This window comes from Eupeodes corollae, chromosome 2 (assembly GCF_945859685.1).
Source record: "Eupeodes corollae chromosome 2, idEupCoro1.1, whole genome shotgun sequence".
In the NCBI taxonomy this organism is placed as follows: Eukaryota; Metazoa; Arthropoda; class Insecta; order Diptera; family Syrphidae; genus Eupeodes; species Eupeodes corollae.
The window spans coordinates 141085858-141355827 of record NC_079148.1 but is presented as its reverse complement, the minus strand read 5'-3'; the positions used below and the strand labels follow the sequence as shown (position 1 = coordinate 141355827).

General features: G+C 31.9%; 5 protein-coding genes across 8 annotated transcripts; 2 read left to right on the top strand and 3 right to left on the bottom strand.

Annotated features, from left to right (window-relative positions):
* The first annotated feature begins 21270 nt into the window (after positions 1 to 21270).
* On the top strand, positions 21271 to 25423 carry LOC129944665 (uncharacterized). 2 transcript variants are annotated; one of them, XM_056054258.1, is made up of 2 exons: positions 21271 to 25013; positions 25087 to 25423. In XM_056054258.1, exon 1 carries the CDS (start codon positions 22688 to 22690, stop codon positions 24974 to 24976), a length of 2289 nt encoding a protein of 762 aa, XP_055910233.1. In that variant the 5' UTR covers positions 21271 to 22687; the 3' UTR covers positions 24977 to 25013; positions 25087 to 25423. The 2 variants fall into 2 exon arrangements, with proteins under 2 accessions (XP_055910233.1, XP_055910232.1); XM_056054257.1 differs by having other exon boundaries at positions 25069 to 25423.
* A 25517-nt stretch (positions 25424 to 50940) lies between these two features.
* On the bottom strand, positions 50941 to 51687 carry LOC129946304 (selenoprotein F). Its single transcript, XM_056056438.1, has 3 exons — positions 51541 to 51687; positions 51371 to 51486; positions 50941 to 51286 (listed from the first exon to the last, which is right to left on the bottom strand). Exons 1-3 carry the CDS (start codon positions 51586 to 51588, stop codon positions 50956 to 50958), a joined length of 495 nt encoding a protein of 164 aa, XP_055912413.1. The 5' UTR covers positions 51589 to 51687; the 3' UTR covers positions 50941 to 50955.
* Positions 51688 to 56639: 4952 nt separating this feature from the next.
* LOC129948037 (cell surface glycoprotein 1-like) lies at positions 56640 to 58117 on the bottom strand. The gene is made up of 3 exons (XM_056058848.1): positions 57967 to 58117; positions 57038 to 57891; positions 56640 to 56920 (listed from the first exon to the last, which is right to left on the bottom strand). The coding sequence occupies exons 1-3, from the start codon at positions 57976 to 57978 to the stop codon at positions 56902 to 56904; spliced, it is 885 nt and encodes a 294-aa protein (XP_055914823.1). The 5' UTR covers positions 57979 to 58117; the 3' UTR covers positions 56640 to 56901.
* Positions 58118 to 62643: 4526 nt separating this feature from the next.
* Positions 62644 to 63299, bottom strand: LOC129946988 (uncharacterized). The gene is made up of 2 exons (XM_056057372.1): positions 63154 to 63299; positions 62644 to 63084 (listed from the first exon to the last, which is right to left on the bottom strand). The coding sequence occupies exons 1-2, from the start codon at positions 63163 to 63165 to the stop codon at positions 62788 to 62790; spliced, it is 309 nt and encodes a 102-aa protein (XP_055913347.1). The 5' UTR covers positions 63166 to 63299; the 3' UTR covers positions 62644 to 62787.
* A 9735-nt stretch (positions 63300 to 73034) lies between these two features.
* Positions 73035 to 267171, top strand: LOC129944613 (homeodomain-interacting protein kinase 2). Of its 3 annotated transcripts, XM_056054160.1 has the most exons (14): positions 73039 to 73751; positions 84622 to 86149; positions 254615 to 254853; positions 254909 to 255229; positions 255309 to 255409; positions 255478 to 255687; positions 255762 to 256202; positions 256282 to 256588; positions 256654 to 256937; positions 257063 to 257271; positions 257388 to 258251; positions 258531 to 259285; positions 259356 to 259506; positions 259630 to 267171. In XM_056054160.1, exons 2-13 carry the CDS (start codon positions 85018 to 85020, stop codon positions 259488 to 259490), a joined length of 4998 nt encoding a protein of 1665 aa, XP_055910135.1. In that variant the 5' UTR covers positions 73039 to 73751; positions 84622 to 85017; the 3' UTR covers positions 259491 to 259506; positions 259630 to 267171. The 3 variants fall into 3 exon arrangements, with proteins under 3 accessions (XP_055910133.1, XP_055910134.1, XP_055910135.1); XM_056054158.1 differs by having other exon boundaries at positions 73035 to 73751; positions 257388 to 259285; XM_056054159.1 differs by having other exon boundaries at positions 73036 to 73751; positions 257081 to 257271; positions 257388 to 259285.
* The last annotated feature ends 2799 nt before the right edge of the window (positions 267172 to 269970 follow it).

Below are 269970 nucleotides of genomic sequence, written 5' to 3'. Positions count from 1 at the left end.
GTCTTATGGTTCTGAGCAGATTTCTTAAACCTTTTTGTTGAGTTTAAAACGATCTTTGATCTCTTGAACTTCGGTTCTTAAAGTCTTGACACTTTTAAAAGGACTTAGACTATTTGAAATGTTTTCCAATAAGAGGTTTAGTTTTGAATAACCTACTTTTTGACAGCTTTTACTTTTTAAGTTGTCATATTTTGGCATTTAGGAAGAAAAAACACGCCATTACTACAATACGAAACAGTTAACACTTAAAAAACGTATTAATATTGATTAAATTAAAAGATAAGGTCTGCTCCAATTCTACAAGATCGATTACATATCTTAAAGGTAAACATACAATCCCAAACGTGTATATTGATCAGGAAAAATTTCATTTAAAAGATTTGGTGCTGTAAATTTCCAAGGCGGCGGTATATATTTTAAGTGAAGAAGTATTTAAATCCCTGTCCAAAAATTGATGGCTTAGCATGTTGAATATTTTCCTTAAAGTGCAAATAAATATAAAAACAACATTAAACACATTCTTCAAAGTACAACAAAAATGGTTTTCGACTGAAGTATTTGGAAATCAAAGAAAGATATTGACTTCAAACTGTTGTTAACTGAGATCAATTTTTGTTCTAATATTTTGCAAAAAAAATAGGGGAAACTATCAGTGTTGGCATACTATCCTTTTTTTAGAAATTATTTTGGTTTACAGTTATTAATAATATACGGTTTATATCTAAATTTCCTTAAAAAAATCTGATCCGTTTTTAAGATTTAGAAAACGAAAAATCTTACAAATTTCAAAAATACAAAAATAATATTAAACATTTTTGATGTTGTTTAGACAATACAAAAATTATTATTTAAATGAATTTATGAGTTTCTGAGCAAATTTAAAAAGAAAAAAAACTGGTTAACTTCTGGAACAATACAGAAAAAATGATTTTCGACTTTAATATCTTTTCAAAAATTAAAAGTTTTAGGTTCAAACTAATGTTATCTTATAAGAAATATTGTTCCGAACATTCGATACAATTTTGAGAAAAATCGAATTGACAGTTTTTTTTAACAAAAAATAGAAACCTAAGTAAAATATTACTAAAAATTAGAGAAAATTGATTTTCGCATCAATTATCTTTTCAAAAATTTGAGATAAATACATTTTTCATCATTAAATGTTATTTAGACAATACAAAAAGTTATTTAAAAAACAAAAAAAAATTATTTCAATGAATTCGTGAATTTCTGAGAAAGTTTAAAAAGAAAACCAGGGGCCAACCTCTAAAACAATACAGAAATCCATTTCTTTATATTGAAAAGATGCCAAATATAAAAAAAAATAGAGAAAACTTCATAAAAATCTATCAGGCCGTTTTTGAGTAAATTTCTATTTTTGATTTTTAACAAATAAATTTGTGTAGCTTTATTTTTAATCTTAACAAAATAAGAACACGAATCTGCTTAAATCTAATTTTCCAAGTTTGAACTAAATCGACTCAATGACTTTGGACAGAAACACTCTGTCCCATTTTTTCGACCTCTATTTCATCGAATTATCATATTTGATTAAAATCGAGTTTAACATTTTTTAGAAATGAAATACTGTCATAAAGTAGCTTCGCTTGTGACTAAGTCAGTTCCAAAAATTTAAATAGCTCAAAACTTAAAATTGTCGCTTTTTTTCTTGCTACTTTTTTATTTTTTTTAGACTTCTATAAATCTCCTAGCCTTCGAAAACAATCCCACCACCTTGGCTAGTTGTTAATATTGTTTTTGCATAATTTGGGACTCTTATGTTCTTATTAGCTAGTTGTTTAGAAACTTAATTTTTTGTGACTAGTATTTTTAAGAACTTAAAAGGGTATACAGTGATTTATGTTCTTGAGACCCCTATTATCACTTATGAATTTCTAATTGATCCGAATTATTAAAATTTAGTACAGTATTTTCATACTATACTTACTGGGTCCCAAATATCTGCCATAAGCATTGTTTCGAAATGAAATAAATCCCAGATTGCTCAGTCGGTCATTTAATTTCTTACTATCAATGGAAATCTTATTTTACACAAAATACGTACGACATACGTACATAATTTAAACCAGATATCTTTTCCTGGAAAATCGTATAAAGATAAATCAATTGCCAATAAATCCTGTATAAAACTGCATTAAATCTCATTGATATACTTTGAAATGCATCTTTTACATATATGTACGTATATAACTAAGCTGTCTTCCAATACCTAAGCCAACATCCAGATCCAAGTTATCAGCATACGAGTATAGTGCTCATTTTTCAAGAAAACAACTTCAGGAAAATGAAAGCATTTTACTTTGCAAAAAAAAAGGATGAAATAAAAAAAAAAAACAGATGAAGCCAAATGGCAGTTGTGTGAATGTATATTTTTGTATATCCTTTTTCTGCATCCTTCCGCAAAGCCCCAAAAGCTGCATCAGGACACTAGATCTAGGAATAGGTAAGGTACTGTGTACATATATATTTGTATTTTTTTTGCGCTTTATAGATGACGTTAAAAAGGAGCACCCTCTTTAAATGTAAGAAAAATCAACAAACAAAATTCAACTGGTTTACCTTCAACCCCGCAGCTCAAGCCAACACCAACGCTAACGCCAACACCAAGAGTGCATTCCAATTTAAAGAAGAATTTAACAAAATATAAAAAGCCATCCTCCTTTGGGTGACATCTCACAGCCAAGAGCTAGAGGAGCTATAATGTTGGGGCTGAACCGTGCGCTCGACTTTGGTTCTGGCGCTGTTGGTGCTATGAAGTCATGAAAAGGTGCAAAAACAGACGCCCAGCTTATCTCTCCCTAGAGGTGAATTCCTTTTTTTTACTCAGCTTTTTCTTTATTCGTTTATTTTTTACAGATTTCTCATTTTAGTGAAGCGATTGCGAAACATTTCCTTTTCTATTTTTATTTTTATTTCTACTCACCTCACAGAGAGTCTAGTGTGCAAACAAACATAAATAAAGATCCTTATCGGGACAAAATCAGGAGCAACACAAAAAAAATGGAATCAACAAAAGTTTGTTAAAGGTTATATGATAGAACAGGACGACATCGGGAAGAGGCAGACAAACCCAGCAACGCAGAAAAGCTTTATGCAATTCCTTTTCGAAATGTGGTTGAATGAGTGTGTGAAAATTGCTGCAACATCCTTTTTTTTAATATCCCTAACTACATAGTTCATAGAAGACAGCAACAGGGATACGATATGCTGCTATAGCTTGGAGTTTCGTCCTTGATGGTGGAAATGGGAAACATCGCTGTGAAACTGCGACTTAAACCCTCAGGAGAAATATCGTATTTTTTGAATTATGTCAAACAAATCAAAGGTGTGCCACAAGGGTGCGAATATGTCATTAAAGTTGATCCTGATCCCGATCCTGATCCCCAAGCAAAGCTTCTCTACGTAGTATACATCGTACAAAGGAACATGGGGGAGTAAATGCGGATATAACATAAATATATAAAAATGTATTCGAAAAATAATTATTTATTCTTCCGGTGGCGGCATCAAAATTGTGGTGGCGCAGGTGCTTATGGTGGAAATCATATTCAAGGATACATGTAGTTAATTTTTAAACGTATTGTATTCTCTGCTTTGCTGCTGTTACTGGTTTTTATATTGTTGTTACCTCAATAATGTTGATGGAGCTATTCATAGGATTCACAATCATCCAATAACACAACCCCATTTTTCCTCCTTCAGGGGGATGAAAAGAAAAAAATACAAATCTGCGGAAGTTTGATGTTTTTCTTTTTTCAATTTTCATTGTGGAATTTTGTTTATGGCGGATGTGTTCTGGATGTAAAGGAATTTCAATTGTTACACCGTCACCCAATCTCGACGACGCACAAAACTGGCTCTGAAATATGGAAAATATGCGTTGATTTAAGTGGCATAAAATAGACGATGAAACTAGAAAAAATGTAATTGAAAACATTCTTTAGAAACAAAGTATGTATCAAAATAAAATTGATTATAGGTAAATCATGGGGACCTAGAAATATTTGTTCAAAAGTTGATATTTAAAGAATGTTTGCAGCATTATGCAAATCATTTGCCAGGTGATTTTTTATCTTGAACTCAAGAAAAATTTTAGTTAAAAAAGGTCTTTTCAAATAGAAAAAGAAATACCTTCTAATTTGAAATAAAACTTAATTTTAAAATAGATTTGACAGCTGTCAAACTAAGCTGTCATTTGACGTGTTATAATATTATTTAAATGTTTGCCATGCCCTATGATAGATCGCTTAACCATAGAACAAAGTGTTAGAATTTGTAATGCAAATTACATATGTCAAATGTTGGCTAATTATCTCAACCTAAAGGAAAATTTTGCGTAAATCATATTTCTTTCAAAATGCCTTTTAGTTTGAAATAAAAACCGATGAAAAAACATAACAAATTAATTAATGTAAAGTTGGTAACGCTAGCACCAGTCAAACTCATCTGTCATTTTAAGTGGCAAAAAGTAACTAAAATGTTTGCAATTTACTACAACGGATTGCTAACTAATAGAAAAAGGTTTAAAATTGATTTGAAGTTACTACCTGGCCACTTCTCACGGGTTATGGGACTATTGGTTGTCATAATCTTCTGATGCAAAAGTTTTAAATGATCTGATTTAATTGACTTCCCAGCGTTTGCAGCAGTTCATCGTGTCCTAAACCTCGTTTTTGCGATTTAAAAACATGCCTCAGTCGCTTTGTATTTCCAACAAGACAATAGGCAATAAGCGACACAAGGTGACCAGTTACAGTTTCCTTGACTTGTACTTTCACTTTTTTGTGCTGTCCAATTGAACAAAAAGTTCATGCAAAATTTGTAACTTTACAACTTGATTCTGCTTCAAAAACCGTGCTTAAAAAGAGGCTGGGATGCGACCCACACTGATAACTTCCCATCCCGTCTGTCTATTTGTCTTGCTTAAAAGTTTGTCTATATGTACTAGTATCAATTTTTACCAAATTTGCGTACTATTTTTGATTTTATTTTTTATAAAAAAACGGACTGCTAGATTTTTATATTAAAATTACTGAATATCGAAAACAATATTTGCTCTGAAATAAAATAAGTTTGAAGCCAATATTTTTAATTTTTGAAAAGCTATTTGAGTCAAAAGTAAATTTTTACCAAGTTTTAGTATTGTTTTTATTTTTAGATTTTTATTTTTTGTAAAAAAATTGTCCATTCGATTTTTTTCAAATTTTATCGAATGTTAAAAACAATATTTCTTATAACATAAAATTAGTTTGAAGCCAATATCTACAATTTTTGAAAGATATTTTAGTCGAAAATCAATTTTTACCAATTTTGTTAATTTTTTTTTAGGTTTTTTATTTTTTGTAAAAAAAAATGTCAATTCGATTTTTCTCAACATTTTGAAAAATGTTGAAAAAAATAATTTTTATAAGATAAAATAAGCGTGAAGCCTAAATTTTAAGTTTTTGAAAAGATATTTGAATCGATATTCAATTTTTACCAACTTTGAGTAATGTTTTTTTTAGATTTTTATTTTTTATAAAAAAAATTGTCAATTAGATTTTTCTCAAAATTTTATCAGATGTCAAAAACATTATTCTTCGTTGCAAAAAATTGTTTTGGAGATGAAATCATATTTCAGTCGTAAAATTTTGGAGGTGACAAATTGTTTTTTCAGTTTTATTGATTTATAAAAAAAAAACGTTATATTGATTTTTTTCAAAAAATATACCTGTTTGGTATCACGTTACAATATATTATACAAAATTTAATTCAAGTCTCTAGTATTTTTCATTCGTAAAATATTTAGGGTTAACCAAAATTTTCACCTTTTTTTCAAACTGCTGTGTTAAAAAAACCACCCACGCAATTTTCTTGAGAGCCCTTTCTAAATCTTTCTGCCTTATTTTCTGTATAACAAAATTTATTTGAAGTCGATATCTCTTCTGGTTCTTGAGCTATGGAGGACGAAAAAAACGTCGCGAACGCACGGACGTACAAACGTACGTACACGCACGCACAGACATCTTTCTAAAAATCTTTTATTTCGACTTTTGGGACCTTGAAACGTCGAGAAATGTCAAAATTTTCAATTTGACAAATCAAACCCATTACAATAACTTCCTATAGGAAGTTAATAAAACAAAATTTGGAGATATTGTCTATGTTGTGAAAGTGTAGGGAGGTTTATTAGCAAAAGTCTCTGAGAGTAAGGAGGTGGTGTGAATATTTGGGAGAACGGAAGAAAACGCATAAATCTTTTTTAAATACTTTCAAGACTGTCAATATGGACTGAATAGTATGGTGTCCATATAACACAGCCGTATTGAAGTATTGACCTGACAAATGATACATAAAGAAGTTTTAAGACGTAGGGGTCACGAAAGTCACGAGAAAAACGTTTAATAAAATTTAGAATCTTGTTAGCTTTTTTAACTATAAAGTTATAATGGTCACAGAACGTTAATTTACTGTCAAGAACAACACCTAAATCAGAGAAAACGGAAAGCTTACAAAGGGAGGAAGAATCTAATAAATAGTTATAATCTATAATTGTTTTTTTGCGTGTAAAACACATAGTTTTACATTTGTCAATATTCAATAAAAGTCGGTTTGTATTGCACCATTCCCTAAAACTATGAAGATCTTCTTGAAGATGTGAGCAGTCATTAATTGAACTAATAGATTTGAAAATTTTAATGTCATCAGCGTATATTAAAACGGAGGAGTTTTTTATATCGGATGTTATGTCATTTATATACAAAGATAAATAATAAAGGACCTAAATGGCTACCCTGTGGAACACCAGAGTTGACGTAAAATTGTTCGGAGAATTCATTTATGAATATAACGCTATAACTTCTGTTCTTAAGATAAGACGTCAAGAATTTGTCGTTAAACCCTAAGGCCTTAAGTTTATGCACTAAAGTCTTGTGATACAATTTGTCAAAGGCTTTACTGAAATCTGTGAATACGCAATCTACTTGCTTACGATCTTCGAAGGAGTCAAGGCAGAAATAAGTGAAGTGAAGTAGGTTTGTAAATTGTTGATTTATTCTGGACGAAACCATGTTGATTTTCACATACAATTGAATTACAATTAAAGGATAACATCTTACAGATAATGGACTCAAATAGTTTGGGAATAACGGAAAGTTTGGCAATTGACCGGCAATTCGATATTTCATTCTTAGACTTTTTTTTATGAATGGGAGTTATAAATGCACTATTCCATAATAGTGGGAAAATTGGGCTTCTAAGAGATTCATTGAACAAAACAAACAGAGGGTACGATAAATGAGACACACATTTTTTTAAAACACATGATGGTACTCCATCAGGACCAGGGTGAAAACAGTCATAAAGTTCTGAGACACAACGAACAATTGAATCCTCACATATTGTCAGGTCAAGTGAGTTAAGGTGTGCATCTTTGAAGAAATAAGCAAACATATTTGAAATTATTTGGGAGTCATGACTTGTTGTGTTATTAAAAGACATAGAGTTTGGGTAACCGTTAGTTTTTCTTTTACTTTTCACGATTTCCCACAAGTTTTTTGGGATCTGTTTCAATTCATTTTCAATTTTTATAATATAGTCAGAGTATAGAATATTGGAGTAGTCAATGAAAATATTTTTAAGTTCGGAGTAAATCCTGAAGTCTTCTTCTGCTCTAGTTTTACTAAATTTTAGCCATGCCTTATTTCTTTTATTTTTTAAGTTTTTTAATTGAGTGTCAAACCATGGTGGAGTTTTAGATTTATAGCGAGATTTCCGTACTGGCGTAGTTTCATTAAAACAGTTAAAAATAATTCTATAAAATTTAGACACATATCATCAATATTACGATTTAGGATCAGTTGATTCCAGTCAACATTACACAATAAGTTAGTTAGTTCGTTAAAGTTACATTTTTAAAATTGAATTCAAGTTTTTCATTTGATGTATTAGGGATATTACACACATTTATATTCAGTGATATATTTAAAGCTGGATGTTGACGGTCTTCTTCTACTAGTTTAACATCGGCTGGAGATACAGCTACGTCAGTATTTATCGTGTCGGAGAAAAATATTAGGTCCAAATATTTGTTGTATTGATTGGCAACCCCATTAAATTGAACAAGTCCACAAGAAGCTAAACCATCAATAATTGTGAATTCATTGGTGCTCGTTGGACTGATACTCGTAGGTGTAAAATAGTTGAAATCTGATGATTTTGTCCAGTTGAGGTTCGGAAGATTGAAATCACCTACGATCAGCAGTTCATCATTAGGTTCCATTTGGTCGTGGATCTTCTTAGTTAAATGTAAGTAATTTTCATAGACAAAGCTGGTAGATCTTGGAGGTATGTATACTGATATGATAAAGAGATAACCTGTTTCCAATTTGATTTTAATACATAGCGTTTCGACGTCAGAAAGATCAAAAGTATCAACCAAAGTGCATATAAGGTAGTTTTTAACCGCGAATAGTATTCCACCACCGACTGTCTCCGAGTAGCTCGATTGGAGCCTATCTCGTTTAAAAACTTGGTAAGTTGAGTCAAAGAGCTCGGTTTCTATGAAGGAATTATTTATCCATGTTTCTTCTGACTTCTTTTTAATGAGAGAATCATGCTTCATTGCTTACCATATTTTCTCTCTACTGTGTTATAAAATAACGCATTTAAAGCAACAAGATATAAATTCTTTAAAATAATGAATTCTTAAATTTAAATATCAATTCAACATAAAGCATCAGAAGAGAAATGTTATTTCATTTTTATTTTAAATTTTTTGATTTCATAAAATTGTGTCCAATTTTATTTTCATTTCATTTCGAAATGCAAATCAATCATAATAATCGATGCTCCTTCACATTCACGGTTCCAATTTATGGAATTACTTTTTTTTTCATTTCATTTTCTTTTTTTTAAATTTATTTCATTCAAAAGCAATGACAACAACAAAATAAACAAATTTATTTGCCGTATGCCGTACACAACAAACAGGCCAATATGTCAATAAAGTCATTCCGGCTACTCAGGCGTATGCGTATTTATTTTATACCTATTTAATTTTTGCAACGCAATTCACTGTCTACATTATGGGCACCGAACAGAACTCCATCGCCATCACCCATCGAAATAGCCATCTCCAACCATCAACCCTTTACCATGTGCGAGACCACTTTAATTTTCCATATTCAATTTTAATTAAGATGCCTGCCGTTATATTAAAAATAATTGATCCACGCATCGAAAACAAAAAATATATATAATAATAAACAATATCCTTTGGTATATATGAACATTTTTTATTTTGTTGCTGTTTTTGTTCGGAATGAGCATTATATTCATTTTCGGTCCAATTGACTTGTCAACAATTTTCTTCTTTTTATTTTAATTATATATTTTATATTATTATTATTTGTGTACCAGAAACGAGAGGTTTGGGTTATCGATCAGGAAACAAGCGAGACTCATATAATGCCTATCATTAAATTATATCTTCCTCAACACCTCCTGCTTCACACTCTCTGGCAAACTTGGTATACAATATACATATCCTTGTACAATGTATAACCTCTATTCGAGGTCCTTGTTTGAAATAATTTCAATATTAAACCTGGGTCATATAACGGTACACGGGTTTGTGTTGCGACTGGGAAAATTATATTGTGATAGATCGGGTCATAATCAGAATCGGGACAAATAGGATTTCAATTTGGGTAAAAATTGCTTTTGGCATTATTCGTTAAAGTTTTGATAGTTTAAGCGAGATAAAACATTCTCTCTCATGAAAATTTGCCAAATAGCGTTAACACGCGTCCTTAATAAAATTTTCTCTTTTCCCACAAATATATACATGTGTGTTTGTTCATACGTAGAGTGAAATGTGTGTGCTTTTAGTCAGGCGAAATATTTATGTACCACAGCAACAACGTATGGAATTTTCAAAACCCTTTCCAAAAAATAGGGTAAATTTAATTTATGGCAAAAAAATTCACTTGGATGAGTTTTCAGAGGAGCTGATTAACACTTTCAACTCTCGAAGTATTGGTTTCACACGCTAACACCTTTTGAATTCAAAAAAGGAAGCGAGTATTTTGACAATCCTCTTGAGCTGTCAAAACTCTAAAAACTACGTAAATATCAGTTTCACACGCCACAATTTTTGAAGCTATTAAAAAAATCGAGTATTTTGACAGTCCACTTGAGCTGTCAACAACAACAAGTTATCTAAAAGTAATGTTTGCCAACTTGCTCGCTGCTAATACTGATTTCGAAAAGTATCCGCGATTACACTTTTGAAAATCTCATGGTTGTGAGAAATGTCATATTAAAACTATCATCTTTTGACATTTGACAACTAAAAACTACGTAAATATCAGTTTCACACGCCACAATTTTTGAAGCCATTAAAAGAAGCGAGTATTTTGACAATCCACTTGAGCTGTCAAAACCAACTAGTTGGTTAAGAATAATGTTTGAAAAATTACTCGCTGATTATACTGATTTTGAAAGAGGATCAACGATTACTCTTTTAAACATCTCGTTTTTGAGGAAGCTGACACTCTTAAAGCTGACATCTTTTGACATTTGACAACTAAAACTACGCCATTACCAAAAATATTACAATAGATACACTATTATTTAACACAAAATGGTGAACATTTTGCAACGTCAAACCGCAGTTGCAAGAATATCCCTCTATTTTACATTTTGAAGATGTTATCTTTTGACATTTGGCAGGTCAAAACTATGTGATATCTCAAAATAGATCAAAACACGCAGTTCTGAATTCTGGTGACAACAGTTTCCTGACCGTGTTTTTTCTAAAAAAGGTGAACACAATTGGCCACCAAGACCAAGCGATTTAACACTTTTAGACTGCGTTTCTTAGAACCACGTAAAAGATAATATCAGTGGCAATCCACAATCAATTCAAGACCTTAAAAACGAAATTCGTGAAGTTATCGAGGACATAAAACGCAAATTAGCGAATTGGTCATGGAAAGTTTCAAAAAAAGGATATCGTACGTAACAAGGCCATTTCTGTCATTGGCAAACCTTCCCCTTTACAGTTAAATAACTATCCATTATCATTGATTTCCCTTAAAATTACTCGGTTCTTTCAATATCAGAATATAGCCTCTCTTTGGAAAGCCACATAGTTTTGAAAATATCCTAAAATTGAGATTTTTTTCTTGTTTTAATAAAATAAATTATGAGTTCTCTTGTTAGTTTTAAAGACACTAATAGAGAATTTAACTGATACCTAAATCTTTTCTTAATTAATCATTTTGAAGATATTTAAGCAGCGAGTTGAGTAATGAGTAATGTAGCGAGTGATTTGACAAGAAATATGTATGTAATCAACTTACTGTAAACTGTCAAATAACACCTCCTTAATCCTTACTCCTTAAAGATAATGGCTGTCAAATGGAAAAGTTAGTTGAAAGGTTGTTAGTGTTAGGAACTCGCTATAGAGCGCTTATTCGTTAGACTTTCACTTTACTTAAAATAGATTCTAAATCTTTTTTTAAACCATTTTGGATAAGAAAATAGTTTTTTTTTAAACCTTAGAATTCACGAGCGAGTAACTTGTAAATTAAAATCTTTTTTATTAGCTCTTTTGCCCACTAGTATTTCTTGAAAACAGTTCAGTAGCAAGTAGGGCAGTGAGTAAAATAGCGAGTGATTTGAAAAGGGAGATGTAAGATATTTACATAGGTACTTTAAATTCTAACCGCCAAAAGCGTTAACTTGTTCTTGTCACTGTTTCTGCTGTATTCAAATAGGAAGTTCAATAAAACAACTTTCTGAAAAGTTGTAATGTTAGCAACCTACTGCATAATATGGACTTTGTAAAATTTTACTAAATATAAATTATAAATCTACAGAAAATTACATTTTTTAAATTTGCATTTATTTTTGACATTTCGAAGCTTACTTAAACAGTTAAGTACCTGCATATTCACTTTATTCAAATCTTATACTGTACATTCATAATCTTTTTGACTAGCTATTTCACTCGCTAGACTTTCATGAAATCAATTAAGAGGACAGTGATGACTTACTATCAGTCCTTACACTCAAAATGATCTGCTCCTTTTTGTCACTGCTTATGTTGACTCCAAAAAAGACTGGAAATTAAAACAGCTTGAAATTTTTCGCATAGATTTTAAACTTCTAGAAAATAATATTTTGACAATTTTGTATATTTCTGACATTTCTTAACTTCCTTTGACAGTTATATTTACTTTCTTTAAAGTTGAGGCTTAGAGGGAGTATGCTTTTGTTTTACTCGTTAGTTTATTTAGCAGCGAGTAGAACAGTCAGCGATCGAGTAAGTTGACAAATGATATAATTAGATCTTAATTATTCAAACTTAGAGCTTCACGAGCAATTAACTAAAAATTATAACTATTGTAACTATCTACTTCACTCGCTTGTTTTTCTTTATGCCAATTTAGCAGTCGGTATAGCAGTGAGTATAGTATCGAGTCATTTGACAGCTGCAATAATTTCACATTTCTAAAGAGTCGATTAAAAATTAAGGCAAATGGAAGAATTCAGTGACTAACACCTTTTTTTATAACACTTTATAATAGTATACAGATCCTTGCAAGGACTACCTAGAAATACTTGAAACTTCAAGAATTCAAAATTCATTTTAAGCTAGATAAATCGTTATAAACGAGCATATCCCTACCTTCCGGATGTTTGTTTGTATTAACTCAAACCACATATGTATAAGGTATCTCGAAAATGATTTTCCACAATCTGAAGTGGCATCATTTTGTTTATGTTCATCATCGTTATGGCTAAAACCATAATGCGGATGAACAGAATATGAGTGCGGTATAGAGTGGTGGCAATTTGGCCAAAAAAGAGTATAGCCATTCAGTTCATCGAGCTCTGGCTGAGCTCATAGACAAGTGGTTGGAGATTATTGCATTTAAAACTATAGCAAAAACAGCCTCAACGCTAGAATTTTCAAAAACAAAAAATATAGGTACTCCATTATATAGTTCCTCCATCCATCCTTTATACCAAAAACACACGTTCAGTTCGTGTACTGTATATAAACCCCACGTGACTCACAGCGGTAGCGCTGCTGGACGGTCAACTAGTAGAACACAGGATGCAGTTTAAACTTTTGTTGGAATTTTTTGTAAAATCCCAGGCGCATCGACAGGATTATTGTTGTTTTTTTAGATTTAACACCGATGATGATGTCCATCATTCCATGCTCCAATGCCCCATTCCCAATACCGGCTCCACCACTGCCCAACCTTGCTGATGGTTTGTTCAACATTTTACAAATCCATAATTCAAGTGTTTTGCAATTTGGTTTCTTTTTTTCGTTTTTGTTGTTTTTGTATTGTTTATATCATGTAGTGTGTTTGCTCGACGGTAATAGATTTACAATTGGATGAATATGGAGCTGGTTTGCGGTTTTGAGGTTCATAACATCCTTAAATCCTTACGAATCCTTTTTTGGTAAAATAAAATTTGAGCAAAACCAAAAAAGGAAAGAGGGAAAAAGTGAATTTTTGTGTATTTTTGTAAGACTTTTTATATTGCAATGAGCGTACGTGTAGATTTAAATCTCTAAAGAAAGGGTGTTTCGTATTTCATTTTTAAACCTTCGTTAAAAATAATTGTTAAACTAGTTTAAGCATAGATTTTTACTGTAATAAGCGGAAGAAAATTTAAGATTTTACGAAATTTAACAAAAAGGCAGAAATACGAAGAAACTAGTTTGTTCTTTCCAAATTGCGGATTGTGACTGATTGTTAAGTTTCGTTAAGTTCTCATAATAGGAATTGAAACGAGCTTTGTGAGGCAACTAACTTTGTTAAAATTTAAATTTTACTGGAGTTGGAATGAATAGAAAAAAAGCATTATTTATTTTATTTAAGTGCCGTAAAACTTATGGCTGAAACACAAACACGCCTGCCCCGAGGTGCTTTGAATGACATTTCTAATATGACATTTCTAAAATGGCACTTCTGTCATTAGCAGCTGTTATTTTTTCTCAAAAGTTTGTTTGTGATTTTTCGTGTAGTAAAATATATGAGTTTTGAAATCGAAAAAATTGAATTTATAGCGGAAGTAGCTTACAAAGCCTATCATGGCTATGTTCAACTCGTGGAGCAAGAAGAAGCGCAGATTGAGAGACGTTGGTGGGTCCGGGAGCTCAATCTACGGAGTCATTTTCTGTTCTACAAAAATAAAACGTTTTAAAAAAAAATTATATAGTTATAATATATATCAATAACTTACCTTTTAACTTTTTTTCTAATAACCTATGGTTATCCCTGCAAAATCAAATGTATTTTTTTTATTGACTTTTTTACAGCTGTTGAGCTGTCAGACAAAACAAATGTTCAGCAAATTTGAACTAGAGTTCCCGTTTGGAGTCACATTACGTAACATTGCGTTCTTTTCCTTACGATTGTCGCATGAAACGTAAGGTCAAAGCTTGATTATGATAGCATGCATTGAATTCGTATGGCTGAACTCGTAAACGTCAAGTGAAGCTAAAGCGTGTTTGTGTTTACATTTGACATTTATTTTATTTCTTAGGGATACTAAAGTTAAGTAGACAGACTGAAAAGCAACTTAAATGAACACTGGGAAAACATATTTTACATATTTTGTGAACGTCATATTTTCGAAAACGTACTTTTCGTCAAGTTTCGTTAAATTTTCATTGGTTATGACAAATCTCTTTATTAAAATTGAAAATGGTATTATATAAGTTTGATACAAATAAAAAAGAAACATGGTTTATGTCACTTGAGTTTAATATTGCTGAATTTTGTAAAAAGTGATTGTCTGGAATTTTCGTTAACTTTTGACATTAATTTTGTTACCTCAGTGTGGATATGTTAAGTAGATTGTAACTTTATAGGAAAATGACAACAGGAAAACAAATTATGCCAGTTAAAGTTGAGCGACCTTTCGTCAAGCTTCGTGCACTTTTGCAATGAAAAAGATGTTTGTGATTGCAACTCACTTTATTGAAATTGACATTTTCTAAGGTTAAAACTGATACAAAATTAACATATTTCACTAAAGTGAAATGTATTTCAAAGTTTTGTCTTTGAGGAAAGCTTCTTTTCGTTGCTTTAGACATTTCAGTTCCTACTTTCGCGAACCCCATATAAAAAAGACGAAATTGAATTCTAAAAAATCATGTTTATGAGCCAATTTCTACATTCGTCAAGTTTCGTTAAGTTATGCCTAAAAACTTCAATGAATTTGCAACTTAGATACAAAAAACACCCTGTACAATAAACACTATCGCTCTAGAAAAGTACTATATTCAAAATTTCAGGAAAAACCAAACCAATCAATATCCGACTGCATTGAAAGCATTGAACGGCAGATATGTTGTATGTTTCCAAATATACGAGGTGATGGCTTCGCCTTATTTTTGTATTGTTTTTGTTGTTTTTTGAAATTGCTCCTATGTTCTGATTGTGCTGCGAGGCCAATTCGACATGCAATAAAGTTCAGAGCTGCTGATTTTATTCGAAGATTGGCAGCAAAGTGGAAGGGCACGTAATTTGGTCAAGGTTCATTGCATGACTCTGATGGTTTGGGCCTGGCAAATATACCAACATTATATATACATAAAGTGTGTTCGTTTTGTTTTTATACTTTTATTTTTCCATCAAATGTAATAATGACGTGTACGATGATGAGTGAATATTTTTGTTAAAATGGTTGAAAAAAGGATTCTTTTGTTCCAGAGAAAATAATAATTTTGTAATTAGAATTGTATATTTTTTGGGAAGCGCGTGTCAAAATGTGAATATGAACTTTGACAGGTGTACGGGGTAGGCTAGGCATGTGTTATTTTTTGACATATGAAAATGAATATCAAACTTGCACGTTCAACGGGAAAATAAATCCAACTTGGCAACTTACGTTTAATACTCGATTACATTTTCCAGTGAAAAAAAAAGGAATTTTATATTTTCTCTTAAAGGTTTTGATAAATTCAGTCAAATGTGATCACGGGCATTTCGCATTTATACACTGGTATATCAATTTTAAGTGTTTAAATTTCAAGAGTCTCCAATTGGATAGCTGTCAAAAATTTTATCTGACGTTTAGTTAAATTTAATTTATTTGAATTGTGTCTAAAGACTAAAAAATAAATTAAAAAAAAAGCTCTTTAATTTGAAATAGAAATTATTGTCGTTAAAACAAGAAATATGTAAAGAAGTGCTTTAATTTCGTAAAGGTAGGTATAAGGAAGAAAATATGCCATTAATATGCTATGGCTACGGTTGCAGCTCCACATCCTTTTTGACCAGTTCTACATTTGCGATAGCTTTACGAACTCCACTTTTGAGGTCTTAGATTAATTGTGGAGCATTTTTATATGATACACGTAAATATAGTTTTTTCTTGTCAGATGTCAAAATATGACAGATTCAAGAGTGACAGATTCCAAAAGTAATAGCAATTTCAATTGAAACTTCTTACATGGAAAAACTCTTAATTACCTTGAAAAAATGGTTTTATTGTCTGCATTTTATGTGTATCGATTTTTATTTTACACTAATCAACTTTCACATATTTAAATAGAGTGGAAAATAAATAACTTTAATGAAATATTATAGAAAGTTATAGTTGCCTGTAGATATTTATATAATTCCCTGGTCATGATATTGAAATTAGATATAATGAATGCGTGCATTGTGCAGTGCATAGCTACATAAGGGATTTTTTACAAGTTCATTACAGGGTTATTTAAATTATAAATTCAATAGTGGAACATTTCTGTAGAATAAGCTTTGAAAAATGATGTTCTTTTGGTGGCATGTTATTTTGCTTTTCAATCAATTTGATTGAATTAGTTTTTAAAATTCAACGAAATTTCAAAATTAGCTTTGAAATATGAGATTTTATGGATCAAATTTTCGTTTTAAAACATCAAAAGTCAAAATACATTTTGACATAAAGTCATCTGGATTCCAGGAACGCCATTAATACATTTATGCTTAAGCTTGGCACTACTTCAAATTGCATACGCAATAGACCTTAGCTCAGTGCAAAACAAAAAAAACATTTGGCCAGTTTATATTTCTAAGAGTTCTGATAATTTTCTCAGACAGTTGAACAGAGCACTATTCATTCTCTCCTAGCCATCAAATTAGATTTGCAGTTCTTTTCATCCTTTTTGAATTGTACGATGAAGAATTCTTGAGAAATGCAGTCTTTAAAGTTCTGTTCTTAGATTTCTGAGCAAAAGTGAGAAATATTTGAGAATTTGGAAATCTTAGAGATCTTAAAAATATATAACAGCTAAGTGTAAAATTGGAACTGCAGTGTTTGACAGTTTGACAACTGTCATTAGTCTTTCTCTGTCAGAAAAAAGTGTTCTACACTTAGTAGACTCTGTCTTATGTTAGTGTTTCTTTTTTTAATTTTCTCAGTAGTATGTTCTTTTTCTAACTAAAGTTAACGATTTATCTTACGTCAAAAAAATGGATTAAAAGTCACTGCTATATGAAATGTTAGAATTTGGCAATATCATCTACTCTATCAAACTAACAATATCAAATAATTGTTTTTATAACTTTTAACTGCTAAGTGAATAACGAAAGAAAGCTGCAGGCTTTTAATTTGCGAACGAAAAACATTGGTTCTATGTATAATGAAAATTCTTCGTTCAATTTTGACGACAAACTGCTTCAAGTTAAGTTTTTTTTTCCAAACCGACTAAAAATAGTTTATTGATGATTTACAAATCAATCACCTTGACAGTTCAACTTATCTTCCAAGGTCTGTTCTTTTTGTAAGTATTGTTAACTATTGTCAAAAATCGTTAACAATTGCCCTTCGTTAGGGTTGTCACGATTTGTAACAATATGGCGTCTTCACATTGTGTCAAACAGTTACAATCTGTAACAATCCACAACACAGGTATGGAGTTGACAGCGTTAAAATGTCAACATTAATATTTTGCTTGCAAACAAGATATTTTTGTTTGACTTGAATCAAACGCTATTTGTCGTCTAAATTTTCTGTATACAATAGGCCAGCATTTTTCAAGCCACTTCAAATTTTGTTCGTCATTTATTTTGCGATTCACAATTATAAAAATAATTGTTTTCATTTTTGAAACTGGTATTTGACAGATTAACATTTTAAAACAAATTTCGTTCCTATGAGTTTAGGAGCCATTGGATAACGTAATTTACAATGAATCATAATTTTACAACTTTCCAAAAAAAATTAAAACAATCAATTTTAAAAATCTCAAAAACCTGTAATTTTAGGTCATGTTGCTATGAACTTTTTTTCAAAACCAATGTTTTTATAGTTAATGACATTTTTAATTTCCCATAGGGAGTTATTGTAATCAGTCCGAGATGTCGAATTAAAAATATTGATATTTCTCGAAGTTTCAAGGTCCCTACAAAATTTAAAATCAAAGGTTCTTAGAGATTTGCGTCCATACGTCCTTCCTTACGCTGCCGAAATGTCAACAGAGATTAATTTAATTTGCGTATAATAACATCAACAGATTCAGAAAATACTTTCAAAAATAAAATGAGTGTGTGTTTTTTCTACGTAATACTACAGATTTGTAAAAAAAAGTGTCGTTTTTTTATAAATCAAAAAATCTGAAAAATATTGGTCATCTTCAAAAATAATAAAATCAAATTAATTGCATGAATCACATAATAACATTTTTGACATTTTATAAGATTTTAAGAAAAATCGAAATGATCGACATTTTTTTTACAAAATAATAAAATCCAAACAAAAATGTTACTAAAAGTAAGTAAACAATGATTTTTAATTAAAACAATTAAAAATATTGGATTGAAACTAATGTTAACTTTAGTGCCATATTTATAGAAGATTTAGTAAAATGTTGAAGCCATTTTTATCAATATACAAAGCTTAAAAGATAATTTAGTTAATTTTAGACGATGTTAACATCTTAGTATCTTTTAACTGAACTATCAAAAGTTAATAGGTCCGTTTAGGCATCATTGCTTTTTTACGAACTGCCACTTCTTAGGCATGTTTGAATGCTTGTTTTTTAATAAAAGCCAATAAAATATTTAACGAAACTAGTAAAAAGAAAGGTTTATAATTATTATTGAATCTCCCTGTGAATTGTTAAATATTTGCAAGATAGTAATAGTTAAACATTTAACAATAAGTTGTTTAAAATGTTGCTTCATTGTTTTTAACATTTAGAGCATTTTTTAAGAAAAGTCAAATTAAAAATTTTTAAAAACAATAAAAACAAAAATACCAAACAAAAGTGTTAAAAAAATAATTTTCGACTTAAATATCTCGGAAACACAACCAAATATTGAAATCAAACATAGTTTATCATAAACAGTGTATTAAATATTAGTTGATAATTAACATGAACACCTTTTTTAAAAAAAAAAACATGAAAACTGATTAGAAATGTTTTTTTTTTCTTTAAATATTATGAGAATAAAGAAAGACGTTACCCGTGTTTTGTTGGAAAATCTATCCATAGTATAGTAGGATTTTACACGAATAACAAAAACAATATCCATAGAGTAGAATCTTAATACGGATGGGTTCTTGACATTTATACGAGTCTCGAATGGATCTTATGTGATTTTGCTTAAATGTTGGCACGATTGATATTGCATTTGTATATCGATGGCTGTGTTCTTTAAGTAGTTGTGCATTTGGAATCATGTGTGTTTTCCATTGGAGGAAAAAATCAATCTATTACTGTTGATATTACATAGTTTTGTTAATGAAAATGGACTTACTGGGCTTATTTTGCAAGAGAAAACAATAGAAAAGATATTTGAGTTTTGATATGTTTCCACCAATCTTCAAGCTCGCTTGAACACCACATGTTCATGTAGTAATCTACGAACAAACCCCCTACTTGTAGCAATTGTTAATTGAACTTCTTTTATAGAATCTCACTTTCCAGATGTTTTCTTACCATTTCTTCTTGAAAATTGTCCATTTTTATTAGTTTTATTTAGTTTTTTTTGCTAAGTTAATTTTAACATTTGATTTTCACAAAACTTTCTTCAATTTGTGTGTTTTTTTTTATTATTATTCTGACAGATCTTCTTTCAGTTCTACCAATTTTTAAATACAAAAATCTGGCTACTGCGGATCGTTTTGTTGGCAATTCTTCATTGTACTTTTAATGGAATACCAAAAAAGCACTGATTGACTTCAAACGTTTTTGTATATTTTATAAAATGCTGTCTTAAATATTTATATAAACTTTTAGGCAAAATCTCGAAAGATGTCCTCGAATGCTAAGTTATCAGTGTGGATCCTTTTTTATTCGTTTTGCGAGTGTAAATGTTTGAATATCATAGTTTGAGAGCTTTTTAAAAAAATGTTACTCATACGCCGCAGTATATCTCCAAAAACTTTATAAATTTTCTATTTGTTTTTATTTTTTTACATTAAATTATTTTCACGGAAACTTAAAATTCAGTTTGAAATTACATTCGTATTGTATTATGATGATAATTTTTAACAATTTAATGTGCATTTTTAACATTTTTAACAATTTAATGCAAAATAAAGAATTTTAAATCGAACTTTATGAGTCCGAAATTTTCAAAAATTGAATCAAGAACAAATCTACATACAAGTGCTTTTTACAAAAAAAATTAAAACTTCTTAAAATTAGTTTTTTTTTTGTAACAGGTTCTGTCGTCGTCTTAACAAGACTTAAAAATAAAAACTATTTTAAAAACGAGTATTTTCAAAAATTTAAACAGATAATAAAAAACAGCGTTTGCATTTAAAGTCAGAATTTAAATAAACTCCAAAACTTATTTTTCAAAACAATGAAAGCATTAAATTCTAAGTTTCTAAACATTTCATAAGAAATCAAATAAAAATTCATAACTAAGGAAGATTTCCAGAAATGAAATCAGACACTTTAATAATTTAAACTGCATGACAAAGATTTTGTAAAATCATCATACAATGTATTGTTGAAAACAATGTTGTGTTTGTCTTACTTTTAAAAGACCATTTTAAATTGTTTTTTAATATTTTTAAACATCAATTATATTAAAAACCGACTGTAATACAAAAACCCAAATAATCCAAACACTACCCTACAAAATAAAAATTGTACTTCATCTGCCAACCAACCAACTACTGCGCAAAAGTAATTCCAACATCTCCTCGACCTCACAAAACAAAGAAACCTTCTCTCAATTTTCTCCAACCCCAACCAACTTCATGTGACAAATCTCGAAAAACTGACAGCCAGAATTTTATTAGAACTTACACTTTTTTTTTCGTTTTATTATAAAAAGAAAAATATATATTTTTCTCTTATTTAGAAGAAGAAAAATCTACTAACAAAACTCTAGTGTATTCCAAATAATCTATATCCCACTTTATTCTATGCCATCAGTGCGCAAGAGATAGAACTCATCCAAACTCGCTGCTCCATCAAACATAAAAATAAAAAATTCTATAATACCAAAAGCAAGAGCAAGAGTAAGAGATGACCAGCACCATAGCACAGCACAGCACCAGAAGTGCCAGTGAAACAGAAACACAGTGGATGAGAGTGGAGTGCAAGTGCAAGTAGTTTTTGGATTGTAGTTCAAATCAAAACTAGAAAAATAAAAGAAAATAAAATAAAGAATAATTTCTCTCGCACCAGCCACAGAATCCAATAAAATAACATTTCAAAATTAAAAAACACAGAAAATTATATTTTTCTCTCTAACCAGGGAAAAACACGCAGAATTTTATATTTTATTTTTTCCTTCTCCGTGTTCCGTCTTCATCTTCGTCGTCGTTGTCATCGTCGTCGTCGTTGTCGTAGTCGTCGTCGTTGATGCCGTTGTCGTCTTCATCGTTGCCGTTGCCGTTCGCCGTTGTCTTGACTTGACTCGACTTGATGTGTGCTGGCCTCTGCTGGTTATCGACTCGTCAAAAACTCTACAAGAGCAGCACCAGCAGCAGCTCAGCTCCCCTGCTTAACCAACAACCTACCAACCAACCAAACCAAGTGTGTGTCATTAGTTTTGTGTGTCAAATTGAAAAGAAAAAAATATATTTTTATTGTTTTTAGTCGAGCAAAAGCAACAAAAATAAGCAAAAGAAAGACCAGCCTCCGAAAAACGACGACAATCTGACAAACGGACAAACAGTGCGAACTGCGAACAAAACGCGATAAAAAAAAACAGTTAAAAACAAAAATAGGCTCGAAATAAAAATAAAAATAAAAACCACGACAAAACAACGAGTTATCGAAAAAATCCAAAATAATAATAAAATTGAAAATAAAAGAGAAGTGAAGTAAAGTAAAGAGAAGAGAAGGTGGCAAGGAGGCGACATTTTTTCACTGCTGCTTGTTTTTCAAATTCTGCTTCTGCTTCTGCTTATTGGAGGAAGCAGCAAGGGAAGCAGGCGCTGCGCTGCGCTGTCGCTATCGCTGTAGCTGCCGCTGCGGCAGCATTGGATGAAAAGGAAGAAATTGACGACGACGAGAGCGACACGAAAGCTCGCCATTCATTGCCTTCGTCTTTGACTTCTTCGCCACAATCGTCGACATATTTTTGTGAAGTTTTAGGTCTAGGAGTGTGTGAATCAGTGTGACAGTGCCTGACCCAGAACCAGAACCCAAAATAACAATCAAGAACCAAAACAACATTTAAAAAATTTTGACAGTATGGCAAATCCGCGCAAATTTAGTGAAAAGATCGCTCTGCAAAAACAAAAACAAGCCGAGGGCACGGCAGAGTTCGAGAAAATCATGAAAGAGGTGTTCGCGACGAAGAGAGACGAGCCTTTGTCCACTTCTCAGCAGCGCATCGGTTGTTGTCTGAGTCCCGAACAGCAACAATCTTCTGGTGGCAATTCAGGTGGTGGAATTCCGATTCCCGGTAGTGGTGGAGGGGGAGGAAATGGAAATGGAGGAAGTGGTTCGCCAACAGCTTACAGGGAATCCCGTGGTAGGAGTGTGGGAGTGGGTCCTATGCGAAGACCCTCGGACCGCAAGACAGATCGTTCCCCGTACAGCAATCAGGGGATCTATCTCTCGCCACCCTCGATGGACAACAATTGGCGTCGCTCTAACTCAGACTCGGCCATCCACCAGAGTCTGATTCTGGGCCCAGAGAACCCCATCTACGGTACGTCACCGCAACAGCAACTTTATCTGCAGCAACAGCAATATCATCCGAACCAGAGATCTCATTCCCCTGCCGCCTCCGTGGGCCACAGCCCGATAGCACAAAGGAGAAAACCACAACAGCACATGGTTGCGACACAGCACTCGCACAGCAGCAGCAATCTGCAGCAGATGCAGATGCAGAACCAACTCAATCACCACAAACTGAACCACCAACAACAGCAACAACAACACCAACAGAATCACCAACAGCAGCAGCAGGTACAGATGAACCACCACAATATGCATCCACACCAACAGAGTTCGATGGTTAAGTCGTCGCAGTTGCAGTTCAATGCATGTGGGCCGACAAATAGCGTGTATAAGACGCTGCAGGAGCAGGCCATGGCTATGGCAAATACGGGTTCGCTTCCCGACCTCACCTCCGTGCATTTCTCGAATGTGCCATCGCCTTCACCATCCGCCATCACACAGCACAATATGCGAATCGAACGCGAGCAGTCGCAGAGCCCGTTCAGCAATCAATCGTACCAAACGCAGCAGTCGCAGTCTCAACAACAACAACAGCAGCAACAACAACTGCATCAACAGCAACAACACTCTCCTGGCGGAGGCCAGTCGCATTTGTCCTTTACAAACCTCCCCGTGATGGTGAATCAATCGCCCAACAACATATCATCGACGCTACACAGTTCATATGGAAATCTGCCCACAACCGGAGGAGGCGGTGGCGGTGGAAGCATATCTCCCGCCACGAACAACGTAGCGACCAGCAGTAGCAATCTGACGGAATACCGGAATCCTCAGCACCATAATCCGCCCTCGCCAGCGGGTTCAGCCAGCCCCGGTCTGATGGTGGCGAATTCGCCTCACGACCTGCACAACAGTGCCCCCAACAGTCCAATCCGACACAACCAGCACCAACAGCAGCAACAATACAGCGACAAAAACATTCAAACTTACGACAGGTTCTCGCCCAGCGGCGACTACAGCAACGGAAGCAACAACTTGAATCCCTCGTTTCACAACCACTTCGCGGAATTCTCGCTGGTGGACACGGCGGCGCAGAGTGAGTCCCAGTACATCCCGACCAGCCTGCAGCAGGACCTCCACTCACCGCACAATAGTTACTCGCAGTCGCTGCAATTCGACGACTCCTTCTTCGGCCATCACCAGCAGTTCAGCACTGAGAATGGCAATGGTGGCAGTGGCAGCTCGAAGGTCGTCAGTGGAACGAACACGAATAGCGGCGGAAACAGCGGCGGTGATCCTTATCTGAGCTTGAGCAACCAGAATTCACTTAACAACTGCAGTAGCAGTAATCTGGGTCCTAGCAGCAATAGTGGCAACGCTGGAGGAGTTGTCGTCGTTGGCAGTAACAACAACAATTCATCGTCGTGTCAGACAGGAGGAGCGGGGACGGCCAGTGCCAGTTGTTCGCCCCTACACAGCCCGCACAGTCCCAATCCGCATAGTCCCAGTAACAACAACTCGAACTTAGTCAATGACATTTCATCAATAGCACAGCAACAGCAGCAACAAAAGTCTCATCATACGAACGACGGGGGCGGCGGCGGAGGTGGTGGAATGCCCAACAACACCAGTTCCAACATGCACAACTCCACCACGCCCACCTCGACGACGCCCAACATCCCGTCGATTGTGTTCTCTGACTTCTCATCCACCGACTACTCCAAGGAAATCTTCGACACTCTCGACTTGGACCTTGGCCAAATGGATCCGGCCGGTTTGCAGATGCTCTCCGATCCGAGTTCCATGATAGCAGATCCCAACATCGAGGATGGTTTTCGGAGAGACCTCAACTGATGGGAAGAACACGAACACGAAGACGAACTAGAAGAAGGTGAGTTAAGTCTTTTAAAAAATAAGTTAACGCCAATGTTGATGTCGAACTCAAGGCTTACAAAAAAAAACAGCAGAAACAGCAAACACAGGTTAAGGATCGCTTAATTAATTGGAACCAATTATTAGTCTTTAAGCTAAGCAACGAGAGGAGCAGCAGAGATATAAAGTAGATAGATAGATAGATCATAGATAGCGGAACAGGAATGGGTACCCTACGACGACGACCGAGCGAGAAGCAAAGCGAAGCGACAAGAGAAAAAACGCCCAGCACCACGTTTTTAAATTTAAATTTAATTATTTTTCAAAACAAAAACAAAAAACAACAAAAAAAAACGAGATAAAAGTTTCAAACTTTATTAAATTTAAGATTTTAAATAATTAAATATAAATAAATAAAAACAAAAAAAACGTAAACAAGATTGAAACTCTTAAAATATAAAAATATACAATTTTTTCTTATTCAATTTTTTCTGAGAATTATTAAAAATAAATAAAAGTCATTCGACAAAAATTTTAAATTTTTAAATTTTAAATTAGTTATGCAAGGAAATAAGTAAATTTAATTAAATAAAACAAAAATATACACAAAATAAAAACACAAAAAAAAACGAGTCCAAGACGCGAACTGGAGGAGCTTTTTATTTCTTAAAAAGAATTCAACTCCTCTCAAAAGAGATTGAAAAAAAAACTAAGAGATGAAAAACCAACCTACTGTAGGAATATGAACTTAAAAATAAAATTTAAAAAAATCAACCAGTAAATAAAAGTAAAACTTTAAAAAACAAGAAATTATATTTAATATTATAGAAAAATAAATAAACAAAACAAAAAATATATAAAAATGTTTATTCTTTTTTTTATTTTTTCGATGTACCTATATTGTAAATGTAATAATTTTAAAAATGATAAAATAAAAAAACAAAAAGTAACACAGTTATTTTTGTTTTTGAAAATAAATAAATTTTAAAAAAACATTAAAAAATAAAAACAAAAAAGAATAATTCCTAGCCAAAAACATTAAATAAAAATAATATATATGTACCATAAGATGGAAAGGTGTTTTTTCTTATTATTTTTCTTCTTTTTGTTTTCCTTCTTCTTCTCGTTCTTCTTCTTCTTTTTATTGTTTCTTTGTTTTTTCTTCTTTTTTTCTGGATCATCATCACTGTTTTGTTGTGATTACTTTGCGAGATTGGAGTCGTCCGTCAGTCGATAAGAGCTGAGGAATCATCATTGGTTGCAGATTATCTTCTTTTCATTTTGAGCTGTTGTCTTTTCTTCTAAAGGAGACACTCCATTGATACTCTTGTTGCTTTTTTTAGAGAGGTTTTTTAAGCGCGAGTGAATTATGTGATTGGAATACAAATATTATGGATTGTTGTTAAATTATTTATGAGATAGATAGAATTTTCATAAGGTAACAAATTAACGACTTTTGGAAAACGCAGCGTAGAATTAATTAAGTTGACACATTCATTTTATTTTATTTCATTTCATTCATTTGTTGATAATGATGATGATTAATAGGTCGGGCGTAAATTGGGAGGAGTCTACAAGATATAAAATTCGATTTGCATAAGCTCTAAAGAAAGTTGCACAGGAGTTGTCAAGTGGAACTTATCTTCGATCTTGAAGGTGTTAACATCTGTGACATTTTAAATTTGAGATCATTGCATAAAGTTGTTATCGTTTGGAAAGATGCAACCCTAATGAAGGACATTGGCAGCAATTTATGACCCTATTAACACTGTTAAAAAATGAAGAATGATATCAAAAGAGTCTTGACTTACTGTTACTTTATGTCACGAAGAAGCAAATAAGACCCTAAAGACCTAACTACTTTTCCAATAACTTAGGACATTACGAGAGTTCCTCTATACATATTTTTGTCATTATTAAAGTATTAAGTATTTAAGCCGCTTTTTGATTGTGAACTAGTCAGATTGTTCATTTATTTATTTACTCGAAGTTGAAAACATTGGGCTTTGTCATTATAAATAAAATGCGTGACTGGCAACTTCATTTTAAGATTTAAAAATATACATACCTATACAAAATTTCTATCAACTCTTCAAAAATTTAAATGCCTTAAGTAAAGAAAAGAATTGGGCTTAAAGACACACGGGATCGGACACAAAATGAAGAAAGTTGAGTAAGCTTGAAATCAGTTTACCTATGGTGAAAACTTAGCCCATCAGGATTTAAATCAGCAAAACCTTTTTACTTGCGACATATAAGAACTATATGGCAAGTTTTGCATTGGTGCAACATTTCGAACTCGAGATTTTAATCAAACATGATATTACGATGGTAGAGAAGGCGTAAAAAGTGGGTCCCACGATTCCGTCCGGTCGGTTTTGTCTGTCTGTCCACGCTCCTATAGCCTAAGCCATTGGGTTCATTGAGTTCAAACTATGAAGTTAAGGTTTTGAGCAGATTTGCGTTAGGGGTTTTTTTCATTTTTTTTTTTAAGATCAAAACTAACAGTGGCCCCCATATATTCGAATTTTCTCAAAAACAAACCGATAGATTTTTTCAAATTTTCTCTAAAATTTTATTTTTTAACTTAGCTTCTTTTAATAAGAAAAACTCATAGAACCGTTATTTTGTTTCCTAATTTTCTCAGCAACTTATGAACTGATTTCAATAATTTTTTTTCTGAATAAGCTCTTATATTGCCTGAACAATATTTGATTATCAAAAATGCAATTTTTATTGTTGGATTTTTAAAAACATATTGAATTTTTATTTTTTCAAAATAAATTCTATATCTCAAAAACGAAATTCAAATGTAAAGCGTATATTTACAATCAATAAACAACTGCACACCAAAAATATTTTCAGAACAAAATTGAAAAATTTTATATATAAAAATTTAATTTAAAAAAAAAAAACGCTCTAACGATTTTCAAAAAAAAAAATTGAAAAATCAGGGGGTTTTTGGTTTATAAAATTGCATTTAAATTTTTGAAAACAAACTTATTTTTCGGGTAAAATTTTTAATCTTAAAATAGTCTAAAATGTATTTTATATTAGAATCATTTTTTAAACGTATGAACACACATTATACAAGAGCCTGACTATAAACAGCACATGAATAAACTATTCTTTATTCGTTTTAGACACCTGTCTAACTACACAACCAATATGCGATCGCTTTACAATTTAAACATACATCTTCTTCCTCTTTCTTATCTTCAGATAATTTATATTCCATCCTGGTTCTTCTTATATGAAATTAAAATAAAGCTATCCAAAGGAAAAAGCGTTGAACGAACTAAATGAATACACAATTAACAATTGTTTTCGTTAAGTATGCTTTCAAGTATTTTTCATTTCCGGGATAAATGTCCAAGGAAGAGTTGTGTCTTGGGATGAACCGCTCGGTGTTTTTGACAAATCAAATGGCATTTATGTCTTTGAAGATAAACTTATTTTTATTTTTTATAATAAGCGCACACTCAAAGGGATAATACTACTCTTATTATATAGACACAGTGTGAGCACTAGGAAAGGGAGAGAGGGGTTGAAAGGAGGTGTCGGTGCACATTGGTTTTGAATTCCTGAATATTGCAATAGCTGGGAAAGACAGAGTGTGGTAAGGCATTCCACATTCACATAGTACGGCTAAAGAACGAATCTCTGTACTTGACAGTACGACCAAAGTTGGACTCGAGGGTATACTGACGAGCATTCCCAGAAACGCAAGTATTACGGTTGAACTGTTTAAGGGGAAGAATGCAGCTGGCTATTTCTCTAGAGCATAAACCATTAAAATAACGGTAAAAGAGGGTGAGACAAGAAACATTTCGATGATGTTAAAGTGACGTAAATGATCTTATGACGGTAATATCACCAATCAATGTTAATGCACTACAATCAATACTGTCCTAGAGGCTTAAGTAAGTTGCAGGAACACCAGCTCAGATATGGGAGTGATACTCAAGCTTTAGACGTATATAAGTCTTGTAAATAACAGCCAGATCAGAGGGGGAGAAAAACTTCTTGCATCGCCTTAGAAAACCCAAACATCTTGCAGCATTTTTGGCGACATCGCGTATGTGATCGTTCCACAAAAGGTGTTTGTGGATACACATGCCGAGAATATCGAGATGTTCAGTCTCCTCTCCTGATATACATGGATAATAGCAAGGGGGGTGTATCTCGCTTTAATGATACAAGACAGCATTTTGTTTTGGAAGCAATAAATTCCACGCTGTTTTTTAAAACTCTATTGTAGAATACTGTATTGGAATATTGGAAGATAAAAATGAGAAAGAGTGTTGGAGATAGAACAGAGCCCTGGGGCACACCAGCATTTATTTTGTGGTTTTTAGACTTGAATCCATCCAATTTTATTGAACGATTCGAAATGTAATTACTAATCCAATGAAGGAGGGATTCATGAAAGCCGAAAGCACGCATTTTCGAGCCTGGTGCCTTTGAAATATCCACAAACGGGGGGCCCCAACAATAGAGACTTCGTAAAATTTTTGTTTCAAGTTCCAACTAGTAAACACTAGTAAACATCTTTTCCTTTTTTACCTACAGCCTATAGTACTTTGTACATGCATGATTATTAAATTATAATTATCTTCAATAAAAGAAATCATTGATCTATATTTCTTCACTCCAATCAGGCAAATATTTAAATATCCAAATCTCAAATGGCCCTGATAAGAAGCACTTCCAATTCAATCGTTTAATGGCTGAGTGGGGGGTACTTGCACGTAACCTCGGAGGTTGGGTATTTGATTTCGTGTCTCGACAATTTAGTGAGAAAGGCAGCTGTTAACTGAATTCTAATTGAGAAATTATCGGAGAAGAAAAGTGACCAATTTTTAGTCTTCAAATAGCTCAGTGACACTCGTTGGTCTCTTCGAGCTGAAGTTACGAAAACCCTAGTCAACGGCTATTCGGAAATCAAAAAAGACAAAACGACATCGTGAGAAATAAAGCAACGCACCTTCCACTGAAGATGAGTGGTCTCAAAACCGCTTTGTTTGCAACTTTTCGGAACTATATCTTTGAGCGATTCAACGCTACAAACTAGATGCTGCAAGAGCCGAAAACTGACGAATATGTACAATCACGCTCCCGCACCAGAACAAAAAATGTGAGGTTTAATCCGCCCGACTACGGGAAAGCACAAGACGCAAATCTGTCACCCTGGGAGAAATACAGAGTATCAGCCTTCATCCCAGTGATTGACCAGCAATCCGTTTCTCTTACTGAAAGATTGCATGCCTATGAAGCTGTACGTTCGAGATTTGGATTCTTGAATCTTGATGGGTGCTGAAAATTTGCACACTGCAGCAGAGGCATTGGTGAAAGTGTATCCTAGTCTTGGTAATAAGTTGGTTCAATTTGTGTCTTTGATTGACTCATACAAAAAGGAAAAGGACTATGGAACAGATCAATCGCCGAAACTATTTTACTGCCTAATTCTCGAATATCAAAACTTCAGAGCTATATTCTCAAACCCCCAAACTGCATTAAGAATGTATTTGGTTTTGATGGTAACAAAATGCACTGGAGAGCGCTAATTTTGAAAAATGAAAATTATAAAAAAATAGGCTTCGAACCACGATGGGACAAAACCGTCTATATCGAAGCTTTCTTTACGATTTACTCCCAGAACTGGATTTCAACGAAATCATCAACTATTTTTCGGCGAAAAAAGCTCGAAAGGCTCCGTTCTTTAAACCTTAAATTTAATTTCAGATAATTCTTTTTTCCGTTTATATTTATATTTGTTTGTTCAATACTAAAGGAATCAACTTGGTTTCACAATAAATTAATTATTAAAAAACTCGAGTGAAAAAGATTATATTACTTTATTTTGAAAATAATTTGGGGCGAGGTGGCCTCCGCTCCTTTATTGCCCCGAGGCCTCTGGACCTCTAAATCCCTATTTGTATTTGTTTTTATTTAATCAATTTATATTAAATTTTGTTTAAAAAATAATATTTCATTGCTGTTTATTTAATCTTAATATTTTCTGAAGTTATGGACAAATTCAACATTTTTTAAAAAGTTACTGCCAGAATGGATTTCTGGCTCTCAAAAAAGTTATATCACAATAATTAAAGTGTAACCCGTTGTTTTCCAATCTTTGATTTTGTATGTCATATAGATTTTCTGAAAAAAACTACTCCTACCACCTAACAGGGAGAGGCCCAATCTTCTCACACTAGAGATATGGTATGCCTTATGGCAGATTTTCTAATTTTATTATTTTAGTATTAATTCTCCGATTCATTGGCTAATTTTGCAATAATGGTATTCTGAAAATCGTTACATCTACAGACACAACCTTGGGCTTAAATTGTAGTTAATTCATTTCCTTGAAAATCGTTAAACATTGTTTTTTACTTCAAAGGTAAGAGGTGCCAAAAATCGACATATTCGCGCCTTTTCTAATTTTTGTACATCTTGCGTTCTTTGCTCGAAGTCGGAAACTTGGATTATTTATAAGGTCAACATCATAAATAATTTCACGCAAGCTCTCTTTCTATTCAAATGAAAAAGTTATTAAAATAAGAAACGGGTAATTTTAAGATTTGAGCAGATAGTTGGAGTTTTCCATGGGTAAAATATGAACGCCATGAAAAAAATCAATGTTTGACGAAAAACTGAATATACACATGGAAAACCCCATATTAAAATCTAAGATCGGAATCGAAGTAAGCCCTTAAAATTAAATCGAACACGTATTTTACTATTATCATGAATGCATTCAATTTAATGTTTCTTAAAACTTCATGTGGACTCAAATGCCATAAGTTCATAAGATATTCGAATTTTCAGAAAATAAGTATGATACTAACAAAATGTGATCTGCGTATAGAAGAGAAAGATTTTTGTACTTTGCAAAATCATTATAAATTGTATTTTTAAAAACAGTGTTGTTTTTTTTTTACTGTAGCATTAAACACCATTTTTGGTCATGTTTAAAAGAGGTATTTTTTAAAAAGCCGATGGGGTAGAAAAATTGTTTGAAGCTTCATCTTCGATTTTCTTCGCCAAATGAACTTTTAGATATCCTTAAGGAAAGTGGGAAAAGTGTTAACAAAAGTTTTAAAAAAAGCATTGAAACATTTATTGATGGTTTGGGAGAAAACCATTTTTAACATTGTGTTAAAATATAAAGAGCAATCCTGTTAGCTTAAAAGTTTGCGTCACAACTTAATGACCTATTTAAAGTAAAACCTCCTTAGGGCAACCATGTTTGAGTAAGGTGCACTTAATTAATCAATATACGTGGGACTGACAATACCCCTCCCCCTCCCCCTTGCGCGTTCTTAACTTGCAATGATCATTCAGATCTAGCCTGAAGAGTGATTTCTAAAGTTTTGACGTAATCCTCTAACTAGGGCCTAGTGACTTATAACTCTCAACCATTCCTGTATGCGAGTAATCTTGTCAGGAATGGAGGGGACCTATAGTTCTTAACCCGAATCCGAACGGCTAATTTTCATGACAAGAATTACTCTTGAAGAATTTATTAATTCCTCGCAAGAGGCAGTACCCGTGAAAAAAAAAATAGATGGCATAGGCAGGATCGAAGCCAAGACCATGATAGTCCAAAGCACTAACCATCATGCCACGGGTACTCAGATTGTATATTGTTAATGATTACATTGTCTCCTATTATGCCTAAAAGGGCTATAGTTCTTTTAAACAGGTCTTGATCTTGGTCTAAAGAAATCTGCTCCTTCATTGCCATAATACTGCCACATATTACATTCATTCATTAAGCCTACGAATTCTACAAGCATTACCATTTTTTAAGATTATGGCATCAAATGTTAAGTGCCTTTAATGAGCTCTGGCTTTGCTTTTTGATATGTTGCCAATATGTTGGTTCCTGCTTTTTAATAGTGATTTCTAGGATTACGTTTTGTGCATTTTTCTATTCTCTTAAAATAATTAAAGAATTTCAGAAAAAATATTTGTTTTTCTACAAAAAATGAAGTTTTGAGTTTAAGTTGATTCGTACGTGGATGATTAAAAAAAAAGGAAATCAGAAGTGGTCCTAAAAGCGAATCTTGTGGTACTCCAGGTTCAAAGTAAAATTGTTTATTTACTTTCTTTTTTTTGGCTTACTTCTATTATTAAAACACTTATCACACAAAGATGCGTTTAATTTGAGGTTTTAATCGCTACGAGTATAAGTGTATCCCAGAACGCGATGCAGAACTATGCCCCAACACATAAAATTTGTGGAGATCTTAGAAATAAAAAAGTCGCAAAGCCTTAGTCCATTGATAATAAGTGTTTCATTTTCCTTGGAAGTTCTCTTGTAAGAATTGAAAGATAAAAAGAATGGAATGATCTCTCATTTTCCAAAGCATAACAAAGATCCATATAGTTCAATAAAAAATAATTTACAAGACAACTTAAACGTGTCTTTTTGTTTGTTCCGAATTTATCTAGAATTATCGTCGAACTACTTTTCTTTCTGGTAAACATATGAAGTCATTCGATTCATTCCACTTAGTTTATTATTATAATTAACAAAATAATTGTAATTATTTTATATTTAATTAAAAAACAACATTCAATGAGTCTAATAATATTTAAACGTTTTTCTTTTTTTTAATAAGAATTTCAAACTAGGTTACGAGTGTGTCCTAAGAAAATAAAATAATTATAATTATTATTATTAAAGCAAAAAGCTACGACAAGATCTCTGATTGTCAAGAGACATAATTTATTCCACAAAGTAAAAGGTATACACTAACAAATGTATGTACATACATCATATCTAATTTATTAATTTGAATAATTGTGGAATTGTATATATGAGTTCTTATTAAAAATAGTTACTAATTGCACTTCGAGTTAATTAATAGTCACCACTAGAAACAATAACAACAACAACTGAAAAATTAGAAGCAGCAATTTCCTACACCGCGTTGTGTTGTTTTCTAATGTTGAGAGTTCATTTGGGAAAACTTGGTCTGAGTAATAAATAAAAAAAAATAGTGAATGAGATTTTTGTTGTGATATTTTTTCAGCTAGCAAAAGAAAATAACACTTAAATATAATTGATTATAATATGAGTTTTTAAGTATTTAAAATCAAATCAATCAATACATTACAATTTAGTGTAGCTCGACAGTCTTTAATTTTCATACTTAGTAGGTATAAATTGGTTTACCAGGTCAGGTTAATTTTTTTGAAAAACAAAGAAAACATTGTAAAGGTCTAGGGAATTTGAACTAAAGAAAGTTTTTTTCACTTTCAAGTAACTAAGATTAAAATATTAAGTAATAGATGACAGTTATTTTGAACCTCTGATTATAATTCATCAACTGTCAAAAATTCAAGAAAATTAGATCAATATTATTGATGCTTTATACATTAATCTTTCAATGTCAAAACAAACATTGTCTATTTTTTTCTTTTTTTATCAATTACATTAAATTTTGTTTTCGAAACTTCCAGCTAACCAATTTTTCAAAAATGTTATTAGTAGTAGTATTGGAAAGAATGGAAAATCTGCTGAAAAATCCAGATCTGGTGATTTGATTATAAATCAATTTATTTTGCTCCATGGAATGCAAAAACGGGAAATTTGTTTTTTGACACAGATCTTGATCAGGAATAAATTGATTTATTTTATCCATAGAAATCTCCATTAAAATAGGTTTACCGGGTTGTTCAGTTTCAGTTTTTTTTTGCATTCAATATACTTAACAAAATGCCATTCAGCAAAAATTAAAAAAAATGATAGGCTTTTATTCAAATCCCCTTAAACAAAAGTCTGAGTTGTATAATGAAGTTCTTCCAATATTTTTGTTTCAAATAGTTAAAACTATAAACGTTTACATAATATAAGAAACAAACCTATTTATGTTGGTTAAATTTCATTTTTTTTATCAAAAAATTGAATTTTGGTTGGTTTTAATTTATACTTTAAGAACATTTGCTAATATCTTCGTTAAAAAATATGGTTTTGTGTTTTTGTATTAAGGCATGTCAGAGGATCTTAAAAAACTGAATGCTTTGCAAATAAATTGAATTTGGTTATCGTCTAATGTACGATATAAATATTATGTCCGTTTGACTTTTGCTTTTATCCTACTTTCAATGACAGGTACACATGGATGTATACAAGAAGTTATAAATTAAGGACGCAAGTAACAATGATATGATAGTGTCGTATACTTCAGTCTTGATATGATCATACGTTCGATTCTTTTGTAAATGAAAACTTTCATCGCCAGTAGAATTAAAAGCATCTAATCGTTTATCTCACGGCTTACATCGATTTGAAGAAAGTAGGATTATTGTCCTTGATATTTTTCAAGCATCCTATATAGAACTTTACTTATTTATCAAAAATTCGTGCATTCGTATTTGACGAATTTAATGAGTTCAAGTCTGAATTCCACAAATGCTGGTGTGCTTCAGGGCTCTGTCCTGTCCCCGACACTCTTTATCAGTTATAATATTTGATATTCTGCCTAAAACTTCTATCGCATCACTTACATGCTTCGCTGATCATACTTCTATTTTATATTTAAAACACTGCTCACCTGACCTAGAAAGCATTGTTACGTGGGGATTACAAATTAGTGTACAATGCGTTGAACACTCAATGATCTACACAATACTTGAGTTTCCTCAGGCGATGCAAGAGGTTTTTCTAGGACCTAATTCCCACCCAACATGGCTGTTATCGTTATTTACTTATACACTTTTAAAGCTTGAGTATAATTCACCTTGCTGAACTAGTGCTCCAATTACTAATTTATGGTTCTCCGAAAGTATTTGAAGAAGAGTTTTCAAAATCATTATTGACAATAACATTAAAAATTAATTTCTGGTTATTTAAAAAGATCTAGCAAAATAGCCAATTGCATTCAACCGTACTACTCCCAACTCCAGTATTATACTCTCGGTCCCGATCAGGTACAGATATACTCATTCTTTTGCCGTACTAAGCGAATGTTGAATGCCTTATCACACTCTGTCTTTCCTTATCATAGCAATTTAATTTAGAAATTCGAAACCATTGAGTACCAAAAATTAAAACAAATTATTAACCTTTTACATACAACTGGTTCCATGATGTGTGACACCCTGTACAACTACAAAGTGCCCTAAATAACATATTGAATTTTTAAGCAAGTATTTTGATTTTTTAACAATGTTATCATTATTACATAAATAAATAAACTCAAGCACTTTATGTAAGAATAATTATATAATATTTAACTATAGTGCGTGTGTGACCTTGTCGTGCATACATTATTTTAATATTGATGATTTTCTAGAACACGATATATTACAAAAAAAAAATACAAACATTTCTATCATGCTTTTAATTTAGAAATTAAATTATTAATTAATTTAATGCATTTTGGTCTCAAGTATGCACATACCTAACCCGCCTTGAATGAAGACAATACAAGCTAGACCTTTTCTGACAGTTTTTTTTTCTGAAAATTACATAATATGAGCGAGGAATAAAATATTACTGAAGGTCATTTGCTGAAATCATACTTTAATATTTAAGTTCACTAAAAGAACTTATATAACAGAACAGGTTAGGCAGAAGAAAAAGTTAAACTTTAGCTTTTATGTTGGTCAAACCGACTTCATTACATCTAGGAAGATGAAGTTCCACTATAATACAAGTTCGAATTGCTGAATATTCTTATAACCAGGGAAAAGACAGAGTTTGGTAAAGGATTGTTTTTTATTATTTTATCAAAATCTTAAAACTATCTTCAAGCTGGACAAACATTCTTAAAAATTAGCGTTAATTTTAAAAACTTTAAAAAATATCTTACTGGCCCTATGCGGGTGCTCTAAGTTAATCCATTACCTTATTACTACTGCCTTTCGACCTAAAAAATATATTGAAACTAAATAACGAGAACTCAATCTAAAACCAAGAAAATTAAAAACAAACATGGTATCTTTATCATTAATTTTTATTAAATATAAAACTTGAAACTAAATTTGAAAAAAAAACTGAAACCCATTATAATACTTAAGCTCCTTAAAACTAAAACCCAAACCAATAATACTACATAAAATTAATTAAAAACTAGAACATCCACAGTAAGTTTTTTTGGTGCCACCCTGACTGTCCCTAACTTTATCCTTAAACCTATGTAAGCCGGCCAAGGCCAAACGCCCTAGACAACTTTAAATGACATTCTCAATTTGAAGGACCAAAAACTGGTTCTCCTGCCTCACCCTATCTCTTCGGTCCCTATCGGAAACAATCCTTCTGAACCGAAGGCACTTGGCTCCGTCCAGTGCGAGGACGTCTCGACTGTAAAGGGTCGCCTGTCTACAGTTTTACGGCTGACGTGGTAGACTAGCGGAACCGCCTCCCTATACTGTATCAGCCCTCGATTGTCTTAATAGAAAAAAGCTTCAGGCGGAATGTTGCCACTTAAATGTGCACTTGCGAAGTACTCATTGTTGGGGTACTAAGCCCCAAAAACTAAGCTGTTATTCAACGACATCGCTCTCGGAATGTGACCCCTACCAAGCTTCAGCAAGATATTATCTATACTGTTTATGTTGGCTCTGTTCTATAGAACCTGGTTGGAATAGTAATGGCTGTACTCCAGCTCTGGTGTTCTGTGTAGTCCAAGGCAACGTCGGAGACATTGTCTCTCAAACATCCGAATCTTTTCCATTCGAGATGGGGCAACGTTGAACCGTACCAGGTTACCATAGACAATCATCGGCCGGATAAGGGCCATGTAGCAAATCATCTTAACCCTGCTGTCTAGACGGCTGCAAAAAAAAACTTTTTTGTCAGGACATATGTCTCTCGAAAAACAAGTACTGATCCAACCAGTTGCCAATGTACTTTAATACACTTTTATTCGCCAGTGGCAGTCGATTTGGTCCAACGATCACTAGATTTTTTCATTTCTTTCTCGTATCCCTTGAGGCTCCATACAGCGGAGTCCCGAACAGAATAGTTTCGCATTTGTGAAAATTGATTTTCAACTTCCAGTCATCGCAAAATTGCTGAATCTAGTCGAAGTGTCACCCTACAAAAGTGACTTGATAACCTCAATTTTTAAGGACGTTCTGTACGCAATTAGGTCTTCGGCGTACGCTTTTGCCTGAGTCAGACTTGCTATAAGATCACTGGTGTAAATTCTGAATTAGATAGGCGAGTTAACCGCTCCCTGTTGAAGACTATTTTTAACATCAAAAATGTTGGTAGATGTTAAATTGCCAATTTTGACAATAATCCGTCTAACATAAAGTATGTCATAAAGCATAATACAACAGTGGTTTACTTATGCCAAGTCTGTTTAACTTTAGATACAGACCCTCTAACCATATGGTGTCGAAGGCCTTCTCCAAGTCAACCAGACAAGCACCCGTACATTGTCTTTTAGATTTTTTCCACTGGATATCAGAAACAAGCTTAGACGCATGAATAGTGTCATCTTCCGCCTTAAAGACGAACTGATTATCCCGAACTATTTTGTAGTTCTCAACCCACTTGGACAGAGCTCCATTTATAACCTTCTCGGATACCTGTCTGATACTCGGAAGCAGACTTATCGACCGAAGATTCGCCGGATTGGAGATGTCTTTTCCCTCTTACGGGAGAGGACGTACCACAGCTGTTTTCGAACGGACCGGATAATAGCATTATTCAGAACGTTGTTAAACAGAATGGTATAAATGTCTAAAGCTTCCCGAGGTAAATGTCGTAGTACAATGTTGGATATAACATCGTCACCTGCTGACTTTTTTTTCTTTAATGAATCGAAGATTAGCTGGAGCTCTATCTTCGTGGCTAAAAGCGTATTAGCCTCGTTTTGCTCGTTGATGATGGCATTTGCCATCACCGCCACCGCCTCTGCTTTCTTCTGCCGGTCTTCAACAACAAAGAAGTCATCGTCCAAGATGGCGCGGTAAGCGTCTTCTGGATCTATTCCTGCTGTCAGAAGTACGTCACTGTTTCCTGCCGTCCTCTGAAGCTTAAGACAAGAAAGGTTGTTCTAATCATTCCTTCTAAAGATCTTGTTAATTGCGGAAACATACTCGGGTCAGTAGAATTAACGGCCCGAATTTTCTTGTCCCAGTACAAATTAATGTTTAATCGATAGTTTTCTTTGATCAATTTGCTAAAGTTTTTTATCGTCGACTTTAATGTCCTAATCTCCAGGTTGTTTGGGTCAATAAACCTCCGGTACAAACTTTTAAACCTAGTCTTCTTTATCACATCGAATACTAAATCCTTTACCACACGATAGGTAAAGGATTTAGCATTCACTATGTGCGGCAAAAGAAGGAATCTCTTTACGCAACCGAAGTTGGACTAGAGAACAAACCGATAAGCATTTATGAAGGTGCAGGTTTCAAAAACTTGGTGTAAATACTCAATATTCTTGAACCGCTTTTGCCTTTTTCTATTAAAAACCGTTTTAGCGTAAATGATTTAGCTATTCTTTAAAATAGTATATAAGACAGGTGAAATCTAACATATTTTGAAAACTTTTTGACATTTTTTAAAATGCAATAATAATTGAAATAATGAAGATGGGGAAATTAGCTACAGATTTGGAAAAAATACAAAAATAAATAAATTGGGTGGCGCAACAGTCCGTTGTGAACCAGGGCCTAGTGACTTACAACTTTCAACCATTCCTGTGTGCGAGTACTGTTGTCAGGAATGGAAGGGACCTACAATTTTAGGCCGAATCCAAACGACTAATTTGAGGAAGCACAAGAACTACTCTCGAAGGATTTGTCAATTCCTCGCAAGAGGCAGTACCAGCGAAAATTAAATTTTTTAAATTAAGGTGGCACAGACAGGGATTGAACCCAAGACCCCTTACGGCCTTGCATGAAAGTCCAACGCACCAACCATCATGCCACGGGTACTACTACAGATTTGAAAAAGCATCATGTATGTATTTTAGTAAAAAAAAAAACAATTTTAAGAAAATTAGCCTCAAAAAGCCTTATTATTTTTTTTTAAATGTTAAAAAATTATATCTCAGAAACCTAACGTGACAGAGTGATTTTTGAGTTGGATTTGAGTTGAGGCTACAAAAAAAAAGAGACATAATATTGATGTTGAAATCTGAGATGAAGTGACTAGTGACGAGACTTGTTATTAGTCTAAGGTTGTTTCTACCGAGGATGATGCCTACCAGATAAAAACGGCCAGCAGTTATGTTTGCCAAAAATTAAGGAGTATATTCCAAAGCTTAAAACAAGAGTCGTTTCCATCTTGATTTGAAGAAGGAAGCACAAGTTCAAAGTTTAAAAAACAAAAATATTTTCTGCAACGACATAACAAGCCCCCATTAGTTTCGTGAATCACACTTTCAAAACAAATTATTCTACAAAATATAAATAATACAATAATTTATAATGTGTCGTAGTTGTACTCATATTTATATTTTTATATTGATTAAAAAACAAAAACTAATTCAGTTCAAACTATCAAAGAAAAACATTAATAATAATGCCTACACTATGACGATCTTCCTATGAGTGTAGTGTATGTTGTCTATAATTAATATTATTAATAATTATTTATTATAATATTATTGTTGTTTTGTTTACTTTTCTTTACAAATTTGCCCTGAATACATTCATAAAGTACGATCTATGATGTACTTATGTTTATTTTTACATTATTGTGTATTAGCTTATCAATATTTTATAATTAAACAAAAAAAATAATAATAAATGAAAAACTATCATTCACAATCATAAAGTACAGGTTTTTTGTTGTTGTTTAATATTTAATCATTCGTTGAACTTGTATCTTTTAACTTTTCTTATGTTTTTTTTTTAATAATAAATAGAAACAAATACAAATATAGACAAACATTTTTAAAACAAACAACTAAAGCACAAGCAGTTTTCCAGAGGCTCAGAGGCTTAAGACGTAGTTTTGTTAATCTTTTCAAGTTATATAAATAAATAGGCATTAGAAAAAAAAACTATATGAATATAATAAGAAAAGACAACAAAAATTCCCGCGCAATTTGTTTTAGTTTACAACTTGTCTTAGAAAAATTAAAATTATATTATTCCCTCACCCTTTGCCCTATTCAAATGCAAAACAACAAAATCGTCGTCTATTGGAAGTGTGGTTTTAAACATTTATAATTGGTTCATCATAAACAAAAAATAAAATATAAATAAAATATTTAACATATCTCATAACGTAACCGTTATTGTTTCTATTATATTTACAGAATTCAAATTTCAATATGAAAATCTTTTCTTTGCTTTTGGTTTAAAGGTTTGACGATGATGGTGTGATTAAACTTTACGGTTTATTTAAATAAAAAATTTAATGAAACTTGAAATAAGCCACATCAAGCTTTAGAATTAAACAACAACAAAGAAAAAAGACAATAACAATTTAGAATTGATTCAACAATGAAGACTACGACGACGACGTCAGGGACGGGTTTTTATATTAGATTATGATAATAATATGTGCAAGGTCTGATTAATCTGGTTTCTCAGAGAAGCGAGAAGTTAGTAACACTCAAGTCTTGAGTACGATGTAAAATATATAAATATTTGTAAAATACAAGTCAGCTTTTTAAAAAACTAATAAACTTTCATTCCAATCAACTTTTATCGAACACACAGTTTAAAAAAAGTCAACAATTTACTAAACGCTTTCATCTCTGATCTCTGTTGCTGCTGCTGGAACATTATCTAACTCTTGTTGCTATTGCCACCAACAATAAGTCGTTTACCTATGGTAAGGCTTTCAAGAATTGAGAATTCTTTGCGGTCTTATCTTCATCTTTGGGTGGTGTTTTTGAAAAAGCAACACAAAAAAAACATAGTAATCTCCGGCCGTGACGTTAATGAGCGAGAAGTCGAACTCGATTTGTTTTCGTGCGTCGCGTCGTCGTCGTCAGCTTCAGCGTCACATAAATCCGTCTTCAAGAAGAGTTGTTCCAAGTTCCAAGAAAAAGAACTCATAATAAAATTTTTATTATCGCAGGCCCTGAGCTGCCTGAGCTTAAGTAAGCTGTGCAAACTATTTCTGGACGAAGGAAAGTGAAAACCGTGGCTTTGTTGCTGTCGTCAGTCGAATGAATTCTCGAGCCAGCGGTCGGGGCTAGTTATCAGTTTTGAATCCCGGTAGGGTGTGTCCAGTTCACTGACGACGGCAGCGGTGACTAAAGATAGAAAAACAAAACTTCGAAATCAGGGGATGATACGTGTTGGAATTCAAAATCAAAAATTAAAAATATTTAATCGAACGACATAACAATCAAAGTTTTTTTTAAGAATAAAGAATTAAAAACTTTTTTCGAATTGGAAAAATGCATTCTCATTTCTGATTCTCATATTTTAAATATACAAAAATCGAATTACAAAAATGCTAATTGCGATTCGGATTCAAATTTGGTATCGGTGGCAGTTGTGGCGTTGGGTATGGGTACGCTGCTGATAAAAAGCTTCGAGTGGAGCACAGCACAGAACACACACGAAGTGGTGGCGGCGGTAGCGGCAGCGGGCTTCGGAGCGGTGATGATATTTTGTTGTTTATTGTTAGCACAATTAACTCTTTTGTTGTTGTTTTTTTGCTTTTGTAAATATTGTCGTGTTTTTCTTGGTTTTTGTATTTTTGTTGTACTTTTGGCGGGAGGTATAGGATAGGTAAGGTGATAGTTTGTGCTCACACACGTGTGTTGTGTTGTGTGAACAGAAATTTTGAAGCCTAAGCCGCACGCGTTTTGAAATTTTTATTATTTTTGATCAATTTGAATATTTATTTTTATTGTTAATGCCTGAGGCTGGTGGGGGTCGGGTGGTTTGAAATGGAGACTTATTGGAAGACTATTGACAAAAGGGGGAGCAGGAGGGTTTAATAACTGTGATTCATAAATTATATTATGAACGAAAGATTAACAAACCCTGATAAGGAAGCATTTTTTCCGCTCTCTTCAAATAGAGAGTTTGTCTCGTGTCTATCATTGGTTTGGTAGGTTTTGAAAAGAGGTGCTATAGTTGGTTTTAAATAGCGTCGCACTTATAAGGTAGGTTATAGATATCCTCTGGGATTCACTTTTTCCAAATGAAATCATAATAAGTGAGTCGATTGATTTATTTTTGTTTGATTCTTTTTTTGTTGTTGAAGTATTTTGGTGAGATATCGAAACAATTTATTGAGAATAGAATTTAACAAAAGTATTTCCGGAGTTATTTTTGAAACGATAGTTTTTTTTTTATATAGTCTGAGTCAGTTTATAAGTTTACCAAAAAAGGCAACGGCCTTTGGTAGACCAATCAGTTTAATAAACAAAAAAATATTTTAAAATCTGAGATAATGGTATTAAGGCAGTTGATCAAATTCAGCTGTTTCGAATAGTTTTCTTCTGCTATCTTTTTTATTATTCTAGGAATTTAATATCCATAGGACATAATTAGGCACTCAGACCCATAGGTTCCTAGTTTTTAATATACAAAATAAGTAATAAAACCTCTTAAGCCATAGGCTGATGTCATAAGTTTAAGAATGATTCCAATTTTAATGTTCATTTATAACTCCGATACTTAATTCCTTAGGCAAATATTTACATATGTAGCTATACGACTTAGAAGTTTCCTAAAGAACTATGCACATATTATAAAGGGTACGCTAAATAACTTCTTTTTTTTTGAAAATGCTATAAAAACATAGAGTCTACCTTCGGCTGTGTGGCACGTAGCGCCGTCCTGTTAAAACCAAATCTTGCAAGTATCCCCTTCTTCAATTTTTGTGAATAAAAATAAGTTCAACATGGACCGATAACTCCTTGGTCATTTTCTAAGAAAATGGCCCAATTTTGCCTCGGGACCAAAATCCGAACCAAACAGTTACTCGTTTTTGGTGTATCGGCTTTTCAAATCATGCGTGCGGATTTTCTGTGCCCCAAATTCAACAATTTTGCTTGTTTACATACCCGCCAAGATCAAAATGAGCTTCATCTGAAAAGATGATTTTTTGGAAAAAATCGGCATCTTCTCTTATAGCGGTGTTCCCAGGGTTGTTCAAGCGTATACACAACCATATTCGTTCAGCGGAAGGATAACACTAATTATCTATCAAATCAGACATGAGCTAAGTGTTACATAAGCACTAGTTGAAAAAAAAAAACGTTAGATGGCGGACCCTACACTTAAAGACATGCAGCTCTCATATATCTCAAAAAGTGGAATTTAAAGTAGAGAAAGGAGTGCTCAAGATTTTGATAAACAATAATAAAAAACTAGAAACCACGCTTCAGAAAAGTTGTTAATATTTAACTTTACAAAATAAAAAAAAAAATTAGAGAAAAAAGTTCACTAGGTACCATTAATTTTTGCTTCCATGACTTCTGGAGACCTCAAATAATAATAAATATAGTTGTTCGTTATTGCCAAGTATAACTTCTGTTGTGTTCTGTAGTAAATGAAAATCATACCTTAATTTCTGTTGTATTTTTTAAGGGTTTGACTTACGATAAATGATATTTTCATTTCATCGTCTTAAACAACTTAATTATGTTGAATTTGAGCACTTTTAACAATCGGTTACTCTGGCTACTCAAATAACAAACTACTTGGGGTTCCTTTTCAATTTGTAAAAGACATAACTAATATTTCTTTACAATACAAAATACAAATCGTGATAGACTTGTAGCTTGCCTGAAGAGTTATTTGTAGACAATAATTTGTTTGGTAATTTTTGTTGTATAAAATCAAAGTAGAGGTTTGCGAAGTAAAGTTCTGAATTAAAAATTCATGACACTTAAAAAACTAACTAGTTGAGCAGGTTCAGACAACAACTCGGAACTTCATTTGCAGTCAACTGCATTCCTTGAACGTATATTTTTATCAAGTCAACAAGTTAGTTTTTCAAGTGTCATACACTTCAAACTCAGAACTTTACTTCCCTAACTTCTACCTTCAGTTTACCGTACCAAAACTACCAAAAACATAATTGTCTACAATACAGTCCTCAGTAAAACTACAAGTCCATTCCAATTTGCGTTTCGCATTGTAAAGAAATATTCCTTATTTCTTTTCCAATTTGACGAGAAACCCTTTTACACAAAATATTAAATGAAATTGTGCGAAAAATAAATAAATCGTAGAGGAATAAAGTTCAACTTTCAGTTAATTAAAACATTCGATTGTCATCCTAAAAATAAGTTGACTTGACTTGATAGTTAGGGAGATTTTTCTTGACAAGTCTCTTGTCTCTTATGTCGCCTGAACCTGCCCGTTGTCTAAGTTAAAATTTGCGTTCAAAGAATGAAGTGGGCTGCAAATGAAGTCCCTTATGTTGCCTGAACCTGCCCATTTTCAGTGTATTTTAGACCTAGAACAAATAAATAAATAATCGTGCTTTTTTCAGCAGCTTAAATGAAGAGAAATTCACTTGTTTGCTCTCTTAACGTTGCCATTCGAGATTTTTGAAATTCAGCATCACATTTAAGTTGATTTTTGAACCTTTTCAATTCGATAATCGCACGTTAACTGTCAAAATGTGCGTTCTCTCCAGCTTAAATCGCCATTTTTCGGATTCCAAAAAATCCAAATCTTTTTTATGTATGTCTTTTGTTCAATAAAGCCTATACTCGTCCTAAAATTTGAATATCACTTTTGAAGATTTCAGTTTCAATCAGGAAAGGCTTCGGTGGCTTCCACAACTGGTTAAATTCATACCCCCCTCTTTCAATAGTATACTGTAGCAAATGTATTCAAAAATAAGTTTTGTAAGTTAAATTGGAAGATGGTTTGACTTTAAAATATTTTTAAAAACTGTCCATCAACCTAAGCTTCTAAGAAACAACTAAATAAAAGTTACATCGTTCCATTGCAATGGCGAATTAAACGCTAAAAATCGAAGTCAAAAACTAAATTTTAAAGTTTAGCAAAGCACTTGTTGATACTCAATTTAAATTTTAAAGTTCGAATATTACCTAATTTTGGATCACCCAAACTCCCGTTTGAAATCCATTTCACTGTAACAATAAATCAACTTTTATTTTCTGGCAACTTAATTGCACAAGTCCGAAGTCATCCTATCATTCCAAGGTTTTGAAATATTACTTTTAAAAGTTTGAATATAAAAGACTTTTTTGAGGATTTCAAAATTTATAAAATTGTTCGTTTTTCAATTAAATTCGTGGTGGTCTTTTAGATCTAAAATCCTTATCTTCAATATTTTTATTTTGTATTCACTAACTCCATAAAATAATTTCGTACATCATTAAATCGCTTCAATATATGTTTCTCAAAATTGCAGCTCAAAATTAAATCTCTTAACTAGTGAGCATTTCTAAAAACTTAATTACTTACGTAAATGATTAAAAGTTTATCGAGAAGACCTAGGCCTTAAAAAACCAATAAAACCGATTTTGGTTGTATTTAACCTTCCAAAAGGACATATTTTTGAAAGTTGAAGTTATAGAAACGAACTTTATACTTTAAAGAAGCATTGTTTTAATTGTGGGACAGAAAACAAAAGTAATTTTGCCGACCAGAGTAATGCAAAGTTTATTTTTGTACATAAAAAAGTATTTGTGAAGAGTAGGCTCTACAGGTATGGAGTACCATTGCCTTTAAATTTTCGAATACAACTCGTCTTTCTTTTTGGTTTTACAATTTTTGTTGTTGTAAGTATTTGTTAGCCAATTTTAAGGAGTGCTTCGGGTCATTATCCTGCATGAACTCCCATTTTATTGGCAATTCCTCTTCAGTTAAAGTTGGGATAGCTGAATTTAAGATGTGGACATAATCCACATCGCACCTTTGATCCAAAATATTGGGCCGGAAGGGAAGTTCAGTTATCGATCATTGAGCAGTGAATGGTGGTTGGCTTCAGGCTGTCAATGATTTTGAAGTATTATTAGCAACTTTTACGTCTCATCTACTAAATCTGGTGAATGCAAACTTCTTGCATGAAACACATAGCCCAAGCTTAGAAAAAATTCCAAAGCTTAAGTGGATACCTCAGAAGGAAGAGAGATTCCGAGAAAGAAACTTTCACTTTGGGTCACTGCCAACCCCAAAGCCCATCTGCAATTGACCAATCAGGAGAACAAATGAACGAAATTGTTAGATTATCTGCTTCCCGTATTAGTAGTCCATGGCAGCTGCAACCCAGAAATAAATGGTTTGATTCCATTGTATGAGGCTCAGAAGAAAATCATTCACTTTCCTTAAGTTGTTTAGAAGATTTTATTTAGACAATTTTAAGTCTGCATATCTGGAAGCTAACAAAATATACAAATACGTCTGTGAGGCTAAAAATTTAAATTACACACTTAATTTAACGACCAGCTTAGAAAGGTGTAAGGATTCAAAGAATTTTTGGTATAATGTAAGGGAGTTGAGTGGAAACAATCGTATGTCTTCAAGTGTATTACAAGCTGAAGTTCTGGCATCCCATTTCCGATCCTTGTTGACATGACTTGCACTCTTTTCATCACGCCGGCCCAGACACAGCCGATAATTTGCTTGATTCTGTAATAGTTCTTGATGAACTGGAACTTGCTCTTTTTAACATGAAAAACACCAAGTCCCCAGGAATTGATGGCATTTCCTTGAATTTCTAAAAAACTCATCTTTAGAATACAAGCAATATCTTTTTTCTTTTTACAACAACTTGTACTATTCCGCTTTCATTCCTACGAGCTTTAATAAAGCTGTTATATTTTCAATATTTAAGAAAGGTGAGGCTAGCTTACCTGAGAATTACAGAGGTATTTCCATTAAGTATTAAATTCCCTTAGAAAAGTATTTGCTAGAATCCTATATAAAAGACTTATCAACTGGGTAGAATCAAATAATCGCTTTAGTATGTTTCAAGCTGGTTTTCGTGATGGCTATTCAACGGTTGACCATATTTTTGCTTTATCGAGTATTGCTAACAAATTTATGCAAAAGAAAAAAATATGTATACTGGCCAAATTGATTTAAAGGCTTAATTTGATACCGTCAGCTGCATTTAATACCGTCAATCGACAAGCTCTCATTTTCAAAACGGTCTCACTTGGTATATCCAGAAATTTTCTAAGTATCTACGAAAAATTTGTATGTAAAAATTATGCTACAGTTTGGGATGAGGCCGAGGTTTCAAATTTTTTTCAAACGACTGCAGGTGTTCCCCAAGGATGTATCCTCAGCCCAATCTTGTTTGCCCTCTACATTGATGATATTTCTGATAATTTACCCGGTGGAGTTTGTTTTTCTGATATTCGCATAAAAGTGCTTCTTTACGCGGATGACTTGGTTATGCTAGCGGATAACCCATCTTCTCTCCAGCTACAATTCAATAGGATCCAAACGTACTGCAATATCTGGGACCTTAAAACAAACTCAGAGAAAACAAAGATAATGGTATTTGAGGCACGGAGTTGTAGAAGGTTGAGAGAAGAAAGGTGGTTCCTTAACAAAACAACCAACCTATTGAAATAGTACAGGAATTCAAATATCTAGTAGTGTTGATGTCAGCTAACGGTAGCTTCAATAAACATGTTCAGATAGTAAATTTTCTCAACATAATGTGGTCAACTTTTTTTTCAAACAAAAACATACACTTAGGATAAAAAAACCGAATTTTTCAAGCAACCACTATAACTTGCTTGTCTAACGGTATTCAAGTTTTTGGTCACTCCTATTTTGAAGAATTTGAGTTGATACAACGCCTCTTTTTCAAAAGATTATTTCGGTTACCTTATTCGACTCCAACCCATGCATTTCATGTTCAGTCCGGAATTGCGCCGATTTATAATAAAAATTTGAAATTGCAAGCAGATTTTCTAACAAGAGGAATGAGTAAACCAAGTTCGAATCTTCACAAATCTATCATGAAGGTTCTTTTGCGAACAGAAGCATCGCCATTTAAGGAATGGACTCAACTTGCCCGACTGCATAATGTTTCTCTTGAACTGAATGAGTTTAACATAGATAACTGGCAAGATATCTTTTTTAATGGTATCGCAAAAGTTGATGGAAATATATCACTTCCACATTTAAATAGAGCATCATCATCGTCAACAAGAGAAATATATAGAAATCTAAGCTACTCTTTAAATACTAATGCGACAAATTATTTCAATAATAGACTTTCTGCGAGAGCTAAAGGTATGATTTTCAGAGCAAGGGTTGAAATATTGAACTTGAATTATATTCCGCATCGGTCAGATATACCTCTCCTTTGCAATTATTGTAACAGAAATGAGCATGACGATATTTATTATTTCATAGCTATTTGTCCGTTACTACAAGAAATTCGCAGGCTCTATTTTCAACATAGTGTCCTCTGTAGAGAAAAAATGATTGGTGTAATGAACGGATCCGTTGGGTGGACAAATGTCTTCATTTTCTGAGACTATGCTTTAAATTATCGAAGAAGCTTTTCAACAAACCATCTAATGAAAACCTACCAACTATTTATTTTATTATTTTATTAAAGCAAATGTTATTTTTTGGCAGCCGGCAATCTTACCATGTTCATATATTATTTTGATTTTCAAATTGTAAAAAAAAATGTTTTTTAATGAAATAAAGGAATAATAATAAGAATATTGGACCTACAATCCTTCATCAGATGCTAAAAAGTCCCCTCAAATCATTATATTCTCACCACCGTGCTTCACTGTCTTCTTTGTGTATTTTGAGTTAAACTTCTGGTCATTGGCAAACAAATTGATCTTGGTTTCATCCGACCACAAAACGTTATTCCAATAAGAACGGTGTAAGGGTTTTTCGCAAAGGGAAGTCTTTGCATAATGTTTTGCTTGGTTAAAAAATACCACTTCTACCAGGAAGACTTGCTTCTATAAGTTGGTTACTATTTTTTCTAGCTGGCACTGATCAGTTTAATTCATCAATCATGAATTGTCTTAAAGAAAGAAATGGTTTCTTCACACATATTCTTACAAATAGTGTATCAAAAAGCGAAGAAGTTTACCTTTGTCTTCATCTTGTTTCTTCTTTAGGCGTTAATGTATGGTTTTAAACACTTTTTTCTTTGAACAGTTTAAGGTTTTTGCACTTTCAAAAACCGTTTTTCCAGCTTGTCTTAGTTTTTCATCACTTCGCGTCCAAAGTGAGTATAATGTTATCCACAACCCATCTCCGATGACTTTTAAAAATGTTGTCGAATAAAAAACATCTGACAAACTTATAAATAAACTCAAAACGCCTATTTGCACACAAAAAATGGATCCTTACGTTAGAATAACAGTTAAATTAGGTTATTTCTATTATTTTTTCCGAAATCATCATTGGCCTCGAACTTTTAACAGTCAAGTGAAAACAGAAAGTATTGTCCACAAAACAATTTTGCCATTTGAGAGCAATATTAGGTACGATTAAAATATAGAAAGACTAACGACAAAAGACTTAATTACTAAAAAATATTGTGTATTGAAAATGATGAAGACACTTGTTTCTATTATTGATTCCAACACTGTACCTGTGGTTATTTTGTAATATATTTTAGAAAATGCGGAGTATCTGCAAATAATAAGGTTTATCTTTCAACCATCCAATACGGTTTTCATACGTTTTTTAGCCAAGCAAATAATACAGTTTATAAAAACATTTTAATAACCTGTGTCAATTCACCAATTAAGCCCGTTGTTCAACAATTTTTTACTCGTCTAATTCGATAGGTGAAATGAAGTTCGACCTAGGTCCAAGGTTCGTGTAAGTGGTTAATGGTAGTTATGTTAGTTTACTCCTAAATCCTGAGTCACGGGTTATCTTTGGGGCAACGCATACATTTCACTCGCATTAATAGTTCGATCAATACACAAAGGTCTCTTAAGGCATTTTGGATTTTACCATGCAAAAAATGCACCTTGATACCTGTTCCGTTACTTGAACAATTCCAAGAAATAATACGTCTTTTTTGTATGTGCCAAAAAATCTCTTAATATTTTAAATAAAAGAATATAATTCTAGCTTTACAGATAATTCAAATATTCTGGATTAATAATTTTCCTCTTTTCCAGATGTGTCTCGAAGAACTCCTCAACTGTGTCGGTGTTCCATTTTGCAATTGAAAGAGTTTCCTTTACATTTCTGTCTTTATCCAAAAGCTTAATAATTGGATCCAAGCCTCGAACGTACTTGATTTGAAGATTTGGGAATTTTTGTGGACGTTCACTTTGCAAGAATGCTTGAATTTGAGGATAGGCACGGAACTTGCAAGTACATACTTCAAGAATTGCTTTGGGATATCGTTTCATGGTTGGAGCTATTTTATCTTCTTTGCAACATTCAGAGCAGTGGGGTCTTTATTTTTTTGTTTCAAACAAAAAATAATAAAAGTAAATCTTTCGAAATTGATTTAATATACCTATATGAATTAATACTTACTTAAGACTTTCTAAACCGAATTCATCTAATTTATCACAGGATGAGCACATCAGTTGACTCTTGATGTAACCCAATTCCCGGCAGTCTTGTGTTGTAAATTCTGCATTGGAAGAGCACTGAAAAGAAAATTTGTTACTTTATATACTTAAAATAAAATAGGAAAGACTTACAAAGTGAATAAGTGCAATAAATGCAAATAATAAAAATGATTTTTCCATAATTTTTATTAAAAACACAAATATTATCGGAAAAGTAACTTGGCTTTGGCTACGTCAGTTTACAAGTTTTTTTTTGTCTAAACAACAAAATGTCAGAGTGACAGAGGAAGAAAGAAAAGCGAAGTTGGATGTGTTTGATGAAATAACTCGGATGCAGGCTGTGTTTATAGAAATTGATTGTAACGAATAATTTAATTTGAAATGAAAATAGTGGTGTCATTTTGCTTAGGGGCATATTGCACGTAGAACCGTGGTTCAATATTTAACCTTATGTTTAATATTAATTTTGACGCACTGAGATATAAGTAAAAGTGTCAAAACACTGGAATATTTTTGAGAACAATTCAAACCAAAAGTGTCAAATCACTGGAATATAGGAAAAACTATTTTGGTTTCGCCGCGAATTCGTTAATAAGGAAATACACCGCCAATCCTATTTCAAAGGTCGTATTGAAAACGATCCACCACGAATCTCATAACCAGGCTCCAGATAAGTGATTTTTCACTTTTAAAGTGACATGAGGTTTTACAATAAAAATTAAAGCAAATTTAAGGAAAATTGCTGCAAAATTGTATTATACTAGGGCCATGAGTGTGTACATGGCCAAGTGTTGTATCCAAAGAAAGGTGACTCCTAATGTTGTATCCAAAGAAAGGTGACTCCTAATAACTTCAAATTGTGAAGCTTTTTACTAAAGCATAAAAGTAATGCAATCTTTTATTACAAACAAAAGCTATAATAACTTTCCACCTTTTTATTTAAGAATGTGTGAATTTTGGACAAAATAAAAAATTTAATTTAAACAAACAAACTCCTTTGATTGTTGGTCTGTTTATTCAACGTAGAAACGATGCATGAATCTTACTTTGAGACAAATGTAAATTAATAAAAAAAATTACTAAAAAAAACATTTCTTGAGGCCATTCATGCAAAAGTGTCCAAAATATTGGTTGCTGCTGTAGTTGGAGACCTTAATACATTTCCTATTCCTTTTGGCTATTTATATAGCTTTTATTAAAAAAGATCTATGAACTTTTTCGGCAGGTCTGTTATAGCGATCATTGAAAATGTTTGTCATTGGCAAAAATTATCCTAATTGAAATCAGACCGGACAATTTTTGTCTGATAGAAGTTCTATAAAATTGCGACGCAAATTAGTGGAACCACTCCATTTACTTTTGACAAAATATAATCAGCTGTTCAGATAAATAAGTTTCTACCAGGAATATATACAAATAAATTTTTAATTTTGCAATTAAACTTTTTTATCTAAAGATCTTTGAGGTATTTCTAATCGACCATTATATAATTTGCATTCTTAGTCTAAGAGAACCACGGAAAATATCCATTCACTGACAGCTATAACTGATCCTTTACTAACAATTTCTTTGCTGAAAGTTCAGAATTTAAAACTATGTACATTGATATAACTTTGGACTAGTAATAAGAAAAACTAGAAGAAAAGGAAAAAATACGTTGTGAACACTGTAATGACAGTTAATAAAGATCTTTTCTATACTGATATTTAAGGAAGTTATGCATTTGGAACTTAAACAAGAGCCCTATGTTATTTAAATTATTTTCAAAGCATATTAGACTCAGCGGCCTTGCAGATCAGTAAACAAATTGGGGCGTATTCATAGGGAATTACTAAAGTCGTGATTTCTTGATCTATAGGCTTGTTGGTTAAATAAACACAGCTCTTATTCATAATCAATTGTCTAGCTGTGTTTAGTAAAATCCCAGGTTAGGGTTGTATTCTACTACAATTATACTTCAAATGACATTTCAAAGCAAAAAATACTGCTATATTGTTATTTTGTGCTGTCATCTCTCAAATTGGATGTATAAAAATAATAATAATACAAAATAAATGTGACTTTTTCTTTATCCAAACGATATCATTATTAGAAATCCTTGTCGCTTAATTCAAATGGATTGAACCGTGTTTTGTATATTTTTCATTTTCTTGGTTGCATATTTTGCAGATCACAAAATAACACAAACTCCTCTAAGATATTCATATCTTCTCCATTTCTTCTTCAATTGCGAAATCAATCGACATTTTTCTTGACAGCAAGTTTACGTAAAATTTATTTGATATTATTTACTTTTTCAGCTTTTTAATTTAGAAACAAAAATCACATATGACATTTGTCTGTGATAATAACTACTTAAACACAACAATTCCTATGTTTATAGTTTAACCACAGGTTTAGCCCTAAGCTTTGGTTTAGATTTATTTATAAATAGCCTAAACTCTGGATAAGCTTAATAACAACTTAGCAAGAGTTTAGCAAACATCTATGAATATACCCAATTGTATTTAACTCAAACGAACAAAGTTAGGCTAAGCCTTTTATGAACAAATAATTTTAAAAAGAGTTGTTAAATTTCATATTTAAAGTACGCATCTAACATTAAGTTTACATTTTCCTCTACAAACTTCAACTCGAACCTGAGTAAAATTTTGACAGTTTTGAACTTTGCAATTTACCATTGTGTTAAATGCTTTGTTAAATTTAAGCTTTTCTAAGTTTTGGAAAGATCTATTTAGAAATAATTTCTTAAATTAAGGGTCTTCATTCGTAAAATAAGTAAATTTATTCTTAATCCAGAAACTTTGGTATCAATTTCCGTTTCTTATAGCTGGTGGAAAGACTTTGAAAACAGAAAAAGCAAAAACAGATGCTTTCAAGGGTTTAGGAATTTCAGAACGTAACTTAGAAAGGAGACAGAAGCTAGAAAGTTGTAAGCAATCATATTATCATATAAAAATAACAACATGATGAGAAAAGTGGTTAATTCTATACGACTTGTCCCAAATTCCACTCATCCAGTAACTTAATTAGGGGCCAAAAGCTGAAAAGGCTAATAAAAAAGATACTATCCAGGGAAGAAAACTAGAAAAACAAAACTATTTTAATGCAAGTATACAAGGAGTAACTGATAAATTTTGCAAGGGAACATGTTACTTGGAGCAACGAAAAGAAACGCGTTGTCTTTTCGGGTGAACAAAAGTTTAACCTTGTCGGTTACAATTTGTATTTCTATGATCTGAGAAAGGATGAGCTTATTTTGGAAAGACATCATAACCGTTTATAAGTATGTTGAAGCTATATATGTAGATAATGAGTAATTGCGAAGGCCCAGACAAAAAGACGCAGGACACAATTTATATTTTGATTAATTAACAAAGTCTTTATTTAATATTTAGGTTGGTACAACATATATAGTCTCTGTACTTTTTGTTTTAATTTACTCTATAATTTTCTTTTATAATTTTATAACATTTGCAGAATGAAACTTACTCGGACTAGAGACGAGACAAGACAGTTAAAATAATTTTTAAAATGAAATAAGATACAAAACATGAAAGAGACAAACATAGAATTTCAACTTTACAAAAAGAATGAACAATGTTGCCAAATAGAAATGATTTATCTCAAAAATAAGGTTTAATGGTTTGGGGCGCTTTACAACCTACTATGGTGTTTTAGTTTTTGTTCACAATAATAACTTTACTTACTTAAGGTGACGCTACAGTCTTGTGTGAACTAGGGCCTCACCCAACAAACTTCTCCATTAAGCTCGGTCCCTCGCTATAGATATGTCTCCAGTTTTGCGCTTCAAGTTGGGTGAGTTCTCTTTCCACTTGTCCGCGCCACCTGATGCGCGGTCTTCCTCTACTGCGCTGTCCTGTGGGTGTGGATTCGAAAACTTTCCGGGCCGGAGCATTGGTTTCCATGCGCTCTACGTGAACTAGCCATCTTAGTCGTTGGACTTTTACCCTTCTGGCTAAGTCTACGTCGCTGTACAGCCCGTACAGCTCGTCGTTCCATCTTCTCCTGCACTCCCCTTCGATGCATACGGGACCGTAGATCACACGAAGAATTAATTAAATAACGGCGCGGCGGTTAGCAAGAGTTATTCTTCGTTTGATCTCAGTGCTGATGTTGTTTTCTGCGTTTACAGTGGAGCCTAGGTAGACGAAGTCCTTGACTACCTCAAAGCTACGTCTGTCGATGGTGACGTTTTGAACAAGAATATTTGATCGACTGTGGACTTTCCTGGTCTAAAACCACACTGATAAGGACCTATCAGGTTGTTGACGAGGGGCTTTAGACGTTCACACATTAGGCACATAATAATAAACAAGAACTATAAAAACAAAAAACATTTTTGGACCACTGCCTTGGATTTACCATGTGGAACTTTTGCCATAGCCCCTATATTCACCGCACTTTAACACAATTCAAAACGTTTGGCTGTAGCTTTCTAGTAATGTTTATGAAACTGTCAGTCAATTTGAAGACAAGGACACCTTAATCGAACCTTTTCGTGATTCTTCGTTCCAATTTTTTTGTGATTATTTAAAAAAAAAAAAACAATGTTTCTAATACAAACACTTTTATGGATGTTTTATCTGAAAATGGCGTGCATAGTCATTATTACTAATTTTAAAAAAAAGCGGAAACCGATTCCAACATTTCTGGACACATTCTAGTGGTTGGCAGCATACTAGAGACTTTTTGTTTGAAACTTACTGTCGATTCAGATGAATCTCAACACCTTTTGAGGATTCATAGCTTTCAAATAAATAAACAAATTAAGTAGTGCAGCAGTCTACTGAAAACTAGGGCCTGGTAACTTACAACTTTCAAACATTCCTGTGTGCAAGTAAAGTTGTCAGGAATGGAGGGGACATACAGTTTTAAGCCGAATCCGAACGAGCTTTTTTTAGCTATAGACGTTTTATTGAACCCTTCCATAAGTAATACTACGCATCTACTTGTTATTCAATAAACGAAATACTATTTTTCATCTCATAAATTAAATAATTATTTATCAATTGAATTAATCTCCCCCCGCCCCTCCTCGTAGCCATATAAAACTTTCAGTTAGTCATATTGAAAGCAAAAATATGGTCTTGCAAGTTGCATAACCAAAACCTCGCGCACCTTCAATAATCACCACATCCAAATGCAATAACCGCTAATCATATTATCACGACGACGCGAAGACTTGTTAAAATTTAAACTTCAGTGTGTGATATTTTATTTTAAAGATAATATTATTTATTTTTTAATTTACTTTTTTCGCTGTCCATAAACATACTCCATACATTCGTTCCATGCAAACACCACAAATCACATGATTTTAAAATTTAAATTAACAAAAATCCGACAGGAAAAAAATGAAGCTTACAGGAGAAGCAAGTTCCAGACGAGAGTAGGTTTGGTTAATTAGTCAAGTCAAAGTCGTTATGCCCTGAATTCGATAAAACAAAACTTGTCCAGTTGTTTGTTGCTTCATTCGGTTGAAGGTTTCCTTTGGAAGAAGAAGAAAATCATGATCAAATTAGGTCACATCATTATCATCATCATCAGTGCTCTGTGCAGTGATATCTAATCAGTGAACGATCACTGATTATTTTATGTTACTTACTTTGCAAATAGTTCCGCAACCGGTCTGGGAAGTGCAACCGTAGCTGGGTGCTGCTGCTGCTGGTGTTGGTCGACCGCTGCCGGCTCTGCCTTGTTACCCTCATCTTCCTGATTGATTTTCTCTTTTGGCACCTTGGCGGTTGATGTTGAAATTGGCGATGGTGAAGCTGATGATGAGGGTTCCTCTTTGGGTTTGGTTTCAGCATCTTCGTCGTTGTGATGGTATTTACGTGTCAATGGCACTGGAATATCACGCTTCTCATTAGCGTGGTCTTGAGAAGGAGCCGCTGTGGTTGACGTTGTCGAAGTTGATGTAGACGAAGATGATGAACCACTTAAATGAGGCTTGGTTGTTGTTGGCTTAAATAGATGCTCATTGTGTTGATGGATGTGCGGGGCATACGGTATCCTAGGGTGTGCTGATGTAGATGAAGTGCCTACTCCAGATGTGGTTCCTACACTTGGGTGTGTAGTGCTTGGAACGGGAGTGGTTGATAGCTTAGCGGCTGCTAGTGGAGTAGCAAGTGGTCGGGAAGACTTCTTTTCCTTCTTTTTTTCTTCACTGCTGTCCTCATCGCTCTCTGAAGAATCTTTGTCTTCTCGCTTTGCACGCAGGAGTGGTCCACTGATAGGGACAACATATGGGCCTGGTAACTTTGTAGGATTTGACGGAGTTGAAGGCTGAATTTTGGGGTCTGTTATAAGGGTTATCTTTTCCTCTGGCTTTGGATCACTGGGAATATCCGGATTAATAGGACTTGGTCGAATAAGATCCCCTGGCTTAAGATTTGAAGGTTCATTTGATTTTTCCAAAGGAGCAGCTAGACAGCATGTCGCCAATGCGAAGACTATTATCTACAAAAGATTTAAAGAAAAAAGCTTTTATAACAGACCGTCGTGACGGAAAAGTGCAGACGACTTGCAACTTACCAATTTCTGCATCTTTTTTATCTTCACACGATTCAATATCAAAACTTTGTCTGAATCCGTGTGCTTGAGTTAATCGGCTTTTTATTGATTTTCAAGCTGATCATCATGTGGTGTAAGCTTAAAGTACTTGCGCAGTAAAAAAAAGCACTTGACCAATCATATTATGGCTTAAATGATATTTCTTTATAGCCATAATAAGATATATATAATATAACTGTTTACTTGTGGCGATTCGGTGTAGCATGGTGTAAATATCGCGTATTGTCATCATAATTTAGATGCTCTCTGCTAATCAATTTGTGAGTCAAGTTTTTTAAATTTAACTCTGAAGAAATAAAAAGATTCAACGTTCATTTAGCATATTGTAAAGATGTGTAATGTAGTAATAATTTGTATTATCAATAATAATATTATTGCTTCTGTGCCACCGTACTGAAACAGCAACAATTAATCATTCAGATGTTCTGTTGTCATATATAAATAAATATTTGTTTGTAAAAAGTTATGAGGAGGCATAAACAGTATGAGCATAATGAAGGTGGACTTGTGATGGCTATTTACACATGATTAATAGATGTGTAATGGACTAAAACTATAATAATAGATTAACGTAGACATTGGATCTACGAAAGTTTCATGAAACTTTCATGCATTTAAATGGAGGCAGGGTGTAACATATGTCAAAACTTTGTTTTCGTTTTAAAATTGGTTCTTAAGGGTGGTTAAACTTTGGGGGCTGATGTTGCGTGTAAACCACGCCTAAACGTCAAGTTCTTTTCTGCATTTCATTTGACATTTCTCATTTTCAACCATTAAATTTGAACAATTAAAAGATGCACAATGGCTGCGATAGGGTATATTGGATTGGTGGATTTTTAGATACATTGTTAAACGTGTTAGATAGCTGTATTGAGATAGCTACTAAAAAAATAAGAACAACTTTCAGCTGTACACAAAAAGCAAAGAAACATTTAAGCTTCGAAGTCAAATTGTTGTAAGATAAAATATTTAATATATAATTCAACTGATTCGTCGGACGATGATGAATTGATAGGTGTGTAACAATTTAATAAATAAGAGGTAACCTAATCTGTAAACTGTGTTAAATTTCCTCTTAGCTCAATTGGAATTCTATACGATTAATAATTTACTTGCGGAATCTACGGTTTTAAACGATTTACGTTTAACAGAAAACTATTCCAACAGAAACGAGGACTATTATGAAGGGACAATACCTTGATATAGTTTGTAAGAATTTCATTTCATAAATTACCTTCTAAAATTCGGAGGCAAATAGCTTCTTCATCGTTTATTATGTACAACACATCCTCAAATACAACTACAAAAAGCTGAAATCAATTTTTAAGTTTCTTGAAATTCAACCATGTGTTGAATAAACTGTTCTGTCAGATAGCTAAATACCCCAGAAATTCTTGGATACCTTTGGATTCCTTTTTTGACATCTCAGCTGTTATTTTACACGTAAAACACTTACAAAAAGGTATCCGGATACACTATCTGCCTGAGATTGAACGCAGCCAGTCGAGCAACGCTTTAAAGTTATTCAACCTTGTTTAAAAAATGGTCGTTTAAATTGTATGCTTGCAATGGGAAACATCGTGCAAAAATTTGAGTGCTCGATATGTAGAAAATATTGCTTCTGCACACGATAATGTGGCTAAAAAGCCGTCTACCTCAGTTCGTCGTCGTGCCCAACAATTGCAACTCTCACGGTCGTCGTTAATGAAAATTATGTTATGAAGTTTGGATCGTACGTGGAATAAGATTTGAATTCGACAGTTCGTTCCAATTAGATTGTAACTCAACGACTTTGGATGAATAAAGTGTACAAATTTGACATTTAAATAAATTCGGAGCCATTTTGATGGTTGCAACTTAACTGAGCCAAAGTTAACGAAATAACTTAACGAGGCATTCAAGTTTCTGAAATTGAATTATCGCCCAAGAAGTTTTAAACTCATTTGTTACACTTTTAAGTGGAGAAATCGTGATCTAAAATTTAATCTTCATTTTTAGTCATTTTTTAAAGCATTTGAAAGATTATTCTTTTATGTTCTGTTATGAGATCTCATCAACTTTTGGTGAAATAAACATTGACATTTTTTAATTATAGTCAATTCCTCTGTAATGTGGAATAAAAATCATCTTTTTTTGTGTCAAATGGAACTTGATTTTGTCATTGCTTTGTCAGTGAAGCATTTCAAATATTCATTTAATTTCTTAGCTTGACGCACTTCAGAAGAAGGAAACTTCAAACCACGATAGTCAGGGTGGCACTTGTATGTGTGTCGGCGCAAATCTTTAAAACAAAACACATTCATTTATTTTGGCCCAATCGTAACGAAAAAAAAGAAAAACTGGAATTTTGAAATTTTTAAATTAAAGATATGTCGAATATCGAATTATTTTACCAAAGGAAACAACTAATTTATTCAAAGCTGACTATATTACGATTGACATTAGTTCAAACGAATTTCCGGTAGACATTAATATTGAAATCACTGTGTTATAACAAGGTGGAGATAGGTTACTATTGTGAACGATTTTTTATATTAAGATGAATGATTTTGACATTTGACAATCAACTTAGGCTCGTTTCACACTACACGGTTTTGACCGTATTTGTCTTTTGTATTTTATTTATTTCAAAAATCGCTTACAAGGTAGGACATGAGACTTATAAAGTGTTGCAAGCCTTTTCATTAATTTCAGAATTTGAATAAAAATTATATAACTAAGTCTTCTATTTACATATTTATATAAAGAAAAGGAAATTTAACATCAATTATTTGCCAAAAAGTTGAAAAGTAAAAATTTAAATCTACTTGTGCTTCTTATTCTTCTCATAGCGATTGACAGAGAGTTCCAAAGGCGTACAATATGTATACAAAATTGACGTTCAGTATTTAGAAAATTGTATAAGGTAATATTAAAGCAAAGGACCTTGTTAAATGAGGGATAATAATCAGTTTGTTGTGTTTTGATGATTTCATGCAGGTAACTCAGAGACCGAAAGCTTATAAAACTGTCTAGGATACAACCAGAAATCCGTACCACAAAAATGGATACATGATCATAACGACGTAAACTATAAATATAGTGGGCAAAATTGTTGTAAGCCACATTCAATTTGCGGGTAGTCACACAGTCTAGTTTACAAAAGATTTCACACAGCACAATTGGTAGTATAAGGGCTTTAGCAAGTAGCAGTTTAGTTTTCATCGGGATGAAATTTCGAGTGACTTGAAGAAGGCGTAACCTTCCATAGACTTTACCAATGGCACTGTTATGGTGGTCATCCCAATTGAGAGTGCGATTGAATACTACTCCTAGGTTTCTAGCAGTGCTAACACATTCAATGGTTTCGTCAAGTTTCAACAGGTTTAAGCCCGATAAATCAAAGTTTTTGCGATAGATGGGGAGGGATGTTGATTTGACAGGGTTAAGGCAGAGATGGTTTTTTTTTACCACTGCGAAATGCGGAGCAGATCCTCATTCATTAAAGCTACGGCATCATTTTCAGCCCCAAAAGATCGACTTATCAGAAGTTGCACATCATCAGCATAAAGATGAATTAAACAATGTTTAGCAATTTGCGGTAACTCATTTATGTAAAGTGAAAAGAGGATTGGTTCAAGGATAGATCTCTGTGGCACTCCACTCAAAACATTGAGGAATGGGGACGAGTATCCATTAGCTACCACGCATTTTTGCCTTCCGCTGAGATACGAAAGTACAAGCTTACAGGACCCTAAAGAAAACCCAAAGTTAATTCGCAACTTTCTACAAAGAATTGAGTGGTTAACAGTATCAAAAGCCTTTGAATAATCTTAACAGTGTTAGCAATGTAACATGATCCCTGTCCATAGCCATAGCCGTATGGCAAAAAACCGGACGGCATACCGGATTAATGGCTAATTACACATTATCTGGTTTTGACCGTACGGTAAACACGATATATGCAGGATTTCTCAGCTTAGTATACTTTTTCACAGGTTAGGTTTGAACTCTGCCGCAAGAATAAAATCGTGTGATGTAAAAACATGTATTTCGTCACGTACTCCACTAAGGTTTTCGTGCCGCGCTGCCGTTCAGCTGTGACCATATAATATAAAAGCGAATATGGTCTTCTTCGCGCCTTTAACAAAATGTCGCCGTACGGTCAAAACCGTGTAGTGTGAAAAGAGCCTTACTCTTTACATGATTTACGTTTCTTTGTCACAAAAACAATTTTTATTTCTCAGTTTCACTTACATATGATGTCTTAATTTTCTTTAACAATGTAAATTATGTTAAAATTATTTAAGAAATAGTTTTCAAGCAAATTATTTGGGAGATCAAACTCATGTTGTTATTTTGAAATGCATTAAGGTAATACACATTTAAGTGATTTGACAGCTACACTGACACTAATTTCAGTTTGGTGATATGACAGTTGTAAGTGCTATAAGTCCCACCGACAAAAAGGAACATTATCTATTTTCAATCGCGTTTCATTGGAAATGAGAAAGATCAATTTTTGAATAAATTATAAACTAACCAATTTTGTATACAAAAAAAAAAAAAAAACAATTTAAACGTGTTAAAAATGTGATTTGGTATCTTCACATTTTTTTTGTTTTCTTTTTTTTTATTAAACTAAAAAACAAGTTAAGAAAAATAAATAAGAAGCAATCTGTATTTCGTGCCCAAAAACACGAACTCTTAAAAACAAATTGCAGTAATCACAAGGTAGATATCTCCTTCAATTCAATAATCACGCGAAGTAAATACTTCAATTTCATAATCAAGTTTTTTGTACTAAGCCGCTGTCCTTCCAATAAGATCTTTCAATGTCAGTTTCTTTGGTTTAATTGTTGTTTTGGAAGTTGATCTTGTTTCCCTGGGCAATTCCGCCAATGCGTTTACTTCTTGAATTCTCAAAAGATCACTTGCATCGATAGTTGAGGTATCACGCTTTTCCGAGATACCACTTGATTCAATTTCAGATAATGGAATGTTTATGACTTCAAATCCAGCGTCTTTTCTTTCGTGATGATCAACCAGTGGCGCCTGAGGAAGCGCCATACACGCTGCTACTAAAGTTGTAATAATGGTCTAAAATATTTGAAAGTTACATTGAAACGCGTTTTATTATAATTTAAATGTGTTTTTAAAGTTTATTACCAATTTATTCATGTTTTCTTTAGGTTTTTAAAATCCAACGACGAAAGAGTATTTGCGTATCAGATTGTGATATGCGATGATAATTTGGTTACAAATGACATTGATCGGACATCCGAAGCTCCTATTTATATCGATCTTGGATATCTGAGCTTAATTTTGAATAGGTATTGTTTTGACACACGCGCGTAGGTGAATTGATTTGCCAATATTATGGTTGTTTGTTTTTATTAAACTAAATATATATACTTTAAAATAAGTGTTGTTGGTTAACTTAGCTATGAATAACATAAATGTATGTATAAATAGCTTTATTGAATTTTTAAAAATCTTAGGCCCAAATTAAGCAAAAACATGTTAACAAGTTAAATATTACGATATTTTATTATAGTGTTTTATGTTCTATTGCAAAAAGACAAAGGTCAAGTGAATCTAAGATTGATGAATTTTATTATGGCAATAACAATAATATTATCTACTGGTTTGTTTTATGGGAAGAAATTATAGGTAAATATATGCGCATATCCATTTTAAATTATTATAATAAAATACTTTCAAGTGTGATATATGATCTCAAATATTAGAACAGCTAATAAAGTTAACTTTTAAAGGATGGTTACTTATTTTAAAGGGATAGCAAATGGTGAGATTATAGAACCTTGAATCTTGGTGAAATAACAACGTATGTGGGTATGGGTAGGTAGGTACATTAACACATGTTTTTTAAATATTGAATCATGCAATGAATGGCTGCGTTCAATCTCAGACAGATAGGGTATACGGATACCTTTTTGTTAGTGTTTTATGTGTAAAAGAACAGCTGATCAAAAACAGCTGAGATGTCAAAATAATTCAAAAGTATCCAGAATTTCTGGGGTATGTAGGTATCTGACAGAAAAGCTGATTCAACACATAGTTGAATTTCAAGAAACTTAAAATTTGATTTCAGCTTTTTGTATTTGTTGGTAAATAAAAAAAATGTTAGTTGAAGTTGTATTTGAGAATGTTCTGTACATAATAGACGATGAAGAAGCTATTTGCCACCGAATTTAATTATGATGTATTTTTTTGAACTTCAAACTTGACTTATTTTGTTCTCATTTTGTAGATGACCAATTTGCTAGGTTTTACCATCAGTCTAGTGTCCAGTAATCTGAAGTTGAAGAATTTCATCCAATATCATAGACAATAACAAGAAAACGTCGACTGGTCGAGGGCGAATGAATTGGCCATACTTTGAGATGATGGCTGAAATTTACTTTCTTGCTTACTCAAGATTCAATAAAAAACAAAAGTTTGTTCTCCAAGTTAAAAGTTCTTTTATTTTGCTGCACTTTGTGCAAGAGCTCCTAATAATTTAAAATCTTTAATAAGCAATTCGTTATAGATATCAAGACTATTTAGTTTGTTCACATTTTATTGGCTATTCTAGTTGATGGTGCCCCTTGAATGGTTTTTAAGGAAGCGGTGTTATATCAAATGGATATATCATAAAACAAAATTTCTTGCCTTGATCCCACCATTAAGCTAAAACTTTATCTACTGTGAACAAACCAACTTAAAATCTTACCGCAAAGCAACTTCTGCTCATTCGGAAATAAGATCGAAGTTCTTTCAAACTATATTTAGGTATTGTAACTTCATAAAAGTTCTCGTTTCTGTTAGGATAGTTTTCTGTTAAACGTAAATCGTTTAAAACCGGAGATTTCGCAAGTAAATTATTAATCGTATGAAATCTCAATACAGTTGTCCAACTCGTTCAACAAGGTACCTTAAAATCCACCTATCCAAGATAACCTATCCAACACGAGATTGAACGCAGCCAATGAATTGATGTTGGATTCAAATTGATCTGTTGACTTTCAAACCTCGGTTCAAGTGTCAAAATTGACAATTAATTTCCTCCGCGACCTACTATAGAAGGATTTTATAATCGGTGTGAACAATTCCTCTAAAAAAAAACATTAGTAAATCTAAAAAATAAAACAAACATACTCACAAGAACAGGATATTTGGACAGATTTGTTTCTTGTTTATTTAACCTTGGACGCTATCGGAGCCAACCGGATTATTTCTTATAAGGTGCAGTTTAAGTGAAAAAGTCAACACCACATTTCCATATTGTAAATTTTCAACAACAAAAAATACTACCCTTAAGTTTGTTTTGAATTGACTGACAAAACTAAACGAATTGGCCCAAGATTTTAAACAACCTAGGGTTTAATAATTTACTACTTCGCAATTTGCTAAATATCAATTTACTAGGGGACTCCAAAAATGTAAAGCTTTCTTTTCGTTTTGTTGGCTAGTAAATTGCTAATTCCCTTATATAAAAAAACGAGCATCCAAACATGTCTAAAAAGTGACAGTTCGTGAAAGTAAACAAAGCAAATACGCTAAAAACGGACCTATTAATTGTAATTCCGAACTGTTCACTGGACCATTCCATAAACTATTCCTATAAGAATAATTGCTAACCTGTGTAAGGAGTGTTTATTGTAGATATAATAATTTTTTTGTAACTTTCTGCAAGTAAAAGACATTAAAATAATATTCCAAGTTTGACATCTGACAAATAAATTAGTTGCATTCAGAGAATGCAGTTGAATATAAATGAAGTCTCTTTTGTTGCCTGAACCTACCGAATTTCAATGCTTTTTTGAAGAGCGTATCGTTCCAGTTTTTTTAATGCCGTAGTTTTTATTAAAAGTGACAGTTGTTCAAATAGCAGAATATTCTATTCTATTTATTTTAAATGGAGAAAAACATACGTTTTTATTTGGCAACTAATATGTTTACAGATAATATGATTTTAGATAAATTTAGAAAACTTTCTTAATAAGTTTTGAAATGCTTGGGACAAATTATTTTCCATAATAAAAAGGTTTTAAAATTTCATATTCTTCGTAGTCTTCTTTTTAGAAAAAGAAACAATTAATATCGGTGTAAATTTACAAACTGATAAACTGTAATGAATTTTAAAATAAGCTAAATTAATATTTTTCACTATTTTTAATTTTAATTCGACGATGAATTTGACGTCGAAACCGATAGCGATTCGAATAGTTTTGCATTTTTTAGGTATTGATAAGATTTTAGTTGAAAAAAGTCGTTTAAGGAAACGATCCCTGATGGTGGTACGGCTAAAGTATTTTTATGAAAGTGGACTTGAAAATCCTTTTGGATTTGACATATAAATTGTAATAATTGATCTTATAAATAATTTTAACTTCGAATTTTAGTCTCTCATTTACAAAATTTATTAAATAAATTCACCACAATAGATAAAGTTAACACATATGACATAATATACATTATTCTTTTAAAATTAATTTTCTTCGCTTATTTTAATGGTCAATTTTAATAAAATACAAATAATTTTCAATTAAGTCAAGATTTAAGGCATTAAAATTGCTGGCAAAGCCAATTCTGCACCTTGATGATTTTAGGTCTTATGTAATGGGTTACTGTTTGTCAGTTTTTTCCCATTTTCCAGTTGGAAAGATTTTGATAAATGGAAGCAAAAAAAAATGTAAAATCGTTCCATATGTCTGTCGTTGTGTTTAAAATGGCAAATAAAAAAGAATGTTTAAATTTAAAAAAGGATGAAACGGTACTTCTTATCAGCTTTGTAGACGAAACAATAAGACGTAATAAAAAAAGTTACCTCGAATAAGAAAAGTGTTTGGTAAAGCTTGAAGTAGTCGGCAAAAGCAAAAGTGATATAACATTAAGAACCAAGTATATGTTTGGTCAGCTCTTTGGTTCGAAGGTGTAATTGGACCTTACTTCTTCGAAAACGACGATGGAACGTGAAAGACCGTGTTTATTCAAACTTGACACTCAAAAACCAACATTTGTCAAGTTATGGCTGAGATACCGCCCAATGTGTGTAAAAAATGGTCGAAAACTACATCAAAAGAATCGATTGCGTGTTGGTCATTTGAATGGTGTAATGTTTCACACATAATGTCATTATTTAAACTTTATAATAAAAGAGAAATGTCATGAAAAAAATATATTTTATAAGTGTCTTATTTGTTAATTTTTGAAACCGTAAAATGGAAAACCCGTTATACATGATCAGGTTGATGATATAATTTTTCCCTTTTTTGAATTGTTAATGATTTTTAAATTGCGTTTTAGAGAATATAAAACGTAGCTCACGGCTTCTTTATTTAAGCGAAAACGCGCTCGAAAGCTCGTGGAAGCTCCATGACGTCTTCTTTGTCTTCTAAGCTGTCGAACACAATGGGCCTTACCAATAATCAAAATTAAAGCTGACTTAAATATTTAACTGGGTTTTTAATATTTTACCATACCAATACAAATTTTAATAGTTAGGTTAAGGGCTAACACCCAGTTAAATTTTATTGTTGGGAAACTCAACTATAAACGGACAGTTAAATTAAACTCCATGGTTTGTACTGTCATTTTGACAGTACACGCAACAAATACTTTTCAGGTCATAAGAGTTGAGATTTTTTATGATTGTTGTCTGCTGATTGTTCGTGGCAATATTTTATGAATGGAGCCGACCAATTTAAATCAATTTAATCAATCTCGGAGGGTGACCGGTGGTGAAAAACTCCTGAGGAACCTTCTGAGATCGATTATGAAATTGTTGAAATGTCTACTCTGGATGTTGTTGAAGATGCCGCAGAGTTTGATTGTGATGCAAATGGCTTGATGATCTAAAATTGTTTTTAAAAATATTTTTTTTCCAGAGAAAACAAAAATAAAAACGAAAAACAGCCCTCCTCCTCCACCTAAAACTTCTTCCAAGATATTTATGTCTTCTATTATTGAATCGTCCGAATCCATTTCGAAATTTAATTTTAAGCAAATATTTTTGTTTGCGCCTTACCAATAATCAAATTTAGTGACGACTTAAATATTTAAGTGGATTTTAAATAATGAACCATACTATCAATCCATAATCAATTTAATAGTCAGCTTAACGCCAAACGTCACATTAAATTTTAGAGCAGACAAACGCGTGTTTAACTTCGTGATTAAGTGTAAACGTCATGTTTGTGGTGTCATTCTGACAGTTGGTAGCAAAAGAAATGTTTCGTATGTTTCTTTTATCTGTTGCAAATTTATTTTTGGCCGTGAACGTAAGCTCATAAAAATTAACAAAACTAAAAAAGGTAATTAAAATAAACAAATAGATTAATTTCTTTTTATTTAAATATATACATATGTAAGTAACATTTCAATTTATTTCAGAGCAAATTGTTATTCCAATGGCAACAAAGCGAAGTCGGTTCGTTAACTGGACACCAGCAATGAAGGAGTTGCTGGTTGAAGCAGTGAAGCCGTTTTCTATGACAGTGGAGAGTAAACTCAACGATTGAAAAACGCTCAATGCTAATTTGAAGCTTGGCAGAGCATTCAGAAAATGTTCAATGTCAATGGCTATTGCTTTACAGCCAAACAAATAAGAGAGCAAAGGAATCGGCTAAAAACTCAAGCCAGGAGCAAAATAAGTGCGTTCAGTCACTCTCAGAAGGAAACTGGTGGGGGTGTAGGAGAGAAAGCTCGTATTGGTTAATTTAAAAATCCAAAACATGGAGCAAAACAATTTTTAGAGTTGATAGTATTTTTTTAAGCCAATGATTGCCAATGACTGAAGAGTAATTTAATTTTTTTGTGATTGTTTACTTTTTTGTTTTTTGTTAAACGTTTATAACTCCTAAAGCCTAGTACGCTGCTGATGCAAAACGAAATTTCCCATACAAAAATGACATGACGAAATCATAAACGAAAAATTTGGCTGTGCTTTTCGTTTTTTAGTTCGCTGCTGAACGACGAAATGTGTCATTTTAGAGGATAGCTGTGCTAGATTTCTTAGTACAATTCTCCACTGTTTTCGTTCTCAATTTAATTACCCGGCATATTAATTGCTAGCAAAATTTTGACGTTAAATTTTTTTATTGAAAAAAAAAATTGTTTACTCGTGATCGTGACTTTTTTTGTTTTGATTTTGATATAGTCAAAAAAGTTATTTTAAAAAATGTTCATATAAAAACCATTTTTTGAAAATGTTCAAAAATGGTATCCTGATTTTGTTAGGAAACATAAATTAGAACTCAGAACCGTTTGATCCATCCCAATGAAGCGTGTAGTTTGCGAAATGCATGATGGTTTGTCTTGTAATTCCATTGATTTTTTTAAAATTTGTAGAAATTTAATAAAAAAATGTCCATATACTTATAGATAAGCAGAAGTAGACAATAAACTTTTTGTTTAATTTGTAGAGCCTTAAAGCTCCGCAAAATTTTAATTAATAAAAAACTTTTTGTCATGATTAAATACAATTTCAAATTTAAGACAAAATTGGAAGATGATGACGATGACGAAACTTGGAAACTTTTTTGACTTCATTCATTAAACAAAAGATGCTTTGTTTTGCAATGGGATCGACCCGGAAGGTGAAATGAAATAATTTTTGAGCTTATCCCGTACATGCTTTCCAATATTACTTTGTCTTCCAGTGCTAGGTTGTATAGACGAGACGAGTAATGAATTGCATCAGGTGAAATTCTTTTTCTCCATTCACCTAAACCCAGTTTCGTCGTAATAATCGGTCATTTTGGAAGGGCAGTATGTTGGTTAATAAGTAATTGTGGAGAAAGCAACAGGCACTTATTATCTTTTGCGCTCTATCTGGGTTGCAAAACATTGTTCTGGATAAACACAGCCACTTCCAGCTCAAAATACCAAATGAGTTTTCAACGCAGCGCCTTGCTCTGCTAATTCTGTAATTGGCTATCTGTTCTTCGTTTGTAAGCTTCTTCGTTCTTCAAACTTCTCTAATAGAGTTATTTCATCTTCTGGTCTTGTGTTTCGCACACAGCTTTAGTTCAACCAATCAGAATAGTTCTCGAAATATATTTGGTGGCATATGAAAATTTTCCTTAAACACTTTATCATTTGCTTCCATGTCATTGAACTATAAATTATATTAGATTCTTATTTTAAAGTTATTTGCAAAAATTATAAAAACTTACACTGCACAGTGGTTCCAGTTGTATGGAGAGGCGGTCATAGATTGATAGAATCTGAACCACTGCACCGATTTCAATGAAATTTTCAGGGTCGGTAAACTATTGCATAAGAAATCATCAGGCAAAATATCCGCCCACTAACACGCCCACTTTTTCAAATCTTCAAATAATAAAAATTCGTGTAGGTAGGAAAATCACATTATTTTTTTATAAACGTTGGGGTATAACTCATCTGTTTAAATTGCTTCAAATGAAAAAAAAAAACATAAATATATAACGGTAGAATCTACAGAAGAGTGATATACCATTTTTGAAAACCTAAAATTTGTCTTTTTATATTGTTTTCAAATCAATGTTTTTTTATCAAAAGTTTTTGAAAAAAAAATATTTCCATTCTAATTTTCTCTTTCTTGTTTTTGACCGAGTTACTTGCTTCCAATATATTTTAAACCGCTTGCACAGTAAAAAAATCCGGTTTTGCAAGTGATCAATTTGAATGTTTTCAGCGTCCGGTAAGGACAACGTCAAGGCCTCATACACCTTACGATTCATCTCAGCCTCATTTTTAATAATTTTCAAAGACAGCCACATATCCAGAACCGCCAGTTTAAAAGAACACTTCAGACAAGCACCTTTCAAACAAAAAAAAATATGAAATATGCTGCAGTTAGAAGGAGAATGCAGAGTCAATCGCAGCACATCGCAGCTAGACGCAGCTAGATGTTGTTGTTTTTGGAACACATATATATACGAATATTTTGATATATGATTCATGCATGACTTATCATGACTTTGTTATTAAAAGTCTCGTTGAATTGGAGAAAAAGACACAAAAAACAAATTTTGGGCTTTCTTTGTGGGAATTTGCTCCTGGTTATGAAGTAATCAAAATAATAAAACATACTTTATAAACATAGCACATACCTTCAGTTTGAATATCCATTACTAACAAATATAAAAAAAAAACTATTCTTAACAATATAGGACTTTAAAGCTTATTGCAAAAAGAGCACTTGCTATGACAACGATATTTGTCTAGTATGTCCCACTTCGGAAGCACAGAATGAAAAGTTCTGTTTGTGGATTTGATTTTTTTTTGTGTAATCAGGTGGCATGGCTATTTGTAAATACTATAGGGAAATATGAGTCAATAATAACAACATCAAACTTTTACCCTATGACCTACTACGGTCCCACTGTGCACTGTAGCAAAACGACATAGAAGTTTTTACTTTCTTTTCGTTATCATCGATAAAAACACAAATGCAGAGGTGATTATTGTTGTTAACATTCAATCGTCTTCGTTTTCATTTTTATTTTGAAAATTAATTTTAATAATTCAATAGATTCGAACTAAAACAAAACTTTTTCACTTCTGTTTACAGAAGCAATTGTTTTTGACAGCTGACAGAAGTCTCCACAAATATTTTTCCGCTGTGGTTTTTGTTTTCATTTTGCTTTGCACTTGGAGACCGCCGAAAAAATTTGTTTCACTTAAGCTGCGTACTAGGCTTAGAGCAAAATTTAAAAGGGTGAATTAATATTTTTATTTTCTTTCTAATAGAAGGCTAGTTAGTAAAAGGCGCGTTTATTTTGGTTATTAGTATACATCATAGAGGAAATATATTATCTAGAGTCCCGACTTAATGGGTTTGCTCTCTTTCGGCCTGCAAGCTAAAATGAGAAGATTTTGTCCATAAGGATAAGCGAGTGTTCGTTGTCCCGTGCATTTCTTATGGGACCAAGCCAAAAAAAACTATGAGGTGAACTCAGCCGTTGAAAAAAGAGATCCGTTGATTTCAAAAATTTAAAAATTAATGCAATATTTTAAGAAAAATTAATTTTGCAACTTCTTTTTAGTGAATACTGTGCTAAAAATAATATTTGACTGCTTTTGGCAAGCAAATTCTTTGATTTTTATGAAAAGTTTCGCTAAAAACAGAAAAAACCATGCCGAAAGTGTAGGCGCACCCTAGAACTGCAATGCGAACGTGGCCCAATTTGAGTTGTACCCAGTTTTGACAAATCAACTGGGTACAACTCAAACTCAACGAAGTAAGTATTTTGACAACGAAAATTAAAAGGAAAACAAAATAAAATTTCTGCGATTTAAATTTTATATAAATCAAAACAAAAGTCAAAATTAATAAAAACAAAGTTGTTAATAGTACTCCTGATTAACTGTTCTATCTATATTATATAAATAATTTCATACAAAATGATCCAGAGGCAACTATTTCATCGATCTAAAAAGTGCCTTCATCAAATCCGGAGAAGTGTTTCCCAACGTAACTTATTGGCTCTAGCTGATAGAGGATTCTTTCAGGATCTCTTTCCAGACACCGCTGGGTAAGTTGTTTATTGTTTTGTATGTTTATAAAAACTATAAGAAATCTTAATGAATTATATTCTGTTCTTCTAAAACGGTAGTCCGGAAATAACAAAACTACATATTTCCTCTACGCAAATTAACTCGCTGTTAAAATTTAACTCAACGATACCTAAACGTGTGTTTATCGATTTATTATTGGTAAGGCCCAATATCCATTTTAATGAAAAGTTTTCAGTACTTCATTCTGTTAACTATCAGTTATCTCCTTTATTTGGTACTTCACATAATTATTTGACACATTAACTTCTAGTTAAACCAATCAATTTATTGTGGAACGTTATTATTATCTTATTATTATATTATTATTTGATTATCTTACAAATAACTTAAATGTGACTTTACTTTTACTTAGTGAAACAGACCCTTAATATAGCATTTTTCTTAATATTCTATTACATTAATAATACTAGGTGAATGTCTCAACTCATAATCAACCAATGTCGCCAGTAGATGTCACCCTACAATTTCACCACACTAATGTCAAATCAACCATTTTGTTTTCGCGCAGTTGTTTCGAATTTCACGCACTTCCATTTTATTTTTTCCTACCACGCCACCACCACACCACATTTCAATCGAACATCAAACCTTATCCGTCCGGCCGTCCCGTTCCCGTGCCGATTATCCGACCCACGACGAAACGAACCTACCAAACAAACAAGTTTAACTAGTGGATCCGCATCTGAAAGAGCTGAAAATTTTATACCACTCAAACGAATGTGAGACGGGACTGTGTGGTGACCAACGTCGGTGTACCAACAAAACGCTACGCGAATACCGTGTTGTGATTGAAGAAGTGAAGTGTAGTTGAAGAAAGAAAGAAAAAAATATCAAAAAATGGCCAGCGTTCACGAACAAACGCAATAAATAAAATTACACACTAAATTCAAACTTCATAAAGTTCCCTTCGTTTTATTTTATATTAATTTTATCATAATTTTCATTTTATTCTTCAATTTTTCGATTTTGATTTAAATAAGAAAATAAGTTCCCATTTAATTTGGAATGTGTGGTGAAATCAATTAGAAATTTATATTTCTCTTTATAATTTTGTGATCGAAAGAAGAAATAAAAATAAAAAAGAAAGAAGTGAAAAATCTGTAGACGTGCTTTTTTTTTAAATTCGATTTTCCCCCAAAAAGCAAAGCAGTGATTTTCATCTAAATTACAAAAAGGTTTTGTAACTTAAAGTGCTCGTAAGTGTGCATATTTATTATTTAAATAAAGAAAAATAATTTCCCTATAAAAATATAAATAAATTAATGGTGAAAAAAAAAATACAAATTAAAACGAGGAATCTCTTCTTTGTACAATCGTCGTGGTTTCGTGAGTCGTCCTAGGGAGGGGAAATGTGAAAAATATCCACCACCAGCCGTCATTAACCACCACTCTGTCAAGATTTGTATCCATATACGATTCCCCTTCTTTGTTTGTGCCCATCTCTTTTAGGGTGTGTGTAGAATACCTTGTTTAGAAAACATTAGGGAATACAGGGGGGGAAGGTGTTGAAGATTCAACATTTTTTTTTCGGGAGCGGTCGCATTTTTCCCGGGCGGACGACCATCATCCACCTCATCCACCATCATCGTCGTTTTTTCTCCTTCTTCTTCCTTTCTGTTTGTTCGTCTCGTTGTCGTTGTCGCTGTCGCTGACGTTCTCGCTTCGCTACCGTTGTCGTCTTTTCTGGCAGCTGTCACTCTAATTCGAAATTTAACAACAAAAAATAAAAAAAAACGTGTGTGATGTGGTAGTGGTTTAAATTTCACAGTGTAACTATTGCATAAAAAATCAAGTGAAATTTAATTAAAGCAACAAACGACAAAAAGTACTAAATACGAAAAAATAAACCTACGTTTTTGAACGTTTATTTTCGCTCAATGACAAAACGAACGAACATACGGTAGAAAAATAAATAATAATAATCCAACCAAATAGAAAAGAAATCCAAGAAAACAACAACGAAAAACAGCAAATAAGCAAAAGCAACAGCAAAGCAATATGGTGGTGTTCTTTTTGGTTTTGTTTGTAGAGTATTGCTTGCTGATTTTCTTCTAGCTTCTTCTATTCTAGGTGAGTTGAGTTGGTTGCCCAGAAATGACCTGGCTTTAGCTGGCTGGTTGACATCTTTTTCAAGAGAAACCCAAGCCGGCTTTTGTTTTTTTGGCATCTTCGTCGTGGTCGTCCGTCATCCGTTTGTTGTTGTAACTAACCAACAAAACAAAGAAGAAATATCTTCCCAGGGTCGTCGTCGTTGGTCGGTTGTTCGGTTGGTTGGATGATTGTCGATGTGGCTTGCCAATTGGTGAACAAAATAAAAAAGTTTCCATATGGAAGCACACCTGTTACCTAATTACAGGCTGTTTTCTCCCCCGATTAGTCTTTATTATTGGCCTGACCATGGCCAAGCCTATTCCTGCTCCTAAATTTAAGAATAAATGCCCACCGGCACGACGACGACGACGACAACGATCACGTTGCTGGATTCATTGAGATAATTTTCGTGAAAGTTTATGCATGCCCGCCACGCATACAGAATTTATTTTTATGGCTTTCTGGTTTTTGGCATAGGTTCTTTCGGCCTCTAGTCCCCAGTCTTTTGGCAAAACCAACAAAAAAAGAAACAATAAGGTGCCCTGGAATTGAAGGTAACCCCATAACAATAAGTTACTTCAATTGTTGGCCATCGAAAGACGAAGGAGGAGTATGGTAAGGAGGTTCTTACCTCTTTCTTTTTTTGCTTGCACAATAATTCTGTTTTGTGGGAAAGGCAGCTTTGCGCCCACCAATTCTTGAGTATTCTTTTCTTGTTTTTGGCTTTCAATTCTTTTCTTCTATTAAGAAAAGGTGTTGCCAGAGTTTGAATGTAGGTTTGGTTGATCTATGATGAAACGAAGGCATAGATATTGTATAGTGTACCTACGTGGAGGTGAAGTCATGTTTGTTGTCTTCTTCCATATGGTTGGACAGAAAATAGTTTAACCATTAATATGGTTGAGTTTTGGAATGAGGTAGGTCCTTTCCGTATGGATTCTTCTGTAACTAAACTATTCTTGAATGTAACTTTGAAGTAAATCACTTTTATGGAGGTATTTTCCTTCCAATATGTTCTCTCTTTAGTTCAGTTCAGTTAAATAAAAGTTCATTTTGTGGCTTCACTTCTTCTGTGTGTGTAGGAAAAGTTTTGGGTGATAATTTCTAACTAAAATAATATAGTAACCATGTAGGAAGGTACTTCCTATGTGTTATGTATTACATATTCCATAACGAAGGTATGTTCTCTTCTTTTCGAAAATTTATAGTGAACCATTTGATTTGTATATAAAATTCCATGAAACAGCCTTGAGGACAGGAGAGAAGGTGCTTTGCTACCTTCACAGCAAATATCTCTCGAAACAGATTGACGTAATTTGATAGTTTTGTGTCAAGACTTAGTAAGGTATGGATTGGGGTTTTTTCTGTGATAAAAAGAGTAAAGTTTCACAAACAAGTTTCTCATTAGTGAATAGTTGAGTTGATATTCTTTATGAATAAAATACCTATGTGTGTTTTTGTGAATTTTCTTTTTGATCTGCAAAAAAAAGGTTTCACATTGAAATTGTAAAATATATTCCTATGAAGATAGGGCTATATATGTAAACTAACAACAGAAGGTAAGGAAACTACCATAAGGTTGGTGTGAGTATACGGCAACAGTTCATTCCTAAATTACTGCACAGTAACACAGATAGTGGTATTAAAATTTGCTGGAAGAAACTTCTATAAATAGGTCTTTCCTTGTAACTACAGTTTTTGATAGGCATCAGATAGACAAAGGGTGTACAAATAAAAATACATATTATGAAATTGAACATTGAAATAGGACATTGCGAAATATATCTATAAGATAAAGCAAAACTAAAATTCTTCTAGAAAGAAAATAGAATATTCCCTATTTTTAACTTTTTCTACTGCCTCCAAAAGATTGCTTGCTGAGTCGTATTAGCTTAATTTAAACCATGTTACAAAATTTATTTTAAAGGGTTCTCCAAGTTGGCCTACACATTAGAGTCTATTGAACTTAATGGCTGAAACACAAACACGCTTTAGCTTCGGCTTCGCCTGACTTTTACGAGCCATAGGAATTTAATGCATGCTATCACAATGAAGCTTCGACCTCACGTTTCATATGACAATCGTAAGGAAATAACGTAATGTTACGTAAAATGACTGCAAACGGAAATTCAAATTAAAAAAGTCAACAAACAAAGTACATTAGTTTCTGGAGGGTTTCCCATTGCTTATTATAAGCGATTTCCAAACTCATATTTTTTTATTTTGAAAAAGAAAATAACAGGTGACAGAAGTGCCATTTTAGAAATGTCATAATGGAAGTGTCATTCAGCCGAAACTAAAGCGTCTTTGTGTTTCAGCCATAATTTTTGTCATTAAAGCGTCTTTATATTCGTCTTATAATTAAAAATTTCTGTTTAATGTAACTCAGTGGTCCCAAGTGCATTTTACTAATCACCTAAGTATAGGGTTCATATATTTGACGTTAGGTAAAATGGTCTACAGTCGAAGAATTGCATTTTAGGTTTTTGATTTCGTTTGAAAGCTTATTTTTGTCTCCTTCTAAACTTAAGTCTAGAACAATTATTTATTTAATTTAGTCTTTAGACACTAAGACAGAAAATTTCATATTTGTTTTGATATTAACGTCTTTAGTTCATTGAGTCTGTGTTGTGAAATAGTAGTGCCTGTTAGTTGAATTTATTCTACTACATATTTCGCGTACTGTGCACCATCAGTCTCCATTATGCATTATTTAATTAACGATCATGTGTGACAACCCTGACTTTGCATTTTCAGGTGCCAAACTTTAACCGTTATTATTTACCGCTTGTTTTATTTTTTGATTTGATTTTCTAAGCGAGCAATAAAATAGTAGCGACAAGCATACAAATTTATAAATATTGAATTTACAACAAAATATTCCATTAATGATACAAAAAGTAGGTTCATATTAATTTTTAAGTTATTTTGTTGTATTAAACAAAAAAATGGACTGTTCATAATTTAGTGGGACAAAAAAAACATTGTAGCGAAGAAAAAAGAACTTTGATTCAAAATCTTATAAAACAAGACAAGCCCAACAAGGAGGTGGAAAAACTCGTCGGCTGATCAGCTCCAATGATACGCAATGCGATCACCTACAAAAAAGAAATGAAAAACGTGGTAAAAAACGGATTCTTTCAGAGGCTACAGTTAGACAGGTCACTAGTTGTGCTAAAAATCGACCAACAATGTCTGCTATAGAAATCCGCGACGGGCTAAACTTAGCCTGTGGTGTTTACATGGTACGAAGACGTCTACGAGAGCATAAATTGAATGATCGCAGCCCCCGCAAGGTGCCACTTTTGTTGAAAATTCATGTGACCCGACGTCTTCAATTTGCCAAAGAACATCTCACTTGGCCCATTGACAAGTGGAGGAATATTTTATGGACTGATGAATCCAAAATTATTTTATATGGAGGTAAAAGCTACCGTCAGTATGTAAGGCGCCCCCTAATACAGAATATGATCCCAGATACACACTCCATTAAGAAGGTGAAACATGGCTGATAGGTTTGGGGCTGCTTTTCCTACAGAGGTGTGAGTCCCATCCATAAAACAAGCACGCTTACGTTGAAATGCTGCAGAATACTATGCTGCCCTTTGCTGAAGATGACATGCCGCTGAAATGGATATTTCAGCAAGATAACGATCCAAAGCATACAAGTAAGTTAGCTAAGGAATGGTTTCGCGACAATGGAATTGAGGTTATGTCTTATCCAGCTGAATCTCCTGACCTCAATCCAATAGAAAACTTTTGGGCATACATCAAGAAAACAGCAAAATAACAACGAACTTTGGGCTGTTGTTCATCACGCATGCCAGACTATACCATTGAAGAGATGTCAAGGCCTTGTAGATTCCATGAAAACCTTGGACCTTGGGCCAACTTTGAACACATTCAGTTTGAACGCCCCTTTTTTGATGAAATCAACATTCTCATCATTTAAAAAATCCAATAGGTCACCTTAATATGAGATGTGTTAAGTACTAAACAAATAGCGCAACAGCTTATATAGACCCAATGTCTATTAACTTAAAACTTTCAATTATACTTGTTTTTGAGTAATGCCAGAAACGAAGGAGGCCTACAATACATTCAGATTCATTTTTCAACTCCTCCAAGAGTTGGTTTTACGCGCTACAAAATCGCGCAAAAAGTACAGCCATCAAGATCCAATAGGATTTCATACCTCTGCTTTAAGGGGTCTCTATCTTTACCAGTAAGCCATAGGATCTCAGGAAAAAATGCCATGCAATTCCCATTGTCCCTCTGAACATTATTAACAAAGTCGAGTTCTCATTCTTATCCAATAAGGGGTTTTATTTTTATATTACAAAACGAGTATATTTCGTCAAGAAATAACAAGGTCCGAAAACATTTCTTGCGAAGTTGCTATTGTTTTGTTGCTTCTGTAGCTCATAGCTCCATCTTGAATCAAATAAACTTAGTCCAATCTCAGGAATAAGAAAATCGTTAATCATAGCTAAGTAGCGGAATACATTCACAGTAATAGGCGCACCAATTTTATTTGCTAATAACTGAGGTCCCATTGCAACAACTCAATCGATAACCCAAAAACCGCACCAAAAAGTGTAATTTTTTCGAGTTCAAAATGTGATAATTCCGCTTTTTAACAGAGCATCCGTGCTGAAAGTTGGTCTCTTCACTGAAATTAATTTTTTCATAAAAATCTGGATCATTTTGATGCATTGTAATGCACCCAAGATAATACCCGTATTTTGTTGGAAAATCTATAAGTAGTGTAGAAGGATTTTACACAAATACCAAAAACAATATCCGTAGTATGAATACTACCGATAAAAGTAAAAGTAGAATCTTACTACGGATAAGTTTTTGACATTTCGAGTCAAATGGATCTTATGTGATCTCGTTCTCAATTGCATTTGTATCTCGATGGCTGTGTTCGTTGAGTAGTTGTGCGTTTGGGATCATGTGTTTTCCATTGGGGAAAAATTCAAGCTGTTACTGTTGATATTATTTAGTTTTGTTAATGAAAATGGACTAACTGGGCTTATTTTGCAAGAAAAGATAATTAATTTTTGCTATGTTTCCACCAAAGGTTTATCTCAGTTTAGATTAATTAAATCTTATAACTGTTTCCACCGCACAAGAAGATTTAAAAATGATTAAGTTTGAAAGCACTTCCTAAATTGCAAATGGTGATTTGATATTTCTTATGAAGTCCAAGTTTGTTGATTCGTGTTAAACAATTAAGAACTGAATAGTTCAGCACCATATGTTTAAAAATATGCCACCTACTCCGTGTGCATTTTTTTTAATTTGCTTAAAACAAAATTATATTTTTTGTACACAAACATGCACCTAAACAGACCTTAATGCATTATCTGTAAAACCGACTCATCCACACAGGTTTTTCTTCACAAATTTTGACTAGACTCCAATCCCCTAACGGAATTGAGTCCAATCAAGCTCATTTCAACTAGATTTATGTATATAAGGAATTGAGACTTCAAGCTCGCTTCAAAACCACATGGAAGTGTAGTAGTCTACGAACAAACCCCTTTCTTGAAGTTTTTAAAATTGCAATTGTTGAAAATTGTCCATTTTATAAGTTTTAGTTAGTTTTTTTTTTCTAAGTTAATTTTGACTTTGGATTTTCACAAAACTTTCTTCTATTTGTATGTTTTTTTTTTTTTTTTAAATATTATTCTGACAGATCTTCTTTTAGTTGTACCAATTTTTAAATACAAAAATCTTTCTACTGCCGATGCGTTTTCTTTGGGAATTTTCTACTATACTATTTATAGAATTCCAAAAAAACAAGGGTAATGACGTTGCTGGTGATCTACCGGCTTGAATTCTTGTCTTCTAGTGAACTTTAAAAGCCTTAGAATCTTCGAAAAATCAAAAAATTATGGCCGGTAAAAACCTTTTTGGTAGGTAGGTACTTTATTTGCAAATTCAAATGCGTTTACAGTACTGCCTTTTTTATATTTGTCGAGCTCAAAAACTTAAAAAATTTTCTATTGATTGACTTGAAATTTGATATGTATGTAACTTTAAAAATACGTTTTCCGTAAGAGGACGTAGGATTACGTAGTTCATTTGTTATTAACAATTATATTATGATTTTGTTGACTGATTTTGCATTTGTTCACTTTAGAAGTAAGCCTTTAAGCTCAAAATCAATGTATAGCAAAAATCCGACCTACTTTTCTAGTGGTTGATACATAAAATCAAAACAATTCTATAACTCATTATGCCTAAGTTAAAAATTACAGGACCTATAAGACCGGCTGGGGACTCTTAGAAAAAGAAGTAATTGCAAAACATTCTACAGCCGACGCGACGTTTTGAAATTATTCGTTTCAAAAAATTATTTTTAGCAGTCAATGATATGTTTGATTAAACCCTTTTTCTGTAATTCCAATATACATTTAGTTTTTCTGAAAAAAAAACAACAAAAGACTTTTTGGCCTTAAGGGTGCCCTTGGGAGACATTTATAGCTATCATTGGTTTTCATCATTGAAAACAGGTATTGGATTCTTTTTTGACAGGTTCTTTATAGCTATCATTTAAAATGTCTGTCATTGAAAAAAGTTTCCCGATTGAAATCCACCGAACAAATTTTACTGACAGAAATCTGTCATTAGAATTGTGTAAATTTGGAACACAATGCGTTTCACTTTTGAATATAAAAGTATCAGCTGTTCAGAAGAATGAATTTCGGTCCGAAAAATAGAAAAATACATTTTTAGAGAAAAACAAATGCGCAATTACACTTTTTTTCCTCAAAAAAAATTATTTGGGTGATTTCCGATCGATCAGTATATAATTTTTATTTCTCATCGAAGGGAAACACCGCCAAAATATCGATTCAAAAATTTGTCCGGATCGATTTCAATGACAGCTATAACTGGCCCCTAAAACCTATATTTTGTTTGCAGCAAAATACGGTGTAAAATGGACTATAGAAAGTCTAATTCTAAAGTTCAATAATGAATTAACAATCCTGGTGCTTGTGCTAAAATTTCAAATTTGTACACCAGTTTCAACATTGCCGATTAAGAAGGTTCTTAACGTAGGCCTTAAAGTTGTTGTATCTCCGAAATTATCACCATTTTTGAAGTGAAGTGAATAACTTGAAATAATGGCGTATTTTTGAAATATCAAAGAATCAAAGTTTTAAAAGTCACAGGAATGTTAAAAATGAAAGATCTTATTGAAAAACCTCTAACTTCTAATCAATAATAAGAGTCCAAACTCCAAGACAAGTAAATGATAATTACAAAACTTTAGACTTCGGATATGAAATTAATCTCTCACTCTGCTCTTTTAGAGTTAAATCTCCTTTGAAAGTCCTTAGACTAATTTTGAATAAGTTATGAATCATACATTTTTGTAACATTCCACAGTTTTTGAATCCCAGTGTTTTAGGTAGACTATTTTACCCACAATTCGAAATTACCAAAACACGCAATCAATTTAACTAAAAAATGTATTTCATCCGCAAGTTTATTGCTCCTTAAATATTAATCTGGTAATTTTTTTTATAGACATGACTTAATTTCACACAAAAACAAATGTTGTTTAATTACCATTCAAAACCACCTATACCTATATTATGTTCTTTATATAGATGTTTTGAAATGTCTCATTAATGGAAAACCATATCATTTCATAACTAAAATGATTATGATCAATTGCAATCATCATCTATCGTCATCGTCACAGTCACCGTCACCAACGTCGTCGTCGTAGCTAAGCTTGTCATTTAGCTTTGAATGAAAATGTTGTTTCCTACACACGTTTTGACAAAATTGAATCGTTCGTTGTTTGTTGTTATTTTAGTTTATAACTATAAATATTGGTTCAACATTAACGTCACATTGCATTTATATATATTTTTATAAAAGTGCTGCACTCTTTCTCTGATGCAGTCACAGTCACAACAATTTTATGCAATCTTTTTTTAGTTCGTTGGTTTGCACACGAATGTTTTATTTCGTGATTTATATGTAACAAGTTTTTGTAATTTTTCATTTGTAACCAAAAAAAACTTTCATCAGATTTCATAATCAAAATAAAAGTGCAATTTTTCATGAGACTTCTTTAATCACATTTTATTTATACTAATAGATATCGAGGTACCAAGTTATCCTTAGATTACTCTTGTTGCTAAACCAGAAGGTAAAAGTAAAGACGTGATGTTGACAAAAATAAAAAAAAATTTATAAATGCTTCGTCTGACGAAATAGCACATTGACAGGATTAAGTGCCTGTCAGTTGATGGTGGGACAGACTTAAATCAATAGGATCAAAGCACTTCATCTAAATCATTTATTGACTTGTTCGACATAATTTTATTTCAAAACGTGTTCCTCTTTCCATTTGATAATTTCATCATATCCCAACTGATCATTTCACAACTAAGTGTTTGACATGACTTAGATTAAGCTCTTGGCTTATATGCCACCAATTAATTGAAAACAAAAATCCTTCTTTGAACCACTTAAAGCGATAAACGATCTCTTGCACCTTTAGCATTTACATAGTTCAAAAATCTGTACTGGTTTTCTCTCGAGGTATGGATATGCCAAAATTTCAGCTTGATTTCTACCAAATAACATGTTCAACATACTTTATTTCTATGATACATTTAATTTTCCAATAGTTGCATATTTCAAATCAGACATGGTTTATATTTCCATCGAGAAAAATCAGAGCATTTCGAAGTAATTGCTAAACATTTCATCATTTCAAATTTGTGTATACCTTTAGCAAAGCAACAGAGTTTCTAGGTATGGTGGCCTCAAGGAGTAGATATAAACTTTATTTTCTATATCGCTGAGGTACCTTGTTTCGCTAATAATACGTTGAATTTGGTCTACATCTGCATCTGATAGTTCAGCAGCTGGAGTATTTCCTTCATAGGAAACATGAGCACAATCTACCTCCCTAAATATAGAAAGGTACATCATCATTATTATCAAAATAATCACAAACAATAAGTAGGTAGGTACCTATTGAGATAAGGTACCAGCTTGCCCGGGAATATCTACCTACCTACCTATTTGTGTAATCAAGTTTTGAGAACATTTCCAAAACCTCTCCTGCTCTACTCTGTGCTGCTCTATGCTATCGACAATCAAATTAAAAAAAAATAAGAATAACATGACACATAATTTTATGCAATAATTTCATTCAGCATTTTGTTCTCTCCCTTTTTCTATTTTTCAAACCCCACCAATTCCCGGCCACCTGACCACCTTCCTTATGAACGCCGCATCACACCGGCGGCGGCAGCGGCGGCGTAGGTATACTTTTATTCATTTATTTCGTTATGTCTGGCAATACTCATACCCTCCAAAGAACTACCTATATAGAGATTTCTCAATCCTCAACTGCGCATGTCCTCGAATGAATCATAACAATACGGCACGAAGGAAGGACTACTCATAGGGATTCCCTATCCTCCATTCACAATTTGTTGTCGGCTTGCTCTGTGGATAAAAAGAAGAAAATATACCGAACAAAAAATATTGAAAGAAAAACATCGACAGTAGGTAGAAGCATAACGGTATAGAGACCTGCGACGCAGTATATTTTTTTCCTTCTACCGCCGCCGTTCGTCGTCGTCGTACTGTGTATATACTTTTATCCTTATAAAGTAAAATTGAAACGTGTATAGAATTGCGGCGCGTCTGCAGCGGTAAGAGACCTCAATCCTCCATATCACACAAGTTGTAGGGTATAGGGTCGTCTGGTCTGGAAAACTGCGTATTTTATTATTGTTCCTTCTTACACTAGTACCTTCGATAAATTCACCTTCAAAGGTGCAGTGAAATCTTCCTTAAGACGACGACGAGTGTACACATTAAAGAGATTCCTTTTCACCGACAAAATAAAAAATAACAACAACAAAATTTATATATTTTAGTTGAAAAGCTTTATAATAAAATAAATTCCTTAAATTCTTCTTTCAGCTCTTTTCTTCCTTCGTTTATCTTCTTTTTTTCTTAATATTTAAATAATTTTGGAATTCAAAAGAATTGTGTGTGTTTTGAGTGATGACTTGAGAAAAAAAAAGTCGATATAAATTCTTTCGGTTTTTGTGCAACAAGAATTAAGTATTTGCAACAAAATACAAATAAAAAGAAGAAGTTTTAAATGTTCAACACAACAACAACAACAAAAGATCTCATATATCCCTATACTTATATTTACAACATAATATATTCGCTAATTAAGTTTTGAGACCACAACAACAACAACGACGAGTGTAAAGTTTTGAAATAAAGACGAAGCCAGGCAGCAAGAGAGAGAGAACTAGAGAGAGAGAGAGAGAAATCAATTAATTTGCTTGGAATTTTCAAACGCAAATGAAAACTTCGCATTTTTTGTCGTCCAACTACGACTTTCCTAGTCGCCCCAATATACAGGGCGATTGCTATCAACAGACAACTAACAACAACAACAACATCAGTAACATCAATTGTCCAGAAATAATAAATAACGAATTCCAAATTGTGTCCACATCCACTTTGTCAACTTATCCAAACGATAGTAGTTGCCATCAACAACAACAATTAGACGAACAGCTATTGCAACAGCAGCATCAAGAACAGAATCTTGGTTCGTCATCAGACGCAGGAGTTGTTTCTAGTGTCTATCATCATCAACAACAGCAACAAGAAAATAGTAATTTGAATGAGCAATACATAGCTGAGGTGAATCATCATCAACAAACTCCTCTTTATCATAATCAAATAGAAGAACAACAACAAAAACTGCTGCAGCAGGAGTACTCATCATCAACAACAGAAACAACAACATTAACAGCAACTTCGTCAAGTGCAAGAAGTTCTGCTACCGCTGCCGCCGCCGCTGCTGCAACAAGCCATCATCATCATCATCAGCATCTTGTTAGCTCTGGGCTACAACCACCTCTAGTAGACTCTTTGCCGTCTCCCTTGGCATCGTTGTCATCATCGTCGTTGTCCACGTCTACGTCCACGTCTTCGTCTTCGTCGTCGACGACCCACACTCAAGTTGTCGCTGCTGGTCAAATTAAGGCCAGTAACAGTAATGATAGCGGCTCTGCTGTCACATTGAGCGCAGCTTCTTCATATAACTCCATACCGTCAGCTGTTGCGCCTACTCCCCTTCAACAACAACAACAACAGCTACAGCAACAAGTCGTATCTCATAACGGTAATATTGTGACAGGTAGCAATAATAATAATCAACATCAACAGCGTCCCGGAATAATATTTCTCGACAAGTCTGTTAAGTACGGGAATACTCAGTTGTTGGTGAAGACATCATCCTCGTCATCATCATCTTTAGCATCAACAACATCCGTAACAGCAACAGCAACAGGAGCAAGTGACAAGACAGATATACGTACTTTAACAAATAAATATCAACAGCATCAACAGCAACAGTTACAACTGCTACAACAACAACAGCAACACCAGCTACACAAGGCTAACAAAAGGAAGCGTGATACAGGTGAGTTTTTTTTTTTTAAATATATTTTATTTGTATGAAATATGTCAAATATGCTTAATTATTATTCAGAATTTGTTGAAATTTACTTTGTTTTTGTTTCCTCGGATGAGATAGTACTCGGCTGACTCCTTGAAATCACTCACATCCGGATAAACAGGAAAAAATATAAATCGATGGAATTTTTTAATCAAGAAAATTAAATTTTCATTAAAGTAGAAACGAAAATAACGGTTTGTTGACGGAAATGTAATTTATTATTGCTTTTTTTTTAAATCTGACGGCGCTTTGATGAGATTTCAAGGTAGACAGGAAAATTATACGCTTTTCTAAAGTGATGTTTATATCTGAGTTAGTGAGGACAATCTTATGGAAAAGTACTTACTTTCCATTTATGTAGATAAAACATTATTGCCGAGTAATGTTTATGTTGTAGTTTCTAACTTTTAAAAGAGATAAAGCTTTAGATAAACAGGACTGACTTATGTATTTGTTTTGTCGTGTTTGCGTATTGCCTATTTATGGCGGTAAAGATCAGAATCGATAAGTATTGATTTTATTGGTTTTTGATTTCCACCAATCATATAATTCCGCTAATAGTAAAGATACCTTTCAAAGTTCTTTCAAGTTCTGGCATTACACACTTTTAGGGCCCCGCAGAAGGCAAACTTTTTATAGGCCGATAGTTTAGTCGGGTTGGTCTGAAAGTGCGCACACCGATCCAACTAAACAGTTTGGTTGGTGAACAGGGCACAGACTATCCAAGAGCCGGCCGACTCTTCTCGCACTACCTTTGTTTGTTTTTTCCTCGGCGCTAAGCCGATTCCAATCAAGAACAACTGCTTCGCAAACTTTCTCCCACAGTTTTTTCTTCACATTCGCTTCGGAGTACTCTTAAACTTTTTTTATAAAGCGCAGGTCTTTTCTCGACTTCTTCAACCAACTTTTCGACGGAAATTTCTTTAATCAACAATTGTGATTTGGGCGACGCCATATTCAAAACACACGCACACGACGCCAAATCACAGAGCGAACTGAGCTATCGCCCGACTAAACAATCGGCATGTATGCGCCAATACTGATTAAACAGCCGGCCGATAGTTAAAAGACAGATTAGTTTGAATGTAATCGGGTAGCCCATTAAACTTTTTTATCAGCCGATTCTGAATTGCAGTAGTGTGCGCATATGCATTCCTCTCCTTAATGATTAAGAAGCCGACCAAACCATCGGCCGATAAAAAGTCTAGTCTGCGGGGGCCCTTAACAGGATCAAACTTAGCTGGTTTTCAACGCCTCGCTTAGTTCAGAACTAATCAAGAGAAGAACTTAAATCTTGAAACTGTTACAAACCTAGGGGATGACACACAACTTCCATATTTTAGGTCTGTAGACAAAATAGTTTCAGAGATGCAGCACTTCCAAAATCGCAAACTAGCTGACTGACTGAGCGATAGTCCACTCAGGGGGCGTTGTTCCATCCACTTTTAGAGAATTTATTGTTCTTTTTCTTGTAAAGGCTGTTTTTTTTCAAGACGTGTGGCTTTCAGGATTTAAACAAAATTAATTGTTTTGGCCTAAAAATAAGCTTTATTTTAAAGATAAGGGTCAGTCATTGTTTTTTAAAAAATATTTCGGGTAAGCGACTAGGTCGAAAAATTTCCATCCAACAGGTATAGTTTTTGACCAGTTTTGCCGTATAGGCTCAGTTTAGGCTGAATGTTATGGGCTTATCTGCGTAGACTAGAGGCTTCACATAAATCAGTAAAAATAAAACGGGAGTGTTAATAAAAGAGTGTCCTTCAATAAATTGATCGTATCAAAGCATTATTTTGGTAGTAAATTTTAACGATTTTCGAGCTTTTTTCAGAAGTAAAAAAAATGACAAGTGTCAAGTCAAGTGACAGATACAAAAAACCCGACTTTTAGAAAAATTAAACGGTAGTGTTAATAAAAAAGTATCCTTCAATAAATTGATCGTATCAAAGCATCATTTTGGTAATAAATTTGAACGATTTTTGAGCTTTCTTCAGAAGTAACCAAAATGACAAGTGTCAAGTCAAGTGACAGATACAAAAAAAGTCCGACTCCGAAAAAAGTCTTGCCAGATTGAAAAACGCACGTCTAAAAAACACCCATTTTAATTAGAAAAATTAGAAATAGATGGTGTCAATTTCTAAACAAATACAAAAGTCGAAAATATGGAATTATACACCAAGGAGGCGTGGCATCCACCTACTTTTTTTGTACATATTTGGTATAGTTTATATGAATTTAACAGAGTCGCAGTTATTGATGGTTTTCAAAGCGGGAATACAAAAATCTTTGATTATACCCTCAAGGGGCTTGGTACCCGCCCACTTTTCATATATGCATATGCTATTATTTCCAAAGAACACCTTTGTTTTTTAAAATTGGAGGTTATACAATCATTGGGCTTTGGCAAATCAAAGAATTGTTATCATTCAAGTGGAAGGCATATGTCAAGATGAAATTTTGTAGAGCGGTCATGCATTAAATGAAAAAAATAAAATGTATTGTATTCAAAAAAAAAAAAACACAAGTTGCTTTACTTAATCACATTGAAAACATAAATATTAAAAAAGTCAAGTTCTGCGGTATACAAAAAACCTGAGAAATAAGTCTGCCGCGAAAAATAATGAGTTCTAAAAATACGACAAGTTCTAAATTTACGAGCGTTTAATTTTTTAAAAGGTTATATAGGACCAACCTTTTAATGGTAGTTAATTGCTCTTACAAGTATGCGTTCCAAATTATACTTCTTTTTGACGAAATTGTGCTACCAGAGGCTCCATTTTGCTCGGTTTAAAAATCGTCACCAAATTATTTTCAAGATAAAATTCAATTAGTTTGGCTCTTTCAAAAGCGGTTTGGTCATTTTTAGTTAAAATTTTAGAAGCTTGTTTAAAAGTGGCTTAAAAAAGAAAAGATTTTGTAAAAATATGGAAACTTTTGACCTACTCTGTATAGATATGTATATGCGGAATTGAAATTTCTTCAACCGTTGTTTTTCTATATTTCTAATACCATAGAAGGTATACAATGGAATTATAGTTAATACGATGTATATTTACATACCTGTACTATTAAATTAAACTAAATCCACACCTTTTTTGTATATTTCTCAGAAGATCAAACAAAACTGAAATGGGCTACCTATAAGATAAAATACTGATGTGTTGTTGTTCTTGTAAATTTAATTATCTTAATAATTTTTCATATCCAATTCCAGAAGGTATTGTCACAGAAAAATAAAGTAAAATATGGTAATTATGTCAAACATAATCTTTACCAGTATTCTACATCTACTTTACCTTTTATTCTTTACATTTTTGTATACTCGTACAAGAATTAAAATTCAACATAAAACAAAAAAGACTAAATACCTGAAAACAAAGGAACAAAACACATTTTTGAGATTAACGTCAGAAATGTTTTTCTTTTTTTTTTTGCAACAACCTTAATTTATTCTTGTCATGTTAATTTTAAGGGTATCAAGTTTTTTTCTGTTTTTTTTTGAACAAAAAGATGAACATGGAAATGATGTTGAAAATCATTGTGAAATTGAGATGAATTTTTGTTTTTCAAATTTAAAACATCTCAACCCTTAGCCCCAAACCTATAGTTAGGAAGATCATATACAAATTAGATATACTATAGTACCTGCCACCTCATGGTGCAAATATCCAATGATGTGTTGCTTAATGCTTTAAGGATTATGTTTAGGTATCCATACAATGTATTAAGTAGGGTAGGGTATTTGTGTTTAGTAGAAGGGAAAAAAGGATTAATTACAAATTGTTCTTGTTTGGTTTGTGAGAAGTTTTTGATGAGTTTTTGGGTAGCCATAAGAAAATGGATGTTCTCCTAACATTAAAAACAATTATTTCAAGTTTTATATATATTTTTTTTTTGAAAAGTGGTGAAATCTTTTCCTTTGGTCTGAATTTAAATCCGAAGTATTAGAATTTTAATTTATTTCAACTCATCAGGGCCTTAGACCAAGTAACGAAAAATTACAAAAATTCAAAGTGAAATAATTTATTTTTGTATACTTACAAGTTTCTAAATAATTTTCTCACTTCAACAATGAATTTGCAAAACATTTGAAAAATTCTTCGGTTGAACAGAAATAATATTGCAATTTAAGAATTCATTTTAGTATGGAGCTTATATCGCCTAGAACCAAATAAGTGTTTAAATTACTAAAACACAGCGTATCATTTTAATTTTTCGAAGTTTTCCAATCGTTTTGCAATTTAAAATTTTTAATAATTTGTTAACTATTAAAATAATAATTATCTCTTATTATAAATCTGGGAAAACGGGCTATCAGCTATTTTGTTTACCACAAATTGACCTCAAGTTTAGGATTTGTATTCCCAACTTAAGATTTTGTTCTTCTTCACTCAAAGTTTATTGTTTCAGATTTAAATTTTTAACCATTGGAACTTTAAGAAATTGAAATCACTTACTTGAGAGTTCTCTGTCAAATGAATTCTCGGTTTGAAAACAAAATATTTCAATAATAAAATGTTCCGAGAAATGTATTAGTGGAAAAATTATCCATCGACTGCTACTGAATACAAAGATGAGTAAGAAGAATTATTGGTGATTGTAAGTAGGCAATATCAAATGTGTACAGGTTGGGCTTGAGAAATGGAACTGTAACTTTATAGTTCTCATATTGTTTTATGTATTTGGTATGCTAACACCAGTAGACCGTAAGTCGACAGAATGAACATAGGAAACAGTTTCTAAATGGGCTTGCTCATGACGAAGACTTTCATCAATACGTTCCTAAATGTCTGGGTTTTTAGTTATGTTATATTTTGCTTCTTATACAATATAAACATTTTATATAATGTATTGTTATATTAAACTTTTTCAAACCTGGTCAAGTGGGTCGATATTGGATTGTCTGGCAATGTCTTTCCGCTTCTTATCATTAACAAGGCACTCTTTATTATTGTCCCTCATGTATACATCAACTCTACAGTTGGCCAACTTCAGACCTTACGTCAAGTTGAAAAAGTAAAAAAATACAAAGAAGTTTCATTACGCTTGCCCAGAAGCAATTGATAATTTGCTTGATTCTGTAATAGTTCTTGATGAACTGGAACTTGTTAGACTTACTAACGAGCAACGCTTGCAAATCATTGAATTTTATTACCAAAATCAGTGTTCGGTTCGAAATGTGTTTATCGACAAATTTTGTTCAGCGTTGTGGCTTATTTCTGGTTGAATGGCTACGTAAATAAGCAAAATAGAGGCATTTGAAGTGAAGAGCAACCAGAAGCCGTTCAAGAACTGCCCATCCATCCCGAAAAATGCACTGTTTGTACGCTGGTGGAATCATTGGACCGTATTTTTTCAAAGATGCTGTTGGACGCAACGTTACGGTGAATGGCGATCGCTATCGTTCAATGCTAACAAACTTTTTGTTGCCAAAAATGGAAGAACTGAACTTGGTTGACATGTGGTTTCAACAAGATGGCGCTACATGCCACACAGCTCGCGATTCTATGGCCATTTTGAGGGAAAACTTCGGAGAACAATTCATCTCAAGGAATGGACCGGTAAGTTGGCCACCAAGATCATGCGATTTGACGCCTTTAGACTATTTTTTGTGGGGCTACGTCAAGTCTAAAGTCTACACCAATAAGCCAGCAACTATTCCAGCTTTAGAAGACAACATTTCCGAAGAAAATCGGGCTATTCCGGCCGAAGTGCTCGAAAAAGTTACCCAAAATTGGACTTTCCGAATGGACCACCTAAGACGCAGCCGCGGTCAACATTTAAATGAAATTATCTTCAAAAAGTAAATGTCATGGACCAATCTAACGTTTCAAATAAAGAATCGATGAGATTTTGCAAATTTTATGCGTTTTTTTTTTAAAAAGTTCTCAAGCTCTTAAAAAATCACCGTTTATAAGAAAAGTATTTGCTAGAATCCTATACAAAAGGCTTATCAATTGGGTAGAATCAAACAATCGCTTAAGTATGTTTCAAGCTGGTTTTCGCGAGGTCTTTTAAACGATTGATCATATTTTTGCTTTATCGCGTATTGCTAACAAATGTATCCAAAAGGAGAAGAAGATAAATTCTTGATTTATCGACTTAAAAGTTGCATTTGATACCGTCAATCGACAAGCTCTTTTTTACAAGTGGCCTCACTTGATATATCTAGAAAATTTCTAAATATCTACGCAAATTTTGTATGTAAAACTTATGCTACAGTTTTGGATAGGGCCGAGGTTTCAAATTGGTTTCAAACGACTGCAGGTGTTCTCCAAGGATGTATACTCAGCCCAATATTGTTTGCCCTCTATTCTGATATTCGCATAAAAGTGAATGACTTGGTTATGCTAGAACCCAAACGTATTGCAATATCTGGGACCTTAAAATAAACTCAGAGAAAACAAAGATAATGGTATTTGAGGCACGGAGTTGTAGAAGGTTGAGAGAAGAAAGGTGGTTCCTAAACAACCAACCTATTGAAATAGTACAAGAATTCAAATATCTAGGAGTGTTGATGTCAATAAACGGTAGCTTCAATAAAAATGTTCAGCGCGTAAGAGTAAAGAAGCTAAAGTAGCTCTCAACAAAATGTGTAATTTACAAATTTTTGAAACAATTTATTATATGAATTTATAAAAACGTAAACTAAAACGCAAAAATTATTAGTTATCATTAATTTTTCCCTGTTTGAGCGAACGTAAAAAAAATACAATTATATTTTTTTTGAAAACGAGAAGTCTAATGAAAACCTACCAACTATTTATTTTATTAAAGCAAATGTTACTTTCTAGCAGACGGCAATCTTGCCATGTTTGAAATAAAAGAATAATAATACAAAGAAGTTAAAGTTATTATCTCATGATTTTCAAATTAGTAAAACGTTACGAGATAGAGAGTAGTAACTTTGCTGAATTATTTTAAATTAGAAAAATAATCTTTCTAACTTCTTAACTTACTGTAATAGCTTCAACAATGTTACTAAATCTTTGGAAATTATGCTCCATTTATTTTAATTATGTCTAGTTGTTTGGTATGCTGATTTAAATCTTCTATTACTAAAGGGTGATTTTTTAGCTATTATCTTTCTGGCAACACTGGTTTAAACAGCTGACGAACGTTTCGTAGTTTGTTTCACTGTCAAACATCTGCAGTTTGGTCCATAATTTAACCATGAGTCGTTTTCCAAACGAACAACGCTTGCATATTATTGAATTTTATCATCCAAATGCGTGCTCTGTTAAAAATGTTGATCGCTCGCTTCTTCCATTTTATGGTCAGTTTAATCGACCAACTAAAGCGGCTATTCGGGCTATTGTGACTAAATTTTGCACCAAATTTATATTGTTGGTTATTAAACCACCAACACGCTTACGTAGAGTGCGAGCTGAAGAAATTATCGCAGCTGTATCGGCCAGTGTTAATGATGACCATCAATTATTATCAATTTGGCCTGTGTTACTCAACAACGTGGAGAATTTTCCGGAAGGATTTAGGTGTGAAGCCTTTCAAAATACAGCTGGTGCAAGAATTGAAGCCGAACGACGTACTGAAACGTAAAATTTTTGGTGAATGCTCTTGGAAATCTGGCCGAAGATCCACTTTTTTAACCGAAAAATTGTGTTCAGCGACGAAGCTCAATTTTGGACTTATTGAGAGTGGCGTTCGGTGTTCATTTTATTTCACGTTCGGGACCGGTCAATTTAACGCCTTTAGACTATTTTTTGTTTGTCTATGTTAAAGCTCATGTCCATACAGACAAGCCCGCTTCAATTTACACATTGGAAGACAACATTTAAGCATTTTAGATAACGGCCAACCAAAATGTTGGAAAGAGTATGCAAAAATTGGAATTAGCAGATAGACTATTTGAGGAGCACTCAAGGTTGACATTTGCATGAAATAATCTTCAAACATTAAATTATGTAGACCGTACTATCGACTCAAATAAAGATTTCAAGCATTTTTTTAAATTCTATGTTTTTTTTTATGAAAAACTTTTCTATAGCTTTTAAAAAATCAGCTTTTACTTACTCTCATGGTCCATAATAAAATCAGTCTGCATTCAATTCTGTAACCTATCTTTATTTCGAATGGGTTGTAATAAAATGTTGTGTCGGAATTAATTACTAGCATGATCGCTTCAAATAAATTGGTTAGAATTCCACCTTAAAAACCTGCAGGCAAACTATCAAATTCAAGTTCGTTTTTGACTAAGATCATAAAGTTAATTGATTAAATGAAAACTTTAGTTGAATATTTTGTTTAACTATTTTTCTTGGAATTGTTTTGTTTTAATATTCTCGTATTGGTGTACACATTGTACGAACATTCGTGCTTCCAAAAAGTTATATTTACGAGAAAAGAACTCACTTAGGTTTATGTACTGTAAATAATGTACATTTATCCGGAAACTAGACCACCAACTGTGATTCACTTTAAGCACAAAAATCTAAGTCAACTTTGATGTCAAATGAATGTTTTACTTTGTTTTTCTTACATAGAAAATAATGCTTAATAATGATTTATGGTCAGCTATTTAACATTCAAGTGTACAAATAATCACTATTTTATTAGAATGTACATATATACAATGTATAAACATACATGAGTTATGTCATTATATTCCATCAAGTCAAGTCAAGTACATAGTATATAAGAAATCAAAGTCATGCACAAGTTGAAAAATAAAACAAAAATTAAGTGCATTTTTGTTGTCGCTTTTGTGATGAATGTTTTTTTTTTTATTTTTATTTTATTATTAAATCGTAAAATAATATCATGATCTTGAGATCGTAAAAACAAGATGTTAATGGCCAATAGGAATACATTTGCGTTAGGACACTAAATGTCTAACATTTAGTTTGTTAAAATAATTTGATAGAAAATTAGAAGCTTTAAGAAAATATAATAAATGTTGAAGATTCCCAATGGTCTGCTTGAACGGTTAATGATTGTTAACTAATTGCCTGAACGAGAATTTTTAAACCGATGACATTAGCCACGTCTTCCACAAAAACTCAAACAAAGCTCAATTAGTAGTGAATCAAATGTTCTCAGGGAGATTTATTATCCCAATTAAAAGAAAAACATAATATCTTGAATTCTTAGAGATTTATTTTTGTGGAACCAGTTCACCTATCAACATCACGCCTAATGCATGAACTGGGAATAGAGTGTGTCGTTTTCTTGAATCTTTATTAAATATTAATAAATTATTTAACAGTAAAACATTTCTTAAGATGGGTATTATATTTATAGAACTTAAGTCACAGAGATTTGTACACTACGGGTCAGTTGGTTATAATCACTTAGCTTTTTAAACCAAATTAAAAAGTAATTTTGTTTCCAAATGGATTCAAAGGGTCACAAGTTGTTAGTTTTTGAATTAAAATACTAAAACTGAAACGGAGAGGGAATTTAAAAAAAAAATTATTAAATTTATTTAAATAAAACAAAATATAAGGAAACTGCTGTAGGGTCTTAAATTGATCGACATGCTCTCCTTTATTTTTGAATATTGTTCAACAACAGAAAACATAGTTACGTTTTTATTCCATAATCCGGAATGTTTGCCCGATCTGAATGAATCCGGAATGTTTGTCCGATCTGGGGGATCCCAACTGATTTTTTTTTATTCTGGCGATTCTAGAGTCTTGTGTGATTATTTCTGTGAAACTTCTGAGTAGCTATGTTCTTAAAGTTATACATTTCAAAATCAAACAAAAATAATGTTTATAAAAAAAAATCTCTGCACTTTTATTTTGACTAAATTTGAAAACAAATGTCGAGTTGACGTTGGAACCAAGACACAAATATTTAAGGAAATTTTGTAATTGTTTATTCTTAGAATGTGGTTGATAATTCCATGGTTTTTATTTTTTTAATATGCTAACGGCCTGCTACGTGTAACATAGCGTATTTGATCAGTCCAATTTTTCTAATAAATCTGGCCGTTTGGTGGCTTGTGTATTGGATTCCAATGGGAGAAAGGGTTAAGTTCAAAAAACGAGAAAGGCAGTTCACATCATCCCTTCCGTCTGCTGGAACCGTAGCTCCTTACACATTTCGAGTAGCTGTGTAAATTGTAATTAATATTCAATTTTAATGGACGAAATGCTGATTCGCTAATTGCTTGATGATTGCCTTTGCTCCATATACTGATATTCAGCTTATTAACAAAGCAAAACAACCAGTAAATGAGTTGCATGACTTAACATCGTAAAATGGACAAAGAAATGATTCATTATAAGTTGACAACTCTAAATAGAAATGTCAACACATTTTGACATTCTCAACTATCAAACAACAATTATCAATGCTTAAAAAAAAAAAAAAAAATTAGGTGGCGCAACAGTCCGTTTGAGAACTAGGGTCTAGTGACTGACAACTCTCAACTATTCCTGTGTGCGAGTGCTGTTGTCAGGAATGGAAATGGCTTAAAAACACCCCTTATAAAAATGTATCAGAGGCTGCGTTCAATCTCAGACAGATAGGGTGTCAAAAAAGCAAAATAGAAGCTAATCAAAAACAGCTGAGATGTCGAAAAAGGAATCCAAAGGTATCCAAGAATTTCTGGGGTGTGTAGTTATCTGACAGAACAGCTGATTCAACACATGGTTGAATTTCAAAAAACTTCAAAATTGATTTTTGCTTTTTGCATTTGTTGGTACATAATAGACGATGAAGAAGCTATTTGCTATTTTGGAAAATAATATCTTCAGACTTAACAATTTGATAAAGTGATATTGATGATGAAATTCTACTTGAGAAATATTGTCGTCATGTTGAACAGTTGGCCTTTTAATATACTCTCCGAACAATGAACATACCACTGGGAGAATTTCGCTGAATGCCAAATGAGTAAAACTCTTAGCTAAATTGAGCTTTTCTCCAGCTGATAAGAAACTTTCTTGCTTACTCAAGATCCAAACAACAAACAAAAGTTTTTTCTGCAAATTAAAAGTTCTTTTATTTTGCTGAAATTTGTGCAAGAGATCCTAATAATTTGAAATTGTTAATAAGCAATTTATTTTAGATATCAAGACTAGTTTGTTCACATTTTATTGGCTATTCTAGTTGATGGTGCCCCTTGAATGGCTTTTAAGAAGTATTTGATAACCAAACGGATATATCAATGCAACAAAAGTTCTTGCGTTTTGGTCCCACCATTAAGCTAAAACTTTATCTACTGTGAACAAACCAAGTCAAAATCTTACAGCAAAGCAACTTCTGCTCATTCGGAAATGAGATCGTAATTCTTTCAAACTATATCTTGGTATTGTCACTTCATAATAATCCTCGTTTTGTTTAGGATAGTATTCTGTTAAACGTAAATCGTTTAAAACCGGAGATTTCGCAAGTAAATCAATAATCGTATGGAATTTTAATTGACCTTAGAGGAAATTTAACATAGATTAAAGATTAAGGTAGTACCCGTAGCGTGATGCTTAGTGCGTTGGACTGTCATGCAAGGGGTCTTGGGTTCAATCCCTGCCTGTGCCACCTAACTTTTTTAACGGGTACTGCCTCTTGCGAGGAATTGACATATTCTCCAAGAGTAATTCATGTCATGAAAAGTGCTTTCTCAAATGAGCCGTTCGGATTCGGCATATAAGCTTTAGGTCCCCTCCATCTCTGGCAACATTACTCGCACACAGGAATGGTTGAGAGTTGTAAGTCACTAGGTCCTGGTTCTTCATGGATTGTTGCGACACCTAATTTCTTTTTTTTTATTTATAATTATTTATGAAAGATTGAGGTTATTTCTTATTAACATCATCGTCTGACGAATCAGTTGAATTATCCATTAATTGTTTTATCTTACAGCAACTTTGACTTCGAAGCTTAACAGTTTCTCTGCTTTTTGTGAACAGCTGAAAGTTGTATTTATTTTTTGACAGCTATCTCAATACAGCTTCCAACTCGTTTAACAAGGTATCTCAAAATCAACCTTTCCAAGATACCCTATCCAGCACAAGATTGAACGCAGCCAGTGTCTTCTCATTTCAAATCCAGAAGCAACTTTTTCTTCTTTTAAGTGTCAGAAATGTCATTTTTGTCAAGCTAAGATTTTTAGAGAAAAGAGCATAAGGCTTCCAAATATGTATATTCCTATAAGTTGAATTTCAGTCAAAATTCTTGTCTAATTCATATAAATACAATTGAATTGACAGAACTCGACCTGACATTGACAAACCAATTGCTCCATTCTCGAACTGTCAGTTGTCATATATTGTTCTAAGAGTTACCCAAATTTCATTATACAACGGGTGTTAAATTTATGACTGTCATTCATTTTGAAGCATGTTTTACATTAATTTTCTGAGATTTATGAATTTAAACTGACTTACCGAAACGTCATAATTTATTGCTATGAATTTTCTGAATTGATTTTCAAAACAAAAAGAAATAAAACAAGCAATCATATTAAATTTAAATTAATTGTCATCCGTGGAAATTTCAACTAATTAGGGACAAGAAAATCAATTTATGTATTTTTATTTGTTTCCAATTTTAGTTCTTTTCTTTTTGTTTAAAAATGATTCATCAAAATTTAGTTTTAAAATAAAACACACGCAACGCATGCATGTACTCAAAACCATTTTCTGTAATTCTGTATACTTCGTTTTCTTCTCTATAATGGACGGGGCTTTAAAGGCCAAACAATAAAACAAAAAAATCAATAGAAGAAAGATAGATTATCTTTTTTGTTAGTAGTGCAGGAAAATATTTTTCTGACGAAATTTACCACAAAATTTTCTAGGAAATGATATTATTTGCGTTTTTAGTTTTTGTCACAAAAACTATTTAAATGACAAACGTTCGTCCGTCGTTCAAAAACACACGCACATACAATTATCTTCAAATTCAATAAATTGACGTGGGAAAAAATGGTGCAAATTTAGTGTGGTGGACATTCCTGGTATTGAAATATGTTCGAATTTAAAAACCCTCCCTAAAAGTCCTCGTAGCCGACTATAGACATTAGAGAGGAGAAAAAGAAAAAAGTACTTAAATCCCATCATCAGTGTCAAAAAATTACCCCTAGGCATATAATTTATGAATTTGAAAAACAAGTCGGATAGGGGTTGGGTTGATGGAGGGTAGGTGGGTAGGTGGATAGATGAAGACAACGAAATGTGAAATAAAAGTCATTTAATTTTCACACCGAAGGTGGATTTAAATATCAACAAAAATGGTGACAACCGAGGCGACTCTACAAAGAGGACAAAAACGAACCACCACAACAACACGAAAACGAAATACTTAAATACGAGTATTTCGAAATTTTTTATAGATTTTTGGTGTTTTTTTGTTGTTGTTGTTCTCAATATAGTTTGTCCCAGCACTTTGGTGGATATTTTTGTATTTTTGTTTATTAGGCCTTTAGAAAGGATTTTCAGTATTTCGTATTTTGAGACACGTACAAAATGCATGATTCTCTAGTCAGCATAATAATGTTGAAGTTAGTGTTTTTTTTTTCATATACTTTTAGTGAATAAATACTAGGGCGTGGCGGAAAGTAAGTAAAGTGAAGGTATAAAATGTGATGACAAGTCAGTAACACCATTTACTGCCATTGGCAAAGTATATTCACCTGGAGAGAAATTAATCAAACCAACTTGAAGTAAAATCAACTATGTATATAGATACTTGCCATTAGCAAAAAGGTGTGTAGCTTTAGCTATACATAGATCTTAAAGGTTTAAAGGTGAACGATACGATGGGTGAATGGCTTGAAGGAAGGAATAAGGGATATTTGTCATTTGGTTTAATTCTCATATCCATTCATTGCTATTGCTTGATGATTTCGAAATTAGAACATGGTTGAGTGAACTTTTGAAAATGTGTTACAACTTTCGGAGTTCTTATATCTTTTTGGAAGTTGAATAATTTCGATACCTTTGAAAATCATCAGACATAGGGAAGTAGGAGGATCAGAAGATATCTAATTAAATATAGTAATTTATTAATGAAGAGTGTTTTTGAGAACTAAGGTAGGAGGTATATTGAATTGAATATATTTTTTTAATTCAAAATTCAAAAAGGACGAAAAATTGATGATAAATTAAAGTTCTTCAATTTCTTAGATGATAAAAAATCAAAAATATTGAAATTTGAGGTAATTTCATTTTCAATCGTAATAATTAGGTACTGCAGGGTGTTTCAATTAGATGTTTAATTTTGATATAAAAAAGAAGAATTTGGTAAGTGAAAACAAAAGAGATCTTTATTTTTCTTTGTTAAGAGCAAGGAATGCCATCAACGCTGAAAAATAATATCGGTCAAAAGTATGTCACGTGAATATTTTTCAATTCCGTTCATACTAAATCATTGTTCATAGATCGGTAGCGCTATCCATTCACAATAAAAGTGTCTCAAGCCTCATTTTTGAATACACAAGAAATTCCAAGCACAACTCCATTCCAAATATCAATCAACAAACAATACAAACATTCTTGGATTTTCCGAGGTCCAACTACGAAAAATCTGCTTATAACCAATGCCTTCCAAGTGAAAGTGATAATGTGCCTCATCACTGAAAATGAGGTTCCGATGAAAACACGGATTCGGAGATTGACCAGCTAAGCCATTGGGTTTACTGAACTTTATAAGCCTTGAGAGCTTAGCCTTTATGTAAAATACGGTGTTATCTCGTTAGTAGAATGTCTTGTTCCAACGATTGACGAATAATTGATAACCATGGGTTTTAGCCAACACTACCTGCACTAGCAGCAATATTTTCAGCTGTTATTTAACGACGCACATGGTTTTGGTTTTTCACATGACTAATATTTTTCGTTAGGTAAAAAGGTCTTAAGACAAAAATGCAATTTTTGTTTTTTTGTTTCGCGTAAAGGTCTTTTTTTGTCTCTTTCGTTTAATAATAACAACTTGAGTCTTTCTACAATAAGATCGAACAATGCATTTGTTGGTATTAATAACTTGTGACCAGTTTCTGAACATAGTCCTTTTTTCCTCAAGTCAACCGCCGCCGGAAGAGTCTTCACCAAGATCAAAAAGTAATGTATTTTTAAATCAGTGGCTATACAATTCTTTTTTGAAGCTAATTTTAACAATGTCCATTTTTAGTTATGGCGCAGTTAAGTGGTGTAGCAACCGGTCTCTTATCATGAAAGGACTCAAAACATTTTGGTCAAAGGTGATGTTGTTAGGTGGTTGTAAACGTGTAGCATCTTCGGTGTTGGCAGTTAAAAAACTCGCTGATCACTTCAAAGTTCTTTTAAACCCGTTATAACTTTAGAGAAAATCCAGGAACTTGATGGGCCAATTTCAATAAAAGAGTTGCAAGTCAATGAAAAATGATAAGTCTGCGGGAATTGACGGTGTTCCCGTTGAATTTTACAAAAACGCATCCGAATTTTTTTTGGTTCATATTAATTTATTCTTTAACATGCTTCTTGAGGAAGAATCTATTCCGAAATCATTTTTAAGCGCATGGATTTGCGCAATATTTTAAAAAGGTGATCCCCAGAGCCCAGACAACTATAGGGGCATATCGATTTTACCGTGCCTTCGGAAAATATTCATCATCTGCTATACCATAGGTTGGCGAAATGGGTTGAAGACAATCAACTACTTAGTATTTTCCAAGCCGGTTTTCGAACGGGTCTATCAAGAGTTGAACATATATTTGCACTCACTACTATAGGCAAGATGTTTTTAGATCGATGTCGATTAAAAAGCGGCCTTTGATACGGTTAACAGGATTGCTTTAATTTATAAAATGTCAACCCTAGGCTTATCAACAAAATTTCTAAACTTATATAAGCTTCTTATAACTTAATCCACAACCTTGTGGAACACCAGAACTTGTATTGAAGAAACTAGAAATTCTACTTCCAGCAGAGGTATCTGCTGCTGTATGGAATGGAAGTAGAATTTCTAGTTTCTTCAATACAAGTTCTGGTGTTCCACAAGGTTGTGGATTAAGTCCATTGATGTTTACACTAAAAATTGATAACGTATCCAAAGATTTCCCTGGTGGTATTAAGGTTGGTGAAACATTAATAAAAATGTTCCTATACACAGATGATATTGTACTATTGGTTGATAATCCAATAGCTTTGCAGTTACAAATAAACAAGCTCAAGCGTTTTTGCGATTTGAATAAAAATCATGGTTTTTGAACATACTCACCGAAGAACAACTTCCCAAGAGAAACGGTTTTTGGAACGTGAACCAATAGAAATAGTAAATCCGTTCAAATACTTAGGTTTCTTGATAACTCGTAACCTTGAGGTGGATGCAACTGCTTAATTTACGTTGTTTGATGCAACTATTAAAACATGCCTGTGCTATGCAAATCAAGTATTTGGCTATCAAAACTTAGAAGATTTTGAAGTAATTCAACGCTTATTTTTCAAGCGCATCTTTAAACTGGATTACTCAACACCCACATATGCAATCCATACTGAATCCGGTATGCCACAAGTATTTTAAAAAAGTCTAAAATCAAATGCTGATTACATAATAAATGTGTTAAAAAGGCCTAACTGAAATCTTCAAAAACACATATTAAAATATGCACTTAGACGTCAAATATCGCCTTTCAAAAAATGGAATGATCTGGCTTTTAGACACAGCGAGCGTTGACTCCGCCCTCAATAATACAGCTCATACCAATTGGCAGAACTTATCCTACAGCTGTATAGCTAAAATATATGATTCCCTGTATTTCCAATGCCTGAGTAGAGTGCAAACATCGACATCTAGGCCTTATAAACGGTGATTTTTTAAGAGCTTGAGAACTTAAAAAAAAAAAAAACGCATAAAATTTGCAAAATCTCATCGATTCTTTATTTGAAACGTTAGATTGGTCCATGACATTTACTTTTTAAAGATAATTTCATTTAAATGTTGACCGCGGCTGCGTCATAGGTGGTCCATTCGGAAAGTCCAATTTTGGGTAACTTTTTCGAGCATTTCGGCCGGAATAGCCCGAATTTCTTCGGAAATGTTGTCTTCCAAAGCTGGAATAGTTGCTGGCTTATTTGTGTAGACTTTAGACTTGACGTAGCCCCACAAAAAATAGTCTAAAGGCGTCAAATCGCATGATCTTGGTGGCCAACTTACCGGTCCATTCCTTGAGATGAATTGTTCTCCGAAGTTTTCCCTCAAAATGGCCATAGAATCGCGAGCTGTGTGGCATGTAGCGCCATCTTGTTGAAACCAAGTTCAGTTCTTCCATTTTTGGCAACAAAAAGTTTGTTAGCATTGAACGATAGCGATCGCCATTCACCGTAACGTTGCGCCCAACAGCATCTTTGAAAAAATACGGTCCAATTATTCCACCAGCGTACAAACCACACCAAACAGTGCATTTTTCGGGATGCATGGGCAGTTCTTGAACGGCTTCTGGTTGCTCTTCACTCCAAATGCGGCAATTTTGCTTATTTACGTAGCCATTCAACCAGAAATGACCTTCATCGTTGAATAAAATTTGTCGATAAAAAAGCGGATTTTCTGCCAACTTTTCTAGGGCCCATTCACTGAAAATTCGACGTTGTGGCAGATCGTTCGGCTTCAGTTCTTGCACGAGCTGTATTTTATACGGTTTTACACCAAGATCTTTGCGTAAAATCTTCCATGTGGTCGAATAACACAAACCCAATTGCTGCGAACGGCGACGAATCGACATTTCACGGTCTTCAGCAACACTCTCAGAAACAGACGCAATATTCTCTTCTGTACGCACTGTACGCATTCGTGTGGTTGGTTTAATGTCCAATAAAGTAAACTGAGTGCGAAACTTGGTCACAATCGCATTAATTGTTTGCTCACTTGGTCGATTATGTAGACCATAAATCGGACGTAAAGCGCGAAACACATTTCAAACCGAACATTGATTTTGGTAATAAAATTCAATGATTTGCAAGCGTTGCTCGTTAGTAAGTCTATTCATGATGAAATGTCAAAGCATACTGAGCATCTTCCTCTTTGACACCATGTCTGAAATCCCGCGTGATCTGTCAAATACTAATGCATGAAAACTCTAACCTCAAAAAAATCACCCTTTATAAAGAATTAAACCACACAATTTGTATTCGAAATTATTTTAACGAAAAACTCTCTTAAACAAATGAGTGTTATCTTTAAAGCAATGACTATAATGCTTTACTGAAATTATACACCTCATAGAACTGACCTTCGCTCGATATGTAGTTTGTGCAAACGCAATGAAACCGTAACACATGTAAAAGAAAAATACACTGCAGCCAAAACGGCAATAAATCTTATGTGGATGCAACTGCTAAATTTAGAGTTTTTGATGCAACCATTAAAACATGCCTGTCAAATTAATCAAGTGTTTTTCTATCAAAACTTAGAAGATTTTGAAGTAATTCAACGCTTTTTTTGTGCAACCGCAATGAAACCCAAAACGTGTATCATTTTCTAGCTGTGTGCCCAATCTTACAAGAAATCCACTAGCTTTACTTCTCAAAGAGTTTCCTTACACTTGAAGATACAAAGGATCTTTTAAATGGTTGCTTAGGTTGGAACGTTCTTTGTCTCCATGTGAATCGTGCCTTAGGTTACCGTAACAGTTCCATCGATTGAATTCTAAACTAATTTAAAAGATGATTAAATAAAATGTAAATTTCTTTTTCTGTTAAAGTTTCTGTTCTGTTCTTCAGTTTTTTATTTTTTTTTATTTATTTATTTAAATTTTTTTCGAAACTGTTATATTATTTTTTTATATGTATTTTAACTTTTCCTTCTTTTTTACTAAAAACTCGAAATAAGTCAATTAGGCCGACGACAAAAATTTTTGTCAAGCTTAACATTTCTTATATCAACAAAATGTAAACATTTATCGAGAAATAAAGAATATATTAGTAATAATAAATAAATAATAATGGCGCAGTTTTAAATTGTCAAATGTCAAAATATGACAGCTGCTGAATCATCGGGCTTTTCAAAATAAAACTTCTAATTGTCAATATTGGAACAATCAATTGGCAGAATGTTTGTTATTTCAAAATTTAAATTTCTAACAATTTAAAATTGTATGTTTGATATTTTGAAATTTGTAAAGTTTCAAGTTAATAGAATTTGAGGAATACTTTAAATTTCGAGTGAATTTCGAATAAAATTTGTATAAATTAGAATTTTCTTTATATTTTCGTTTGGAATTTCAAAACTTCAAATTTTAAAATTAAGTATTTTAATTGTTTGCATACATCTTCAATATGTTTTCATATTGGCTGCAATTTGTGGTGCGATGTCATCTTTATTGACGCGCAACAGATGTCACTGTCATTAGTGAGTAGAGCTCTAAAATTTGAATTTCTTCACGTCTGGATTGTATTCAGTACCGAATCATTTTTAAATAAAATTTCACATCACATTCACATTTACTTGCGTCGATTTTTTCAACAACATATCATTTTGATAAAATCAAATAAATATTGTAGTACTGTGTAACGCTGCTGGTGATAAGGAAGTTTGCTTTATTTTATTTATGAAAAAAACACATCGATTTATTTTTATCTTTTTCATATCTCGGGATACCCGTATTTTCGATCAAAAAATTGATTATAGATTAAAAAACATCGTGAATTGTTGTTGGTGCACGTATAAGTTATAAATGTGTAATTTATTTCTCATTCAAAAATAAATAAAGTGACACAAATAAATACAAAAAAAAATAAATAAAAATTCCATTATCAAAAACTCGTCGTGAGAATCCTTATCAATCGAGAAACACAGACTGAATTATTAACAGCTCTTCAATCAATTTCGCAAACATTTTATGATGAGTTCGAATCGAAACGAATTCGTACTTTCGAGTACATGTTTTCTGTTTTTTGGAATTACTTTTTTTAGAGTACATTTTCAGAGTCGTCTCTTTATTTATTTGAGTTGTTGTCTTTCTATAGTCGTTATCTTTTTTGCCTACGTGAATAAATATAGCAAAACAAAAATAAAATAATATAGACAAATTATTTTTTTTTTCTGTTTTTGTTTACAAAAATTACCACCCCGACAATCTCGGTATTTTGCTGGAGCGGAGCGTAGCCACGAACACCTAATATTCATTCCCTCAGTGACCTTGTAGCCCAATCAAAATGTCAGTCTCATTGAAATGAAACATTAGGTAAAATAAAAATGATAAAAAAATCAAACTGAAATAACATCAAATTAAATTGTTAAATATTTAATTCATGAACAGCACCAAAAAGACCTAACAAAAAAAAGAACGCTTCTCAGAGTTGGTGTTAAAGTAAAACTTTTGTTAAGAGTTTTTTTTTTGGTTCATATTTCTTTTTTTCTTTCTTTTTGATTTAAATCAATTTTATTTTCTCCTTGTGAATTATTTAGGTGGACAAATAAAATTAATTTGAGTAAATATTTCAGTGGTTGAGGAACGACCCAAAGCAGACGAACTACAACCAAAACAACTACGAAAAAAACCCCAACTTTATCATCAAACCACATGACAGCAATTTAAAAAAAAAACTCGTGTTATTTTTTTCAAATAAATGTTTTTATTTATTTTTTTTTTTATAACTACATAATTCGCTAAACTGCGATTTATTCTTTAAAATATAAGTCGCAGTTGTTTGGTGTCTGTGAGTGTGCTTTTTTTCCATTATGATGGGAATTCGTTTTTTTTCTACTCTTACTCAATTCCAGAGCACAAAATAAAATTAATTTTATTTTTCTTGCCGCCTCCTCTTCTTGGATTAATCAATTTAATTGAAGAACAAAAATGAAAGGCAACAACAAAAAAAAAAAAAACATTTTATCGATGGCAAATAGCAATAATAAATAAAAAGAAACAAGATAAATATAAATAGAAAACAACATAAGATAGTGCTTGTTAAATAGTTGAAGCTTTCGAATAACCACGTCCTACGTTATACGTTTTTCGAAAGAAAAGAAATACAAATAAAAAAAAACAAGTAAACAACAAAATAACAAAACACAACGCAATAGTAAATTAGAAATTAAAATGAAACGGAGTATGAAAAAAAAATTATTTAAAAAAAGATACAAAATAAAATCTTAAACTGGTTTAAAATTTCTTCTATTGGAACTTGAGTAAACGAAAAAATTCAAACAAAATAAAAACAAATTTAACGAAATACTAAACAAGGAAATCTTAAAGATACTATTGTAAGGTGCTTGTGGTGTTTTTTGGTTGAAAGCAGTAGATTAACATTAAGATACAATCTCTAAATTAAAGAATTTAAATAATTTTTTGTTTAAATATAAAATTGAAAAAAGCTTAGGGGTATATAATGGTCGATATCTTTGGACACGGTTTAGAGATTTTTACAAGTTTCTATGACACAATTATCTAGATAAGGGTATCGACTTGAGTGGCTTGGGATCTTATAAGTTACTGATAAAAACTTATAGTTTTGATACTCTACATGAAGGTGCTTGGAATTGTTTTCAATTTATTTTTAAGACACTAAGCACATTAAGATACAAAGATCTTATAAACTAGTGCAAAGTTCAATTAAAAAAAAAAAAACTTTTTACTTAAAGCTTTTGAAATGATCAGCAAATTATATGAAAGAATAAAAATAGTATAAACAAAGTTTATAGAATTATATGCCTGAAGTTAATTAAGATGATAGTGTATACGAAGAATTGACGTCTAGGCGTCAAACATATAAAAACGATACTAATGTATCTGGTCTGTTCTATAGTTAATAGGACCTATCGGGAATCTCTAGGGTTATTTCATTTCCTCGAAATATTTTCTGATATCATTTACTGAATTACTCTCGAATAAGGCGCCAGTTATAGCTATTATTGGTTTTAAAAACAAACATTGGAAATGTTTTAACATGTCGTTTATAGCTATCATTAAAAATTTATGTCATTGAACAAAAAATTCCTGATTGAAATCCACCGAAAAATTCTTACTGACATAAATCGGTCATTGGAATTGTGTAAAATTGGAGCACAAATCTGTGGAACGATTCATTTTACTTTTGAACATAAAAGTGTCAGCTGTTCAGGAAAATGAGTTTCCGTCCGGAAAATAGAAAAATACATTTTTAGAGAAAAACAAATGTGCAATTACACTTTTTTTCAAAAAAAAAAAAATTCTTTGTGTGATTTCTGATCGACCAATATATATTTTCCATTTCTAATCAATGGAAATGCCATCAAATATTTTGATTCAAAAATTGTCCGGATCGCTTTCAATGATATCTATATAACTGGCCCCTAAAAATCTAAGAAATGACGCAGCAATGCTGCAATACTCAAGGACCGGTCGGACTAAGGAACAATAAAGAGACTTCACCGTATAAGGATCTTTAAAACAAGAGGAATTTCTTTTAATAAATCCTAAAAGGGAATTAGCTTTTGAAACTATGCAGTCAACATGGCGCTCAAAACAAAGTTTGGAATCAAAAACTACACCAAGATCTTTTATTTCAAATACCCTTAATAGTTTAATGTCCTTCATTAAATAATCCGACAAAATTGGATGCAAAATGCGATTATAAGTCATTACAGCACATTTGTCATAATTAAGCACAAGGTCGTTAGTAATACACCAATCATGAAATCTAAAGTTCATTTTGGAAGGCAAAACAATCGTTAATAGATTTTATTTCTTTGAAGATTTTTATGTCATCAGCAAATATAAGAACATGACAATTACGAAAAACACTTACAAGATCATTAATGTACAATAAAAACAAAGAAGGACCCAAATGGCTTCCTTCTGGTACACCCGACAAAGCTAAGATTTCCTATAGATAGAACGATAGTTGCCTATGTAGACAATCTGTTTTCTTCCTAATAAATAAGATTCAAACCATTTTAAAACAAAGCCATCAAAACCTTAAGCTTTAAGTTTTGCCAACAAAATATTCAAGTTAGTTCTGCTAAACGCTTTTACAAAATCTGTGTAGCACCCATCAACCTGTGCACCGGATTTCATAACAGATGAACAAAAATGGGTAAACTCGACTAAATTTGTGCACGTTGATCGACCTTTATAAAACCCGTGTTGAAATTCAGAAATAGAATTACCAATTATGTAAACAATTTTTTGGTGCATAAGTTTGTCCAAAAGTTTGGGCACTACTGGCATATGGCAAATAGGCCTATAATTAATAACCAAATCCTTCATTCCAGATTTGAATAGAGGAATTATACATGAAGTCTTCCATTCATTTAAATAAGTTCCTGTTGAAAGGGATTTATTAAAAATTATTTGTAAAGGCAGACTTAAGACGGAAGCGCATGATTTTAAAACAATTGGGTAAATCCCAAGCAAATCTGGAAAAGTTGTAGGCTTAAGCTCTTTAAGCGCAGTAAAAACTTCATCAAATTCGACAAACATGGAACAACAATCTGTTATGGGTGCTAAATTACATGAAAAACTTGAAAACGAATTAGACGAACTATAAATTTTTGAAAATGACTAGCAAACCTGTCAACTATTTCATTTGAATTTGTTGACGAAACTCCATTATATTCCATGCGATCAGGAAAACCAACACTGATTTCAATAGCAGGTTACCATTTGGGATAGAAAAATTAAAACTTCCACTATTGAAAAGCATATTTAATGATATTGGTGAATGTAAGATTAAATTTTTATCGTCATCATTTAACACAATAATTTCTAAAGACCTCATCTCTATAAACTTTAGTGTAGTCGTTTTTTGGATCATATATTATTTTCGCGCTAGCATTTACAAAATTGTCCCTAATTTCGTGCCATCGTGATATGCCAGGAATGACGAACTTCGAAATACTTTGATGTTGTGGTTTAAGACTGACATTTTCTTAATTTTCAATCTTTTGCGTGGACAAAATAGAATCAGCTTACCATCAAAAGTGTGAACAGACAATTTTCACTTGTAAGATATTTGGTCATTGTCAGCTACTTTTATAAGAGTACTCAATAAAAACTTTAACTTTTATAAGAGCACTCAATGACAAACAATTTAGCCATAAGTATTGAATTTCATCCGATTCGAAGACTATTTTAATTCTTGACTTGGTTTTTAAATTTTATTTCCTATGTTTTTAATATGAAGTTTTATCCATATTATATTTATTAAAATCAAACGAAAATGGATTATTTTCTAAATTTACTTTAAAACAAAGCTTTTGCCAATTTTGGACCAATCCGGTTGATAGCAAAGTATAGATTTTCAAGTGAATTTTTAATAGAATAGGTCTGGAGTGCAATCGGCTAAGGTGATTGTTGATTAATGACTATCAAAATGATCGAATTTTATCTACGTGAGGTGATAGTCAAATTGATACCTAAAAGCTGTCACAAAAAAATCGTGATAGTCATTTCCAAACAAATATGTTTATTCCGAATAGAGCTACTAGACGCTTGCACAAAGGAGTGGACAATTTTCTTAGACAAAGCTTACGACACTCGAAAAAAGCAAGAAAAGTAAGAATTTTATTTCCAATTTGATACTTTTATTTAACAAAATTTTAAGAATAAATTTAAAATTTCACCAAGGCAACAACGAATTGACAATTTAAATATGAAATTGTTCAATCGGATTGAATCGAGTTGAATCATCTTACACAGACAGAATGAAAATGATAGTCAATCAGAGTATCAAAAAAACGATAGTCTTACAATTGTAAGATCTTACAATTGTTATCTGAGTAAAAAAGTAAATAGTATTTCTTAGCTGTTGGCTGTGGAAACATTTTGAAAGATGTTGTTAAAAGAGACAATCATCGGAAAATAAAAGGTTTACTCAAAATACTGTATGGATCATAATGAGGCATTTAAAATACTTTATCTCAAAATACGTTAACAGCATTAGTTTAAAAAAAAAGAAATGCCGTACTTCTCTTAGTTCTGAACTCACTCCTTAAAAAGAAATGCGGCCAGCATATTAAACAGTAGAAAAAAAGAGAAAACAATAGCAAGCAATTCATGGTCAATGGTCAGGTCATACAAAAACAGTTTTTGTTTTTTGTAGATCTTATTTCAGGTGCACAATAAAATAGCAGTGGTCTTTAAAAATTTGGTATTTTTGTTTTTATTTTTAAAAATTCAATCAGAAATCAGTGAGTTGTCTTAATTAAATAGTTTAAACCAGGAACTGTCTTTTACACAATCTTTTCTTTTTGTATCCACAATAGTGGGACGTGGTAAGCATTGCACCGACGAGCAACGAAACTTAATACTTTCGCTATGCACAGAAGGGAAATCTTACTCAGAAATCCAGCGTATTTGTTCATGTTCTACCTAAATGATAGCCAATGCTATAAAATATGTTAAAAAACAGGTGGAATCAAAAAAACAACATGCCAGGATGAAAGAAGGATTGCGAGATCAGCCAAACTAGATCCAAAAAAGTCAGCTGTACAAATACACAATTTGAAAGTGAGTGATATGACCGTTCGAAGAAGACTATTGGAAGCTAAATTAACAGCACGCCCGAGAAAAACAACTTTACTTAAAAAAATCACAAGAAAAACGTCTGGAGTTCGAAAGAAATTTTGCTTCCTTTTCTGTGGAAAAATGGAAAAATATTTAATGGACGGACGAGTTCAAAATTGGTTACCGGTAGTTTGTTCAGTTCAGAAGTCCTCAGAACACCGAATACCTACCGCAATAGACAACGAAAACCGACAAACACGGTGGTTCATCGCTCATGGTATGGGGATGTTGGCCCAATACACAAAATCGATGGGATTATGGACCAAAATGTTTATGTCGACATCTTGGAAAAAATCATGTTGCCGTACTCAGAAGAAGAAATACCACTAAAAAGGGTCTTCCAGCAAGACAATGACCCGAAAAACACTAGTCGGAAGGCAAAGGAGTGGTTTTGTGTCAATGGGGTGCATATTATGGACTGGCCAGCCAAGTCGCCTGACTTAAATCCCCTCGATAACCTTTAGAGCGACCTTAAAAGAGCTGTGCATAATGCCAATCCAGCCAATAACAATCAACTTTGGACAGCAATTAAAAATGCATGGTATGGTATACCACCGGAGCGTTGCAAGCGTTTGGTTTATTCTATGCCACGAGGGTGTAAGGCTGTTATTAAAAATCGAGCAAATTAAACGAAGTACTGACACAGAATCTTTTTTTTCATTATTTCCATTTTTTAATATCACATAACAGTGATACAAATTTAATTAAGACTAACACTGCTATTTCAATGTTACCTTTGAAAATGTAATTAAAATGTTGTTTAAGTTAACAAAAACGCTAAAATTAAATAAAGTTCTTTATTATTTACCTTATTAAAATACCTTCCTGTAGAACAGTTTTGATTTTTAAATAAATTAAAGTTTTAATTTCCGTTTCAATATTTCTTTTATTTTTTACCAACCGCTATTTTGCGTGTTCACCACTGTATGTACAAAATACTATATGTTCAAAATATTGCAACTTAAAAATCAGTATTTTAAAATTCTGTATATCAAAATTCTGTATTTGAAAATGCTGTAAATATGGCTGAAAAATAATTCACAAGCCTTTGAAAAAGGCCTTTAAAAAAAAATGGTATCTTCTTCTTATTTTCTTCTTCTTAATTATTTGTATCTCTCTCACATTTTTACATGAATTGTTTATCATAATCAACAATTGCACCAAACTAATTGATCTTTCAAAACCTTTTAGTATTATACACTATTGACAATACAGCGTTTTCAGATAAAGTATTTTAAATGAACAGTATTTCAAAATACAGAATATTACTGATGCAGTATTGAAACCATACAGTATCATACAGAATTTTGACCATGCAGTATTTAAAAATACAGCATTTCGACCCGCTCCCGAAAATAGAAAATGAACGCAGATCTTTGTTTAAATTGACAAAGCATTTAGATTTAGCTGAATTAATAGTCAGTATATTATTTTTTGTCCCAATTGCTTTATTTTTTAAAACTGCATTAATGCGACAGTCAAAATAAATTGGTTGGCGCAACAATCCGTTTGAAAACTAGAGCCTAGTGATGGACAACTCTCAACCATTCCTGTGTGCGAGTACTGTTGTCAGGAATGGAAGGGACCTACAGTCCCTTTTCATGGCAAGAATTACTCTTGGAGAATTTGTCTATTCCTCGCAAGAGGCAGTACTCGTAAAAAAAACTTTAGGTGGCATAGGCAGGGATCGAACCCAAGACCTCTCTAGTGATGGACAACTCTCAACCATTCCTGTGTGCGAGTACTGTTGTCAGGAATGGAAGGGACCTACAGTCCCTTTTCATGGCAAGAATTACTCTTGGAGAATTTGGCAATTCCTCGCAAGAGGCAGTACCCGTGAAAAAAACTTTAGGTGGCATAGGCAGGGATCGAACCCAAGACCTCTCGCATGTCAGTCCAACGCACTAACCATCATGCCCCGGGTAATGGGACAATACAAAATCTTTTATTGGCCTGAAAGATGATTTAAAGTTAAGAATAATCATAATTAGTAAAGCTGTAAAATAGAAATACTGATTAAACATGCAAGAAAAAAAGAAAAGTACCCAAAATGGAACCTTGCGGTACACTTACTTGCTTACTGTTCGTACGCACGTTGTTTTTATAATAAATCGCTTTTTCCTGATCAGAATTCCATTTATGAATTAAAAAGATTCATTTTAGAGGATACAAAATAAAATAGTTAAAAAGAGTATAGCAAACAATAATATGGTCTAAAGTGCTGCCTGGGCCCGTGCAGTTTTCAGTGATACTTCTAAGAACCATCTTTTTGCTACTGCTTAAGACAGAGACTTACTGAAAACACGGCTATTTAATATAAAAATAACTTCATTTTTTGTTTTACTTCCTTAGCAATATTTCATTAATTGATTTAAATTATTTTTCCATACCAAAGTTTCGATCTAAGAAACAGTGTACCGGTATGCTGTAATTTGTTCACTCAGGAATTGATAGGTTAAGTTTAATGATTTCCTTTTAGAATTAATAAGACTAGAATTGTTTCGGATCACTTTTTAAATTAAGCTCCATATTCGAAATATAATTCTTGTGCAAGAATTTGCTGAGAACCATGCATTCGTTACGGAGTGTACAAAATGAATTTTTGTCATCTAAAGCGTTTGACATTTTATACTTGAAAAATGATTTATTTTTGAAATTTTTCAAATGAACCAGCCTTTTGTTATACCACGGAGGTTTTGAGATATTCTTTTCAGTCCTATAAGGTACAAATAAGTTAAAAGCTGTATTTAAGGTACCCTTAAAACGGTTAGGCATATTCTTTGAGTTTAGGATTAAAAAATCAGTATTCCAGTCTACAGTTCCAAGATAATTATCGAGTTCAATGAAGTTTGATTTTAAGAAGTTAATTGATTTTGGATTGTTACAGTGAAATTTTAAATATCTATATAATTTTATTTCAATTTATAATTTCGTTTAACAAACTGTACGGAATAGTATCTGTGATTGAAAACTTGTGATGTAAAAACTAAATCAAGAATTTTATCTAAATTAATAACAATACTATTAATTTGATATAAGTTTAAAGCAAATAAATGATCAATTTATATCGGATAAGTTGAAATCACCAATAATACAAATTGTATTCAAATTAATGTTGAAATTATTAACAAAATCAATGTTAGTAAGATGTTTTTCATAAAGTCCAATATTGTTTTTTGGTGGTTCAGGTTCCAGGTTCAAGACTGATGGAAACATACATTTGTTCAATATCAGTGATAGGTAGTGAAATGGATTCACATGACATGGTTGATTCAACGGCAACAAATAGCTAACCTACACGATCTCCAGCAGTAACACAGCGATCCCTCAGGAAGACCATATAAGAGTTAACGTCAACAATTTTAGAATCAGAAATACCACTCCAAAGCCAAGATTCAACAATAATGATAATGATGATGGAAAAACATTTGGGTTCCTTATTTCTCTATCAACGATACATTTTTTGGGATGTAGTCGAATTTACGAATCTTTATTCCGTAAGGCCAAAACGATGTATTGAAAGCGGATTTCATAAACTCAGCACGAATTCTGACTTTTTAATTGAATTGAAAAAAGTCGCTCACAACTTAATAAAGTTGCAAACTTAAGAATTCGAAAAATTGCAAAATAATATACCCTACAATTGAAATGAGATCAAAGGTTAGAATGTCAAATATATGCTTTTTAAAGACTATTCTGTTCTTGTGGAGCATTAATTTAGTAAAATTCTTATTTTTCCAAATTCGTCAAGAACTATGAACTCGCAAATGTAATTACTTTTGATATGACTTTTGCCATGAGACAGTATAAACAAACATCGACTAAGTTGGTTTTCTAATTTAAAAATGATTCTCAAAATGAACAAGTAAGTAACCTGTCAGCAGCTCCCTAGAAACAAAACCAAAAAAAAACTTCAAAAAGATTGTAGAGATTTTGAAAAAAGTTATACATTATTCTTGCTTTATAAATAGTTTGCGCCATTTGTAAGGAAAACAAAAAAAAAAGAACTTGAAAAAAAACATGAATGATGTTTATGAGTTTTACGTTTTTCAAAAAAAAAAATAAAAAAATAAGAAAACAAAAACACCAAGAATACAAAAAGTGCGCAAAACATAAAAAGTTAATGTTTTCACTTATCTGCTACTATATTAGTTTCATCTTCTACTCGTATCTACTATGTATTGTTTTCTTGTTTTATTTTTAAAAATTTATTTAATGGTGCGGTCTTCTTCTTGACTTGTTTTGGCTTTGTTTTTGTTCGGTCACATGAAATTTAAAACTTGAAAGAAAAAAAAAATATATCTACAATATGAATATACAAAGTATCTAAAGCGTTATGTTGACAAGATTCAGATTTAACCAAAATTTGTTAAGAAGCATGAGAGTCTTGGAAGGGAAGAAAAAAATTAAGGCTCCAGTTTTTTTTTTAAATACTTTGTTGTTATCACTCTAAGTGGATTCCATGGGAAAAGGAGCAACTCTCCAGGAGAAGAAAAACAAAAAACTTCAAAACCGATCTGTGTAACTTATCCATCCAGGACAAAAATTTATACCGTGAAACATGCATCTTAATATTCTCGTTCTTTCTTGGGATTCTATATTTTTTATTTTTACACAAAATCCAGACTGTGATGCATTATCGGATGATGAACAAGTGAACTCTTTCAATCCAATCCAAACAACCCAAGTTTGTATAGAACACTCTTGGTTTGTTGCATATGTTTCGGTTCTTGATGTTCTTGGATCTCTGGTTACACTGTAACCTTATAGTAATCGAATTAAAATGAATATGTACGATGTACACTTGTGTGTCTGGTTTAGTATCAGGGCTCTCGTACGTAGGTAAGGGATACCCATATGCCCAAGTTGATTCAAAGAAATTTAATACCAAATCCATTATTTAGATACTGGGAATTTTGAAATCATATTTTTATTATTTTTTTTTTAAATATGGGCGTTCGTTTTTGTTATGACATCGAATGCATGAAAATTTACACAAACCTTTAGAGAATGTTCATGAAAATTGATATGAGTTTCGAAATAATAAAAACACAATTGTTAGGTTATTTCCATTCAAAATTATCTCTTCACATGAAGATGAAAACAGAATTCATTAAAAGGTACAAAAACACAATATTAAAGTAAAGCTCCTGCCTGCGTAACCATTTTTGATGATTAAACAAAAGATTTACACAAGTTCACTTCCTAGACTGACTATTGATGATTTGTCTAGTTTTTTGAAAATTTCCAAAAAGGATGCTCGAAACAAAAATTTAATTTCGAACAGTCTGCTATTTGACAGCTGTCACTTTTGAAACTGTCATCGTTTAACACTTGACAATGGTGACCATTATGTTGTCACAATTTGCAAAACCAAAGAACTTTGAAGAGGTCTTGAAGCACCTTCTCGTGAAGTTCTCATACATCCCCAAATCTGTTACAATGGAACCTCTTATTGGATAACCCTTGCTTATTGAAATTAATAAGAAGTTATTCCAGTTTTTCCTGACTAGGCCGGTTTTTGGCCTATTTTCTTTTAATAGTCAGAATCTAGTTAAAAATTCCTAAAATTGAAAACAAGTCTCTGAATTTGTTTACCATACAAAATTCTAAAGAATAAAAAAAATAAATATTTTTGTTTATACACGTGATTGTTTATAATTTCCATGCGACTCAATCGTGGTCTTATCTCGGTTGTTTTGGCTTATTTAAAAACCAACAAAGGGCAATAGACAAGACAAGACATATGTTAAATCAAGGGTAAATCTAAATCTTGTTGGCAATTTTATTTTATTTCGTATTTTTATTTCTAATTTGTATTTGTGGTGATAAGGGGTGTAGAATGAAAGTGGGGCTGATATGGTGGTTTTTGTTGCCCACATCTTTTAGATGCTTGTTGCCAATTCGTTGTAAATCGATTGAAAAATAATTACATACATATGTTTTTTTTCATTTGTTTGGCTTAACATTCCTAACATCAATGCGTGCCTGTCACTTTGACACTTCTTCCTCTGTCACCCATAGCAATGTGTTTCTGTGCTATTGGCATTTGTTGTCTGTCCACAGTAATTTCTATTTTGTTGTAGTTTTATTTTTATTTATTATATTGGTTTGTATAAAATTCGATCTCCTAATTTGTTTATGCGCGTTTTAAGCATACCTATGTAGTTTTTGCTTATACCAAGTCAAGTAGGTACATACCTTTAATCCAATTTGCGATGCTAAGTCAAAGCCGACAGGAACAAAACATGCTGGTTGGAGGTACTACCTAACCTGTACTTAATACAAGCACCTCCTATAGACTCAATCCTATATACAGGGTGATGTTTTGGAATTTATTCTTCACTTAAAAATGAGGGCTTCTCCACTCACGCTAACCCACATCCCCTCAACCCATCTCCTGTGACCTCAAATTGGTTCGACTTTTTGTTGGAGAATTTCAGTGTTTTTTCGTGTGATGATGTTCTTTGACTTTAATATTCATGGCGTTTTCTCATTATTTTTTTTTTTTAACTTTCGATGAGTATGCGATGATAAAGTTATCTTCTGTGTATATAAAAGTATATAAAATGCCAACAACATATTCTCAAGGATTATTCTGAATCGCAAGATTTTGTTTTTATTTTCGAATTTAAATATGTGATGGTGAATATTGTTTGCTTCTTTATTTTATTTTGGGATAACAACTCTTCAGCCTGAAGTAAACAAGGTTTTTTTTTAACTGTATTTTTTACTTTTGTTTTGTATTTTTGTTTTTGACAGAATTCAAGTTTTAAAATTGAGCCAAAGGCTATTTTAATATGGTATACAAAAAAAATGTTTATTGTACATATTTAGAGTTGTCTCTAGGTAGATACTCTCATAAGTAAGCCGAGTCATTGCATCGCGTTAAAAACATAAACAGCATAGCGCGGCGTTTTTGGTACTATATATCAGGGTTGCCATGTGTCCAGAACAAGCTAAATAGCCCAATTTCAAAATATTTATAGCCTAAAATGTTATCAAAATGAGTAGTCCAAATAATAAGTCAATTTCAATAAAACATCTTGTAAAAAAACTACGGAGAAATATGAGTGCGAAGAAATTTATCGCCCAAGATTCAAACTGGGCTATTTATAGCAAAATTATGATCGTGCCGTTATTTTAGAAAAAATACCCTAATTTTCTCAAAAAAAAAAAAAAAAAAAAAAAAAAAAATGCTGAATTTCAGGTAAATATTTTCGATATTGTAATTTCAATAATTTCACAATCACCGGTAAATAGGAAAACATCAGATAAATAGCTCTATTATAGGTAAATAATCCAACTTTCGATAAAAAGCCCAATTTCAGACATATACAACAATTTTGATCTTAATTTTAAAAGAAATAGTTCAATTCTCAAGAAATAGCTTAATATCCGAGAAATAGCCGACTTTCTGGTAAAGTGCCCAATTTTGTATAAATATCCCAATTTCAGGTAAATAGTAAAATCACCGGTAAAAACAATAGCAATCTTTGAATAGTCGAATCCATAAATATCCCAATTTCATATAAATAGCAAAATCACCGCTTGATATCCCAACTGTCGATGTCAAAAAATGGCCCAATTTTCGAGAAATAATCCAAATTCCGAGAAATAGCCTGAATTCCGAGAAATATCATATCATTTAATTTCAGATAATTAGCCCTTTTTCGAGAAATTGCCGAATTCTAGCAAATAGCTGAATTTCATGAAAATAGCTCAGTTTTCGATAGATAGTCCAACCGATAAATAGTCTAATTTCCTATAGATATGTCAATTTTAGATTAAAAGCCGAGTTTAATTTCCCATTTGTATATTACTAGCCCAACCAACAAATAGCCCAACTTTAGGGAAATAGCCCAATTTCAGAGAAATAGCCCAATTTCCGAGGCTTAATATCCGAGAAATAGATCAATTTCCGGTGAACACCTGAATTTCTGGTAACTATTTAAATTTTTGAGAAATAGCCCAATTTCAGATAAATAGCAAAATCACCGTAACATAACCCAATATATAAATAGCCCAATTGATACATAGTCCTATTTCCGATTGATATGACTGATATTGACAATTTTCGATAAATATGCTAATTTCAGATAAATATCCAAATTTCTGATAATTAGCCCTTTTTCGAGAAATTTTCAAATTTTTGGAAATAGCTGAATTTCATGTACATTTCTTAATTTTGGATAAATAGCCCAATTTAAGATTTATAGAAGAATCACCAGTAATTAGCTTCGTATTCGATAAACAGTCTATTTTCTTAAAGATCTGTCAATTTCATATTAAAAGCCCAGTTTCCGATAGCCTTATTTCCGATAAATTTCACCATTTGAAAGAAATAACTACATTTCTGATAAATAGCCCATTTTTGAAGAAATAGCTTAATATCCGAAAAATAGCTCAGTTTCCGGTGAATAGCTGAATTTCTGGTAACTATTTTAATGTTTGAAATATAGCCCAATATCAGATAAATAATGAAATCACCGTTGCATAACCCAATATATAAATAGCCTAATGGGTACATAATCCTATTTCCCCTAATTTCCGATAAATAACCAGATTTCTGATAAGTAGTCTAATTTTTGAAAAATAGTCCAATTTACGAGAAATCTCCCAATATACAAAAAATAGCTCGATTTCCATGAAACAACCCAAATTCCTAGAAATATCTCACTTTCCGATAAATAAACTTTCAGATGAATAACAAAATTTCTGATAAAAAGCCCTTTTTTGAGAAATTGCCAAATTCCCGCAAAAAAGCTGAATTTCATGTAAATAGCTTAATTTTGGATAAATAGCCCAATTAAAGATATACAGGAAAATCGCCAGTTGTTAGCGTCGTATTGGATAAATAGTCTAATTTCTTATAGATATGTCACTTTCAGTTTAAAAGCCCAGTTTCTGAAAATAGCCCCATTTCCGATAAATAGCTCAATTTGAAATAAATAAGTACATTTGTGACAGTTAGCCCATTTTTCGAGAAATAGCTCAATATTAGACAAATAGATCTACAACTTGTCTTATGAATAGCTGCATTTCTGGTAATTATTTTAATTTTTGAAAAATAACCACATTTCGGAGAAATAACCACATTTCCGAGAAATAACCCAATTTCCGTGAAATAACCCAATTTCCGAGAAATAGCCCAATTTCCAAGAAATAGCCCAGTTTCCGAGAAATAGCCAAATTTACGAGAAATAGCCCAATTTTTGATAAACAAACTAATTTCCGATGAGTAACCCGGTTGCCATCATAAGAATTTCCGATAAATAGCTCGATTTCGACTGAATAGGTCAACTTCCTATAAATAGCCCAATCTGGCAAGCCTACTGTACTTTGATGATGCTGTTAAACGCATACTTAGGTACAGCATATATTTTTGTATATGTATCTATGTATGTGAAAGTGTGTCAAGCGTCTGGTTGTTTATCTTTTGGATATACATTTTATTCTTCACAACATGAAGCGAGAAATGACTGAAAAGGAAATGCATATAAAGTCAGTGTCGATTTGATGTATAGATAGGTATACTCGTTCGTACCTATGCACGATACACAGAACATCACAGCAGATACTTTAACCAATTTGTCGGTGTTTTATGTCACAAGCAGATGCTTTTCGACGTCAAAATAAAAATCATTGCAACGCAGAAAATAGAAATACATATATAAGAATGAAAAACAAGTTACAAGGACTACCTAAGGTAAAGGTACCTTCATTTTTTCATTTGTATATTATCTCTGTCTATAGGAAGAAGCTACCAAACCAACCTACTTCTTTCGCGATGCATTTTTTTTGTGTAAATAAAGTAGAATTTATAGTGAAAAGGTGTCACAGCAGGTGATAAACTAAAAAAGAATATAAGAGAATAAGTTTGTCAACTTAGTTTTATTAAATTGTATCTACTTGTAGCACACTCAGAAATATTTTTGTTGTTGTTGAGTTTTCTCCTTTGAATTGAACATAAACTTAATGTCACACATTTCAAAAAGATGTCACTTCAAAGGGTTTTTGTGAATATATCCTTTTCTATCTATTCAGAGATCATAATGAAAATACTTAAGTTCTGTCTAAGAATGAAAGATTTCATAAAAAAGGAGAAGCACACTTCAAAGAGATATGAAATTGAAAGTTTGAAAGAGCTTAATTTTCCTTCCTTCCAAAAGATTCTTCGAAATACAATGTTTGTCGCTAAATTGAACAAACTATTGCATTTGATTCAATATTCAAATTTTCAGACATTAAAAAGCTTACGAATACCCTTAAAAAAGTTCTGTGAGAATGAATACACGCCACATTCTTGATGTGCGGCTTAAAAAACACAGCTCTATACTTGGTAATACGCCCGAGAATAAGATCAAGAGTCATTTAATGGTCATTCCTGTATTTATAAGTAAAATATTACTGCTGAAATATTTCAGTAAAAGGGAATTTTCTACATCAAACAAACATTGTTTTTAAAAACTACGAGTATTAAAAAAAAAACACCTGATATGAAACATTGCAGCGGTGAGTTCAAGAGTTAAATATACAATGTCTTTTCGAAACGATATAATTTTAAAAACAAACAGTATGATTTCAAAAGGTATTCCCAATATCAGTTAAATATTTTTCAAAAATTCACTCGAGTTTCTAGAATTTTTTTTAAAAAGTTGTTAGTCTTTTATTGACCCTAAAAAACCTTAAATCAAATGTTCTCATAGTTTTCAAAAGTAAAAGTTTTAGAGTAAGTCATTAGTAAGGAACTTCAGTTCACATAAAACCCGCTTAGTAGAAAACCGCTCAAAAAAATGCACTATTCTCATCCCGAGTATTCGTCCTGTCGAAACAAAACTTGCTTAAGAGAAAACCCCTGTATACCTAAACAATTATCTTAATTACATTTTTACATTTTTCATTGAAGTCCTAAGTTCAAAAAAAAAAAAATTAAACAGACCAAGTTTAGCTGAATACTTATTTTTTATTTTTCGCTTTTAACACATTTTGATCAAGAACTTGACATTTGAGCTTCTATTTATGTTAGGGCAATTTAAAACACGTACCCGTGGCATGATGGTTAGTGCGTTGGACTGTCATGCGAGAGGTCTTGGGTTCTATCCCTGCCTGTGCCACCTAAAGTTTTATTCACGGGTACTGCCTCTTGCGAGGAATTGCCAAATTCTTCAAGAGTAATTCTTGTCATGAAAAAGAGCATTTGGCATATAAACTGTAGGTCCCCTCCTTTCCCGCAATTACACGTGCACAGAAATAGTTGAGAGTTGTAAGTCACCAGGCCCTGGTTCTTTAAGGGCTGTTGCGCCACCTATTTTATTTATTTATTTAATTTAAAACACGAATGCAAATCTTTTAAGTTTTGAATTTCGGCTTAAGTGTATTTTCTTACAGGTCGTTAAATAGAAAAACCCTTAAGTCAAAGCCAGGCGGTGACATTTTGATGTTTCTTTTAGGTGGGTTCAACTGTAATGACAATATGTCGAATGAATTATGAAGATAAAATCAAGGCCACAATCAATTTTACTGAAAATTAGCTTTGATTATCTGCTCTTCTTTATTCTCACGTAATTAATATATTTTGGAGTCGAATTCGAACTAAGGCCATCGAAAACCTTTATTTCAGATCAAAAACGTTTATTTTTCTTTCTGGATCTGTGAAACTCTGAATCAATTATTAATAATAAAATATATACCCAAAATTCATGGAATAACAATCTTTACATTCTTCGGAGACGGGAATCTAAGCCTTCATAACTTTTTGAAACCAATCTGGATCCTTTGCTATCTGTCTCCAATTTAAAACCTTCCCTTTAATGGGTAGTGGTGACCTCCTTACACTTGCTTTCATCACACCTATGTTGATACCCTTTCTCACTGTCCTTTTGGTCTCGAGGGTTGACGCAAATGTTTTTTTTTTCTCGGCCAAAGTGTTGGTGTCCCTTATCGGCTCTACATTATATTTCATTCTTTTTGACATTTGTGGATGAACTAGGTTCAAAGACAGAACCGAAAAATCACATCAAGAGGTGTTTTCATCTCAAACACCTTTTACCAGGTCTATGACACCAGATTAAAAAGGGTTATGGGTATAATCTGTTGGTTGGTTGGTGTTTTAAACACTTCGTACTCTTGTTCGTTATAAAGTTAACCAACTTACGTTACTTTTTCAATGTTTTTTCTAAAATGGGTGTTTTTTATTGAATCATTTTGAACATTTTTTTAAGGAACATTATGTGTCAGGAAAATAGGGAAGGGCTTATGAAGAGATGCAGATGATTTCTGATTTCTAAGTCTTGAATATATCAAGAAGGGCAAATTATTCCACATTCTTGATGTACGGCTGAAGAAAAGAACCTCAATACTTGATAATACGCCCGAAATCGAGCTCAATTTTTTAAGATTAATTGTCTACTTTGACAGAACATTCTTGTACAAAAAATTAGCATTTGTATACGTAAGTTTGTTAATAGTTCGAGAAATTTCTTATGCTTTCTTAAAAACCAGAATCAATTCACAAATTCCGACGTTCTAAAGTTTCTTTGGGACACTATAAGCAAACTTCTAAACATTCCAATAGTTTCCCTCTCAATTCACACAACTTACTTCATTTTTATGAAAACAATACGTTTTCCTTATAGTAACCATTAAAAAATTCCATTTTATTGCTTTCAATCCAAATAAACAAAGACGTCTCTATGAATATCAGTGAAGGTATAAACAAGGTTTCCATTTCCATTTGCTTGTTTAAAACTTTGAACGTTTTTATGTGAAGCCACAATATTCTTGTGAACACTTCATTTATTTTATTCTATTTTATTTTGTGTATTACCATGAACTAACCATTATTTCGTAATAATCGTAATTGTTTTCGGAAGAACCAAGTTCTCAAGTCTGAGCTACGGACAAACCGAAGACGTTGAGGGTTGTTCAATGAACAACATACACCATTATTATTTTAATTTTATGATTTTTCAATGCTCTAAAGCAATTTCAATTTCATCAATGGCCAATAAAAAAAATTGAACCTATGCATACATTTGACACACAATAAGGTTGCTATGTATATTTAATGTGGGTACAAGTTTAGTTTACCCATTAATAGAAGAAATAACTATACGATATTTTAATTTGTTTACCTAGAAACTATTATTTGTTAAAGGAAGAGAATAGAGTTATATTATAAATTTTGATTGGTTTTCTTTTTAAACAAAATAAAATAGGTTATGGACCTTTTGGATGGTATAGGGTGTTTTTTTCTTAAGCAGCATGAGAAGATTCTTTGGTTGTTGACAATTGATTTGACAGTTGAGAATGTCAAACTTTGTTGTGCCAGAACAACCAGAACAGTTCAAAGCTTCCAAATTTTGGAAATTAAACAATGAACAGATTCTATTATCGAATTTCATGGATCACTTCTTTCATTGTAAAAAGTTTAGTAAAGGGTGTTTTTTGAAGGTATACGTTTTTTAGAATGCAAAAACGGTGATTTTTTCAAATTGTCATACATTATATTCAATTAGAAAAATAATCTTGCGGCATTTTAATCAAGGAATGATTTCTGGAATATGACAGAACGTAGTCTTATCTATGAGCCTAAAAAAACACCCGTTAAATGTGCTGACTTCAGAAGTGTTAAATGGTCATGAGAAACTTGATTGTGCTATAAACCCAACTAAAGTAACACCTTACATGAGTGCCAAATCGATCATCAGACTCTTTCGATTGAATTCGATCAATAGTTCTAAAAGATTGCATTCCCTTTCAATCCTGAATGATGATTTGTTCTTTAAACAAGTTCGATTTGTGGTGTTGACAAACCTCACGGCTAATTGATGTTTACCCAGTGGTTGACATCACAATTTGTGGTCAAGATAAATCTTTTTGGTGACAACATTCCCAAAATTGTAATGAACATTCTCTCGTAAATTCAAAGTTCGAAGGTCCTGTCGTTCAAACAGTCCGTTTAAGTGTTGCAGGAGAACGAACGACAACCTCATAGGATGTGTGTTCATCCAGCACAATCTATTCGTAATCTGATGCATGACGTGCAATTGCGACGAGGTTACACTCTACGTGATGCTGCTGCTGGTGGGTATACGTATGCAAATAGGATATAAACTACATACATATTACTCCAAACACTCTACGCACATCCTATCCCTAGACTCCGAGATCCGTATCCAGAGATGATATCGTTTTACATTTTTTTTTTTTTCAATTTATTTGGAACTTAAAGTTTAACTGAAATCGCAAATTTTACCTTGGCCAACAAAAATAAAAAGGACAAAATCTATATTATGCGAGAGTAGCAACGGAAGGACACGAGAGTATAAACTTAGTTATTTTCATATTTATATTTGTTGGGGTTTTAACTTTTTTATTTTTCTTTGACCTTTATGATGCGAGTATAAATATATATGTTTGTACGGTGAGATGATTTGAATATTTCTATATATACGAGTATATCTATAAAAGGACCTTGAACGCAATTATAAGATGAAATATATAGAAAAAAATACTTTGAAAAATATTTCACTTATTTTGAGAGAGAACGCAAAATTAAGAAGGGTTTTCAATTTTATACATGATGGGAAATATTTTTATGACCAAAACAAAAAAAAAACAGAGAGAGGAAAATAACAAAATTTGATATTAAATTAAATTAAATAAAACTTAGTCCAAATGGTCCTTTTGACCAGAAGCTAATTTTTCCTTTTTTTTTTTAATGATGAACCTCATTATATTTGTAATATTTATACGGGGTATATATTACCTGATGGAAAAGTTTCAAAGGAAAACAATTTTTTTTTCGAAGCAAAGTTCATAAAAGAGTGTTTAAATATTTGTTATGATGGGAAATCAATAAAAATAAACTGAACATAGTGCAAAGTGTGCAGGATGCCCTGGATAGATAAGATACAAACAAAGTTTTACCAATTTTATGGCTATTTGATTAATTGACTTTTTAAAGGGGTATTTTTTGCCCACAAATAAACTGGAATCAGAGAATTAGAAATAGTTAAAGTTGACAATACAAAAAACCCAATATCCACGAAACAAAAATCTACATTGTCAAAAACCCCCTTGAATAACCCCTACAAAATTTGTAAAAAAAACCCTAACGATTCTCAATCCGTTTGGGTAGATTTTTAAACTAAAGAACCTGGGAATTAAAATAGTATAAAACTAGCAGTTCAAAAACTTACAAACCTTATACCCACGAGTAGGGAACACACTTAGTCAAAATCCCCGCTTTACAGATACGTACATACTTTGATTTAAAATTTGAAAAAAAAGGATAGATGCCATATAGCTATATTTAATTGTTTCTTAAGGTTTTGTGAATAAAGCACATAAAATATGGTTTCTGGGGTTTTTGATTTTTCGATTTTGAATGTGAGCAATTTAAATGTGGCGATTTTGTATGTGGGTATTTTGCATTTGGGTATTATATGTAGATTTAAGGATTTTGGCTGTGTAAAAGATCTAGATGGGGATTTCGAATGTAAGATTTTGGAAGCGGGCATTTTTAAAAAAGGGATTTTATGTGTTGCGATTTTGGAGTTGGGGATTTTTGATGTTTTATGGAAGTAAAGCTATTAGAAGAAGTACGAAATCTAAAAAAATAAAATCAACAGCGGGTAAAATATCCAAAAAAATATTTAAACTTTCCGTTAAGAGGAAATCTACATAAAATAAATCTCCTTGTAATCAATTTTCATTCCAAAAACTCACCAAATCCCCAAATTGCAGGAACGTCTTATGTCATTTTTATGACATTTTTAACCATTTAAAAAGACCAAGTCCTCACATCCAAATTGCCTCTATCTAAAACTTCACTTACTCACCAGTTTCATTGATCAAAAACTGTTGGATGATGTCATTAAGTGGATGTCAACTCACCATTAATATAATGTTAAAGTTTGACCGATTACACTTACGTACCTTCTTTCCAAGGTCATGAAAACGCTGATTAATTATCAGCTAAAGAAATATCTCGAAGATCGAAAGCTTCTTAATGACCGACAATACGGCTTTCGTAGCAATAGGTCCACTGGTGATCTCATGGTTCATCTTACCGAACAGTGGAACAAATGTTTTCATCGTTTTGGAGAAAGTACGATTATTGCACTTGATATTTCAAAAGCATTTGATAGGGTTTGGCATCAGGCTCTCTTATCGAAAATGCGTGCTTTCGGTTTTCATGAATACCTGCTTCATTTGATTAGTAATTACCTTTCGAATAGTTCAATACAAGTTGTATTGGATGGATTCAAGTCTAAAAACCACAAAACAAATGGTGTGCCGCAGGGCTCCGTTCTATATCCAACACTCTTTCTCATTTTCATTAATAATCTCTTGTCTGCAACTTCTAATCCAATACATTGTTTCGCTGACGATAGTACTCTTAGCTTTTTATATTCTTTTTCAGATTCACATCCCTCTTCTTCGGTTGTGGAACTGCAACGACAAGATATGATAAGCTCATTAAATTCCGACCTAAACAGCATGAAAAATAGGGAATAAAAACCGTGTTGAATTTAACGCTTCAAAAACCCAATGGTGTCTTGTTTCGTTAAAGCGAGATATACCCCCTTGTCATTATCTATTGATGACACTTGCATCAAGGAGACTGAACATCTCGATATTCTCGGTATGTGTATCACCAACTACCTTTTATGGAACGATCACATACGCGATGTCGCCAAAAATGCCGCAAGATGTTTGGGTTTTCTAAGGCGATGCAAGAAGTTTTTCTCCCCCTTTGATCTGGCTGTTATCTACAAGACTTATGTACGTCCATAGCATGAGTATAACTCCCATATCTGGGCTGGTACACCTGCAACTTACATAAGCCTATTGGACAATATTGAACGTAGAACATTTAGGTTGATTGGTTATATTACCATCATAAGATCATTTACGTCACTTGAACATCGTCGAAATGTTTCTTGTCTCATCCTCTTTTACCGTTATTTTAATGGTTTATGCTTTAGAGAAATACCCAGTTGTATTCCTCCCCTTAAACAGTTCAACTGTAATACTCGCTTGAGCCTAACTTTGGTCGTACTGTCAAGTACAGAGATTCGTTCTTTAGCCGTACTATGCGAATGTGGAATGCCTTGCCACACTCTGTCTTTCCCAGCTATTGCAATATTCAGGAATTCAAAACCTACGTGCACCGACACCTCCTTTCAACCCCTTTCTCCCTTTAACTTCAGTTTAAAGTCACGAAATTCTGAAGCAATACCTTTTTTGACTGTTATATCAATTCAATGAAATAAGGTCAGATGGACATTAAATGGAAGAACCATGGATTCCGTTTAATTCTTGATTTGAAAAAGGTGTTTTATCAAAATAAAGTAAAGATTGTTAAAATCAAACTATTGAGTGTTTTATATTTATGTATACGACAAACTAGCAGATATTGTGAGAAAAATGTTGGTCCTTCGAGCCGGATTTCCTATGATTAGGGACAGATAACAGACAAATGTTGGGCAGATACTGTTCATGATGGGATGGATTATTATATATATTATTATATATTTCGACACTGAAATATTCATAGATTGTATCGGGAGAATTGAGTGAAGTTAGGTATTTTTACGTGGCATCTATACTGCAGGATTTGGTTTTTAATGTTATTTTCTTTAATTTGTTGAATCTTTTGCCTTCGGGAATTGAATACTTTTGCACTTTCTTCCTTGTGATTTCTGCTTTAGAACTTTGATTTCTGGGAGTTTATTCTCTGGAATGTTGATTACTAGTTAAAAGCTTTTCATATTTACGGTACGAAGATATCAGAGGATAAGCTATATCAAAAAGTATCGACCGTAATGGACTTAAGCATATTTTTTGACTAATGACTTTGGTAGCAGATTATCTCCTCGTTTTCTCGTTTTTTAAGCTTATCAATACGTCAATATCATTTCAAAGAAAATGCCTAAATCTCTATTTTGTTGTTTTAAAAAAAAGAACACAATTCGTAAAATATCTTCAAACGAGTGTTTATTAAGTCCTTAACCCACAAAAGACGTCACTATTTTCATTTTTCTTTTTAAAATGCGATATAAAACAAAAACCAAAAAGATACTAAATACCAACTGAAAAACACAGATCAAAAAAAAAGATAGAAATCAATCAATAAGCACCTCAAATGTCCTTTTATTTATTTCCAATAGATTCTTTATTATTTATTTTTTTTTTTAAATCTTTATTTTTGTTCATCCTTCCATCACATTGATGTTTGTTGTCAAGTGGCTAAGTTTTCCGCTCCTTGTCAAAAGAGAGATTTTCTTAGAATTATTTTCTTTTCAACGCTATATTCATTCCTCAAGGACATGTTATTATCGTCATATTGAATTATTTTTTCCCAGTTGCCTTTCGATACTTTTAAATATATACACATCCTCTTCCTTTCTCCTTGCATCTTTTATCGTTGTCCTTAAGTTCATTCGCGGAAAGCATCTGTTAGATATTTAAAGAAGAAAATTATATCTCAATCAGATTTTTTTTTCTCTTCACTTATTTTGTATAAAAAGAAGAATAAAAGTGAAAGACTGAAAAGCTGCAAAAAAAAAAAACGATATTTTGAAGCTGATTTCAAAAATAAGACCCGAATGAAATGAGAGCACACCTCAAAAACAAAAACCAGAACAGAAATGTAAAAAGAGGGGAAACAAAATTAAACCATGAAACAGGATAAACAAAAAAAAAAATAAGACAAAAAAGGCGGTGATTTTTATTTTGTTTTTGAAGTTTTCGTGTATTGCCGTAAAAGTGGAAGATAAACGAGTATGTACAAATAATAATAAAAAGTTGAATGTAGATACATTTTGGAAAGGTATCAGATTTTACCTTTCTCTCTCCCACACTCTCTCTTTGTGTGTCTATCTCTTTCTCTGTTCATCTTTTTGGCCAAATCCAAAGTCACCTTGACAAAAGTGTGTTTACACGGTGCGGCTCAGCCGGAGAAGTTTAATCTTTTTTTAATGCAATTCTGAGACAAGCCATACGGCCACGAAACACGTACACCTTCGGCCATTAAAAAAATCAAAAACAACAAAATCCAAAAAAAAATACAAAAATTGTAACTCGAGTTTGGTTTGTTTTGCTTTTCTCCTCTTTTTTTATTGTTTTGTTTGTTTTTATTTTGGCGTCGGTACTTTTAATAATAACAAAAAAAGAAGCAACATGAAATACAGAGAATCAAAATAATATGTTAAAAAACCGGTCACCTCGAAACTGCTACTGCTTGACCATGTTTGTGCATAAATTCAATCGATGCTGACGATGATGATGACAACCGCAGCAGAGACGCATTCAAAAGTTTCATGTAAATGTTATACAGAAAGATTCTTCTCGTTTTAAAATTTCCAACATGGTTGCCAAATGACACGACGTGAAGTTGGTGACATTGCTGTCAATGTGTAGCATTTTCATTTTTATTATTTGTGAAGTTCTGTATTTTATCCACAAATTGAAAAAACCTGCACTTATTTTTTGAAAGTACATATGTTTTTTAAGGTGTTTGCTTCAATAAGAGGTTTTATTTTAAAGCCACTTTAGAAGCTGTCATCTTTTGAAATTTGACAAGTAAAACCTACGCCTTTATTAAAAATGTGACGATAGACGCTTAACTAACTTACTACAAAAATGGTAAATATTTTTGAGTCACAATTAGCAATTCCAAGTTTTGAAAGACATTTTGTTGGTCGTCTTATTTTTTGAAAAGGTGAATACAATTCTCCACCATGATCCTGTGATTTGTCTAAGGGTTTTCCGGTTAGTTTTTTGATATTTGACTATATTGTTTCGTTGATGACAGTACCCTCCGCTTTTCATAATCGTTTTTAGATTCTCATCTCATCTTGTTCTTCGGATGTGGACTACCAGCGGCAGCGTATGATAAGCTCATTAAATTCTGATCTTGACAGCATTGTTTAATGGGGATTCAAAAACCGTGTAGAATTTAATGCTTCGAAAACTCAATGCTGTCTACTGTCACATAATCGTAATTCTCCCTCAATGCCACTATCAATGGGTGGTACTTGCATCGAGGAGATTGAACAACTAACAGTCCTAGGTATGTGCGTCACAAACCACTTGTTGTGGAGTGATCACATATTTGACATCGCCAAAAATGCTGCTAAGTGTTAAGATTTTTTCGCAAGAAGTTTTTTTTACCCGTTCTGATCTGGCTATAATTTACGAAGCTTTTATTTGTTCAAAACTTGAGTATAACTCTCATATTTGGGCTGGTGCTCCAGTAACTTACTTCAATCTTCTGGATAGTATTGAAAAAATGATTGGAGATCGTTCTCTTGAACACCACCGCAAAGTCTCATGCCTGTCATTGTTTTATCGTTACTTTTATACACAATGCTCTATTGAAATAGCCAGTTGCATTCCTCCCCTTAAACAATTCAACCGTAATACCCGTACTGCTAGGAATGTCCAGCAGAAATTCTTTCTTTAGCCGCACTACACGAATGTGGAATGCTTCCCCGGACTCAATATTTCCCACTCATTACGATGTGCAGACATTTAAAACCAATTATCTTTTCTGGGTTTAATCATTATAAGGGTATTCATAACCCCTTTAGTGCGCTCATGATATAAGAAATAACAGCCTAAAAACACTTAAAAAATGTTTAAATTAGTTACAAAAATGTTGAAAATTTTACAGTCACTGCTCGCAGTTTTTTAAGAAATGTTTCTGGGTTTGTCATATCTCAGAAAAGTGATTATAATTAACCACCGTCATCACTACTTAAAAAAAAAGTTGTATGTCAATTCTTCACAAGCGATTTATGACGTTTAAGATATGCATCGTGAAGTTACCCAAAGGATATTGGAGCAAATGTGCGAATGTGCATGAAAAGAAATATCCATTCATTTCTCTATCTAGCAAAGGAATACCACCAGGTTCCATTCTTAGACCTCTTCTGCTAATCGTAGTTCAGCTAAAATTCTATGAGTAAGTAAGTAAGCGACTTCCACAAAGCTCCATCCTTGAACTTCCTTGTTTTTTGTAGTTAAAATGCAAATCAATGAGTTGTGTCGTCGGAAGCATAGAATTCAAACTATTTATTATTGTTCAAGGATAAGCCATCTATTTTCCAGAAGAAAACCATCAAGTGCGAAATTGGCCTTTTGAGTCATCTGTTCGATAAAGCCGACTATTTCCCAGAAGAGCATCATAATCAACTAAATTATAGTAAATTAGTTCCACTAGGCTGCAACGTATGATCTTTTTAGTTTTTCGTTGTTCACCTAACAATCTGAGTCATTGTAAAGACGCACCCAGGTTACATCCTAGGACCTCTTTGATTTCTCGTAGTTCATTTATAAATCTAAGAGTGTTTATTGCTGAATAATTAATTAGTCATCTAACTTCCAGAGGAGTTCCATCAGGTTCTATTCTTGGACCTTTTCTGTTTACCGTATTTCAGATATTAATACATGATTCAAAATAATGAACCACCTAATTATTTAATTATAGAAAATTAGTGCCACCAGGTTACATCCTTGGACCTCTTTTGCTTTTTCTAATTTATCTAGAATTAAAGAAATCATTTGTTTAAGTGCAAACAACACAAATTGTTTTGCTTAACAATGAGTCATCCAATCTCATCTAAATTCTAATGGAATCCCAATTGGTTTCATCCTTGGGTGAGTTTGGCTTTCCGAAGGTCAATTTTAATTCTATGAGTCATTTGTTTACTTTCCCAACCTGCAAAAATGAATCATTTGATTTTTTTTCAAATTTTCTAATTAATATAAAAGAAGTAGCATATTTTGCTAGTTCATAAATAAGTTTGGAAATACTTCGATTGATAGCCCATAATTTTATTTTGCTACACAATGAGTCATCAAATTTTCTTTAAAGGTGTTCCACATGGTTGGATCCTGGGACCTCTTTTATTTACTTTTTACGTTTGTAATTTTATTCAAATGTTTGTTTAAAACAACTAAAACTATGTTTTTTGGGCATTTAAGGGGATTGTACCGAGTTATAACTCAGATGTTTTGTTTAGTTTTAAAAATAAGGTCCCCAAAAGACTGTGGCAACCCTGTTTTGATCTTCATCGTTTAGGTTTTTCGTTGTTATTCTGTTTTTTTTTTCACCTCGATCATTAGATCTCGGAGTTAAAATTTTGTATTGGAAATCCTTGTTTACGAGTATGTTTTGATTTTTTTTTGTTAATGCTTATGTTTTGTTTCTCCTTCTTAGCAGGAAGTAAATATTTTATTCAAAATATGTTCAAGTACCCAAGAATTCCAGCTTTAATTCCTTGACCTGTTTAAAAATATACATATATATAACGTGTTGATGTTGTGCCATTTTTGCTTTAAGTTGAGTTCGATTTTTGTTGTTAATAAAATGAAAACAAAAATAAATAAATTCATCAAACCAACGTAAAAAGTAATACGACGGAGTAACTTCACACGACTTTTTACCTTGCATTTCTACAACGTCCAGCTCCAGGCGTATAAAAGTTCAACTATAGGAGCTCTACAGAAAGGCTACCAACGTGTATAAAAGACGTTACAACACAAAATTTATTATACATGAATTTAAACAAAAAAAATAAAAAAAGAAAACAAATTGTTGTATATTTTTATTTTAAAGTGGATTAAAAAGTAGTTGCGTTGTAATTGAATTGGTGTTGGATGGGTATAATAAATTTCTGTTGAATTTATTGCCATCATGTGTGATCTGGATATGCGTTTAGTTATATTTTCTTGAGAGCTTTTTTTCATTCAAAGACGACGACGAAGAAGAAGATGAAGAAACATGGTCATGAAAATAATTTTAAGGGTTTTTAATTATAGTACCTGGCTTATAGTTGTTGTACAGAGAGAAAGACGTTAATTAAACTCTGAATTCTACTTGATCTAGCATCATCAAGTAAGTACAGCGTTTTGTGTTTCCGAAGCAATTTAGTGAAGAAATTACAGTACTTAAAAATAGCAACTATATATAAAGTCTTAGTTAATTTTACTTCATTACGGAAACTATGAATCAATGTAAACTTCAATGTTTTACATTGAGAATAAAATTAAAGTAGATACTGAGGAGTACAGTGGCGCAAAATGTATCCATAGTTTGAAAGAATTGGGAAAATAGAATAAAGCGTTTATAATTCTTATGAATTACTCACACCTGTAAAGGGTTTTCAAAAATTAAGGCAAGCTTTGGTTTTTTCGTCATTTGTAGTGAAATTGAAATTTGACAGCTGTCAGTTTATGATACAAATGTTGAATTATACGAGAAAATGAAGTGAAAAATGTAAGTTATTTGGAAAACTATATCAATTGTTGACCCTTAAACACTATTCAAATAAAAACAAGTCTTTGAAATGTCAATTTTCAGAAACTGCTTTTGTTCTTCGTTTGTTTGTAAAAAGGTTTTCAAGGGAACACATAACTCTGTTTAACAATACACCTTCCTAGCCACGCCCACATTTAAGTTTTTTTTCCATTTTATTTCGGTATCTATTTTATTTAAAATTTAATATAATCTGTTCCAGTGTAACATTAAATTAAGGTTAAGATATAAAAATAAACTTAATATCACTTTTGTGAAAGCATCATGTGATTACATATTTTTGCATTACATTTACACAAGTATAACAACAAAATAAATTGTGATTTTATTATAAATGTACATAGAGTTTACCTTATCCAATTCCTAAGTATTTTATAAAATAATGTGATGCTCGTGTTAACCTACTAATTTCAGGTTTAAACAACTTCATAGGTAAGCACTCTAAACAATAAATAAATTGAATTGAATTGAAAAGGCAAATTGAAAATGTTAAAAAAAAAACAAAAACAAATATAAATTAAATAAAAGTTGTTCTAGATTTTGTTCGGATCTTATTTTGTTTTGTTTGTACTTAAAAGTTTTTTTTTTCTTTTTTTTTAATTCATACGAAGGACGACCGCGTTTCGAATTCCAATGTTATTAATTAATTATTATTATGAATCTCTGACAAACAGTTCAGCGGCGGCGGTGGTGCTGCGGTCATATATTTTTGTTTTGTTGTTTGTTTATAGATGTCGTATTTTTTCCTTGAGATTGGAAAAACAAACAAATAATAATTCACGATAATATGTAGTTAAATTATTTTAATTAAAATATTTAAACTAGGTATCGACTGAGGTCAAGATAAGTACATGAATATGATAAATTCTTTATCTTTGTATAGCGAAGCGACAAATTGTTCAAAACTTAATATTAAAGGCACAGTGTGTTCTTCCACAAAACAGACTTTCAACTACTCGGTTATCCGGATTTATGTAAATGACACAATTATTATTTGAACTAACTTGATAATATAGGATGAGAGAATCTAAATCCAAAAGATCCGAATAAGGTGGGATATCCATATAGAGTTTAAGTTCCGGATCAAGTGGGCTTAGTACGTTACTTGAAGTCAATAGGCACTCCAAAAAAATGTATTACTTTCGGGTCTGAATATTGGATTTGGATAACCAAAAATATCCGAATTGTGTCTAACCTTAAATAATCCGAAGTTTCTTCTTAATTATCGAAATAGTTTCAAATCTTTAAAGTCCCAATTAAAATTTTTGAAAACTTGACATTATCAAATTGTCAATTCTGAGTCAAAAATGATTTATGTCCCAATAGTTGGATTATCAGATCGCAAATCCGGATTATATTTGTGCGTATCTGTAGTATCTGTATAAATTGCAGCATAAAGGGCGAATAATTTGCCAACTATGATTTGATGAAAACTAATTTGAAACTCACTTTGCCCTATTCTCGTTTTTAACTTTACAAAGGATGTTTATTGAATTCAGTCTAATTTTTCAATCTTAAAATTTTGACATTTCTCTATGTTTAAAGCAACGTTTGTGCGTCCTTACTTTCGGGATACATTTTTTGTTAGCCATATCTCAAAAACTATCAGAGATATTGACTCCAAATGAATTTTGTTTCACAGATGATAATATCAAGATATGTAGACTTTTAAAAAAATTAGTGTATGTTTTTTTTGCTAGAGTAACTTAACAAACAAGTTAAAAGTTTGGTTGCCCCCAAATATTTCTAGAACTAAAATTGCTTCTGATTTGCTTAATTTAAATCCGTTTCCAAAATCACTCCTATCACCTCCGGTTTTTGAAATGTTAGTGTTTTAGAGACAAAACAAAAAACACATGTATACTGCCCGACAACCGATTAGCGCCCCGTCTAATCTTTCAGTGTAAATGCAAATAACTCGGAACGATTAATAATAATGCTTAATATTTTTGTTTTTTATTCTCATTATTTTAATCTTTTTCTAAAAAAAATGTTGGTTCTGGCAAATGTGACAAAAATGTATGTATTTTTCGTGCGTCTTCCGATTAGCACCTCTACGCTTTTCTAAAAGTTTTTGCATTTAAGTCTTCGTGTTTTTCCTTTTTAAGTTATTATTAGTTTATTTTAAATATAAATTCAATTAAATTTAGTACAAATGAGGAAAGGAAAACCGTTAAATGAAGCCGAAAGGGCCAAAATTAAGGCTTATAGTGAGTGTGTCAATCAATCCATCAAATTTTCAAAAAAATTAACCGCAGCCGCAAAGTTTTTTCCTTATTCTTACGAAATGAGCAGTTATGGAAGAAATATAAAAGGCCAGCCATCTTCTGTCATTACAGCAGCTGACAAGCGAATTATTTTGAGGCACGCGTCAATAATTTCCAATGCTGAACATTTGAAGCGTCTTAAAATAAAAAAAAAATACACCTCTAAACCAACTTTGAAAGACGCAACGTCCAGATTTCTGCAGAGCGCAAATGTCCTGGACGAAGAAGTTGCTTGTTGACTTTTCAGACGACGAAAAATTTAATTTAGAGGGTCCTGATGGTTATGCTTTCTACTTTCATGATCTTCGAAAGGAAGAGCATACTTTAGATCGACTGCACAGCTGTGCTGGTGGTGTAATGGTGTAGGGAGCTTTAACGTACTATGGCACTATTGAATTATAACTTCTTACTCTTCGTATGAATGCCACAGTATAAAATGGTGTACTAGGAATAAGTTGTAAATGTAAGGAATTAAAATAAAAAAAAAAACTTGTCGGGGCGCTAATCGGTTGTCGGGCAGTGTATAAGGATTTTTAGGTCTACCTAAATTCATAAATTAGTTTTTGTTTTTATAAAATTCATGATGATTTTCCAAATCTGTAATTCATATCTTCAATATTCAGTTTAAAATATCCGAGAAAACTTAAGAGGTTGTTAGATTGCATTAGTCTTACATAAATATTTAAGAAATGCTGAAAATGTAAGCTAAACTGTTTAGAAAATATTTTTTTTATTTAAAACGAATCCGTCGTTTAAACAACATTTCCACATTTGAAATATATTTAAAAAATAATAAACAAGTTTTGGAGACGAATATTTTTAAAATCAAAGATTGAAAATTGAAGTTTGAATTAAAAACAATACTAAGAACTAGCTCCTAAAAGCATTTTCAAGTCTATGAAGACATTAAATTCAAAAGCTTCCAAAACTTCATACACAGTTAAAGTAAGATACTAAAATCATTTGAAACTGTATCTAGAAGACGTACATTTGTATCTTTGCATTTTTAAAGAGCCAATTTTGAAAATCATACTGTAATACAAGAACTAAAAGGCTATATTCGAATAAAGGACAATTAATCCCTCAGAAAAGTATTGTTTTGTCCAGCCAGTGTAATCCGAATAATTGACCATCCAAATAAAATCATCTTACATATCGAAAACAAGACGTTATCCGGATATCCGCTTCTCGATTTTAAAGAAAACTAATCCAGATATCTTCTTTGGAATATTCAAAGTACGGTGAGCGGCAAGTGTTCCGAGAGTTAAATGAGAAACTTGGCGTGCGAATGTTTTCGGATTGTTTGGATTATCGGGATACAGTTTCAGAACTTATTTTATAAAAACAGATTGGGACTTTTTATCTATTCATTTATTTATTTATTTTGGTCTTTCAAGTAACATGACTTTATGGAGACTACAATTAAATCAAATAATAATAAGATTTATAACATATGAGTTCAATATAATTAACTTAAAATAATACATTTTATAACAAATTTAATAACTTCCTCTTAATATTCAACCTACTATTATTAAAATCAATTAAAAAATCAAATTTATTAAAAGAAATACAGGAATCAGTAGTTGGATTGTGTTTGGCATAATTTGTACTATGAAAAGGAACATGTACAAAATTTTAGGTCGCAAACTACGAAGAGGTACGTAAATATTAAACATTGATAGCAAACTAGAACAATCTATGTTAGAATTCAAAACATCGAAAGCAAACAGTATCGAATATAGCTTTCTTCTCTGCACCAAAGGTTTTAAATTAATTAATTTACAACTGGTCTCATAAGATTGAATTTCTGAGTTCCTAAAAACCTTACGTAAGGCGAATTTGGTAAATCTTTTCTGAACTTTTTCAATCCTAGTCTGACAAGGGATAAATAAAGGGTTTTTAGAGTATATGGATCTTCAAAAGACTTAGAACTTCTAGATATAAAACCCAACATCGCGTTAGCTCTAGAAATAACTTGGCCAATATGAAGCGAAAAACTCATTTTATAGTCAAAGATAACTCCAAGATCTTTTTGTCTTGTTTACCTTTGTAATGGATGATTATCAATTTTCTAATTGAAACTTAAAGGATCTTAAAACATGTAAAAACACTACATTTTTTAATATTGAAATATAAACCATTTAAAGTACACACGTTAACAATGCAGTCAATATCAGTTTGAATTTTATTGGCATCTAAAGGAGATCTTGAGATCATCGGCATATAAGAGACACTTTGCAAAAGAAATATAATTTGGCAAATCTCATTAATAAAAAGAATAAAAAGGAGTGGCCCAAGGTGGCTGCCTTGAGGAACACCTGAAAAGTTTATTATTTTATTTGATAAAACATCACCAATTTTAGCATATTGACTACGTCCAACCAAATAACTTTTAATCCAGTTAAGGAGAGCAGAATGAAACCATAGCAGCTCAAGTTTCTTCAACAGAATATTGTGTTACACACGATCAAATGCCTTTGAAAAGTCGGTGTAAATTATACAGTCTATTAACTGAAGTTTAGCAATAGGTCTAAAATTTGTCCACATCAGATTTTAGTGCCTTATCCTAATTCAATTCAATTCAATTCACACTAGACCTGAACCTTCTGTGAAATTAAAAGTTATCACCCTGTAGATGGAAGTAAAACAACAAAAAAAAGACAATTTGTGCCAAATTAACAAAAATAAAAATTGTACCTACTTATTTTAATTTCCATTGTCTTATGGTATGGAAAAGTCCCTCAAGTGTTTTTATTATTTTCTCATTGTAATAATACAAATAATAAAATGCCAAAAATAACAAAAGTAGGTAAGCAAAATAAACCTCCATAATAATTAAGGAAAATTATCTTTATAAATAGCCCACCACGGTGAGGTGAACTAAAAATAGAAAAACCTGCATCAGATTGCCAAATATGTACATGACGATCTTGATGATGATGATGATGAAAATTTGGTTATAGAACAAGCGTCGTCGTCATTTGTTCTATGGCTTTTACATGTATTGTAAATGAAAAACGTAAACCATAGCACTCACCCACATATTGTATTTTTATTTCTCCTCATACATTTAAGAAAAACCAAAAAAGAAATCTTTGTATAGCTTAAAGACACCGCCGCGCCGGACGCCCGCCCGCCCGCTCGCTAACAAACGACGACATTTTGTTGGAGGCTTGAAGTAGGTGGGATTACTTTTCCTATTGTGATAAATTGTTGGGTGTTTTTCTTGTTTTTTGTTTGTGGGTATGATTCGTCACCATATTGCCTTAAGGAGTTGGATTTTCTCTCCTTCGCTTGACAGTTCAAACTGACGCGACGTCGCGTTGTCGTACAGTTGGGGGTGCTCACATAATTTAACATTTATTTCAAAACACTAAATTGCACTTAACTAACTCACACTGCACCACACTCCAAAATCCCACTCCTCGTATCCATTTGTCATTTATATCTTATGTTTCTCATATGTTAGAATGCGGATGAAAATGTTGTAGATTTAGAATCCTCATCATATGAGGATGAGGATGATTGCACTCCCACGAAAGGCGACATCAGTGAGATTCATTAAAAATGGACAAAAATTAGATGCGAACTGTGAACATGGTTCGTCATTTATGAGAAAAATTTTACTTTTGCTGACGCATAAAGAAAATTGCACTTAAATTTCCATTAATATAGTTCACCTGATGATGTTGATGATGATGATTATGAAAAATATATTTTTTTTTTCGAAAAGAAGAAAATCTGATGCCTGTCACACGGATGTGTTCTATTTATAGACAAAAAGAAGATTCCTAATTAGATTCTAGATTTCCTTGTTTTATTCTATTTTTTTCAACTTAAAATTTTGACGACGACGCACAACTCAAAAAATCACACGCAGAAAATTGGCAAAAGACTATAATTTAAAAATAAATATGGAAAAATACCATTCGTACATATCTTATATTTTCTTTTGATTTTTACTGAAACGGAATTTGGTGTAAATTTTAAGAATTTTTCACAATTTTGTTTTTGTTTCTATATATTTTCGTTACAAGTAGGTGAATAGGTAGATACATTTTTGGCATAAAATTGCGTCGCAGAAAAAATAGATGTCTACTTTAAAATTGAGAAATTGAAAATAAAAAAACTCACAACATTGTTGTCGGCTAATGAACTTTTTTTTATTTGAATTTGAAAACAATGACAGTCTTTCAGGTTTCTTGTCTTTTTTTTTTTTGTTTGTTTGTCGAAAAAAGTCAATAAACTTATCAATTTTTTTTTCGTTGGTGTGATTAAAAATCCTGTTGGATAATTACTTTTTGCTGACAAAAAACAAACATAACTAAATAAAGAAGTTTATTGACATTTTATGCTTCCAAATTCTTATGATTATCAATGTCACGTTTGTACTTTGTTGCCGGATTTAATCTTTAATGTTTAGATATGTGTATCGTAAATTTTGTTTGTTAAGTTGAGGTGTTTCGTATTTGTGTACGTGCAAACAATCTTATTTTGACCAAAATGGATTAAAAGTTTTGAAGTCATGAAACTACATTTTAAAGAGGTTATAAACGGTGATTTTTTAAGAGCTTGAGAACTTTTAAAAAAAAAAAAACGCATAAAATTTGCAAAATCTCATCGATTCTTTATTTGAAACGTTAGATTGGTCCATGACATTTACTTTTTGAAGATAATTTCATTTAAATGTTGACCGCGGCTGCGTCTTAGGTGGTCCATTCGGAAAGTCCAATTTTGGGTAACTTTTTCAAGCATTTCGGCTGGAATAGCCCGAATTTCTTCAGAAATGTTGTCTTCCAAAGCTGGAATAGTTGCTGGCTTATTTGTGTAGACTTTAGACTTGACGTAGCCCCACACAAAATAGTCTAAAGGCGTCAAATCGCATGATCATGGTGGCCAACTTACCGGTCCATTCTTTTAGATGAATTGTTCTCCGAAGTTTTCCCTCAAAATGGCCATAGAATCGTGAGCTGTGTGGCATGTAGTGCCATCTTGTTGAAACCACATGTCAACCAAGTTCAGTTCTTCCATTTTTGACAACAAAAAGTTTGTTAGCATTGAACGATAGCGATCGCCATTCACCGTAACGTTGCGTCCAACAGCATCTTTGAAAAAATACGGTCCAATGATTCCACCAGCGTACAAACAGTGCATTTTTCGGGATGCATGGGCACTGGGCAGTTCTTGAACGGCTTCTGGTTGCTCTTCACTCCAAATGCGGCAATTTTGCTTATTTACGTAGCCATTCAACCAGAATTATGTAGACCATAAATCGGACGTAAAGCGCGAAACACATTTCGAACCGAACACTGATTTTGGTAATAAAATTCAATGATTTGCAAGCGTTGCTCGTTAGTAAGTCTATTCATGATGAAATGTCAAAGCATACTGAGCATCTTTCTCTTTGACACCATGTCTGAAATCCCGCGTGATCTGTCAAATACTAATGCATGAAAATCCTAACCTCAAAAAAATCACCCTTTATAAAAAGAGCGTTTTTTTGGTATTCCATATATAGTACAGTGAGAAATTGCCAACAAAACTATCCGCAGTAGCCAGATTTTTGTATTTAAAAATTGGTATAATTGAAAGATCTGTCAGAATAATAATAAAAAAAATACACAATTAGAAGAAAGTTTTGTGAAATACAAACAATTAGCAAAAAAACTAACTAGAACTAATAAAATGAATCATTTTCAAGAAGAAATCACTCGGAAATTGAGATTCTATAAAAAAAATTATTTAACAAATTCAGCTTTAACAAAAAATAAATACTTCAAGAAGGGGGTTTGTTCGTAGACTACTTCATTAATATGTGGTGTTGAAGCGAGCTTGAAGATCGCCTCATTTCTTTATATACCTGAATCGAGTCCAAAAGAGCTTGATTCGACTCGATTCCAGTCGGGGATCGGATTCGGTTCAAAATTTGTGAAGAAAAACCTTTGGAGGTGTTGGTTTTACTGATAATATGTTTTTGTACAAAAATATAGTTTTGTTTTAATCAAATTAAAAAAATATTGCGAATGGAGTTGGTAGCGTATTCTTATATGTTGCTGACCTATTCAGTTCTTCATTGTTTAACACTAATCAAACTATCTCACTTTTACTTCATTAGAAACATGGAAACACCATTTGAATTGGAGAAAGTACTGTCAAACTTAATCATTGTGCGGTGGAAACACCAAACAGAATTATTTAATCTAAACTGAGATAAACCTTTGTTAGAAACATAGCAAAATTTAATTATCTCTTCTACTCTTGCAAAATGAACCCAGTTAGTCCAATTTCATTAATAAAACTAAATAATATCAACAGTAACAGATTTTGTTCCCAAATGACACATGATCCCAAATGCACATCTACTCAACGAACACAGCCATCGATATACAAATGCAATATCAATCGTACCAACATTTGAAAACAAAATCACATAGATCCATTCGAGACTCGTATAAATGTCAAAAACCCATCCCTAGTAGGATTTTGCTCTAACTTTTATCGCTAGTATTCATGCAATGGATATTGGTTTTGTTACTCGTGTAAAATCCTACTATACTTTAGATAGATTTTCCAACGAAACACGGGTAGAGTAAAAGGCTTTGTATCTAAATCATAAGTCAAAAAATTTAAGTAACCTAAAACTCTTAATTTTTGTCAAGAACTGCATCTTGTCTGTCAATAGTGAATTTAATAAAAAAAATGCATACAAGAAAGCTCGACTGAAAAATATTCCAATAAATTATTAAATTTTCTCATTTTTTTTTGTCAAATTGTGTGTAAAAACTTGTGTTTTTGGATGACTTATCGATTTAATTTAAAAAAAATTGTTTTTGTGTAAGAATTTTGTTGGGTTAGCAATTTTTTAAAAATCTTGAATGAATAAAAATCTTTTAGTCTTTTGCTATCAATACCTGAGTAAATTAGATGAAAAGCTTTGATTTGAATTAACGTATTCATTATTAACATATTTTTCAAAATGTTTATGGGTTTTAAAGTTCAAGAGAAAATTTAACAAAAATTGAAAAAACAAATAAAAACAACATTAAAAAACGAATTTGGTGTGTGTTTTTTAAGTCTTTTGCAGGACCGTTTTATTCTTTTTTTGGTGTTAGGCTTTAAAAAAAAAGAGAAACCATTAAATATCAATTTCTGTAATAAATAAATGTTTTAAAGCTTAAAACATAAATCAAGGAAGTGAAAACGACAATTTTTTGTCAACTTTTTCATTATTATTATGCTTAATTCATAAAATTTAAATATATTTTCTATTAAAAAAACTATTTTATGAAAATTTAATTTGTTTGTACAAATTTTAAACTTTGTTGCTAAAATTAATGTTTGGTGGTCAGGGCTCTAGTTTTTGTTAAAAATTTCAATTTTATATTATAAACGCAATTCTTTTATTTAAAATCCATTTTTTTTATTTAAAATTTAATTTCTTTTATTTAAAATTCAATTTTTTTAATTTAAAACTATTTTTTTAGTCAAAAATTATTTTTTTTTTATTTAAAATTAAATTTTTTTATTTAAAATTAAATTTTTTTTATTTAAAATTCAGTTTTTTTTATTTAAATTTCAATTTTTTTTAAAGATTAAATTTTAAGTGACAGTTCCATTTTATTGACAGTTCTATTTTTTTGAAATTTTAATTCCATGTACAAAATTCTATTTTTTCGTACAAATTTAAATTTTATTGCTGTAAATTCCATATTTGAAATCAATTTTCTGTTGAAAATTATATTTTTGTTCTTAATTACATCTTTTGAAAATTAACGTTTATTTAAAATCAATTTTTGTAGAAAATTCTTGTTGTTTCTTGTTGAAAATTCTATTTTTGTTTTGATGAAAATTCCATTTTTTCTCTGCAATATCATTTTTATTTCGAAAAATGGTTTTTACTTGCGACTCTTTCATTCGTGAAAAATTTCTAATTTTTTGTTAAGATTTAAAATAACAACTTTTTGGTCAAAAATTTCAACAATTTCGTTTTCTGCACAAATTCTTATGCTGTCTCAATAATATTTGACGATCTATAATTTTATTATTTTTATTTTTGATTGAAAAGAAAAATATTATTAAAATATTTAAAAAAAAGTATTGGTAAATTCTACCGCATACCAAACACATATTTTTTAATTGAAATTGAAAAATTTTATATACAAAAAATTAATTTAAAAACAATCACTCTAACGATTTTTAAATAAAAATTGTGAAGAATTAAGGTTTTGTTGAGAAATCAAACAGTTTTTGTTTTAATTTTTTGTTTTAATTTGTATTTTTGTTGTTGATTTTTTTTTTTAAATTTTTATTTTTGTTGTTCTTCTTTTTTTGAAAATAAAATGTTTGTATTCCCTGTATGTTTCGAAAGTTCCATTTCTTAAAAAATATTCTGTAGACATTTTTTCTTGGAAATTCCGTTTTTATTACAAACTCTTCTTTCTTGTAATAAAATACAGTGGTGGTTATATAAATAGCGCACATCATTGTTAATTTTGATCTTTTATTAAATTCAAATGAAAGGGGCATTTAAGGTTTATATACATACAGTTTTTATTGCTTAAATTAAATTTCGTATATTTCTTAATATATTTGGAACCATAAGTTTCTTAGTTTCAGTTATTTTTGTAAGAAAATAGAGATAAGAACCACAGTTAGTAAATTTTTGTCATTATAGCTTGGACATTTAATTAGCACATTTGCTATAAAATTGAATTTACCTTTTGAATTCTTGATTTTACTTAATATTTAGTTGCGTTCATTGCCATTGCACAGATTCTCAATCGGGTTAAGATCGGGAGACAGAGCCGGCTACTTCAAAACACTAACACAATTATCCTCTAAACATGATTTTACTAACCTAGAAGTATGCTTTGGATCATTATCGTACATAAAACGCCATGTCAAAGGCAAATTGTCATTAGCGTAGGGAATCATATGATCTGTCAATATGTTTTTATAAATATTTTGAGCTTATTTTGACAATTGGGCAACTGCCGTGCCGAAAGAAAGCTCCCCAGACCATAACATTTCCTCCTCCGTGTTTAGAGACCATAACATTTCCTCCTCCGTGTTTAGTTGTTTTGAGACTGTACTTCGGGTTGTATTGATGGTTAGGTGGACGCCAGACATATTTTTTTTCATCTGATCCGAATCTGCAGAACTTCATCACTCCAGAGCATGTTTTTCAAAAATTAAGAGGCTTTTTTAGGTGTTACTTAGCGAACTGAATTCTGCAATTTATATTTTTTTTGAGACGAATGGGTCTTCTGTGACATGCAGCCCCTGAATTGAATTTCATTCAAATGCCGCCTGATTGGCCGAGAAGACACAGAAATATCGTTATGTAACTCAACATCAGATTTTATTTGGTTTGAAGTCTTGTATGTGTCTGCGGTCGAAGCTCTTTTTATTAAATGATCTTCTCTTAGTGTGGTTTTTCTTGCACGTGGGACTCTCGAAGCGTTTTGTGAAGTTCCAAATGTCTCAAGGTGGTGAATTACGTTGTAAATAAGCTTTCTTGAACAATTTAATAGCTCCGAAATCTTCGAAGCCGTCTTTCCTTGAGCTTTCATCCCATTTTTGTATATGCCTTTTATCCTCTGTGCAATGTGGTCCTTTTCCCATGTCTATCAAATTTTGTTAACAGACATTTTTTTAAATTAAATAAAAGTTTATATATTTATAATTAAATGATTGGCCATTAACAATGATCTTTGACTAGTTTCACATATAAAGCCCACCTTTTAATAAAAAACATGAAAAATCTAACGGTTGGGTGCTTTCGGGGTTAAATTAGTTCAAAGCAAAAAGAAACCCCGATATTTTATGAGAAGAGCTGAGTTTTGTATGCAATTCACCATATACAAGGTAAAGTGTGCTATTTGCGGGTCCACCACGGTATATTCTACATAGTGAAAAAATATGTTTTTTGTCAAAAATGTTTGTTTTTTAAAAATTGAGGTTTTGTTTGATTTATTGTTGAATATTAAACTTTGTATGGTACCAGCAATTATTTGTTGGTGAAAATTAAATTTTTCTTGAAAATCCCATATTTCATATATAATTCCATTTTGTATTTCACATTTTTTTCGTGAAATTAATTCTTTCTTTTGTAAAATTATTTTCTTTCCGAATTAACCTTTGTCTGTCACTGTTTTTGTTGTTGGCAAATATCTTTTTTGAGAAAATTTATATTTTTATTTTGGAACAAGTCGTTTTCTTTTAATTTTACAATCGTATTATACCAAATTATTTTAAAAAATATCTACCAATAAAAAAGTTCCCAACTAAATACTAATACATTTTTCTTTTTTTCTTTCAGGTAAGCACCAAAAGCCTTTATAAAATTGTGACTGCAAATATTTCAATCGTAATAGAGGTACTATATTTTATTTATGTTATATTTTGTTTAATTAACAAACTTGTATAATTCTTTGAGTTTACCTTCCAAAAAAAAATCAATCCTCAATAAATGTTGTTTTTCAATTAGTGCTACTAGTACGGTATGTCACATTTCCACTGCATCAAAATTCAAGGAAAAATCTAAAAATATGATTTTATTTTTAATTGAAACAAAATTCTCATAAACTCCATTTATTTATTTTTATTTTTAATTTTTTTTTCTCTGTAAATTCTAGTGTAATTAAAAACAAGATTATAGCATTACATAAAATGTTAATTATAGTAAACAGGTTTATTCCCACGCTAATCGTTAAACCAAGACCATTTATTAAAAAAAATAAAATGGCATTCTATTAACTAGAATTTGTTAAATTTATGGAAAAAATTTAATTGAATTAACTTAACATGTAACAAATTATAATAATTTGTTTAATTTTTTTATTTTGTATTTTAATTTAGTAAAAGATTAACTTAGTTTGTTGTCTGCTTGTTTTTTTTTATAATCAATGTCACGACTGCCTCTATACAGGTGTTGCTTCTAGACGTACTTACATTCCTTTTAAAGTTGTATATTATGATGACTTAATCAAACATGGTGTGGAATAAATATGGCGCTTATAATCCTTTAATATTTCTTTTTATTACATAACATGTTGTTTACATTAGAGGTATTTTTATGTTTTTATTTTTTAATTAAAAAGTAGGACTTATACACCGGTCATAGAAGTCACTTAAGACAGTGGCATAACTTTACTACAATTTTATGCAAAATTACTTATAAGCGGATTTTTAATAATCAAAGTGGTTATGTTAAAGAAAAAGCTGTTAAAATGTCATATAATGTTGTAGAACAGAAATATCCTCCAGTTGCTACGTTACAAAGTCTGTTATCATAGGAAAAGTTTTCTTCACCAATTAACTTCTATAGCTTTTGAAATTGTGTGTTAATTTCAAAATTCAAAAACAAATTTACCCTAAACAGTCAAACTTCAAAAAGTACTCTAACTTACTTTAAAATTATCTTTATTCACAAATGTTCCTCAAGATTTTCCCAAATTACCATCACCTCCACATTCGACTACCAACGTGCTCATATGTAAATTTAAATTTTGGAATCAATCTTCAACAACGTTAACAACTTTCAAGTTATGCACCAACCAAACCACATACTAAATATTTTAAGTTTTCTTAAAATCCACATGGAATCAAAGTATATATGCGCATAAATATCTTCAAAAATCCCAAGTAAAACAAAAATTTAAATTACAATTATTATTTCTTAATATAGTTACTCCTTCAAAAACTAATTATTAATTCAAACAACAAACTATGTATGTTCCATTATTGGTTTTTCACTTACTTCATACATACATATATATTCGTTGGTTCGTATTTTGTTTGTTTTCTTTGAGTTTACCTTTCAAAAGTTTTGTATAATGAAAAACATACATATTATGTATATACGTAGATAGAAAAACACCCGGATAGAGAGTGAACAAAGTTTTGTGTTTTCTTTCGTGCTTTATATGGCATCCCCCGCACTTGTACTGAAAATAAAATACAACAAAACCAAAATTACATACGGAATCTAAAAATGATGCGTAGATACGTAACGAAATTCAAGCGTAATTTTCGATTCCCGGAACGAAATAAGGAACAAAATCACGATCAAAAAACAAACGAAAAATTAATTTGTTTGCTTACATTAAATTTTGTTTTCGAAATTTCCCTGCAATTTATGGAAAATTATTCAAAAAGGTCGTAAAATGTAATTTACAGGGTGGGTCAAAGAATAACTTTACTATATTTAATTTTGTATAAATAATTTATTTTACAATCATAAAATATGACTTATGGAAACGTTTTCGCATTGAGTGTGGACTAAAATGCCCCTTGTTTTTCTTAAAGCGTTTTCCATAACACTTCGAAAGACATCTGAATTCAGCGCCTGTATTTTAGCACGAATGATCTCTTTCAGCTGTTTGATAGTGGTATTGTTATGCGATGGTTACAAGTACAAATCCAATAAATGATGGTATGCCCCAAGGCTCTGTTCTGTCTCCGACACTTTTTTTCTTTTATAGTCTGCTTTCTGAAGCTTCAATTTCACTTACCTTCTTCGTTAACGATAAAATCATCAGATTCTCATATTCGTTATAAGGTTTAAAACCCTGCTACGCGAAGTGTCGCTTAAAATGTCACAAGTTAATTGGTTTTTCTGATTCGATGCAAGAAGTTTGTGGCGCTCTCAGAACTGGATTTTATCTATAACACTTATATTCATCCAAGGCTTGTGTATAATGATCATTTCTGGACTGAAACTGGACAATATTGGTTGGTGGTAGGGTCATTGTTATATCATTTCTGTCACTTGAACACTTTTGTAAAGTTTATTGCTTTAGCTTCGTTTAAACAATGTTTTCACGAATTATTCTTAAGGGAAATAGTCAGTTGCATTTATCTCCTTAAACATTTCAATTTTAATATTCGATCCACCAGGAATCCTAATCAACATAACATCGAACCCTACTTTAGTCGTACGGTTGGAGATTAGTTCTTATGCCGTACTAAGCGAATGTATTGACAAATAAGTAATTTTTAGAAAACATCCGAAACAAAATGTCGTTTTTAGTCTACAGACAAAATTATTTTTATAAATAATTCCAAAATGAATAGTTAAAATGAAAATATTCACAAATCTAAATTATTTTAAATTAAAAAAAGAAAAAAATATTAAAAATAATTATAAAAGCAATAAATATCGATTTTTTTAATTAATTTTGAAAATGTAGAATATTTTTCTATTACTAACTTACTTAACGTGGCGCTACAGTCCGGGCGGACCAGGGCCTCAAGCAACATGCGTCTCCAGCCAGTTCGGACCCTAGCTAGCTGTCTCCAGTTTCGCACGCCAAGTTGCTTAAGGTCTTCACCCACCTGAATTCGCCACCTGAGTCGCGGTGTTCTTATACTTCGTCGTCCCTCGGGATTGGATTTGAAGACCTTCCGGGCTGGAGCGTTGATGTCCATCCGCTCTACATGACCAAGCCATCTAAGCCGTTGGACTTTAATTCTGCTAAGTAGGTCAGTGCCGCTGTACAGCCCGTACAGTTAGTCTTTATATTTTCTGCTCCATTCTCCATCTATGCGTACGGGACCAAAAATCCGCAGAAGCATCCTAAGACGCTCTCATCTTTCTTTGACAGGGTCCAAGGCTCAGCGCCATAAATGAGAACCGGGATGATGAGTGTCTTATAGATGGTGATTTGAGATGCTCGAGAAAGGACTTAACTTCTCAATTGCCTTATAAGTCCAAAGAAGCAGCTGGTGTCGTTGTAGCGGGGCCCAGGAAGACAAAGTCTTTAACTGCCTCAAAGTTGTACCTGTCCATGGTAATGTTTTGTCCAAGACGTCGTTGTTCAATGTCCTTTTTTGATGGCACCATATACTTGGTCTTGCCCTCATTGACCTCTAAACCCATCTTCTTTGCTTCCGTCGCAATGTTCAAAAACGCTCCACTGACATCACTCTTTGATCTTCCAATTATGTCAATATCATCTGCGTATCCGAGAAATTGGATGGGTCTTTGGAAGATTGTGCCTCTAGTGTTGACGGTTGAGTTTTGCACAATTCTTTCCAGAAAGATATTGAAGAAGTCGCATGACAGTGCATCGATAGAGGCCTGTCTTAAACCTTTTTTGACATCAAATGGAGCGGTGAGATCTTTTCCGACCTTGATAGAGCAGCGTGCATTCTCCATCGTCATTCTGCACAAACGGATAAGTTTGACAGGGATGCCAAAACTAGACATTGCTCGGTAGAGCTCTTCCCTATAGATGCTGTCATACGCGGCTTTAAAATCGATAAAGAGATGGTGGGTATCGATTTGAAGCTCCTGGGTTTTTTCCAAGATCTGCCGTAGTGTGAATATTTCGTCGATAGTGGACTTTCCTGGTCTGAAACCACACTGATAAGGACCTACCAAGTTGTTGACGAACGGCTTCAATGTTAAAGAAACTGATGCCTCTGTAGCTGGCGCAATTTAGAGGGTCTCCTTTCTTATGTATCGGGCAAACTATGCTGAGATTCTACTCATCGGGCATGCTTTCTTCCGACCATATTTTGCAGATGAGTTGGTGTATGCTCCCTACCAAGTCATTGCTTGTTGGTTTAAATAGTTCGGCAGCTATGCTCGTTCGCTCACACTGTTAAAACTCAAGACTTTTTGCCTGAGTCTAGTTCTAACAGCAAATCCACACACAAATAAGCGCTGTCTTTGTTCTCGGTAGCAGTCGCCGTAGTATACATCGCAGTCTTTTAGGGTGCGTTTGCCCGGTCGCACTTCTTGGGTGGCGGTAATATCAGCCTTGCAGCAGTTATGGGCTTCTTCTAATTGTTCGGCTGCACGTGGTCTGTTAAGGGACCTAACATTTCACGTACAGATCCGAAGATTGTTGTCCTTATTTCGATTGCTAATTAAATTTAAAATGTCAAACTAATAAGCTTAAGACTAATTTGTGTAATTTTACTAGATTCTAATTATAAAAAAGCTTTGCTGAAATAAATGAATATAAATGAACACATTGCTCATATAAAAGATATTACTGAACAGTAACATTAGAAAAAGAAATAATAATTTTAATGTCCACTTATTTTCACATTAGTCTCCTTCTTTGTGGACATAACAAAATACATTTGAATACTATAGTATTTAGAAACCACAGTTTACCTAATTCTAACCATCACACCCTGGGTTACCTATTCAACTTTACTTGAAAACGTATTTTAAATTCATTAACTTAGAAAGAAAACGAACACATTTATCTATTTTATATTTTAAATAAAATACAAAAGTATCCCTTTTTGTGTTGTTTCTTTTTTTTTATTTCTTCTATTCTTCTTTTTTAAAGCTTTTGTTATTTATCAGTAACTAATCTTATTTTTATACAGTTCTTTGTTATTTTAATTATAAATTGATGTCTCTATGACATTTCCTTATTTTATATTCAACAAAAACAACTGCAAAACAGGGCACATTGTTGCTCTTTTGTCTGTCCAGACAAAGAATAACTCACACAACTCAAAAAAAAAATATATTAAAAGTTGATCTGGATTTGAACTTCTTGACAACAACAGAGGGATACATTATAAATAAAATAAAAATATTTAAACAAAATAAAAAGAACTGAAATTTATACAAAATAAAATTGTTTCATATACAAAACAATCAAATTACTTGTACAGTATCTGAGTATCTGAGAGTACAATATGCGAATCTGAATATTTTGTGTTTATTTTATTGCAACACAGAATCTACACGTTGCAGTAACATGAGGGTTTAATTTTCTTCTTTTGTATGTCGGAATTGTATTTTGTATTTATTTAGGTTTCGCATATGAAATGAAATGTAAATTTTGTTTGTTAAAAAGGAATAAAATTGTGCGCTTAACAAAACAAAAGAGAACAACACACACAAAAAAAAAATAGTAAAATTAAGCAACAGAAGAGAATAATAATAAAGTAGTACACGAATGAGGGGGTTTGTAGACCGCTCTATGAAGTATTAATTTATTAAATTTTAGTATGCAGGTATAAAAATACTAGCATATTAGCCCTTTAATAAAAGTTATTACCACTGTTAGGTTTATTTTAAACACAAAATATATTTCAATTTACATAAACAAAAATGAAGTATAAAAAGTACGTATACGCCCGAGTGTACCACAATATGTTTTTGTTTGATTTTTTGATAGGTAGTAAAATGAACATGAAGAAAGTTTGTCGTTAGCTTAAATAGATATCAAGTTTTGTTCAGATTCTGTCAATATCAACACTCCAACTATGTTTTTTTAGAGCTTTATATGAAAACCTGAAGTTGAATGACTAATTTATTATTGAAGTTTGAAAAGCACCACAAATCAAAAACAACAAACAAATATTAAGAAAAGTCGAAGTTATTCCTTCTATTGACGGCATAAATATTGGTGGTTAATGTTTTAGAAGTTTGAAGTGTGTCATGGAAATACTTGGGATTGTATTGAATTTTTTCGTTAGGTCAATATTTTTAATCCTTTTTTGTTCACATTAGAAATTCAATCCGATTTTGCTAACAATGAATCATGGGTCATCAGAGAGGTTAAAGAGGTTAAAAAATTTAAAGATTTAAGCGATAGTGGAAATACTGCCAACAGACAAAAACCATACATACTTATGTACACTGTACAATTTATACGAGTATATTAAAATAAAGGGTGATTTTTTTTAAAAGCTATCGAAAATAAACAAAAAAACACGCAATTCAAAAAAATTCATGAAACCTTTATTTGAATCGAAAGAACGGTTGATGTAATGTAATTTTGTAAGTTTATTTCATGTAAATGATGGCCGCAGCTGCGCCTTAAATGTTGCATCTGTTTAGTTCAATTTTGGCAATTTCCTCTTGTTAATATTTTGGACGGTATTTCCCTAATAAATTCTTGAATATTCAATCAAAGTTCAGTCTTTATTAACACTGACTTATAAAGCTTCTATATTTTCCTCAGTTCGCGGTTTATGTAAGCGTGTTGGTGGTTGTTCAACATTATTAACTTATACCTTAAGCCACCACTCCCACCCTTTTTTATTTCATCGCGCAGGGGGTAGCACAATGAAGTGTGGGTTTCACTTTCTGAATGGTTGCAGGAAAGCGCAGTGCTAATTTTGTTTGGAATAGTTAATTCTAAGACTGTTTCAGTAATAGGAGCAGTTTCAGAATCCTGAGTTGTTAGTCGGCTATCTTGATTTGCAGACGATGATGGATGAAAAACTGTTAATTGTTGGGTTTGAATTGCAACGGAATCTGGATGAAGAGTCGTTGCAGATGAATCGGAAATGCTAAAGAAGTGATCCAGAATAGCTTGAGGATTAAAGGGGTAAATTTTCGAAACCCTGAATGCTGAGACTCCATTTGTGACTGACGCTGACTTCCCCCATGCAGCCCCAATCAAATGACCAGCCTGGTACCTTGTTATTGTCTCCCTTTATGGTGGTTCATCCAAACTTTGGTTTCACTATTAAAATAAGTTTTCAATGGTTTGAAAAAACTGCGGTTCAAAGGTTGCAAAGCTTGGGTGGTATGCCTTGGCAAGCATACAATTATGATGCCATTGCTTTCAGCAAACTCCAGCATTTCAAAAGCATTGCTGTGAGAGGTGTGACCATCTAAGATTAAAAGTGTCTTACCAACAGCAGGTTTCCGCGGCGTGAAATGTTTTTTTAACCATTTAAAAAACAATTCATTGATGAACGACGACTTTCGGTTTATATAAACTTCAGAACCACTTGGTAATCCGTCGGCGAACTTTGGTTTTTTGTTTACTCCTTTCATAATTAAAACAGGTGGCACAAAATTTCCCTCTGCGTTGCAGCATCCTATTACTGTAACAATTTCACCCTTTTCTTTGGCAGTAAGCACATGGAGGTTTTTCGCCCCTTTTTTGGTCAAAGCTTTACCTGGTTTATTGTTGAGCTGTAAAGCACTTTCTTCCATATTAAAAATATTGCCAGGATTTTCCATTAAATTGTTGTCGGTCATAACGGCCTCAGGAATTTTGAAAAAATCATTCGCTGCTAAACGATTCATACCCTGGGCACGGAAGAGAGAAAGTCCTTCAGATTGTCTCAACGAAATGTCCTTATTCCTTTCCAAACAGGATGCAAATCAAATATAACCTGCTTTTTTAGCTTCTGTGTTGAATTTGTGTTTCATATCCATTTTTTGTGCAAGGTTGAACGCCAAACTTCAAATGCCTTCTCTTTCAACAGCAAAACCTGCCAAAGCTAATTGTTTGACGTGCTCGCTCAGCAAGCTTCTTCTCATTTGAGAAAAATGAGAATTTGTGAACAATGTAAAAAGACGAACACTGATACTATTGGCACAATCGCGATATTAATTAAAGTAATAATAACCCATCAATCTTAAAGGCTTCTTCAAAAAATGTAGTGTTCTAGCCGGAATGCCGTGCACTGTTTCTGCTTTTCGTATAGACATTCCTACCTTGATGGGGACTTCCTCTATCAGTCTTACTGATATATTTGCGCATCATAATTAAGCTGTATTTTAGCTTGTAACAAAACAACAAAAAACACAAGAATGAAAATACGGCATCTTCTCCAAACAAAAATGCGGAATCTATCCGCACGAAACTACACAACAACAACAAAAATAAGAACAAACTAAAATCACACCAACCACTTCTCAAAACATTAATTAAAATCAAAAAAACGTACCCTTAATCCCGCAACGAAATATTCCAAGAGGCTTTTTTTTTCCAGTGTTACCAAGTTCCCCATCTCCGATCCCATTCATGCAAACTCAGGAGTCCCTCAAGGGAGCCACTTTGGTCCCTTGTTGTTTGTCTTAACTATCAACGATGTTATTAATAATTCAATTGTCTCTATTAACGCTAATGAAAATATCGAAGGTTATTTCTGCTCTGCCTTACTTCAAAAAGATCTGACTCATTTTAGACTGGAACTTACAGTCTACACGATGGAACCATTCAATCTTTCTGTTCTATTGATTAGATTATCAACAAGGTCTACTCATCTCTTGGTTTCATCAAACGTTGGTCTAAAGAATTCTTGAACCCTTATGTCACTAAATGCCTGTGCACCCCCTTTATTAAACCTCTTCCTTGAATCCAAGGAACGTCAGACAAGGCCTTTTTGACCTATAACAAGAAAGTTTCGCTTAACTAACAACTTGAATACCACATTTGACTTCAATATCAGCTCTTACTCCCTTATAAACAATCTGTACAATTGGTTTTAAGTTTTTTGTCAATTAAAATCTAATGTGTGGGTCTTAGGGCCCAAGCCTAAATCCTATAAGGTATCCAAGCAGTGGTTTTGCTTACATACCTTACCGTAAAAATAAGTTTGTCGTATTTCTCAAAAAAGTAATTGGTATCATTTCACTTTGTCAGAGGCATTATGACCAACTGCTGATTTTTATTATTTCACTTATGTAAAGTGGGATGGACCTGATTTTTGGAAGTTGGTCTTATTTCACGGCACCGTGAATTTGGTGCAAAATTTAATCATTTAAGTCTGAATAGGAGCCCTAAAGGATTGATTAAACTGGCCATAAAATTGAAGAAGCGAACTGTCTAAAAAAATACTCTTGCATAAAATGTCAAGCCCAAAAAGTATCATGAATGAAGAACTTAATAATTTTGTTGAGTTAAGCAAAATATTTGAGCTTTAAATCTCCTTCAAATCAATAACATGGCTTTACCGCACTAAATTGAAAACAAGGAGTAAAATGTATCTCCCTCAAAATCGATCTTCTTTATGCGAACGACGAGCGATGTCAATGGCAATGACAATGATTGCACAACAAGGATTACGTTTCCGTTCAAATTAAAGGAAACAATGGGGAAATAGCCATCGCAAGCCACATGTCTAACATATTTGAATTGAAGTTCCATCATGGTTTTTTGTTGTTGTTGTTGTTGAATAACAACCCATATACGAAAAGTATCTATGTTTCTTTTAGGAAAACCATTGAAAATAAGATTAAGTTCATGTGACTTATCTATCCTTATCGTCTTTGTTTTGTTGCTGGTTGGCCGATTTGATGGCTGACTGGCTGGATGATGATGACGATGATGATGGTAAAGGAAACATCCTACCTTGAAAAGAGATACTACATACATAGATACTAGCATTAGATGATTTGTCATAACAACTGATGATTATATCAGCAGTCACATGTTTCATGACAAATACACATTTTTGCCTTCACAACTCAACAACCTCATAGATGTCATTTTAAAAAGAGTTGCATAATCATCATCATCATCGTCTTCATCATCATGGCATGTGTCCATATACATGACTTTGGGGATAGAATTCCTAATCAAAAGAAAAAATAATTCTATGCTTATACCTTTCTATGACGTACATGTGTCCTTTTTCTTGAACTAGTATCTGCTTATATCAGCAACAATTGTTAACACACAAAAAATGAAGAAAATCTAGAGGTAGTCCTTTCTACAATAAAAATTCTTTGAATTATTTAAAAAGAGAAAAAAAAGTCCCTGAAAGAATTTTCTGCTATCTTTAAAACATTTGTAACTTCGCATAACAATCTTGACAATGTCATTTTGGATTTACAAAAAAGTTTCAGAATTCTTTTCTTTTTTTCTCCTGCCTACAAAAGTCCTTGATTTCTATATTTTGTTTTTCTTTTTTTTGCGCAACAAGTTTTTTTTAAAGGTTTTTCCTTTTTTTCTTTTTGAAAGTTTTCATTTTACTTGTCAAACATACCTTTTGACAGATGAAAAACAACCATGTAAGTTTATTTAGCTGTCAAAAGTGAAATGTCAGATTTCAGATTCACAATAAAGAAATGCACTGATAAATACGATAAATCGTTTTAGATTGAAAACAAACACAGCTGGAGTCTATTTTTATTTTCTAATGTTTTGATAAGTAATTTTTGTGACGTGATGCATTTTTACCAAATCCAGTATTTATTTTTTTTGATATGATATCAAATTCTTTTATTTATTCCAGAGAGTAGATAAATTCGAAATTCAAATAAAAGTAGAACTAATTTAATGGAAAATTCTTTGCTATTTGTTTAAATGAAAAAGCTAACAAAATATTATCCAATTTATACAAACTTTCTCGAAATCATCATCATCATAATCTTGGTCATAAATACGTGACATAAGTTGAATGTATACATTTTCGAGCAACTAAATTTCTGCTTTGGTTTCTTGTTTTCTTGAATGATTTAGAAAGAAATTTTTATTATTTTTTTAATTTGTTGTTTTTTTCAAACAAATTTCTTGGAGGACAGGTTTCATTAAAACCAACACAAAAAAAAATAACAAATGACGAACGTTTTCAATAATTTAATTCCCCTTCATACACCTGAAAAATTGAGCCTGGGCTTGGGCTGTGTCTTGGGCATTAGTAAGATATTATTATATATATGATTCAGTGTGGGAGTTCATGTCACATCATCAAAATGGAAAATTAAAAAGAAAAGTTTTTAATTGTTTGTTTTTAGTTCTTTTCCTTTTGTTTTTATTTTTTGTTTCAATTTTCCTATTTGTTGTCTTGGTTTACTTTAAGAAAAAGTTTTGTATTTTCCTTTGAGCGGGAATGTTTTTGTTGTTATGTTTTGATATTAAATAAAAGTTTTTCCTACGTAGAAGAAAATTGATTTTATTGTACTTGGTTTTTTTCCAAGTTGTTATGACACCTAAGAGTGACAAATTACATTTTACATATTTGTTCTTTTCACTATAGTTTCCTAGAAAGCAAAATGGTTTCCATTTGAAAGTTTTCCAATAAGAACTTGAGGATATCTCAAGGAGTGTTAAATCACAGGGTTTAAATTTTTATAAATCTAGTTAACCAATGAAGTAACACATTTTTTTTCGACTTCATCGAATTGATTTAATTTTCTAGCGTTTACTTTTTTTGGAATTGATTTTTAAAATTACGCTTCTCTTAAGTTACATTTACAAAATATATTTAAAAAAAAGTATTGAGCAAATTGCAACAACTTTAAGGCTTTAAGGGCTTAAAAAGTAATTAAGACAGGCATTTTGTTGGAACTATTTTGTTTATATTTATTGTGGTACCTTTTTCATAAACAATTGCAACAAGTGATAGTTGACAAAGTTATTAATGTGCAACTTGATAATATTGTCAAAATGTATTCCATACAAAATTTGACAATTTTGTAAACGGTGATTTTTTAAGAGCTTGAGAACTTTAAAAAAAAAACGCATAAAATTTGCAAAATCTCATCGATTCTTTATTTGAAACGTTAGATTGGTCCATGACATTTACATTTTGAAGATAATTTCATTTAAATGTTGACCGCGGCTGCGTCTTAGGTGGTCCATTCGGAAAGTCCAATTTTGGGTAACTTTTTCGAGCATTTCGGCCGGAATAGCCCGAATTTCTTCGGAAATGTTGTCTTCCAAAGCTGGAATAGTTGCTGGCTTATTTGTGTAGACTTTAGACTTGACGTAGCCCCACAAAAAATAGTCTAAAGGCGTCAAATCGCATGATCTTGGTGGCCAACTTACCGGTCCATTCCTTGAGATGAATTGTTCTCCGAAGTTTTCCCTCAAAATGGCCATAGAATCGCGAGCTGTGTGGCATGTAGCGCCATCTTGTTGAAACCACATGTCAACCAAGTTCAGTTCTTCCATTTTTGGCAACAAAAAGTTTGTTAGCATTGAACGATAGCGATCGCCATTCACCGTAACGTTGCGTCCAACAGCATCTTTGAAAAAATACGGTCCAATGATTCCACCAGCGTACAAACCACACCAAACAGTGCATTTTTCGGGATGCATGGGCAGTTCTTGAACGGCTTCTGGTTGCTCTTCACTCCAAATGCGGCAATTTTGCTTATTTACGTAGCCATTCAACCAGAAATGAGCCTCATCGCTGAACAAAATTTGTCGATAAAAAAGCGGATTTTCTGCCAACTTTTTGGTAATAAAATTCAATGATTTGCAAGCGTTGCTCGTTAGTAAGTCTATTCATGATGAAATGTCAAAGCATACTGAGCATCTTTCTCTTTGACACCATGTCTGAAATCCCGCGTGATCTGTCAAATACTAATGCATGAAAATCCTAACCTCAAAAAAATCACCCTTTAGTATTGTAGGAAATTGTTGCAATGTCTTCGTTTTATAAAGAAATTTGTATGGCAATGAATTGTCAAGTATTTTTTTTTTTAATTTTCAGGAATTTTCCGACAAATTTCCCCTGACAATTCTTTTATGAAATGAAAACAAATTAAAATTAACATATATGTATGTATGCCAATTAATTGACAATTACGACAGAAAACTCAGTTAAGGTCAAGTGTTGGCAATGATTTTGTGAATAAAATATCTTTAATTTCTTAAACCAACTTGAGCTTACATTTTAATAATAAAACATGATTTTTTTTTGTAAACTGTGACATTTTAAAATTGGACGAGTGCAAACGTTCTGATATCGAAAAATGTTCTAAAGGAAATGATAAGAATTGAAACAAAATGCAAAGGTTTTGATTTATATTTCATCATTTTTCATTTAATATATTTCATCAGAACATATTTGGCAGTAAGTTTAAGTTTTGTTTATGACAATGAACAACTGTCATTAAAAATTAGTCACCTGACACCTGTCAATATTTCAGAAATACAGGTTTTGTCAGACAAGGTGCGTTTCCTCATATATCGAAAGATTCATTCATAAACAATTATAGACCTATTGCTAAACTTTCATACATTAAAAAACATTTTGAAAGCTTAGTTTATTATTCCGTTTATTTTCATTGCAAGTTCTTATTCTAACCCACTCAACGTGGTTTTCTTAAAGGTAGATCCACTACGACTAACTTAATTGAATTTATATCAAAAGCTTTATCAGCCCTTGAGAGTGCTAATTAAGTTGATGTTGTATACACTGATTACAGCAAAGCCTTTGATAAAATATCCCATAAGATAATTTATCTCGAACTTAGAGTCCTAGGCTTTTTATTATTGTTTATTAACTGCGAATAGAACTTATAGAGTCCTCTTCCGTAACTCAGTCTCCAGTCCCATACATGCAACTTCTGGAGTCCCACAAGGTAGTTACTTTGGTCCCCTTCTCTTCGTCTTATCTGTTAACGATGTCTGTCTTAAATTAAAAAACTTAGATATCCTAATGTAAACGGATGGTAAGAATATTTTTAAGATTATCTCAACTCCATTTGATTCCTTATTTTGACAAAATGATCTTAACCTTTTTTGTTTGGTGCATGTATCATTTCCTAGAGTTAAATGTAGGTAAATGTAAACAAATGACCTTTTCGCGCAAACAAATCCCATCACATGGAGTATACTACTTCCTTAATGACGCCGTCAACGTACTCGATTCTATTAGAGATCTTGTGTGACAAAAAACTTTAACTTCCATTCCGATTATGACCAAATTATTAATGAAGCTAATAAATCTCTCGGTTTTATTAAGAGATGGCCAAAAGAATTTTCAAATCCCTATGTAACTAAAGCGTACATTTCCGTAGTCAGTCCTTATCTCGAATATGCCTGCCAAGTTTGGACTCCCTTTTATGAGATCATTCACTCAGAATTGAAAATGTTCAAATTTGCCTTACTTGGCCTTTCCTGGGATGTTGCATCCAACTTGCCTCCTTATGGCGATCGATTAAAACCGATTTGTTTGCAACCTTTATTATTAGACGCAAAAACGCTGATATATTATTTGTTCACCAATTGCTAATGGGCAATATTGATTCCCAAAACGAACCCTCGAAATCTGCGATCTGTCTCCCTAATTACGGGCACTTTGAACCAATGTCCAGAATTCTTCGTCACTGCAACGCTGCTATGCTAGTCTTTGACTTCACCTTTTCCAAATCCCATCTGAAATATACCATTTACCTTTTCCCTTTTTGAGTCCGCATTCCTCCCCCCTTTTAATTTTAAGTGTAATACAATTAAAATTGTTAGCTCTTGTACATTAAAAATCTTTAATGTGGACCTTAGGGCCACATGGTCACACTTTCAAGGGGCCTAGTTGAAAGGACCGCTTTTAGAAATAAAGTTACCTAATGAATTTTGAAATACTATCTATCGTGGCTAAGCAAGCTATATGACAAGTTGCACAATCTTTTTGGAACTACTTGTCTTCGCAGTTCAACTAATTCATTTTTGAAAAAAAAATCAGTCAGAGTGGCTCAATAGCAGCTCCTTCCACATTTCGAAAATAATAAATTTTGATATTACCGTAAACTTACCGAACAGTGAAATTGAATGGAGTTAATGTCTGCAATTTTGCTTATTGACGAAATCCATTTAACCAAAAATGAGTTTCATCTTTAAAGATTATCTTCAAAATAATCATACTTAACAGAAATGTCAACATAGTTTGGCATTCTCAATTGTCAAACCATAAACAATTACTTTCGAAAATCGCATGCATCTAAGAAAAACACCTTTTAATATTAAAAATTAGGTTTGAAATTGTTGCGGTTGTGACATAAGTACGAAGTGGAAATTACTTTTAGTTCAAAACTCAAGTTTTTCCTATTAGAGAAATACATAATGTTTTTTTTTTAGAATGTAAATTAATTATAGTCGACTTTGAGGTCGACGAGATTTTGAAAGGAAAATCTGAAACAGGTATATTCAACTGCAATGTGATGGGAAAGAAGATGAAAACTTTTCATCTTGGTCTTTTTCATTCTCATTCAGAGACGTTCTTGAGAGTTTTTAATCCTTGATTCCTGTTTGCTTTTAGCTTTCTCACAAAATTTTGCAGCCTGAATCACTCTTTTTCCAGAAACAAAACTACATCATTGTTTGAAATCAAGAAGTCTTTTTAAATTTTCTTCTTCTTTTCTAGAAATACAAGTTATAATTATTGTTCGTTAGTCATAAATTTGAAATTTGTTCAAAAACCGTTATGTGTCAAAAGTTACAAGGTACCGTGTTGGGATGAAGAATTTTGAAATCAGGTTTATTTGAATACAGGGGTATTGATAAAATTGCAGGAACTAAGGTTTCTAAACTTTACCCTTACCCCTTCATTTTTTTGAAACTTTATTTTCACTTATCACTACAAAATAAAACAAAAAGAAAAATTGAATCTCATATCATTTCATCAAGATAATATTTGAAAATTTTGTTCACATAAATTCGATCAATATCGTAACTAGTTTGTGAAAAACAACTTTAAGGCCCGACATTCGAATTGAAATGTGTAAAATCCGCAACAATAAGCAAAATATATAAGTCGCAAGTTCCTTTTCTTTGTATATATTTCATTATCTTTTCAAAAACTAATCTCTTGCCTAAAATATTGAAAACGATCCCTTAAATCTGTTGTCAAAAAGATTTCCAATCTTTGTTTTCTTAAAAATATTAGGTACATTTATTACATTGTCAAAATATATTATCTTCGTTCTTATAGTGAGTCCCTTATATCATTTTCAAAGAAATGCTAATCTTTACCACTTTATATTTGATATGGTTTAGGAATATATAGTAGTCGTCTCCTTTTCGTCCTTTTAACCATCCTAAAGCAATGAATAAACGATTTGAGGAGACATATCATCAGAAGGAAAATTAGGACTATCTATATACATAAGAGTATATACCTCTATTATAATACTCTTAAGCCCTTTTTGTATAGTAGATATCTATATATACTCGTGGGTACCTTACCTATTAAGTCGTTTGGTTTTGAAAACAACTTTTCAATTGGTTGTTAAGCTGGTTCTTCGTCATTAGTTTGTCATTTACCCTAGAAAAGTTTGCATAATTTTATTGGGACGAGTATGGCGAGTTTACATCACTCTTTGAATGTCCCAATCCCATAACTATCTATAAGACTCGTAACGTTTTCTTGCACCCTGTTTTATCACCACTAGCCCATATACTCGTATATATGGTAGGTTAGGTATATGTACACCAATTATTAGATATATAAGAATATACGATGAAAATTAAATGACTTATCTGAATATAGATTTTTCAACCTTATCAAACCAAACCCAACCGAACCGAACCCAACCCAACAACAGAAATATGGGCAAAAGTGTAGGATGACAAGTAGGTAGAGTAGTTTGGTCTGGGAAATGGTACCTACCTTCCTAGAGAGATAGGTGGGTATTGACATAAGTCTCCTTCATAAAGGTTTAAACACTGATGATGATGAAAGCTTGCTGTGTGGGGGAGAATGTGGGTGGTGTGGTGTTTTTGAAGAAATAGTGCATCGACATATTAATAGAACACTCTTCATATCATAATTTTCGCTTCAGTCGTCTCGTCTTTCCTCGAATTCTTGCATAGAGAAAAGGGTTGTTTTTTTGTCTCTCCCTTTTCTTTTGTTTTGATTTCTACTTTGCACTCTTTTTTTAAATTTTACAATAGAATAGTTATAAAGCTATAATGTGCAGTGCTGTACAGTACATAAGAGGTCAATGAATTTAGCATGGCTATAAGTAGTAGTAGGAAGCTTTAATATAAACTATTCTACACCCTTATTAGGTAAAGTGTATAGTTATAGTAGGAGATGAATAGAAGGAACTTTTCCTGACAAAAAAAAAGTAAATATTTTTTTTGAGATCAGATTTAGCTTCTTTAATACATTATGCAAGTCATCAACCCTGCGGTGTCATAAAATGTTAAATATTATCGTCTCTTGTTTCATGCAATTGGACGTGATTTTAATTAATGTCTTAATATCTTATGAAAGCTATTTTTTAATTATATTAGTCACTTTATTTCAACAATTTTTGTTTTGTTCTACGAATTATTTTTGCGAATTTTAATATGAAACCAAAGACACCCTTTGGCCTCTGGTCACCAATATCTTGGAAAATAAGAATGACACAAGAAAAAGATTAGATTTGAAAAATTGATTTAAATTTTAACAAGAAAATTGTAAAAATTTTGAAGAACATTTTTAGAAAAATCTACGCAATCTTAAAAAACGGTCGGAAAATGAGTTTTTGTGTTAATTTCCCAATTTTCCTCGAAATTTTACAAAAACTTATAATAACCATAAATATTCATGTACATTTTCAAATTTTTTTAGAATCTCTTTTTTGTAATGAAATATGTAGGGCTGTTAAATGTATTAAAGGAATGAATTTCACTTTTTTGATCATTATTAAAATAAGAATGATAACGACAATTGTTCTGGAACTTTTTGAATTGTTCTGTAATAGTTACATATACTAGAGCAGCGGTTCCCAATCTGTTAAGTCGCGGAGCACTTTTTCCTTAATAAGGAATTGATATTTAAATTATATGCATTATAATGATATGGAGTTACTTTTTAGTGGGAATAATGTACCTGCTTATTTTTGCATAAAGCCGACATATCTCGTTAAATTTGGGACAACTGCAATCGTATATCAGGTTCTTCATCCAGACAGGATCTATATTTTGTTTTGGTTCCAACATATGCGAGAACCCAGATTCTCACATGTATGTTGTTGCAAACGGCAGAAGAAGTATTCTAGTTTCTTTGACAGTAAATTTGACTCGTCTTTCAACATACACCAGAAATCGGATAAAGACTTCTTTGTTGCAAAAAGTTCTTTTATGGAAGAATCTGATGTCAGGTCAATCAAGAACTCAAATTGCAGATATGTCAGGGTGGGTGGCTTTTCCAACGCTGCAGAGTACGGGTTTATTACGCATACATTTTCCTTAACGTTCAGGTGGAATTCGTCTGGAAACCTTCTAGATGGATATGAAACGTATTCAAAATATCATCGTGAATTTCCAAATCTATTTCTTCTTTAAATTCCTTGAGCATTGGGAAGCTGTCTGGGTTTGGATTTGTATGTTATTTTTAAATGCTTCGACAATAAAGTTGTCGTCAATGAATAAGTTCTAACTTCAGCTCTTATTTCGAAAAGCCGAGTCAGTTTTTTTCCAAAAGAAATCCACCTTACTTCTGCGTGAAGAAGTAAAGACGTATGTAGACTACCCATGTCATCACACAATACTTTAAAAAGCCTTATATCTTCGGCCTTGAAATAATAAACTTAATTATTTTCACGCTTTCGTCCAACACCTCTTTAAGGGAGACCGGCATTTTTTTCATTGCGAAGGCATGGCGTTGTAGAACGCAATGTCTAGTGGTGCATCCTTTAACAATCTAATTTTGTCTTGCGACAGCCGGTACCGGTCATTTTTCCATTCATGGGCTTGGCACTGTCCAGGCATACTTCCACGCAGTATGTCATTTACAATAAAAAAAATTGTTAATCAAATTAAAAATGTCACCACCAGTTGTAGTAGTTGGCAACGGCTTGCAGAAGATCAGATCTTCTTAAAAGGACTGTAAATATTGGTAGCACACAAATACTTTTAAAATAGCCAATCCTGAAACTTTCGTTGATTCATCCATTTGCAGCGCAAATTATGTGACTTTTATTCGTAAAAGTAAGTAAAGTAGCTTTCACATTCTCCGCCAAGTCTCCGATTCGTCTTGATATTGTGTTCTTTGACAAGGAACGGTGTGAACTAATTTGTTGTTCTTTTTACCTTCAAAAATATCTTTAAAACATAAATTTATTGAGTTTTCAGCAGTGGTTTGGGCTTCGGAAACTTACCAAGTAGAACGCCATCAACGATTTTCGTTCACTGTCTTTGAGTAATAATGATAAGAAATAATGGTTTGAGATTAAGTAAGTTCAGCACACTTTCTTTTGAAGAAATGTGGATGAATCCCTGCAAAGTGACGTTTCATTTTTGCTGGAATTTAATCCAAAGAATTAAGTTCTGTAATAGTTACATATACCAGGGAATTGAAAAATCTTCAAAAAAAAATAGATGTTTTCAAGAAATTGATGTTGTTAATCTGTAAAAAACCATTCTAAGAATTAAAAATCACAAAACAAAATGAAATTTTGAATAATTTTACTAATTGTATGTCCTCAATACAACTTGAAAATATTTTTAAAAAACATTAACATCTGCGAAAAAAATAAACAAATTTAAATCCTTTAAATAAAATTTTAATCTTAAATGATTCGAAAATGAATCATCTTCAAAAAATCAATAATAGTTCTGTAATAGTTACACATTAAAAAGAATTGAAGGATCTTCAAAAAAATGTATGTTTTCAGAATTTTCAGAATTTGAAATATGAAAAAAAAAATGAATTAATTTAAAGAAATAAAAATCCAAAGAATTAAGTTCTGTAATAGTTACATACACTAGAGAATTGAAGAATATTCTAAAAAAATTGATGATTTCAAGAATAAACATAAAATCTAAAACAATTTGTAAATCTGTAAGAAACAGAAATCATTCAAAGAAATTAAAATCACCAAAAAATTAAAATTCTCAATAATTTTAATAGTTGAAAGTCCTCAGTATAACTTGAAAATATTTTTAAAAATCATTAATATCTGCGAAATAAAAATAATTATTTTTTAAATCCTTAAAATAAAATTAAATATCTTCAAAAAATCAATGATAGGTCTAAAGATATATACTAAAGATTTGAAGTATCTTCAAAAAATTAATGTTTTTAGGAACATGCATTGCTTGTTCAATATTTTGAATCTCGATAAAATACTGAAATCATTCAAAACATTAAAAATCTCCAAAGGATTTAAATTTTTATTCGAAAATTCAAGTTTTCAATAAAACTAAAAAATATTTTTAAGGAACTATAACATCTGCGAAAAAAATATTTATTTTTTATATCCTTAAAATAAAATGTAATTCTTCCATAATTAAGAAGTTACATGTCTTTAAAAAATCAATAAACTTCAAAAAAAAAATACAAAATCTTTGAAAAGTTGAAAAATCTTCATAAAATTCTAGAACAAATAGAAAACATGAAAAAAGACTTTGAATAGCTAAAAACCGTTAAACCAATTAAAAAACTTCAAATTTTAAAAATTTCAATTTTAAAGAAAATTGGAAATCTTTGAAACTCTTAATTTCTCAGAAAACCAAATTTAAAACCAGAGCTTATATGAATAAGTTTTGTTTTAAAATGTTTGAATTCGCTTTAAATTCACTTAGTTTTAGAGCGATCTCTTGCAAGGTTTCCAATATTCGTATTAATTTCAAAATAAACTTTCTCCCAACAGCTGCGATTGAATCTCTCATTTTTCTTTTCCATTAATTGTTTTTTAATACAAAAATAAATCCTCCAATTTCTTATTATTCGTCCTACTTAAAAATTATATTTAAATGTCAAGTCGCTCCAAATCAATTAAGCTTTCCCTCATCCCAACTCAACTCAACTGATTTCACTATACGAATGTGCCCGCCCTCACAAACATTTATATGTACTTATGTACTTATTCCACGCCATCAAAACCTTGATTCGTACAATCTTCAAATTGCATATAAGGCATTATACTCACTTCGCGTCGCTCCTAACCCAATCATGTTTTCTTCCAAAATATATAAAAAAGGGATCAAGCAAAATACACGCTTTTAAATTAAAAATAAACAAAAACTACAAAAATATACATATATAAAAACAAGAAAACTAGGGAAGTAAAAATAATACAAGATTTCCTATACTCATGTAGAAGTCTTCAAATGTACTCGTTAAATCCCAATTTCTTGAGATATACATACTCGTACTTTAAAGTGAAGTAGAAAATGTGTGGTACAGTCAGTGGCGGCGGTGGTGGCGTGTGGTAGGTTTTGTTGTGCTCCCATTCACGGATGCATCTTGCCAATACCCGTCATACAACATTCGAATATTATCTGAATCCACAAACCATCCAACTAACCAAGCAATCAACCAAGAAGCCTCGTTTCGTTACACGGAGGTTCTAGCTTCATGTTTTGTTCAAGTTGAAATCAAATCGCTCAATGTAATGATGTGGGTCATGAACAGTGCTGCCAGATATTATTATATTTGTTCTTTCAAATGTTCTGAAAATATCAAAAATCCTTAATATTTTTAAACGCCTCCGGTTGTCCCTGAATACTATCAATACTATTTCCAAATTGACGAAAAAAATTTTCACTTTATTAGAATATTTTATATTGTTTTTTTTACAAATGGCGGCGTATGTCAATTTTATTTTGGCATTGTCACTTAATCGGAAAATATTCTATATTGTTTTTAGAATTGGCGGCAAATGTGAATTTTACTTTGACATTTATGAAATAAACAATTTTTAAATAAACGTTAATGTGACTTAGATAATGGTGCCAATTTATAATGTTTTCATCGCGCAATTCCATGAACTCAATTATACATATTTCGAAAAGTGTCAACACTAGAACTGACGCAAATGAGTTTGACAGTTTTCTTAAGGGCAAAAGATCTTCGTTCCCACCTACGTTGTCGGAAGGTTTATTTAATCATTGAACTGAAAGATTTTATTACACTTAATTAACACCAGAACTCAGTATCAGAGCAAAATTATAAACAAAAAAGACAAGTTTTAAAAAGCAGCGGTAAAGTGACAGCAATTTTGCTGTCAATTGAATTAGGTCTGTTTGTTTACTTTATTGGAAAAGCGTTATAAATTATAATGTAACAAAATATATTTCTTACGCAATGTTATTGATGTGTTTTTGAATTTGGGTTCCTTAATGAAAAGGTTTTAGGGCATATCTTAACTATTTCGATGCTGAACGGAGCTTAAAGTTTCATGCTTGGAAAGATTATTGATATCCAAAGACCTGTCATCTGTCATTAATATTGACTTTTTTGTTCTTAAAGTTCTAGAACTAAAAATTAAATCTTTTAATGATATACCTCCATAAGAATACCTAGTAGTACCTCCATAAGTAGAACCTGAAGACCGCGTAGCTCCTATACTTTTCCGTTATGAAGTCTGTTAGTAGGATTTCTGAGTCAGTACATTTAGAGATGCCTCAGTTGGCAAGAATGTTGCTTCTTTCTTCTGTTTATCATGATTTGTGTGCATTTCTCTTCTTTTGCATTATTTCCTTTTTTTTGTTGAATTTTTCTTTTGCAGATAGAATCGTGAAGTTTATTTTGTTTTATATTTTTTAACATTTATGTACTTTCTTGAGGCGGCCTTAATACTGTTTTGAAATACTATCTTACTCGCATGAACTGACTTTATGCTGGCGGTAAGATATTTTCGTTCATATATATATATTATTATAAGTACGCCCATTTGCTGCAAGTCAAAAAGATATAGACACCAAAGCAAAGCAACGCAAATCGAGGAGGAAGAAAAAAAGGGAAACACCATGTTTAATTCATAACTGTATCTCACACCACATGTGGGAGCAGTTATAATACATATTTGCAAAAAAAATAAAAAATGGAAAATGTTTGGTATAACACGATTCCCATAAGTAGTTAAGGTAGGCAGAGGGTATTATAGGCGACGCGTCATCAAAAAATGCCCACAAGAAAGTTTCTTAAAATATATAAACATAAAAGCTATAGAAATATAAACAACCTTACAATGATAATATCCCAAAGCAAAAGTATCTTTCTCTATAACAGGTATACAGTAAGTTATATAGATAAAAAGAAAACAATGAGAAATAATAAACAAATATGGTGGTATAACGGTACTGGCGCGTGATCTGCGTCATATTTCTTAATATGCATACTTTAGATTCTTTATAAGATAAATAGACAATAATATACAAAAATAAACAATGTTGCAAAATAAACTTGGAATAATTTTGCAATGCAATCATATGATGAGGAAAGAAATGACAAATTCGTAGAACAAAATTCATCTGATAATATTGCACAATGACATTTAAATGACAGTTTTTTTGACAAACAAATTGTAAATTAATGTGGCCATAGATTCTTCTAAATTATTGTTTACGTATAAAATAACAAAAAAAAGTCGTAACCACAAATTGAAAGGATTTGTTTAGAAATGACATTTCAACTCTTGTGCATAAATGTCAAACAAGATCTGTTTGTTGATATTTATAATCTGTCTGTTTTTTGTGTTCATGTTCAACTACAGTTTATTTTAAATAATTTCGTAAAAAGCTTAAAACTTATAACATTTCGTTGTTTGGGTTTAAACTGAATCCCTAACACCAGCCTTAAATGTATGCAATGAGAGTTGGATGACAATTAGTTCTGTTCGCAACAATTGTCAAAGTTACCAATGACATTCAGCTGTCAAAATATTGATTTAGATTATCGTTTTATTGCATACATCACTTGCATTGTGACTCTTGTCCCTGTTTTAAAAAGTTTAACCGAAAGTATCTAAGCTCTTTTGGACCTTCAGCCAGCATGGTACTCGCAGCGAACAGTACCAGTTCTAGAAATGTCAATCCGGCGCTGTTTAGCTAAATAGGGAAACGCTCAACAGGATCATTCGAATCCTGTACTCGCAGCGAATAGTACCGACGATGTTCTAGAAATGTAATGTCAATTCGGCGCTGTTTAACTAAATAAGAAAAAGCACAACAGGATCATTCGAATCTAAATACAAAATTAGAAACAATGATTTTTTGAATTCACAGAAAAAGGATTATTAAGATTTAAGAATAAATATTTTTCCGTTTTCAGTTTGATCAATGCAAATACAATCGTATTAAAACTTTGATACATTAAAATTTTGTATCTCTGTCAAAAAAGGGGCTTTAATTTTTGAAATAAGTCAAACAGTTGAACTTCTCATTTCTCAACATGCATTCATTTTAATTCCTGTTTTTTGAAAAGAACATCTTTGGTGATTCTATCAAATTTTGAAAAAATGAATAGCTCTAAAAATTCAACTTTATTTCTAGTTTTTTCTTGGATCTTACAATTTTAGTTGGTCAAAGATTTTTCATCTTTAATAACTTAAAAACGATATTTAATACGTTTTTAAGGAATATTTTTTGACTTATCTACATACGTAGTTTTTTAATATTTTAGACAAAAAGTTTATTGTGGTCTTTTCGTAAGTCTTCTGAGGATTTGCTGGTACTGTTCAAAATCCTTAGTTTTTGGGGTTTTACAGAAAAATAATACAGTTTTTATTTTTATTTTGAAATTGATCCGTCAAACCAATTTTCTGTAATGAATGATGAAAGTCTTAAAAATTAATAACGATAGTGAATTGCAATGTTTGCTTCATTCCTTTATCATGATCAAAATCAATATGAATAAATGTTTGCTAACTTTGTTAACAGTTGCATAAGGTTGTATTGTTCGCAAGACTTGGAATCCAAAAATCAGTTAAGAAAAAAAAAAACAAACAAAAATTCTAAGCCAAATTTGCATTAAAATAAACTACTCTATCCTATTTTTCTAATACAAGTTCTACTCTTTTAGACCTATTCTGGGTGAGTGATTTAAGAAAAGTTGTGCATTACGATCAATTATCTGCCCCAGCCTTGACATGATTTAATTTACTTAACTTATGACTTTGAGTTACAGGTCGTTACTCAAAGTTTCCAATTCAGGGATTTTTGAAATATTGATATTGAAGCGTTAGAGGTAAATTCTAGAATCATAAATTGGGATACCATCTATAACCTGCCCTCGTCAGATCTTCAAGTCGATTTTCTCAACAAAAATGTTAGTTTGTATGATAACTTTGTTCAAGTACGATCAAAAGTCGTAAAAGCGGCAAATCAACCTTGGTTAACGTTGTATATCCGTTCCCTTATGATAAAGCGCGATCTTGCATATAAGGCTTGGGTACGATATAGAGTATTAGAAGTAAGGCGCAATTACTGCAAAAGGCGTAGTTTTTCAAATTACCTAAGCCATTCGCAAGGAGGTCGAAAATTATTGGCAAGTCTGCGAAGCTTTGGTTTTACAAGCGTAAATTGTGCCTCAGCTCTGAAATAGATACAAATATGCTGAACGAAAGATTTGTTAGTTCTTCTGTTGAAACCTCAAGTTCTTTAAATTCTCATTACCATGAAGTAGCTGGGCCTGCGTCTATAGAACCAATTACTATCTCTGGTTTCGGTTTTTCCTCCGTCGACTCTGCCGATGTTGTTGAATCAATTCTCTCAATTAAATCAAAAGCCGTTGGCATTGATGATATACATCCATCATTTCTCAAAATATGACTGCCAAACTTAACCCATATTTTTAACTTCATCATCATGTCTGGTCACTATCCTATGCAATGAAAGCTAACAAAAATATTACCTATACCAAAAAATTCAAAAGGGAGTTCAGGCCAATTGCTATTTTGTCCTTTCTGTCTAAAGTCTCTAAAAGACTCATTCAAAAACAATCAAATAATTTTCTTAATGCCAACAATCTAATTACTCCTATGCAATCTGGTTTCCGGAAGAAACATCACTGTATTACTCCCCTAATCAATGTTATTGAAGACTTGAGAATGTCATAGATAAAGATCATGTGTCATTTTTAGTCCTCTTAGATTTTTCGAAAGATTTTGATTCAGTTGACTGACCACACATTATTACGCAGTCAACTTATTAATGAATTTAATTTTTCTTCTGCGGCAGCAAACTTAATTTGTTTTTACAAGTACCTTACAGGTAGATCACAAGCTGTGGAAATAAATGGGTCGGTACCAAATTTCCTACCGAACTTAAATGGTGTTCCGCAAGGCTCCATTCTTGGTCCATTGCTGTTTTCAATGTACATTAATTCAATTCCAAACTCAATGAAATTTTGTTCCTTAGCTTTGTACGCCGAAAAAAATTACAAACATTCCAAAAATAAATACACGAATTTTTGTTCAACAAAAATCTTTAAATAATAATTTATTCTTAAAAAAATGATTTTTCTTAAAGTTTGTAGATATCAAAAAAGAAGTATTTGAAACAAGAAATGAAGAGTAGATTGTCGAAATTTAAAAAAATCGATATACCAACAGATCTTCAAAAGTCTTTTAACCACTTAAAAATCATTTTCCTTTATTTCTTTAAACTATAGATTACTAAAGCTACCAATTTTGTCTTTTCCACAATTAAACCCATAATATTTATTGTATTTCCTCTTCCATCAATTTCGTTTCATTCTATACTTCAATTGAAAATGAGGCAAAATAATCTCTTTAGACTATTAATTTCAGTATTAAATTATATACCAATTAAAAATCCCGGAAATTAATTGATAATTTCTTTCAATTTATTTAGAAAAAAAAACGAAAGAAATCATTGCCATTTACTAGATTATAGCTAAGTTATTATATTTCTACAAAGCGAGATAAGATGTAAACTGTAAAGGAAAAACACTTTAAAGAGGTTTTCAACTATAGAATTAATAATTGCGTCATTTACATTGAAATGAATTTGTAAATATTCTTCTGTGAAATTTGTTTTTTGTTAAGTTTTCTAATTTTTTTCAACACGAATTGGAAAAAACGTAAACCGCCTAAACAATGGCTACCTTTCTTTTAAGCTTTCAAAACCATGTTAGCTTTTAATTGAACCTATTGTGAATATTTTTTGTTTTTTATTTTGCTGAGGGCATTCATACCGTTATTAAAAATGGCTACGAATTTCTAAACCTTTTGCAGTAACCATAAATATTGTAACTGTCAGCAAAAGCAAACAGTGTTATCGAGATCTCTAAAGCAAAAGCAAAGTTCACAATAACAGCAATTGCTTCAGTTTTGAGTTCAAAACAATAAGAAATACCTACAGTACATTGTTCAGTACCTACATAGAGCAGACGGGCTATACCTTAGGTACTGTATCAACAAAATATAAATAAATAAATCAGACCAATAAATTTCAATGAAACCTGTTGGATCGATTCCAATGACCGACCATCAAAGTCACTGAACGTATATAGAAGACTTCGAACGACAAACTCACAAACTCAGCTAAATAAAATTAAAAAGAAAAAAATAAAACCATGAAGCATGAGCTAAGCGCAATGGTGAATTCGAATTGAATTGGATTGGATTTGGTGGTCTTACTCGACTGAGTACGATGAATGACAACGAGACGTCGACTTCGACGACGTTATAGTAGACGTTGTTTTAGTTATTTTTTTTAACAATTTTCGCCTGCTCTATCATTCAATCTTCGTATCATTAGTTTGAAATAAATTTAAATTAAAAAATAAAATTCAAACTGAAACTGAAAAAGAATGAAAGAAAGACTAATTTAATATGCAGTCCCAACATCCGGCATGTTTAGTTCATAATATGTACACACAGCAAACTACCTTACCAACAATGTGCATATAGAAACTATACAACATTTTAATATTTTTCTTTCCGCCATTGTGAACTTAACCGTAAAAGGCGTAAGTAGGTATCACTATACTATTTATAATAAAAAATTACTTTTTCTATGACAAAAGAAATTACCATATGCCACTATAGCAGTAAAAGCAACTTGCTACTGGCACCACCATATTACAGTGGCAATTGGTGATACTTTATATATGTATAGAGAAGCGCAACACTCTTTTCGATGGACACTGGATTGGAAAATGGACATTAGGGTGGAACGGAAAAGAAACCAAGTTGATGAATTAGTTTGGAAAAACAACATTTTGTTGCATTTCTACATTTTGGTTGACAGATATGATTTTTTGGAAAACAAAATTAATTTCTTTTCATGAAAAAAAAAGATCCGTTCACAAGTCTAGAAAAGTTACACAAACCTGAATTTTGTTGGGAGATTCATTTAAATTCCTTTAATGCTTACTTAAAAGTCAACTTGTTTTTAACAAAGTCAAAAGAAGTTATTGTGGTGAAAGGGTTTCAAGTACAATTATTTGTTTTGCAAACTGCTAGAAAACCCGTTCTTAAAAAAAGTTGTGAGTACACTTTGTAGCTCATCTGATTCACAAAAGATTCTTATATTTTTTTCCTACGCTAGATTATTTATATTTATTTATATCTAGAACAATTTTTTTTACTAGAAAACCAAGTTTCAGAGTGGTATCGCCTTCAAATTTTATACAAATTTTGAATTATAAGGTGTTTTCACCTATCTTACAAAAGTTATAAAGAACAGAAAAAGGCAAATGGTTTTAATATAATTTTTGTTTTTGTAATGAACCTGGCGTCTAAACATCAAATTAGTGAGTATATAGGACGAATCTTCTTTCGCACTCGTTCAGTTACTAGAGTACTTAAAAATCTTGAAATTCACAAATCTGAAATTCACAAATCCGCTGGCCCAGATAGTATCTCCGGTATTGTTCTGAAGCGGTGTTCTTCAACGCTGGCAAAACCACTGCGTAAGCTTTTCCATCTGTCCTATTCTACAGGTCTCTTCCCGAGTGGATGGAAAACTGCATGTCCCTTAAAAAGGTGAATCCTCCTCACCATCTACCTATCATCCAGTTGCAAGTGCATCCCTTCTTTCCAAGTTCATGGAAACGCTGATCAATTTTCAGCTTAAGAAATATCTTGAAGAACGGAAGCTTCTTAATGACCGGCAGTATCGCTTTCGTTGCAATAGGTCCACTGGTGATCTCATGGTTAATCTCACCAAACAGTGGAACAAATCTTTACATCGTTTTTGAGAAAGTAAGATAATTGCACTTGATATTTCAAAAGCATTTGATAGTGTTCGACTTCAAGCTCTCTTATCGGAAATGCGTGCATTTGGTATTGATGAATCCCTTCTTCGTTGGATTAGAAACTACTTTTCGGACCGTTAAATTCATTGGACGGTTTCAAATCTGATATTCACAAAATAAAAGCTGGTGTGCCCCAGGGCTCCGTTTTGTCTCCGACACTTTTCATAATTTTTATAAATGGTCTTTTATGTGTTTCGCTGATGACAGTACCCTCAGCTTTTCATATTCGTTTTAAGATTCTTATCGGCTTTGGACTACCAACGGCAGCGTATGATAAACTCATTAAATTCTGATCTTGACAGCATTGTTCAATGGGGAATCAAAAACCGTGCAGAATTTAATGCTTCGAAAACTCAATGCTGTCGACTACTGTCGCAAAAGCGTAACCCTCAATGGCACTGAGTGGTACTTGCATCGAGGAGACTGAACAGCTATCAGTCCTAGGTATCTGCATTAAAACCACTTGTTGTACAGTGATCAGATGTTTGACAGTGAAAAGTGCTGCTAAGTGTTTAGGTTTTTTCCGACGATGCAAAAAGTGTTTACTCATTCTGATCTGACTATAATTTATAAAGTCTATTTTCGTCCAAAACTTGAGTACAATTCCTATTTTTGGGCACGTGCTCCTATAATCCACTTGAGTCTCTCGGACAGAATTCAAAATAAAGAGCTCTAAAAATGATAAGTATCTGAAACGTTTTCATCTCTCGACTCCCTCGTAAGGTTTGATGTCTCTCATTATTTTATCACTAATTCCATAAGCAATGCTTTAATGAAATAGCCAGTTGCATTCCTCCCCTTAAACAATTCAAACGTATTACTAGTTCTCTGGGGAATGCCCACCAGTTAATCCTTGAGCCCAATTTCGGTTGTACTGTAAAGTATAGAGATTCTTTTTTGTACTCGCACTACACGAATGTGGAATGCTTTACCAGACTCAATATTTCCCACTGCATCGGTATCTGCTTTGAAATCCTATCCTCCCTTCCTAATTACTTGCACTGTGTATAATCATTATAAGGATATTTATATACCCTTGAGTGCGCTGTACAATATAAAAAAAATTATATATTTAAAAAAAAATATAAGATTTATATTAGAAACTGATATTTTTTTTAAATTTAAAGAGATTGTCAGAATAGAAACCGGAAAGCACTTCAAATTTTCGCTAAAACTCATGTTTCGAAACAATCAGTAAATTAATTTTTAATGTATTTTTAAAAATCTGGTGTGGACAAATTTTGAGGCAAGAACCAAATTCAGAACAGCTTTATCCTTTAAAAAAGTATTGTTTTCTAGCTGAGATTGTTCTTCTAAATTTTCGCATTTCTGGGTGTTCAAAGTTCTATTAACTCCCTTTCTCTTACGAGTAAACATCTTGAGTAAGTTATTACCCTGAATATGTAAATTGGACCATTTTTTAATGAACTACACTCTTAAAGTATATTCAGCAATGGTTTTTAAGCTATCAGTCAGATTTGATTTAGCAACTTAAATGATTTCTGATGAAGAAATCTTAAGGACAGGATTTTTCACTTAGATCGTTTGAAAGACGAATTTTTTATCCGTGTTAGGTAGTCTTTGATATTTTTTGGATAAATATGGAAAATTACCTGGATTGGTGTAAATCCAGCACCAGGGGGATCGGTACAGCAGAAATTCCTTAGCATGAAAAATTGCAGCGGTCTTCAAAAATTTAATCCAATAAGCCCGATAACCATTCACAGTTTGCTGGAGTCTAGATAACTGTCCAAAAAGAAGAAATTTGTAAAATCAGTTCTAAATTTATAATCGGAAACTTATCGCACCCCAGCAAAAAAACTCAAAATCCGATCATTTGGCGAAATTCTATGATAATTTCTACTACAAACGTATTTGATAATACTTTTTTCGGAATTCGTAAAAATGTTTGATTACTATGAAATTCGTGTACTGAAATTATTGAAATATAGTATTTTGTTTTAAGTCACTCTGTGTGATATTTTTTCGCAAACTAATGTCTGGTCTTTACTTCCATCGAAACGTATGCTTTCAATTTGCGAAAGTTTTTTCTTCAGTTTGGAGAACTTAGACTGCCGTTTTCGGGTCCTACGAACTTCATACGGTTTTATTAAGTTTTCAATATTCAGCATCTTGTAAAACTGCATTCGCTACTGCTACTACTAATCAATCAATCTAAGCTGTATTGAAAAATTAATTTTGCTAAACTTAGAAGATGCAACCGATTTGTCTGATGACCGTCCGGTTCAGTTTAGAAGATTAAAAAGCATTGAAATTTTATTGAGCTATCAGTCTTGTTTTTTTTTTTCAAGTTATGATTTTTGAGTTAATAAAATCAAAGATTCCAAAGAACCAAAGATCTACATAACCCAGAAAATGTAAACCAATTCGATTCCATTATTAAAAACGAATATTTTAGCTAAAGTGTGAATATCGCCACTTTTCAAATATTAACTCATCTTACGGGAAAGTTTGAAAACACTCTTTTTAATTGTAAAAAAAAAGTTTTGCTGATGACCAAAAGGTAAAAACTTATTTGGTCGAAATTAACATTTATACTAAGTTTACATATTTTGGAATTGGAGATTGTAAAAAAAAGAGATATATTCTCTAACACTTTTTAACGTCATTCAAAAATAAAAATCGAAACAAAATTAACGTTCCACCCTAATGTACACTGGTCAGACGTTAACTATCTGGTTAGAGCGTGGGCATTCTAGTGTGAAAGAAACCATGTTATTGTTGGACCGCGAGAATTGTGCTGCTGCTGCTGCTGTGCTCAGAGGCAACTACTGTCTGTTTATAATTTAATGGACTTCAAAATTAGAACGTTATATGTGCCTGATGATGCTCCGGTTGTCTTCCCGACCCGCGCTCTTATAGACATATAGCCATCATCTCATCAACAGCAACAGCAGCAGAAGCTACACCAGCACCATAACCATTTTCACGATATCATAGTTGGATGCGTCTGATGCAGCTAGCCAGCCAGCCAGCGCCTAGCCTAACTAACTGATTGTCGACAATAAATAATTCCTCACTTTATTCTCCCAGAGTCGTCGTCTTCATCACCAGAGTTCTGTCTATGTGGAAGTTTATGGTGGTTCCAACTTTTTTTTTTAATATGTTATTTTATTTCTGGGAGAGAAACTGTGCTTCTGTTTCTAGTTTCTAATCATTGCATCGCGATGATGGCTATGGCGATGGCGGCGAGGCGGTCGTTCGTTGGAATGGATGATGACTCAAAGTTGGGTTGGGTGGCGTTCAGCTGTAAGTTTCCTTTAACTATGACGATGATGGCTATATTAGCGCGCAAACATACTAATCTAGAGCACCAACTAGCAAAGTAGCAATAGCAACCAACTAACCGACCGACGAACCAACGCCGCCGCCGTACATAGGTTTTTTTTTTATTTTAAACTAGAAACTGAATTATACATTTGCTTTATAGAGGAGCTCTAGTTTGTGAGTGAAGCACGCTGATGGGGCTTGCATGTGACCTCCTTTCGGAACACATTCTACTTCAAAACAAAGCTAAAAAGAATTAAATAAAAAAAATAGAAGCAGAAAAACTAAGAACTAGGCTGTGCTGAAGGGGTTGTATATCAGAGAGGGGTTATTGCAGTGCAATGACACCATGAAGGACGATATATGTACTGTACACTGTACATCATGTACGATGATGAGTTTCTTTCATTCTTTTCTTTGCAACAAACCGAAGAGAGGAGGGCGGAACCCACCCATTTTACTTGTTTTTAGTCAGTCTTTCGTGTGAATTTAATTAATTTTATTCTCAAATTGTGCGACGACTATATAAATATACATTTTTAATGTACATGTACTCTATGCAAGTCTTTGAAGTGCTTGTGGACATTTATAGTTCAGCGCAATCTGAACAGAAAAGTCATAATATTTATTCATTTTCTTCTTTTTTTCTTTTGGTTTGGTTCATATACAAAAAAAATCTGTAGGCAAAATGTGTCAAAATGTCATATTTTTTAAAAAGTTTTTAAACTAAAGTTCTTATTTTTTTAGTTCTTTTTTTGAGTCCACCAACATCAATGACCGCAAAAGTTTTTTCATTCAGTTCTTATATGATGCATTCATTTCATTCTACAAGTATAAATAAGTGAGGAGGAAAATTAGTTCTATGAATAAATTTACATTTTATTTAAAAAAATGTATATGCACTCAATTATTTGACGTTTGAGTGTGAACTGCCTTGACAAGAAGAAAGAGAGATTTATTTGCTGCTTTATTTATGCTAAGAAACTAAGAACTTCAAATAGAAACATTTTCCTAATCAAAATGTCAAATCACACATAGTTTGATATGTTGGATAATTTATTTTTAGGAATTTTGATAAATGTTATGAGAATCTTAGAAAATTAATTGATTAATTAAGAAAAAAAATGGTAACAAGTCAATTTTGTGGATGATTTATTTTATTAATCTGATGAATATATTTATAGAAAAATTAAAGACCTTTTTAAACGTCAATGATGATGGTCGAAATTTCTTTTGAAATTTATTGGTGTGTCGTAAATTAATTTTCAAGGGAATTTGTTTGTCACATCGATTGGATTTTATTTTTCAGGTGAAATTTATTTTAGAGCAGTTTCATCCGAACTAATTTTTTTTATCAAGAGAATATTTTTTTGCAAACAAAAAAATTCGCCCTTAAAATCAATAATATGATACAAGGCTTTGAGTTTTATTGTGGAATAAAGTTGTTTGAACCCTTTTTTGGAGAAGTTTATCATGTGGAAGATAATCAGCCATCAGAAAATCGTCAGCATTTATCTTTAAGTGCTTAAAAGAATATTTTTATTTTCTTAAAGCAACAAGAAATGAATAGTACACCAATGCTTATTCGTGTTTTTGTATAATTTATTTGATTTTTTTCCACAAACGTTTAATTATTATTACCTGTAGAAGTGTATTTCGGAATTCTGAATTGAAACTGATATCATTTTTTTACTCAAGTAATAATTTAAAATTATAAAGTTACTGTTAAATTTTACTAGTTATTAGTCAACTTGTCAATAAAAAAACCCTTTGGAATCAGACTCAATTATTTGTTAATGTTATAGGTTGTTTTAATATTTAAAAAAACGCTATTCCCAAAAAATGCATTGTCCATTTTCACATGGAATTTTTCAAGCTCTTTTATCGAAAATGTAGTTTTCATGAATCCCTCCTTCATTTTATTAGTAATTACCTTTCAAATCGTTCAATACAAGTAATATTGGCTGGGCTCAGGTCTGAAAATCACAAAATAAATATTGGTGTGCCCCAGGGCTCTGTTCTATCTCCAACACTCTTTCTCATTATTATTAATGATCTCCTGTCTGTAACTTCTAATCCAATACATTGTTTCGCTGACGATAGTAATTTTTATATTCGTTTTCAGACTCACATTCCTCTAATTCGGATGGGGAACTGCAACGATAAGTTCATTAAATTCCGACCTAAAATTTAATGCTTCGAAAACTCAATACTGTCTTGTATCGTTGAAGCGAGATACACCCCCCTTGCCATTATCCATGGATGGCACTTCCATCGAAGAGACTGAACATCTCGATATTCTCGGTATGTGTATCACCAACCACCTTTTATGTTACGATCACATACGCGATGTCGCAAAAAATGCCGCAAGATGTTTGGGTTTTCTAAAGCGATGCAAGAAGTTTTTCTCCCCCTCTGATCTGGCTGTTATTTACTAGACTTATATACGTCCAAAGCTTGAGTATAACTCCCATATCTGGGCTGGTGCTCCTGCAACTTACTTAAGCATCTTGGACAATATTGAAAGTAGAGCATTTAGATTGATTGGTGATAATACCATATTAGAATCATTTACGTCGCTCGAACATCTCCGTAAAGTTTCCTGTCTCACCCTCTTTTACCTTTATTTTAACTGTATATGCTCTAGGGAAATAACCAGCTGCATTCCTCCCCTTAAACAGTTCAACCGTAATACTCGCGCTTCTAGGGATGCCCTCGAGCCCTACTTCGGTCGTACTGTCAAGTACAGAGATTCGTTCTTTAGCCGTACTACGCGAATATGCAATTCTTCCCCAGCCATTGCAATATTCAGGAATTCGAAACCAATGTGTACCAACACCTCCTTTCAACCCCTTACTCCCTTTCCTAGTTCACTGTGTCTTTACTTAATAAGGGTAGTAAAATGCGTGCTTATTATAAAAAAAAAATTATGCGGCTATGCCTTTATTTTAACTCCTAGATTATGGCAAGATTTTCCCCATTTATAGGTAAGGAAATTATAGCAAATTTTTTGGTCTCTGGTAAATGCTCTCCGGTTTTCAGCACTGATTCCCATGAATTTTCGGCATTCAATGGTTGTGTGGTTATTGAATTTACAATAATTGCACCCGTGCTTACTTTTCATTTTACTTTTGGTAGCCACCGTATGATGTGCTTTGAAAATTGTCTGTTTGCGGTTTTTTAAACAATTTTCAACCTTCAAAGTCTTGTATTTTTGACCCAAGAAATCCATTATATCTTTTAAAGTCTGAATTTTTTTGGATTTCCTTATGGTTTGTTTATAAAATTTAAGACCATCATTATGTTGGCAATGAATGGAACCACCTCTTCTTCTCATATGTCACTATTTATGACTTTTTGGTCCACAAATCTGTCCTACTGCGTTGTAAACAAAATCCGTTTATTATCGTTCCTTTGCTTCAGTAAAAACGATACTGCATCCATAGTTTTCACTTGATATATTAAAATTGTTGAATTAAAATTAAAAATCCGAGTAATCGTAGCATCTTTTCTGAATTTACCATACGCATGTTGTTGTGGACCATGTCTTAGATTGTAGAATGCTGCCCACTCTTTCACTTCGCTGCGGGAATTTTAAGTACATATTTTCAATTCCAAATTGGCATGGTGCGTTGTCTTTGACTCTTCATTTCTCGAGCCGTTCATTAACTTGCGAAGTACTTCAAAATACTCATCAAGCATTCCGTAATATAATTCTTCCACTTCTTCATTGATGTATTCTGAGAGCTTGATGGTAAAGAAATTTTTCATCTCCTCAAATAAGATTTCCAAATATCTTATTTTGGATGTACTTGAAGATTGTCGATTTTTTTTACTAAGGATATTTATATCCTTTTAAATTTGTTTATATCAAGATCCCGAACTGCTTGGGGTTTTCTTTTCTTGAGGGTTGGTCTTCTGTTTGTACTAGTATTTCACTAGAAAGACCTTGACGGTTTTTGAGAATGATTTCTTCCAACATTTTCATTGTACTTTGGAAATTTTCTTTTCGAAGTAATCCTCTTCATCGATGCCTTCAACACTTAATGTTTTGTTATTGGCACGGAATTATTTTTGGAGTTTTTCAAACTTTTTTAAAGGCTGCTCGCATTTAGCCTTCTCCATCGGAACGTCTGAAAAGTTGCCATATGTATGATGGAACTTATCCAAAAGCTAAATTTGGACTTCTATTATTTTTGTCCCGTTGATTCCAAAGTTGCTTTTTTTAAAGTACTTTTGAAGTTTTTTCGTTTGAGGTGTTTTTGTTTCGGTCGCCAGGTTGACCTAGCTGTGCTTCAACTCACAGCTCGTTGATTACTTCCAAGTTCTTTTTAATTATTTTATATATCACATAAATATTATTTTCGGAGATTTCTGAATTTATATAATTTCACAGCAAATTTTTTTATCGTTCACTAACGTTGTTAAGCAACGTTTACGCTTGTCAGTATTTAGTTCTGACAACACTGTTTTAATTAATGATTGTTTTGTTTTTTAGTCTCTCACCACTGGTGGGGGAAAACTTAAGAACAATAAAAATTTGCTTTGAATTTTCCTAGTCTTTTTGTTGTTCTTCAATCACCAAGTATTAATTAGGTTCGATGGGAGGAACTGATCCAACCACTCATGAACCCGCCACCCTGACTCGTAAATGCTTAAACGGGCCTCTCTCTCTCTGCCCAGCATAAGTCTGTTGTCTGTCAATTCACATGAGAAATCTGCAAATCCGGCTCGAAGGACCAATGAAAATAATTTTGGAGTTGAAATAAAAACACAGACGAATGTTCCTACTTTCATGGTTTTGTCCACATTACGTTGGTTTTTGTAAAATGAATTGACGAGTGGTCTTAAGACTAGCAATACTTTTTTGTAGTTTGTCTTTTTAACAGTTGTAACTTGAAGTATGTATGTCGGAACAATTTTTAATCTAATATACGTTTCATTTCTTCTACACGTTTAAAAAAGCCGGTATCACAATTTGCCTAAAACTTTTGGAGAGTACACTTCGTTTCATACACCCAAATTTATTTAAACAATAAATAAAAACAAAATGTTTCATCTTTAAAAATTAATATTTCGTTACCAATGATGGTTTCATTTAAGAGAAGTTTTGACTGTGATTTAAAAAAAATCAAAGTCAAAATTTTACTTTATTTTTTTGTTGTGTGTTTCTACTGCAAGCTTTCAAAATTGCATCAATTGAAAACGTTTATTTAAACAACATCGCAGACAGCAGCTGTTAAATGTCAAAACACAATTAATCATCAGACGTCTGATTTCTTATTGTAGAAGCAACTTAATTTTAAGGCCAAAGTATAAAATTCCATTTTTTTCTTTTTCATTTTTGTACCACAAATTTATTTTGATTAAAATTTCAATTCACAAAACTTAAAAAAAAAAAAAACAATACTACGAGTGAAATAAGTGAAAACACGTTAAATAAGGTTCTTTTTTTCTTCTTTTAGTTTTTTAATAAATATGTCGGTCGGGAAAATGAGGACACAATTTAAATTTAAATTTAAATCACTCAACAGAGATTAATTTAAGGACAGATAATGATATAATATTTATATTTTCGGACAGAAACAAATAAATAAAATACACAAGTACCTTCATTAATAAATAATATACCAAAGGGAGTTGTGTTCAGGGATGCTGTAAATTGCTTTTATTCTTCTTCGACTGCACAAATAAAAACAACAATATAAACAAATCGCTATTAACTTGAAAAGATTTATGACATTCATCTTCAGAAAACAAATTTCCATTTCCAGATTTAAATAGTTAAATAAAATAGTAATAAAATCAATGCAACAAATCGTGTTTGATTTTATGTGTGTTCTGGAAGATGGCAGCTGACACTTCAAATATATCCTTACGTTAAGGACATCACCCACCACCCCAAATCATTGCCACATTTCCATTAAATTCACATTCAACATGGTTTTTCTTTGTGTATGTTAGTGTATTTTCGATTGCCCAGAAAATTATGTTTATTTTCTCATTCTCATTTGAAATATCGAAAGCAAAAATTCTATATTTTTATTTACTATATCTTCAACATCAAGAAATGTATTTTATGATTTTCACTCTAGAATCTCTCTTAGGAATAATGGAAAAAAAAAGAAAAAAGTGTGTGTGAAGTGAATTTCAAATACCAAAAAATTTAGTTCAAAAACGAAAAAAAAAACAGAACAACAAAGAATCCTTTACCCTGGATGATGAGGGTGTAGGGTGTTTGGATGGTTGGAAAATTTATGAAAATCGTTTTTTTTCTATTGCATTATCGAAACACGTTTATTCATATGGTGCATAATGTAGATTATGCATACCTTATAGTCAAAGCACGTAGGTAGTTGTTTTATATATAATTTTTGTTTTGTTTAATTTAAAAAAATTTAAGGTCAAACGAATATAAAAACATATTTTTTAATAGAGGTAAAAAAGTCAAAAATATTTTACCTAAAATCCTACACTCCACACATCCTTTGAGAGGTTTCATGATTCTGGGATTTTTTAGTTAAGCTTTTTTTTTAGGAGAGTTCTTTTGTAGGATATAGAAATAATCAACTCAAAGTCATGAAAAAACTTTAAGGGTGTCCTCAACTATAAATTTTAAATTAAAATAATTGAAGTGGTCAAAAATAAAATATTTTATTAAAAATATCGAAGGCCAAAAGTTTAAATTCACTATTTAGTGAGGATGTACTTAATACAATTTTTTGTTTATAAATTTCTGTTTTAATTCACGAAATTGCGGAATTTTTATGATGAACATATTTTCATTTGAAATGTATGTAATCCAAATAAATTTCTTTCGTTTTCTAGCGATGTTTTGTAGATTATAATACTATTAGTTTTCCTAACACTTCTACACTGTTATAAATTTCCCCCACTAAAATTTTATCAGTTTCGTTATAAGTGAAGATAACTTCCTTAATAGTATCCTACAACTTGACGAATGTTTTAGTCCTGGTCCCGACGCGACGGTGTACCATTATCCATTTTAAAGAAATCTGCTGCGTATTTAACAAACCCGTTATGTGTTCTTTTCAACACTTCTTTAAGTAACTCTCTGTTTCCTTTCATCTGGAATAGCTCCTTCCTAATACCAGTACACAAAAAAGGTGCTTAAAACGAAATAATGAACTACCGACCTATTGCTAAACTATCTATTTGAGTCAATCGTATATAGCGTCCTTTCTTTTCACTGTAGTTCAATTATCTGTGATAACCAGCATGGTTTTGTTAAAAAGCGATCAACTGTTACTAATCTGTTTCACTTTACGTCCTTTTGTTTAAATGTTTTTGAAAAACGTAACCAAGTAGATTGTATCTTTACCGATTTCAGAAAGGCCTTTGATAAATTGTGTCATACAACTTTACTTTTAAAACTATCACAGAAAGGTTTTGACCCCATTTTCATAAACTGGATCTCCTCATTTTTGCAAGATAGACGTTTTAGTGTTAAATTTCGTAATGAGTGTTCAAGTTCATTTATTGTGAATTCTGGTGTCCCCCACGGTAGTCATCTTGGTCCTGTTCTATTTGTTTTACTTATAAATAACTTGATGCCAACATGATCACCACACTCACATGGATAAAACCAAATGTACTGGCCTTCTGCTAAATGCAAATAACACACACAAGTGGCTACTGGCAATTTCACCATCGCACTGTACTGAATTTTGAACTTTAATTCTTAGAGTTCACCTCCAGTATTTTGCAAGGAAGTTATTAGTTCTACTTGCCAAAATAAGTTCTCTCTACATCTACAATTTGTTAATAGAACTGCCAGTATTTGTATCGAAGTTGAGTTACCCTAGCATCAAACATATTACAAAAGTCTATCCAAACAAGAGTTCGCATACTTTTTTCATAAAAACTCCAGAAGTTTTCTTACCATTTCTTCTTCAAAATTGTCCATTTTATAAGTTTCACAAAACTTTCTTCTATTTGTGTTTTTTTTTTAATTATAATTCTGACAGATCTTCCGATGGGTTTTCTTTGGGATCAAAAAAAAAAACCCGGGTATTGTCACAAAAATTATAAATTCACACGACTGTATGACTTTTGAGTACATTTTTCTAGAGTCGACTCTACTTAGCTTAAACTTTAATAAATTAATATCAAACTTTGGGAAATATCAACATTACTTTGACAGGCGCTGAAATTGGTTTAATTCGTTAAAAAAAATACTCGATTAGCGTGCGTTACAAACCTTAAATCTATCTTCCTTTACTGATAAAAGGACATTAACATCAATCGTTATAATAGTTACTATCTACATAGGTACGTATATGAGTGCGGCAGCAAAACATCGTTACAATCTTTATCGAATATTTTCCCTTTGGCATCGACAAAAGCGACAGAGGCAAACGGCAACGGCGGGGTTATGTTTACAATCTCACTGCAATCGACGGCGCCGTGCGTCGTTCCTCGTCGCCGGTGATTCCATTCTCTTTGTATCTATCACTTCTACCTAAGGGTATTGTTTTCTTTCCTATAGCCTATAGATTCAGAGCTCGGAGCTAGGTACATATATGTATATGTAGAAACGTGTAGGATAGGCAAAGTGAAAATTTGCAATTTCCATTCAATTTATTGAGTTTGTGATATAAAACCATGGCTGCGTATCGCCTCCTCCTCTTTCATGTGTATATGAAAACGCGTATGCAAAGGTTTATGTTCAGTCACTCCACACAGAGTTTCGTATCTTTGATGCAAGTTGTCGGTGGTATAGAGCTCCAGCTCAGTACGGTGGGATGTACCTTTGCGAATAAATATTTAAAAAAAAGATACAAAATAATTTGAATGCATCTAGATACTTTTTCGAAAAAGAAAAACGACAACAAGCCCACCATAGTGCATTTCTGTGTCGCATGTGTATCTATCACTGTTATTATGTTTAATGGTTATTAAGTTTTCTTTCATACTTTTTTATTTTTTGTTGTCTTCAATTTATTATGCCGTGAAAATTTAGCTATAAATTGCAAACAACGTAAAAGTATGTAAACGAAACAAATACCGCACCAATGGTGGCGGTGGAGGTGATTGTGGTGTGCTGCCTAGCCGAGCCGAGCCGAGCAGCAAGCACCAGTTACTAATTCCATTTAATGATATTGTTTTGCGCGCTAGAGTGCATTCAGCCCCTTTCTCTATAAACCTTGCCTATATTACCGACCAACAACCTAGAGGTATGCCTCATCTGTAGAGTTGAGTTAAATATGCTAAATAAAGACAATTTCAAAGGCTTAAGGTAGATAGGTTGTTTTTTTCTCTACTGCGTATAATTTTAAAAGTGAAAAATGCGTTTAATTTAAACCAAAGATGAGGTTTTCATTTTGTTGTAAAACAGAAAATGCATTCCTTGTACATAATAATTATTATAGGCACATTAAGATACACCTACAACCTAAGGCTTTTCTTTCCCTCTTTCGCTCTCATCAAGCTGTTAAACAAAAAATGAATTTTCTATTGAATTTTCTTAAGATTGTTTTTCTCTGTTCGTTAAATAAAAATGCAAAATGTTTCTTCTTTTGAAATATATGCAAATAACACCGCAAAATATTCAATTGTAACGGCTGTAAAAGATGAAACGTTGTTTTATTCTTATTACTAATTCTATCTGTACCTAGAATAATGTATCTACATATCTATCTATGAGGGTTTTGGTGTTGTGCAAAAATTTAATTTAATTTTTTAACAGTAAGATTTTACTATAAAAGTCCAACAAGTGATGAGCACAAGATACAAGATAAAAAATTAACATTTTTAGAAAGAAAATTAAATGATTTAATGAGATACGCGTTTTAAGTACAAGATGTTTAAGTTGTTTTTTGTTTCCTTTGATACCTATGTTCATTTACATTTTTCTTTGGATCTATTAGAAAATTTACAATTTTTTACAATTTAATAAGCTTAGATACATAGGCACTGAACTTTGCCCTTTCATGTAATTTTAACTTTGTGTAATCCCACTTCTGATTCTCGTAGATATGATACATATTTATTTTTTATTATTTTCATGTGAAAATTGAAATTTCGATCTCTTTTTTCTTTAATAAGTCAGATTAAAGTAGTGTTTTTTTTTTTATAAAGTAACAAAATATAAAATATATATATCTCAAACATTGATATTATATTTTGTATTCCTTCGGACACAAAATCCTTAAATCCTCATAGGAAGAATTTTCAGGCGAAATCTTAAGGAAGAAAAATAGCTGGACAAAGTTCGTCGGTAAAGATTTAAATTCTTAGAAACGAAATTCAATCTAAGTCTTAGAATACCATGATAGCTGCAATTGTTTATGCCTTAACTTATTCTATTGTTGTTTTTGGAAATATCAAGTGTTTTAGCGAATTTTCCACTTGCATTTTTTTCTTAAAACAATTCCAAAATACATACATACATAACTGAGTACATATTCGTACATCCAGGAATGTGGGTATACATTAGTTTGAGTTTATATCCTTGAACCTAAATTCGGACTCAAGGTTAAGTATACAGAAATTATTTGATACGTTGCGTAATATGAATGTTAAATACTTTCCCTACGGTCTTGCTTTGCATCTTCCATTTTTACATTCGGTGGTTAAAAACTTATGTGCATCAATGAAACTCCTTTGAAAATTTCCTCATATTTTCCTTAAAGTCAAAAGCCCGTTAGCGCTGTTTAAATATATAAAAATACAAATTTAATTTCTCAAGTAAACACTCCACTGGCTTGTAAAAGAATGCAATCTTTTGTGAGTGATATCTTCATACATTTTAAAATTAATTCACTTTGACTTGTAGTCTCAAATTTTCAATTTATGAGCAGTTATTTTCATAATTTTTTTTAATTGTAATCATTTAAAACGTTATGCTTCTATTTGAAGTCTGCATTCATTTGAAGCATTCTCTTAAAGCCTGTATTCATTTGTAGTCAGCTCCATTGATTGCACTCAATTGATTGCATTCATATGATTAGAGGAAAAGTATAGCAATCTTTTGATTTCAAATGGTTTCTGATTGCAAACTTTGTAGTTCCAGTCTACAAGTGAATGCAAAGTGTGAAATCGTTCAGTTAAAAATTCATAAAAGATTTCAGTCTTTTACAAACCTACCAAAGAATAATGAATTGAATTTAAAACTCATTTAAATCTTAATTATGGACAAAATTGAATATTAAATCAAAAATAAACATTTTTGATACAGAGAAACGATTCTGAAAAGGTCCGAAATGATGACTTTAATCTAGACGTTCATGAAACATTTCTGACATTTTTAAAAATATATTTTTTAAAATACAGACATTTTCTAAAATGTTGTTTCCCACATATTTGCGTGGGTAAATGGTTGTTCTAATAAATATAAAAATGCTGTAAAAAGTTAAGAGCATCGAGGATGTTATCCAATTGATCAAAATTTAGGAGACGAAAAAGATTTGTGGGATCGATTTTATGAAAGTTTAAAAATATAATCAAGGAAGGTGATGCTTTGTCTTAAATTTCTCAGAATAAACATTAAAATAAAAATGGACTTGATACCTTAATGGGAAACAAATAAACGTTTCAGAAATGTTTTTCAAAGCGTCCACACCAAAAAATCATTCCAGAATCATTTCTTAATTAATTTTGTTTATACAAATATAAGCTTTGTAGGGTTTTTCGCGAGTATATATTGAAGGTAGACTTAAAATAAGCTGTTTCTGTGATATTTTTGATTTTCGAAAATGGGACCGATTTGTCAAATTGAAAATGTTGAAATTTCTCGACGTTTCAAGTTCCCTAGAGTCGAAATAAAAGATTTTTAGAAAGATGTTTGTGAGTACGTATGTACGTTCGCGACGTTTTTTTCGTTGTCCATAGCTCAAGAACCAGAAGAGATATCGACTTCAAATAAATTTTGTTTCACAGACAAAAAGGCAGAAAGGACTCTCAAGAAAATTGCGTTTGCGTTTTTTTTTACCAAAGCAAACTTTAAATATCTTACGAACCAAAAACGCTAGAGACTTGAATTAAATTTTATATAATGTTTTTTATAAATCGAAAAAAAAACTGAAAAAAAAAACTGTACGAATACAAAATGATTTTATCTCCAAAACAACTTTTTGCCACGAAAAATAAAGTTTTTAGTATCTAGTAAAATTTTGAGCAAAATCGAATTGACAGTTTTTTTTATAAAAAATAAAAACCTAAAAAAACCATTACTCAAAGTTGGTAAAACTTGAATTTCGACTCAAATATCTTTTCAAACACTTAAAATTATGGCTTTCAACTAATTTTATCTTTTAAGAAAAATTGTTTCCAACATTCAGAAAAAATGTGAGAAAAATCGAATTGACAGTTTTCTTACCAAAAATAAAAACCTTAACTAAAAATTAATAAAAGTTGGTAAAAATTCATTTTCGGATCAAATATCTTTTTAAAACTTTGAGATATTGGATATTTATCTTTTAAAAAATATTGTTGTCAACGTTCAGTTAAAATTTGGGGAAAATCTATTTTCTAAAAAAACCTTACAAAAAACAATACTAAAACTTGGTAAAAATTTACTTACGACTCCAAAAGCTTTTAAAAACTCAAAATATTGTCTTTAAACTCTGTTTATTTCACAGAAAATATTGTTTTCGATACTCAGTAGTTTTTTTTCTAAAAATCCAACAGTCCGCTTTTTTGATAAAAAAATAAAATCTACAAGTAATAGTACGCAAATTTGGTAAAAATTGAAAAAATAAACTTTATAAAGAAAACCGAACAAATTTCGAAATTGTTTTTTAACTATGGTTTTCTTGGTTCGGTTGGAAACAAAATTGAAACAAATAATTCGGAGCTCAAATCTAAAAACTAGAAACTTGAATCTAAAATTGGATAGCAGAAAAAATGCAAGTTACAACCTTTTGAAAACTCCCCAAAAATATAGATTTTGAAATGTTTTAGAATAAAGCGTTTCTTTTGGGACTATAATAAAAAAGTTGGTCACATAGTATTTTTCTTGATAACATTTTTAAAAAATTCACTTTTGAAACTAACTTATTCTGACATTTGACAAGTTCTTTACTTACTACCTTACTTACTGCCATTACTATTTCAACTAGACATTTTTAAGAATTCTCTACAATAATGTGAACATCTCCTAACCTTTTTATTTTTTTAAATCGCAATTGACTATTTTTTCTTTATAGTCCACTAGAAAGAATAGATCCCAGAATGGATTCAAGGACTTACAGAAGAAATTCGTAAAGTTAACAACAACATACAGCTGATATCATTTTCTATTTTTTAATAGGATACCTTCCTCTTTGCAATAAAATAAACATCCATTAATTTTTCTAAGAAAAATACTCGTTTTGTTACAAAAAAAAAAAAACAAAAAAAAACCTCTTGTTGGAAAACGTTATACAAGAAAATTGAGCTTATCCCGGGAAGGGTTGGCTTTAGCCTTGAAATTTGAAAAACTCGGATTCGATGAACAACAAAAGAAAACGTTTTAAAAAGTTTGACAAGTACAAACAACTGTTGTTATTTAACTTGAAACCTTCCTTTGATATTTCTCTATCAAACACCTTGACATAAGAATAGCAAAAAAAAAATTGCAATAATTTTGTTTTAATTTTTTTCTTATTGAATAACTTCCCTTAAACCACAAGGCAGATGGCAGCAGATGCGAAATAACCGAAAATAATATGTGACGTTCGTTCCATGTGGGCTCCTTTTGTCATCGTCTTTAACAAATAGACTTTGTGCCGTGCCTTTACCTTTTGACTATATACTTTTCTTACCCTTGACGAAAATTTGATGAAAAACCAACCCTCATTTTGAATTTCAATTTTAAATTAAATTTTAAAAACCCATTTTCAAATTAACTACAAAGGTTGATCAATTACAACAATGAAATGGGATGGAATGTCGTTACACAAAAATACAAACAAAATTCGAATCTGATGTCGAGCCTGATGTTCTGGCTATATACAAAGTTCAGTTCTTTGTAAATAATTGTTTTCTTTTTTATTTAGATGCCATGCCGACTTTTTTTTGTCGTCTACTGTATAATGAATCATTAAGGAAGTACTCTTTAAGGATATAACGAATTAATGTTGCGATGCTAAGAAGAAACATGAAGATTGTAATTATGTTTAATGTTGTAGTTTATTTTTTTTTGTTAAGATATAAAATCTAACGAAAAAGAAATATATTGTTCTCTGCGTGACATTATGCTGCAAATATCCAATGAAGTACATTATGATGATGCTGAAGAGATTAAATTTCACTTTGGAAACTTTTATAAGAGAAGCGAAAAAATATCAGATTCAATGTCGCAAGTCCCCTAGAAACGGGGGGTACAATTAAATTCTTGGAAACATTTAAGATCAAATCTTAGGGCGTTCCCATCGTAAGACCATTGTTAATATTTTTGGAGGGTCTGATTTCGATTTTGCAACAAGTCTTACAGTTTTGTTTTTGAGTGGTCACGAGAATTGTATGTTCACTTTTGAATGTTTAGTTTATCGGAATTTTTAGAGAGTTTTCTAAGTTGAATTAAAAATGTCTACTTCTCAATTCTTAATTCAACATATTCGTAATTCATTCATTTGGAAATCGGTCCTTTAGAAATTGGTTGTAGATGAAAATACTTAAAGAAAAGATGACGTACAAATAACTTACCCATTACCAAAAGTTCTTCCATCCTCTTAATGAACTTTACCAATAAACGATTTCAAAATGTATCTATATTTATGTACATATCCTTTTCATGTATACCTTACCTACTAATTTATGTATTTTGTTTTCGTTGTAAACTTTATACTTTACAAAATGTTAATTTACTTTTTTTACGACTTGAAAACCAGGTCATCCGAAGGATAGTTTTATTTATTTTCAATGACAATCTGCCCTCGACTATCCGCATGACCATAAATATAATTAAATCTTTTTTCGCGTTTACTTTGTTTTTAAGTAAAATTGCTCTTCAGATGAAAAAATAAAAATGAATGAAAAACCAGAATTCAACTTGAAGCTTCGTTAACTATAGAATTTAAGAACTTGATCGTCAAAATGTTGCCAAAAATTCAGAATAAATAATCAGAAAAAAGTGAATTGTTGCAGTTTAAAAAATAAATTATTCAACAAAAAACAAGTGAACCTTTCCATAATTTAATTTAAAAGAGAAATTCAATTGTTTCTGCCAAATTCATCACAGTGAACTTACTTCGAGGACACAAAATAAAAACAAAAAAACAAAGAATTGAAGATACAGCGTGGTCCATATGCAGAAGATCATTTTTGAAAACGACTTTAAACCAAAATTCTGTCAATTTTACTTAAAATTAAATAATGATTTTACCTATTGAGGTTTTTATATACACAGGTATTCATTTTTATAGCTTAAGTTTGAAATCTGAAAATCACTATCTTGACTTTTAATACCCTTCCTTTTTTTAACAGATAAGATAAAGCAAATAGGCACGTGGAGTTAGGTGTCGGCAAAGCAGTGATTGAGATAAGTTGAAGCAAGTAAAATAAATGAAAACAGTTTCAGGAAGTAATTTTAAGGCGTTTAGGAGTTTGGTGGAATCCAAAATGGTGTAGATTTAACTTATCTAAACAAACCCGTCAAAGTTGAAGGGTACGCAAACATCTTCATTTTTTTCAATGCCAAATTGTTTATTATACCTTTTTCCAATGTTATAAATTGTTTTTCTTATAGCACATTATTTCGCTGATGATAGTACCCTCTGCTTTTCATATTTGTTTTTAGATTCTCATCCTTGTTCTTCGGATGTGGACTAGCAACGGCATTAAATTCCGATCTTGACAGCATTGTCCAATGGGGATTTAAAAACCGTGTAGAATTTAATGCTTCGAAAACTCAATGCTGTCTACTGTAACATAAGCGTAACCCTCCCCTATTGCCACTATCCATGGGTGGTACTTGCATCAAGGAGATTAAACAACTATCAGTCCTAGGTATGTGCATCACAAACCACTTGTTGTAAGGTGGTCACATATTTGACATCGCCAAAAATGCTGCTCAGTGTTTGGGTGTTCTTCTACGATGCAAGAAGTGTTTTACTCCTTCTTATCTGGCTATAATTTACAAAGCTTTTATTCGTTCAAAACTTGAGTATAACTCTCATATTTCGGCTGGTGTTCCAATAACGAACTTGAGTCTTCTGGATAGAATTGAAAAAAGAGCTCTAAAAATGATTGGAGATCTTTCTCTTACTGATACATTTGATTTGATTACTTTTATAAACAATGCTCTATTAAAAAGCCAGTTTCATTCCTCCCCTTAAACAATTCAACCGTAATACCCGTACTGCTAAGAATCAGTTTACCCTAGAGCCCAATTTCGTACGTAATGTTAAGGACATAGATTCTTTCTTTAGCCGCACTACACGAATGTGGAAATGCTTTACCAGGCTTCATATTTCCCACTCATTACAAAGTGCAAACCAATGTGCATCGGTTTCTCCTTTCTAATCCTATCCTCATTTCTAACTGCTCGCACTGGGTTTAATCATTATAAGGGTATTCATAGCCCCTTTAGTGCGCGCATAATATATACAAAAAAATGATGTACCTCTAATAAAACCCGCCCCATCCTGAAATATCATAACTTTTTTGTAGTCTTCCGCCTTCTCAATCTACTGCAAATTTTAAAAATTCGTCTAATAAAATGACGTAACTCCAAACTAAAAATTACAAAAGTCTGTTGGTAATGAACCTGAAAAAGTGGAAGTACTTTGATACTCAGACATTTGATAAAATGACTTAAGTTCGCAATACTCTTTTAATCCTTGAATTAAAAATCGGTCATTCGATAAAATGACGGAGTAAAAAAAAATTTAAATCATATTACTTATTAGAAGACAATGGCAAAGTGACGTAAGTCTGGAAACAATTGCCCCTTTAAAAATAGGATAACTTCGTGTTTGACGATCGTTTGATAAAATGATCTCCCTCCCCAAAGGCAAATTGTGTAGAAATCTTTAAAAAAAACTGGTTGTTAAAATAACGTAAGTATACAAGTTCGTACGAAAAAATTACATATTTTTAACAAAGATGATCCTATCAAAAAAATCAAGTTATGTTCGACCGTAAATTGTGGCCTTGTTATTCGGGGATTTGATTAAAAGTCGTTAGTTAGACGTTAATGCAATAAACAAAGTTGAAAAAGCCCGACAAGTGTCAATAAATGTTATTTTAAAAATTCTGACTAAAGGACGTTGGTTTTTTCAAAACGTCACCTAATAAAATTATATGACTTCGCTGTTGTTTGATGAAAAATCTCCACGAATGCAAATTTCGGAAATCTTGCTTATTAAAAAAACGTAAGTCTGCATTTAATTCGCTGAAAACTTTTACAGTTTTCTTTATCGCCTTCCTCTGTTTAAGTAATATATTTCCGATCTGCTTAGGTTTCGTCTCAAATTAATACTGTAAGTTATGTTGTTGGGCTTTAAATTATTGTTATGTTATTATTAGGCGATATGATAAAATGGCGTAGGTCCAGTGTCGTTATAAACAAATTCCGCAAAACAAAGAAGGCTAGTGCAACTTGACTACATGATAAACTGGTGTACCTTATTTTTTCGTTTGACACAGCCACGTATTAAAATGCTGTAAGTCGGTTTATGACTGCTTGTTAAAATAGCGTAAGTTTATTGTTTAGGCGTGATATAGTGAAGTATGTCTTATTTTTTAAGAAGGGTTTTTAATTTTAAAGCTTTTCAAAGATAACAGCGTGACAGAAAAATTTTATTGTCTTACAAAAAATTTAATTTCAATTAAAGATAATTCTAAACACAGGGGAGGGGGGTAACAACAAATTCTGTTTTAATTAGATTACTTCTTCCTTGCTTTTCACGAAGGAGTACAAAATTACTTCCTTTAAAATTACTTTTAAGATTTAAATAAAACTCGTTTATTTTTTTTAATGCAAACCCCCACCCTGTAACTTAAGACAGAAAAAGACTGTCTAAAAATCTCATGTTCTTTCTCTAAACCCAACAAAAATGAATCCAAACACTGCTCTGATAAAAATATAGCGTAGCGAGTATAAATGTTTGCTGACTTTATAGTAAACGTACTCATGTCTTTTATATCTTTGAAATAAACTAAGACAACCTGGGTCTGTCTATCTGTCTGAAGCTTGCCTGCATGCTGTTTAAATATAGTTGGCTTTCTATCTCCTTATCCTATATACACGATACCCCCAAACTAACCTATCTTTTCAATACCCCCTCCCCTTCTTCCAAAAACCCCCATATTACTCGTCGTCTTTTTTCACTGATTCTTACAACGAACGAAGAAACGAATGAACGTTTAAACGACTATCCTCATCATCGTCATCATGAGCAAGCGAAGCAACTAACAATGTTAGTTTGCCGGTTTTGGAGGCACGGATGACTCATTTGGAAAATCTGTCCAAATCGATAAATCCCAACTTGGGTATCTACTCTATGACTATAACTATGAGTATGACTATGAGTATATTTCTATAGAGTTCGTCGTTGTTTGTTTGGTTAGGTTCGGTGCATGGTATAAAGTATTTATATGATGCATGCAACACCAAGTAGGTAGGTACTATCCTATAGTTAGTTGTGCGATGTGTGGTTGCACCACGACACCAATGCTATGCGGGCTTCAAAGGATAGGATATATGGTAAACGATAACAACAAAAACAACACCAACACAACAAAAACACCAACTTTAAACATCGATAACGACTACGAAGTACGAGGAGTATACGAGTTCGACCTGGACTGGGAATCTGGGAGCTAGGAGCTGTATAAAGTAGTTAACCAGCGTTGACGTTGTAGTCGTTGTCGTCGTCGTTGGTTGTTTACCCCCCTCTTTCACCCTTCCACTTCTCGTTATCCGTCCATTATTATGTGTTAGTGCTCTGGATAGATGCGGGCGCTTATTTTAAAATTGTTAGTTAGTTTTTGGATTAAATGCAGCTGAGGCATTATAGGCCAAGTAAGCCTAAACTCTCATGCAATCCGGTTCATAACTTATTCGTTAGATGTGCTGTGTGGGTTGTACAGCACATATTGAGGGAGAGAGATATTAGTTTCCTCAATTTCTTTCTATACATTATTATGTGACACCCACTCTTTAACTTAATAGTGTGACCATATTCACTTAAAAACAGCTTTTAATTTTTCTCAAAATTAAACAATTCTAACACATAAAATGTTAAATGCAGAAAACAAGGAAAGGAATTTTAGAATAACTGAGGACATTTAAGAGCTTTTCTAAGGTTGTTGGTAGTAGTCTAAAGTAAAGGAAATGTTAAAAACCCATTCAACAGATGTTTATCAAACTTTTATGAGTATTATCCAGCCTGTTTTTGAATGTAATATGTTTAAATTACAGCAAATTCATCGAAATATTCTTTAAGTTACATTAAAATTATATTTTACTTTTAAAAATAAGAAACAGTCCTTAATTCATTTCTCATAATTTGTTCTTTCACAGTATTTTGTTTCGTTTTAATGCCTAGTACGCTGCTGATGCGAAACGAAAATTCCCATACAAAATGACATGACGAAATCATAAACGAAAAATTTTGCTGTGCTTTTCGTTTTTCAGTACGCTGCTGAACGACGAAATGTGTCATTTTAGTGACGTCTAATTTTTTTTATTAAAAAAAAAATTGTTTACTCGTGACTTTCGGTGTTTTGACTTTGAATTATATTTGATTTAAAATAAAATGGATTTGACTAATGTGTTCCAACAATACAACATTTCTGAATCTGAAACTCAGGATGTTGAAGATGTTATTGGTTATGTGCAAGAAGTGATGAAGACGATCAATAAATTTCAACTTCGAAGAAAAAAAATTGATTTTTCTTCGGAGGAAAAAAAGAAACTGGCTTCGTTGGTTGAAGCCAGTGAAGCTATTTGGAAGTTGGAGCATAGACTTTACAAAAATAATTTAGCCTTTGCTAGCCTCAGGAGTAACATAGCTGCAGAAATGAAAAAAACATGTACTAACTGTTCAACAAAATGTTAACAAACATAATTCTTTTTGACTTTTGTTTACTAGCAGCTGAACTTCTCAGAACTTGTCAATTGTTTTTGACAGCTGACAGAACTCTCCACAAATATTTTTCCGCTGTGGTTTTCATTTTGCTCTACACTTGGAGATTGCGCAAAAAATATAAAAATAAATAATAGAACTCAATGTCCCTGTCAAGAGATCCGAATCTAGTTGAAGTCGGCTTTAAAAAAACATCCGTAGAAATAAAACATGCATTTCACTTCTAAATGCTTAATTAGATTCATTTTAAATTTAGCTTGAGGAGCTTATATGCATTTAGAGGTGAACTTTGTGTTTTATTTTACGGACGTTCAAGTTAAAATTGACTTTAGGCTAGATTTATATCTATTATCTAGGGTTAATAATTACATTTCATTTAATGGTTTCTAAAAACGTTGATCTTGTATGTTAGGCATGAACGGTAACATTGCTTGAATGTCTTTTTTCATTTCCTTGGTTAGCTTTATGTTTGAAACACTTGTACGACAGTAGGAAGGATATTACACTTTGAGCATCTCATAGTTTTAGCGATTCTAACCGTTTGAAAATCCTCACTGTTTTGTCTTATAATACAAGGAAAGATGGTCAATGCTTCTATATTCGATTTGTCTGCAATCTTTGAAAGGTACCATTTTAAGATCCAGACTAGCTTTATTAAAATTCAAAAAATCCTCGTTCTTAAGCTGCGTAATATTAACTTAATTTTGCTGTAGTTCATTCCGTTCAGAATCCTTATCAAAGACAGGGGGCTGTAAACTTCCAAGTCCTTTAAGTATTTTTCAATTCCACTGTGCACTGCACAGCAACCACTTCTTGAACTTGCTAATGGTCTGGTTCGAAATACTTGGTTGTAATTGTCTCAATACTGGTATTACATTCCATAAATTTAAGAATGGCTAAGGATTGTTCTTATTTTGCGGAATGCAAGCATCGGACCACAAAATAATCCTTTTAGTTTCTGGAAGATTTTCCAGAACTTTTTTAAAAATAATAGTGAGACCAGATGCTATGTCATTTCCAGACCGGCCGCTTAGCGTTTCGTGCCAAATTCCGCAGTAGGTGATTTTATTATTTTGGCAAAATCCCGTCAAATTATATAGATCATATTTACGCCTAAAAAAGTAACTCGAAACATTTGCTTTCGGCAGCGAAAAAACATTTTGCTGATCATAAGCGACAACCGCTGTGTTTTTACACTTGTTTTTTGCGATCGATATCTCGCTGAGCCTTTCACTATGATTACTGCAAAGAACGTCATAATCTCGTTTTCACTTGTATTTGGAATTCCTGTTGTTTAGCACATTTATCGCAAATATATTTTTTGGGTTTAAAAAACGACAAATTGAATGATTCATTGAAAACTTTCCGATAAATATTACAGGAAACATGTTTTCTCGCTGTCTTTACATACATTTCATACATTTTCATTAAAGTAAAGCCAACTTCGAGAAATTGCTTTTTGGTATTTGCTCGGCAGTAGTGCGAATCCATTACTGGAAAAGATTTTATATGTTCTTTAACTTTATTTATATCTTCTTCTGCTGTGGTTTTTTGAAAATGTTTTCATGTTTCGGTAGAGAATAAGTACCCGTGTCATTTTTTTTGTTGCAAAAAAATAGTAAATCCGATTTTGAGAAATGTCAAGAGTTGACAAAAAATGTTTTGGCAGACATCAAATGTTTCATTGCATCAGAACTGAATGAGCATATACCCAAATTAAGTGCAACAATGTTGATCTCTGGTGAATGAATAGAAATTTACTGAACAAAAGTGATACTCATAATGGTCAAAAAAGTGGTTTATTGAACAAAACAGAACAAAACGGCTTGCGCCAATCGAAAGAGCACCCTCGAATTATAAAAACTGCATTTCTTACTCAATTTTGTCAAAAATAGTCTATGGAACAAGATAGAATTTAGGTGACGAATTGTAGAAGATATCACTCAATATCCCGCCACTGCAACGGTTGCAGCACCATTAAAATATCTATATGACCAATTCGTACATTTATGACTGGACTGTATGTCTCTAATGTTTTGGATCGCTTGTCAAGGATTGTCATACACCTTTTTTTTCACGCAACCCCGAAGTAAAGAGCTTTGAGGTTGTTAAATTACAAGTTCCTGGTGACCAATAGTGATCAACTGTTCGAAAACTAGCATGGTCACAATCTATGACTGCAAAACTTCTACTTTTTGTAGTAACTTTTAACGTGTATCTATGTTCTGTTTTTAGTAATAATAAATTTTTGTTTGTAAAATGTCAAAAGATGACAGCTTTCAAACTGACTTACTTACTTAAGGTGGCGCTACAGTCCTTTATGAATTAGGACCTCACACAACAAACTTCTCCATCCAGCTCGGTCCCTAGCTAGATGTCTCCAGTTTCGCGCTCCAAGGTGGGTGAGGTCCCCTTCCACTTGTGCGCGCCATCTCTGACTGAAAGTTTTCCAAAAAGCATGCTGTGCAAAATAAAGCTCATGTTCAACCAGCCAAAGAATAACTCCCTTAGTTTGGGGGTGTCTATGAATTTTGTTAAATACCTGTAACATTCATCAAAAAACAAAAATGGTAACACTACACCTTCAATACGTAGCATAGTTAATTTTCGTATTTTCCCAAAGTCTCTTTCTCCAACGAAGTTTTGCAATGGCCATGGAGATGACGCTATGCAATGCAATGGCTATGATGGTGGAAAGAAAGTTCACCCAAAAGATTACCAACATTTTCACCACACTTATTTTTTTCTAGGTAGGTATAATACTCTTTGCTAAATTGCATGTTTCCACGCAAAATGCGCCATCATCGTTTGCGTCAAATTTTTCGATTTTTCTCATCCATTTTGGCTTAACTCTGTGACTATGAGTGTGCAATGGCGATGGTGATAGCGGTGGCGCTGTGTTCGTTTTATTTTTTCCGCCAAATGAATTAGCAACAGTTGTGTGCTGCTGTGGCAGTGGATTTGGCGGAGAAACTTTTCAGTTCTTTGTTTTGTTTTACATTATTTAAATATTGATTAGGTTTTTGCGCGCAAGTTGCTATTCAACAACGGAAAAACCATTTTAACCCCCCATATCGCCTCAACTTTTATAGGTTCAATCTTGTGTGAAGAGAAGAAATGTTGTATACGTTCGTAGAACTTCATTTCGCATGGAAAAAAAGAAGAAAAGAGAAGGAATTATAATCAACATGACGATGACGCCAACTTGCCGGCCGTAAGTCACCAATCCCTGAGGAATATAGGAAATTTGATAATGATGAACTAAGAACCAACCATAAGGATAACGTGGCAAACGCCATGTGTTCTTCTTCAAAAAACACAAAAGGCCTATTACAAAAAGTATACAACACAAAAAAAAAACGAAGCCTTTTTGTGCGGGGGTGGTTGGAACTGAAACTCAAACACACACACACACAAACACACACATTGTCATTCATGTTTCTTTCTTTTCAATTTGACTTACCTACTTGTTGCAAAAGTAATTTTGTCGTGTTGTGGGCCTGTTTCGGTCGGTTCGGGTTGGGCCGGGATGGTTTTGGGGTCGGTCGGTCGGTTTGTCGTCCGCAATATTGCGAGGGAGGATTTGTATACAGTTATTTGTAAAGGTGGTTGGTTAGGGTGAGGATGATTATTATATATTATACTTGTGTTTTGTATACGACAAGTATGGCGTGGGGTATGTATGATGATCCTGCTGAGTTTGAGTGGATGATGATGACAACATTCTTGTTGAGTTTGAATGATGAATGTAACAACAAAAAAGGAATAGTTATTTACATGTATCTTTTTTTGTATTATTTTGCGTGTTTACTGAGTATTTTTTTCTCTCTTTCTTTCTATATTTTATTTATGCAAAATAGAATAATTTTTATTGACATTTTTTCTTTTCTTTTTTCTAATTCCAGGTAATGACTCGTAATTCTTGAATTGTATGTTTCAAAAATATCTGAATGACGTATGTACTTCTATAACTACCTTTCTAATTCTTCGGTAAGCATAATTGACAGTTCCTTAAATGTATCTATGTTTTTTAAATAAGGACTTCCTGAATTTTGTTTTCTCGTTCATTTTTTTGTTTGTATTTTGATTTAGTGAAAGGTTATTTAAGGTTCAATCGTATGAACAAAAGATTTCTTTTAAAATGACAGTTGAAGATTATCCTCCATCACGTGTTTCAATGGAAGTTGGATTTTGTATTTTGTTTACAAGAAATGTCTAATGTCTATAGAAATAACATGGTTCAGTGATTTCTTAAAAAAGGATACACATTAGAATAATGGATAACAGGGTTTTGAACCTTCTTCGAATGAATATATTCAACAATTCTGTTGAAAAGTGTTAAATCTTCTTTTCTACGAGAATTTAGTGTCATTAGAAATTTCTTATAAATAAATTAATGAAATTTTAATATCTATTTGCAAACATTTTTGAATTCAGCTGAAGAATTTCGCAAGAAAATTAAGTAAAAAAAGACGAAACTAGGATTAATTTAATTTCGAATATAAAATTTATGACTTGGAATAATAAAAGTTGTCGTGCGCATAGAATTGCGTTTCATAAAATATGTAATTGGTTTTTCTATCGTGAGTCATTGGAATTTCTAGCCATAGTTTTTTATAGCTCCTTATTTATGAGCAAATAGTATTGAGGATGGTTATGGGTTTATGGGATGGTTTACCTCCAATTTCCTGGTGAAAAAATCGAATAGTTTTATATGAAAGACATTTTTAGATGCGTAGTTCGAATTATTAATCATTGAACACCTTGAGGGTATTTAATTTCTGAGTGGAATGAGGTTATAGAAATTGCTAGTTATATTATTTCAACAGGAAATGATATAAGGGGCTCAAAATTCCCACTGAAAAATGTTATGGTTTGATGTATTAGAAGGTAGTTTACTTTAAACAAAATTAATTGGTGCAGCAATCCAAAAAGCCAAACTATTTTATGGGGTCTCAAAGAAACCGTTTTTTAGGTTTAAAGGCCCCTCATAAATATTAAGGTAATATATTTCCAAATTTATAAGAGAAATAAAGACCCATTTTTGTAATTTGACCTTACTTGGATGAGCACTTTATAACTTCGATTGCTTACAACTATAGTATTGAACAAATTGAAAATCAGTTTTACGGCAAAAATTGTTTAAGGCAACTGACTAAGATCGTATTTTATTATTTACAAAAACTAAGTTCGTCTCGCTTTTGCCATATTTTATAACAGTGCAAGCGTTCAGAAATATATATATAATATATGGAAGATCGATGTTAAATATCTTAAAAATATAAATATTTAAAATTAGAGGGAAAAAGGATTTGACTAGAGTATTTCACATTCTCAGTGTGTGGTTCAAAAAAGAATCTCTACTCAACAGAACATTGAACTCAAGGGCCATCTGGAATGAGCATTTCTAGAAGTTGGAAAAATACTGTCAGAATTGTTTGTGGATGAAGGAAGCACCCCTCCCCCCCCCCTCAACTAAATTTGGATCGAAAAAAAAATAAAACTATTAAAAAAAAAACGAAAGATAAGAAATACAGCGTTTTGTCTTAAAGTATGCAGGTATTAATTAGAAAGCCTCCAAATCCCAAGCACTTAAACAATACAGCCATAGTATTGAACTTATTGAAAATCAGTTTTACGCAAAATTTTTTTGTTTTGTAGAGGATCAAAATTTTGACAAGATTTTCTAAACATATAAAAAAACTGAAAATAAGAAAGTATTTAGGGAGAAATTATGGCTTACACTGGTCTTAAAAATTTAAATATTTGAAAATTTTCACATGTGATGTGCGGCCCAAAATAGAATATATTTACTTGACAGTAAATTCGGATTCTAAATTAAATTCAAGGGTCATCTGATAGTCAGATCGGACAAATGGCCTCCCTGGCTTTGCATGCACATGCGCACTCTTTTGTTAAAATTTTCCATGACCATTCTGCATAAATGTGGCTGAATTTCGTTGATGCAGTGTTGAATCTCCTCCTTTAATGCACGGGTGGTTGGGGGCTTGTTGACATAGACTTGTGATTTCAAATAACCCCATAAAAAGAAGTCTAATGGTGTTAAATCACACGATCTAGGAGGCCAATTTTGATCACCGAAACGAGAGAGTACACGACCTGCAAATGTCTCATGCAGTAATTAAATTGTTTCACGGGCTGTATGACATGTGGCACCGTCTTGTTGAAACCACATATTGGACACATCAATATCATCAAATTTTGGCAGAAAGAACTGTGTAATCATGTCGCGATATCGAGTCACTGCTTGACCAGCATCATTTTCAAAAAAATATGGCCCAATTATGCCTCCAGCCCAAAATCCACACCATACAGTCACGCGTTGTGGATGCATTTGTTTTTCGACAGTCACATGTGGGTTCTCCGAACCCCAAATGTGGCAATTTCCTCGATTGACAAAGCCATCAAGATGAAAATGTGCTTCATCGCTTAGGATGATTTTGCTCGAAAAATCAGGGTCCATTTGCTGATGTTCAATAATCCATTCAACGAACTCTCTTCTCTGTCCATGGTCATTAGGCTTCAATTGTTGTGTTAATTGAATTTTGTAATCATGAAGACACAGATCTTTGGTGAGTATACGATGTAGAGAGGTTCTTGAAATTTGCAATTCTTGTCCATGACGTCGAATTGAGGTTCCTGGATTGTCAGCAACACTCTAACGCACTGCTTCGAAATTCCCATTTGAACGGCTTGTTTTTGGACGACCAGTGTGTTTGGCGTCTCCAACGGATCCAGTCTCTATGAATTTTTCAATTAATCTCTTCACAGTTGACGAAGTTAAAACACTATTCCGACCATGTTTTGTATGAAATTTTCGAACTGCAGCCGCCAAGCTTTCACTATTTTTGAAATATTCTTTAATAATAAAGACACGTTGTTTTATCGTGTAACGCTCCATTTTTAATAACACTATACTGTTAGCTGTCAAATTGCTTTTTTTTCAGGGTTGCCAACACTTCACTGCACAAATGGCGGCAAATTCAAATATTGTGTTAATTTTGGGACACCCTTTATCTGTTGCCGGTTAATTGGGTCTTTTAAACATGAAAACGACAAGAAGTATACCAGCAAACAAGCGAACGAATTTTTTGTAAAACAGAGCTGATGTAATTTAAGCCCAATCAAAAATCTTTAGGCTGACCTAAAGATGAAAGTGTTTTCGGTACCAGCCAAGTAACAAGAAGCTGACCTTTCGCTAAGAGATACTGGGAATTCATTCATTATTTTAGATATCAATGGCTTGTAAACTCTTTACAAAGTAAACTACTTAATATTACTTAACAAAATTAATTCAGTGGTAGTTTTTGTTATTGTAAACATTTTGAAAATTTAAAAGTACCGAAGTTTAGATTTTCAAATTACTTCACCTCAATAATATTCATCAGTATACAAAATTTATTTAAGCTCGAAATGAGTCTCTTGAAATGGTAGCCCAAGTCATCAAGAATATACAAATTCAAATTGTTTCAATAGCTCAAGTTATCAAGAGACTAACTTCTAATAGCAACTTTCGACAATATTCGCATTTCCAATTTTAAGCGATGTGAATAAAATTCGGGGGAACTTTTTTTCGCGAATGTAAATAGGCTTTTATTTAATAATATCTTTAAATTAAAAACAGGGTGCCCTGGCATCCAGGGTAGGAAAAGTCTACTCTCAATATGGGTAGTGTTCTAGGATTAAATACGTTTAACTTGTTTTTATTAAGTTTTCTTAATCCCACAAAGCGATTGTTAAATATTGACATCAAAATGTATCTAAATATATTTTGTATTTATTTTGTATTATTCATATAGTCGCATAAATATTAATGTCTACGTTTGTTTTTAGAAAGCTGTAATTTCTAGGAGATAAAATAGTTCGATTAAATAAATTACATATATGATTTTTTTTAAACAATTTGTAATTACATATTTATACGTTTCTTCGAGAGAAATTTATTATTTATTTAAAAAAAAATCTACATCAACACAAATGCATCTCGTTTTATATATGAAATAAATAATAAACAATCAAAAATAAAAAATCCCCGCAAAACATACGACTTCATAATAATGAAAGTTTTCCCACAAAACTGAAAAAATAAAACTATAAAAACCAACCGCACACACTCTCAGACAACATTATCGTTATAATATTTAAATTCCATTAATTTTATTGTAAACAAAAAAAAAATAGTCAACTGATGAGAAGAAGCAAAGCACAGAAAGTTAAATTTTTTCTTTATATTCGCTAAATCGTATCGAATATAAAAAGTAATTTGTCTTGATTCAAATTTATAAAAAAAAAAACAATCAACACAACTCAAAATTGTGTTTCCTTTAAAAGACGATATTCGCGTATTAAATATTAAGATTTCATCAGAGGTCATCCTACAGCATCTCAGTGGTGACCTTAATGCGCTAGCCGTCTGCGTCGTCGTCTTTGCCGCCAACACATTCGTTTTATGGATGTCTGATAGCTAAAACTCCTGATCTGGCTTTAAAATAATCTATCGTGAGACACGATTTATCATCATCTTCGCCCACTTAATTTTCTCATGTTTCTTTCTTTCTTTCAATTTCAATGAATTTTTGTTTGTTTGTTATTAATTCAATTAATCAAAGAATTCTGTTGTAAGTTTTCAGTTTTCTCTATTTACAAAGTTTTTGTAAGATTTTGTAACTACATTAAGTGCGATTTTGAAATTACATTAAAAAAATACACAATTTTTATTGTAAGTTGTTTACAAAAAATAAAATGAAATGGCTAAATGTGTTAAGTTGTTTTAAGTTACGCAATTGACACAAAGTGTTATTTGGTTTTCCTATAAACGAGTTACATTAACATCTACTGTCAAATAATATTAGTTTAGGAAAGGAGAAAAAAATCATGAAAGCAAGATTCGAAAAACAAGACAGCAGCAACTTTGACGCAAGGGAATATAAATTTAAGTGTTTCATTACATTCACTTTTTTATATCGACACTTGCCTAATGTAAGTGTCAAAGTTTGTTTTCGTGACGCATCCTATATGTCAAAATTAATAGCCCAAACTAAGGGTACATTTACAGTGGAATGCAGTTATACTTAATTTGATAGAATTAAACTTTTCTCTTATAAGTTTCAAACTATAAACGATACGAACAATGAAATTGAGCCTTGAAAATATCTATAGATAAGGTTTTGACAGTTCTTTCTCGGTCCCATGAAAAACGAACTTATTTTGAAAATACAAATTATCCCATTTGATTAGTGCGAATCATTATAATACAAACTCCAACTGAACAAAGTGCTCACATTTGCTTGTGGAACGCATTGTCATATTGTGGATTGTGAATTTACATTTAATTTGACAGTTCGCAGCATTAATTTGACAGTTGTTAACAGAACTTTTGTTTATTTTGTAGACCTTTCTGTTATAACTTTTCAACATTAATTTTTGTGGAGCTAACAGCTGATGTTCTATTTGGCAAATTAAGTCAACCAATCAGATTTACACACTTTAAATCACAATAAAAATACAAAGAAATTAACTACAGAACTGTTGAATTCAATGATATGCATTTTTATTTATTTGTGTATTTCAACCCACGATGATAATGATGATGAGCGAATTGTTTATAGTACATGTCTTGTCTTTACATGAGTGATTTTATTTTGTAATTTATTTGTGCAATTAAATAACAACATTTGAATTCACAAAAAAAAAAACAATAATAAACAATACAGAAAAATCATTTCTGACAGATGAGTGATTTAAATATTGAGGTCAATTAACCAATTTTTACTTATTTTATTGTTTTTATTTGTGTTGCCAATAAAGTCATAGAATGTGACGGACGACGTGACGTTTTGGTTGACCTGCATCATTATTATTATTATTATTATTTTGGCAGCGAAAGTTTTATGCAATTTAATGAATTTCATGTTTTGATTTGTTTTAAAGTGAATAAAATTTATTCAAATTTGAATAGGTACAAAAAAATGATATTAATGTGATATGTCATGCAATTTTTTGTTGCTGTTTTTAAAAAAGTTTTAAAAAATGCCATAATTTATCGACAAAATTTGGCTGAACTACAATTATTACAAAACAAAAAGTGAGCCTAATACAAACCATCACTTATTTTGTTTCGTAATTTGATTTATTCGGGTTTAAACGTTTGACAGTTCAAATACAAATAAAATTATTAATCCCTATCAAAAAGTGACAGTTGTGAAAGTAAATATCCCAATAGTAAAAAAAAACGTAAAAATTAGAAAAAATATTTTAAATAGCATTGCACCGTGGAGTGCTTTATTAAAATGTTTGTGCAATTTCCTACGAACTTAAGAAGTGTAAGTTTTTGAGTTTGTGTCAGCCTTACAAAGAACTGCACTATCCATTTTCACTGCGTCACTAACTTAGTGAAACTGCAGTACCTACAATTCATAAACGTCATTCTTTGTTAAGGAAAACTGGCATGTTAAGAATGTAATGTATAGAGAATATTTTCATTTCTATGGCAAACATTTATGAATAACATTTACTTTAAAATTGATCGTCAGAAATGTAGACTTTCTGCTTTGAAAAAGCGTTAACGTTTGGTTTTCTAAGAACTGTTCTCATTAAGTCAGATTTCCAATCAAAATAACCTTGTTCAACTGCAGTAGCTACAGTTGATAAATGTCATTTTTTATCGATTGACAGTATCAGAGGAAATAGTGCCAGACCGACTTTGAATGGCTAAAAAATATAAGCTATTGAAAATTGATAAATATTTTGGGAGAAAATAATTTAAGTTATTCTTTTGATTTTAAATATAGGCTTAACCTTAAAGGCACTTTTAAAAAATCAAAATTAAAATAGAAGAGGGTCAAATATGAAGGAGACGAACAAACAATTCTGACAGAAAATTAAATCTGCCAAACTGTCAACGACACCAGACAAATTGTGCACAATTGTATTTCTCTTTTCTAATGGCATTGGGTCATAGCAAAAGTGCCTAAGTTTTTAAAATTTAAGTCAGTATATCAACCGATACAAGCAAATTGCATGACTTTTGAACACTTCTCTAGTTGTGATAAAAATGACGTTCATAAACGTCATTTGCATGACAGTTGAACTGTCTTCATATTGTGTGCGTACACTCTTTATTGTGACTGCGTGCAGTGCAGAATTTTTGATGTTTCTGAAAACAATTGGTTTTCAATCTTTTCCTGCATAAGTCTTCTAATGTTCATTCTTAAGAGTCAACACTTCGCAGCTTCAGAGACAGAAGGTTCTAACAATCTTTTATAATATTGAACCGTTTTTCATATTCTATTTTTTTATACAAAAAGAGATTTACATGAATACACTCGTTTTTTTCTTTGTCCCAGAGATTTATAAGGCTTATCCATCGCCCATGAGACATCACTTAGAAATCAACCATAGCTAGATAGATATTTAATATTATTCCAAAAAAAACTTCATCATACGCATTTGCATGTTGCTACTTTACCTACTCTCAGATTTTTTGCCTGTCACTTTTAATCGAGATGTGTCAATTCGCATATTCACATGAGAAGATTTTAAAGCTCATTCGCATGAATAAACAAATAAAAAAGTGAATTGAAGTCGCAATTTTATAGCGTTATAGCTGATGGTGACGGTAACGGTGTTGATGTTGTTAATGATGATATGTTGTTTTTTTTTATTCAACTTAAATATGACAGCTACATATATGTATATTTTTATATTACATGCAAGAGTACTTACATTTAAAATCAAACTCAATCTAAGTGCATCAAGATTGTATATAACTGCCATGAAATATCAACAAGCTTCAATATTGCAAAACTATATTTACAACACGATGTATACAGTAGGTACTTAAATGTGTGACTACACAAAATGTCAACAAAGTGTTGCAAATGCAATGACAGCAATTGTAATGTCATTTACTGAATTATTAAAAAACTATAACCATTCTACATCTATACCACATCATATCTTAATTTATTGATGTAAGTAATCTAGTTTTGTTGACATGAGTACTGAGTACGAGTGAGTATTCTGTGGAGTATATACAATATACATATATACGACTAGGTACAGATGTAAACGGAGCTTCAAATAGAATTTGTTTAGTTTGATATTTGCTTTTTTTTTATTATTTAAATCATCGAATTGAGGAATGCAAATGAAAAACAAGTCATTTTAAAGCGAATTTTATTTCGACGTTCGTTCGTTGGCCGTCTGGGAAGCCATAAAATATTCACAATGACGGACATTGTATTTAGATTCATAGTACATGTATTGTACTGTACACTGTACAGGGATTTAAAAAACAAAGTAAAATATCAACTAAGCTAACGATGACTGTGACGACGAACGAAGTCTCTGAGTCTCTGATGCCCTACATATCTCGCGGTGTAGTAGTTGCTAGGTTGTTGCATAAACAAAACATTCACTTCAAATAAAATTCTATAGTCTATAGGTTTTTTGTTTTTGTTTTTCAATTTTTAACACACGACTTTTTGATCATAAATAAATCATAGCCAAATTTGGCAAAAACCTACTTTCTCTTTGCAACGAATAAATAAACAATACAATGGTAGTTCTTTGCTGCAAAATATGTTTCTCGCTGTTATGAATTTCCCTTCATAAAAATAAACTACACTGATAAAAATAACAATAAACAAAGGGAAAAAAGTAAAGGTTTTTGGTAAATGAAAAATCAAAAATACTCTTGGGTATATCTGCTAGCTAAAGAATGACATGAAACAATGTTGAAACTTTATTCATTCGTACCGGATATTGCATTTCTTGGAATTTATGAACAGCTTTGGTATTTGCAGTATTGAATTTCTAATATTTGTCAAAATGTCAATTAAAATAGTTTATGTAAGGGAATTCTATTTTTACCTGAAATCAATTCTGTTGTAAAATTACTCGAGACGAAAACACTGGTTTTCAAAAATGTGTTTATTGAATTATCATACTATGTAATCATGAACATGGTCTTATGCAAAGTTCTTATTTACTTGCATATTTATTCAGCTCTTTCATTGCCAAATCAAGAGTTCCTCATGGTAGTCATTTAGGACCACTACTTTTTATCTTAGCTGCTAACGATGTGTCCCTTGCGTAAAATAACATCTTCATATATGCGAATGCTATGAAAATCTTCATAAGCATTAAATTCCTTTACTACTCCAACAAGATATAAGCAATTGATGCAAAAAAAAAAATGGGCTAAGCTTTCACCCGATCAGATATCATGCAATTACGACTGAACTCATAGTTTTAAAGATCTTGAAGATCTTTTTAATTCTCGATTTCACGAATCTTATAAATTCCATCGTTAGTAAATTCAGCTCTACTAAAGACTTGATGATTCCGGTCTATTGAATTTCAGGATCTCGCTCTATATAATACTTTGGTTCGCCCCATTCTTGAGTACGCATTTCAGGTATGGACTCCCTTTTACCGATAATCCACATTTATAAAGGATATTTGTGAAATACGATACTTGAATGTATTTTTCTTGTAATCAATTATTAAAGAAGAACTAACGGAGTAGTTTGAAAATGTTTATGAATATTGGAAGCTTACTTTTTTTAAAACCCTTTATAAATATACTAAAACTACAATATATCGTTTTAGGAACCTACGGGGTAAAAAATTTTCATAGAAAAACTATACAATTTAAATATGTTAAGTTTTTGAATCTGTCTTGAATTTTGAAATTCACATCTGTTTAATGTAAATCATTTAAAACAGAAAGAAACATTTGAATTTCTAAAAAGGTTTTTAGTATTTTTCACAATATAAACATTTTTGACTAAGGTACACAAGGTTAGGGTTAGGTTACAGTTGCTGTCCAAGATGGAAACAGACACACTTAGGCCAGTTTAATGGTCCATTGTGATACCACATGAATCTTAAGGCTTCCTCCTAAGCTCAAGGGAACCAGTTTGAGTCCCTTACGAAACGTCTCTCACGTTTCGCTGATTATGCTGATATGGCTTAGATCGTTAAAGAAGAATTCTAATATGTAATTCTTGCGTTTTCGAGCCAGAGCAGGGCATGTGCAGAGAAGATGAAGAACTGTTTCTTCTTCGTCTATACAGATTCTGCAAAAGTCATTTGAGAATACGCCTAGTCTTGTGGCGTGCTTTCGTATAAGACAGTGTCACCTATTATCGAGCTTATATGCGATCTGCTTAGAGAGAGCAAGCAACTTGAACGTTTTAAATCCAGTGTTGGCCAGATGTTTTTGGTGACTTGACACGTGGTGGTAGGATGGGCTGTACTGTACCGTTCTTGGCGAGTTCATCTGTCTGGAATGTCTCTATAGCCCGGCACCCAGCAAAGGTGAATATCAAACTGTTGTGCCATCTCCATTAGAGATGATCGCCAGTTATGGACTGTTATAGAGTTTGTAGAGACAAAGTCCAAAGATTTGATAGCGGCCTGGCTCTCTGAGAAAATACGGATATCAGATATCGATATCATGTTTTCTTTAAGCCAGGACAAGACTTCCTTTATCGCCAAAAGTTCCGCCTGGAACTTAATTTCAGTCGTTCCCATCTGTACAAAAATGGATTAACTAATAATCCAAGAATGTCCTATCCTCCCAAAAAGATCTCGGCGGTATAGAAATCTGGAAATTTCTGTCGAATTGCACGAATTGCAGTTGGGGAATGGTGTAGTCTGTGTGCTTTGGAATTAATTCTTAATACCTAAGAATTACGGAGTGGCCAATGTTGTTGTAAGTCCACTTCGACGAAGCTTTGAGGCGAATAGTAGAGCTTTGAAAATTATTTAGATTTGATCTATGATTGTGATTTTAATATTTATCTTAGGATTGTGGAGTACCACAAGGCAGACAACTTTTTCCGTTTCTTTTTATGGTGTTTTTTATTGATGTTTGGAGTACTTATTAGAGGTTGCTAGTCAATTTAAGAAATTTATTTTTTGAATTAATCCCTAGTATCATGAATAAAATAAATCACGGAAATGTTAACATCTTCGAAACTTGAACAATGTCAAAAGTATTCAATGGGATTTTCTTGTATCGGGATTAAAATTTCTGAGAGACTTTGGGTTTTATTTCAATGTTTGAAATTTGAATAGAAAAAATACTTCGATTTCTTAGCTACTGTTCCTCCAATTTTTTTCAAAGTAAATTTTTTTCAATAGCTTTTAAGTAAAATTTGATTAGATTACAGTAATTCCCGGGCTGATTATCTAATCAGTGAAGAAAAAACATAACATCAAAGATTTTCCCTCATTTCTTCGTTAATAAATAGAAATTTGGGTAAACAAATTTGTTTGTGGTTTAAAAGAAGAAAACGAAAAGAGTATAATTATACTTTGAATTCTTCCATATGCCTACTCTTACATTTTTCAAACTCAAAATAAAAATAAAATAGACGTGGGTGTTGTATTTTCATACAACATTAAATTTTTCAATGAAGCAATATTGTTGATTCTTTGAAAGTGCACCGAAATATTCAAAACAAAAATAAATACAAAATCCAGTCTATTAACGGAATTTAATAACGATACAAACGAAGAAAACTAATTAATTATTAAAATATAATAGAGACTTTTTGTTCAAAAATCGTCATCTTTTTTTAAAAATATTGTTATTTTTTTCAAATTCATTAAAAACTATGACCAACTGAAAGTATGTAGTTAAATTAATTTACTCTAAACTTATTTAATATGGATTTCATAGTTTTACTAGACTCACTTTATAGTTCAAAATAAGAGATACATTTGGTTATTCCTAATATCTACTATATTTTGCATTCTTTATCTATGAAAATATAGAAGAAAAATAATTCAAATTGGAAAATATAACTGAACCTTTCTCAATTCTAACGTAGCCTTAGGCTAACTATGCATACAGCCCTAAGTATTTTCATGTCGAATAGTTGATTAAAACTTCAACTATAAATACTGATTCACAAACAAACCAACATATTTGATTCAATCAGAGCAAAGTTTACTCTTGTATAAAATGTTCAACATTTTTCCTCACGAAATCATAGACCTACCCGATTTAAAAAAAAAGGGCTTAACTCATTTCCCATTTCGGCCTCAAGAAATAAAAACTATACCTAAGCATATGCAAACTGAACTCCTCGGTATCTATGTATACAAAATTAACAACGACTATTTGAAGAACTAGTGCTTATAGTATATTTTATTTTATAGGAAGCTCCAATGCTGCTGGCTGCACTGTTGGTAATTAAGGCCAAAACCTTAAGCTACACGGAAATGCACAATCTCAAAAACCATGATGCCTATATGAAGGTACTTGGTACATGGTTATACACCATGGCTTGGCTCGCAACCGTCAGTAACGATGAATTTTATATATACGTAGGGTAGGTACAAAAAGACGGAAAAGTGGGAAAAAAGGTCAAACTAACTATAAGCCTCTCCTATACTGGTACTGATGTGGTACATTGACTTGGATATTAGGAAGTAACTTTTTATCTATAGGTATACCTAATCTAACATACTAAAAAAGGCTTGACGTTTGAGCTCTATATAATTCTTTTCTTTTTGCATTAAATTAGTTTTTTTTTTTTTTCTATGACCATTTTCAACATTGCCTTCAATCTTATTTGTGCTTCGAATTAGAATATATGATTAAAGAAATAGAATAGAAAGTTCATTTAAAGCAGAACCAACAAAAACGAGAAAAGAAAAAAAGGAACAACAACTGGGATTTATACTATTTCACGGTTTTGATTGGGTTAATGGCAAACATCATCAATCTGCGATGTGATTGCGATTTTGATTTTGATTGTGCAACCATTAACGTTCAATGCTTTGCTTAGTCATCATAACTAAGCTAATGCAAAGAGACAATACCAAGGAATCCATCAAAGACTTAGATAATGTTTGTTTGTTCTTTTTTTTGTTGTTGTTTTTGTTTGACATTCGAATGGATGAGTAAACATCTACTTCGATTGAATTTTGTATATAATAGGTTTAAATGGAAAGTTTTTAATAGAACTTGAGCTTTGAGATTTGTTCATGAACCGCACACTCAAGAAAACTTTTTTCTTCAACAAACAGATCAACTTCCATATGGAGTTTGTCAGTTTACAAAATTTCGTCTTAAAAAGATTAAAATATATCAATTTTGAAAAATTTCTTTTTACAGGCCACAAAAATCAAAGCATTAGTCAAAAAATTATGTCTGTCAAGTTTGTACTTCAGTTTTTAAATCTGATGAGATAAATTTCGTGCCAAGTTGACATATTCGATACATTCAAATTTTCTTTAACAATTTGTTCTTCAATATTTTTTACTAAAATGTATTATTTTCAATATTCTTACTTCGTGCTTCTGTAATTGTATTTTGAAGAAACACAAATATTTTTAAAAAATTAAAAGATTAGAAGCTTTATTTATTTCAATGCATTTTTGATTTGTTCTCTATGCCATAATTTTTGTTAAAGATATTCAGAAGGTATTCAAAAAAAACTTAAAATAACAAAATTTCCCTAACAAGGTGTTATCTAAAACCTTTGTATATGTATTAAAAAAATGTTTGGTTCGAAATATATATTTGCAAAGTGTGAGATGCCTTTTATAATACTTAAAAAATGTTATTTGATTTTTAAAAGTTGGAATTGTTTTCGAAAAGAAGCTAAGCAACCATTTCATGTTAAAATGGTAACATATTTGAAATATCCTAGAAAGACTAAAATTTTTCAGTACCCTTTTTAAAGAATAAATTACCTTTGTACTACTAAAAGATTGGACAAAATTAATGTACATAAATTTAACTTTTGTTGAGTTACTAAACAAAAACATTCAAAAACTCAGGTAATCATTTTTCTTGCTCTTCAACTCAAAAAAATTGGGTTTGAACAGAAAATACATTTTAGAGCGATTTTTTTTTCAAATTACTCAATTGTTAGGACAAATCTAGCAATTTGTTCGTGTAGAAGATACTCAAAACTTGTAGTTTAAAAATTGCACATCATGCCCTCTCGCCTAAAATTATATTCTCTTGGCATTTTGGTGTATAACGCTAAATCTGCCATTTTTGAGAAGTACGTTGGTGCGAAACAAAAATTTTACTTTCAGAGGATTTCGTCTTTCAAACAGTTCCTATAACACGGAGAAACTTAGCTGATTTAATAGCACCATATTACTCGGCAGGCATTTCATGGGTTTGCATATCGTCTAAATCCAAAAAAAGCTCACAATTGATAGTCAGTCCTTAATTTTCTCAGACGTATTTTCATCTGGTGAACTGCATCATCCAAAACCAATTTGACATTCAAATAAACAGCTGTTCATGTAAAAATCTTGGGATTGTTGGATAAATTGTTTTGATTCATACAAAAATTAAGTTAAATCAATCCAAAAATATAATAACTTGTGTTAATTTGAAAATGAGCAGTATTGGACTTTTTATTCTAATTGTAGGCAGAATCCTCAAACTGAGAGCTTTGGAGAAATGTTAATAAGAGTCTTCCTTCCCCTAAAAATGTTAATATTCTTTTATTTACAAAACAAATATTTTTAAATTAAGCAATAAATTAGTTTTCACTTACATCTTGCTTACAAAAATTAACAAACCAGACATCAAATGAAAAATCCGCTGCATTTTATCTGCGGATCTGAATTGTTTAGAATAAATGCTTTCACGTGAATAGAAGAATACCGCGCAGTATTACCGACGTTAGCGACATACACAGATTCACTTCGAATGAATAGCAGAATAATGATTAGTGAAAATTCTAGTAAATTAAAGTTCCGGTAAAATTCCCCCCGATGAATAGCAGAATAGACCTGTTAAAACAGGACATGGTTACCAAAGTTTTTATAAAATTAAAAGGGAGTTGAGAGACGTCAAAGTTATGAGAAAATAGTATTGATGCCGTGAAATAAGGCCAAGTGAAATAAATTAATTTTTTTAGGAATAAAACTGTTTTTTTTTAGCATGAACGTACACTCAATTTCATTGCAATGACAGAAAAAAGATACATTCGCATTGTACGGCATACAAACACAATCTCTATATTTTATACAAGAATTCCTTTTGAGGATCAAGAAATTGTTTCTCTTCTTTGATTATTTTAGGAATAATTCTGTTTTTTTTTTAGAATTAACGTACACTTAAATTTGTTGCATTGACAAAAGGAAAAATAGAGCGTGGCAAGGCATTCGACATTCGCATTGTACGGCTCTAAAACAAATCTTTATATTTTATAGTACGACCGAGATTGGATTTAAGTATAAACTGATTTGCGTTCCTAGAATATTATGGTAAATTTTTCTATTTGAGTCTAAACACCGTTGAAACTCAATTAAAAATTCCATTTAACAAAAAAAATGGTTAAAATATCAACTATGTGCGGTACTAAAAACTATATAAAACAATCGTAAGAAGCTTCGAGGAAAAACAATTTGTAGCTTCTAAGCAATTAGTTGAAATGATTATATTAGATTACGAAGACAAAACCGAACGAGGCAATAGATAAACCTCTAAAATGTTGCTTACTCTTTAAAATGTTAGTCGGGTAGTACCCGTGGCATGATTGTTAGTGCTTTAGACTGTCGTGCCAGAGGTCTTGGTTTCAATCCCTGCCTGTGCAATCTAAATTTTTTTTTACGGATACTGCCTCTTGCGAGGAATTGACAAATTCTCCAAGAGTAATTCTTGTCATAAAAAGTGCTTTCTCAAATAAGCCGTTGGGATTGGGCTTAAAACTGTAGGTCCCCTCTATTCCTGACAACATTACTCGCAAACAGGAATGGTTTAGGCTTGTAAGTCACTTGGCGTTCTCAATTAACTGTTTCGCCACCTTATTTATTTATTTTAATGTAGAAAAAACAAAAAAAAAAGTCTTTCTACCGTTTAAAAACACCAATTTGTTAACGGTTCACTTGGGCGTATACGTCCTTTTTTTAATATGAATGTTTATACAATTTTCTAATTTATGAAAATCAAAATTCAAATAGCAAAATTATCACCCAACTCTACTCACAGTATGAATTTAAATCATTCATAAAAACTTGAAACTGAAAACTTTATAAACTAAATAAAAGTTAATTTGTTCAACACAAAATCGTTTCTAAAAATATTTCAAATCAAATTTATCACAAACCCCAAAATTGTTTAAAACTTGATAAATTGTTGTTCTAATTTAAAATGCCTCAAAATGCAAAATTCCTCCATAAAATCAAAACTACTTTATCTTGTTTATGTCGAATACTCGTCGTTATATGTGTGTGCACATTTTTATGAGTTATTTTGCTGCGGTCTTAAAAACATTCCTCTTCTTCTAAGCAAGCTCATTGCATGTGCTTGTTATTAAAATGTTGTTGTTTTTGTCATTTTATCAAATGACAGTGGATTTTGTGCAGCAATTAATTGTAGTTAATACTTTTTAACTTGTTTTTTTGTGTTGCTATCTGTTTAAATGTTTTATTTTTTTTTGTTTTCGTGTTATTTTTAGTTACAGAAAATATATTATTCTGATAAGTTTGATGCATTGACAAATAAATAATACAAACAACCAAATGCAATTAATATAATACTCGTATTTTGTTCATGTTGTTTTTTATACATCTTATCAATTAAAATTATGAAATTGCATTCAGACTTTATTAATGAGGTCATATAAAGAGACATTGATTCGTTTTCTTGGCATTTGATATTAAATTTGAGAATACAAAAATTAATATTCTTTAAGCAGTTTTCTTACAAAAATAATAATAATATTCTGGTCAATGTTCTTCTTTGAATATTTAAACAACAAAGTTTGAACTTATTTTAAACCTAAATTAATACATGATACAAAAGGGTCAACTTGTTGTTGTTGTTGTTCTTGTTAATTATGAATAAATTCTAATTAATTCATTTCCAGAGATACTTACACAAAAAAGGATAAAAAAACCACTTGAAAAGTTATTCAATGTAATTTTTGTTTGTTTTTATATTCAAAGAGTTTACCCGAGTACAAAATAATTTACTTTTGATAAATTTATTTCCTGGGATGAAATCCCGAATAATAACGATTTAATTTCTTAAGTTGAAAATTTACTTTTTTTATACTTTGAAGCATTCATAGTTAAGTTAAAAAATAAGGCTGAAGCCTTGATATCGTTCGTGGAATTTTTTAAACAGACATTTAATTGAAACTGCTTCTGTTTTTGTAGGAATAACTTCTTAATTTTTCTCAAGAAAAACATCCAAGTTCTGAAATTCGTTCTGTGAAAATGTCGTTTAGTTTCCAAAAGAGTATCCTCGAAAGAAGTGTAATAAGGTTTAATTAATTCCTTTGACAAAACACGAAGAAATTCTAAAAACTATATGTCGGTTTTTTTATTTATGTTAAAAGCATGAAAAGTGTAAAAATTATGTTTTTTCACTAAGGTGTAGAGCAACTGATTTGATTCCTTCCATCTTTTCTTTATTAAATGCTTTTAAAGTGTGAAGAAATTTCCCTTTTCTGTGTGAATCAAGTTTCAAGTTTCACCAAAATAACTTGGCACTATAGATGCCAACTATTTCCCAATGTAATTTTCTTTAAATTAACCAAAACACGTCCATTAAATAAATTGGCAAATTATATATTTTTTTAAAAACATATTAAAATAGTTCCAATCTATGGGAAAAAATATATTTTAAAGTGACATCAACTTAAGCTTTGACATTAAATTATTATAATGCCTTTATCTGATTTAGTTCAAAACAAATAACAAAATAAACAAGATTTAAATGATATGGTAAAATTTTCATTAACCGCCGCCGGGCAAGACAGGCCAAGCCAAGCCAGCGCAATATAAGTTATTAAGCCCCCAGACATCACGTACTTTTGACTTTGAGAATGAATTTTAAATGCATTTATTGTTGATTTTGAAAATCTATTAATGATACATTTTTGAATAGAAAAATTATGTACATCAGCCGTAGTCGTCGTCGCGACGATAACAACAATAAATGTATTAGTGACGAAAACGACGACGTAAAAAGACGACGGACGTGATGATCAATCTATTTATGTACATGGTAAAGCGAAAAGCAGCAGCGTGGTAAATTTAGAAATAAATGTAATTTTTTTTTTCTTCTTCCATAAATATCCAAGGTGTTCTTGTGAAACTAAACTGAATTAAGTTTCACATACTCGACTTGTGTATAGATGCCTCTAAAAGTTTAGAAATTGTTGAAGCTATAAAGAAGCCGCAAGCCAACATAAAGCATTATATTAACAACAATACCAATATCAACCACTGCCTATGATAAATATGTATATATTTTATACCTTGACTATATGTCTATGTTTTGCCTCTAAAAATGTTACGCAGAATTTTCAAGTGAACAACAACAAACAAAATGGAAAAATACAAAATTGATGTTTCGACGCAAAATAAAAAAAAAACACTAAAAAACAAAAATAACAACAACAAGCAACAGTGTGCTAACGTCAATACATATTTTGTATTCGTACGCATTTTTGGCATAGAAACGGTAGGTACTTAAATAGGGAGCTGGTGTTAGCTGAATAAAATGAACAATTTCTTTTTAATTAAACTTAAAACTTGAGCTTTGGAAAGTGGCCAGCACATGTTTTGATAATTTCTCAGTAGGAAGCCATTGATTCAAACATTTATCAAAAAATATTTTCGTCTGTTTCGTAGATTATTTTTATTTTCACCAAAATCTACAAAATAAAGGTTGATTTTTTAAGGTGAGTTATTCAAGTCCAATAGTCCAATTTTGGCATGCTATTTCCAACATTTCGGCCGGTATCTCACGAGTAAATTTTTCAATGCAGTCTTCCAATGCGTTTATTGAAGTTTGCTTGTCTGTATAGACATAAGCTTTAACCTAGCCTCACAAAAAATAGTCTAAAGGCTTTAAATCGCACGATCAAGGAGGCTAATTGTCCGGTTGCGAACGTGAAATAAAATGTTTACCGAACTCGCCTATCAATAAGTTCATTGTTGCGCTTGATGTGTGGCATGTGGCACCGTCTTGTTGAAACCACATGTCATGCAAGTCAAGCTCTTGCATTTTGGGCAAAAAAGTTGGATATCATCTTACGGTAGCGCTCACCATTCACAGTTACGTTACGATTTGCATAATCTTTCAAGAAGTACGGTTCAATGAAGCCACCAGCCCATAAGCCACACCAAACTCTGGCTTTTCTAGATGCATTGGTAGCACCTGCAATGCTTCTGGCTGATATTCACTTCAAAATCCACTATTCTGCATATTTATTTACTCATTGAACCGCTTCAGTGGGGCTATTAAGCTGACCATAAAATCGAAGAAGCGCGCGATGAACTTTCTTAACAGAACACGCATTTTGATAATGAAATTCAATAATTTGCAAGCGTTGTTCGTTTAAACCAGTGCCAAAAAGATATTAGCTTAAAAATCACCCTTTATAATAAATTGTAGGTAAATTAGTGTTCTAAAAAATATATGCTAATTAAATTATTAAAAACCATACTTTGTTTCAAGTCTTCGACATGGGAAGTTATGGTGAATAAAGTTTGTCTTGGGACTTGTTGCATTCTCAAAAACTGAGAAGGTAAATTATTTTAAAAACTATGAGGCTACGATAAAAGAATTCTTTGACTTTAGGCAAAAAAGACACAAGTCTGAAGTTCGTCACACGGACTTGAGACGGTAATATCAAAACAACTATGAATTTCTCTCTATTAATGTCTAAAGACTAAATTAATACGATATCAAGCTGTTTTTCTAGACTCGAGTTGTTAGTATTAAACAAAAGACACAAAAAAAGGTCACACTAAAAACCTAGCTCAAGATCAAAGAATTATTCTCAAACAAACAAAAAGATTCCTTGGAAATTTCCGATAAGTACAATAAGGTAAAAAAGAACTTGTGCATTTATTACAATACCAAGATCAGAACATTTCTATGTTTTGTGAGCGATGGCTTTTAAATAACGATTAATTTAGACAATAGCTTTCTTATAATACTGTAAGGTAAGGTTTTGTAATTGGCAATCGAATCATACTTTCCAAAGAGTTTTTCATGTTATCAGTTTGAATACAACTTTAAAATCACTAAAGCATGTCAGATTTTCGAGATATCGTCTTTAAAAATTCATTTTAAACTCCTATATAAATCTTTTTAATGGGAGCTAGTTTTTTTTGTCAATAAAATTGGAGATGATTTTTCAAATTCAAAATATTTTCTGTATTTTATAAAATTATAATAAGTTCTGTTTGACCATAAAAATAAAATTAAGTTAAAACCTTATTTTAAAACAGTAGAAAAAAAAACGTTTTAAAAGTAATTGGCGTAAAATTGTAATCGATTAAGGGAAATGTTTTTTTTTACACAGAAGGTTCAAAAACAAAAGAAGTGGTTGGTAAAGGTGTGTACTCTGAACGACTGAAATTAAGTCTCTCATTCCGCCTTCCCAATCATTGTAGCGTGTTCCAGGCGGAACTTTTGGCGATAAAAGAAGTCTTGTCTTGGCTCCAAGAAAACGTGATATCAACATCTAATATCCATATTTTCTCTGATAGCCAGGCCGCTATCAAATATCTTGACTCTGTCTCTACAAACTCTATAACAGTCCATAACTGTCGATCATCTCTAATGGAGATGGCGCAACAGTTTATTATTCACCCTTGTTGGGTGCCGGGCCATAGAGACATTCCAGGTAACTGTAAAGCAGATGAACTCGCCAGGAACGGTACAGTACAACCCATCCTACCACGTTTGGCAAGTACTGGCATACCAATCGCTACTTGTAAACTGCTGCTAATGCAAGACTCTGTAAGGAGGGCAGGCACCAGGTGGAACAACACCACCACGTGTCAAGTCACAAAAAACATCTGGCCAACACTGGATTTAAAACGTTTAGGTTGCTTGCTCTCTCTAAGCAGATCGCATATAAGCTCGATAATAGGTGTCATAACCGGACACTGTCTAATAGGAAAGCACTTTTGCAGAAGCTGTATAAACGAGGAAGAGGAAGAAACGGTTCTACATTTTCTCTGCACATGCCCTGCTCTAGCTCGAAAACGCAAGAATTACCTAGGAGAATTTATCTTTAACGATCTAAACGATTTAAATCATATCGGTATAATCAGCCTCTCACGTGTCGTAAGGGACTCAAGCTGGTTCCATTGAGCTTAGGAAGAAGCCTCAAGATTCATGTGGTATCACAATGGGCCATTAAACTGGCCTAAGTGTGTCCGTTTCCATCTTGGACAGCCACTATAACCTAACCTAAGGGAAATGTTAAAGCTATTTTAAGTGATTTACTCAAACATGTTCAGATCTTTGTTTCTTAATGAAAAAAAAATAATTATTGCAATTTACTACTATTCAAACTAAAAAAGCTTTAAAATTTTGAAGTCGCTAGTAAATTGATAAATTTGCATGTAATTTTTCTAAAATTGCTTTTTAGAAAAATGTTAACAATATAAGTTGTTTAAAGTTTTGTGACACTATTTTTATGCAATCACATCAAGCTCTTGAAATTTATAAAAAAATAAAAATAATGTTAGAAACGTTATCCTTTTTCTAGTGGAGCAAATATACAATCGAAGCTCTGATTCGAAATCAACATTAATTTTTCAAAACTATGAAATCATAAAATTCAGCGTTTCTCAAAATTATCCGTATTATTTTGCAAGTTTAAAATTATAATTTGTTAACCTGTTAAACCAGCTTTTTTCTAGCGTATTGTTTAAAAAAATATCAAATTTAGAAAAACAAGTCTCAGTTAACGAATATTTCTAGTCTTGTGGCCACCAAAGTATCATTTTAAACTAAAAATCAATTCGGTTTTACACAAAATCTCTTTGATTTAAAGAAAATTTCAAGTTATTTTTTTATCTTCTGAGCTAAAAGATGGAATTAAAAATATCTTCGAAAAGAATAAAAGCAAATCGCTTCCAGGCGTATTTGTATTTTAAAGTTTTTTTTTCAGTAATGTGAAGCTTACAGAGAAACTCCCACTAGTTCCCTAACTTTTCTAAATTTTGCCAAAACAAATTTTTTTTATTGAACTTCTCATAAAAGGTTTCCAAAATGGTTTCACTATAAAATATCTATGTAAGTATAATAGGTATGGTATCGATAGCGCTGTGGATAGTCATGTGTGGTATATCTGTGGAATCGATTTGATAAAGTAATATAGTACTATACGTATATAAAAAGATATTTTTACGTTTCTAACTCTTTTGAAGTAAGTCGTAAATAAAGCAATAACAACTTTTGTAATAAAAAAAATATACGGAATTATATATCAATTTTTTTTACAGTTTTAGAGGGTTTTCGATAGTAAATAATACAATGATAGGAAAAGCAGCAGCGATAGAACCTAATATAAAAAAACACTAATAACAACACAAATTTGCGAATAGTTAAAGTCATTAAATTAGAAATGAAGTATTTTTTGCGCATTTAAATACAATCTAGGTTTCACTATATCTTTATCTCGTTAGGTTTTTACAACACAAAAAAAAAACAAAAACTGAAAAATAGAAAACAAAGCGTAGTATTGTTATATTTTTTAACGCTAATAGTATCGTAAAAACTGTTTTTTATGTGTATAGTACATTAAGTTAACAGAATTTTTAAAAAATAGTAATTTGAATCCAAAAACAAGAATTGTAACATTCTTTTAAATGTGATAACAAAATTGTATGTACATGAAATAAAATCAAAAAAATACAAATAAGAGGTAAAATACTTAAAATATTTACAAATAACATTAAAAAGCTTGTTGGAGTGATTTTCTTTTTTAAAATATTCAAATATGTAGTCGTATATCTCTGAAAATAGCTTTTTTCCATAAAACCTTTTTTTATTTAAACAAAAGGCAAATCTGCGGAGAAAATACAAATTAAGATTTTTAGATACGGTTATCAGCAACATTTTTTTTGTCTGTTCCACAAACCAAATTATAAATATTGTGACGCTGCTCTTGTCGTCGCGTCGGCGGGTTGTTGTGGGACAATCAGTCAAACCACACAAAAGAAAGCAGCTTTGCTGTGATCTCAACCGCGTCCGTGCTGTCCGGGAACGAACGTTGAATTGGCAACACAGAAAAAAAAAAGTCGGATGGTTAAAATATAATCAATTAGATATAATTGTAAATTTTTTTAAGACAAAATTTGAGGAACAAGTTGAAGTTAAATCTAAGTTACAAATTGGAAACAAAAATGGCAAGCGAAAAAGATTTGGCATTTTAAATTAGCGTCGCGGCCGCAATGTGTGACATTAAAAAAATTTGAGGAACGATGGGAAACCAACCGTCGTGCCTCTTAAGAATCAAAACCACAAAAAGTAAGCGACTCTTTGTTGAATAGACTAATGTAATATATATATGATGCTGAAGTAGCTCGATATAATATGTATCAGTTCTTTGAACCATTAGATAAAGAATGTACTAATTTTGGCTTTACTTACTTACTTATAACTTCCTTGCGATTTTTCAACATTGTTTTTATATTTTTCACTATATTTTAAAGTCTCAATCCAATGGCCTTGTTAAGACAAATGATTCGTTATAAAAACAAAAATCTAAACCGTTTTGCCATTTTTGGAGGATAACCGTTCTAGCAATAATAATTTAGCGTTTCTGTAAGCGGTAGACGACAGTACAAATTTCGAATTTTTTTTTATATACTTAATTTCTAATAGCCCCCTAGAACCTCAGAAATGTTGTCCAAAAAGATTATTGCCGGGGAACAAATCATTAAATACTCGATTTTTTAATTGACATTTTTAAAATTAATAAAAAATTTTTAATCAACAAGACTTAAAACGCGTGTTTCAGTTTTCAGCTGATTGACTTTAAATTTTAAAAACGCTTTGAAAAATACACTTTTCTTCGAAATTTGAAGGATCGGGCTCTTCGATGGCCTAGCCCTTTAAGATTGATAGTATATAAAATGTGAAGACAAAGTAGGAGTATTCAGGTTTTTTCGAAAAGTATTGAAGAAATGGATTATTGGTGTGGAAATTCATCTAGTGAGAAACTAACAGCAAAAAGCTTTATAAATGTTTTTTTTTTTTTTAATTTAAAAGTTGATACATCATAAACGTGAGGAGATTTCTGTAAGGAAAAAGCTAACGAAGGCTTAAGCAAATGGTTTGCTTCATGTAACTCAAAAACGAGCAAAATCGAGCGCAACCGTTGCAGAATCTCGTGTATCGTTATTGCACAATTTATTTTGTTTTTGAAAACCGGGCATCAAGAACCCTTTGGAACATATAATATATTTGTCTATTGAAAAGATTATGACATTTTTTTTAGGAATTTTATTGTAGATTTAAAAATTAAAATACGTGTGATGTTTTTCCACAACGACGCAATTTTGTTAGATATTGATTCTTTTTGAAAATCTTAGATCATCTTACATCAAATATCTATTTATTTATTTTTTTATTCATCAAAATATATAAATAAATAAGTTTATTTAAATAAATACCTATCTTAAAGCTAATGTACATTTTTTTGTAAATTAATTTTAAATCAAAATCTGTTTGTTGAGAGATCAAGTTCATTACATAAAGAGTTGAAAAGTTTAACACACAGAAAAGGATTCATTGCAACCATAATTGTATCTATGTTTTGTATTATTGGGAAAATGACGAAACCGCAATTCTATCTCCGGAATATAGATAACACTTAAGGGGGTATTCTGGTCTAGAGACATGAATTTTATGTAATTTTTGAAGTGCTGTAGAAAAAACCAAGCTACAATTTCACCATCAATTTTTTTATACATTATTTATTCACATTAGAAGCATACAAAAAAAAATAAAAAAGTAAAAAAAAAATAAAAATTCCGTTAGTTATCAGCTGATAGAGTAGTGCGTGACCATACCCACGATTTTAACTCTCCTAGAAATCTGAAATCAAAAACTAAAAAAGTTTATTAATCTACACTAATGTCGCAATGTCTGGAACTACGGAAAAGTTACAAACATTTTTTTTTACAAAATGGCGGCTGTCTAAAGAAAAATACAAAAAATTTACCATTTTTTTGAACATTCTTCGATTTGTTAAAAATAGTAAAAATAAAAATTTGGGGATGGCCGTAGTTCCGGACGTAGACAAGTCCCTAAAGAAGACTTTCTTAAAATTTCAAGTAAATCGGTTCGGCAGAACCTGAGAAATCGTGGGTATCAGATTCAAAAAGACAGTTCTGAGAAAAACGCGTTTAAAGTACCCCATTATGTCTTTTGTTCTATTAGTTGCAGCCCAACCGATTTGGATGGCTGCTCAGCAAAATACTTATTTCTCCGAAAATAATTTGAATTTGGGAAAATCCTCTAGTAGACATATTCTTAAATAGTTAAACTATGAAAATATGAAAAGAAAAAAAAATCGATTTTTTTTAATTTCTAGACCAGAATACCCCCTTAATACGATAAGAAAATACATCATGCACAAACAACAAACACTGAATAAACCGTCTTTTTTCGAATGAATCAAGTCCAGTTAAGGCACACCTAGATACATATGATGGAGTGTCAATTCACCATATTAGCTGCCGAATTACAAATATTGTAAAAGGCTTTTACACTCTTTCAATATGTGTTACCCTAATAGAAGTAGATGGAGACCATAAAATTGAACAATACTCAAGAATTGGACAAACAAATGACATGTAAACTGATTTTAAAGCGTAAGGGCTAGAAAACTCATTGCAGTTTCGCTTAACGAAACCAAGCTTTGAATTAGCCCCGGCTATAATATAGTTCACATGTCACAAAAACAACAACTTTGAATCGAAAATGACTCCAAGATCAAGAATCTCAGATTTGCGATCAAGAATCTGATTGAACATTTTGTAGTTGTTTATAATTGGAACCAAAGTTCGATGTGCAGTGAAAACATAACATTTTTATATATTCAAAGGAAGAACATTTCTTTCACACCAAACGGATAAAATATTTAAATCATTTTGAAGATTTTGATGATCAATTTTATTTTTTATGCAAAGATATATTTTAAGGTCATCAGCATACATTAAACATAAATCATTTTTTAAAAGAAATGAGATTTCATTAACGAAAATATCAAAAAGGAGTGGTCCAATGTGACTTCCTTGAGGAACTCCAGATGAAACTTTAATAATACTTGAAACAAAATTTCCCAATTTCACACATTGTGTTCTGCCATTAAGGTAGCTAGATATCCATTTCTTTTTTTTAATTTAGCTATACGAATTTTATGACAAATTGAGTCAAAAGCTTTGACAAAGTCAGTATAGATAGTGTCAACCTAGTAGCCAGATTCAAAAGAATCGGTGACATATCTTCAATAAAGGATGAGATTTATTGAAGTTGATTTACCTGGAATAAATCCATGCTGCTTATTACAAATATGTTCTTTTATATTAAAAAACAAATGATCCTTTACTATGAGCTCAAATAATTTATGGACTGCAAGATTACATATAAAAATTTCCATTGATTGAGAAATAGTCCGGTAGAAAGGCATTTATTAAGCGGTAAAGCTAACGAAAATTGACATTGCTTTAAAACAAAAGATGGAATTCCATCAGGGCCAGGATTCAAACTGGGTTTTAATTTTGAGATACCATTTAGGATATCGGATTCAAAAAGATTAAGTGTTGAAATATTATCATTTCTGAAATAGCTTCCCTTTTGATAAATATTAAATGATTAATGGTCAACATAAACCGACTTAAAAAAATTAGGAAAAAGTTTACACGAACTTTGTAAATCGTTTGATGTTTGACCATTAAACTCCATATTTTCTTGGAGAGCAAAAAATCGTTTTTTATTATTTCATTGAATATTTTACTTAAAAAAAAAATAACCCAAATTTCCAGCTTTGACTCTTGTTTGGTTGAAAATTTTCATTTTGGCTATTTTCTTGAATTTTTCAAACTTACCAATTCAACTAAAACATTAAGCATTTTGTTTTTTAATTTATTAAATTGAATTTTTGTTTTACTTCTAATTTACTCACTTATGTACATAGATTGTGTTAAATTATTTTTTAAATTCACGTGTTTCTTTGATAAAATGAAATTGCTTTATTTTTAACATTTTTGTTTCTTAATCATTCTAATTTCCTGTTATCTAGCTATCCATGAATTTTATTCTACTTAAGTTTCTATTTAAAGTCATGTTCTGATTAAAAATACACATACACCTTAATCTCTAACTTTAATTAAATTTGTTACGTATACAAATTTGTTTAACAAAAGCAGTAAACAAAATTTACATTTTCAAAATTAAATAGAACTTAAACAATTAACATTTTCGTGACTGTTTTTGTTAACGCAGTTGGGTGCATATGAGTTTTGTTATTTGAATATTGTTGTTTTTTTCCGACTTTCATTTGGTTCATAAATTAAACCCAGCTGGGCTTGTTGGCATTAAAATATATTATAGTAGTTTGTATATTTGGGTCGTCAAAATGAATGATTTATAGCAGCTACAGTAGATGCAAATTTTTAAAAGTTTTTTTTCATTTATTTTAGAATCTTGACATGTAACAAATGAATATTTGAATTTTTACACATATCTTTCCTAATAAATTTAAAAATAACTCTCTTTTTGTTAGAACGTTTTCAATTGTTTTCAGTTTTTTAAACTACAAGGGAATAAATCAAATTCTAAGGTAGTTTTGAAACGTGGTCTTACTCGTTGATTACTTAAAAAGGTCATGACAAATCCAAAACATCTCTTTAATTAATCAAATACTTAATTTTCCGTACTATACCTATAAGTGTTTACTTATTTTATAATTGAGCACTTAATTCAACTTTTCTCAAGGCTAAGAGTAAAATACGTGGTATAAAAATAATTCAATCAATTTTAACCTAATTGAGATGATACATTGTTGTCACACACTACACAAAAAGAAAAACGAACAAAATAAAATAAATTACAATAAATCTAACTACAATACAATATATTTACGTATATATGTATATGTATATCTTTTATCTAATGCCATATTCTTACCCTATAACAACCTCGAATAATTTTAATTGACGCATGCTTTGCCAAACAAATAAATAAAAAAAATAAAATATCTATAAACAAATATAAAAATAAGATGAAAAATTGAAGCCAGCCTGGCTGTCGCTGTCATCGAACCTTTTTTGAAATTAAAGAAAAAAAAATATTTTTCTAATCCCAATTTGTCAAATGTTCGATGTATGTTATTGGCTAATAAATGTTCATTAAACCGCAACTTTTCATTAAAGTCTGTCAGACTTGTGCTAGATGCTTTAAGTATGTATGTATGTAGTATGTCTTGACTATGCTTTATTACTAAAACTATCAATTGCGAAAATATATGTGTATCTTTGTACATACATATGTTTAGATACATTTACCTGTTTGCCTCTTAGCTGCTATACTGCCATAGCAGCTAGATACATATATGTTGCATGTACTGGTGTTGAATGGCTGATGGTTATAAGAGGTTTTGAGAACGTCGTCGACGTCGTCGCACGTCGTCGTCGTTGCCGTCAAGCTTGTTGAGGGGTACATGACCATACCTCACCTCGTTTGTGATTTTCTTTAGCTCACGGCAAAATGTCAATGAACGCAGAAATTTATACGCTTATGAAAAAAATACAGTATTGTTTATATACTCACATTTAGATATATGTATCTACTTTACAAAAAAATAAAGAAACAAAAGGCAACAAAATAAACAAAATAAACAAACAAAAATATTATTAAAAAAACCAAGAATGCATATGCATAGCATAAGCTTTAAAGAATACAACAACAAAAAAACATAAAGTAATGAAGAACAAGAAAATTTCAAAAAGATGTTTTCTTTTTTTTTGTTGTTGTTGTTGGTTTGTTCTTAACCCGCGATGATGGGCCTTTATACGCAACAACCAAAGCCCTTCTTTGCGTAGGCACAATATAATAGCTCACTATATTTGATATGATGAATAGGGTTGCCACAAAAGATGTTAATTTTCTTGTTATTTTTTTTTTTTGTCGAATAAGTATTTTTAAAATTTTAAAGATCCAGTTGCATACAAAGTTTTTTTTAATTTGAATCGCAGTTCAACAATTTAAAGTGAGGTTCAACCGACGTTTAAGATTGAATTAAACTCAATTTTGTTGAAACTCCGAATTTGGACCGATTATCATGCTGAAAAAGTAAATTTACTAAAACTTGGATTAAACAATTTAGTTGTTACTCATTAAGTTCAAAAGTAGAAAAACGTAGGAATATCTTTAAAAAAAAAAACAATTATTTTTTAAGGGTCATTCCTAAAGCGGAATTCTGATGCAACAATAATTTTTTTTCCAATTTTACCGAAAAATGTATGAATTTATTGTTATTGAGAACTTACAGTAAAAATAATATTTTTAAACCTGTGCTAAACACATTTTTTTTAATAAGAAATATAAACCAAATCTAATGGAGGCAATCGGCCTCTTGTCCTGTCCCTTTCTGTAATTACTCAACTGTTTTTTTTTGGACAAAAATGGTTTAAGCCTGAAGAAAATATTTAAAATCTTAGTGATTCACAAATTTTGGGAACGCCGCGGCCGTAGGACTGTCTTATATGAATCGTTTGCAACGGGAGTCTGAAAGGTGGCGTGCAGCGATATTTTCGACTCTTAAAAAAAAACATGATTTTATGGACACAGCTATATCACAAAATCGAATTTGAAGACTATAATTTTTTGCACCAAGCATTGCTCTTGCTAGGCTCTTCTACTAGGGCGAAATTAACGACAAAAATTACTATAAACGCTCTTCAATTGTGATCACCGACTCCTATGTTACCATTGAATGAAAAGTGGATGGATCACACGCCCATCAAATTGAATACATCGATATTCCTTTGTTTTAACCAAAACTAGAGTGAAACTAAGATTCTATTATTTCAAGAAGTGATGTTTCTCAGAAAATCAGTCAGTGTCGGTTTTTATGATTTTTGAAGTATCTTAGAAACTACTTGTTCTATGTTTTTGAAATGTCTTAACCAGCCTAGCAAATGTTGTGAATGTGAACTTGAATTAAATTTTCTGAAGTTAGAGGTTCATCAAAAATGAGAATAGTCCTTAAACATTTGATCAAACACTAACGTTTCTTTTGATTTTTGAAAAAAAAAATCAAAATATTTTGAACATTAAGTCTACAGTGTTTCATTAAAAAAAATATAAGTTTTTGGGAACTTATGGGAATCAATTAGTGTGATAGGCTGATAAATGGGGTATCACATGAGGTTTTTAAAACATTTTATCAAACAGAAGAGACCCTGCGAAGTGGCGTCTCAAAAAAGCAACTTGAAAAGCAAGGTTGAAAACATCATCAGAAATAACAATTAAAAAAGAAAATACCATCGCAATTTTAATAAGAAAAAAAGAGGCTGGGATGCGACCTACGCACTGACTAACTGACTGACTGACTAACTTCCCATCCCGTCTGTCGATTTGTCTTGCTTAAAAGTTTGTAGGTTTTTGTGTTGGGTTAAAAAAGTTGTTAGTTGAATTATTCTTAAATTTTTTTTAATTATTTGCAATTTTTTTATACAAAGAAATAGTTTAGTTTGAAAATCTTGTTTTGTTAAATAGATTTTAAGTCGAAAACAATTTTTTACCAATTGGATGAATGAAATTAATTTGTGAGATATCAAGAACCGAACATCAATTTTTACCAAATTTGCGTACTAATTTTTGTAGATTTTATTTTTTTTATGAAAAAACGGACTTGTACATTTTTTTAATAAAAAAAACTACCTAATATCGAAAACAATATTTTCTGTGAAATAAAAAAAGTTTGAAGACAATATTTTTAATTCTTGAAAAGCTAATTGAGTCGAAAGTAAATTTGTACCATGTTTTAGTACCTACTGTTTTTATTTTTCGTAAAAAAACTGTCAATTAGATTTCTCTTAAAAATTTAACTGAATGTTGACAACAATATTTTTTTGAAAAATAAAAGGAGTTTAAAGCCAATAACTCAAAGTTTTGAAAAGATATTTGAGTCGGAAATCGATTTTTCGAACTTTTATTAATTTTGTTGTTTAGATTTTTATTTTTTGTAAAAAAAAAACTGTCTTTTCGATTTTTCTCAAAAATTTACTAAATGTTGGCAACAATATTTTTTAAAACATAAAATTAGTTTAAAGCCAATAACTCAATAACAAAATTTAAAAAGATATTTTAGTTGAAACCCTATTGTTTCCAACTTTTATTAATGTTTTTGTTTAGGTTTTTTATTTTTTGTAAAAAAAAATTTGTCCGAATGTTGAAAACAATATTTCTTATAACCTAAAAATAGTTGGAAGCCATCATCTCAAATTAATGAAAAGATATTTGTGTCGCAGATCAATTTTTACCAACTTTTGTTAAATTTTCTCTTAAGTTTATATTTTTTTGTAAAAAAAAACATCAATTCGATTTTTCTCAATATTTCACAAAATGTTAAAAATAATATTACTTATAAGATTAAATAAGTTTGAAGCCGTAACCTCAAGTTTTTGAAAAGTCATTTGAGTCGAAATTCAGTTTTTACCAACTTTGAATAATATTTTTTTTAGGTTTTTATTTTTTATAAAAAAAAACTGTCCATTCGATTTTTCTCAAAATTTTACCAGATGTAAAAAATGTTATTTTTCCTTGCACAAAATTGTTTTCGAGATAAAATCATATTTTAGTCGTAAAATTTTCGAGGTGACACATATTTTTGTTCAGTTATTTTGATTTATAAATAAATCTGTTAATTGGATTTTTTTCCAAAAAATATTTGTTTAGTATCACTTTACAATTTATAACGGACGTTCGAACGTACGTACACACGTACGTACATACATCTTTCTAAAACTCTTTTATTTTGACTATAGGGACCTTCAAAAGTCGAGAATTGTCAAAATGTTCAATTTGACAAATCTGACCCATTACAATAACTTCCTATAAGAAGTTAAAAAGAAAAAACCATCGCAATTTTAATAAGAAAATAAAAGACGGTAATTTTAAGATAAAATTGTAATTTTACACAATAATAAAGAAGAAACTGTACAATGTCAAAAAAGCGATACGTTTTCTAAAAAGAATTATTTTTGAATAAAGTCGATTGATTTAAATACGACAAAGCTATATGTTGTCAATCTTATCAAAAAAAACATGGCTTCGGAAAAATTTGTTTGAGCTTTTGAGAGGATATGTAGAAGCCGCTCTTTTTGCTCACGCTTAGTGGCAATCTCAAATAATTCAAGTCGGATATTTGAAAATTTGTAGCGATATTTTTAAAGGTCGTCTTCCTTTAGTATCTACCTTTTGGTCTATAGATGCAGCTCTTACAAATATCTGAAAAACTGCTATGTTCCAAATTTCAAGATAATTCTTTCACCTGTTTTTTAAATAAAATTGACGTAATTGACGTAGGGTTGAACACACATAAAAAAAGATGTATTCAAATACGCTTTTAGGGAATTGTTCGTCATAAGGTAGCGTTTACTTTGATTAACTTCAATTTTCTTACATCACGAAAATCATTTACCTTAAGGCAAACAAAATTAGCTTTGAACTTATTTTAGCCTCGTTATAAATAAAGTTTTCTTACAAACAATTTGAAGATTTAAAAAAAAAAAGATTTAAAATGTATTAATTAAAAAAAAGGGACATAGTTCCCCGAAAAAATATTTCAATTAAATATCTTAACCTTATTACCATGGCAACCCTATGTCCATGTTATATGTTTTCTAGTGTTTCTTTTGATTATCATCGTTCTCTGTTATTGTGTGGGTTGCAACACAATAACACACCGTGTGTTTTTTTATTTTTTGTTTTTTATTCAAAAGCAAAGAACAACAAACGCCGCGCGCTTAGAAAGAACGAACGAACGAGTGCAGTGTCCCCAATGCTAAATTTTACAAAAAAAAAAAATGAAAAAATGAACAAAAAGAAAAGAAAACGATGTACTTGCAATCCACATCGTGTAAGGTTGCATAACTTAATGGGTTTTGCTTCACTTCTATTTTTTTTACACGAATATATTTTTCTCGTGAAAGAAAATAAAGAATATATTTCACTCATGTCATCGTCTACAAGAACAAAACTTAATATTAAACGAAAAAAATATAAATAAAAATAAAACTACAAAGATTGTATACTGAAGAGACAGGGAGCAGCCTGGCATCACTCATTCAAAAGTATGAAAAGAGGTTTGGGGTTGAAATTGGGGTAGGGGATGGTTTTTAAGTATGTGGTTTATTCGTACAGTGAAATTCTTTAGTGGCTTAGTGACATGGTAGTTGGTACAGTGTAGTATAGCCTCAGAATTAAAAAGACGAGTGGGAAAATTGGATGATTTGAAGAGGCTTTATAGTGCTGAAAAATTCTTCGTCAGATACCAACAGCTTTAACCACAGTCACCTACAAACCTCGAAACTATTTTTAATTTTTTTCTTATAAAATAAAATGCATTCGCTCATTTAAACTGAAGGGTGAAAAATTCAAAGGTAAATATTAAATTGTATTTAGAATTAAAAATAAAAATAGGAAATGAACAATAGTGCTCGCCTTGATGGAAATACATAAATATTTATAGACTTAATGGAAGAAATATTTTTAGACAAACATTTTTAGACGTCAAGGAAATAGCTTCCTCGGTAGTTAGGTACCTAGTTACCGACGACGATGTTAATTGTTTCAAAGGTAGGAAAGTCTTCTAAAGTGGGAATGTTATTTTCAGAAAAACTTGAGAGAAAAGTCAAATGGGTTGTCTATTTGAAATTTCAAACATTTTTTCTACCCAATTTGAGTTGAATGCATTTTACTTTACTTTTTGAATACAAAATTTCCTTATGAAAGTGAAGTTTTGAAATGCATTTGTGGTTTCATTTTTAACCTTGATCTTAAATCAACCTTCCATCAACTTCATATACCCGTACATTGTTGCCTTAGTCACACAATATAAAAAAAAGAAGTTGACACATCACATTGTTTACAATGTCAGTTAGGTAGCAGAAATAGAAACAAAGTAATTCTTTCACAATTGCACATTCGTTGGAAAATGGTTTTATATTTTAATTAAAAATTTAACCACACTCGGATTCACATGCACATGCCAGCCATTCTAATGAAATAGGTTTTAAGAGCTGAATTTATACTATACTCGTATACGACACCACCGTACAAGGTGAGCTGAGCTATAAATCGATTATGTTCAATTTTAATTTCTAAATGGTCAATCGTAAAATCTATGATGTGTTTTATTTTTTGTATTCACTATAAAATAAAATCGATTCTAGTTAGAATGAAGATAAAAAAAACTCATAAAATTTATCATGACTTTGTGTAAAAAGTTCACAGTGGAAAAGTTTAATTAGAAAACAAACCTGATTGAAAATCTAACACTTAGTTATTTATGGTTCCAGGAACCTTTTAAAAAATGTCCTTCTTAAATGATTTATTGATAAAATAGAGCGCTTACATTCTTGCTATAAATTTGAAATGCTCGAACAAATTTTAAAGGTATTAAGTTTCAAATTTGCAAGAGGGATATCACGGCGTATGAGTAATATTTTCTTAAACAACAAAGTATAGGAAGAAAATGTGCAGGTATGATAAGATTTGTTTGAAGCAGAAGAAACAGAAGGTGTGCAAACCGATACACATATTTCAAGCTATTAGGACATAATTAGTTTCAGCCAACTCAAAATTAAAAAATAGTTTTGTAAAACCAGATCTGAAGGAATTCAATAACATGGACATGTATAACAAGACATACTAAGCTGTTGGAATATTATATAATAATATTATAATATAATAAGAAGTCTGACATTATGGGTCTCTTTTTAATTATTCTTCAAATTTTAAGTATTTTATTTTAAACCAGTTATAATTCATCGTGTAAAAACTCTCCAGTTAAAGAAAGAGCTCCTAAGAGAACTGTTTAGCAATACTAGAAAGCCACCTTGGACGGTCTCAATGATTTTTTTAGGATCTTTAACTGGTCACTATGATAGTGACGTTGGCGCGAGTTCCACAAGTTTGACCTTGGAATGAGCATTTTTATCCCGAAAAGGGTTAAAAGCATCAGACCTAAGGCAAATAAGTAAAACGCATGGTTCGATGCGAGCTGTAAAAAGGATATTAGGGTCAAGAAGGTAAGTTTTCGTTGTTTTAGAGCCAATACAACTGAGGAATAAGTTCAAGCAAGCCAATAAGGCCTGCAACGCCCATTTTCGACGGACTAAATTTTAACATGACCAAAATTACGGCAAAAAATACTTCAATGTCCCAAAGATAGTACAAATTTTTGGTCATTTGTGAAAAATTTAAGGAATTTTTCTTTTTCCTCGGTTCCTACGCTCGTTGTCAATGACTTTTCATTTGTTAGCTCTTTAGAGAAAGCTAATCTCTTTGCTAGACATTTCGCCACCAATTCAACGCTGCCAATGAGTGTTATGACTCCGCCTGTGCTTGAGTGATTAATGATTGTATGGGACCAATCTTATTTGGCACTCGTACTGTGGCAAGAGTTCTTAGATATCTCAACATTCACAAATCCGCTGGTCTGGATGGTATCCCCGCTATTTTTCTGAAGAGGTGTTCTTCAACGCTGGCAGAACCACTGCGCAAGCTTGTTCATCTGTCCGGATGGAAAACTGCATTTGTCCAGCCCATCTCCAAAAAAGGCAAATCTACCTCACCCTCTTATTGCCGACCGATTGCACTTACGTCCCTTCTTTCCAAGGTCATGGCTGATTAAAATCAGCTCAAAAAATATCTCGAAGATCGAAAGATTCTTAATGACCGGCAGTACGGCTTTCGAAGCAATAGGTCCACTTTTGATCTCATGGTTCATCTCACCGAACAGTGGAGAAAATATTTTCATCCTTTTTGGATTTGATAGGGCTTGGCATCAGGCCGTGCTTTTAGTTTTCATGAAACCCTCCTTCATTGGATTGGTAATTTCCTTTCGGATTCCTCAACACAAGTTGTATTGGATGGATTCAAGTCTGAAAATCATAAACTAAATGCTGGTGTGCCCCAAGGCTCTGTTCTATCTCCAACACTCTTTGTATTAATGATTTCTCCTGTCTGCAACTTCTAATCCAATACATTGTTTCGCTGACGATAGTACTCTTGGTTTTTTATATTCGTTTTCAGATTCACATCCCTCTTCTTCGGATGTGGAACTGCATAGATGTGACTTAAGGAAATTGAATTACTGACAACATTTCTTTTCCATGTTAATTGGGGGTTCCAACACCTGTTTCAGCTATTTCCAATTTGTTAGCAATGACGTGTTCGAATACATTTGAAAGGTATTAAATGATATGGTTTGGATTTTTCATACCGTTTAATGAATCTTTTTGGTAGCAATTTAAGCTTATAATAAATTGTCTTTCCCGCCACAATCATCAAATGTTTTAAAAATTAAAAAAAGTCTTCAAAAAACAATCACAATACTCCTAAATTCAAAACCATCTAAACAACTGAAATGTAATAAATGCATTCAATGCGTTTCTAAGAAAAAATATAAAAAAACCTTAAAAGAATTGAAAGAGTTTTTATTTTTTTGTTGTTGTGTTTTGGTGTTAAAAAACATTTTCGTCATAAAACAAAAACAGCATCAATTAAAGGATACAAAAGCGAATTTGTCTTTTATTCGCTTTTTTACTTTCACTTTTTTTTGGAAAATTATTTGAGGAAATTTTCGATCTAGAAATAATTTTGTTCGTTGTCATTCTTGTCTTCTCGAGTCATCGTCGAAGTGCGTCTCTTTTATTTCGAAAATCCTCTGTCTTCAAAGTGCGTCGTCATGATAATTCGATTTAATTAAACGAATTTTCTTTGTGACAATTGAAACTCTGTTAAGCGCTACAATATGTGCCTATGAAAAGATTATACAAAACGCTTTTCCATTCTAGATAAAGACTTGACAAAGAGTATTAGTCTTTGGGTATATTCTAAGTATAAATTGATCTGCTATCCATGAGTGAAGTAGAATCAATTAAATCCACATAACATTACGAAGTTTATTGCCTTCAAGAGATACAAGCCCGCCACTCGGGAAACTTCATTTAAAACCCTCCATACTCAAGTTAAAATTGTAAACTTTGTAGCTATTTGTATACAATCAAGGCTGCCATATTATAAATAAATTGAGATAAGAGAAGTATTTGCTCTAAAGAAAAGTTATTTAGTCGGGCTCTCTATTTTATGAGGAGTTTTTGTTCCATATGCAACTTTAAACTATTTAAAATATCAAAATAACCATTTTTTGAAAATTCTAGGGTGTCCTAACCCTTAAATCCATGAATCTATTCTAAGCTTCTATTCAGCTTCGCCAAACGTATTAAGTTAACTTAGGTTTTACTTTAATTTATCATTAAACAAAAAAATAGCTTCAAGGATATCGAACTCGAACCTAATACAACATTATTGATCATTTATATTTCAAGAGGGTTCTGATGCACACACCCCCCTTCTCTTCTCCCCTATTGTTTGAAAACCTATCTGAAATGAGTAAACATACAACAACGTATCAATAAGAGTGCACAAACAAAAAGCGTCTATTATTCCATGGAATTATATCGCGGCCGTTTTTGTGTGGTTGCTACATTTTATTTGTAATTCAAAGATACATATAAATGTAATGTATCTAGATACATTGTACCTAAGTATGTATACGAGTAGGGTGCAATGACAATGATACACAATTTAAATATACAAAATAAAAACAAAATCCACAGCTCACATATTGTAGTATTGCACATCATTTAAATTCGATGTCAATGTAATTTAATGCAAAACCACCATCATCACCGCCGCCGTCGCTGAGCTGAACTGAAACAAGCCGTAAAGGCCTACATACGATATAGCTTTGGAAAACATTCTACGAATATAAAGGCAACGAACTGCATTGAGGGTATACTTTGAAAAAAAGTTCGAGTATAGAAAAAAATTAAATGAAAATCACTCCAATTCTTGTTCTACTTTGATTGTTGGCAATGATGGTTTTTGTAAAAATATATTTATTTTTACTCTAGGAAAAATAACTACATTATTATTACCTTTAGGTGCAACGATTTATTTGTAAAGATATGTACATATTGGTAAAATTGTAGAAATGTAGATATGTACTTTTATATGTGAAATGGTTTTGTTTGAAAATTTATTAAAGGAGCATGTTATGTATTTTGTAATTTTATTGATTTTGTGATTTTTTGTATGTAATGCAAACACCATACTTTGTAGGTAAGGCGGGAAAAACAATACCAGATGTTGTTCATTACATTTTGTTTATGTGGAAATTTATTTACAGGGTGATCCAAAAAGGAAAATAGACCTCTTATTTTTTGAAACCTGTGTTTAACTAATTTAAGTGGTTTTAAACATTTTTAAATTCCGCGATGTAAAATTTCAACTCACATTTGTTTTGATGATATTTATAAAGTTCTCGATTTCTAAAGTCCATAGTTTTTGCTTTAAAATAAAGTATCCACACATCTTGCAGTTACCATTTTTACCAAAAATATTGTTTGTCCAACTGTCACTTTTGAAGCTGTCTTATTTTGACATTTGACTAGTAAGAACTACGCTTTTACTAAAAATTAAACGATACACGCCTCATTCACCACAAAAATTGTAGTGTCGATCGCAAAGTTTTGTCCAAAGAGTTATAGATTTTTTTTGAAGAGTTGATGGTGGCTAACACCGAAATCTTTTGATTTAACAGCTTAAGGCTTTTTTCCTCGCTCCACATACGATTCAAGACCTTTAATATGGGAAGTACTCGTAAAAAATATCATCACAAGAATATGGTGCTTTATTTTTAATCGTAGCCACTGGTTGATACCTTCCTCTTTTTAGAGAAGTGGAAAATGTCTTCGATAAAATTGTCTGAAGCACTTAGTTAAAACCTATAGACCAGTCTTAAAACTTTCAGCGCTTCTTAAAGTGTTTAGAAATTTGGGATTTCAATAAGCTTAATTTCATAGTAAAATATGTTACAACTCTTAGACAGTATGGTTTCTGTAGTGGTCGTTCCAATACAACTAATTTGTATCTTTTCAGAAACATTTCTTTATCTTCTTTATAAAGATGAATTCAGGTAAATGGTTTATATACAGATTTCGTGAAAGCTTTCGATATAGTTCAACACAAACTTCTTATAAGAAAGCTTATGAAAATGTGATTAAAACTTGGTTTTGAAGATTACTAATCTTTTTTCTATTGAGGATTTGTCAGGTCTGCCTCAGGGTAGTCATTTTGGGCCTCTCCTTGTTTATTGGCATTCCAGATTGTTTAAAAATTTGCAAATTTTCTAATTTTCACAGACCATTTGAAATTATATTTTCCATTACCTTTAATTGATGACTGTCTTTATGTTCCAAAAAAAATGCAAATGCGTTTTTTCGGTGGTGTAAATATCTAGAACCATCTTGAGGTAAATATCTCTAAGAATATAATATTTAGAGCTTTTTGTTCATCACTTTAGGTGATTAAATAAAAGACCTTGGTTTAATATCTTTAATAATACCGGTATTGGGGCGTTGTTTGGTTATCGTTTTATCAAAACTCCTGTGACAGGATTGAAATGTTTAAAAAAGATTCACTCGTTTTGCTTAAAGGAATTTAGTGTGTCCGAAAGGTTTACCCAGCTATAGTTCTAGATGCACTTTAAAAGATTTGAAATCTCTAAAATGTCGAAGAGTTCTTCTTATAAAGGACGTTCTAAATGGCAGGATAAAATCTCCGGATTCACTAGCTCTTATGACCTTTTATTTTCCTGAGAGAAATCTTGGAAACAGCCATGTTATCTTTTCTATTTGTTATCACAGGACGAACTATGGACGTATTTCTTTTTACGAACCTTAATCATCTGTCAGATGTCAAATTGTGTTTTCTCTAAGATTGCCATAAACTTTACTTCCCATTTCAAGAAAAATTAAAACCAGCCTAAATTTTGAAAATAATTACATAACTTCACCCGCAAAAAAATAACCTCGACATATTTCAAACCAGATTAAGCTGGATTATAGAATAAAAATGTATTCACATTTTAATAGAGAAAAATTAAAATTGAAAAAAGCTATAAAAAGCCTTCCTTTCACTTTATGTGATTAGCTGCTATGAGAACATCCGGAACCAGAAGGTGTTTTATTTTTTTGTATAAAGAATAAGTTCCACTACGCAATTAAAATTTTATTTAATTTCCTTTTTTTTATCATTATAATAAAATTAAAATAAATCGTGAATCGTACAACGTACTACGCTCGCGATGTATTGCATTTCGTTGATGTTAACAATATAGTGTGTCATTAAACTGGCCTTCAACTTTCTATAAACAGCGACACTAAAGTTTTTTTTGTTGTTTTTGCATCTTTAAGCATAACTAATTGTCTCATGATTTTGTAAACAAATTAAAAATAAAAATACAATTAAATATACCTACTCGTAAAAAATTATATATTAACGTAAGTGTATCTACTTTAACATTATGCCTGCATTTAGTAAGCACTTTTTCTAAACAGTACAGCTTCTCATTTATTGAACTTAGGCTTGCAAAAAAACGGAAGATTCTTAATTTTAAAAGAAAGGAACATGGTAAAATAAAAAAGTTAAGGCTGAAAACTAAAGATCTAAGACATTAGACATAAAAGACGCGGCATAAGAAATACGACAAAAGATTAAAGGGATAAGTTTGAAATAAGTAAACATGGGCCATACGACATAAGACAAAAATCATAAGTTTAAAAATGGAAAATAGGGCACCATAGAGTGTAGATACGAGTACAAGACCATAGACCATAGTCGACAAACGATAAACGATAGATGATAGGCGATGGACGATAGACGTTAAACGATAGACGTTAAACGATAGACGATAGACAATAGACGATAGACGATTGACGATAGACGATAGACGATAGACGATAGACGATAGACGATAGACGATAGACGATAGACGATAGACGATAGACGATAGACGATAGACGATAGACGATAGACGATAGACGATAGACGATAGACGATAGACGATAGACGATAGACGATAGACGATAGACGATAGACGATAGACGATAGACGATAGACGATAGACGATAGACGATAGACGATAGACGATAGACGATAGACGATAGACGATAGACGATAGACGATAGACGATAGACGATAGACGATAGACGATAGACGATAGACGATAGACGATAGACGATAGACGATAGACGATAGACGATAGACGATAGACGATAGACGATAGACGATAGACGATAGACGATAGACGATAGACGATAGATGATAGACGATAGACGATAGACGATAGACGATAGACGATAGACGATAGACGATAGACGATAGGCGATAGACTTCAGACCAAAGACCATAGACTGCAACCCAGAATATCCTTTTCAGCCATCTGAGAAAAGGTTATAAGTTTTTAAATAAGAGGGTTTTTACTGTATTATTTATTTTCCCACCTAGCAACGGTATACAAGCGAACTCCTCCTATGTGTCACTCAAATATAATTTTGCTTATAATTTGTGTGCATTATGCCAAGTAGACAATATAATACGAGTGCTTTTGATTGAAGAGATACTGAACGCCACCTTGAGGCAGTTTATTTTTCATATACACTACCTACAATATATTTCTGTTTTTTGTTTGTAACTTTCTCTTTAATCTGTTGACTTGTTGTTTTTGTTGTACGCATTTTATTTCCCCGCACGCATTATAAAAATGATCAACGATGAAGAGAAGATTTAAATGAAACAAAAAAAGAAAAAAATTACAACAATTTAGGCCTCAGATTTGTGAAAAGATAAATCTAGGCCACTACTTTGATGTTTTAAAGTAGTGAAAAGAACGGTTTAATTTTATTATTATGATTTTTTTCCGAAGGCAAACAGTCTTGAAAAAATATACACTTAAAGTAGCTCTACACTTAAGCTTTTGAAAGTTAAGGTGGATTAATTCGAAGGCTATAGTATATAATAAATTATGCGTAAAGAGTATACATGACTTTTAGTCATCATAAAATAATTTATTGTTTTATACCTATTTTTTCACTTAATCATACTTTTTGATTAAGAGAATTTTAATACATTTAAAAGCCTTATTTCCAGTTAAATAAAATTAGACTTACTCTGAACAATTAATTGAGTGTTGAGAGGAAAATAAACTTCCGGAAAAAAAATTAAAACAAAAAGTTGTAACACGTTTTGCGAAATGTCAAATCATGACGGAAGAATATTAAATTAATTTATTTCCGCACATATTAGTGTCTTTTGTGGAAGTATTTGCAATTTATTTTTATAAAGAACTTAAATAGAACGAAGGATAGCTGATTTCTATTAGATACACGCTATAATCTTGATTTAAAAATATTCTATCTTGTTTTGTGATAGACTTGTGGTGAAATTCGTCATAAAAAATTGTAAAATATTAAGGTTTTATTTATTGTTTAGCTTTTTATTACAACAAATAAGTTTATTTATAGAGTAAAGGTAGTGAATTTTAACAGCCTCAGTGATTTATTGAAGTTTGCATAATTCCATTATTAAAAATGGCATATTCTTTAACTGGCAAGTGTCAAAAGATGACAGCTTTCAAGTTGACAACAGCGAACATAGACGGTTATTCAAAATGAAATCTCTCATTTCAAAACCCCTTCACTTAGAAGAAAGAATACAAATTTAGTTTCTACAAAAGAAATACAAATATTTTAAAAATTGAAGAAAAAAGGAACAATTTTAAAATAATATTGAAATATTTATCAGTAACTTAGATTTACAATAAATTATGAACGAAAGAAAAAAGTCCCTTTTTAATTTCTCATTGGAAGTTATTGTAATCAGTCCGATTAAATAAAGGAAGATGTCTGTGCGTGCGTGGGAACGTAAGTTCGTACGTTCGCTTAGTTTTTTTCGTCGTCCAAAGCTCAAACACCAGTAGAGATTTCGAATTATTATTAGTGTGGGTCGTGTCCCAAGCTACTTTTTGGTGGATATAATCTGAATTTAAAGCTTGTTCAAAATATTGAAAATAAATTGATTTCTACTTAAAGGAAATTATACACTGTTTGCAAAACTTCTAAGAATTTCCATATAAGGAATTGTACAGAATTAATTTCTATACTTTCAGGGTTGAAATTAAATTTCCGATATAATAACAAAAAGCTATTGAAAAAGTTCTCTTTGCAAAGTAGTGTATGTTTTCACATTTAAAAAAGAGTATTTTTGAGATTGGTTTTGCTGAATATTATTTTTTGTGAATTACTAAAATTTCATTAATTTGTGAATATATAAAAGTTCCTCGATTATTTTCTAAGAATCTACATAATATCCTGATAAAAAAAGAACTATAGCTGAGACAGATTTCTGTTAGTTCTGCTGCAATCATTGATTACAAATAATTCCAAGAGAATATCACCCAAACCGTCAAAACTTTTAAAAACTTTCTTGTGATCTGATTTTCCACCAAAGTATTGTTCAATGTTCATCTATGCTCTGTTTCACTATTAAAACCGTCAAACAATCACACTGCATTTATCATTATTTTCCACTCTTTCTCATACTTTTTAATGAGAAATGATGACAATTATGTATTACACACACGTTGTGTTACTTTGATCCACGGTCGATGTTCCTTTTCCACTTTGACAGATCTGTAATGAACACATTCATCTAAACGATGATCATCATTACCGCTACCGCTGCTGGCTGGTTGCTATCTGCTTGATTGAAGAAACATTATAATCTCATCCAGAAGTGAATGCTGTCGATTCTGGAAATAATCAATCAGCGTACTGATGATGACCATTGGACCAAAGAAAGAGGGACAGAATAGCACCACTTCTGCATATAGAGCTACTTGTGAACTGATTGACGCTGCAGCCGTGCCGCGCCGCCAAGAAGGCGATACTTAAAGTTAATACCAGGAAGCAGTTGATTGTTATGAATAAAATAATCATCATCATGAAGTGAAGTGGTGCTGGCTTTTCTTCTAGCTTTTACCGACATCACATCAAAATCCAACGACCGAAGACGACCAAGTCGTTTACCAACCGACCACAAAAAAAATAAAACTAAAGCAACAAACAAAAAGAAAGAAAAGTCATTGACAGTTGGGTTACGCTGCTTTTGTTACATTGGAAAATCCAATAGAAAAATAAAAAGAAGAAGACTTCGGCAGCAAGAAAAACCCAACGTTACCTACATTTTTTCGTTTTGTTGTTATGTTGACGGTTTTACACTCATTGCGGAAATTGCTTACGTGGTTTTTCACAATTTCCACGAAACAAAATAATCATAAAAAAACACAAAGAAATTCCTACCCTCAAATACCAAAAAAAAAAAAGAAGAAAATGTCACAATTTATAGCACCACAGAGGCACAATAATAATAAAACAACAAGCCAAAGTATAGAAATAGACGCTGCTGACTTGCAGAGTTTTCATTTTCTTTTTGTTTTATTGATCTGTCATGAGTTATTGTTCCCTTATTTGTAATTGCCTTCCAAGAACTTATTGAAACTTGATAATTTATCAAGATACCTTACTGTTACCTGTTTTAATATAAATAAGTAAATGCACTTACATCATTCAAGGCAGTACTTAACAGAGGAGGTTTGTAGGTGCCAACCAAAAATAACCCACCTACCACCCACTGTATGTAAAAATGGCACTCTGGGGAAAGAAAATTTGTGAGTTTCGGTTGAAAGACTTTTGAAAGCGTCATTTAACACACAAACATTCAAAATACGAAAAAGAAAAAGTATTGAAAGTGTTTTCCTTCCAACAAGGAAGACGAGAAATTATTTTTGAACGCTGGGCTGCCAAGTTATTACACAGCAACGCTAAAGATTCTATTTTAGCCAAAGACGAACTAGATACCAGTACCTTGGGGGGAGGGGAGAGTTGTAATGATGAGCTGGCGTACTTGTAGACTATGCCTTCGACATAGCAACACTAAGTGAATGAATTTCAAGACAAAAATAATATTACTCTAATTGGGATAGTTTATATTTATTTTTAAAGTTCATAAAAATCATTAAAATTACACGCATAATAATTTAGGTAGTACTTGAAATAAAATGTTAAATAATTAAATTTAACGCCATCGGGAGTACTTTTTTAAACTTCACGCTATAAGTAATTTGTTCTGCAAGAGATAGGGAGAATATGACATTTGGATAGAATTACACTTCGAGGGCTAAAATATCATAATTCTACTGCCGTATCGACATTTTTGCGCCATCCATAATTTAATGTTAAAGAAATGATAAGGATTTTGTTAAGAAATTATTCTAATAATTTTCTTACAAATGTTTATTAACTGAAATCTTAGATCTCAGCTTTTCACAGTGGTTACAAACCCGCCCCCTTTAATCTTGCATTTTTTGAGGAGGACTTATTAGGGATTCTTGAGAACGTATAAATAAGCTTTTTTAGACGTTTTTTTGTTATATCCTTAGAATAATCATGGCTTTAAAATATAAAATCATCAGGAATGCAAAGCCGTTATTTTCGTTTTTGAAGGCCAACACAATTATTGTAATAAAAAGTCCACATTAATGATCCTCTGTAATCCCGCTAGATAAATAATATAATAAAAAACAATATGTTTCTGTCAATTTTGGTGCATCAAAAAATTGAAAATGAATGTCCGTTAAGTTAGAAACACCCCAATCAAATTCAATTCAATCAAAGTTTTAGTGATGCAGAATATGTAATGATCCCAAATGGCGCCAAGCTGGAAACACCTAAGAGCTTAAAGTTAAAAAAAAATTATGATGAGGCTTTCGCTGAACTCTCAAAAATTTACCCTATTAATTAAGTTACAAGGCTGACTTTTTTGGGGACTTTCTAAAGTAAACTATGTTGAGAAAATGTAGGGCTATTTTTATGCTAATTCACTGCTACAATACCGGTTTGGTTCAAAAATTCCTCTCACTTCAAAAGTGGCTTCAAAACCTCAAACAAAAAATATCGAAAACGGATTTGTATTCTCTCAGTATGAAAAAAAATTAAAAAATAAAATACAACGTAGATGAAGAATAAGAATATTTGGGGAAAATAAAAAAGAAACCACTTTTGACTTTTCATTCCCATTGGTGCGATTTACAGACAAAAATCTATTTGTGATGACGTCACTCCGTCCAAACTAAACTCGACAGACTCAACTTATTTACATTTGCCCTTATATTACTTTGCATCCTCATCAAAATTTTTGTTTTTAAATTTGAACCTTAGTGCCAAATTCGGTTCACCAAAAGTTTGATGGGAAAGGTATTTTTGAACAAAACAAGGTTTAGAGCACAAAAAGAGCCATAAATTCCTGCATCATTTGAAGTTCGAAATTCGATTGTGGTGTTTCCAACTTGACGGACCTCAAAAATGATTCATTATCACATTGAACAAAAAATCGAAAAACAGTAGGAGTTTAAACTTCCAAAGAATTTTTATAGAATATTTTTACTAACATTTAAGGAAACATTTCTTTTGGTAATGTAAACTGAACTGCAAAATTTTGACTATTTTTGAACTACATTGTCAAAGCGTGTATCGGTAAAATCAAACCTCTTATTGTAAAACACTATACGATCCCAATCGAGTCGTTAAGGTTAATTGCAAACTATTGACTCTTTGTTAACATAATAATTTTCCCTTTGAGTATCTTCCTTTTAATTAAGCTCCTATTTATTAATTATCCATTTTTTTGATGACCTTAATGCTTCTTTTATTATAAATATTATATAACATAACTATGCCCTTGGTAGATAAAATGTCTTAATGAGATTTTATTCTCAGAAACTTACCGCCACCACCACCTACGAGATTTAAGTCTGGCCGTTTAAATGTCTACAAGGAGAAGTTAATAAATCACTCTTTTGTTGGTTTTTTGAATAATGTAATGTCGCCAAAGCTACCGCCACCGCCACTATCGCCTCTATTCTTTGCTTTTTTAGTTACCATACTCTGTTACCATGCCGCATAGTACGACGAGTATATACCTTGACATTGAAAAGTCTCTTCTCGTCGGGCAACGTCGTTGATGGCTTTGTCGAGTGCAAGGTTTCATGTGACACTATACTTGATATATTACACATCATAATAGTCTACATGATTTAAAAAACAAAAAATACACATAATAGAGAACTTGTTACAAAGTAAATATGAACCATTATTTTTTGTTTGTTTTATAATAATGTAAATACACCACAGCAGGGTGGTGAAGTGAGGTGGCATCATGAACTCACAAAACTTCTACGAGTACAGTGTACTGAGTACCTCATACGTCCATTTTTTCACCCGAGTCAATTTACTACGTAATTGCAAACAAAAAAAATCAAAAAATCTCTAAAAGCTCATTTAAATTATTTGCCATAATTCAAATTTTAATTAACAAACATTGAATTTTATCTCGCATTTCATTCATATACTGTATGTACATATATGGTACTTTCATGTACTGTATTGTGTGTATGTATATTGGTAATTACAGGGCTTATTATATTATTATATGTTTGGGAACGTTCATTATACGTACATTGTTTCACAATAATTAGATTAACAACGCATTAATCATAATCTCATTAAACGGCGCTGTGTTTCCAGTCTCCAATATATATAAAGTACATAATGTACAGCTATGGCTTAAATAATAGGACCATTTATTACTTTTGTGTTAAACTCTATTTTTTTACTCATCACTTGATATAAAATCTCTTTAAATTGACAGTTTTTCAAACGACATAAGCGACTTAAAGCTAAAGTAAGTTTCAAGTACCTAATAAGCCCACAAAAAAGTCCTTCCCACTAGTAACTTTCTTGAAAAATTGACTGGAAAGTTAGCCAAAAAAATTTCGCTACTTACGTCAAAATTACAGCCCATCAAAGTTTTATCATTTACCTAAACGCAGAACTTTTAACTTTTTGACTGTATTTATTTTCTGCACAATTCAGTTTAATGTTTTTTGGTTAAAGGTTATATTACAATTGAAAAGTTCAAGTCCAAGTTTGAAACTATTGACAGCTGAAAAACTAATTAATTTTTTTGGATAGCATATGAAATCCCTTTTGTTGTCTGAACCTACCCAATCTCTCTCTTATTTGTTTAAAAAAATTCAAAATTGGTAGGATTTCAAATCTGGAATTGATTTCGAAATTATGTGTCTTAGTTTTCTTTAAATTTGCCACACAGTATGAAGTGCAGCAAAACACTGAACCAAAAAACTGCTTGAAGTCATGATACATATTCAAAACACTGTAAACTTAGAGTACTGAAAAGTCAAAATAATGGCATGTTTATGAAAAAAGTCACTTAAAACATGAAAACTAATGTCTTTTAAAAAATTCGTGCTTATTCAAAGAAGGTTGGTACATGTTCCTGTTACCAAATGTGTTGATAATGTATGGTTAGTGAAAAAATTTGATGATAGCCTATTCTCAAAATTATTCAGTTTTATAAGTTCTGTAATTCAAAATATGTACTTTCAAAAGGCCAAAAATCAAAAATCATACTCTCTTTGTTAAACTATCGAAACGATTTTTCTTTTTTAGCCTTTTTACACCATTTTTAAATACAGAGCTTTGAGTACACAATTTTATAAATACAATTTTATGAACAGTATAGTATTTCTAACCCAACTCAAATAATCTATTTAAGACATCAACAAATCTGTATTAAATTTTTGACACTCAAGTAATTTCTAGAACGGTTCTTGGTATCCAGCAGAAACTAACATAATCCATAGAAGTTGAAATTGCAAAGAAAAAGACGTAAGCGGATTCATTTTCCAACAATGTACCACATACGCCTTGATGCACTTTAAACTGTTGAAACAAAAATTGATTAATTTGGAATGGATTGAAAAATGTTTATCCCAACGTGAGGCGGTTTCAATTCCTAGCTCATGGAAGCAATGTTCAAACGTGGAGGGTTACTTCTTTTAACCCTGTCCAATTTTTGTTATGGCTACAATAATTTGCAAAAAACAAAAACCGTAAATAATGCCATACTATGAAAAGTTCTGTAATTCAAAATATGTACTTTCAAAAGGCCAAAAATCAAAAATCATACTCTCTTTGTTAAACTATCGAAACGATTTTTCTTTTTTAGCTTATTTACACCATTTTCAAATACAGAGCTTTGAGTACACAGTTTTATAAATACAATATTATGACCAGTATAGTATTTCTAACCCAACTCAAATAATCTATTTAAGACATCAAAAAATCTGTATTAAAGTTTTGACACTCAAGTAATTTCTAGAACGGTTCTTGGTATCCAGCAGAAACTAACATAATCCATAGAAGTTGAAGCGGATTCATTTTCCAACAATGTACTACATACGCCTTGATGCACTTTAAACTGTTGAAACAAAAATTGATTAATTTGGAATGGATTGAAAAATGTTTATCCCAACGTGAGGCGGTTTAAATTCCTAGCTCATGGAAGCAATGTTCAAACGTGGAGGGTTGCTTCTCTTAACCCTGTCCAAATTTTGAAATGGCTACAATAATTTGCAGAAAACAAAAACCGTAAATAATGAAATACTATGAAATTGTTTCCAATAAAAATATGCTCCTTAGATTGCGTTTTCAACAGAAGTAGATTCGAAAGAACCAGCATTAATGTTCCATTGACCAAAAAATTATACATAAGCTTTCTAATAAAACGAATGCTTGGAGAATTGTCACTGAAATGTTTTACTCAATTCGTTAACAAAAATTTCAGTACCTAGTTGGCTCTATGGAAAATAATCCTAAAAAATTTTAATAAGGATTTTTCCTCCACAAATATTGAACAAAAAACAAGTTTTCCTAATCTTATGAAGCCTGCATCAAATGACTTTGAAAATCTAAACATTTTATACTTCTTTTTAAAAATCACAAATTTAGAAAGATTTACCATTAAAATAAAATTTTCGTTTTCTTACCTTTCACATTTGCTAAAGACATAAATACATAGAATTACGATTTGTTCCTATTATTTTGGCCAAAGCTGTATGTTTCATTGTAACACAAAATACACATGATACTCAGAAGTCGCAAATATCAAGAGTCAAATGGGTTGGTTATGATGTGTGGTAGATGATTTAGTGGAACTTGATCTTCCACCATGGTTCATGCTTATTTTTTCTACTCCCTATCGCTGCTGCTGGATAGTCTCTGGACTTTGTTAGAGGATTATCGCCTCTTCTAAATAGACATTTACGCAAACAAATGAAAAAATGTTTTTGAAAAAACTCGTGACACAATCAATATGTGGTGTTCGTGTCCATATATTGTGCCAGCTCCATTTTACTTGAATATTTTTAATTATATAATTCACGTGGCGGCCATAAATCTGTCCTTGTAAGACCTTCCCAGCCAAATCTCTTTAATCTTCATAACTATTGTTTGTCCTTCAATCTAGTTCGTTCACAAAAGACTCGGCGGTTGGGTTAATAACCAACTTGTAGAATCTTTGACATGTGACTCTACTGGAATAAGCATATGCGAGTATCGCCGCTTTATAATCACTAAAAATGGTCATCAAAGTAAGGTTGTCCCTTCAGCTTACCAATATGATTTCCGAATAGTATTTAATAGCTTGAGAAACTAGAACTTATAAAAAAATTTAAAAACTACTACCAAGAAGTCTTAATTTTAACCACATATTTTATTACCCACCAACAAATCCCAAGAAATCTTCAATCCTCTAACCAACAATCTCTTTTTTTCTTTCAGACTGTGATTGTGGTTGTGTTGACTCTTCAAAGTCTAGTGGTGTAATCAGCACGACGGCACCCTCAACAGCAAACACGACAAACGCAAGCAACATTTCCAAAACGGCGCATACGAAAGTTGCGACCTCTGGGGGGCATGCGAATACGCAGCCCCCCAGTAAACGGTCGAGCAGTGGAGCTGATGGTGACTATCAATTAGTACAACATGAAGTTTTATATTCTCTTTCTGCAGAATATGAGGTAATTAAAAACCCCAAAAATTAAAACATGATTGTAATCTTTTTTTTTTCTTAAGGTTTTGGAATTTTTGGGACGTGGCACATTTGGACAAGTTGTAAAATGCTGGAAACGTGGCACATCAGAAATTGTTGCTATAAAAATTCTTAAAAATCATCCATCTTATGCTCGACAAGGACAAATTGAAGTTTCAATATTGTCCCGTTTAAGTCAGGAAAATGCTGATGAATTTAATTTTGTTCGGGCATTTGAATGTTTCCAACATAAAAATCACACATGTTTGGTATTTGAAATGCTCGAACAGAATCTTTATGATTTTTTGAAACAAAATAAATTCTCACCGCTTCCGTTGAAGTATATTCGACCGATTCTTGAGCAGGTAAGCAAAACCTTTGTCTAATTTTCGAAACCAAACTTTAAAATTTCTTTTTTCTTCTCCTTCAAAAATAAAACAAAAGGTCTTAACGGCGTTGTTGAAACTTAAACAACTCGGATTAATTCATGCTGACTTGAAACCTGAGAACATTATGTTGGTTGACCCTGTGCGGCAACCCTACAGGTTTGTCCCACTTTCATCTCAGAGTCTTGAAAACCTCAATACTTATGATTTTTGTTTATTTTATTTAGAGTCAAAGTGATTGATTTTGGTAGTGCATCACATGTGAGCAAAACCGTGTGCAATACTTACTTACAATCGCGCTACTATCGTGCACCTGAGATTATCCTGGGTCTGCCATTCTGCGAAGCGATCGATATGTGGTCATTGGGTTGTGTGGTGGCAGAGTTATTTTTGGGCTGGCCCTTGTATCCGGGATCGTCTGAATTTGATCAAATAAGGTAAAAAGAAGAACCACATCACAATGTTTGCTTTTCTTATGAATATAAATAAATACAAATTTGTATTACTACAGGTACATATCACAGACACAAGGTCTGCCCACCGAGCACATGCTTAATAGCGCATCGAAGACCTCGAAATTTTTCTATCGCGACGTCGAATCGACTTACCCTTTTTGGAGACTGAAAACCACTGAAGAGCACGAGGCTGAAACGAATACAAAAAGTAAAGAGGCTCGCAAGTATATATTTAATTGTTTAGATGATATTGGACAAGTTAATGTGCCAACTGACCTTGAGGGTGGTCAGTTATTGGCCGAAAAGACCGATCGTCGAGAATTTATTGATTTATTAAAACGAATGCTAACAATTGATCAAGAACGAAGGCTCACACCTGCCGAAGCACTTAATCATTCATTTGTTAGACTAACACATTTGGTTGATTATGTTTATTGTAATAATGTCAAAGCCTCTGTTCAAATGATGGAGGTTTGTCGGCGTGGCGATTTCCATACGTAAGTATTTTGTTTGTTTTTTAATTGCCCAATTATAGAACCCAATCGATTAATTTAATTTGTTTTTGTATTATTGAAGAGTCCAACCAACGTCGACATTGGTCACAAACTTTGTCCCGAACACAACTGAGAACATGACGTTTACGATTAACAATCAACTGACAAGTCAAGTTCAACGTTTGGTCCGTGATCGCCCTATTACATACGAAGGTCTCTATCAGATCTATGGTGGACGCAATGTTGGTCGTCAATATACCCAAGGTCGAACGGATACTTTCCAACATCAGTTGGTTTCGAATATTTTATGCCCGCCCTCCTATCAAGCAATGCCGAGTCCCACCAAGCATGTCGTCGTTGGAAGTGCAGCGATGCAACCCCCTCTTCAAGTAAGTTTTTAACTTTTAAACTTTCTAAGTTGTGTCTTTAATATTTAATACCTTTGTTTTTATAGGTTCCTCCTCAACAATATGTGAATGTGCCTGTGCCGGTTTCTATGGTTGAACCATCATCTGGACAGCGAATGCTTCTAACAAATCGAGTGCAAGCCAGCGGTGTAGCTTGGCCAAATAATGGACGTCAAATGGCATTGGTTCCATCATGGCCCCAACAGGCACCAGCCCATTCGTTAATTGTTGATTCCGCGCCATTCCTTAACGTGGAAGAAATCTATCCCAAACATCATCTGAATATACCGCGAAATGAACTCAAAAAAGAGTCTCCAGTGCATCATTTAGTGTAAGTCTTTGAACCTTTTTTCAAAAAATAGCAAAACACATAATTTAATCGTAGCTAGTGTCCAAGTGGTCCATAGCCAGGCAGTAATTCATATTTCATATCTTTTACACTCATCCTTTCTAAAGTAAAGGAAATTCTTACAGAGTTCCGCGTCACGAAAAGAAGGAAGCAAATCAGTTGTCGCCGGTTAAGAAGCGAGTTAAAGAGAGCTCACCGCCGCACCAGCAGCGTTATAATCGTGCACACGTTTCGCCACAATATCACAATCACGGTTCGCACAACTGTAACTATTACAGTGGCAGTGGTGCAGCAATTGTTGCTGGATCATCTAGCAGTAAGTGTACACCTATTTTTTCTCACTCACTCATTCACGCACGACTTCATAACTTTGCATCTTTCCAAAGAATTCAACTTACTCAAGAAAACAACTTCTTCCTTTTTTTTCTACAGATATTATCAGTGGACATCATCATCACGGTGGCAGCAGCAATGGTGGCAATGTTCAGCTCATTGCCGCCGGTGGTCACCCGTCGTCATCGTCGTATGTTACGGCAAATAGTGGAGGTCACCATGTGGTCTCGTGTGGAAATGGTGTTGTTGGCCAACCAATGGGTCATAGTGCGATCGTGAAACAGCAGACGATCACTATTCACGACACACCGTCACCGACGGCAGTGATTACGATCTCTGACAGTGAAGACGAGTCGCCAGATGTTCCCTTGGCAGCGATACACAGTGGACATCATAAGTCGACAACGCAACGTGCACATGCACAGTCCCAGACGAATCCGTCAATGTTGCAGACATCTGCATCGTCGTCATCGTTATCGTGCAGGAATAACAATGGTAGTGGTTTGCAAACCAACAACCAGCCTGCCCATCAGGGCTCTTCTTCGTCTGCATCGAGTATTGTGCAACATCATACACAGCACCAGCAGATACAGCAACAACAACAACAGCAGCATCATCAACAACAGCAACAATTACATCATCAACAACAACAGCAACAACAACAACAGCAGCAGCAGCATCAGCAACATCCCCAACAACACCAGCCACAGCAACCACATCAACAACAACAGCAGCAACAAGTTGCACAACAGCAAGTTGCTCAACAACAAGTTCACCAACAGCACCATCAACAACAACAACTTCAACAACAGCAAGTGCAACAGCAGCAGCAACAACAACAGCAGCAACAAGTTGCCCAGCAACAACAGCAACAGTCCCACCATCAGCAGCAACAGCAACAGCAGCAGTTGCAACAGCAACAACAACATCACGTGGCTAGTAGCAGCACAAGTTACCACAACGGTAATAACCAAAACATTAATCATATATCTCATGTAGCAGGCTCTCAGCAGCAACAGCAACAACAACAACAAATGATTCAACATCATAATAACAATAGTAGCAATAGCCTAAGTAATCATTGCTCCTCCTCATCTGGAGGCGTCGGCATAACGCATCACGCTAGTGCCTCGAATCCAGGTATCATCCCATCCCACCACCAACCTTCATCCTCCTCATCTGCATCCACATCAGCTTCATCTAGTAAGCATCGCAAAAATGTAATATCATGCGTAACCGTAGGTGACAGCGACAATGAGGACCATCGACGTGGCGGCAACGGCGGCGGCGGAGGTACTGGCAACAGCCCCAAGTATCAACACGCCACCATCAAATACGAGCCGGGACAATCGCAGAAGAAGCGCATCCTCGCAATGGCCCAAAACGAATGCTTTTTATCGCAGGCCGCCAGCAGTTCCGCACCAAATTCCTCATCGAATTCTGGTTCAATAGCAACTGCAATTGCCTCAGGCTCATCATCATCGCAACTAATGCAGCAGCAACAACAACAGCAGCCCATTCAACAGCAACAGCAGCAGCAACAACAACAACAACAGCAGCAACAGCTGCACATACCGAAGCAAGAACCACTCGAGTTCTATGAATATCCCCCACAAGTAGATAAACGCTCATCGTGGGCACCGCCAGCTCACCATAACACTCATCACAAGCGTGAGACGTCATCTTCGTATATGGTGGCTCAGCAGGCGGCTCCACCACCAATGGCGCATTCAAAGACGTCAGCAGCAGCTGCTGCCGCAGTTGTCTCAGCTGCCAATACTGCAACTGTTGCACCGTCTTGGGGTGCCCCAATCTATCGACAGCAGCAGCATCAGTCCAATACACCAATTGGTGGCTCGCCAGCAGCTATCTTGCAGCAGGAAATCTACGCCCAAGGCGATATGTACCGTAGACCGACAGTGTTTGTGTCACAGGCTCCATATCAGAACTACAATCGTGTAGTTCCGCCGCCAGCACATAATGCCTCCAATAGACAGGTAAATATTTTTCATACATTTTCTTCCAAAACGAAGAAGATGTGAATATACAAATCTGGAATATCTTCAGGTACTCCCAGCGCATCCCCTGCCAGCGCATATACAATTCCCAACACAGTACAGTCAATTTGGTCCATTAAGTCCAGCACAGGTAGCCAGCAAACATGCCCATTACGCACCTGCGAACATATGGTATGGAGAATAAAATGACACACAATCGAGTGAGTTAACAGTGCATTTGGTTTTAGAAACAAGAACTTTTGAAATGCACATTTTGTTTTGAAAAAAACTTTTATTTCAAAAATCGTATTTTCTTAATTGATTTTTCTTCTTTTTTGCTGAAGATCGTTTCTGAATGGTTCAGAAGTTTTTGGTAAATTTCTTCGAAACCAACAACACCATCATCATAATCGCAATCAACAATTTAAACAACAACAACAGCAAGAACAAGAAAATGTACAAGATCAACAACAACAAATAGAATTAAACCAACCAACAAATATGCAAATAACGCAATGGTGGTTTACGCTGCTCCAACAAACAATTAATTTGAAAAGTCAACAACAACGACGACGACGAAGACAGCAAACGCGAATGGTGACGTCGACGACTCCTCAAATTCGAACAAGAAAAAGAATGAGATCTGCCGAAAAGTGTTAAAAAAATAAAAATATTTAAATTATTTAAGAAGAAGAACAAACAAAGAAACAAATCAACAAAAATGATGAATGACAAAAATGTGTGTTGGCAGAAAAAGTTATTTTATTCGAATTTTAATGTCTGTATTTTTTTTTTGATAAGAAGTGGCACTTTTACAAAAGGCCCATTTAATATTAGATTTTATTTTGTATTTTGTGGTGAACAAAAATTGTGTAAATTAGTAATACACAAATAATTTGTCTTTAATAGTTTTTTTTTAAAATATGAAACTTTAACTCCACAAACTTATATTCATATTCGTCAAAAGGGGAATTTATTGTTTATTTAAATTTTAAATACTATTTCTTTCTTGATGATCTTAAAAACAGAAGAAAAAATATATTTAACATAAAATATTTTGTAAACAAATTCATGAATATATTCTATGCATATTTTTAAATGAATATTCAACATTACACACACACACAACAAATTAAAAAACATTTATTAAAATTACAACAAATTATTGTTATAGGAATTATATTATTAGGCTATAGTGGAGTTTATTTTATAAACAAATTGTATAAATTCTTCTTTTTCTTCTTTCAATCAGTGTAATTGTAATATACTAATAATTCTAGTTCTTTTTTTTTTTCTTTATTATTTTTTTAAACATCTTTATCTATAAATATAAATCTTATCACTATTTCTAAGTTCAAACAACAACAAACAAAAATAACTATATTTAATAATTATCATATATATATTATTTTTTTAATTCACTACAAATACTGGCAAACAGGCAAAAGAAAACGTATTAACAATTTATTTCTTATAAACAAAATACTTGTTTGCAATCACGCAAAAATCTATGTATTTTAAAAAAAACGTAGTTATAGTTAAAATTAATACGATACACATTTCGTAGAGCACAACATGGATAGTAACATGGGCTAAATGTTTTCTCTTTATTCTTTTATAGGATAATAGTTTATGAAGAACAATTATACACAATTTAAATTAACAAAACAACAAAATATAAGTGTTTGAATTTAACATTAAAAATTAACATTAACTGAAACGAAATGGAAATTATTACATATAAATATATTTTAATTTTTTCTTCTTCGTCGGGAAAGCGTAAAATGATGTGAAAAAATTATAGAAATTAGAAAAAAAAAAGTTCTTTATATATTTTATTTTTTTTTCTTAACTAATTAATAAACAAATAAATAAGTAGTTAGCTTTTTAGTGTGATGTGTATAACTATTATATATATATTGTATACATGAGAAAACAAAAAAAAATGTTAACCGATTCTAACTGTGGATTAAAGAAACTGCTTTTAAACAAATATTTTTAAATAATATAACCAACCAAGTAGAAATAATGATAATATAATGTTTATTATTTTTTTTTTCATTTTCTTTTTTAAGTGGAAACCCCTTAGCATAGTAATATTGTATTGTATTGAACAAATTAGAATTCTAATAATGATAATAATAAAATAAAGTGTAAAAATTTAACAAAACAATGTACTTTGCAAAAAAACAAACAAACAAAATATAGATATATATATATATACTAAAAATAAACAAATAAAACAAAAAAAAATATAATTATAAATAACTATTATGAAGATATATTAATGTGATGTAGTTTTATAATGATCGTCTAAACAAACAAACAAAAGAAACAAAACAATACTTACTATTATATTATACAAACAAACAAAACAAAAATACAAATATATATTATATTTAACACTAGTAGTAGTAGACTTTAATTAAAACAAAAAAAAAGCAAAACAAAACAAAATGTGAGACAAAATGCGAATTATTATTAAAAAATGCAAAAGAAAAAAAAAAGAAAAGAGATGTTGGTTTAACAATTTATACAAGACATTAATTAAATAAAATTTAAATAATACGAAGTTAATTTTAAAATTAATATCTAAAATACTAAAATGTATACCTATTACATATAAATATATATATATTATAAACTTAATCTATTTAGATGAGAAAATAAAACAAAAAACCTAAAACAAAATCAAAATAAGTGTAAACAAAACAAAAATTTATTAACAACAAGAAAAAATAGAAACTTTTATTTATTTTTTTTTATGATTTGGGTATTGTATATCTATGTATGTATGTATTATGAGAAGACAACTTTATAAAAAAAAAGTGGGTGGAACAAGTGGGGGAAAAACTCAGAATTTTAAGTTTTTTTTTTAGAAAATGTGGATGGTTGTGTGGAGATTTGGGCGGAGACCAGTGGAGAAATTGGGGGATGAGCTAGTAAATTTTCTACCAAAGTTATTTTCTTTTTTTAATTGTTTTGGATAGTTTAATTTCGTTATATTTTTTTATCATCTAATTTGAATGATGTAGTTTATTTCTAGAAATTCGAAATTTTTGGGTCGAGAAGTTTTGAATGAAAAGTTGTTGGAACAAAATTTCACAGAGGCTTCAATTAAATTTAGTTTTAATTTGAATTGATTTTGATTTGATGAAAACATACTTACATATTATGTAACTCATATTAGAGGGTCATTCGCATGATTTCGAAAATTGTTTAGATTTAACTGCCAAAAAAAGAGAAACAGTGTAAAAACAATAGAACCTAAGGTTTTTAAGGATATGAAACAATTAAATCCCTTAAGGTACCCCACAATCTACATAACTACAGTGTTTTTCATACCAAACAATATTGAAACTGCATACTTACAATAATTCATTCCAAATTTTGTATGTCTTACCGTTATATGAATTTTAAACAATTTGGAGAAAAAAAAATATACTAAAATAATTTCATATATTTCTAAATTCATTTTAAGACTGACGTCAGGTGGAAAAACACTTGATTTTTTAAGTTTTGATGGATTAAATCAATTTTAGAATTTATGAGGGTAATGAAGAGCTCTTATTTCGTTAATCTACCAACAAAAGAAATGAATTACGCTGAATTTTCAGTATTATAAGTACTGTAACCAGAAGCTGACATTAGTTCTAAAAAGTAGGAAATAAGTTTGTCTTTGTCTAATTTCATTAAAAAGTATTTCATACCGGAAAACTCTTTTCAGTCAATTTCCTGACAAAATTTTATACTAACTCGAGTCCAAGAAAACTAAATGATTCTATTGCTTCTATTTTACTCTTTGATAAACAGGGTCCTACTCTGTAATGAGTTTCGAAAGCCAATCCGATTCGATTCGTTTATGAATACATCAAGTACTTTTTCTATTTATAGAATAGATTTGCCGAGGCTCGAAGTAATTCTTATGAGATTTGTCAAAGTAAATATACAAAAAAAATCAAAACAAATCACAAAGAAGACGAGGACAAAATTTAAATTAAAATTCAGTCATTATTATGACTTGAGAGTCGTAATGACTTTTTTTTACACTTCACTGCTTTGCAATTTCCATATCTCTCATTTTAATTGAAGCTTAGAAAGTTTAAGCTAATTGTTTTCATAGTCATTTCGCTTTTTTGTGTTGAAATTTGTCTTTTGCCAAAGTATACTTCTTTTCCTTCGAGTCATACGAATTCCACCATATTTTCAAATTGCTTTTGCTTGGTATGCACATTTTTCGCTGATGATTCCCTGTAATGGGATTTATTTGCTTAAATTTTTAATAAAATTATTATTTCCTTATTTATATTTTATCTATTTCACACAACTTAACACAATTTTTCTTTTGTGTCCTTTGAAAACGACCTTCGAATTGCAATTCGTTATCTTCCTTGGTATAGAAACAAAATTTTCGTTTTCGAACGCTAATGACATTGGAAACGCATTGCCTGGTTCGAAAAATCCGAATGCTGATTTGTCATTCGGTAAGTTCTAGATTTCTTATCCGTATTAGAAATAGAGAGTACAAAATATTCGCTTTCAAAAAGCATTACAGAGTATGGCCCGGAGATTCAAAAAATAACAACTGAATATGTTTTTAAAACGTTTTTAAAAGAAGCATTAAGCTGGTTTCATTTTAATAACTATCCATTTTTCAAAATAACAATCATCTCCAGACTAAACTTTATTCAGGCCGTGATGGGATTTAGGTTTATCTACGAGTTTTTATATTATTTTGAAACATTTATCTTGCTGTTACTTTTATAAAATTGTTCGAGTTTTGAGTGTGCTATTGAAAAAGAAAATATTTAGGATCATTTTATTGAAACTTTAAAGTAATTTTCAGCTTTAGGTTTTTCAGACATTTTACTAATTATTGAGGTTCTTTAAAATTAGTTTTAAAATGGTTACAATTTTTATGTTCTTAGAAAATTTTATTTAAATATCAATCAAATTATAATTCAAAAACTAATTTCATTTAATTGGACGTCTAAATCAAATGTTTGAACAATTTGAAACCTAGAAACCGTTTCGAAACTAGTTTTGCAGCTAAACTATTTTCAATAATGCAATATCTCAAATAATTGCCATTTAAATAAAAATTATAAATTCAAAATTTGAAATCTTTTTAAAACTAGTTTTGGTGTTAAATAAGTTAAAAAAAAACAGGATTTATTCATTTCCACTTCATTCATCATTCCATTTTTTGGGTATCATTTTTTAACCTCACGTTTTCATAATACTTTCGGCCTTTAATTAATACTACCAAAATCCTCATCACTAACTCCATCGCAATCTATTTGGGAAACTTGTATGTATTTGTATACCCAATAAAAAACTTTTAAAAAATCCTTAGGTAATGCAAAACTTGTTAAGATTTTCCACTAGAAATTTAATTGTTGTTAGTTTTTGGTGCGAGGAATTTGTGATACATCTGATTTTTTAAATTTTATACAAATTAAAAAATATATTTGCCAAACAACCGTCGCATAATTTGAAAGGAATAAAATGATGAAAGGATTGTTTGTTTTCCAGGATTTAAACTCAAGGACTTAACTTGGGAATTTTGAACTTTATTTCTTGAAATCACATGAATACATTAATACCTACTAGTTTTTCAGAACTAAACAAATCAGTTTCCTTAATTTTGAAACAAGTTAAATCAAAAATCGTTTTGCATAGAAACTGCATGCAATAAGTTCTTTGTAACAAAGCAAATTAAATTTAAAAATTAAATAACAAATTTGAAGCAATTACTGCTTTTTGTATTCAGCGTATTGTTGTTTGACTCTTCTCTAATTTAATTTAAGCTACGTTAAGATGATTCATTGATAGGAAATATTCGTCAACTACTTTTCTACTTCCGAATATGCATTCGTTTAGTTTTAGCAAACAAATAACAAAGTTTTGTTTATGTACATAAAATTAAAATTTCGTTCAATTTTTCCAATTGGTTATAGCTAAATTATTTATTTTTTAGTTTTAAACATTGTATAGGTACATACTTAACTATGTATACATTTTTCAAAAAAAATCTTTCTAACTATTTGAATAATTTTGGGTTTAAGTGTTAATTTCTATTAGACAAATTTGAATAGAATGGTTTGTTTTAAGTTTGAAGCTGTATGGACATTGTAATCGTAGTTTCATTTTTATTACAATCGAAATACTTCGAATGATAACAGTTTCGTAAACGAACATTTGTTGAACCATAAAGGAAGCAAGTTTATGTTTTTTATTTTATTTTTAAATTCAATCCCTTCCTGCTGGTCTTCGAATGCTCTGCGTAATCAATCATCTCACGAAAAAATTGTATCTAATTATTATTATTATTACTAAAAAAGGGAAAAATCGTATTTAAATTTATGTATGTATGTACAAAATTGTAGATATAAACTTTAACTATACGTGTTTATTCCGAAAAAATTATAGGGTTTCATGGACCACAAATAATAATATACTATATTATATCTATGTACCATTACTATAGTGTTGATAGTTTTCTTTTTTTTAATCTGTTTCGATTTCAAGAAGGAAATCAATTTAAAAACAAATATTCATCGTTAAAAATAAACAAATCACAATCTTAGTGTAAACTGAATTCAACACATAGTTATTTCTTTCTCTCAGTTGTTTAATTGAAACAAACTTACTACTTTGCAATTTAAATTTACTACAGAACACATAAAACATACATAAATATCAAATAATCTTTTTTTAGTAGATGCTATCATTAAACAACAAATAATAGACTTCAAAGTATATACAAACATACAAATATTATAAAACATAAATATTATTATTGTTATAAATTCAGATTTTACACAATTTTGTTTACTGCTGAATGGACTATCGCTTTCTAAAAAATAAACATAAACAAATCAAAACATAATCTTTGCAATACAATTTAAACAAAAATATACCTACATTAAAAATATCTCCTTAATATTTGTACACCGAGATTTATTAATTTTTTTAACAAATATTTTATTGATTTCTTCTTTTTTGTTTCTTATTAGATTTATTAAAAATATTTTTTAAATAAAACTTGTGACTATTCATAGACTTAAGATGAGAAACAATATTACACAATTATTTAAAATAATAAATAAATAAAAGAAAATATCTTGATTAGACTTATATATGTATAAAATTATGAATTAATGCTGAGTTTTATAAAATTAATTTTCTATTTTAAATAACAATATTATTAAAAAAAATAAACAATAATTATTTGTATGTCAATTTTGTGTTTTAGTATAACAAATAAAATAAATAAATAACAAATTATTATTTAGTTAACTATTAAAGGGATTTGTATACTGTTTTATTATTATTAAAATTATTAATTAATACCAGAAACAACTAAAACTATATAAATACGAAAGTTATTACATATATTATTAAACAATTATCTTTTTTTTGTCTTGCATGTACTGAAAATTTTTAAATATAAATTAAACTAAAAATAAAATTAAACAAAACAAAACAATTATTTTACACAAATAAAATAGAAATACCTTCAATATTTTATCTTAATTAATGTCTTCAAAAAAAATAAATTTTAAAAAATATTATAATTTTGTTTGTGTTTGATGCTTTGTGCACTATTATAATAATATAAATATATATTCAACCTATTCAAGTACTATTATACAAATAATTTTAATATGATATATATTTAATGCAAAAAGAAAAGAAGAAAATTATTACTTTTATTTTTAATTTTATCATTTTGTCTTATTATTTTTATTTTCGTTGGAATTTATGGAATATCTACTGCTTAAAAAAAGAAAAAAGCAAAAAAGCAATGAAGCAAAACAAAATAAAAAAAAAAACAAGAAATTAATAAATAGTAAGCATGATTATTGAAAAAAAAAATACAATTGAGTTGTTTTAATTTTTGTTGATTATTTTATTTATTCGTTTTCATTTAGTTTGTTCTCTTCTTATTTTTATTTTCAGAATTATTGAAGTTGGTGTTTCGAAACAAATAATATGATACAAAACAAATTTTGTTATCAGGAAAGAGAGGAAAATTATCCAAATATAAAATATGACTTGGCTTATAAATGTCTGCTTCTTTTAACATATCGTAAACTTTCGTAAATATATTTTAGATCAGAATGTTAACTTAAATAAAGCCCCATCAATCAAGTTAGTTTTCAAAAGAGTAAATGACATTTTGTCTGAAACGGTCTTTTCAGGCTTAATTGTTATTTTCTTCAAAGTGTGTACATGCTGTATAATTATTTATTTATTTGTTATCATTCATCTACAAACTTTTATGTTTAACATTGTAGTTTAATAAAAATGTTCGAAAGATAAGTTTGAGTTTTCGCAAACAAGATATATTACGCCAATATCATTTAGTTTCTTTAAAGCTAGTTTAAAGGATAGTTTTAAAATGGTTTTCAGTCTTAAGTTTTTGCAAAAAATTAGTTTAAAGTCAATACAATTATTTTCCTCGAACAATATTTCTATTGGATTGACATCTAAATCAAATTTTTGAAAATTTAAAAACACCAAACTCGTTTAGATCTACTGGCCTATTCTGCTATTCATCGAGGGGAATTTTACTTGAATTTTCACTAATCATTATTCTGCTTTTCATTCGAAGAGAATCTGTGTATGTCGGTAACGTCGGTAATAGTGCGCGGTATTTTTCTATTCACGTGAAAGCATTCATTCTATACAATTCAGATCCGCATATAAAATGCAGCGGATTTTTCATTTGATGTCTGGTTTGTTAATTTTTGTAAGAAAATGTAAGTGAAAACTAATTTGTTGCTAAATTTAGAACATTTGTTTTATAAATAAAAGAATATTAACATTTTAAGGGGAAGGAAGACACTTTTTTAACATTTCCCCGAGTTCATTGTTTGAGTATTCTTTTTTTCCTGCCCGTTTCTGAAAATTACACAAATTATTCTGTTAAGGTGGATTGATTAAACTTAATTTTTGTATGAATCAAAACAATTTATCCAACATTTCCAAGATTTTTACATGAACACCTGTTTATTTGAATGTCAAATTGGTTTGGGATAATGTAGTTCACCCGATGGATAGTAGAATGCAAAGGCAGTTTTAAAGGGAATCGAATGGGTGAATCGAATATACGATCTAAGTGAATAGCAGAATAGGGCTGCTAGTTTTGCCAGAAAATTAGTTTTGAGGAAACTGTAGTGCATAATTTTAGTTTTTTTATTGAATTCTATTATTAGTTTTTATTTATAAAATAATTCATTTATCTTGTGTAACAATCATTGCTAGCATCATTTGTGCTATGTCTTGGACATTTTCTTAACTTGAGTTAGTGCATCATTCTCTCAGGGACATAAAACTCGAATATTGTATTCTGAAAAGATCTCTATTCTATTCTTTTGGGGAAGACCAATTAGACTAAATTATGGAGAATACAATGGAGTTTCAATTGTCCGTCTTAAAAGCCCTTTTAACTCTTTCTATTTGATTGATACCTACTAAAGTTTTGTTTATTCCAAAAAATAAACCCTTATTCTAGAAAACCGATTTCCAGGCATAAGGAATTCTAAATTCAATGCGTTAAAGTCTTGATCCTTTAGATATGCATATAAGGCTAGGCTCTACATTACACTTTTACTTGAAATAAAATTAAAATTGGAGTTTTGAAATTCACTTTTATTGATTTGCATTTCTTTTTTTCCGAACTTAAAACGTAGTGAATTAACGTGATGGTGTGATTTGAATTCGATAAGAGAAAATTGTTTAAGAACAGTAGTATTTTCACTTAAGGGACCTTAACTTTTTAATGTAATGTACTTGGTTAGTGAGAAGTTGCATCTTCGACTTTGAAGTGATAGTTGCTGCTTTAACTTCTCTTGAAGTGATTTTGAAAAAGTATTCGAAAATCCAATGATTTTCTTAACATTTAACTTTTTTTTAATGTTAAAGCATTTTGTTATAAAAATAGTAAACAGAGGAGGCCCAAGATGGCTGGCATGTGGTACACCAAATGATACTTTAGAAATCCTGGAAATATATCTTTTAAATTTAACGTTCTGAAATCTGTTTGTAAGATACAAATTTAACCAATTTAAAACCATAAGCTGAATACCAAAAGATTTAAGATTAAAATGATGTGACATATTCGATCAAAAACAGAATAGAGTTTGGTGAAGGAATATGAAGGCAATACACATAATTAACTAAGAAAGAATTAAATGGTGAAGTACATGGTGTGGTTGTCTCCGGTTGTGGTGCAATTAATTTAGAAAACGAAAAATAAAACGAATATTAAATTTTTTATTTTTATTATTTTGTTTAATTTTAAAACAATAAATTTCACAACTTTTTGTTAATATTATATTTATATCGCGACGCTTTTTGGATCTTTGTCGTCCATCATCGGACGTATAATTGTCTGATAAGTCAATTTAATATTCGTTTTATTTTTCGTTTTCTAAATTAAATTGTTAAGGTTCATAACTACTTATTTTTGAATAACTTCAAAATTTGGTTTCAATATTTTGCAATTTAAGAATTGTATACATAAATGAACATTTTATTGCATTTTGTCTCATGTAAAATCCACTAAAACTCGGTAAGACCGTTTGGTACGCCACTTCAATTTTTATTAAAAACAAAAAGACACGTTTTGAAAAAGAAAAATTCTAAGTTCTAGTATTTGAATAATGTTTATCCTT

What these genes read in the sequence shown, in the direction of transcription:
- LOC129946304 (XM_056056438.1), bottom strand. Translation starts at nt 51,588, where the DNA reads ATGGAAAAATCATTTTTATTATTTGCATTTATTGCACTTATTCACTTT. An exon ending in TTATTGCACTTATTCACTTT is followed by an intron (nt 51,487 to 51,540) that starts GTAAGTCTTTCC and finishes TTTTCTTTTCAG; the next exon opens with TGCTCTTCCAATGCAGAATT. An exon ending in TTCGGTTTAGAAAGTCTTAA is followed by an intron (nt 51,287 to 51,370) that starts GTAAGTATTAAT and finishes AAAAAAATAAAG; the next exon opens with ACCCCACTGCTCTGAATGTT.
- LOC129944613 (XM_056054158.1), top strand. Translation starts at nt 85,018, where the DNA reads ATGAAAACTTCGCATTTTTTGTCGTCCAACTACGACTTTCCTAGTCGC. An exon ending in CTCTTTCTGCAGAATATGAG is followed by an intron (nt 254,854 to 254,908) that starts GTAATTAAAAAC and finishes TTTTTTCTTAAG; the next exon opens with GTTTTGGAATTTTTGGGACG. An exon ending in CGATGCAACCCCCTCTTCAA is followed by an intron (nt 256,589 to 256,653) that starts GTAAGTTTTTAA and finishes TTGTTTTTATAG; the next exon opens with GTTCCTCCTCAACAATATGT.
- LOC129944665 (XM_056054258.1), top strand. Translation starts at nt 22,688, where the DNA reads ATGGCAAATCCGCGCAAATTTAGTGAAAAGATCGCTCTGCAAAAACAA.